Source organism: Scyliorhinus torazame, chromosome 1, assembly GCF_047496885.1.
Source record: "Scyliorhinus torazame isolate Kashiwa2021f chromosome 1, sScyTor2.1, whole genome shotgun sequence".
NCBI classification, from domain to species: Eukaryota; Metazoa; Chordata; class Chondrichthyes; order Carcharhiniformes; family Scyliorhinidae; genus Scyliorhinus; species Scyliorhinus torazame.
The window spans coordinates 327772922-328061279 of record NC_092707.1 but is presented as its reverse complement, the minus strand read 5'-3'; the positions used below and the strand labels follow the sequence as shown (position 1 = coordinate 328061279).

The following is a 288358-nucleotide window of genomic DNA, read 5'->3' as shown; positions in this document are numbered from 1 at the left end:
CGAGGGAGGTACAGCAGAAAGAGCGAGAGATGACTGAGAAAGCAAGGGAAGGCAGAGAGCGTGAAGGATGGCAGAGAGAGCGGGGGGTGGTAGTGCAAGATAAGGCAGAGGGAGCAAGGATGGCAGAGGGAGTGAGGAAGGGCAGAGAAAGCAAGGCAGAACAGAGAGCAGGAGGCTCGGTGTGGTGAATGTATTCACCTGAATATGAGCTGTCTGTATAGTACTGTGACCTATGGCGAGGAAATGGTAATACGATCTACTTCCAGGTATTGTACTAGAACCCCGGTGGGCTCCGCCTCTGGCTCCGCCCCCCCGGGGCGATATATAGGCCTGCCACCTGTGGGCAGCACTCATTTGTACAGCAGACACTGGCAGGCAAGTTACTGGTTAATAAAGCCTTATGTTCACTCGTTCGCATAGTCTCGCAGGGTCCCTTTCGGCATCACCAATGGAGTCTTGGTCTTCCAGAGAGCGATGGACCGAATGGTGGACCAGTACGGGCTGTGGGCCACATTTCCGTACTTAGACAATGTCACCATCTGTGGCCATGACCAGCAGGACCACGACGCCACCTTCAGAGGTTCCTCCAAATCGCCCAATCCCTCAACCTCACATATAACAAGGAGAAGTGGGTTTTCCCGCAACCCGGCTAGCCATCCTCGGCTATGTCGTGGAAAACGGAGTCCTCGGGCCTGACCCCGACCGTATACGCCCCTTCATGGAACTACCCCTTCCCCACAGCCTCAAGGCCCTCAAACGATGCGTGGGGCTTTTCTCCTACTATGCCCAGTGGGTCCCCAACTCTGCGGACAAAGCCCACCCACTTATTATTATTTTTAAAAAAATATGTTTTATTGAAAATTTTTTCGATCAAAATTTTTTCCCTTTACAGATCAAACATAACAGTAAAGAAAGTTTAACAATAAACAAATGGCTAATCAACATGGTAATCTAATCGTTTAACATAAACTAAAACTTCCACCCCCCCCCCCCCACCCCCCTCCCCCCTGGGTTGCTGCAGCTGGTCATCTGTCTTCCCTCTAACGTTCCCCTAGGTAGTCGATCAATGGCTGCCACCGCCTGGTGAACCCTTGAGCCGATCCTCTCAGGGCAAACTTTATCCGCTCCAGTTTTATGAACCCCGCCATATCGTTTACCCAGGCCTCCATTCCGGGGGGTTTCGCCTCCTTCCACATGAGTAGAATCCTACGCCGGGCTACTAGGGACGCAAAGGCCACAACGTCGGCCTCTTTCGCCTCCTGCACTCCCGGCTCATCCGCAACTCCAAATAGAGCTAGCCCCCAGCCTGGTTTGACCCGGGCCTTCACCACCTTGGAAATCACTCTCGTCACTCCCTTCCAATACCCCTCCAGTGCCGGGCACGACCAAAACATATGTGCGTGGATTTCCGGGCTTCCGCCGCACCTCCCACACTTGTCCTCCACTCCAAAGAACCTGCTCAGTCTTTCTCCCGTTATGTGTGCTCTATGTAGCACCTTGAATTGAATCAGGCTAAGCCTGGCGCACGAGGAAGAGGAATTTACCCTGCTTAGGGCATCAGCCCACATACCCTCCTCTATCTCCTCCCCTAGCTCTTCCCACTTTCCTTTTAATTCGCCCACCAACTCCTCCCCCTCATCCCTCATCTCTCGGTATATCTCTGACACCTTGCCCTCTCCGACCCACACCCCCAAAAGCACTCTGTCCTGAATCCCCTGTGCCGGGAGCAGCGGAAATTCCCTCACCTGTTGTCTTGTGAACGCCCTCACCTGCATATATCTAAGAAAGTTTCCCCGGGGCAACTTATACTTTTCCTCCAATGCTCCCAAGCTCGCAAACGTCCCATCTATAAATAAATCTCCCACCCTCCTAATTCCCAACTGGTGCCAGCTCTGAAATCCTCCATCCATTTTTCCTGGGGCAAACCTATGGTTGTTCCTGATTGGGGACCCCACCAGGGCTCCCCGCACCCCTCTCTGTCGCCTCCATTGTCCCCAGATATTCAATGTTGCCGCCACCACCGGGTTCGTGGTAAACCTTTTTGGTGAGAGCGGTAGCGGCGCCGTCACCAGCGCCTCTAAGCTCGTCCCTTTACAGGACTTTCTCTCCAGTCTTTTCCACGCCGCTCCCTCTCCCTCCATCATCCATTTACGAATCATCGCCACATTGGCGGCCCAATAGTAGTCGCCCAAATTCGGTAGCGCCAATCCTCCTCTGTCCCTGCTACGTTGTAGGAACCCCCTCCTTACCCTCGGGACTTTCCCTGCCCACACGAAGCTCGTGATGCTCCTGTCTATTTTTTAAAAAAAGGTCTTAGTGATTAGTATAGGGAGACATTGAAATACAAATAAGAACCTCGGAAGGACCATCACCTTAATTGCCTGCACTCTGCCCGCCAAAGACAGAGGCTGCATGTCCCACCTCTTGAAGTCCTCCTCCATTTGTTCTACCAACCGTGTCAGATTAAGTCTGTGCAAGGTTCCCCAGCTCCTAGCGATCTGAATCCCTAGGTATCGGAAGTTTCTTTCCACTTTCATTAGAGGCAGGCCTTCTATCTCTCTACTCTGGTCCCCTGGGTGTATCACGAATAGTTCACTCTTCCCCATGTTAAGCCTATATCCCGAGAAATCTCCGAACTCCCTCATCATCTGCATAACCTCTATCATCCCCCCCGCTGGGTCCGACACATACAACAGTAGGTCATCCGCGTATAACGAGACTTGGTGTTCTTCTCCCCCTCTAATCACCCCTCTCCATTTCCTGGAGTCTCTCAATGCCATGGCCAGAGGTTCAATTGCCAACGCGAACAACAGTGGAGACAGCGGGCATCCCTGTCTTGTTCCCCTATATAATCGGAAATACTCCGATCTTTGCCGACCCGTGACTACACTTGCCGTTGGGGCCCCATAAAGAAGTTTGACCCAGCTAATAAACCCGTTCCCGAACCCAAACCTCCTTAACACCTCCCATAAATACTCCCACTCCACCCTATCAAATGCCTTCTCTGCATCCATTGCCGCCACTATCTCTGCCTCCCCCTCCACTGGGGGCATCATTATCACCCCTAATAGTCGTCGCACGTTGACATTCAGTTGTCTCCCCTTTACGAACCCTGTCTGGTCTTCGTGCACCACCCCCGGGACACAGTCCTCTATCCTCGATGCCAGTACCTTTGCCAGCAATTTGGAGTCCACATTCAATAATGAAATAGGTCTATAGGACCCGCACTGCAACGAATCTTTATCCCTCTTCAGAATTAGCGATATCGTCGCCTCCGACATTGTCGGGGGTAAAGTCCCTCCTTCCCTGGCCTCATTGAACGTCCTCACCAACAACGGGGCCAACAAGTCCACGTATTTTCTATAAAATTCCACCGGGAACCCGTCTGGTCCCGGAGCCTTCCCTGCTTGCATGTTCCCCAGCCCCTTAATAACCTCGTCCACCCCAATCGGTGCCCCCAGGCCTTCCACCTCCTGCTCCTCCACCCTCGGGAACCTCAATTGATCCAGGAACTGCCGCATCCTCTCCTCTCCCTCTGGGGGTTGGGACCTATACAGTCCCTCATAAAAGGTCTTGAACACCTCGTTTATCTTCCCTGCTCTTCGCACCGTGGCTCCCTTTTCGTCTCTAATTCCCCCTATCTCCCTCGCCGCTGTCCTCTTTCGCAACTGATGAGCCAGCAGGCGACTAGCCTTTTCCCCATATTCATACCTCCTCCCCTGTGCCTTCCTCCACAACACCTCCGCCTTTCTGGTGGTCAGGAGGTCAAACTCCGTCTGGAGTCGTCTCCTCTCCCTGTACAGTCCCTCCTCCGGGGTCTCTGCAAATTCCCTGTCCACCCTTAAAATCTCCCCCAGTAATCTTTCCCTTTCCTTGGCCTCTGTTTTCCCTTTGTGGGCCTCAATGGAGATCAGCTCTCCTCTGACCACCGCTTTTAGTGCTTCCCATACCACTCCCACACGGACCTCCCCGTCGTCATTGACCTCCAGTTATCTCTCAATACACCCCCGCACTCTTGTACACACTCCCTCATCCGCCATCAATCCCACATCTAATCGCCAGAGTGCTCTCTGCTCCCTTTCCTCTCCTAATTCCAGGTCCACCCAGTGTGGGGCATGGTCCGAAACCGCTATGGCTGAATACTCAGCTTCTTCCACCCTTGAGATCAACGACCTTCCCAAAACAAAAAAATCTATCCGGGAGTACACTTTATGGACATGGGAGAAGAAGGAGAACTCCCTGGCCCTCGGTCTAAGAAATCGCCATGGATCCACTCCCCCCATTTGGTCCATAAACCCCTTGAGCCCCTTGGCCGCTGCCGGCCTTCTTCCGGTCTTTGATCTGGATCTATCTAGCCCTGGGTCCAGCACGGTATTGAAGTCCCCTCCCAATATCAAGTTTCCTACCTCCAGGTCCGGTATACGACCCAGCATCCGTCTCATAAATCCCGCATCGTTCCAATTCGGGGCATATACATTAACCAACACGACCTCCATTCCCTCCAGCCTGCCACTCACCATTACATATCTACCTCCGCTATCTGCTACGATGTTCTTTGCTTCAAATGCTACCCGTTTCCCCACCAATATGGCCACCCCTCTATTCTTTGCATCTAGTCCTGAGTGGAACACCTGTCCCACCCATCCTTTCCTTAACCTAACTTGGTCCGCCACCTTCAGGTGTGATTCTTGGAGCATAGCCACGTCTGCCCTTAGTCCTTTCAAGTGCACGAGCACTCGGGCCCTTTTGATCGGTCCATTCAGGCCTCTCACGTTCCACGTGATCAGCCTCACTAGGGGGCTACCTGCCCCCCTCCCGTGTCGGCTAGCCATCACCTTCTCTAGGCCAGTCCCATATCCCGCCTCCGCGCTCCCACTCGCTCCCCAGGCGTCGCATTCCATCCCCGTCCACCCACTCTTTAGCCATTTCCTTTTTGATTTCCGCAGCAGCAACCCAGTTGTCCCCCCCCCCACCCACCCCGCTAGATCCCTTTCTAGCGTGATTGCTCCCCCCATATTACTTCCGCAAGTCAGCTGACTTCAACTGACCCCGGCTACTCCTGCTCACTCCTTGACCCCCCCATGTGGGGAACTCCCATCCGCCTTGCGCCTGTCTTCCCGCCATAATCTTTCTGGCGCGGGAACATCCCTTTATCTGACCCGCCTCTTGTGGCGCAGCTCCCTTTCCTCTCCCCCTCCCATTCCTCATTCTCCGCCTATGTCCCTTCTTTCCCCCCTCACCGGCGCCCACATTTCCTAGTGTCTCCCCCCATCCCAATTTACTTCTCTATTTACATCAACCATAACAATAACAATAACATTCCCTTCCCGCCCACTTATTAAAACCACTACATTTCCCCTGACGGCTGAGGCTCGCACCGCCTTCAGCCGCATCAAGGCCGACATCACCAAGGCTGCAATGCACACGGTGGATGAGTCCATCCCCTTTCAGGTAGAGAGCGATGCATCAGACGTCACACTGGCTGCCACACTCAACCAGGCGGGCAGGCCAGTAGCCTTCTTCTCTAGAACCCTCCACGCTTCTGAAATCCGACACTCCTCGGTCGAGAAGGAAGCACAAGCAATAGTGGAAGCTGTGCGGCACTGGAGGCACTACCTAGCCGGTAGGAGGTTCACCCTCATCACCGACCAGCGGTCGGTAGCCATTATGTTTGACAATGCACAACGGGGCAAAATTAAAAATGACAACATTTTGAGGTGAGGATCGAACTCTCCACCTACAATTACGATATCAAGTATCGTCCTGGGGAGCTCAACGAGCCCTCAGATGCCCTGTCCCGCGGCACATGCGCCAGCGCGCAAGATGACCGACTTCGGGCTATCCACGATGACTTCTGTCACCCGGGGGTCACCCGGCTTATCCACTTTATTAAGGCCCACAACCTGCCCTACTCCACCGAGGAGATCAGGGCCATGACCAGGGACTGCCATGTCTGCGCAGAGTGCAAACCGCACTTCTACCGGCCAGACAAGGCTCATCTGGTAAAGGCCTCCCGGCCCTTGGAGCACCTCAGTATTGACTTCAAAGAGCCACTCCTCTCCACCAACCGTAATATATACTTCCTGACCCATCATTGACGAGTACTCCCGCTTCCCCTTCGCTGTCCCCTGCCCCGATATGACCTCGGCCACTGTTATAAAGGCACTGCACAGCATCTTCACACTGTTCGGCTTCCCCGCCTACGTCCACAGCGACCGGGGTACGTCGTTCATGAGCGATGAGCTGCGTCAGTACCTGCTCAGTAAAGGCATCGCCTCGGGCAGGACTACGAGCTATCACCCGCAGGGAAACGGGCAGGTGGAGAGGGAGTACGCCCTCCTTCTTGCCCTCCGGTCTAGAAGTTTCTCGATCCCCTGCTGGCAGGAGGTCCTCCCCGACGCCCTCCACTCCATTAGATCGCTCCTCTGCACAGCCATGAATGAGACCCCTCATGACCGTGTGTTTGTCTTCCCTAGGAAGTCCATCTCCGGGGTCTCGCTTCAATCCTGGCTGACAACTCCGGGACCTGACCTTCTCCGGAAGCATACGAGGAGCCATAAGACCGACCCCCTGGTCGAGAGGGTCCAGCTGCTGCACGCCAACCCCCAGTATGCCCACGTTGCGCCAGAACGGACGGCAAGATACGGTCTCCCTACGGGACGTGGCGCCCGCTGGTTCCCATGCCAACGCGCCCCCCCCACAGCCTTCCCCCACCCCCCACACCCCTTACGCCCCCCTGGGTCTCCTGTACTGTCCCGCGCCTGCACTGTCGCCACCCACCACCCCCCTGCCTACCCCCACCCCTCAACCGTCTCCGACACGCCGGACTGAAGCTCCAGACAACACGCTCCCGGAGTCACCAACTGCAACAACCGTGCCCGCTGCACCGCCAGAGCTGAAGAGGACTAAAAGAACGATCCGGCCTCCAGACAGACTGAATATTTGATGACCACACGTCACCCCCGACGGACCTAATTTTTTTAACAGGGGTGAATGTGGTGAATGTATTCACCTGAATATGAGCTGTCTGTATAGTACTGTGACCTATGGCCAGGAAATGGTAATACGATCTACTTCCAGGTATTGGACTAGAACCCCGGTGGGTTCTGCCACTGACTTCGCCCCCCCCGGGGCGATATATAGGCCTGCCACCTGTGGGCGGCACTCATTTGTACAGCCAGAAACTGGCAGGCAAGTTCCTGGATAATAAAGCCTTATGTTCACTCGTTCTCATTGTCTCGCAGTGAATTGATGGTATATCACTCGGCAAATGGAGTGAGGGCTGGCACAGATAGCGAGGGATGGCAGAGTGAATGAGGAATGGCATTGGGAGCGAAGGAGGCCAGAAAGAGTGAGGGAAGGCAGAGAGAGTGAGGGACAGCAGAGAGAGGGAGGGCCAGTAGGGAGAGTGAGGGATGGCAGAGAGTGTGAGGGAGGTTAGAGAGAGTGAGGGAGAGCAGAGAGAGCAAAGGATATTAGAGAGAGTGAGGGAGGGCAGAGAGAGCGAGGAATGGCAGAGAGCCAGAGGGAGGTTAGAGAGAGTGAGGGAGGGCAGAAAGAGTTAGAGAGTGTTGTGTTATGCTGCTTCGGATAACACAGGCTGCTACTTGATGCAGTCTTAACTAAAGGATGCTCCAGACTCTGAAATGAGTTCAACGTGTGTATTGAACTATTAACACAGTTCTCAAATGAGTTCAACTCTCTGCTAATCTAACTGTAGTAACTCAGTCTAACTGTACCAGCTTGCTCTAAGCCAGGTCTGGGGTGTGATGCTGCTGATCAACCCTGTCTGACTCTCTAGATGTCTGTCTGTGGAAAGAGGCAGGGTGTGAGTGCCTCATCCCTTTTATAGTGTTTATGTCATGCCCCCTTGTGGTGATGCCGCCTCTGAGTATTCTGACTGCCCCTGGGTTGTGTCCTATTCTGAGTGTTCATTGGTTGCATGTTTGCAAATCATGACATCTCCCCCTTTTTTGGGGGATGTATATGCATGTGAATGTGTCTGTCTAATGTGACTGACTGAGGAATACAGAACAGAACAAACAAAACAAATGCTCATAAGTCCAGTCTCTGAGGCTTGCATCTGACCCTCGGTGACCGCCGGAGAGGTGGTGGAGGGGATGACGGTGTCTTGACAGCCGAGTGGGAGGCACGACTGGTGGCCTCGTGGTTCGAGGTGACTGGAGGTGACAATTCGACATGTGGAAATGGAGGGGAAAGTGGTTGTGGGCAAGCAACGTTTCGCTGTTCCCTTCGATTCCTTTGCACAATGGAGCCATCAGCCATACGTATGACATAGGATCTGGGCGCGGCCTGTCGAACAACGACAGCCGGAGCAGACCACCCACCATCCGGTATCTTGATCCTGACCATGTCTGCCGGGGATAGCACGTCCAGATCGATGGCATGTGCGTCATAGCCCTGCTTCTGGCTGTCGCGAACCTGCTGCATCTTCTGCAGCACCGGGAGGTGATCAAGGTTGGGCAGGTGTATGGCTGGAAGCGTTGTCCTCAGGTCCCTGTTCATCAGCAGTTGAGCTGGCAACATGCCAGTGGACAAGGGAGTCGCCCGGTACGCAAGTAGTGCAAGGTGTATGTCGGAAGCGGAGTCCGAGGCCTTGCGGATGAGCTGCCTAACGATGAGCACCCCTTTTTCGACTTTGCCATTGGACTGCGCATAGTGCAGACTGGAAGTGACATGCCTGAAATTGTAGCTCTTGGCAAACGTGGACCATTCTCGACTGTGGAAGCACGGGCCATTGTCGCTCATGACGGTGTTCGGGATGCCATGCCGTGAGAATGTCTCTTTACACGCTTTGACGACGGTCCGTGAGGTGAGGTCTGGCAGCTTCAGCACCTCAGGATAGTTTGAAAAGTAATCGATGATTAAGATATAGCTGCGACCATTTGTGTGGAATAGGTCAATTCAACCTTGGACCACAGAGAGGTCTCTCGGTCATGTGGTTGGAGCGTCTCCTTGCTCTGCGCTGGTTGGTACCTCTGACAGGTTTCGCAGTTCAGGACCATGTCCGCGATGTCCTGGTTGATGCTGGACCAGTAGACAGCTTGCCGGGCCCTGCGTCTGCATTTTTCTACGCCCAGGTGTCCCTCATGAATCTGCCGCAGCGCCATGCTCTGGAGACGTAGCAGATGACTATCGTGTCCAGCTTCAGCAGGAAGCCATCGATCAGCGTCAGGTCGTCCTTGACATTGTAGAATTGAGGGCATTGCCCTTTCTGCCAGCCATTGCTGAGGTTGTGGATGACTCGCTGCAACAGGGGGTCTTTGGCCGTCTCTTCTCGGATGAGAACGATCTTCTCATCTGTGCCGGGAGAGTGCTTGCACACAGTTGTACCTGCAGTTCACTGTGCTGGATGATGTCCAGTGGTTCACTGGGTGAGTTGACGGAGCGGGACAATGCATCGGCGATGATGAGCTCCTTGCCAGGTGTGTACACCAAATTGAAATCATACCTCCAGAGTTTGAGCAGAATTCTCTGCAAACGAGGCATCATGTCGTTCAGGTCCTTTTGAATGATGTGGCCTATGATCCGTCTCAACAGTAAATGTTGGCAAGCCGTAGACATAATCATGAAATTTGAGGATGCCGGTGAGAAGACCTAAACACTCCTTCCCAATCTGCGCATATCTGGTCTCAGTGGGTGTCGTTGCCTGTGACGCGTAAGCTACTGATACCCAGGATGACGTGTCGTCTCTTTGAAGCAACACCGCCCCAATGCCATCCTGACTCGCCTCTGTGGATATCTTGGTCCCTCGGTCTGGGCCAACGAATGCAAGGACGGGTGCAGTGGTGAGCTTGGCTTTCAGCTCCAGCCACTCTGTTCGGTGCTCCGTCTTCAACTCAAAGGCGGTTGGTTTTTTCACCAGGTTGCGTAGGGCCGTTGTGTGTGTGGCCAAATTCGGGATGAACTTGCCAAGGAAATTGACCATTCCCAGGAAGCGCAGTACTGCCATCTTGTCCTCGGGGACTTTCATTGCCTCAATGGCTTTAATTTTGTCTGTGTCCGGGCGCGCACCGTGTTGCGAAATCTGATCGCCCAGGAACCTCAGTGTGGATGTCCTAAAACAGCATTTGGACCTGTTTAGCTTGAGGCCATGTTCATGTATGCGTTAGAATACTTTCTTGAGTCGCAACACATGTTCCTCTGGGGTTGTGGACCAGATTATGATATCGCCAACATCGACACGAACCACTTCTTTTTAAAAAAAAAATATTTTATTGAAATTTTTTTCCCTGAGCAACATTTTTCCCGCTTACAAAACAAGCGAAACGATAACAGTGACAAAACAGAAATTTTAAAACTTTTTAACAATAATAATAATAGTAGTAATAACATACAAGTAACAAAACCTCGTACTCTATTGACCTATACTCAACTGCCTCCCCCCCTCCCCCCCCCCCCCCCCCCGGGTTGCTGCTGCTGGTCATCCGTCTTCCCTCTAACGTTCCCCTAGGTAGTCGAGAAATGGCTGCCACCGCCTGGTGAACCCTTGAGCCGATCCTCTCAGGGCAAACTTTATCTGCTCCAGTTTAATAAACCCCGCCATATCGTTTACCCAGGCCTCCAGTCCGGGGGGTTTCGCCTCCTTCCACATGAGTAGGATCCTGCGCCGGGCTACGAGGGACGTAAAGGCCACGACATCGGCCTCTTTCGCCTCCTGCACTCCCGGCTCTTCCGCAACTCCAAATAGAGCTAACCCCCAGCCTGGTTTGACCCGGGCCTTCACCACCTGAGAAATCACTCCCGTCACTCCCTTCCAATACCCTTCCAGTGCCGAGCACGCCCAAAACATATGTGCGTGGTTTGCCGGGCTCCCGCCACACCTCCCACATTTGTCCTCCACTCCAAAGAACCTGCTCAATCTTGCCCCCGTTATGTGTGCTCTATGTAGCACCTTAAATTGAATCAGGCTAAGCCTGGCGCATGAGGAAGAGGAAGTTACCCTGCTTAGGGCATCAGCCCACATACCCTCCTCTATCTCCTCCACTAATTCTTCTTCCCACTTTCTTTTTAGTTCGCCCACCGACTCCTCCCCCTCTTCCCTCATCTCTCTATAAATCTCTGACACCTTGCCCTCTCCGACCCACACCCCTGAAAGCACCCTGTCCTGTATCCCCTGTGTCGGGAGCCGCGGAAATTCCCTCACCTGTTGTCTAGTAAACGCCCTCACCTGCAGATATCTCAAGAAATTCCCCCGGGGTAACTTATACTTTTCCTCCAGTGCTCCCAAGCTCGCAAAAGTCCCATCTATGAATAAATCTCCCACCTTCCTAATTCCCAACTGGTACCAGCTCTGAAATCCTCCATCCATTCTTCCTGGGGCGAACCTATGGTTGTTCCTGATAGGGGACCCCACCAGGGCTCCCCGCACCCCTCTCTGTCGCCTCCACTGTCCCCATATGTTCAGTGTTGCCGCCACCACCGGGTTCGTGGTGTACTTTTTCGGTGAGAGCGGTAGCGGCGCCGTCACCAGCGCCTCTAGACTCGTCCCTTTACAGGACTTTCTCTCCAGCCTTTTCCACGCCGTTCCCTCACCCTCCATCATCCATCTACGTATCATTGCCACATTGGCGGCCCAATAATAATCTCCCAAATTCGGTCGTGCCAGTCCTCCTCTGTCCCTACTGCGCTGCAGGAACCCCCTCCTTACTCTCGGAACTTTCCCTGCGCACACAAAGCTCGTAATGCTCCTATCTATTTTATTAAAAAAGGTCTTGGTGATTAGTATAGGGAGACATTGAAATACAAATAAGAACCTCGGGAGGACCATCATCTTAATTGCCTGCACCCTGCCCGCCAGCGATAAAGGCTGCATGTCCCACCTCTTAAAGTCCTCCTCCATTTGTTCTACCAGCCGTGTCAGATTAAGTCTGTGCAAGGTTCCCCAGCTCCTAGCGATCTGAATCCCCAAGTATCGGAAGTTTCTTTCCACTTTCCTTAGCGGTAAGCCTTCTATCTCTCTACTCTGGTCCCCTGGATGTATCACATATAATTCACTCTTCCCCATGTTTAACCTATACCCCGAAAATTCCCCGAACCTCCTCAAGATTCGCATAACCTCTATCACCCCCGCGCTGGGTCCGACACGTATAGCAATAGGTCATCCGCGTATAACGAGACTCGGTGTTCTTCTCCCCCTCTAGTCACCCCTCTCCATTTCCTGGAGTCTCTCAGCGCCATGGCCAGAGGTTCAATTGCCAGCGCAAACAACAATGGAGACAGCGGGCATCCCTGTCTTGTTCCCCTATATAATCGGAAATACTCCGATCTATGTCGACCTGTAACTACGCTTGCCGTTGGTGCCCCATAAAGTAGTCTAACCCAGCGAATAAATCCGTTCCCAAACCCAAACCTCCTTAACACTTCCCATAAATACTCCCACTCCACCCTATCAAATGCCTTCTCTGCGTCCATTGCCGCCACTATCTCTGCCTCCCCCTCCACTGGGGGCATCATTATCACCCCTAATAGTCGTCGCACATTAACATTCAATTGTCTCCCTTTTACGAACCCTGTCTGGTCTTCGTGCACCACCCCTGGGACACAATCCTCTATCCTCGATGCCAGCACCTTTGCTAGCAGTTTGGCGTCCACGTTCAATAGTGAAATAGGTCTATAGGACCCACACTGCATCGGATCTTTATCCCTCTTCAAAATTAGCGATATCGTCGCCTCCGACATTGTCGGGGGTAGTGTCCCCCCTTCCCTGGCCTCATTGAACGTCCTTGCCAACAACGGGGACAACAAGTCCACATATAGAACATAAGAACATAAGAACTAGGAGCAGGAGTAGGCCATCTGGCCCCTCGAGCCTGCTCCGCCATTCAATGAGATCATGGCTGATCTTTTGTGGACTCAGCTCCACTTTCCGGCCCGAACACCATAACCCTTAATCCCTTTATTCTTCAAAAAACTATCTATCTTTATCTTAAAAACATTTAATGAAGGAGCCTCTACTGCTTCACCGGGCAAGGAATTCCATAGATTCACAACCCTTTGGGTGAAGAAGTTCCTCCTAAACTCAGTCCTAAATCTACTTCCCCTTATTTTGAGGCTATGCCCCCTTGTTCTGCTTTCACCCGCCAGTGGAAACAACCTGCCCGCATCTATCCTATTGATTCCCTTCATAATCTTATATGTTTCTATAAGATCCCCCCTCATCCTTCTAAATTCCAACGAGTACAGTCCCAGTCTACTCAACCTCTCCTCGTAATCCAACCCCTTCAGCTCTGGGATTAACCTAGTGAATCTCCTCTGCACTCCCTCCAGTGCCAGTACGTCCTTTCTCAAGTAAGGAGACCAAAACTGAACACAATACTCCAGGTGTGGCCTCACTAACACCTTATACAATTGCAGCATAACCTCCCTAGTCTTAAACTCCATCCCTCTAGCAAAGAAGGACAAAATTCCATTTGCCTTCTTAATCACCTGTTGCACCTGAAAACCAACTTTCTGCGACTCATGCACGAGCACACCCAGGTCTCTCTGCAGAGCAGCATGTTTTAATATTTTATCATTTAAATAATAATCCCTTTTGCCGTTATTCTTACCAAAATGGATAACCTCACATTTGTCAACATTGTATTCCATCTGCCAGACCCTAGCCCATTCACTTAGCCTGTCCAAATCCCTCTGCAGACTTCCAGTATCCTCTGCACTTTTTGCTTTACCACTTATCTTAGTGTCGTCTGCAAACTTGGACACATTGCCCTTGGTCCCCAACTCCAAATCATCTATGTAAATTGTGAACAGTTGTGGGCCCAACACTGATCCCTGAGGGACACCACTAGCTAATGATTGCCAACCAGAGAAACACCCATTAATCCCCACTCTTTGCTTTCTCTTAATTAACCAATCCTCTATCCATGCTCCTACTTTCCCCTTAATGCCATGCATCTTTATCTTATGCAACAACCTTTTGTGTGGCACCTTGTCAAAGGCTTTCTGGAAATCCAGATATACCGCATCAAAATTCCACTAAATTAGTTAGGCACGACCTGCCCTTTATGAACCCATGCTGCGTCTGTCCAATGGGACAATTTCCATCCAGATGCCTCGCTATTTCTTCCTTGATGATAGATTCCAGCATCTTCCCTACTACCGAAGTTAAGCTCACTGGCCTATAATTACCCACTTTCTGCCTACCTCCTTTTTTAAACAGTGGTGTCACGTTTGCTAATTTCCAATCCGCCGGGACCACCCCAGAGTCTAGTGAATTTTGGTAAATTATCACTAGTGCATTTGCAATTTCCCTAGCCATCTCTTTTAGCACTCTGGGATGCATTCCATCAGGGCCAGGAGACTTGTCTACCTTTAGCCCCATTAGCTTGCCCATCACTACCTCCTTGGTGATATCAATCCTCTCAAGGTCCTCACCTGTCATAGCCTCATTTCCATCAGTCACTGGCATGTTATTTGTGTCTTCCACTGTGAAGACCGACCCAAAAAACCTGTTCAGTTCCTCAGCCATTTCCTCATCTCCCATTATTAAATCTCCCTTCTCATCCTCTAAAGGACCAATATTTACCTTAGCCACTCTTTTTTGTTTTATGTATTTTGTTTTATGTATTTGTAGAAATATTTTCTGTAGAATTCCACCGGGAACCCGTCTGGCCCCGGGGCCTTCCCTGCTTGCATGCTTCCCAGTCCCTTAATAACCTTGTCCACCTCAATCGGCACCCCCAGGCCTGCCACCGCCTGCTCCTCCACTTTCGGGAACCTCAACTGGTCCAGGAATTGCCGCATCCCCTCCTCTCCCTCTGGGGGCTGAGACCTATACAGTTCTTCATAAAAGGACTTAAACACCTCATTTATCTTTCCTGCCCTTCGCACAGTGTCTCCCCTTTCATCCCTAATTCCTCCTATCTCCCTCGCTGCTGCCCTCTTTCGCAGTTGGTGCGCCAACAGGCGACTAGCCTTTTCCCCATATTCATACCTCCTCCCCTGTGCCTTCCTCCACAGTACCTCCGCCTTTCTGGTGGTCAGAAGGTCAAACTCGGTCTGGAGTCGTCTCCTCTCCCTGTACAGCTCCTCCTCCGGGGTCTCTGCAAATTCCCTGTCCACCCTTAAAATCTCCCCCAGTAATCTATCCCTTTCCTTGGCCTCTGTTTTCCTTTTGTGGGCCCCAATAGAAATCAGCTCTCCTCTGACCACCGCTTTTAGTGCTTCCCAGACCACTCCCACAGGGACCTCGCCGTCGTCATTGACCTCCAGGTATCTCTCGATACACCCCCTCACTCTTGCACACACTCCCTCATCCGCCATCAGTCCCACATCTAATCGCCAGAGTGTTCTCTGCTCCCTGTCCTCTCCTACTTCCAGGTCCACCCAATGTGGGGCATGATCCGAAACCGCTATGGCTGAGTATTCAGCTTCTTCCACCCTAGAGATCAACGACCTTCCTAGAACAAAAAAATCTATCTGGGAGTACACTTTATGGACGTGGGAGAAGAAGGAATACTCCCTAGCCCTGGGTCTAAGAAATCGCCATGGATCCACTCCCCCTATTTGGTCCATAAACCCCTTAAGTACCTTGGCCGCTGCTGGCCTTCTTCCAGTCCTTGAGCTGGATCTATCTAGCCCCGGGTCCAGCACCGTATTGAAGTCCCCTCCTAAAATCAAATTTCCTGACTCCAGGTCCGGAATACGCCCCAGCATCCGTCTCATGAACCCCGCATCGTCCCAATTTGGGGCATACACATTAACCAACACGACCTCCATTCCCTCCAGCCTACCACTCACCATTACATATCTACCTCCACTATCTGCTACGATGTTCTTTGCTTCAAATGCTACCCGTTTCCCCACCAAAATGGCCACCCCTCTGTTCTTTGCGTCCAGTCCTGAGTGGAACACCTGTCCCACCCATCCTTTCCTTAGCCTAACTTGGTCCGCCACCTTTAGGTGCGTCTCTTGGAGCATAACCACGTCTGCCCTTAGTCCTTTCAAATGCGCGAGCGCTCGGGCCCTTTTTATCGGCCCATTCAGGCCTCTCACGTTCCACGTGATCAGCCTCACTGGGTGGCTACCTGCCCCCCTCCCGTGTCGACTAGCCATTACCTTCTGTAGGCCAGTCCCATATCCCGCCTCCGCGCTCCCGCTCGCTCCCCCAGCGTCGCATTCCGCCCCCGACCACCTTCTCTTTAGCCATTTCCTTTTGGATTTCCGCAGCAGCAACCCAGTTGTCCCCCCCCCGCTAGATCCCTATCTAGCTTGATTGCTCCCCCCATATCACTTCCGTAAGCCAGCTGACTTCAACTGACCCCGGCTACTCCTGCTCGCTCCTCGGCCCCCCTGGTGTGAGGGAACTCCCATCCGCCTTGCGCCTGTTTTCCCGCCTTATTCTTTCTGGCGCGGGAACATCCCTTTACCTGTCCCGCCTCTTATGGCGCAGCTCCCTTTCCCCTCCCCCTCTCCTTCCCCATTCTCTGACTATGTCCCGCCTCTCCCCCCTCACCGGCGCCCACATTTCCCCAGTGTCCCCCCCCTTCCCTGTTTACTTCTCGCTTAACTTTCACCATCCCATTAACAAAAACAATAATAACAACAATAACAGTTCCCTGCAGCATCAGTCCCTCAGTTCCGGTCCAGTTTCTCTTCATTGATGAAGGACCATGCTTCCTCCGCCGTCTCAAAATAATATTGTCTCTCCTGATGCGTGACCCATAGTCTTGCCGGCTGCAGCATCCCAAACTTCACCTTCCTTTTGTGGAAAACCTCTTTGGCTCGGTTGAAGCTCGCCCTCCTTCTCGCCACCTCCGCACTCCAATCCTGGTAGATCCTTACCACTGCATTCTCCCATCTGCTACTCCGCACCTTTTTGGCCCATCTCAGGACCTCTTCTCTGTCCTTAAGGCGGTAGAATCGCACGATTATCGCCCTCGGTGGTTCTCCCGCCTTTGGTCTTCTCGCCGATACGATTTGCCCACTCCACCTCCATGGGGCCCGCAGGGGCCTCAGCACCCATCAGTGAGCTCAGCATCTTACTTGCATACGCTTCACAGTCCACTCCTTCCACACCCTCCGGGAGACCTAGTATCCTAAGGTTCTTCCTTCGCGCTCCATTTTCAAGGGCCTCAATCCTGTCAGCACACTTTTTATGAAGTGCCTCGTGCGTCTGAGTCTTGACCGCCAGGCCCAGGACCTCGTCCTCAATACCTGACACCTTCTGCTCCACCACGCGAAGTTCCGTCTCCTGGGTCTTTAAAGTCTCCTTAAGCCCCTCAATTGCCTGTAACAACGGGGTCATTACCTCCTTCTTCAGCAGGTCCACGCACCGTCTCACCACCTCGTCCTGCTCAGGCCCCCATGTCAACTGTGGTTTCTCCGCCGCCATTTTGTTTCACTCCCTCTCTCTCTCTCTCTGATCTTCTGGCTGCAGATTCTTTGGGCTGCAGCCGCCACCACCGGTTTTTCCCTCCGTCTTTCGGGGGGGGCTCCCTTCCCTCGCGCCTCGCACCGGGTTTTACGGCCGTCCAAGTCCCCGTTGGGGCTCTTAAAAGAGCCCGAAGTTCCGTCGGAGCTGGAGCCGCCAAAACGTGCGGCTAGCTCATCCCTGCCGCAACCGGAAGTTGACACGAACCACTTCTATTCCCTCCATCATCTGTTCCATGATGCGATGGAAAATCTCTGATGCCGAGATGATGCCAAATGGCATTCGGTTGCAGCAGAATCTGCCAAAAGGCGTGTTGAAGGTGCAGAGTCTTCTGCTGGATTCTTCAAGTTGGATTCGCCAAAATCCTTGGGATGCATCCAATTTTGTGAAGAAGTGCGTGTGTGCCATCTCACTCGTGATTTCTTCCCTCTTTGGGATGGGGTAATGTTCCCGCATAATGTTTTTGTTTAGGTCCTTGGGGTCAATGCAGATGCGTAGGTCCCCCGAAGGCTTCTTTACACACACCATCGAGCTGTCCCAGTCGGTCGTTTCAGTGACCTTAGAGATGATGCCTTTCTTTCGTAGGCTTGTGAGTTCTGCTTTCAGTCGATTCCTCAGTGGAGCAGGGACTCTCCTTGGTGGATGGACCACTGGATTTACGTCAGGCCGCAGTAGAATCTTGTACTCGTATGGACCTGTGCCCATTCCACTGAAGGCATCTGGGTATTGGGTCAGTATGTCGGCGATGCTGGCCTGAAGATCCTGGTGAGGCGGCGTCATGGTGTAGACCCTTTGGATGAGGTTCAGTTGCTTGCAGGCGTGCGCACCTAGCAGGGACGCCCTGTCTGGTTGGACAATCTTGAATCTCAGGCTTGTCTTTATGTGTCGGTTGGACACTGTCAGATGGCATGACCCCAGTGACGTAATTGCGTTGCCATTGTAGTCCTGGAGTTGGCAAGCAGCTGGAAGGATTTTGGGAGCCTTCTTGATTTTCGTGAAGTCCAACTTCGAGATCAGGTTGGCGGAGGCACCTGTGTCCAGTTTGAACTGGATGGGGCATCAGTTGACATCCATCACTTGCGTTCCATTCATCCTCGGAATCAACGGCAAGGATTGATTGGACTTGCGATGTGTCTGGTGTGGCGTATTCGTACTTCGTGATGATGCCTACTCGGTATGTTTTATCCAGGTAGTCATCATCTGGATCTGTAGCACTGCCTTGATCAGAGTCATGCGTGTGGTGTTGCACACTCCTGATGCGATTCTGTTTGAACTGTGATCGCTGACTCCTGAATTGTGGTGCAGATCTGCACAGGGCTGCATAGTGGTTGAGTTTCCCACATTGGACACATTGTTTGCCTTTTGCAGGGCATTGTTTTCTGAAGTGGGTGGTTCCATAATTTGCACACTCCATGACGTCGGCGTCATGACGTTCAGTGCGTCGTCGTGCATGCGTGGTGTGGTTCTCGGCTGTTTGCACACGCGCAGTGCGGTTCACGGCCGATTCGTATTCCCGGTCGTATTGCACATTCTCCGGGTCCCGGGAGGAGCGCGCGAGATGGCTGCCATGGGAGATGTGGAGGCGCTGCATCCGGGAGATGGCCTGAACACTCTCCACCTTGTGGGAGGTTTGTTTTTCGCTCTCAGCGTTTCTCTATTGTGAGTAGCAATGTTTTGAATGTTCATTTACAGTGCACGTTTCAATAGTGATTTTTAAGGTCATATGTTTGATTTTTAGCAATTGCTCTCGCAGAGGATCAGAGTGGATTCCAAAAATGATTTGGTCTCTGATCATGGAGTCAGTTATGTCACCAAAGTTGCAGGATTGCGCTAGCAGTCTAAGGTTAGTGAGATAACTATTGAAGGATTCATCTTTACCTTGCATCCTTTGTTTAAAGATGTAGCGCTCAAATATTTTGTTTGTGTCAACCTCGCAGTGGCTGTCGAATTTCTCCAGGATAGTTTGGTATTTTGTTTTGTCCTGCCCTTCTGTGTATTGAAACGAGTTGAAGATCTCTATCGCGTGGTCACCCGCAGTGGTCAGTAGGAGAGCTATCTTCCGAGCATCGGTCGCGCCGTTCAAGTCGGATGCTTCTTCCTATAGTTGGAATTTTTGTTTAACCGAACGCCAGTTAGCACTAAGATTATCGGTGGTCCTGAGTTGATGAGGAGCCTGTGTCTTGTCCATCGTGCCTGGATTCAGTAGCTGTTTGTCTGAGTTTGTCTCTGACCTGACTGAGTTGAACTAGGGAGATTGAGTAGCCACTCCAGTACCATGTGCTATGTTAACATAAGCTGCTACTTGGTGTATGCGTTGCTGAAGGATACTCCAGACTCTGAGGTAAGTCAAACGTATTTATTGAGTGATTAACAAAGCTCCTAAATGAGTTCTACACTCTACTAATCCGACTCTCAGCAACACAGTATATATATGAGCTTGCTCTAGACCACTGCTATGGTGTGACGGTGCTGCTAACCACACACGTCTTGCTCTCTAAGTTTCTGCCGGTGGAAGAGGCAGGGCCTGTGTGCCTTGTCCTTTTTATAGTTGTCGTGTGATGCCCTCTTGTGGTGATGCCACCTCTGGGTCTCCTGATTACCCATTGGTTGTGTCCTGTTCTGATGACCCATTGGTTACATGTCTGCAAGAGGGAGGGAGGTTAGAGAGAGTGAGGAAGGGCAGAGAGAGCGAGGGAGGGCAGAGAGAGCAAGGGAGGTTAGAGAGAGGGAGGGAGGGCAAAGAGAACGCGGGAGGTTAGAGAGTGAGGGAGGTTAGAGAGAGTGAGGGAGGGCAGAGATAGCGAGGAATGGCAGGGAGAGCAAGGGAGGTGAGAGAGAGACGGAGGTTTGAGAGAGTTACGGAGGGCAGAAAGTGCGAGGAATGACAGAGAGAGCAAGGGAGGTTAGAGAGTGAGGGAGGGCAGAGAGAGCAAGGGAGGTTAGAGAGTGAGGGAGGGATGAGAGAGCGAGGAAGATTAGGGAGAGCAAGGGAGGTTAGAGAGAGTGAGGGTGGTTAGAGTGAGTGAGGGAGGTTAGAGAGAGTGAGGGAGGGCAAAGAGAACGAGGGAGGTTAGAGAGTGAGGAAGGGCAGAGAGAGCGAGGAATGGCAGGGTGAGCAAGGGAGGTGAGAGAGAGCGAGGGAGGTTTGAGAGAGTTACGGAGGGCAGAAAGTGCGAGGAATGACAGAGAGAGCAAGGGAGGTTAGAGAGTGAGGGAGGGCAGAGAGAGCAAGGGAGGTTAGAGAGTGAGGGAGGGATGAGAGAGCGAGGAAGATTAGGGAGAGCAAGGGAGGTTAGAGAGAGTGAGGAAGATTAGAGACAGCGAGGGAGGTTAGAGAGAGTGAGGGAGGTAAGAGAGAGCGAGGCAGGTTAGAGAGAGCAAGTGAGGTTAGAGAGAGGGAGGGAGGGCAGAGAGAGCGAGGAAGGTTAGAGAGTGAGGGAGGGATGAGAGTGCGAGCAAGATTAGAGAGAGCGAGAGAGGTTAGAGAGAGCGAGGCAGGTTAGAGAGAGCAAGGGAGGTTAGAGAGAGTGAGGGAGGGCAGAGAGAGCGAGGGAGGTTAGAGAGAGCGAGTGAAGTTAGAGAGAGGGCAGAGAGAGCGAGGGAGGTTAGAGAGAGCAAGTGAGGTTAGCGAGAGGGAGGGAGTGCAGAGAGAGCGAGGAAGATTAGAGACAGCGAGGGAGGTTAGAGAGAGTGAGGGAGGTAAGAGAGAGCGAGGCAGGTTAGAGAGAGCAAGTGAGGTTAGAGAAAGCGAGGGAGGTTAGAGAGAGCGAGGCAGGTTAGAGAGTGAGGGAGGGATGAGAGTGCGAGCAAGATTAGAGAGAGCGAGAGAGGTTAGAGAGAGCGAGGCAGGTTAGAGAGAGCAAGGGAGGTTAGAGAGAGTGAGGGCGGGCAGAGAGAGCGAGGGAGGTTAGAGAGAGCAAGGGAGGTTAGAGAGAGCGAGGCAGGTTAGAGAAAGCAAGGGAGGTTAGAGAGAGTGAGGGAGGGCAGAGAGAGCGAGGGAGGTTAGAGAGAGCGAGGCAGGTTAGAGAGAGCAAGGGAGGTTAGAGAGAGTGAGGGAGGGCAGAGAGAGCGAGGGAGGTTAGAGAGAGGGAGGGAGGGCAAAGAGAACGAGGGAGGTTACAGAGTGAGTGAGGGCAGAGACAGCGAGGAATGGCAGGGAGAGCGAGGGAGGTTGGAGAGCGAGGGAGGGCAGAGAGAGCAAGGGAGGTTACAGAGAGTGAGGGAGGACAGAGAGAGTGAGGGAGGGCAGAGAGAGCGAGGGACGGCAAAGAGAGCGAGGGAGGTTAGAGAGAGCGAGGGAGGCAGAGAGAGCGAGGGAGGCAGAGAGAGCGAGGGAGGTTAGGGAGAGTGAGGGACGGCAAAGAGAGCGAGGAAGGTTAGAGAGAGCGAGGGAGGTTAGAGAGAGCGAGGGAGGCAGAGAGAGCGAGGGAGGTTAGAGAGAGCGAGGCAGGTTAGAGAGAGTGAGGGAGGTTAGAGAGAGTGAGGGAGGGCAGAGAGAGCGAGGGAGGTTAGAGAGAGCGAGTGAAGGGAGGGCAGAGGGAGTGAGGGAGGGCAGAGAGTGAGGGAGGGCAGAGAGAGTGAGGGAGGGCAGAGAGTGAGGGAGGGCAGAGAGCGAGGGAGGTGAGAAAGAATGAGGGCCAGCAGAGAGAGGGAGGGCGAATAGAGAGAGTGAGGAAGTGCAGAGAGAGTGAGGGTAGTTAGAGAGAGTGAGGGATGACAGAGAGAACGAGGGAGGTTAGAGAGAGCGAGGAAGGTTAGAGAGCGAGGTAGGTTAGTGAGTGAGGCAGGGCAGAGAGAGTGAGGGAGGTTAGAGAGAGTGAGGGAGGTTAGAGAGAGTGAGGGAGGGCAGAGAGAGTGAGGGAGGGCAGAGAGAGTGAGGGAGGACAGAGAGAGCGAGGGAGGTTAGAGAGAGCGAGGGAGGCAGAGAGAGCGAGGGAGGCAGAGAGAGCGAGGGAGGGCAGAAAGTGCAAGGAATAACAGAGAACGAGGGACTACAGAGAGAGCGAGGGAGGCAGAGAGAGTGAGGGAGGGCAGAGAGAGCGAGGGAGGCAGAGAGTGCGAGGGAGGTTACAGAGAGTGAGGGAGGGCAGAGAGAGTGAGGGAGGTTAGAGAGAGTGAGGGAGGGCAGAGAGAGTGAGGGAGGGCATAGAGAGTGAGGGAGGGCAGAGAGAGTGAGGGAGGTTAGAGAGAGTGAGGGAGGTTAGAAAGAGTGAGGGAGGGCAGAGAGAGTGAGGGAGGACAGAGAGAGCGAGGGAGGTTAGAGAGAGCAGGGGAGGACAGAGAGAGCGAGGGAGGGCAGAGAGAGCGAGGAATGGCAAAAAGCGAGAAATTACAGAGAGAGCGAGGGCGGCAGTGAGTGAGGGACAGCAGAGAGAGGGAGGGCCAATAGAGAGTGTGAAGGAGGGCAGATAGAGCGAGGTAGGTTGCAGAGAGTGAGGGAGGACAGAGAGAGTGAGGGAGGGCAGAGAGAGCGAGGGATGGCAGAGAGAGGAAGGGAGGTAAGAGAGAGTGAGGGACGGCAAAGAGAGCGAGGGAGGTTAGAGAGAGCGAGGGAGGTTAGAGAGAGCGAGGGAGGCAGAGAGAGCGAGGGATGCAGGGAGAGCGAGGGAGGTTAGAGAGAATGAGGGACGGCAAAGAGAGCGAGGGAGGTTAGAGAGAGCGAGGGAGGTTAGAGAGAGCGAGGGAGGCAGAGCGAGCGAGGGAGGTTAGAGAGAGCGAGGGAGGCAGAGAGAGCGAGGGAGGCAGAGAGAGCGAGGGAGGTTAGAGAGAGTGAAGGACGGCAAAGAGAGCGAGGGAGGTTAGAGAGAGTGAGGGACGGCAAAGAGAGCGAGGGAGGTTAGAGAGAGCGAGGGAGGTTAGAGAGAGCGAGGGAGGCAGAGAGAGCGAGGGAGGCAGAGAGAGCGAGGGAGGTTAGAGAGAGTGAGGGTCGACAAAGAGAGCGAGGGAGGTTAGAGAGAGCGAGGGATGGCAAAGAGAGCGAGGGAGGCAGAGAGAGTGAGGGAGTGAAGACCGGCAGAGATAGCGAGGGACGGCAGAGAGAGCGAGGGAGGGCAGAGAGAGAGTGAGAGGGCAGAGAGAGAGGGAGAGGGCAGAGAGAGAGGGAGAGGGCAGAGAGAGTGAGAGGGCCGAGAGAGAGGGAGAGGGCAGAGAGAGAGGGAGAGGGCAGAGAGAGAGAGGGAATGGGCAGAGAGAGAGGGAGTGGGCAGATAGAGAGGGAGAGGGCAGAGAGAGGGAGAGGGCAGAGAGAGAGGGAGGGGGCAGAGAGAGAGAGGGAGAGGGCAGAGAGAGAGGGAGAGGGCAGAGAGAGAGTGAGAGGGCAGAGAGAGGGAGAGGGCAGAGAGAGAGGGAGAGGGCAGAGAAAGGGAGAGGGCAGAGAGAGAGGGAGAGGGCACAGGGAGTGAGAGGGCAGAGAGAGAAGGAGAGGGCAGAGAGAGAGTGGGAGAGCAGAGAGAGAGGGAGAGTGCAGAGAGAGAGGGAGAGGGCAGACAGAGAGAGGGAGAGGGCAGAGAGAGAGGGAGAGGGCGGAGAGAGAGGGAGAGGGCACAGGGAGTGTGGTGATACACCACTGTACCTCCCTACCATTGTACATAGCATATAATAGTTGTGCGTAACGTGGCCCTGTAATACTGTGTATTGTACTGTAACTCTGCAGAGGTTCGGTCACTGGTAGGTAACCCGACCTGGCCACGGAGAGCTCCGCCTTAGCCACTCCCCCGGGAGTCAGTATAAGAACCTCTTCTGGGACAGGCCCCATTCTGTCTGGGGTCGTCTGTGTCGGGTAAGCCTCCCATGTAGTATATTAAAGCCTGAGTTAAAGTCTCACATGTCTTTGTGGTTCTTGACGCTTAGCGCATCAGGGAGTGAGAGGGCAGAGAGAGAGAGGGGGAGGGCAGAGAGAGAGGGAGAGGGCAGAGAGAGAGGAAGAGGGCAGAGAGAGAGGGAGAGGGCAGAGAGAGAGAGGGGGAAGGCAGAGAGAGAGGGAGAGGGCAGAGAGAGAGGAAGAGGGCAGAGAGAGAGGGAGAGGGCAGAGAGAGAGAGGGAGAGGGCAGAGAGAGAGGGAGAGGGCAGAGCGAGAGGGAGAGGGCAGAAAGAGAGAGGGAGAGGGCAGAGAGAGAGAGGGGGAGGGCAGAGAGAGAGGGAGAGGGCAGAGAGAGAGGAAGAGGGCAGAGAGAGAGGGAGAGGGCAGAGAGAGAGAGGGAGAGGGCAGAGAGAGAGGGAGAGGGCAGAGAGAGAGGGAGAGGGCAGAAAGAGAGAGGGAGAGGGCAGAGAGAGAGAGGGGGAGGGCAGAGAGAGAGGGAGAGGGCAGAGAGAGAGGAAGAGGGCAGAGAGAGAGGGAGAGGGCAGAGAGAGAGAGGGAGAGGGCAGAGAGAGAGGGAGAGGGCAGAGCGAGAGGGAGAGGGCAGAAAGAGAGAGGGAGAGGGCAGAGGGAGCGAGGGAGGCAGAGAGAGTGAGAGAGGTTAGAGTGAGCGAGCGAGGTTAGAGAGAGTGAGGGAGTTTAGAGAGTGTGAGGGATGGCAGAGTGAGCGCAGAATGGCGCAGGGAAGGCAGAGTGGCAGAGGGAGGGAGGGATGCAGAGAGAAGGAGGGCAGAGGGATGACAGAGTGATGAGGGAGGGCAGAGGGATGAGGGGTGGCAAAGAGAGCGGGAGGAGAGACAGCCGGCACATTGAAAACAGCGCGGGAGGAGAGACAGCCGGGACAGTGAAAACAGCGCGGGAGGAGAGACAGCCGGGACAGTGAAAACAGCGCGGGAGGAGAGACAGCCGGGACAGTGAAAACAGCGCGGGAGGAGAGACAGCCGGGACAGTGAAAACAGCGCGGGAGGAGAGACAGCCGGGACATTGAAAACAGCGCGGGAGGAGAGACAGCCGGCACACTGAAAACAGCGCGAGTGGAGAGACAGCCGGGAGAGAGAAAACAGGGCGGGAGTAGAGACAGCCGGGTCATTGAAAACAGCGTGGGAGGAGAGACAGCCGGGACAGTGAAAACAGCGCGGGAGGAGAGAAAGCCGGGACAGTGAAAACAGCGCGAGAGGAGAGACAGCCGGCACATTGAAAACAGCGCGGGAGGAGAGACAGCCGGGAGAGAGAAAACAGGGCGGGAGGAGAGACAGCCGGCACAGTGAAAACAGCGCGAGTGGAGAGACAGCCGGGGGAGAGAAAACAGGGCGGGAGGAGAGACAGCCGGGTCATTGAAAACAGCGTGGGAGGAGAGACAGCCGGGACAGTGAAAACAGCGCGGGAGGAGAGACAGCCGGGACAGTGAAAACAGCGCGAGAGGAGAGACAGCCGGGAGAGTGAAAACAGCGCGGGAGGAGAGACAGCCGGGTCATTGAAAACAGCGCGAGAGGAGAGACAGCCGGGACAGTGAAAACAGCGCGGGAGGAGAGACAGCCGGGACATTGAAAACAGCGCGAGAGGAGAGACAGCCGGGAGACTGAAAACAGCGCGGGAGGAGAGACAGCCGGGAGAGAGAAAACAGGGCGGGAGGAGAGACAGCGGGGACAGTGAAAACAGCGCGGGAGGAGAGACAGCCAGGAGAGTGAAAACAGCGCGAGAGGAGAGACAGCCGGGACATTGAAAATAGCGCGGGAGGAGAGACAGCCGGGACAGTGAAAACAGCGCGGGAGGAGAGACAGCCGGGACAGTGAAAACAGCGCGAGAGGAGAGACAGCCTGGACAGTGAAAACAGCGCGGGAGGAGAGACAGCCGGGACAGTGAAAACAGCGCGAGAGGAGAGACAGCCGGCACAGTGAAAACAGCGCGAGAGGAGAGACAGCCGGGACATTGAAAACAGCGCGGGAGGAGAGACAGCCGGCACAGTGAAAACAGCGCGGGAGGAGAGAGAGCCGGGACAGTGAAAACAGCGCGGGAGGAGAGACAGCCGGCACATTGAAAACAGCGCGGGAGGAGAGACAGCCGGGACAGTGAAAACAGCGCGGGAGGAGAGACAGCCGGCACATTGAAAACAGCGCGGGAGGAGAGACAGCCGGGACAGTGAAAACAGCGCGAGAGGAGAGACAGCCGGCACATTGAAAACAGCGCGAGAGGAGAGACAGCCGGCACAGTGAAAACAGCGCGTGAGGAGAGACAGCCGGCACGGTGAAAACAGCGCGAGAGGAGAGACAGCCGGGACATTGAAAACAGCGCGGGAGGAGAGACAGCCGGGAGAGTGAAAACAGCGCGGGAGGAGAGACAGCCGGGACAGTGAAAACAGCGCGAGAGGAGAGACAGCCGGCACGGTGAAAACAGCGCGAGAGGAGAGACAGCCGGGACATTGAAAACAGCGCGGGAGGAGAGACAGCCGGGAGAGTGAAAACAGCGCGGGAGGAGAGACAGCCGGGAGAGTGAAAACAGCGCGGGAGGAGAGACAGCCGGGAGAGTGAAAACAGCGCGGGAGGAGAGACAGCCGGGACAGTGAAAACAGCGCGGGAGGAGAGACAGCCGGCACGGTGAAAACAGCGCGAGAGGAGAGACAGCCGGGACATTGAAAACAGCGCGAGAGGAGAGACAGCCGGGACAGTGAAAACAGCGCGGGAGGAGAGACAGCCGGGACAGTGAAAACAGCGCGAGAGGAGAGACAGCCGGCACGGTGAAAACAGCGTGAGAGGAGAGACAGCCGGGACATTGAAAACAGCGCGGGAGGAGAGACAGCCGGGACAGTGAAAACAGCGCGAGAGGAGAGACAGCCGGCACGGTGAAAACAGCGTGAGAGGAGAGACAGCCGGGACATTGAAAACAGCGCGGGAGGAGAGACAGCCGGCACAGTGAAAACAGCGCGAGAGGAGAGAAAGCCGGGACAGTGAAAACAGCGCGGGAGGAGAGACAGCCGGCACAGTGAAAACAGCGTGGGAGGAGAGACAGCCGGCACAGTGAAAACAGCGCGAGAGGAGAGACAGCCGGGACATTGAAAACAGCGCGGGAGGAGAGACAGCCGGGAGAGTGAAAACAGCGCGGGAGGAGAGACAGCCGGGACAGTGAAAACAGCGCGGGAGGAGAGACAGCCGGCACAGTGAAAACAGCGCGGGAGGAGAGACAGCCGGCACAGTGAAAACAGTGCGGGAGGAGAGGCAGTCGGCACAGTGAAAACAGCGCGGGAGGAGAGAGAGCCGGGACAGTGAAAACAGCGCGAGAGGAGAGACAGCCGGGACAGTGAAAACAGCGCGAGAGGAGAGACAGCCGGCACGGTGAAAACAGCGCGAGAGGAGAGACAGCCGGGACAGTGAAAACAGCGCGGGAGGAGAGACAGCCGGCACAGTGAAAACAGCGCGGGAGGAGAGACAGCCGGCACAGTGAAAACAGCGCGAGAGGAGAGACAGCCGGGACATTGAAAACAGCGCGGGAGGAGAGACAGCCGGGAGAGTGAAAACAGCGCGGGAGGAGAGACAGCCGGGACAGTGAAAACAGCGCGGGAGGAGAGACAGCCGGCACAGTGAAAACAGCGCGGGAGGAGAGACAGCCGGCACAGTGAAAACAGTGCGGGAGGAGAGGCAGCCGGCACAGTGAAAACAGCGCGGGAGGAGAGAGAGCCGGGACAGTGAAAACAGCGCGAGAGGAGAGACAGCCGGGACAGTGAAAACAGCGCGAGAGGAGAGACAGCCGGCACGGTGAAAACAGCGCGAGAGGAGAGACAGCCGGGACATTGAAAACAGCGCGGGAGGAGAGACAGCCGGGAGAGTGAAAACAGCGCGGGAGGAGAGACAGCCGGGACAGTGAAAACAGCGCGGGAGGAGAGACAGCCGGCACAGTGAAAACAGCGCGGGAGGAGAGACAGCCGGGACAGTGAAAACAGCGCGAGAGGAGAGACAGCCGGGACATTGAAAAGAGCGCGGGAGGAGAGACAGCCGGGAGAGTGAAAACAGCGCGGGAGGAGAGACAGCCGGGACAGTGAAAACAGCGCGGGAGGAGAGACAGCCGGCACAGTGAAAACAGCGCGGGAGGAGAGACAGCCGGGACATTGAAAACAGCGCGGGAGGAGAGACAGCCGGCACATTGAAAACAGCGTGGGAGGAGAGACAGCCGGGACAGTGAAAACAGCGCGGGAGGAGAGACAGCCGAGAGAGTGAAAACTGCGCGGGAGGAGAGACAGCCGGGACAGTGAAAACAGCGCGAGAGGAGAGACAGCCGGCACAGTGAAAACAGCGCGGGAGGAGAGACAGCGGGGACAGTGAAAACAGCGCGAGAGGAGAGACAGCCGGGACAGTGAAAACAGCGCGGGAGGAGAGACAGCCGGGACAGTGAAAACAGCGCGAGAGGAGAGAGAGCCGGGACATTGAAAACAGCGCGAGAGGAGAGACAGCCGGGACAGTGAAAACAGCACGAGAGGAGAGACAGCCGGGACATTGAAAACAGCGCGGGAGGAGAGACAGCCGGCACAGTGAAAACAGCGCGGGAGGAGAGACAACCTGGACAGTGAAAACAGCGCGAGAGGAGAGACAGCCGGCACATTGAAAACAGCGCGGGAGGAGAGACAGCCGGCACAGTGAAAACAGCGCGAGAGGAGAGAGAGCCGGGACAGTGAAAACAGCGCGGGAGGAGAGACAGCCGGCACAGTGAAAACAGCGCGGGAGGAGAGACAGCCGGCACAGTGAAAACAGCGCGGGAGGAGAGACAGCCGGGACAGTGAAAACAGCGCGGGAGGAGAGACAGCCGGGACAGTGAAAACAGCGCGAGAGGAGAGAGAGCCGGGACAGTGAAAACAGCGCGAGAGGAGAGACAGCCGGCACAGTGAAAACAGCGCGGGAGGAGAGACAGCCGGCACAGTGAAAACAGCGCGGGAGGAGAGACAGCCGGGACAGTGAAAACCGCGCGAGAGGAGAGACAGCCGGCACAGTGAAAACAGCGCGGGAGGAGAGACAGCCGGCACAGTGAAAACAGCGCGGGAGGAGAGACAGCCGGCACAGTGAAAACAGCGCAGGAGGAGAGACAGCCGGCACAGTGAAAACAGCGCGAGAGGAGAGACAGCCGGGAGAGAGAAAACAGGGCGGGAGGAGAGACAGCGGGGACAGTGAAAACAGCGCGGGAGGAGAGACAGCCGGCACAGTGAAAACAGCGCGAGAGGAGAGAGAGCCGGGACAGTGAAAACAGCGCGGGAGGAGAGACAGCCGGCACAGTGAAAACAGCGCGGGAGGAGAGACAGCCGGCACAGTGAAAACAGCGCGGGAGGAGAGACAGCCGGGACAGTGAAAACAGCGCGGGAGGAGAGACAGCCGGGACAGTGAAAACAGCGCGAGAGGAGAGAGAGCTGGGACAGTGAAAACAGCGCGGGAGGAGAGACAGCCGGGAGAGTGAAAACAGCGCGGGAGGAGAGACAGCCGGCACAGTGAAAACAGCGCGGGAGGAGAGACAGCCGGGACAGTGAAAACCGCGCGAGAGGAGAGACAGCCGGCACAGTGAAAACAGCGCGGGAGGAGAGACAGCCGGCACAGTGAAAACAGCGCGAGAGGAGAGAGAGCCGGGACAGTGAAAACAGCGCGGGAGGAGAGACAGCCGGGAGAGAGAAAACAGCGCGAGAGGAGAGAGAGCCGGCACAGTGAAAACAGCGCGAGAGGAGAGACAGCCGGCACAGTGAAAACAGCGCGGGAGGAGAGACAGCCGGCACAGTGAAAACAGCGCGGGAGGAGAGACAGCCGGGACAGTGAAAACAGCGCGAGAGGAGAGACAGCCGGCACAGTGAAAACAGCGCGAGAGGAGAGACAGCCGGGACAGTGAAAACAGCGCGAGAGGAGAGACAGCCGGCACAGTGAAAACAGCGCGAGAGGAGAGAGAGCCGGGACAGTGAAAACAGCGCGGGTGGAGAGACAGCCGGGACAGTGAAAACAGCGCGGGAGGAGAGACAGCCGGGACAGTGAAAACAGCGCGAGAGGAGAGACAGCCGGGACAGTGAAAACAGCGCGAGAGGAGAGACAGCCGGCACAGTGAAAACAGCGCGGGAGGAGAGACAGCCGGCACAGTGAAAACAGCGCGGGAGGAGAGACAGCCGGCACATTGAAAACAGCGCAGGAGGAGAGACAGCCGGCACAGTGAAAACAGCGCGGGAGGAGAGACAGCGGGGACAGTGAAAACAGTGCGGGAGGAGAGACAGCCGGGACAGTGAAAACAGCGCGGGAGGAGAGGCAGCCGGGAGAGTGAAAACAGCGCGGGAGGAGAGACAGCCGGGACAGTGAAAACAGCGCGAGAGGAGAGACAGCCGGCACAGTGAAAACAGCGCGGGAGGAGAGACAGCCGGCACAGTGAAAACAGCGCGGGAGGAGAGACAGCCGGCACAGTGAAAACAGCGCGGGAGGAGAGACAGCCGGGACAGTGAAAACAGCGCGGGAGGAGAGACAGCCGGGACATTGAAAACAGCGCGGGAGGAGAGACAGCCGGCACAGTGAAAACAGCGCGGGAGGAGAGAGAGCTGGGACAGTGAAAACAGCGTGGGAGGAGAGACAGCCGGGACAGTGAAAACAGCGCGGGATGAGAGACAGCCGGGACATTGAAAACAGCGCGGGAGGAGAGACAGCCGGGACATTGAAAACAGCGCGGGAGGAGAGACAGCCGGCACAGTGAAAACAGCGCGGGAGGAGAGACAGCCGGGACAGTGAAAACAGCGCGGGAGGAGAGACAGCCGGGACATTGAAAACAGTGCAGGAGGAGAGACAGCCGGGACAGTGAAAACAGCGCGGGAGGAGAGACAGCCGGGACATTGAAAACAGCGCGAGAGGAGAGACAGCCGGCACAGTGAAAACAGCGCGAGAGGAGAGACAGCCGGCACAGTGAAAACAGCGCGAGAGGAGAGACAGCCGGGACATTGAAAACAGCGCGAGAGGAGAGTGAGCCGGGAGAGTGAAAACAGCGCGGGAGGAGAGGCAGCCGGGAGAGAGAAAACAGGGCGGGAGGAGAGACAGCGGGGACAGTGAAAACAGCGCGAGAGGGGAGACAGCCGGGAGAGTGAAAACAGCGCGAGAGGAGAGACAGCCGGGAGAGAGAAAACAGGGCGGGAGGAGAGACAGCGGGGACAGTGAAAACAGCGCGGGAGGAGAGACAGCCGGCACAGTGAAAACAGCGCGAGAGGAGAGAGAGCCGGGACAGTGAAAACAGCGCGGGAGGAGAGACAGCCGGCACAGTGAAAACAGCGCGGGAGGAGAGACAGCCGGCACAGTGAAAACAGGGCGGGAGGAGAGACAGCCGGGACAGTGAAAACAGCGCGGGAGGAGAGACAGCCGGGACAGTGAAAACAGCGCGAGAGGAGAGAGAGCCGGGACAGTGAAAACAGCGCGGGAGGAGAGACAGCCGGCACAGTGAAAACAGCGCGGGAGGAGAGACCCCCGGCACAGTGAAAACAGCGCGGGAGGAGAGACAGCCGGGACAGTGAAAACCGCGCGAGAGGAGAGACAGCCGGCACAGTGAAAACAGCGCGGGAGGAGAGACAGCCGGCACAGTGAAAACAGCGCGAGAGGAGAGACAGCCGGGACAGTGAAAACAGCGCGGGAGGAGAGACAGCCGGGACAGTGAAAACAGCGCGGGAGGAGAGACAGCCGGCACAGTGAAAACAGCGCGGGAGGAGAGACAGCCGGCACAGTGAAAACAGCGCGAGAGGAGAGACAGCCGGCACAGTGAAAACAGCGCGGGAGGAGAGACAGCCGGCACAGTGAAAACAGCGCGGGAGGAGAGACAGCCGGCACAGTGAAAACAGCGCGAGAGGAGAGACAGCCGGGACAGTGAAAACAGCGCGGGAGGAGAGACAGCCGGGAGAGAGAAAACAGGGCGGGAGGAGAGACAGCCGGCACAGTGAAAACAGCGCGAGAGGAGAGACAGCCGGGACAGTGAAAACAGCGCGAGAGGAGAGACAGCCGGCACAGTGAAAACAGCGGGAGGAGAGACAGCCGGGACAGTGAAAACAGCACGAGAGGAGAGACAGCCGGGAGAGAGAAAACAGCGCGGGAGGAGAGACAGCCGGGACAGTGAAAACAGCGCGGGAGGAGAGACAGCCGGCACAGTGAAAACAGCGCGGGAGGAGAGACAGCCGGCACAGTGAAAACAGCGCGAGAGGAGAGACAGCCGGGACAGTGAAAACAGCGCGAGAGGAGAGACAGCCGGGACATTGAAAACAGCGCGGGAGGAGAGACAGCCGGTACATTGAAAACAGCGCGGGAGGAGAGACAGCCGGCACAGTGAAAACAGCGCGAGAGGAGAGACAGCCGGCACAGTGAAAACAGCGCGAGAGGAGAGACAGCCGGCACAGTGAAAACAGCGGGAGGAGAGACAGCCGGGAGAGAGAAAACAGGGCGGGAGGAGAGACAGCCGGCACAGTGAAAACAGCGCGAGAGGAGAGACAGCCGGGACAGTGAAAACAGCGCGGGAGGAGAGACAGCCGGCACAGTGAAAACAGCGCGAGAGGAGAGACAGCCGGGACAGTGAAAACAGCGCGAGAGGAGAGACAGCCGGCACATTGAAAACAGCGCAGGAGGAGAGACAGCCGGCACAGTGAAAACAGCGCGGGAGGAGAGACAGCGGGGACAGTGAAAACAGTGCGGGAGGAGAGACAGCCGGGACAGTGAAAACAGCGCGGGAGGAGAGACAGCCGGGAGAGTGAAAACAGCGCGGGAGGAGAGACAGCCGGGACAGTGAAAACAGCGCGAGAGGAGAGACAGCCGGCACAGTGAAAACAGCGCGGGAGGAGAGACAGCCGGCACAGTGAAAACAGCGCGGGAGGAGAGACAGCCGGCACAGTGAAAACAGCGCGAGAGGAGAGACAGCCGGCACAGTGAAAACAGCGCGGGAGGAGAGACAGCCGGGACAGTGAAAACAGCGCGGGAGGAGAGACAGCCGGGACATTGAAAACAGCGCGGGAGGAGAGACAGCCGGCACATTGAAAACAGCGCGGGAGGAGTGACAGCCGGGACAGTGAAAACAGCGCGGGAGGAGAGACAGCCGGGACATTGAAAACAGCGCGGGAGGAGAGACAGCCGGGACATTGAAAACAGCGCGGGAGGAGAGACAGCCGGCACAGTGAAAACAGCGCGGGAGGAGAGACAGCCGGGACAGTGAAAACAGCGCGGGAGGAGAGACAGCCGGGACATTGAAAACAGTGCGGGAGGAGAGACAGCCGGGACAGTGAAAACAGCGCGAGTGGAGAGTGAGCCGGGACATTGAAAACAGCGCGGGAGGAGAGACAGCCGGGACATTGAAAACAGCGCGAGAGGAGAGACAGCCGGCACAGTGAAAACAGCGCGAGAGGAGAGACAGCCGGCACAGTGAAAACAGCGCGAGAGGAGAGACAGCCGGGACATTGAAAACAGCGCGAGAGGAGAGTGAGCCGGGAGAGTGAAAACAGCGCGGGAGGAGAGGCAGCCGGGAGAGAGAAAACAGGGCGGGAGGAGAGACAGCGGGGACAGTGAAAACAGCGCGGGAGGAGAGACAGCCGGGAGAGTGAAAACAGCGCGGGAGGAGAGACAGCCGGGACAGTGAAAACAGCGCGAGAGGAGAGACAGCCGGGAGAGTGAAAACAGCGCGGGAGGAGAGACAGCCGGGAGAGAGAAAACAGGGCGGGAGGAGAGACAGCGGGGACAGTGAAAACAGCGCGGGAGGAGAGACAGCCGGGAGAGTGAAAACAGCGCGGGAGGAGAGACAGCCGGGACAGTGAAAACAGCGCGAGAGGAGAGACAGCCGGGAGAGTGAAAACAGCGCGGGAGGAGAGACAGCCGGGACACTGAAAACAGCGCGGGAGGAGAGACAGCCGGGAGAGTGAAAACAGCGCGGGAGGAGAGACAGCCGGGACAGTGAAAACAGCGCGGGAGGAGAGACAGCCGGGACAGTGAAAACAGCGCGGGAGGAGAGACAGCCGGGACAGTGAAAACAGCGCGGGAGGAGAGAAAGCCGGGACAGTGAAAACAGCGCGGGAGGAGAGACAGCCGGGACAGTGAAAACAGCGCGGGAGGAGAGACAGCCGGCACAGTGAAAACAGCGCGGGAGGAGAGACAGCCGGGACAGTGAAAACAGCGCGAGAGGAGAGACAGCCGGCACAGTGAAAACAGCGCGAGAGGAGAGACAGCCGGCACAGTGAAAACAGCGCGGGAGGAGAGAAAGCCGGGACAGTGAAAACAGCGCGAGAGGAGAGACAGCCGGCACAGTGAAAACAGCGCGAGAGGAGAGACAGCCGGGACAGTGAAAACAGCGCGGGAGGAGAGACAGCCGGGACAGTGAAAACAGCGCGGGAGGAGAGAAAGCCGGGAGATTTAAAAAGCGCGGGAGCTGCTAGTCGGAGCGGAGATTTAAAAAGATCGCTGCCTAGTTTCGGGAGCCGTTCGGAGGAGGAGGAGCAGTCTCTGTCAGGGAGAGAACCCGAGAACATCTAAGACACTCAGAAGGTAAGTAAGTGATTTTTACTCATTTTTACTTTTATACCTTTTTCAAATTGTATGTGTCGGGGGGAAACTGAAATGACATCACAGAAAAGCTGTGACCTGAGTGTCTGGTTGGGAATCTACACTAAATTAAAAAAATTAAGCATTGGTAACTAATTAAACATAATTACTTAATTATAATTTAGAGGGGTATCTAAGCCAGAGATCGGAGAGTACTATATTTAGCTTTCGCATTTATGTTAGAAATCTAGTGCTAGGAAACAGATAGTTTTTTAAAAAATATATATTTTATTCAAATTTGTTTCCCTCAAACAAGAACAGTACAGGATTTTCCCCTTTTTACAACTTTAAAACAATATAAATAATAATGACCGTTTTTTTAAACAAATAAATAATATATTAATTAAACGGCAACTGCCAACAACAAAATAATAACTCTCCAAGACAATAAAGTCCCACACGCCAGTATAAATAACTAATATGCAAACAACTATAGGAAACTCCCCTCCCCCACTCCCCCCACCCCCCCCCCCTCCCCCCTGGGTTGCTGCTGTTACGTTCTCCATTTCCCTTATCGTCCTGCGAGGTAGGCAAGGAACGGTTGCCACCGCCTGGTGAACCCTTGAGCCGAACCTCTTCGTGCGTACTTTATCCGCTCCAATTTTATCAACCCTGCCATGTCGTTTATCCAGGCCTCCACGCCCGGGGGTTTAGCTTCTTTCCACATAAGTAGAATCCTTCGCCGGGCTACTATGGACGCAAAGGCCAAAACATCAGCCTCTCTCGCCTCCTGCACTCCCGGCTCATCTGCAACCCCAAATATAGCCAACCCCCAGCCTGGTTCGACCCGGACCCCCACCACCTTTGAAATCACTTTTGCCACACCCACCCAGAACCCATGCAATACCGGACATGACCAAAACATGTGTGTGTGGTTTGCCGGGCTTCCCGCGCATCTCCCGCACCTATCCTCCACTCCAAAAAATCTACTCAGCCTTGCTCCCGTCATATGCGCCCTGTGTAGAACCTTGAATTGTATCAGGCTGAGCCTGGCACACGAGGACGAAGAGTTTACCCTACTTAGGGCATCTGCCCACAGCCCCTCCTCAATCTCTTCCCCCAGCTCCTCCTCCCATTTTCCCTTCAGCTCCTCTACCATCATCTCCCCCTCATCTCTCATTTCCCTATATATATCTGACACCCTACCATCACCCACCCATGCCCCCGAAATCACTCTGTCCTGGATCTCTTGCGCCGGGAGCTGCGGAAATTCCCTCACCTGTTGCCTAACAAATGCCCTCACTTGCATATAGCGAAATGCATTCCCAGGTGGCAACCCATATTTTTCTGTCAGTGCTCCCAGACTCGCGAACGTCCCGTCTAAGAACAAGTCCTTCAATTTCGCAATTCCTGCTCGCTGCCAAGATTTAAATCCCCCATCTATCCTTCCCGGGACGAACCTGTGGTTGTTCCTTATCGGGGACCACACTGAGGCACCCGTCACTCCCTCATGTCGTCTCCACTGCCCCCAAATTTTTAGTGTTGCCACCACCACTGGACTTGTGGTGTACTTTTTGGGGGAGAACGGTAAAGGCGCCGTCGCTAATGCTTGCAGGCAGGTTCCCTTACAGGACGCCATCTCTAGTCTTTTCCACGCCGCTCCCTCCCCTTCCCCCATCCACTTGCATACCAATGATATATTGGCGGCCCAATAATAGTCACTTAAGCTCGGCAGTGCCAGTCCCCCCCTATCCCTGCTACGCTGCAGAAACCCCCTCTTCACTCTTGGGGTCTTCCCAGCCCACACAAAGCTCATAACGCTCTTATCCACTTTTTTGAAAAAAGCCTTGGTAATCATCACAGGGATGCACTGGAACACAAAAAGAAATCGCGGAAGGACCACCATTTTGACCGTCTGCACCCTGCCCGCCAGTGACAGGGGCACCATGCCCCATCTCCTAAAATCCTCTTCCATCTGCTCCACCAATCTTCCTAAATTAAGCTTATGCAAGGTTCCCCAGTTCCTGGCTATCTGGATCCCTAGGTACCGAAAATCCCTTGTTACTCTCCTCAGCGGCAAATCATCTATTCCCCTGCTCTGTTCCCCAGGGTGCATCACAAACAGCTCACTCTTCCCCATATTCAGTGTATATCCCGAAAATTCCCCAAACTCCCTGAGTGTCTGCATTATCTCGGGCATCCCCTCCACTGGGTCCGCGACATACAACAACAAGTCATCCGCGTATAATGACACCCGGTGCTCTTCTCCTCCCCTAAGTACTCCCCTCCACTTCCTAGAGCCCCTCAGCGCTATGGCCAGTGGCTCAATTGCCAACGCAAACAGTATCGGGGACAGGGGGCACCCCTGTCTTGTCCCTCTATATAGACGGAAGTAGTCAGATCTCTGTCTGTTTGTGATCACACTTGCCACCGGGACCCTATATAAAAGCTGAACCCACCCAATAAACCCCTCTCCAAATCCAAATCTCCTCAACACTTCCCACAGGTAATCCCACTCCACTCTATCAAATGCTTTCTCAGCGTCCATCACCACCACTATCTCCGCCTCTCCCTCCGGCGGGGACATCACCATCACACCTAGCAGCCTCCGTATATTAGTGTTCAACTGTCTCCCCTTAGCAAACCCAGTTTGATCCTCGTGAACCACCCCTGGAACATAATCCTTGATCCTCGTCGCCATCACCTTGGCCAAGAGCTTGGCATCTACATTCAGAAGGGAGATAGGCCTGTAAGATCCGCACTGCAGCGGGTCTTTGTCCCTCTTCAGGAGCAACGATATCGTCGCCTTCGACATCGTCGGGGGCAACGCCCCCCCTTCCCTGGCCTCGTTAAAGGTTCTCGTCAGAAGCGGGCTAGTAGGTCCATGTATTTCCTATAAAATTCCACCGGGAACCCATCTGGTCCCAGGGCCTTCCCTGCCTGCATGCTCCCAATCCCTTTTACCACCTCCTCCACCTCAATCTGTGCTCCCAATCCTGTCCTCTCCTGCTCCTCCACCTTCGGGAATTCCAGCTGATCCAGGAAGTGCATCATCCCCTCCTTCCCTTCCGGGGGTTGAGCCTTATACAGCCGCTCATAAAATGCCTTAAACACCCCGTTCACCCTCTCTGCTCCCCGTTCCATCTCACCCTCCTTGTCCCTCACCCCACCTATCTCCCTCGCCGCCCTTATCTTCCTCAATTGTTGGGCCAGTAACCGGCTCGCCTTCTCTCTGTACTCATACTGTACTCCCTGTGCCTTCCTCCATTGTGCCTCTGCCCTGCCCGTGGTCAGCAAGTCAAATTCCGTATGCAACCTTCGTCTTTCCCTGTACAGTCCCTCATCCGGAGCCTCTGCATATTGCCTATCCACCCTCAAAATTTCTCTCAACAATCGCTCCCTCTCTTTACTCTCTTGTTTCCCCTTATGGGCCTTTATGGAATTCAGTTCCCCTCTGACCACCGCCTTCAGTGCCTCCCAGACCACTCCCACCTGAACCTCTCCATCATCGTTAATCTCCAGGTACCTTTCGATACATCCCCTCACCCTTACACATACCCCCTCATCCGCCAACAGTCCCATATCTAATCTCCAGAGTGGGTGCCGTTCCTTTTCCTCTCCTACAACCAGATCTACCCAATGTGGGGCATGGTCCGAGATGGCTATGGCCGAATACTCCGTCCCTGTCACCTTCGGGATCAGTGCCCTTCCCAGGACAAAGAAGTCTATCCGAGAATACACCTTGTGGACATGGGAGAAGAAGGAAAACTCCCTATTCCTGGGCCTAGTGAATATCCAGGGGTCTACTCCTCCCATCTGCTCCATGAAGTCCTTAAGCACCTTGGCCGCTGCCGGCCTCCTCCCGGTCCTAGACCTGGACCGGTCCAGCCCTGGTTCCTGCACCGTGTTGAAATCTCCCCCCATTGCCAACTTTCCCGCCTCCAAGTCCGGGATACGCCCCAGCATACGCTTCATGAAGTTTGCATCATCCCAGTTCGGGGCATATACGTTCACCAGAACCACCGCTTCCCCTTGTAATCTGCCACTCACCATCACGTATCTACCCCCACTGTCCGCTACTATGGTCCTCGCCTCAAACACTGCCCGTTTCCCCACTAATATAGCCACCCCTCTATTTTTCGCATCCAAGCCCGAATGAAATACCTGTCCCACCCATCCTTTACGTAATCTGACCTGATCCGCCAGTTTTAGATGCGTCTCCTGTAGTATGACCACATCTGCCTTTAATTTCTTTAGGTGCGCGAGTACCCTTGCCCTCTTAATCGGCCCATTCAGCCCTCTCACATTCCACGTGATCAACCGGGTCGGGGGGCTCTTTACCGCCCGCCCCCCCCCCCCCATGTCGACTAGCCATCCCCTTTTTTAGACCAGCTCCTCACCCGGTTCCCACGCTCCCGTTTGTCCCCCCGACGGTGTCCTCCCGTCCCGACCACCCCGCCCCATAACAGCTCCCCCTTTCCCTTAGCAGCAGCAACCCAGTTAACCCCCCCACCCCCCTCCGTTAGATCCCTTTCTAGCGTAATTGCTCCCCCCATGTTACTCCCAGAAGTCAGCAAACTCTGGCTGACCTCGGCTTCCCCCGTTTATCCTTGGCCCCCCCCATTGTGTAAGGCCCCCTCCTTCCTGCGCTCCCTTTCCCGCCGCAATTACCATAGCGCGGGAACAAAGCCCGCGTTTCCCACTCGGCCCCGCCCCTAATGGCGCAGCTCCCTCTCTCCTTCCCCCTCTCCTTCCCCACCGGCGCCCACAGTTCACCATACCCCCCCCCCAACGAGGGGAATAGAGAAAATTTCCCCCCGCTTCCCCCTTCCCCGTCCCATACAATCCCCCCACTACTTTATTACAGAAACTCTTTCTCTCTCCAGTCTAGTCCAACTTCTCCTCTACAATAAATGTCCACGTCTCTTCTGCCGTCTCGAAGTAGTGATGTTTCCCTTGGTGTGTAACCCACAGTCTCGCTGGCTGCAGCATTCCAAATTTAACTTTCTTTCTATGTAGCACCGCCTTGGCCCGATTGAAACTCGCCCTCCTTCTCGCCACCTCCGCACTCCAATCCTGGTACACGCGGATCACCGCATTCTCCCACCTGCAGCTCCGTGTCTTTTTCGCCCATCTCACGACCATCTCCCTGTCCTTATAGCGGTGAAACCTCACCACTATGGCTCGAGGTATTTCTCCTGCCTTTGGTCTTCGCGCAAGGACTCGATATGCTCCCTCCACTTCCAAGGGGCCCGTCGGGGCCTCCGGTCCCATTAACGAGTGAAGCAATGTGCTCACATATGCCCCGACGCCCGCCCCCTCTGCACCTTCGGGAAGACCCAATTCTTCCTCCTCGAGTTATTCTCCAGGGCTTCCAGCCTCTCTACACACCTTTTATGCAGTGCCTCGTGCGTCTCTGTCTTCACCATCAGGCCCTGTATTTCATCCTCATTCTCAGCAGCCTTTGCCTTCACATCACGAAGCTCCAACTCCTGGGTCTTCTGTGCCTCCTTTAGCCCTTCAATTGCCTGTAGCATCGGGGCCAACACCTCCTTCTTCAGCTCCTCCACACAGCGCCGCAGGAACTCTTGCTGTTCCGGGCCCCACACCGAACGGCCTCCTTCCGCCGCCATCTTGCTTCGTGCTTCCCTCCCTTGCCGCTGCTCCTGAGGATCCTCTGCAATCCAGCCACTACTCTCTTCTTTCTCCATAAATATCCGGGGGTGATTCCCTTCTATTTCACCGCACAATGGTTTTAGCCGTCAAAAATTGCCGTTGGGGCTCCTAATAAGAGCCCAAAAGTCCGTTCCAACGGGAGGTGCCGAAACGTGCGACTCAGCTGGTCATCGCCGCACCCGGAAGTCGGAAACAGATAGTTAACAGTAACTTTAAAAAATATATATAAATTTAAAAAAAAAAACTTTTAATTTTAATTAATTGACGCAATGTCAGTTAGAGGGGTGCAGTGCTCTGACTGTGAGATGTGGCAGGTCCGGGAGGCTTCCAGCGTCCCGGATGGCTTCATCTGCAGAAAGTGCACCCAACTGGAGCTCCTCACAGACCGCATGATTCGGTTGGAGCAGCAATTGGATGCACTTAGGAGCATGCAGGTGGCGGAAAGCGTCATAGATCGCAGTTATATAAATGTGGTCACACCCAAGGTGCAGGCAGAGAAATGGGTGACCACCAGAAAGGGCAGGTAGTCAGTGCAGGAATCCCCTGTGGTTGTCCCCCTCTCGAACAGGTATACCCCTTTGGATACTGTCGGGGGGGACAGCCTATCAGGGGAAAACAGCAGCAGCCACAGCAGTGGCACCACGGCTGGCTCTGATGTTCAGAAGGGAGGGTCAAAGCGCAGAATAGCAATAGTAATAGGGGACTCTATAGTCAGGGGCACAGATAGGCGCTTCTGTGGACGTGAAAGAGACTCCAGGGTGGTATGTTGCCTCCCTGGTGCCAGGGTCCAGGATGTCTCCGAACGGGTAGAGGGCATCCTGAAGGGGGAGGGCAAACAGGCAGAGGCCGTTGTACATATTGGTACTAACGACAGGCAGGAAGGGGCATGAGGTCCTGCAGCAGGAGTTCAGGGAACTAGGCAGAAAGTTAAAAGACAGGACCTCTAGGGTTGTAATCTCGGGATTACTCCCTGTGCCACGTGCCAGTGAGGCTAGAAATAGGAAGATAGAGCAGCTAAACACGTGGCTAAACAGCTGGTGTAGGAGGGAGGGTTTCTGTTATCTGGACCACTGGGAGCTCTTCCGGGGCAGGTGTGACCTATATAAGAAGGATGGGTTGCATCTAAACTGGAGAGGGATAAATATCCTGGCCGCGAGGTTTGCTAGTGTCACATGGGAGGGTTTAAACTAGTATGGCAGGGGGGTGGGCACGGGAGCAATAGGGCAGAAGGTGAGAGCATTGAGGGAGAACCAGGGAATAGGGACAGTGGGGCTCTGAGGCAGAGCAGACAGGGAGAAGTTGCTGAACACAGCGGGTCTGGTGGCCTGAAGTGCATATGTTTTAATGCAAGAAGTATTACGGGTAGGGCAGATGAACTTAGAGCTTGGATTAGTACTTGGAACTATGATGTTGTTGCCATTACAGAGACCTGGTTGAGGGAAGGGCAGGATTGGCAGCTAAACGTTCCAGGATTTAGATGTTTCAGGCGGGATAGAGGGGGATGTAAAAGGGGTGGCGGAGTTGCGCTACTGGTTAGGGAGAATATCACAGCTGTACTGCAGGAGGACACCTCAGAGGGCAGTGAGGCTATATGGGTAGAGATCAGGAATAAGAAGGGTGCAGTCACAATGTTGGGGGTTTACTACAGGCCTCCCAACAGCCAGCGGGAGATAGAGGAGCAGATAGGTAGACAGATTTTGGAAAAGAGTAAAAACAACAGGTTTGTGGTGATGGGAGACTTCAACTTCCCCAATATTGACTGGGACTCACTTAGTGCCAGGGGCATGGACGGGGCGGACTTTGTAAGGAGCATCCAGGAGGGCTTCTTAAAACAATATGTAGACAGTCCAACTAGGGAAGGGGCGGTACTGGACCTGGTATTGGGGAATGAGCCCGGCCAGGTGGTAGATGTTTCAGTAGGGGAGCATTTCGGTAACAGTGACCACAATTCAGTAAGTTTTAAAGTGCTGGTGGACAAGGATAAGAGTGGTCCTAGGATGAATGTGCTAAATTGGGGGAAGGCTAATTATAACAATATTAGGCAGGAACTGAAGAACATAGATTGGGGGCGGATGTTTGAGGGCAAATCAACATCTGACATGTGGGAGGCTTTCAAGTGTCAGTTGAAAGGAATTCAGGACCGGCATGTTCCTGTGAGGAAGAAGGATAAATACGGCAATTTTCGGGAACCTTGGATAACGAGAGATATTGTAGGCCTCGTCAAAAAGAAAAAGGAGGCATTTGTCAGGGCTAAAAGGGTGGGAACAGACGAAGCCTGTGTGGAATATAAGGAAAGTAGGAAGGAACTTAAGCAAGGAGTCAGGAGGGCTAGAGGGGGTCACGAAAAGTCATTGGCAAATAGGGTTAAGGAAAATCCCAAGGCTTTTTACACGTACATAAAAAGCAAGAGGGTAGCCAGGGAAAGGGTTGGCCCACTGAAGGATAGGCAAGGGAATCTATATGTGGAGCCAGAGGAAATGGGTGAGGTACTAAATGAATACTTTGCATCAGTATTCACCAAAGAGAAGAAATTGGTAGATGTTGAGTCTGGAGAAGGGTGTGCAGATAGCCTGGGTCACATTGAGATCCAAAAAGATGAGGTGTTGGGTGTCTTAAAAAATATTAAGGTAGATAAGTCCCCAGGGCCTGATGGGATCTACCCCAGAATACTGAAGGAGGCTGGAGAGGAAATTGCTGAGGCCTTGACAGAAATCTTTGGATCCTCACTGTCTTCAGGTTATGTCCCGGAGGACTGGAGAATAGCCAATGTTGTTCCTCTGTTTAAGAAGGGTAGCAAGGATAATCCAGGGAACTACAGGCTGGTGAGCCTTACTTCAGTGGTAGGGAAATTACTGGAGAGAATTCTTTGAGACAGGATCTACTCCCATTCGGAAGCAAATGGACGTATTAGTGAGAGGCAGCATGGTTTTGTGAAGGGGAGGTCGTGTCTCACTAACTTGATCGAGTTTTTTGAGGAGGTCACTAAGATGATTGATGCAGGTAGGGCAGTGGATGTTGTCTATATGGACTTCAGTAAGGCCTTTGACAAGGTCCCTCATGGTAGACTAGTACAAAAGGTGAAGTCACACAGGATCAGGGGTGAGCTGGCAAGGTGGATACAGATCTGGCTAGGTCATAGAAGGCAGAGAGTAGCAATGGAAGGATGTTTTTCTAATTGGAGGGCTGTGACCAGTGGTGTTCCACAGGGATCAGTGCTGGGACCTTTGCTCTTTGTAGTATATATAAATGATTTGGAGGAAAATGTAACTGGTCTGATTAGTAAGTTTGCAGACGACACAAAGGTTAGTGGAATTGCGGATAGCGATGAGGACTGTCAGAGGATACAGCAGGATTTAGATTGTTTGGAGACTTGGGCGGAGAGATGGCAGATGGAGTTTAATCCGGACAAATGTGAGGTAATGCATTTTGGAAGGTCTAATGCAGGTAGGGAATATACAGTGAATGGTAGAACCCTCAAGAGTATTGAAAGTCAAAGAGATCTAGGAGTACAGGTCCACAGGTCACTGAAAGGGGCAACACAGGTGGAGAAGGTAATCAAGAAGGCATACGGCATGCTTGCCTTCATTGGCCGGGGCATTGAGTATAAGAATTGGCAAGTCATGTTGCAGCTGTGTAGAACCTTAGTTAGGCCACGCTTGGAGTATAGTGTTCAATTCTGGTCGCCACACTACCAGAAGGATGTGGAGGCTTTAGAGAGGGTGCAGAAGAGATTTACCAGAATGTTGCCTGGTATGGAGGGCATTAGCTATGAGGAGCGGTTGAATAAACTCGGTTTGTTCTCACTGGAACGAAGGAGGTTGAGGGACGACCTGATCGAGGTCTACAAAATTATGAGGGGCATAGACAGAGTGGATAGTCAGAGGCTTTTCCCCGGGGTAGAGGGGTCAATTACTAGGGGGCATAGGTTTAGAGTAGATGTACGAGGCAATTTTTTTACGCAGCGGGTAGTGGGTGCCTGGAACTCGCTACTGGAGGAGGTGGTGGAAGCAGGGACGATAGTGACATTTAAGGGGCATCTTGACAAATACATGAATAGGATGGGAATAGAGGGATACGGACCCAGGAAGTGTAGAAGATTGTAGTTTAGTCGGGCAGCATGGTTGGCACGGGCTTGGAGGGCCGAAGGGCCTGTTCCTGTGCTGTACATTTGTTTGTTCTTTGTTCTTTGTAAGTGAGGTTAAGGAGTTTGGCGTTATGGAGGAATTTTTGGAGGTTTGCGTCGTGGTCCTGCTGATTGTGGCCGCAGATGGTGACGTTATCTAGGGACGGGAAGGTGGCCCGCAGCCTGTACTGGTCAACCATTCGGTCCATCTCTTGCTGGAAGACCGAGACCCCATTGGTGACACCAAAGGGAACCCTAAGGAAGTGATAGAGGTGGCCATCTGCTTTGAACGCAGTGTATTGGTGGTCCACCGGGTGGATGGGGAGCTGGTGGTAGGCGGACTTCAAGTCTACTGTGGAAAAGACTCGATACTGTACAATATTATTGACCATGTCAGATATGCGTGGGAGGGGGTACGCGTCGAACTGCGTGTACCGATTGATGGTCTGACTGTAGTCAATGACCATCCTGTGCTTCTCCCCAGTTTTCACTACCTCTACTTGAGCTTTCCAGGGGCTGTTGCTGGCCTCGATAATCCCCTCCCGCAGAAGCAGTTGGACCTCCGACCTGATGAAGGTCCTGTCCTGTACTGTACCGTCTGCTCCTAGTGGCGACGGGTTCGCAGTCCGGGGTGAGGTTCGCAAACAGGGCAGGTGGATCGACCTTAAGAGTCGTGAGGCCACAGACGGTCGGGGGGGGGGCAGGGGTCTGCCGAATTTCAGTCAGGCTTTGGAGATGGCACTGAAAATCCAGGCCTAGCAACAGGGCAGCGCAGAGGTGGGGGGAGGACGAAGAGCCTGAAGTTGCTGAACTTTACCCCCGGATTTCAACGGAATGGGATCCGGAGGCCAGGGAGATTTTCTGGGTGACGGGGTATATCGGGAGGTGGCAGCGCCTTACCGTAGTGGGGTGGAGGAAACTCTCTGTGCTCCTGGAGTCAAAGAAGCAGGTAATCTCGTGCCTGTTGATCTTCACCAACGTCGTAGCGGTCGCGAGGTTGCAGAGCCAAGTCTGATCCAGGATGATGGAGGTGAGCTGCGGAAGATGCTGGGAGGTCCCGGGCTGATCAGCGGTGGCGGAGGTATCAGTAGGCAGCGAACGGCCAGACGGCAGGGTTCCTGAGGCGTGGTCCAAAATGGCGCCGAAGATGGCGGCACCCATGGGGCACACATGGCGGGCGGCATCAAAGATGGCGGTGCCCACGGGCCGCACATGGTTTGCGGTGGGGAAGATGGTGGCATCCACGGGCCGCTCATGGCTTGCGGAGGAGAAGATGGCGGCACCCCTGGGTCACAAACGTGGGGGGTGTAGAAATGCCAGGCCTGGAAACAGCGCCGACCGACCGGGCCTGGCAAACGGAAACAAAGTACCCTTTCTTCCCACACCCGTTGCAGGTCGTGCAACGCGCCAGGCAGTGCTGCCTGGGGTGTTTGCATTGTCCACAAAAATAACACTTGGGGCCCTCCAGAATTGGCTGGCTGTTGCATGGCGCAGGCTTGCGGTGAGCTGCAGTCCGCAGCTGGTGTGGCCCACGATGCCCAGGAGGGTGCCGCGTGGTCGGGGGTGTAGGACTGCAGGTTACGGGAGGCCACTTCCAATGAATTAGCAAGCTGCCTAGTCCCCGCGAGATCGAGCATACCCCCTTCCATTAGTCGCTGGTGGACGTACGTAGACTTCATGCCCGTGACATAAGCGTCTCTAATTACAAGTTCAGTGTGTTGGACTGCCGAACCTGCCTGGCAGTCACAGTTCCTACCGAGGATCTGTAGGGCCCATAAGAAATCATCCAGAGTCTCCCGGGGTGTTGCTGTCTCGTGGCCAGGAGGTGCCTGGCGGACACTTGATTCACTGGTTTACCATAATGTTCCTTTTGGAGTGTCGTCGCTTCTGAATAGGTGGGCACATCCTGGATGAGGGGAAAATTGTCAGGGCTCACCCGTGAGTGGAGGACTTGGAGCTTCTGCGAGTCCGAGGGTTCTTCAGTGGTTGCTCTGAGGTAGTCTTCGAAGCAGGCTAGCCAGTGCTCGAAGGTGGACGTGGCATTGGCTGCGTGAGGGCTCAGCTGCAGGCGATCAGGCTTGATGAGGAAATCCATCTTTTAAAATCTTGTGCAATAAATTGATGTACCATCAATTACCACGAGGCGAGAATGGTGGAACAATCGAGGCTTTATTGCACAAGTTGCTGTGCCTCCTGCAGCTGGAACCAGAATGGCTGCAGCGCAGGAGAGCACACACTTTTATACGCCGCCTGCTGGGCGAAGCCAGCAGGCAGGGATTTACCGTAGTACCTGTAATACACAGGCAGTACCGTAATACATACAATATACCACTGGTGGTGTTTACCACAGGGAGCAAGGTACAGCAGAGAGAGAGGGAGAGGGCAGAACGAGGGAGAGGGTCGAGAGAGAGGGAGAGGGCAGAGACTGAGAGGGCAGAGAGAGAGGGAGAGGGCAGAGAGAGGGAGAGGGCAGAGAGTGAGTGGGAGGTCAGAGAGAGAGTGGGAGGGCAGAGAGCGAGGGAGAGGGCAGAGAGAGAGGGAGAGGGCAGAGACTGAGAGGGCAGAGAGAGAGTGAGAGGGCAGAGAGAGAGTGAGAGGGCAGAGAGAGAGGGAGAGGGCAGAGAGAGAGGGAGAGGGCAGAGAGAGAGGGAGAGGGCAGAGAGAGTGAGAGGGCAGAGAGAGAGGGAGAGGGCAGAGAGAGCGAGAGGGGGCAGAGAGAGGGAGAGGGCAGAGAGAGAGGGGGAGGGCAGAGAGAGATGGAGAGGGCAGAGAGAGTGGAAGAGGGCAGAGAGAGGGAGAGGGCAGAGAGAGAGAGAGGGGGCAGAGAGAGAGGGAGAGGGCAGAGAGAGAGGGAGAGGGAAGGGAGAGAGGGAGAGGGCAGAGAGAGAGGGAGAGGGCAGAGAGAGAGGGAGAGGGCAGGGAGAGAGGGAGAGGGCAGAGAGAGAGGGAGAGGGCAGAGAGAGAGGGAGAGGGCAGAGAGAGAGGGAGAGGGCAGAGAGAGAGGGAGAGGGCAGAGAGAGAGGGAGTGGGCAGAGAGAGAGAGGAACGGCAGAGAGAGAGGGAGAGGGCAGAGAGAGAGGGAGAGGGCAGAGAGAGAGGGAGAGGGCAGAGAGAGAGGGAGAGGGCAGAGAGAGAGGGAGAGGGCAGAGAGAGAGAGGAACGGCAGAGTGAAGACAAGGTAGGCAGAGCAAGGAACGGCAGAGAGAATGAGGGAGGCAGAACGAGGGAGGACCGGCAGAGAGAGCAAGGGAGGCTCAGCGAGGGAGGAAGGTCAGAGAGTGCAAGTGACGCCAGAGAGAACTAGGAGCGTCAGAGGGAGCGAGGGACGGCAGAGAGGGGAAGGAAGGTCAGAGGGAGCGAGGGACGGCATATAGGGGGAGGAATGTCAGAGGGAGCGAGGGACGGCAGAGAGGGGGAGGAAGGTCAGAAGGAGTGATATACCCTCAATCATGACACGAGAGAGTGTACTCGTAAAATAAAGGCTTTAATAAACAGAGAACTTCGCCAGCCAGAGAGATGAGTGCTCACTGAGTGCCGCCCACAGGACGTCACCTTATATCTGGCCCCTGGGTGGTGGAGCTGGAGGCAGAATCCCCCAGGGTTCCAAACCCGGTCTTAAAGGGACATCACATGCATGATCTTAAAGGCACATTACCCATTCATCACAGGGAGCGAGTGACGGCAGAGAGAACAAGGAGCGGCAGATGGAGCGAGGGATGGCAGAGAGAGGGAGGGACAGAAGAGAGAGTGAGGAGCAACAGAGAGTGAGGGAGGGCAGAGGGAGCAAGGGAGGGCAGAGGGAGCGAGGGACAGCAGGGAGAATGAGGGATGACAGACAGCGAGGGAGGGTGGAGGAAGTAAGTGATGGCAGAGAGAGCAAGGGAGGGCAGAGAGGGTGAGGGAGAGCAAAGAGAGTGAAGAATTGTCAGAGGGAGCGAGGGAATGCAGGAGTGAGGGAGTGCAGAGAGAGTGAAGAATGACAGAGGGAGTATGGGAGTGGAGATGATGAGGGAGGGCAGAGAGAATGACAGATGACAGAGGGAGAAAGGGAGTGCAGAAGCAGCGAGGGGCCGAAGAGTGAGGGCGGTCCGGCAGATTGTGTGAGGGCTGGCACAGATAGCGAGGGACGGCAGAGAGGTAAAGGGACAGCAGATGGAGTGAGCCATGGCAGAGAGGGATGAACACTAGAGAGCGAGGGACGACAGAGAGATAGAGGGACAAAAATTTGTGCTGAATTTTAGCTGCGTGGTTGCTCCACTGACGGATTGCTGAAGAAATGTAGCAAATTTCAGTGGACGACGGAATGTCAACAGGCATTTGACGGCCTGAAGGCTGTGTTAACCACTGCTCCTGTGTTGGCCACCCCAAATTATACCAAACCTTTCAAATTAGCTGTCGATACGAGTGATGTGGGCGCAAGTGCTGTACTCTTGCAAGAAGACGACGAAGGAATAGAGCAGTCTATTGGATATTTTTCCAAGAAATTGAATGATCACCAGAGGAAGTATTCAACAATTGAAAAGGAGCTTGGTGCTGGCTTTGCAACATTTTAACATTTATGTTACCAGCAATTTGTCTGAAACAATTATATATACTGAAAATGCCAGACGGTTTCGATGGAGTTTGTGGTGAATGTCTTCTACCAATAATCCACCATTGTATCAGTATCATGCTTTGCCTTTGTATTTGCATCTATGCTATGCTGTTGCCCTTGTGGGCTCCACCTATGGGCCATTGTATGGCATCATCCATAGGGGAACATGTTGGGACACGAAGGGGCTCCGCCCATGGCTACTCCCCTTGAGGGGGGGGTATAAAGAGCAGGCGACCTGTAGGCGGCGCACAGTATTGGATCAGTCGCAGGCAACCACGGTTTACTTTTACACTTGTCTCAAGTGAATTGATGGTCGCATCAATTTAATCAACTTAAACACAACTATGGAATCGGCCCTCAAACCTGACCGACTGGAACTCGATCCGCAGGCCGCGGAGGCGGGAGAAATTTTTTCGCACTGGCTTCGATGCTTCAAGGCCTATCTCGCAGTCTCCTCCACGCCTACCGTCACTGACGAACAGAAGCTGAGCCTCCTCCACACACGGGTGAACTATCGAATCTCTGTTCAACTCAACGAGGCCTCTTCCTACGCAGACGCCCTCGCGATGCTCGAACTCCTCTATGTACGGCCCATGAACGAGGTCTACGTGCAACACATCCTCGCCGCCAGCATCCCGGGGAGTCGCTAGATGACTACCTTACCAACCTCAAAGCCCTCGCACGCAACTGCAATTACCAGGCCATTGCGGCCACTCAGCATATGGAACTCGCCACCCGAGACGTCTACGTGGTGGGAGTCCGGTCTACTTACATGAGACAGCACCTACTCGAAAAGGGGGCCCTGGACCTGGATAAGACGGTAAAGTTAGCCTCCTCTCTGGAAGTGGCGTTCCAGGGCCTTACCCCCTCGTGGACCCCCGACCACAGACTACCCCAGGCCTGTGCCGTGCGGCCGGCCACCTATCATGGGGGGGGGCCTACCCTGCTATTTCTGCGGCCAGTCCCAACACCCCCGGCAGCGCTGCCCGGCCCGCAACGCGAACTGCAGCAGCTGCGGGAGAAAAGGACATTTCGCCAAAGTCTGCCTGGCCAGGTCTAAGAACTCTAACTCACAGGCCCGATCCTCAGACTCACAGGCCCGCAGACCCAGCAGCGTGGCAGTGTGTCTGCCGACTCCGCCCCCCTCATCAGCCTCGTGCTATCAGTGGGAGCAGCCATCTTCCAGTCCTCACAGCACGTGTGACTCACGGGGGCCGCCATCTTGGCCATCCTCCCCAACGCGGTCGACCACGTGCGATCCATGGGGGCCGCCATCTTGGACGCCATCTTCCTCGCCGCCTGCCACCCTCGACCAACGGGGGCCGACATCTTGGCCATTATCTGCTACGCCGCTCGACGCATATGATCAACAAGGGCAGCCATCGCGGAGCCGCCCCAGCACCTCCGACCACGCCGGCTTCCCGCAACGCAGCGTGGTCACCCTGGACAAGTCGCGGCCCAAACACCTCCGGAGCTCCATGATGACCGTTGGCGTAAACGGGCACGAGACGCCTGGCCTTTTCAACACCGGGAGCACAGAGAGCTTCATTCACCCGGACATGGTAAGACGCTGCTCGCTCCCAATTTTCCCGGCGCACCAAACCATCTCCCTCGCCTCTGGGTCGCACTCGGTGCAAATCCAAGGGTGCACTACCGCAACATTAGCAATACAGGGTGCCGAATACGCAAACTTTAAATTATATGTGCTCCCAGACCTCTGCGCTCCTTTCCTATTGGGACTCGATTTCCAATGCAACCTCTGGAGCCTAACCCTGAAGTTCGGGGGGCCCCTGCCCCCACATGCCATATGCAGCCTTGCGACCCTAAAAGTCGACCCTCCCTAACTCTTCGCAAACCTCACCGCCGACTGCAAACCAGTCGCCACCAGAAGCAGGTGGTATAGCATACAGGACAGGACTTTTATTTGGTCCAAGGTCCAGCGTCTCTTGCGGGAGGGAGTCATCGAGGCCAGCAATAGCCCCTGGAGAGCCCAGGTGGTGGTCGTCAAGACCTCGAAAAAGTTTCGGATGGTTGTTGATTACACCCAAACCATAAACCGGTATGCACAACTTGATGCGTACCCTCTTCCCCGGATTGCAGACATGGTAAACCATATCGCACACCACCAGCTCCCAATCCGCCCGGAGGACCGCCACTACACGGCTTTTGAGGCAGACGGACGCCTTTTCCACTTCCTCCGGGTCCCCTTTGGAGTCGCGAACGGGGTTTTGGTGTTTCAAAGAACAATGGACCAAATGGTGGACCAGTATGAGGAATTGAACAAATGAATGTGATATAAAATAGTTAGTTCAAATATTAGTTACAATAATGTAGATGTGAGCCAGTCTGATAGTAGTGAGTATCCGGGTTCAGCACCACCGGCTATTTGCCTTCCCCTTCCTCGGGATAATTCCCACTCACAGTATGATAAGCTGCTTGGGGTAATAACTGGGGATTAGGAGGTTGGAAGGACTGGTTGATAAATATGGCCATGTATTTAGCAGTGGCACTCGGCTGCATCTTTGTGGGCCTGGCCATCCTTGAATGTGTGCTGGGTAAAATGCAGGGTGCACTGGAACAGATAGACGCCCCTAGAATCTTGGCTGTTAGGATCCACGAGGGTGCAGCGGATGACGGGGTGCTGCAACAGGAATTGGAAATGCAGCGACAAATCTTCTTAGATGAGGGGCCGTAGCTACGGATTGGACCGATAGGTTATCATGAAATGATAAAAGATGGGAATGAGGAATTGTACAAACGAATGTGATATAAAATAGTTAGTTCAAATATTAGTTACAATAATGTAGATGTGAGCCAGTCTGATAGTAGTGAGTTCACAAACAAGGGACAACGGGATTCAGAAAGCATGGCAAGGATGGGGAAAAGGATGCTGGGTAATAAGAGGCCCAGTGTTAAGGAATGCAAAGTGAGCCAATCAGGATATATGGCCAGGTCAGGAGGTGTAAAGGATGATCTATGAGAATCTTGTATGTGAAACTTGATGCCATTTGAATGAGATTTGTAAAGATTTCTTTGTCTCCGATCTCACTCGGTTCTGGAGCTCCAGGAGACTGCTTGTGTGTTCTGAATCTCTGTGGAGTGAGTCAGCCTTGCAAGTTGGTTAAAAATAAATAATACTATACCTACAAATCCATCTCAAGTTTTATTGCGGCCACACTGACGGGTAAAGAATTCAATATTGTCATTTGGTGCCGAAACCCGGGTTTTCTCCAGATGCGAAATCAGAATTAGACTGATGTTGGACAAGGAAAGTGGAAATGGGCCCACAATGTGTGTAGCTGGAAAATGACCACATTGATTTTCCCCTCTTCTCATGGTCTGATTGGACTGGTCACTCACGGTTGGTACGGAAAGATTGTCTCGACGAACTCAAAGGTCAGTTTGGTGATTAGAAAATTAAAAATTCAGTCGATGTAGGTGCGACTGAGAGTTAAAAAAAAACCTGATGGTATATCATAAGATTGATAGCTCAGTTTTGAGTTGATTTTGGAATTGATGGCACGTCGGAAAGACGGTTTAATTCCACATGTGTGTGTTTTGGAATTGATGGGACGTCGGAAAGACCGTGTAATTCCACTTGTGTGTGATTTTGGAATTGATGGGATGTCGGAAAGACGGTTTAATTCCACGTGTGTGTGTTTTGGAATTGATGGGACGTCGGAAAGACAGTTTAATTCCATGAGTGTTTTGGAAACTTTAGTTGATTAAGCTAAAATTGTATCCTTGGACTGTAGTGGCGAACAACAGTCTTGAGGACTAGTTCGAGATTATGGGGCATTGCTTGGATAACACGAGTGATCCAGGCAGTTCATTGCAAATATTATGTGATATTTATCCAGATAAAGCGAGGGATTTTAGAAAAATGTCAGCAACTTTAAGGAAGAAATTGGGTTACGTATGGCCACTAGGGGGCACTAAAGATCTGGACATCATTAAGAAAATTCAGGGTGAAATCTGGAAAAAGAGCCAAAGTATGAAAGCAAAAGAGTTAATTGGATTATGGAGACAATATTGTCAAGAGGAGAGGGATAAGATCATGTTATCAAGTTGGCAAGAAAATGCCCTTAAAATGGGGATTCCAATTAGTGAAGGGGGAACCAGAAAACTCTGGAGATCTTGAAAAAGGAGTGTGCATTCAAAAAACACGCAAGTAAAGAGAAGGCGACACCTAGCGGGGCAGACTCGAGTTTAAAAAATGGGCTACGTAGTTCAATGGCTGGCCTTGCATTGACAGAGGCAGATGATGATCTAGAGAATTGGACCATGTCGGGTAGAGTCCCGACTGCACCAGTAGCATTGTCTGCACTAATTCCAGAACCACCAGGGTATCATAATTTATATCCAGTCACTGCTCCCAGATTCAAATCATGCCAGCCTCTCCAGCCCCTTTGGTTGATAGTTTGAGTCCTATTTCTGCACCTTCACCGTCTGTTAGAGAAGGGGAGCTCTGTTCCACAAGCCCAGTTAGCTCTAGGACCCGATCTCGGACAACGAGAGAGGGGCCTGACCCTATCCAGAAACAATTACGCATACCACCTAGATCCCTTAAGACCGATATGGTAGGACAGAAAAGTATGAGAACAAAGAAAGAGGACGGGAATAGTTCTGAGGAGCCGGAGCTCCCCCTATCGGAAGGGAAGGACGTCAAAGTCTTTGAAGAGCCAGAGGAATCCGCTAAAGCGCCCCCTAGTGAGACGCTGAGACAGTTGCCGATTAGGAAAAGATCCAACCCAGATGCTGCAACAGCAGCAGCCCAGCCCACGATAGACGTTTATCTCCCATGGAGACCCAGTGAGATGATGGCTATTCTGGCTGCAATCCCAGACAGGAAGAAATCTCCTGCTGCTTTTGTGGACTATCTGAGAACTACCATCTCAGTTTATCAAGCTGATTCTAGGGACCTCTGGGCCCTAGTCCAGAAGGTTTTAACCCCAGCAGAGTACCGCAGTCATCTCAACCATTTGAATTATGCTAGCCACGCCGCACTTCAGCAAGCCTATGCCTTGGATGATGATAGACAGGCACAAATCCTGAATGCGTTAAATGCCACATTTCAAAAGCCCATAAACATCTCTGCTATCTTAGACCTCAAATGGACCCTCAGCCACTCTTTATGGCCCACCGTAGGCACCAACAGCTCTACAACTGCTGCCCCCCTCTGAGGGGCCATTGGTCTACTGGGAAAAGAGGATTGGGCAGATGTAGAGGGAACAATGCATGTTTTAATTGTGGCCGTACAGATCACTGGCATCAGGAATGCCCCTTTAAAAGACGGGCAGCAGAAGGAGACTACCCGACCCAAAGGAGGGGGTACCCACCAAGGGGAGGACAGACGAGGTACACCGACTTCTCCCAGGCAAACCCTTTCCCAACACAAGATTGACTAGCTAATTTAGTCATAAGGACTCTCCAATCGGACAGGGAACCTATTATCTCTCTGCAGATAGGAGATCAACATTACCCATTTGTAATCGACACTGGAGCAGCCATGTCTTCGGTGCAATCAGAACTTCGACTACCACTATCCGACCACACCCAGCATTTGTCGGGGTTCCAAGGACAGGTGTGTGAGTATCCTATTTCTGAACCTGTGACAGTCACTTATGAGAATAAGTCTACAGATCATCAGTTTGTGGTGACTACTGGATTGGACTGTAACTTGTTGGCCCGAGATTTACTGTGTATCTTCCAGCTACAGCTAGAGTGCAGAGACCAAGGGGTAACGTCATGGAGGATGAGACAACAGTGCTATATTTCTATCACACCCCAGTGGTGGACGTTAGACATTGAACATTCACTGCACCACGTTACCCTGGCCTATGACAGAACTGGACAGAACAGGGAGTTGGAGGACAAAGGCCGTTAATTGGGACCAAATGGCCAGTCAAGATTACAGCCGCAGTCACGGGAAAAGAAGATACAGCCGATTTTGTAACAATACCACCACATTTGTATGTCTGATGGACTGGCTTTATGGGTCATCGAATGTGTACACTTTGCAACTCATTGTGGGGCTCGAGGGACTAGTGATTTGTTGCTGGACACTTGGTGGCACCCTAAAATGCAGGGGCTGGCCCAGAGTATCAGTAATCGGTGTTTGATCTGTCAACAATATAACACCGGCAAAGGTATCCCTGTTGGTATGGGGCAAACCCCATTGCCCAGTGGTCCCTTTGAGATGCTCCAAATGGATTACATTGAGTTGGAAAAGTGTCAATGTTATAAATATGTTTTGGTCATTGTGGATGTGTTCAGCAGATGGGTTGAGGCGTATCCAACTACCGATAATAAAGCTGCTACTGTGGTTAAAGTTCTGATGCGGGAAATCATTCCCCGGTTAGGCATACCAGCTCAGTTAAGTTCTGATAACGGGCCTCATTTTATCGGACAGATTAACAAGGAGTTCTGCTCCCAGTTGGGCATATGCCAGCAGTTACACTGTGCGTACAAACTGCAGGTGGCCGGGTTGGTTGGGAGACACAATCAGACCCTCAAAACTAAATTGGCTAAATTAAGAGCAGACATGGGACTGGCATGGCTTAAGTTGCTCCCCGTTGCCCTCTTCCAGCTGCGGGTTACACCTGCGGGACCGGCCCGGCTCTCTCCTGCCGAGATCCTTTATGGCACACCCCTTAGAACTCCCTGGAACCTGCATGTTCCCAGACTGGTTCAGTTTCACCATACGACTGAAGAAATGACTACCTATGTTTTAGCCCTCACTAAGGTCCCCAAGGAGCTTCATGGCCAGGTCCGCGCGGCTCACCCGTCACCATCCCCATTACATAGCTCGCTTTCAGTGCAGCCCGGTAGCTGTGTCATGGTCAAAAATTGGACTCGGAAAGAGTCGGAGTCACGATGGGAGGGGCCCTTCCAAGTTCTCCTTACTACCCCCACTGCAGTTAAAGTGGAGGGGCGGAGTGCTTGGGTCCACCTCCACCACTGTAAAAATGTCGGTCACTAACTTGCCTCCCTTCTCCAGCGCTGTTTTACAGGTGTGGAGCATGATGGGGTGGCTACGCACTGCCTGTGTAATCTTTGTCCTCGCCTCGCTTGGAGTGACATCGGCGACGGAAATGGAAAAGGGAAATATAACCTAGATCTGTAACCCCAACCAAACTACAAGGACATTTCACTTATGCAGAGGTGACGTTCTTCGCTGCCCCCATATACGAGGACGTGGTATCGACTCATGGAAGGTCATCAGGTTAACGGACAACGCAGGACTCATGAAGCAATTGCACCGGTACCGGCGATGGCAAGGGAACATTACATGGACATTGCCTTGTTTTTGGAGTACATGTAAATTTGATTTTGGATGTGTTAAGATTGGTGCCATAAAGGTAAAGTCAGACTGTACGGAGAGGGTCGGAAGAGGTTGTGAGAGAGAGAGAGGGACTAGAGAGAGGACGGAGCGTGTGAGAAGGGGAGTACAACTAGAACATACATTATCAGAACATACTTAATTCATTTAGGACCCGGAATGAGGAAAACCCGGGTAGTATGAATCTCTTCTACCAGATTTACCACCGCTTGTATGGCCAGGGATGGGTTGTCTGCTACCCGAACCCCGTAGCGGTGTCTAGGTTATTTTCTGTTTCACCGCCTTGGGGCACTCCCCAAACGGTGGTTCATTGTCAGCGTTCCGAGCCACCGCCCGAGCAAGTCACTCTTCCTTACGATCTGGGTTCAGCACCACCGGCTATTTGCCTTCCCCTTCCTCGGGATAATTCCCACTCACAGTATGATAAGCTGCTTGGGGTAACTGGGGATTAGGAGGTTGGAAGGACTGGCTGATAAATATGACCATGTATTTAGCAATGGCACTCGGCTGCATCTTTGTGGGCCTGGCCATCCTTGAATGTGTGCTGGGTAAAATGCAGGGTGCACTGGAACAGATAGACGCCCCTAGAATCTTGGCTGTTAGGATCCATGAGGGTGCAGCGGATGACGGGGTGCTGCAACAGGAATTAGAAACGCAGCGACAAATCTTCTTAGATGAGGGGCCGTAGCTACGGATTGGACCGATAGGTTATGATAAAAGGAGGGAATGAGGAATTGTACAAACGAATGTGATATAAAATAGTTAGTTCAAATATTAGTTACAATAATGTAGATGTGAGCCAGTCTGATAGTAGTGAGTTCACAAACAAAGGACAAAGGGATTCAGAAAGCATGGCAAGGATGGGGAAAAGAATGCTGGGTAACAAGAGGCCCAGGGTTAAGGAATGCGAAGTGAGCCAATCAGGATATATGGCCAGGTCAGGAGGTATATAGGATGATCTATGAGAATCTTGTATGTGAAACTTGATGCCATTTGAATGAGATCTGTAAAGATTTCTTTGTCTCCGATCTCACTCGGTTCTGGAGCTCCAGGAGACCGCTTGTGTGTTCTGAATCTCTGTGGAGCGAGTCAGCCTTGCAAGTTGGTTAAAAATAAATAATACTATACCTACAAATCCATCTCGAGTTTTATTGAGGCCACACTGATGGGTAAAGAATTCAATATTGTCAATTACGGGCTGCGGGCCACATTTCCGTACTTGGACAATGTCACCATCTGTGGCCATGATCAGCAGGACCACAACGCCAATCTCCACCGATTTCTCCAAACCGCCCAAACCCTCAATCTCACCTACAACAAGGAGAAATGCGTTTTCCGCACAACCAGGCTAGCCATCCTCAGCTACGTCGTGGAGAACTGGGTCCTAGGGCCCGACCCTGACTGCATGCACCCCTTCCTGCAACTCCCTCACCCTCACTGCCCCAAGGCTCTGAAGACGTGCCTCGGGTTCTTTTCGTATTATGCCCAGTGGGTCCCCAACTCTGCGGACAAAGCCCGCCCACTAATCAAGGCCACCATTTTTCCACTGGCAACTGAGGCCCGCCAGGCCTTCAGCTGCATCAAGACGGACATTGCCAAAGCCACGATGTGCGCGGTGGACGAGTCCGTCCCCTTCCAGGTGGAGAGCGATGCATCAGAGGTTGCTCTCGCCGCTACCCACAATCAAGTAGGCAAACCGGTGGCGTTTCTTTCGCGCACCCTCGCCACCTCTGAAATTCGACTCTCCTCGGTCGAAAAAGAAGCCCAAGCCATCGTGGAAGCCGTACGGCACTGGAGGCACTACCTCGCTGGTAGGAGTTTTACCCTCGTCACCGACCAACGATCGGTAGCCTTCATGTTCGACAATACGCAGTGGGGCAAAATCAGGAACGATAAGATCTTGAGGTGGAGGATCGAACTCTCCACCTATAACTACGATATAGTATATCGTCCTGGAAAGCTCAACGAGCCCCCAGATGCCCTGTCCCGTGGCACATGCGCCAGCACGCAAGATGACTGACTACGGGCTATCCACGATGACCTCTGCCACCCGGGGGTCACACGGCTTATCCATTATATCAAGGTCCACAACCTGCCCTACTCCACCGTGTCAAAGTCAATATTTACCCGCTTCTGAAGTAGAAAAATTCAACACACTCGTTAAGACAGAATAACAAGCTTTATTTTCGAAAACAACTGCCTGCAGTAATGGCTGAAACTTGAAGTCAGAGAGCAGTCAACAAAACATCTCAGTCTTTCACAAGTTCCACGCTTTCGCGGAGAATTAGCTCAATATTTATACATTATCTTTATCAAGATTATGTGACAACAGTATGATCAGGAGTGTGATTGGAAATACAAACGGAAGCAAAGACCAGACCATGTTTGGTCATATCACTCATACCATTATTTAGTCCTTGGAGGGAACATTGAAAGGTCAGAATAGACTTGTTTCTTCCTGAACTTATCTTTGTTTGAAATTATTACTGCCCTGGGTTATGACGAGTTAGTTTTATCAGGAGTTGCCGAGGTCCGGTGTTTTGGAATGGCTCGACCTTCACTGATCTTTTCAGACTTCAAGTTATGCAGAGTTGGCCTATGGCCATACTAGTCTGAAAATGGTTAGGACAGCATTCTTTACCTGGGCCTGGTGAGCTGGAATGAATAGTTTCAGTCTTTCTTGTATTGTATCAAACCTTTTGACCAGTCTTCCCATTGACCAGTTTTCCCATCATGCCATTACTTAATTCGTACCATATCACATTCCCTCCTTTTGTCATATCATGACAACTGGTTAAATAGGTATATCCATGACTCGTTTGAAAATGCATTTATACAAGCAACCAAGCAATCCTATCCCTAGTAGAATTAGGAGTAGTAGAATGAAGGCCTTAAAGATCCAATCAAATAATCTGTGACCCAACCATCCTAGCCAACCCGGCGGGTTATAGTCATGAAATTCACTGCCAATCTCTTGAATTTGAGCAGCCTGTCTCTTAATATGGTCGGCCAGGTTAGTGATATTTTCAGAGCCATCTGGAATATAAGTACAGCACTCCTGACCTATGATAGCGCACGTTCCTCCCTGCGCGGCTAACAGATAATCCAAAGCCAGTTGATTTTGTAATGCCATGGTCCAGACAGCTACTAGCTCAGCTGAGACCTCAGCCAGTGCCTGTCCAGTTTCCCTGGCTTCTGCTGCCATTACGTTCACCAGTTGTTCCAATGCTGTGGCCATGTGAATCAGTTCGTCGGATGCCTTGCCCGTTCTGTACAAGGGAAAGGCCATCATAAAGAACTGTTCCGTTTTAGAAATAGTCCTTTTTGCTCGCGAGGGGGAGTGCTTAAGGGTGGGTAGGTGACGCATTTGAGGTACGACATATCCCAAAAAGCAGGATCCTGTCCAATCAATGGGGAGCCATGGAAATGCTTTAGTGCCGCATATGAAATAGGTTCCATTATAGGCCGTAAAATCATCAGCTAATGTCATCCAGGGGATTGGAGGTGTCTGTCCCCATGAACTGTTAGAGGTTATATTCCACACCCTGGACCAATCACAGTTAAGCATGCCCTTGCTGGATATGCCTGGTACCGGTCCTTGCCAGTCAACTGTAAGGTTGCACCTACTTTGCCCCATTAACTTCCCTTTCCCTGATTTATTAAAACACATGGAACCTTGAACATTATACGAGTGGACAGTGAGGGAGGGTGGAGTCAAGGCATGATTATAGGTAGGTTGATACGAAGCTGAAAATTTAGTCACATCATAGCCAGCAGATCTCCATATTTCCATATCCCCCCTATTTCCCCTGCTCCCTGTTTGATTTTTGTCGTAAAATCCATTCAACTGTCTCTGCAATTTGTAAGGGGAGGGGTTGGAGAGGTATTCCTTCTCACGAATGGACGGGTGGTGTGGTGGCACATTCGCAGAGTGATGTTCTGCAGTCCCAGATGGAGATGGGCCAATCCCTGTGCTCCATGGTCGTTAACGTTCAGACCCTTGTCAACACCAGAGAGGGCCTCCAAGACTGGCAGCGCCAGGTGGTGGGTGGGGGTACGGGGGGATGGCTCCACTCACACCCCTGTCCCAACGACAAGCCCGGGGGCCACCGGACACCCCAAGGGAGGAGGAGGTGCTGTGGCCCGTGCCTGTGACTCCTGCAGGGGAGGTCCCGTAAACAGCAGCACCTCGGACTCCCCCGCCCCACCCCCTCCCCCCACCCTACTGTCCCTGCTGAACCTGGTGGACAGCGGGCAGAACAGGGCAACACCACGCCACCCAGGATGCCCGAGGAGCAGCCGGGCCCATCCAGGCCGGGCCGCCCCAGGAGACGTGTGCCAACGGGGCCCCTCGTCGCAGGGCAGGAGTCACAGTGGTCCGCCTTCGTTCCTGCTGTACTGTCTGGAGAATTGCAAAGGCGGTAAGGCAAGAAAGTTCGACACCAGTTAAGTTGGCACAGATGCTGGGCACAGCTTAGGTATAGGGGCTAAGGCACAGACTGTATACAATTGTTCAGAATAAACACACGTTCACTCCGTTAAAACCAGCCTTGGTGCTCTGTCTGGTGGGTGTGGGAGTGGGTCGGTCAGTGATGGCCACTGGGAGTGAGGGGCAGTGGATGAGTGAGGCCCAGTGGGTGAACCGTGTAGCCCCCCCCACCCCCCTCGCACGACCATCCCCATCACCCCCTCCCCAGCTATTCGACAGGACCGTGTGATGGACTGGCAAGGTCGCATGCAGTGATCACCCAGGTGTGTTGATCTCCAAATTTCTTTCTCTGTCAGTCTGGCCTCAATAAATGTTGAGACGGATTCGCACGTAAACAGAAGTTATTTATTTAGCTTGCAAGCTTAATCATCTTACAGAAATGTAAGAGACATCCAGCCTCTTTCATTCCAGAAAACGACTGACTAAAAGACAAAGAGATCTCTGCAAAATCAATTCAAATGGTATCAAGTTTCACATACTCGACGGACATAGGTCAGCCTAGGTCCCTCCTGACCTGTTCGATCTATTCTGATTGGCTCACTTCCAATCCCTTTCTCTGGCCCCTATCAATGCAGTCTCACTCTCATAGACACACCTCTTCCTGCTTTTTCCATGCGGTCTCAAATTCCTTTGTCCCTAACTGCAAAAATCAAAGTGGCTTATTTCTACATTACATTAACTAGTATCTCTAAAGTAACTATTTTATATCACATTCGTCATTCCCTCCTTTTATCATTCCATGATAACCGAACTATCCAATCTATAGCTACGGTCCCTCATCTAAAAAGATCCGTCGCTGCATTTCCAATTCCTGTCTTAGCCCCCCTTCATCTGCTTCACCCTCATGGATTTTAACAGTTAAATTTTTTTTCTCGGTGATTGGGGCGGTGATCTGATCTAGTGCACCCCGCATTCTACCCATCACACATTTAAGGATGGCCAGGCCCACAAAGATGCAGCCGATAGCTACCACTAGATACATGGCCATATTTATCAACCAGTCCTTCCATCCTCCAGATCCCCAGTTACCCCAAGAGTCAGGATCCTGCATCCCGTCCAAGTGATCCCGTATGCGATCCATAAATTTAGTAATGTTAGCGGTCAAGTCCTGAACACCCATGATCCACTTGCCCTGTACTATGGCGCATACCCCACCCTCACGGGCCAGAAGATAGTCAAGAGCATACCGGTTCTGCATTGCAAACAACCGTAGCTGAGACAACTCCTTGGTTATTGCCCCGAGGGCTCCCAAGGTTTCATTTCCCAAAATGGTAAGGCCGCAAATAAAATAATTCCGATCACTAACAGCCAAGGAACCCCCCACACCTCCCAGTGTCAATACGCTCAGAATGCCCCACCCGGCTGAGTGGCCCCGGTTGGGTGCAAGAACCTGAGGTTTTTTCCAGTTCTCGCAAAATTCAGCAGAGACTGCCCGGCGTGCTAACTGATTATGCAGCTTCCACGCCGAAGGGCAGGGGACTGTGGTAGGGACTAGAGTCCCTATAGCAATTCGGCGGGGAAATGGGGTGACAAAACGTTGGTCGCCGTACCATTAAATAAAAAGTAGTATCCTTGTTCCGTGTGGAGACTAGCATCACAATCAGCATATCGGTTGCGTAAGGACCTCCCAGTAGCCCAGTTTATCCAATTTTGAAATGCCCATTCGGGCCGCCCAGCAACGCAGAAATCCCTATTCCCAACAGTGATATGAGAGACATTCGCCCAGCCACAAAGGAGCTGGAGGCCAGCGTTCAATGGAACGCAAGTGGTGCTATAACAAACGCATTGGCCAGACGCCTGGGTGATATGGCACCTCCTGTCCGTACAGGTGGGAAACAGACATGTTATATTTGTGTCCACCTCTACCAGCAAACAGCCGTACCCTTCACTGCTGAAGCAATTCTCGTACGACCGGGAATCCCTATTGGGAGTGAAGTGGCTAGGTATGTACGCCCTCCACCGTCGCAGCCTATCGTACTGTGAATGGGAATTATCCCGAGGGAGGGGAAGGCAAATAGCCGGTGGTGCTGAATCCGGATCGTAAGGAAGAGTGACTTGCTCGGGCAATGGCTCGGAACGCTGACAATGAACCACCGTTTGGGGAGTGCCCCAAAGCGGTGAAACAGAAAATAACCTAGACACCGCTGCGGGGTTTGGGTAGCAGACAACCCGTCCCTGGCCATACAGACGGTGGTAAATCTGGTAGAAGAGATTCATACTACCCGGGTTTTCCTCAGTTTGGCCTTTAATTAACTTAAGTGCATCTCCCGGTAACCTACGTTCTAGCTGTACTTCCCTTCTCACACGCCCCGTCCTCTCTCTAGTCCCTTTCTCTTTCTCATGGTCTCTTCCTACACTCTTCTGACAGCTTGATGTTACCTTTATTGTACCACTTTTAACACATCCAAAATCAAATTTACATGTATTCCAAAAACAAGGCAATGTCCATATAATGTTCCCTTCCCATCGCCGGGACCGGTGCAGCTGCTTCATGACTCCCGCATTCTCCTTAACTTTGATGACCTTCCATGAGTCGATACCATGTCCTCGTATATGGGGGCAGTGAAGAACATCACCTGTGCATAGGTGATGTATCCTTGTAGATTGGTTGGGGCTACACAGATACATAATATTCCCCTTTTCCATGTCCATCGCCAATAACACGCCAAGCGAAGTGAGGCCAAATATCAGACAGACGATGCGTAGCCACTCCATCATGCTCCACACCTGTAAAATAGCACTGGAGAAGGGAGGCAGGTTAGTATCCGACCTTTTACAGTAGTGGAGATGGACTCAATTTACAGTGATGTAGGTGGACCCAAGCACTTCGCCCCTCCACTTTAACTGCTGTGGGGGTGGTAAGGAGAACTTGGAAGGGCCCGTCCCATCGCGGCTCCGATCCCTTCCTAGTCTAATTTTTGACCATTACATAACTACCGGGCTGGACTGAAAGTGAGCTAGGTACTGGGCAATGGCTGGTGAGCCGCACGGACTGGGCCATGGAGTTCCTTGAGCACTTGCGTAAGGGCTAGAACATAGGTGGTCATTTCTTCAGTCATCTGATGAAACTGAACCCGTCTGGGAACCTGCAGGCTCCAGGGAGTTCTAAGAGGCCTGCCATAAAGAATCTCGGCGGGAGAGAGCCGGGCTGGTCCCGCAGGTGTAACCCGCTGCTGGAAGAGGGCAACGGGGAGCAACTTAAGCCATGTCAGTCCCGTGTCTGCTCTTAATTTAGCCAATTTAGTTTTGAGGGTCTGATTGTGTCTTTCAACCACCCCGGCTGCCTGTGGTCTGTAAGCACAGTGTAACTGCTGGCGTATGCCCAACTGGGAGCAGAACTCCTTGTTAATCTGTCCAATAAAATGAGGCCCATTATCAGAACTTAACTGAGCTGGTATACCGTACCGGGGAATGATTTCCCTCATCAAGACTTTAACCACAGTAGCAGCTTTACTATAGATAGTCGGATACGCCTCAACCCATCTGCTGAACACATCCACAATGACCAAAACATATTTATAACATTGACACCTTTCCAACTCAATGTAATCCATTTGGAGCGTCTCAAAGGGACCACTGGGCAACGGGGTTTGCCCCTTCCCACAAGGGATACCTTTTCCGGTGTTATATTGCTGACAAATCAAACACCGATTACTGATACTTTGGGCCAACCCCTGCATTTTAGGGTGCCACCAAGTGTCCAGCAACAAATCACTAGTCCCCCGAGCCCCACAATGAGTTGCAAAGTGTACACATTCGATGACCCATAGAGCCAGTACATCAGACATACAAGTCTGATGTGCAGGCGTGGTCCATAAAGAGGAAACAGAATCATATGTACAACCTAACCGTTTCCACATTTGTTTATCACTCTCAGGAGCGTCCTCCTGTAACCTTATGACGTCTGGCATTGGCTTGTCAGAAGCAGACACATTCATAGTAGATCGTTTAGTCTGACTTAACATTTTAGGCACCATCACTTGCTGAATTTGTGCGGCTGTGCGCGCTGCACAATCTGCTCGTTCATTACCAACGTCAACTGGGGTTGTACCATTCGTGTGGGCAGCGCATTTAATAACGGAAATCTGCGCTGGCAGAAGGAGGGCCTGCAGTAGGTCATTAACTAAACCCCGGTGGGATATTTGACCACACATAATCATGTCAGGTTGTTCTGACGAAATGTCACTCAAATCGCCCCTTATTGTGGTAGTTTCCTGAATCAAGGCTAAACAGTCGTGGCCAGGTGCGTCTTCATGGACAGGGGGACCACTAAGAAAACAGGCTGGATTGATAGTGGTACAGTATTTAAATGTCAGACGTGGATTGTTCAAAAGGTATATCTCATACCTATTCTGACGAGCTGCGGTAGATGCTGACCATTCGCCCCATATCCCTGGCATGGTACTGGTCATGGACCTGACGTGTAATATGAGGGCTTACCGAAGCTGACTGTGGCCATAAATGTGGTGATATTGTAACAAAATCGGCTGTACCTTCTTTTCCCGTGACTGTGGCTGTAACCTTGACTGGCCATTCGGTCTCAAGTAATGGCCGGTATTTGTCCTCCAACTCCCTGTTTCGTCCAGTTCTGTCATAGGCCAGGGTAACGTGATGCAGTGATAGTTGCTGTTCAATGTCTAACGTCCACCACTGGGGGGTGATAGAAATATAGCACTGTTGTCTCATCCTCCTCTTCGCTGATCCACCCACCCAAAGTCACTATATTGGAGCTCCTGCTGGTAAACTACCATTTCTGCCGCTTGTTGGGATCGCAGATCATCCTTTTTCATTACATACTCAGTCTTAACCTTTGTAACTGAGCCTCCTTCTTGGCCTACACCCTCCTTCCAGTAAAATCTGACTGCCCTTGCCATCTGGGAAGGGTCGTTCTCCATCCAATTCATGTTATTACATTTCACAGCAGTAACCACAGAAGGTGGTAGGCAATGCATTAACATAGCACAGTATTGAGGGGAATTCTGACCATTTTGATACAGCAAATCGCCTGACTGCCCCCGGTAGATTTCATTAAAACGCCCCAGACATTCCTATGGCTCACCAATCTTCCCAGGTTTTAGGTCTAAGATAACAGAAAGATTTATGGGCCTTTGAAATGTGCTATTCAACGCATTCAAGATCTGTGTCCTTCTTTTCTCTATTTGCTCTCTCTTTTTTTTAACTTAAAAATGTTTGAAAATTCAAATTGAATTACTGCAACTTGCAAGCTTAGCTCTGATCTCAACTCAGAACTAAATTTACAATTTGCTTAACACAAACTTGTATAACATTTACAACTTAATTATTTCTTTATCTTAACAATTTTTTCTTTTAACAAGTTTTTTTTCTGTTACATACACATAAGTATTAGCAAAATCAACTATCATAAGTATTAGCAAAATCAATTATCATCTCCAGATTGACACTTTTTAAAATGGTGTCCATGATCTTCTTTAAGTTTCTATTAATCTCCAGATAAAATGAGATAAACCTTATTTCAAGTAAGTGAAATTTAAGATTCTGGCAATTTCAATCAATTGCTTTCGAAAATAATAACTTTTATCAAAGAGATGGAGAAACCCACTGGTTTCCTTTAATTAATTCAAAACGTAACTTTGCTGGTGTTCACTGACTCAAAGGAAAGGTATCCGATTACACTGCAGACTGTTATCTCAAGGCCTGAGTGAGAAGCACTGTCTGTTTTCAACTCCGCCTGCTGCTGTTAACCCTTTGAGAGACTTCTGCTTCAACCTCACAATCTCAACTAGACCTCGGAACTTTACAGTCCAAGGAGACAATTTTAGCTTAATCAACTATATATTTAAAACACTCACACATAGAGTTGAACCATCTTCAGATTTAAAAACAGTTATACTGGACTGAACCCCCATCTATTGAAGTCCCATCAGCCCCTGAACCCATATAATAGACTGAACCTTTATTATTTAAAGTCCCATCAGCCTCTGAACCCTGATAATAGACTGAACCTTTATTATTTAAGTCACATCAGCCTCTGAACCCCGATAATAGACTGAACCTTTATTATTTAAGTCACATCAGCCTCTGAACCCCGATAATAGACTGAACCTTTATTATTTAAAGTCCCATCAGCCCAAAACCCTAACCCAAGCCGAAACAACAATATGAAATCCCATCAATTAAAGTGCTAATCCCCAGACTGACCTGTGATTTCGTCGAGGCGGTCTTTCTGTGCCAACCGCGAGTGACCAGACTAATCAGACGATAAGAAGAGGGGAACAATCAATGCTGGTCGTTTTCCATTTCTACATTGAGGGCCCTTTGTTCCCGTCCTCCTGTTCATAATCAGTCTAATTCTGATTTCGCAGTTGGAACAGGATCGCCCTGAGAAATCCCGGTTTTCGGCACCAAATGTTGATCTCCAAATTTCTTTCTCTGTCAGTCTGGCCTCAATAAAAGTTGAGACGGATTCGCACGTAAACAGAAGTTATTTATTTAGCTTGCAAGCTTAATCATCTTACAGAAATGTAAGAGACATCCAGCCTCTTTCATTCCAGAAAACGACTGACTAAAAGACAAAGAGATCTCTGCAAAATCAATTCAAATGGTATCAAGTTTCACATACTCGACGGACATAGGTCAGCCTAGGTCCCTCCTGACCTGTTCGATCTATTCTGATTGGCTCACTTCCAATCCCTTTCTCTGGCCCCTATCAATGCAGTCTCACTCTCATAGACACACCTCTTCCTGCTTTTTCCATGCGGTCTCAAATTCCTTTGTCCCTAACTGCAAAAATCAAAGTGGCTTATTTCTACATTACATTAACTAGTATCTCTAAAGTAACTATTTTATATCACATTCGTCAGGTGGAGCACGGAACTCATCGCAGCGCGGGCTGCCATCATCCTCTATCCCATGGACCAAACCCGCTGTCACTGCCAACCCAGTGCCCTCAGCTCGTAGGGCCGCAGGTATATATAATGGAGGGGGTGTGCATGCGGGTAGTTTGGTGGTGTGGGAGGTGAAGGTGTTCGATGGCGTGGGAGGTGAGGTGGACGGTGGTGTGGGAGGTGAGGGTGATTGGTTGTGTGAGAGGTGAGGGTGGTCGGTGGTGTGGGAGGTGAGGGTGGTCGGTGGTGGGGGAGGTGAGGGTGGTCGGTGGTGGGGGAGGTGAGGGTGGTCGGTGGTGGGGGAGGTGAGGGTGGTCGGTGGTGTGGGAGGTGAGGGTGGTCGGCGGTGGGGGAGGTGAGGGTGGTCGGTGGTGGGGGAGAGGTGAGGGTGGTCGGTGGTGTGGGAGGTGAGGGTGGTTGGTGGTGTGGGAGGTGAGGGTGGTCGGTGGTGTGGGAGGCGAGGGTGGTCGATGGTGTGGGAGGTGAAGGCGGTCGGTGGTGTGGGAGGTGAGGGTGGTCGGTGGTGGGGGAGAGGTGAGGGTGGTCGGTGGTGTGGGAGGTGAAGGTGGTGAGGGTGGTCGGTGGTGTGGGAGGTGAGGGTGGTCGGTGGTGTGGGAGGTGAGGGTGGTCGGTGGTGGGGGAGGTGAGGGTGGTCGGTGGTGGGGGAGGTGAGGGTGGTCGGTGGTGTGGGAGGTGAGGGTGGTCGGTGGTGGGGGAGGTGAGGGTGGTCGGTGGTCGGTGGTGTAGGAGGTGAGGGTGGTCGGTGGTGTGGGAGGTGAGGGTGGTCGGTGGTGGGGGAGGTGAGGGTGGTCGGTGGTGGGGGAGGTGAGGGTGGTCGGTGGTGGGGGAGGCGAGGGTGGTCGGTGGTGTGGGCGGTGAGGGTGGTCGGTGGTGGGGGAGGTGAGGGTTGTCGGTGGTGGGGGAGGCGAGGGTGGTCGGTGGTGGGGGAGGCGAGGGTGGTCGGTGGTGTGGGAGGTGATGGTGGTCGGTGGTGTGGGAGGTGAGGGTGATGTGGTGGTGGGGAGATGAGTGTGATGTGGTGGTGGGGGAGGTGAGGGTGATGTGGTGGTGGGGGAGGTGAGGGTGATGTGGTGGTGGGGGAAGTGCGGGTGATGTGGTGGTGGGGGAGGTGAGGGTGATGTGGTGGTGGGGGTGGTGAGGGTGATGTGGTGGTGGGGGAGGTGAGGGTGATGTGGTGGTGGGGGAGGTGAGGGTGATGTGGTGGTGGGGGAGGTGAGGGTGGTCGGTGGTGGGGGAGGTGAGGGTGGTCAGTGGTGTGGGAGGTGGGGTGGTCGGTGGTGGGGGAGGTGAGGGTGGTCGGTGGTGTGGGAGGTGAGGGTGATGTGGTGGTGTGGGAGGTGGGGGTGGTCGGTGGTGGGGGAGGTGAGGGTGGTCGGTGGTGGGGGAGGTGAGGGTGGTTGGTGGTGGGGGAGGTGAGGGTGGTCGGTGGTGGGGGAGGTGAGGGTGGTCGGTGGTGTGGGAGGTGAGGGTGGTCGGTGGTGGGGGAGGTGAGGGTGGTCGGTGGTGGGGGAGGTGAGGGTGGTCGGTGGTGGGGAGGTGAGAGTGGTCGGGGGTGGGGGAGGTGAGGGTGATGCGGTGGTGGGGAGGTGAGGGTGATGTGATGGTGTGGGAGGTGAGGGTGGTCGGTGGTGTGGGAGGTGAGGGTGGTCGGTGGTGTGGGAGGTGAGGGTGGTCGGTGGTGTGGGAGGTGAGGGTGGTCGGTGGTGTGGGAGGTGAGGGTGGTCGGTGGTGGGGGAGGTGAGGGTGGTCGGTGGTGTGGGAGGTGAGGGTGATGTGGTGGTGGGGAGGTGAGGGTGATGTGATGGTGTGGGAGGTGAGGGTGGTCGGTGGTGTGGGAGGTGAGGGTGGTCGGTGGTGTGGGAGGTGAGGGTGGTCGGTGGTGTGGGAGGTGAGGGTGGTCGGTGGTGTGGGAGGTGAGGGTGGTCGGTGGTGGGGAGGTGAGAGTGGTCGGGGGTGGGGGAGGTGAGGGTGATGCGGTGGTGGGGAGGTGAGGGTGATGTGATGGTGTGGGAGGTGAGGGTGGTCGGTGGTGTGGGAGGTGAGGGTGGTCGGTGGTGTGGGAGGTGAGGGTGGTCGGTGGTGTGGGAGGTGAGGGTGGTCGGTGGTGTGGGAGGTGAGGGTGGTCGGTGGTGTGGGAGGTGAGGGTGGTCGGTGGTGTGGGAGGTGAGGGTGGTCGGTGGTGTGGGAGGTGAGGGTGGTCGGTGGTGGGGGAGGTGAGGGTGGTCGGTGGTGTGGGAGGTGAGGGTGCTTGCTGGTGAAGGGGGGTGTGATATTGTGGTGTTCGTGCCCCTGGCCAGCGGCTCCCCTCCGCCCTAGTTGGTGAAACGGGTCTTGATTAATGTGTCCTGTGTGCACTGGCCCTGCCGATAGCGCAGTGCAGCCTCCCGTCCATGTCCAGCCCCTATGTCCCGCCCATTGTCCCCCTCCCCCTCATCCTCCTCGTCTGGAGAGGCCTGCCCTTGCTCCTCATCCTCCTACAGCACATCGCAACCTCTACTGGGCTATGTTGTGGAGGACGCAGCAGACCACCACGATGCGGCCGACAATACTTGCCTCGTACTGGACGGCCCCTCCAGAGCGGTCCAGACACCGGAGCGCATGTTCAGGACCCCGAAGCACCTCTTGACCACACCCCTGGTCGCACAATGGGCATCATTGTACCGGTGATCCACGTCGGTCTGTGGCCTCCGTATAGGTGTCATCAGCCATGACCGCAATGGGTAACCCCTGTCGCCCAGCAACCAGCCCCGCAGCCGGGGGGTGGGGGTGACCGTCGAACATGTCGGGGATCACAGATTGTGCCAAAATGAATGAGTCATGTACACTTCCCGGGGACCATGGGGCAGACGTGCCGGATCCGCATCTGATGGTCACAGACAACCTGAATGTTTATGGAGTGGTACCCCTTCCTGTTGGTGAATAGCGGCCTGTTATCTGCCGGTGCCATAGGCAACATGCAACCCATTGATGGCCCCTTGGACTCGGGGCAACCCGGCGATGGCGGCAAAGCCCGCTCTCTGGGCATCCTGGTGGGCGCCGTCCACAGGCTGCTGGATGTACCACTCCACCTGGGCATACAGGGCATCCGGCGCGGGTGTGTCTGTTCGTCGATGTCTGGGAGATGCCGGACAGGTCCCCACTCGGCGACTGGAAGGACCCAGTCATGTGGAAGTTCAACGTAACCGTCACCTTGGCGGCCACCGGGAGGGGTGTCCTCCCCCATTCCCATACGGTGCCAGGTGTGCCATCATGTCGCAGATGTGTCTGACAGTCTCCCCCCTGCTCATCTGCAGTCTCCACCTACCGAACGGGTCCGGAAGGTCCTCAAAGGATATGTGGTCGCAGTAGACGTGTGGCCTCCTCCGGCACCTCCTTGGCACCACCTCTACCTCCTCCTCCTCGTCCTGTCGGGCGACCCGCCCTCCAGCCTGAGTGGCTGCCACCTGCCCTTCTGCAGCCCGCTCCTCTGCTACAGCCTCCGCCACCTCTCTGGGCCTCCCCCGCTCATGCTGCCACAGGGCTGCATTCAGGGCAGCGGCCATCGCCTCGACGGCCAACATCGCAGGTTGATGACCGAACGCCATAATTATCTGCAGGGGAGATGAAAGGCAAACATGTTATCATAGCGCATAAACCCGTGCACAACCAGGTACCATGGGCTGCATGGTGGCACCAGTTGTCACCGCGCGCCCCAATCACACATGCTCCCCACCCCCGGCCCCGTCGGTGCCCCCGGTCCTGGCGTCCGTCCCTGCTGCTAGGGCCACCGTTTGATGGCACTGCCCTCAGTGGTCCCCCAGTGGGGTGGTCGGGGGGGGGGGGGCATCCACCCAAACTGCCGTTTTCTCTGCGTGCACCCAGGGGCCGGAGTGGGTGGCCAGAAAGATGGCCGCCGTAATGGCGCTCGGTGCCTGGGCACCTCCCCTGTCCTGTTGGGGGCTCCCCGGCTGCTCGGCCAGTCACCTCCCACTTCCCGTCCCCTCCCCCAGCCCTGGCAGTGCCCCGCCCACCCTCCCCCACAGGGAGCACGGCCGGTGTCCGATCCGGGTGCCCGCGGCCCCCCCATGCCACCTCCTACCTCCTCTCTCAGCTGCCTCAGCCAGCATGCCAGGTTCGCGATTTTGTATACCACATTAGAAACACGCTGTCGGGAATTCGGCCTATCCGAGGCGCAGAATCGCTGGCGCCCCAGAGAATCGGTCGTCACGGCCAATAATGAGATGCGTACTGTATTTCCGGGCTGCAGGCGGGCGCTGTGATTCCTCATTTTAGGGGGTCCAGAGAATGCCGATTCGCTGCGAGACTGGCATCAGGCCCGATTTCGGTGTTGGAGCCGAATCTCCATCCGATCGCGTTTCACGATTTTGCCGTTATCCCACGGAGAATCCAGCCCAATGTCTCCAATTAACTACTCTGCAGGAAATCCTCTTAATCTAAATTAAGTTCATTAGCCCACACTTTTACAATACTTTAACTGCACTCCTGGCTTCAAAAAGCAGTCAAATAATAAACCAGTCAAACAAAGGACAACATTTATTTTTCTCAGACATCTATGTTCAGCGCTTTGTGCAACTACAAAGCCATGCTCTTTTTTCTGTTACTCCAATGTGGCACAGCTTATGTTTCAGCACACCTCCATGCAGGCTGCTCACCTGCCCGCTTTGACTGTTGAGATGCCCAACATTCGCTGGGATTTGGAGACAGTGAGGGCCCAGCTAAAGGTTGCTTCCCCTGCAGTTGTGTAGAAACAAACTTGGCCATCAGGAGATGGGGCAGCGCGTGAGCTACTGTCTGGGGGTGGGTGGGCTGTGGGTGAGAAATGGAAGCACTTTGAGTGCAGTCCTCCCTTTCATATCCCCTTTCGATATCATCTCTCTCACGGCCCAGCTGCAGTTTACTGCTACCACTGTGTTGGAGCGCAGCTCAATCTGTCAACCTAATTGACACATTGGCATCCAGAGTCTGCTCATTGGAGCACATTTCAGTCCATGTAACTGTTGACTTTATGAAGAAGTATCTGCGACGCTACCCCCCCTCATTGTTGAGGTGAACTCCTCCAATGTTTCTGCAATCATAATAAAACCACTTTGACAACCTATCAGACCATTGCACATTGCCTACTCCTGCTTAATATGTCTGCTCCAATGTACACCATCTGTGTCCAGCTGAGCAGAGCTGCACCGTCTGACATGGACTTTTCCACTGTCTCCACCATCTGTCTTCACTCACTTTTGAGGTGAATAGCTAAGCTGGAGTATGGTCCGCAATAGTCCTTTGAAGGTGCACCCTGCAAGGACCCAGCTTCTTGGAAGACTCAATGGCAGTGACATTTGCTGCATGCGTAAATGCCCGGTGGGAGATAAAAGACTGTAATTTTCCACCGGCGGGATTTTCCACTATCGCCAAAGTCATTGGATTTTTAAGTGACTCGCTGCACTTTCCAACCCCACCCCCGCCGTATCGGGACCATAAAATTCAGCTCCATGGTGGGAGAAATTAGTTTGTGTAGCACTGCTTCTGTCGGCACTATGCAGAATTACACCAATTTCTTGTGGCAGCGGCCAGCCATCAGCGGTTTAATATAGGCCATTCACCGGAGGGTGGTGAATCTGTGGAACTCTTTGCCACAGAAGGCTGTGGAGGCCAAGTCACTGAGTGTCTTTAAGACAAAGATAGATAGTGTTTGATTAATAAGGGGATCAGGGGTTATGGGGGGAAGCCAGGAGAATGGGGATGAGAAGCATATCAGCCATGATTGAATGGCGGAGCAGACTCGATGGGCTGAATGGTCTAATTCTGTTCCTTTAACTTATGGTCTTATGTTGCACTCTTCAATTGTTTAAATGACGAATGCCGTGCAGGTAGTGACCATCAACGCTGCATTTCCTGATGAATTGACGTAAGTCTGCTTCTAGCGGCACTCGGTGAACTAACTTCTCCCCCATGAATTAGTCCTGACAAAATAAGAATGTGTCACAACTTCGCTTTATGAACATGGCCATACTTCACTTGCTGTTGAAATCATGTCAACGTGATTGAGCGCTGTACACAATGGTGGCTATTACTTAATTGTTTAACCAGGTACTTGGAAACTCTCTGTCTCTCCATCTCCAAATGCTAGGAATGCCCCCCCCCCCCCTCTCCCACCTCCCCAACCCCCTCCCCTCTGCATTGTCAGCTGCCCCTTCTGATTCTCTTCTATTCCAAATTGTTCTGTTCTCTCCATTCCTGCAAGAAAGGAAAGAGACATCCAGTTTATTCGCTGGATGAAGTGCATTTAGTGAGCGTGACCATGAGGGCAAGAAGAGACACTACATTGCGTAAGATGGGATTGTGGAAGGATAGATGGAGGAATGCGAAGAAGTCTGTAGAAAGAAGAATGGGTATACCTGTAAGGTAAGTGGAATGTGAAGAGAATTTGTTGCGATAGGCTACAGAAGAGAGTGAGGTAATGGGGTGTAGCGCACAGCAGGAAATATGTGGATGCACATTTGTACTCACCATAGGTGACCTGCTTAGGTCTTTAAAGGGCTTTCTGCACCGAATCCAATAATCTGCTCTTCCTTCAGATCTCTTCCACTACCGACAGCCTCTTGATCTCTGCTACAGGCTTAGGAGCATTATCTTTTCTCCAATTACTTGCAGCCCCCAGAGGTGCATCCAGGGAGGTGTCACTGAAGAGGCAGAGTCTTTGCCCGTGAAGACTCCATTCTGTCTGTTACATCTCCCAGCTCTAAATTCCTTCAAATTACATGCGTGTTTGAAGGCTATATTGACGGCAGCGTTGCCAATGGCTCCAAGTAGGTATTCAGGGAGCCCAATGGTGCAGTCCACGGTGAAGATATGGAATCGGCTGAGGAGGCATTTTAGGGTGGAAGGGATGTCGGTGCTAACGCCGCTGTGCGAGAATCATGGGTTTGAGCCGGGGGGATGGATAGTGTATTCAGGAGGTAGAGGGAAGTGGGGCTGGTTAAGGTGAGGGATTTGTAGTTGGAGGAAGCATTCGCCAGTCTGGAGGAGCTAAGGGAGAGGGTAGAGCTGCCGAGGGGTAGTGAGTTCAGGTATCTGCAGGTTAGGACTTTGTGTGAAAGGGGTTCCCTAGATTGCCCGGGTACACCCTGCTGGAGCAACTGCTGCTTCCAGATGTGGAAAGGGAGGGAAGAATTGGGGATATATATAAGTGGCTGGGGGAGCAGGGAGGCGAACGGGTGGTGAAGATCAAGGAGAAATGGGAAGCGGAGTTGGGAATGGAGATCAATTGGGGAGAATGGAGTGAAGCACAGCGCAGGGTAAACGGGACCTCCTCTTGTGCAAGGATGAGCCTGATACAGTTTAAGGTGGTGCACAGGGTGCATATGACTCGGGCGAAAATGAGTGGGTTCTTTCAGGGGGTAGTAGATGAGTGTGAGAGGTGTGGTCAGGGGCCAGCGAATCACATGGACATGTTTTGGGGTTGCGAAAAATTGGGAAGATTCTGGGCGGGAGTGTTTGCGGTCTTAGCCAGGATAGTGGAGGAGGGAGTGGTCCCGGACCCTTTGGTGGCGATATTTGGAGTTTCGGAGAAGCCGGAGCTCATGGAGAGGAGGAAGGCTGATGTCTTGGCCTACGTCTCTCTGATTGCACGGCGGTGAATTTTGCTGGAGTGGCGGTCGGCATCACCACCGAGGGTAGCGGCTTGGTTGGGTGACCTGTACGACTTGCTGCGATTAGAGAAGATAAAGTATGGGTTAAGGGACTCTGCAGGGGAGGTTGAGAAAAGGTGGGGGATGTTTGTGACCGTGTTTGAGGAGCTGTTCGTCGCAGGGGGCTGGGTGGTGGGGGGAGGCTGGCGAGGATGGAAAAGGGGAAAAATATGTACAGATTGATTGTTGGGAAGTATGTTTCCCGGGGTGTTTATTGGCTATAACCTGCTTTGATACATGTTTGTAATAAAATACATTTTTACATTTAAAAAAAAACAAATTACATGCTAGATGTAACAAATTACATCCCTTTTAAGACTGGAATTATGATGACATCAAGCAGGCCCACATCACACTTGCTGGTGCTCAGAATTAAAATTATGGTGGGGTAACTGAGTTTTAAAACAAAACACTGATAGATGCACTGGACTTACTTCTCGGTTTTCTCTACACTATTGGTACCCATTTCCTGTGCTTTGCAAGATTAAGATCATGGTCATTATCTATTAACACCCCAGATGACACAGATACCTACATCTCTACTTCCTACACACCCATCCATAGGGTATTCTTTATTTTATTTTTTAAAATTTAGAGTACCCAATTATTTTTTTCCAATTAAGGGCCAATTTAGCATGGCCAATCCACCTACCCTGCACATCTTTGGTTTGTGCGGGTGAAACTCACGCAGGCACGGGGAGAATGTGCAAATTCCACACAGACAGTGACCCAGAGCTGGGATTGAACCTGGGACCTCGGCTCTGTGAGTCAGAAATGCTAAACACTGCGCTACCGTGCTGAACATCCTTAGGATATTCTAACCTTAACTCGGCATCAGTACATATTGCATCTAACATATTTTAACACATATTTTACTGCCACTGTCGAAGTCAAAGTGTAATCTCTGAAATTACTTTTTAAACACCAATGGTCAAAATGCCTTATTCTAACACCAAGTATCATTATCTGAATGTAATCCACACTGGAAATACATTTCTCAGTGTGATGATATTCGCTGTTTAGATTTCATTTGGGAAGCGTTTAAATAAAAATTATATTACTTTATTTACTTAAATACAAATATTGTTGTACAGGCAGATGCCATTGCATGTATCTCAACAGTTTCATTTTTGTGAAATTTATTCCAGCTCTTGAACCCTCTATCATGTTTACTCTCATGGAGAACATAACATTAATGACACAAACTGTACCAATGTGCTTCAAATTCTTATTCTATTAACTGGCACATAAAATAGAAGAGACCAGTTAGCTAGCATGCAGTTCAGTATTACACCAACAGCAGAGGTCTGATTCCTGTTCCGGCAGAGGTAAACTTGAAATCTGTCTCTTAGCTTTCCCCCGAAGAGTGGAAGGCAATGACAAACCTGGGAAAGAAAAATGCTTAGGCTGAAGCAATAGCAGACAATGGGCTGGATTCTCCGCACCAAGAGCGCTGCCGGCGCGGGGGCGGAGAATCGATTTTCCCGCAAGAAATCAGGACCGGCCGTGGTTCACCGATTCTGCGGGCCCCGAAAAGCGACGTACTCCCCGGGACCTACCTGGGGCCATTGCCAGAAGCCCGCTCAGCCATTCTCCGCCCCAGACCATCCGAAGTCCTGGCGGCGTGGATCTAATGTGCTCCAGCCGGTCGGGATACTCGCGTGGCAGCTGCGGACTCATTCCGCGGCCGCCCTGGTCGGGGGCGGGGGATTGGAGGCCAGGGGGGGCCTTTAGGCGGCCAGGGAGTGCTTGTGCCTGGGTTGCGGGTCGGGCATTCGGCCGATCGGGGGCTCTCTTTTGTGGGTTGTTGCTCGTTCTAGCTTTATTCTATTTGCTCTGTTTCGGTCACCTTTGCTCATGAGTCGCCAGGTATCTTTATGATACCGCCACGTGGTTCAAGTTCAGGTTATGATTAATAACACAGCACACCGCTTAGTAAGGATTAAAACAACGGTCATTTATTATATACAACAAGCAATATTAATACCCTAATACTACTTTCTATACAATAAACCTATCACTACTGGCCAATACTTAACTTAGGAAGAGCCCACCAGGTCAGGGAAACGAATGGCTTGTCCAATCAAATCTGGCCCGCGGGATTCAAAAGGCTGCTACAGGTCGGTGGCTAGGTGTCTCTACCGGATAGCGATCGTTGGATTCACACTTACTGTTACCGGTGGCTGGTCTTCCGAAGGTCTCGAGCAGGCGAAGATGAGAGAGAGAGAGAGATCTGAACTTGGACCTTTACTTTTATAGGGCCCAGGGGCTTCCCGCCTCCCGGGGCGGCCCTTGACCCTGAGTCCCAAGTGATTGGATTCTGTCCCCAATCTCTGGGGTCGATGTGTCCAATGGTGAGGCGATTCCTCGATCGGGGGGTGGTCGTTCACCTGTCTTTGTTTCGGCCACTGCAGGCGCCGACAGGTCTGTCCCGGTATTCAATTGCTAATATGTTGCAATTGTTCCCGGGGATAGCCGATTTAACTGTGGATGTCTGAGTAGATTAGGTGTAAACAGTCCTGAATGAAACTGCGGATACCTGGGTTGATGGGCTGTTGATAGCCCTGAGTATCGATCTGGGCTACGTTCCCAGAGCTGAATATGCAAACCTGTCTGCAGCTGCCTGCTTGTGTCTTCTTGGCTGCTTTTCCCAGCAGTCTTTCGGGTTAGCCATTTTAAACTGGGTTTTGGCCAGATTAATCGGAACGCAGCCATTTTACATGGCTACAGGGTTTAGCTCCGCGGTCCGGGTCCGTCATTGAGCATGGCGTGGCCGCTGGAGGCCGCTGCTTTGCGCATGCGTGGCCTCCGACCCGGAAGTGCGGGGGCCCGAGCCTGCAGCAAAAGCTGTGAGATCTACTCCGGGTCCATGCCAGCCCCCTGCAAGGCTGGAAATTTGTGACCCTTTGATGCAAGTTTTTCTGGTGTAAAGCTTTACCATTTTGATGCCAGCGTGGAGACATAGTCCCAATAATGGAGAATCCAGCCCAATGTCTGCAATATCATTTTCATTATTTCCCCTTTTTAACATTCTCAGTAATGACTATCATGCTAGTTACTGAGTTATCATACTGATAACTGGTTTTGCTAAGACAGTTTTCAATTTGTTTCCATCGAAGAATGTAATTTCATATTCAAATGAAACAGGAATCTCATCTGTATAAATAAAGCAGTGCTAGCCCGGTACTTGCAATGAAACAGCGCTGCAATGCGGTACGCAGGCCAATAGGGGGGTCCCATACGTAGAGGTGACTGTTCTGGTGGGAACACCAATCAGAACCTTGGTAGCTCTAAATTTTTTGATAGGCTCATGAGCCTATCAGCAGCCAACACAGAACAACACCAGGCTCTGATTGATGGACTCCCCTTTAGAGTGGGTAAACAGTTCGCCAGCCGTTGAGAGGTAATGGAGACTTAGAGCAGTTCAGACCTGGATCTCCTGACTTGGTTTGAGGTTTCTGAATTTTCATTGAGTAAAGGTGCAACGCAGCAGCCAGGTTTCTATATTTGGTCTGGGAGGCAGCTTGAGGCAAAAGTGAGGTCGCCAACCTTACATCGGGTTGCAAGTCTGCATAGCCTCAGCAAGATGAGAAGGAGGTGCTGGCCATTGGCTGTGGAGGTGAGCAGCGGGGTGACTCTCGACCTCCAGGCCAGGGTTGAGGAAGGCAAGCAAGTGGCAAACCGACCAAAAAGAACAGAGCCCATCAGGCCAGATGACCAACAACAGCCAGTCAGGAGCACAGGCGGTCATCGAGGCTTGAGATCTGACCACCCAAATCCGAGGTGAAGAGAAGGCCAGGCGTCATGTCTCAGGAAATCAGGGAGCAGAGGTCAGCGGGAGTGGGGCAATTTAACCAGAGGCCAGCCAGGCTGGCTGTGAATGAGAGGGCTGGGCAGCAACCAACAACTTCTTTCTTGTTGTTTTTGCAGATTGAATTTACTGCCTTTTATAATAGTACAGTGGACTAAACAGCTGGCTTGTAATGCAGAACAAGGCCATAAGCGATTGTTATTATTATTATTAATAACAATCTTTATTGTCACAAGTAGGCTTACATTAACACTGCAATGAAGTCGCTGTGATCAGCCCCTAGTCGCCACTTTCCGGGCGTGATTCTCTGATCCTGAGGCTAAGTGTTGATGCCATCGGAAACGCTGTCGCGTTTCCTGACGGCGTCAACACGGCCCCAGAATCTGCAATTCTGGCCCCTACAGGGGGCCAGCACAGCACTGGAGCGGTTCACGCCGCTCCAGCCGCTGATCCGGCCGTGGAATGGGCGCCGGTGGATGCGCGCATGCGCAGTGTATCCGGCACGAACCCGCGCATGCGCAGTCCCACCGGCGCGATTTCCGCACATGCACGGTGTCTCCCTTGTCCGCCCTGGCCGCGACCCAACATGGCGCAGGAGTACAGGCGCCGGCGCGGAATAAAGGAGGCCGGGAGATACAGAGGCCGGCCCGCCGATCGGTGGGTCCCAATCGTGGGCTATGCCACATCGTAGGCCCCCCTGGGGTCGGGCCTCCCTCCCCCCCACAGGCCGCCACACGACCTTTCAACGCCGAGGTCCCGCCGGCTCAGAGCAGGTTAGAATGGCGCCGGCGGGACTCGTTTTTTTTTTTTACACCCGCTTTGCCCATCTGTGCCGGAGAATCATGGGGGGCTGCATAGGGCAGCTCCTGACCGGCGCCACGCCGACCACGCCGCCCAATGGCGCTGATTCTCCGCTCTGCGTGCATGCTCTGCGGAGAATCGCGTCCTGGCTTCCCGGCGGCGTGGCGCGATTTGGGTGGCTCGCTGGCGATTCTCTGACCCGGCGTGGGGTCGGAGAATCCCGCCCTCCTTATTTGCCTGTTCGGGTATACAGAGGGAGAATTCAGAATGCCTAAATTACCTAACAGCACGTCTTTCGGGACTTGTAGGTGGAAACCGGATCACCAGGAGGAAACCCACGCAGACACGGGGAGAACGTGCAGACTCCACACAGACAGTGACCCAAGTGGGAATCGAACCTGGGACCCGAGCGCTGTGAAGCAACACTGCTGACTACTGTGCTACCGTGTCAGTCCCTTTCTGATCAATTGCGGTGTGTTTTATGATATTTTGCTTGCCTTGACCATCCATCAGTATCACAGCTTTCGCAGATTCTACTGCCAGCAGTCAGTTACTCTGGTCGGATTTTGGCAGGGAACTCCGGCTCATCTCCTTACCAATTCTTTTCACAATTTCCGAAAACTGCCCCTGTACCAACTCAGAAAGTTTGTTTAATTCTTCACTACTTTTGAGTGGCTGAGACAATCGGCTGCTTTTGCTTAAAGAGGCTTCACTCGACAGTAGATTCTGAAGACACATTAGTGAATCATTGAAATTAAGACAGATCATCCCGTCAATATGAAGAGACACTATGAATCTAACAGTCAAAAACACAGGAAGTTGAAGGTGAGGCAAAAGGACAAAGCTGGGCAAAAAGGCCGTTTGGCACTTGGTTCGAAGAATTGAACAGTGTCCAAATTGCACATTCATCCGCAACAACAGCAGGTGCATGGTTGCCGTCTCAGCTCCAGCGCGGAGCAACTTGTCGAAGACCAACAGCGGGCCCGCGCGGAAGGAGGTAGGCCCCCTCCAGATTGCGGGCGCCCACCGATCGGAAGCCCCCGGTCGCGGGCCTGGACCCAGTGGCGGGCCTGGACCCAGTGGAGGCCCCCCCCCCCCACCAGGACGCCCACGGTGGCCGCGGGTCCGAGCTCCCGCCGCGTTGTACCAGGTTGGAACCACGCCGGGACTTAGCAGAACTCGGCGGGAGTTCGGCCGGCCGGCCGCGGAGAATCGCCGTGGGGGCCTCTTTCAGCGGCCCCCGACCAGCGCCACGGCGACTGCGCAGGCGCGATTGGCACCGGTTCTCCGATCGCCGGAGAATCGCGTCCCGGCGTCGGAGCGACGTGGTGGGAATTTCCCGCGTCCCCGCCAATTCTCCGACCCGGCACGGGCTCGGATAATCCCACCCATTGACTCTGAAATGGGAATGGAACTACAAGATACTGTTCAAGCTCGTTGTTCTTCTGCTGCTGAAGTGAGGGAAGAAGCCTACTCTGAAGACATTGCCTTATGGCCAAATTCTGTTCAACTGAGTATGATTAAATATTTTGTAATAAATAGACCAGAGAACATAGATAACATGGAACATTTTAGAAAGTAGCTTGAAGTTCACAGTTGAAAGTACTTTAGAAGTCTCCATGAGTCTTATTTTCTGAGGGCGAAGAGAAATGGCATGACGGAAAGGAGTAATTAGTTGATATTCTTGGAAACCACTAAGGCAGTTTACTGTTATGTTTGCAAATGATTCCCTGACCTTAGTAAAGGGAACCAGTCATTTTTCGGCGGGTACTCTAACTGGAGAAATGTTGGAAGAGATATTGCTGACCATGAAACTTCCAAAAGTCATATTAAAGCTATGTGTGCATTCGTTCAAAGATGTATCTGGAAGAATTGATTCTGCGTTATTGGTTTAGTTTGAAAAAGAGGTTCTTACTGGCGGAATGTGCTGTGATATGTTGTTATCACAGTCAAACTGCTGTCTTCCATGGAACTGGATAACTAGGTAGTTCTGGATAACTGGGGCTCTTTCTGGGGAAGGTGGGACCTCTACAGACAGGATGGTCTACATCTGAACCTGAGGGGCACAAATATCCTAGGGGGGGAGATTTGTTAGTGCTCTTTGGGGGGGGTTTAAACTAATGCAGCAGGGGCATGGGAACCTGGATTGTAGTTTTAGGGTAAGGGAGAATGAGAGTATAGAGGTCAGGAGCACAGATTTGACGTCGCAGGAGGGGGCCAGTGTTCAGGTAGGTGGTTTGAAGTGTGTCTATTTCAATGCCAGGAGTATACGAAATAAGGTAGGGGAACTGGCAGCATGGGTTGGTACCTGGGACTTCGATGTTGTGGCCATTTCGGAGACATGGATAGAGCAGGGACAGGAATGGATGTTGCAGGTTCCGGGGTTTAAGTGTTTTAGTAAGCTCAGAGAAGGAGGCAAAAGAGGGGGAGGTGTGGCACTGCTAGTCAAGAGCAGTATTACGGTGGCGGAGAGGATGCTAGATGGGGATTCATCTTCCGAGGTAGTATGGGCTGAGGTTAGAAACAGGAAAGGAGAGGTCACGCTGTTGGGAGTTTTCTATAGGCCTCCAAATAGTTCGAGGGATGTAGAGCGAAGGATGGCGAGGATGATCCTGGATAAGAGCGAAAGTAACAGGGTAGTTATTATGGGAGACTTTAACTTTCCAAATATTGACTGGAAAAGATATAGTTCGAGTACATTAGATGGGTCGTTTTTTGTACAGTGTGTGCAGGAGGGTTTCCTGACACAATATGTTGACTGGCCAACAAGAGGCGAGGCCACGTTGGATTTGGTTTTGGGTAATGAACCAGGCCAGGTGTTGGATTTTGGAGGTAGGAGAGCACTTTGGGGACAGTGACCACAATTCGGTGACGTTTACGTTAATGATGGAAAGGGATAAGCACACACCGCAGGGCAAGAGTTATAGCTGGGGGAAGGGCGACTATGATGCCATTAGATGTGACTTGGGGGGGATAAGGTGGAGAAGTAGGCTGCAAATGTTGGGCACACTGGATAAGTGGAGCTTGTTCAAGGATCAGCTACTGCGTGTTCTTGATAAGTATGTACCGGTCAGGCAGGGAGGAAGGCGTAGAGTGAGGGAACCGTGGTTTACCAAAGAAGTGGAATCTCTTGTTAAGAGGAAGAAGGAGGCCTATGTGAAGATGAGGTGTGAAGTTTCAGTTGGGGCGATGGATAGTTACAAGGTAGCGAGGAAGGATCTAAAGAGAGAGCTAAGACGAGCAAGGAGGGGACATGAGAAGTATTTGGCAGGTAGGATCAAGGAAAACCCAAAAGCTTTCTATAGGTATGTCAGGAATAAGCGAATGACTAGGGAAAGAGTAGGACCAGTCAAGGACAGGGATGGGAAGTTGTGCGTGGAGTCTGAAGAGATAGGAGAGATACTAAATGAATATTTTTCATCAGTATTCACTCTGGAAAAAGATAATGTTGTGGAGGAGAATGCTGAGACCCAGGCTATTAGAATAGATGGCATTGAGGTACGTAGGGAAGAGGTGTTGGCAATTCTGGACAGGCTGAAAATAGATAAGTCTCCGGGGCCTGATGGGATTTATCCTAGGATTCTCTGGGAAGCCAGGGAAGAGATTGCTGGACCTTTGGCTTTGATTTTTATGCCATCATTGGCTACAGGAATAGTGCCAGAGGACTGGAGGATAGAAAATGTGGTCCCTTTGTTCAAAAAGGGGAGCAGAGACAACCCTGGCAACTATAGACCGGTGAGCCTCACGTCTGTAGTGGTTAAAGTCTTGGAGGGGATTATAAGAGACAAGATTTACAATCATCTAGATAGGAATAATATGATCAGGGATAGTCAGCATGGCTTTGTGAAGGGTAGGTCATGCCTCACAAACCTTATTGAGTTCTTTGAGAAGGTGACTGAACAGGTAGACGAGGGTAGAGCAGTTGATGTGGTGTATATGGATTTCAGTAAAGCGTTTGATAAGGTTCCCCACAGTAGGCTATTGCAGAAAATACGGAGGCATGGGATTCAGGGTGATTTAGCATTTTGGATCAGAAATTGGCTAGCTGTAAGAAGACAGGTGGCGGTGGTTGATGGGAAATGTTCAGCCTGGAGTTCAGTTACTAGTGGTGTACCACAAGGATCTGTTTTGGGGCCACTGCTGTTTGTCATTTTTATAAATGACCTGGAGGAGGGCGTAGAAGGATGGATAAGTAAATTTGCAGATGACACTAAAGTCAGTGGAGTTGTGGAATGTGTGGAAGGATGTTGCAGGTTACAGAGGGACATAGATAAGCTGCAGAGCTGGGCTGAGAGGTGGAAAATGGAGTTTAGAACATAGAACATAGAACATTACAGCGCAGTACAGGCCCTTTGGCCCTCGATGTTACACCGACCTGTGAAACCACTCTAAAGCCCATCTACACTATTCCCTTATTGTCCATATGTCTATCCAATGACCATTTGAATGCCCTGAGTGTTGGCGAGTCCACTATTGTTGCAGGCAGGGCATTCCACGCCCTTACTACTCTCTGAGTAAAGAACCTACCTCTGACATCTGTCTTATATCCACCTCCCCTCAATTTAAAGGTATGTCCCCCCCGTGCTAGACATCACCACCCGAGGAAAAAGGCTCTCACTGTCCACCCTATCCAATCCCCTGATCATCTTTAATGCAGAAAAGTGTGAGGTGATTCATTTTGGAAGGAATAACAGGAAGACAGAGTACTGGGCTAATGGTAAGATTCGTGGTAGTGTGGATGAGCAGAGAGATCTCGGTGTCCATGTACATAGATCCCTGAAAGTTGCCACCCAGGTTGAGAGGGTTGTTAAGAAAGTGTACGGTGTGTTAGCTTTTATTGGTAGAGGGATTGAGTTTCGGAGTCATGAGGTCATGTTGCAGCTGTACAAAACTCTGGTGCGGCCGCATTTGGAGTATTGCGTGCAGTTCTGGTCGCCGCATTCTAGGAAGGATGTGGAAGCATTGGAAAGGGTGCAGAGGAGATTTACCAGGATGTTGCCAGGTATGGAGGGAAGATCTTATGAGGAAAGGCTGAGGGACTTGAGGCTGTTTTCGTTAGAGAGAAGAAGTTTAAGAGGTGTGGTAGTATGTATTGGGGGTCATGTGGGACTGGAAGCCCTAATGTCATTGGCTGACAGATCCCGGGTCCTGGTTGGCCGTTGACCTCATACTCCGCCCTGAAGGCGAAGTATAAGAAGCCGGTGCCTTCCCCCGCAGGCCAGTTTACTATCGGGCTGCTGGGGAACAGACACGCTTAATAAAGCCTCATCGACTTCACTCTGTTTGTCTCACGGAGTCTTTGTGCGCCACAATTTATTAAGCGTGTCTAAAAAGGACTATGGAGCTCAGGATCATTCCAGAATGCCTGAGGATCAGCCCCCACGCAGTGAATGCAGCAGCAGCCTTCAAACACTGGCAGACTTGCTTTGAGGCCTACATCACATCGACCACAGGCCGAGTCTCAGATGAACAAAAACTGCAGGTCCTGCACTCGAGGGTGAGCACGGAGATTTTCACCCTCATTGAAGACACCCGCGATTTCCAGACGGCGTTCGCAGCACTGAGAAGTCTCTACGTTCGCCCAGTTAACCAAATCTACGCTCGCTACCAGCTCGCGACGAGACGGCAAGCTCCCGGAGAATCGATGGACGAGTTCTACGCCGCGCTGCTGATTTTGGGACGAGCCTGCAGCTGCCCGTCGGTGAACGCAAACGAACACACGGACATGTTAATGCGCGATGCTTTTGTTGCAGGTATACAATCCTCCCAAATCCGCCAAAGACTTCTAGAAAAAGAGTCACTAGGACTCTCAGAGGCACGGGCCCTGGCAGCCTCGCTGGACGTAGCCGCGCGTAATACCCGCACCTACGGCCCCGACCGCGCGGCAGGCCATTGGGCCCCGTACGTACCCGCCGCGGCAAACCCCCTACCCCCCCCCCGGACACCCCACAGGCTTGCGCAGTCCAAACGCCGAGTCGCACCGGGGGCGCCCGCTGTTATTTCTGCGGCCAGGCGAAGCACCCCCGACAACGCTGTCCGGCCCGCGCAGCCATTTGCAAAAGCTGCGGGAAAAAGGGCCACTATGCGGTGGTGTGCCGGTCCCGCGTGGTCGCCGCCGTCCCGGGAGAACAGGGAGCCCTACAGGCAGTCTATGCCTCCCAACCCCCCCAGCACGCCATGTGCGACCCCCAGGCGCCGCCATTTTGGGTCCCGCGCCCCACGCCTGACCCGCCGACCTGGGCCCTCGCCCCCGTCCCGCGCCCCACGCCTGACCCGCCGACCTGGGCCCTCGCCCCCGTCCCGCGCCCCACGCCTGACCCGCCGACCTGGGCCCTCGCCCCCGTCCCGTGCCCCACGCCTGACCCGCCGACCTGGGCCCTCGCCCCCGTCCCGCGCCCCACGCCTGACCCGCCGACCTGGGCCCTCGCCCCCGTCCCGCGCCCCACGCCTGACCCGCCGACCTGGGCCCTCGCCCCCGTCCCGCGCCCCACGCCTGACCCGCCGGCAATACAACTCACCTGGACCCCGACCTCCGTCCCCGGCGAGGGACCTCCTCACTGTCCCAGCGCTCGCACTACTGACCTGCCGGTCCCCAGCGAGGGAGCTCCGCGCGGTCCTAGCGCCCGCGGCCCTGGCGCTCGCACCAAAGGAACTCCGCGCGGTCCTAGCGCCCGCGGCCCGGGAACTCCGCGCGGTCGTAGCGCCCCCCAGACCCCCCAGCACTCAAGGTGCGACCCGCAGACGCCGCCATTTTGGGTCCCGACCACCACGAGGGGAGGAGGGGCCCCGCCATCTTGGACCGCCCCCGACCTGTACGACGCATGGGGGCGGCCATTTTGTCCACCCCCGACGCCATCTTGTGACCCCTCATCTACGGGCGAGGTATGGGGGCGGCCATTTTATCCATCCCCGACGTCCTCTTGGACGGCAACAACGGACCCCACCCCACTACTACAACCACGGCTCGCTTCGGTTACGCTCGATCAGGCTCGGCCCCGGACTCTCCAGACGACGACGACAACGGTCCTAATTAACGGCCACGAGACGCCATGCCTAGTCGACTCCGGGAGCACGGAAAGTTTTATACATCCCGACACGGTAAGACGCTGTTCCTTAACTACCTACCCCAGCGCACAAAAGATTTGCCTAGCCGCAGGATCCCACTCCGTACAGATCCAGGGATTCTGCATAGTTACCCTAACGGTACAGGGGAGGGAATTCAAAAACTACAAACTTAACGTCCTTCCCCAACTCTGTGCCCCCACCTTGCTGGGCTTAGATTTTCAATGTAACCTACAGAGCCTTACCTTTAAATTCGGCGGCCCCATACCCCCACTCACTATCTGCGGCCTCGCCACCCTCAAGGTGCAACCCCCGTCCTTGTTTGCGAACCTCACCCCGGATTGCAAACCCGTCGCCACTAGGAGCAGACGGTACAGCGCCCAGGACCGGACCTTCATTCGCTCCGAAGTCCAGCGGCTACTAAAGGAGGGCATAATCCAGGCCAGCAATAGTCCCTGGAGAGCGCAGGTGGTAGTAGTGAAGACAGGGGAGAAACAAAGGATGGTCATTGACTATAGCCAGACCATCAACAGGTACACACAACTAGACGCGTACCCTCTCCCCCGCATATCCGACATGGTCAATCGGATTGCCCAATATAAAGTCTTCTCCACCGTGGACCTCAAGTCCGCCTACCATCAGCTCCCCATCCGCCCAAGTGACCGCAAGTACACAGCCTTCGAGGCAGACGGGCGATTATACCACTTCCTAAGGGTCCCTTTTGGCGTCACAAACGGCGTCTCGGTCTTCCAACGGGAAATGGACCGAATGGTTGATCAACATGGGTTACGGGCCACGTTCCCGTACCTCGACAATGTAACCATCTGCGGCCACGATCAGCAGGACCACGACGCCAACCTCCAAAAATTCCTCCAGACTGCCAAAGCCTTGAACCTCACGTACAATGAGGACAAGTGCGTTTTTAGCACCGATCGGCTAGCCATTCTGGGCTACATAGTGCGCAATGGGATAATAGGCCCCGACCCCGAACGTATGCGCGCACTCATGGAATTTCCCCTCCCGCACTGCCCAAAAGCCCTGAAACGCTGCCTGGGGTTCTTTTCATACTACGCCCAGTGGGTCCCCCAGTACGCAGACAAGGCCCGCCCCCTAATACAGACCACGACTTTCCCGCTGTCGACAGAGGCTTGCCAGGCTTTCAGCCGCATCAAAGCGGACATCGCAAAGGCCACGATGCGCGCCATCGACGAGTCCCTCCCCTTCCAGGTCGAGAGCGACGCCTCTGACGTAGCTCTCGCGGCTACCCTTAACCAAGCGGGCAGACCCGTGGCCTTTTTCTCCCGAACCCTCCACGCCTCAGAAATCCGCCACTCCTCAGTGGAAAAGGAAGCCCAAGCCATAGTGGAGGCTGTGCGACATTGGAGGCATTACCTGGCCGGCAGGAGATTCACTCTCCTCACTGACCAACGGTCGGTTGCCTTCATGTTCGATAATGCACAGCGGGGCAAGATCAAGAACGACAAGATCTTGCGGTGGAGGATCGAACTCTCCACCTTCAACTATGAGATCTTGTACCGGCCCGGAAAGCTGAACGAGCCGTCTGATGCCCTATCCCGCGGGACATGTGCCAACGCACAAATTGACCGCCTCCAAGCCCTCCACGAGGACCTCTGCCACCCGGGGGTCACTCGGTTTTACCACTTCATCAAGTCCCGCAATCTCCCCTACTCCTTAGAGGAGGTCCGTACAGTCACAAGAGACTGCCACATCTGCGCAGAATGCAAACCGCATTTTTTCAGGCCAGATGGAGCGCACCTGATTAAGGCTTCCCGTCCCTTTGAACGCCTCAGTCTCGATTTCAAAGGGCCCCTCCCCTCCACCGACCGCAACGCGTATTTCCTTAATGTAGTGGACGAATACTCCCGCTTCCCTTTTGCCATTCCCTGCTCCGACATGACCGCGGCCACAGTCATTAAAGCCCTGAACAGCATATTCACACTGTTCGGTTACCCCGCATACGTCCACAGCGACAGGGGGTCCTCTTTCATGAGTGACGAGCTGCGCCAGTTCCTGCTCAGCAAGGGTATAGCTTCAAGCAGAACGACCAGCTACAACCCCCGGGGGAACGGGCAAGTAGAAAGGGAGAACGGCACGGTCTGGAAGGCCGTCCTACTGGCCCTACGGTCCAGGGACCTCCCAGTTTCACGGTGGCAGGAGGTCCTCCCGGACGCTCTCCATTCCATCCGGTCGTTATTATGTACGAGCACTAATCAAACGCCGCATGAGCGTCTCCTTGTCTTCCCTAGGAGGTCCTCCTCTGGAACGTCGCTGCCGACCTGGCTGGCGGCCCCAGGACCCATCCTGCTCCGAAAGCACGTGCGGGCACATAAGGCGGACCCGTTGGTCGAAAGGGTTCACCTCCTCCACGCAAACCCCCAGTACGCCTACGTGGAGTACCCCGACGGCCGACAGGACACGGTCTCCCTGCGGGATCTGGCGCCCGCCGGCACCACGCACACCCCCCCGGCACCATCAACCCAACCGCCCCCCTTCCTGCCACCGCCGCACCCCGCGACCGCCCCCTTCCCAGGAGGATCAGTCCCCCTCCCCTTTGCACCGACAGCTGAAACCGTGCGGTTCCCGGAGGCGACAACGCTGGTACAAGCACCACCACCACCGCCGGGGCCGAGGCGATCGACACGGACGACCAGACCGCCCGACCGACTCGTGGCGTCGATGTAAAACAAAGATGGACTGTCCAATGAACATTTTGTTTTTCCTATATCCTCTGTAAATAGTTGTAACAGGACGATACTGTCCAATACTGTACTACCATGTAACTGTTCTCTCCTCCCAGGACCAGTACTGTAAACCCTTACCACCATACGAAGCATCACCCCGCCGGGTTCATTTTTGACAAGGGGTGAATGTGGTAGTATGTATTGGGGGTCATGTGGGACTGGAAGCCCTAATGTCATTGGCTGACAGATCCCGGGTCCTGGTTGGCCGTTGACCTCATACTCCGCCCTGAAGGCGAAGTATAAGAAGCCGGTGCCTTCCCCCGCATGCCAGTTTACTATCGGGCTGCTGGGGAACAGACACGCTTAATAAAGCCTCATCGACTTCACTCTGTTTGTCTCACGGAGTCTTTGTGCGCCACAAGAGGTGACTTAATTGAGGCATACAAGATGACCAGAGGATTAGATAGGGTGGACAGTGAGAGCCTTTTTCCTCGGATGGTGATGGCTAGCATGAGGGGACATAGTTTAAATTGAGGGGAGATAGATATAGGACAGATGTCAGAGGTAGGTTCTTTACTCAGAGAGTAGTCAGGGCGTGGAATGCCCTGCCTGCTACAGTAGTGGACTCACCAACATTAAGGGCATTTAAATGGTCATTGGGTAAACATATGGATGATAAGGGAATAGTGTAGATGGGCTTTAGAGTGGTTTCACAGGTCGGCGCAACATCGAGGGCCGAAGGGCCTGTACTGCGCTGTAATATTCTATGTTCTATGTTCTAAGTTTTATTTTTGTTACAGTTCCCCTTTGAGGGGCAGTCAACTAGCTATGTTGTTCATTGCTGCTCTCAAAAGGGAGGCGTATACATTCACCAGAGTTTTCATTCTCTGGTGCAATAACGTTGGCGGAATTTGGTGGAAATATGATTTACCTGCATAAGTGAAGGTTTTCCTCCGGTTCCGCTGAAGTTATGGCGACAGAGTGGAAGAAACCTATCAGAAATCCACCCCCATAGAGTCCTGTTGTTAATGTTATTAATACAGTGTGGACACAAATAAAACAGGCTTGTTAGATGGTAACAATCTGACAGTCTTCTTATTTTTGAGCTATAATTTTGGCAATTACTGGTCTCTGGAACTGTTTGTTTCGTGGCGCAAGTTTGTGAATGACAAACAAGTTACAGGCTGCTATTTGGGGACACAAATCAGCAGCTTATCTGACAGTGCTGGACAGGTTAATTCATGTACTGTCACGCAGAGTGCCGATGATGTAACACAGTAGTAAACAGGATGGAAGAGATTTCAAGGACATTTAATCACTGTTGTGGGCCAGGGAAAAGACTAAGTGTAAGCAATTGAAACTTTCAAGGAAAGTAAGAACAACTTAATGGCCTCAGTGTGCTCTTCTATGAGCATAAGAAGTAGGAGCAGGAGTGGACTGTTCAGCCCGCTCCACCATTCAAAAAGATCATGGCTGATATTCTACTTCCACCCCATTGTCCCTTGATGTCTTTGAGACCTAGAAATCTAGCAATCTCAGTCTTGAACATACTCAATGACTGAGTCTCCAGAGCCCTGTGGGACAGAGAATTCCAAAGGTTAACTACCCTCTGAGTGAAGAAATACCTCCTATTCTCAGTGTTAAATGACCTATCCTTTATCCTGAGACTGTGCCCCCTGGATCCCGACACCCCAGCCAGGGGAAAACATCCATCCTGCATCTATCCTGTCGAACCCTGTCAGAATTTTGTATGTTTGTAATTAGATCACCTCTTGTTCTTCTAAACCCCAGAGAATAAAGGGAAGAGACTTTAAAATCTGCTCATTGTCTCTGTAATGTGTGTCTCACAGTTATTGTTGGTGCCAAGAATTAAATTGTAGCATTTGGGGATTAACGAGAACTATTTGGCAAAAGTAATCTCCTGTGTACAACAGTTATTATAGCTCAGGAGGGTGCCAGCTTGTTCCTTGTTCTGTGTTGATTTTGCAGCTTTCAGCCAAACTGGTGGTCGGGATTGCCTCAGTAATCGTGATCCAGTAAAGGGAGAAGTCAGCGGTATTCTTGCTTCTAATTTTTTATTTTGGTTGGACCACATCTATGTGAAACACTTCTGACATTTTTCTCCATGAAAGGCAATGTATAACTGTATTGTTGATCTCCATCAGCCTAACACAGTTGCCCCTGATGTGAAGTGAGAAAGGGAAAATGCTCCCTCATACTACAGTTAAATAGTGTGGCAATACTCACTGACTGGGCTGATCTGTGAGGAATGGGTGCCAGAGATCAGCTGTCTGCAGTGGGATCACACCACAGATCCCTGTTGTTGCCCGCAATGAAATGGTGGCATTAAAGTTGAAAGCAGTAGTCAGTTGGTAACTACTGCCACAGTTATTCACGATATGTGTGTAGAAGTTGACACAGATCATCTGGGGCCTTCCATGTAAAGCAAAATGTGTGAAGCCTTGCTTCTCACTCAGGCACTCAGACTTTCACCTGGTGATATAGATTTCTATGGAGGGACTTGGGGGTCTAGCCTCATCCTTCTTTAATGTGCCACGTTTTCCTCTATTCCTTTGGTTTCTCTTCTCTTTCTGCATCAGCATTACATGCAGAGGAATTCCCATAGACATGAAGGTCAATAATATCCAATACTGTGGGTTTGGGGAGGGGGGTATTGGTGGTGACTGATAGATGTTCGTGTTGGTAAATATTTGGTAAAACAGGCATCCTCACGCTCCTTGGTTAGAGTCTACCTTAATAATTACACAACAAAGGATTGCTGGGAAACGGCAAAGATCCAGCAGTTTTGCTGGTATCAAGACATGATTGATGGAATTCTATGGTCGCTAGGTCCACCCATCGGAAAACCAATGGGAACCCCGCCATGGTCATTTCCAGGAGACATGATGGGATTTAACCCCAATTGGGCAATAGCTAGTCAGTGTCAGTTTTCCCGGCTCCTCTGAAGGGAATTTCCCCACAGAAATCCTCGTGCAGGGTGGAAGTCCTACCTCTCCAATATCTTTTTTTAAAATTGAGAGTACCCAATTATTTTTTTCCCATTAAGGGGCAATTTAGTGTGGCCAATCCACCTAAACTGCACATCTTTGGGTTGTGAGGGTAAAACCCATGCAGGCACGGGGAGAATGTGCAAACTCCACATGGACGGTGACCTAGGCTGGGATTGAACCCGGGTCATCAGGTCGGTGAGGCAGCAGTGCTAACCATTGAGTCACCGTGCTGCCCTGCCTCTCCAATATCTGCTGTGCTGCCAGAAGCAAGCTGTTGGTACTCCAGTGCGACCTGTGCCATGATAAGTTGCTGGAGCCTCAGGAAAAAGCAGATTTTCCAGGACCGGACATGGTGGCCATATTGAGGAAGATGTGCCTCCAGGCCTACCTGTCAGGGTATTCCTGGCAATAGGCCCCTGTCTGCTACTTAGTTATCAGTTGAGGTGGGATGAGGTCCTTAAGGGGTCCTTAAATGCCTCAATTGGCCTCTGGGTGCAAAGGTCATTCTCAAGCCTTCTCATCCTGGACTAAATCAGGAGGCGGGATCTCCACCCCGCACCTGCCCATCCAATCACACGGGCACCCCTCCTCTGAATCCATCTCCGGTGGGGGGGGACATTGAGTTCAGTCCGATGTTTCATTTATCCACAAAGTGATACTGAATATAAAGGTGGAACTATGCTGGAAGTAAACAGTTTATAACATCACCAATCATTGTCGTCCAATTTAAATGCCAGCATTGCTGCAGAGGTGGGAGGAGGATATGGCCCATGTGAAGCAGAAATTTTATTGGTTCAAAAATGGGATGGGAAATTGTCAGAAGCAAGTTCAACCAGCGACTGTACAGAATCCTCCATTGCAAGTATATTTAAAATATGAGGAAATTCTGGGCCATAGTTCTGCTCGTTGGGAAGAATGTGTGAGAGGTATAATGGGGTTATATAGTGGTAGTACTGCTGCACAGAGGATGAGGAATAAAAGGAAAGAATGTTGCTCTGCTTTTCGACAGTGTCACTGAACTGGAACTAATGGATGTAATTTCCCCCCACCCCCGAAGCAAAGTGGAAAAAAACCAGCTTCATTAACAGGCACACCAAAACATAACCCTCTCTATTCTGAGTAAAGAAAAATTGCGTTGAATGCAGCGTACGCGTCTACTTGTTGTAATGGTGTGTGACAAACAAATTAAAATACACAGTGCCATGCAGACTTTAATTGGCAGGCATGATTAAAGAACAAGAGACTATAGGCTGATATTTACGGCACATGTACTGAAACCACATTCAATCATGTGCAGAGAAATCCTATGAAGAACGACCCATCCAACTAAAATTATTTGGTTGCTACGAAGTAGTATTTTGAACTCCAACTATTTTACTCCTCCATAAAACAAAACTATAATGACCCTTAATTGTTTATTGCCGTGTTATATAATGTAATGTCATGTGACGCACAAAGTACTATCAAGGACAATAGTTTCCTTAGCAGTATTTGGTACTTGTGATTCATATGTTTTGTTCTTCCATTCTGATTTACTCCGGTTTTCCTTTGGATTTTTAAACCTGCCTCGACATTTAAGTCATTTACTTTATGGTTTACATAATGAGTTAATTTGACAAAGTGTGGCATTTGAAATGTGACTGCTGAAGTATGACAGGAAGTGTGACAGGAAATGCATGCTGTACACAAGGCTTTTAATGTTTAACAGTCAGATCTTGTGTGTTTCTGCTCATAAATTGGATGTTTTCTAAAGGTTTGAGTGTCATTGTCAGGGGCACTGATTGATCAGCATTCAGGAGGGGAGAAGCAGAAGGGGGTACAATGGGTGGACATAGGGTCTGGAAACATTGGACGGAACCTTCTGCTCCCACCAGCAGCAGGAGCCATGGTGGGTGTGGGTACTTAATTTGGCATGTGTCAAAGTATTTGTTTCCCGACTGCAGGAAAAACGTTTGGAACTTTGTTCCCCCAACCTTGGTGCCACATTAGACGAGAGTCAAGTTTCCTAATGAGCAATGCTGGGAACCATCAGCATGCCATGAATGCTCATTAATCAGGCTTTCTATTCAGAATCACGTTCCTATTCCAAATTAGTCTCCCATCAGTGGGTAATTGTAATGTTGTTTTACGACTGTATATAAGTGGCGTGCACCTGGTGAGACACGATCAATTTGGCTGGAGACGAAGTTGAATTCAAACTGAGGCTTTATTAGTATCTGAAGTGCGGCCTCCTACAGCAGCTGACGAAATGGCTGCAAGCTGAAGGCCACGCATATTTATAACCCGGCTCCTGGGCGGAGCTAGCATGCAGGGGCCCAGGTGAACCTGTAGTGCAGGTTCTACCGTACAACCCTTAATGTAGGAACACAGTGGTTTCCCACACCTGACAAGCTTAATTTCATCCATGACTTTGAGGTCAGTAGTTGCTGCTTTCATCTTCCTTTTAAACCTTCACTGTTTGCTGGTAGCAAGCTGTGCTAAGTTTAGGAAGGGGAGGCACCAGAAAGTGGTGAGGTGGAAGTAGGGCCTGCGGGGGAGGAATGGGGGGGGGGGGGGGGGAGGTGGGGAAGGGCCGGAGGGATATAGTGGGACAGAGGCAGGACTAGTGGTGGGGTGGAGAAGGTACAGCCAGGAGGGGTGAGTTAGAGGCAGGGCTGGGGGGTTGGGGAAGACCTGAAGGGCAACAGTCAAAGACTCTCCAGTGGTATGTTGAAGAGACTCTCTGGGGAATGAGGTCAGGCTATAGGAGGCATTAGAGGGCTCTGCATGGCCCGCTTGTCTTGGTCCAAGTCTTGTGCAGAGGTGGGCCTCCTCTGGGCAGTGATGGTCATACAGACAATTGTGTGAAAGGTGTGGTCAGTCAACTAACACATTTGGTCTTGGGGATTTGAAGCATGGTTCTGGGATACAGAGGGCACAGTCACATTCGGGGAAGTCAACTGCGATTGTTCCAATGTCATGGGGAACAATGGATGTCTCACTGGGGTGGGGGGGTCTCTAAAAATGAGGGTGCAGCTGGTGTTGAGAAAGGGGAGGGGTAAGATTAAGGAGGAGCATGGAGGCACCAATATTGAAGGAAACAGTGGGGGAGAACAAGAATGTCAACTTAAATAATAATGGGCTCAGGGGAAACGGGGGAAGTTGGATGATCACAGGAAGGAGTGGAAACAGGAGGCAGTGACTGTGGAGGAGGTTGGGAAGAACTTAGTGAGTGAAGGGGAGGTTAGAATGACTCAAATCTTCAACTTTGGTCAGATTGACAGTTTGAAAAGCAATCAGAAAAGGAACACTATGGGAGGGGTCTCAAAGCAGGTAGGAGGAGTTAAGACTCCTCTTTTGGGATGGGCGAAGGAACGCCCTATTCATTATTTGCTCACATCCTGGAGATCCAGGCTTAGCTGAGTACTGTTCTTAAGGTTTAACCGCCCATTGAAGGAGCATTGCGCCATGATTAATGGTGCATACTCCTGCAAGAATCCATTAAGCTTTGGGGCTGAAGATGAGTCAGTGTGGCTGGCCATCTAGTTCTGACAGAAGCACGCAAAGAAAGAAATGGAGGTGGATTTATTCACGGGCTCAGCTACTGGGCAGCAGCTAGATGCATACTCCAAGCCTCACTAATCCCAGATAAATGGTCCTGGCTGACAATGTATAATGCTTAAACTCTTCCAATTATTCCAAGGATACATTCTCTCTATCGAGTGTATGGGCTCATACAGGCAAGCTGACAAGTGACTGACAAAGGGTTTTCACAAGTGGCAGTAATCACCCTGATCAAGGTGCAGTGTCTACATATGCAGTCATGTATGAGGGAGGAGCAGCCACCTTTAGTCCTCCAGGATGTAATTTAACCTGAAGTGATGGGCTGGCGATGCCATGTCCAGACAGAGGCCAGGCCAAGGGCTTTGCATGGCCTGCTGGCTTGAAGATGGAAGGAAATCAGTTAAAATAAAACTCAAATAAGTTGTTAAATCTATTTGTTGACAGATACAAAGAGGCATGGAGAATCCTGCCTCAGTTTTGCTCTGATATGAATGAGGAGGAGAGGGGCCCATTGTCAATTGGCACAGGCTCAGAGTGAGCAGTGGCCGGAGCAGCAAGAGGGAACCAGGCACAAGTCCAAGATGCTTCCGAAGAGAGGCAAATGAAAGGAAGGCCAGTGGGCTATCCATAACTATAGCGCAGATGCTGCTCAAATATAGGACTGAGCGAAAGACAACGCTGCAGTTGCCTTCACTTGTCTAAAGTAAGTAAAGGCAAGTGTCACCATAGCCCTAGGTGACCATGGGCTGCTTTCCCCTTTGAGGCAGAGAACTGACTGATGGTGATTTAACCTGAGGGTCACCACACCTCAGAAGAGGGGCAAGGTTGAGAAGGTGGGCCTTCATGGATAACCTCAGCCGGTATGGGAATTGAACTCGTGCTGCTGGCCTCGCTCTGCATCACGAACCAGCTGTCTAGCCAACAGAGCTAAACCGGTCCCCAGTGGCTCACAGTTGCAACCTTCCTCATGAGGAACTCATGTTGCATGGCATTGGAGGGCATCCAATGCTGCTAGCATGAAAGGTAATCGCCGCACTGAAGATTTTTGCCCGGGGGTTCTTGTAGGGCTCCACTGGGGACCTTTGTGGCATCTCCCAATCAGTGACACACAGGTGCATATGAAAGGTCACAGGTGTCCTGTTCACTACAGCTCACCAGTATGTCCAGTGTTGCATGGATGCTGGAAGCCAGACTGCCAGGGCTGTGGGATTTGCAGCAATATCTGGTTCCCCCACAAGTGCACGGTGCCATCAACTGCACATATGTGGCCTTGAGAGCTCCCTGGCAACAGTCTGAAGGATTCATTAATCAAAAAGGATTTCATTCTGAACGTGCAGCTAATTTGTGCTCACAGAAGGCATGTATGTGCTAGGTTGCCAGGAATTCTCACAACTCTTACTTTTTGACGCACTTGCAGGTGCCACAGCTCTTTGAGTGCCTGTAGCACTTACAGGGGACAAGGGATACCCCCAGAAGAAATAGCAGATGATGCCAGTTCTGCCACCCACAGTGTGCTGCTGAAGATAAATACAATGCTGCATAATCAGCCACCAGGTTCTTGATAGAGCAGATAATAGGCCTCTTGAAGATGCACTTCTGATGTTTGGACTGCTCAGGTGGGGATCTCCAATATTCATCACAGAGTGTGTTCCAGATCACCATTGTCTGCTGTGCCCTGCACAACCTGCCGCTCCAACAACAAAGGGGATGGTTCTGATGAGGGCCAAAGTGTTGACAAGCCACATGAAGAAACCATAGCATGGGTACGACATGGCAGACACGCCTGTGACAACCTTATAACTACGAGACTCCAGGAGGGATAAAGTGCCGAAACATTCTCACAATTGTTTGTTTTTCTTCCCTTTACTGGCTGGAAGGTCCCAGCACCTTTGTTGTCAGATTGAATTTATTTTGAATGTTGCGTGTTCTCTTAGAGATTAGTGAAATATCAGTACTCATTGTCTGCCCTGAATCTGTGTTCATCCTTGGAAGGTGTTAAGTCAGGGATAAATGCATAGCCCTGGCGATACATGGCCACTGTAGAACCTGACCAACACACCATTCCCCCATTATCTTGGGAAACTTAAAAAATATATATATTTATTCGGATTTTCATTTCGTATAATGTAAAAAAGTGCAAAACAACAAGACAGGGTAAAACAAGGGTACAAACATAAAACCCCAAAACCTAGCCTCCCCCCTCCCACAACCTAAACCCTCCCCCCTTTTTACACATTGTTTTCTATTGGTTATGTACATTTGGCTGATAGCAGCGTTGTTATATTAGTATTTAAACATACATGAGGCAAATATAAATAACAAGGGACCCATTGAGAATGAGTACAAAATGTCGTGCAAACTGGGCGTTAACATATTTTGTCACAAATACCCAGAGAACATACCTGCAAGTTTTGAAGGGGGGGGGGGGGGGGAGCTGTTTGCTTTAGGCTCCCAGTAGGCGGGATCCCAACCTTTCTGTTTTACTATTTATGTGTGGCTCCCTGCTACTGAAACATGCCAGAGGTTTGCTTGCAGTCCCCCAGGTGTCCCCTTCTTGTTGTTGTCCTGGGCATCCTTCCTGGGCTGTCCTCCCTTCCCCTGCACCCTTTTGGCCCCTCTATGCTACTTCTCCTGTGTTCTGGGTTGTGTCTCCTTCTTCCCCTGCTTAGATCCCTTCCCCCTCTTCCCCCCCCCCACTCCCCTCTCCTTCTCTGTCTGTTTCGGTTGTCCCCCCCCCTTCCCTTATTGGTTGCTGGTTATGAACAGGTCCTCAAACAAGTTGGTAAATTGCTTCCATGTTTTGTGCCTCTTCCGATCCACTGATGGCAAATTTTATTTTTTCCAATTTGACAAATTTGGCTTGGTCGGACAGCCAGTCTTAGGTCTTAAATGCCTCAGGTGGCTGATGTTCTACAGCTGAGCAGGATTCCCCGGTGGGCGACCAGGGAGGCAAAGGCTAGGGTGCCTGCCCCTCTCCCTGTGAAGAGTTCTGGCTGTTCGGATACCCGAAAGACCGCCACTTTTGGGCACGGCTCCATCCTCACCCCCACAATCCTGGACATGGCCTTGAAGAAGGCGGTCCAGTGCCCAACAAGTCTGGGGCATGACCAGAACATTTGGGTGTGGTTGGCTGGACCTCCCAGGCACCGTTTGCACCGGGAAGAACGTGCTCATGCGTGTTCTTGTCAAGTGCACACTGTGCACCATCTTTTGCTGTATTAGGCTCAGCCCTGCGCATGAGGGGGTAAAGTTTACCCTGTGCAGTGCCTCGATTCAAAGTCCTCCCCCTATTCCCATGCCTAGTTTTTCCTCCCGTTTTTCCCTTGTCTCATCCAGTGGAAACCATGTTTCCTCCAGTAGTCATCCATATATGTCAGGACAGTTACCGTCCCCTAGCCCGCCTGTGGGAAGGAGACTGCCCAGTAGGGAGTGTCCTGGCTGTTGGGGGAACGTTGCACTTTCTTTGTGGAGGAAGTTCCTCAGTTGCATGTATTGCAAGTCATTCCCTTTGGGAGCTGTAGCTTATCCTCAATCGCCCCAGGGTTGCTATCCTGCCATCAATGTATAGGTCCCCTACCATCAGTGTCCTCTCGCCCTGTCTCCAACTTTTGAAAGATGCGTCAAGTGTCGCTGGGATAAATTTATGGTTCTTACAGATAGTGGCAATGGCGGACATTGCTACCAATCTATAGTGTTTTCTTAGTTGATTCCATGCTCTGAGCATGGCCACTACCACCGGGTTTTCGAGTATTTGGCTGGGGGTGAACGGGAGCACGGTGTGGCCAGTGCTCGGAGGGGTGTCCCCATGCAGGAGCTTTCTTCCATTTTTACCCATTCTGCTCCCGGGTTTTTGACCCCAACCTTGTACTCGCTCTGCGATGGCTTCCCAGTGGTAGAGCTGGAAGTTCGGCAGGGCAGGTTTAGCCCCCCCCCCCATTGTCTCTCCTTCGTTGTAGGATGCTCTTTTGGATCCTAGGATTATTTCCCCACCACCACACAAACGCCATGATTGATTTGTCTAGGTTGGTGAAGGAGGCTTTGGCAAAGGAGATCGGGAGGAATCTGAGCAGGAAGAGGAACCTGGGCAGTGCGTTCATTTTGATCGTCTGTACTCTCCCTGCCAGAGAGAGGGGGGGTGCGTCCCACTTCAGCAGATCCCTCTTTACCTCCTCCATACATCCTCAACAGGTTCCATTAGTCGATCTGTGTCCAGTTGTGGGCTGTTTGGATCCCCAAGTATCAGAATCTAGTTTGGGCCAGCTTGAACAGTCATTTTCCCCAGCTCTGGGTCCCCTCTCCACGGATTCATCGGGAATATTTCACTTTTACTCAGATTGTGTTTGTAGCCAGAGAAGGCTCCAAACTCACTTAGGAGCTGCGTTATTCCTCCCATGCAGGCTGGGTGGGGTGTTTGAGACGTGGAGGAGCAGGTCATCTGCACAGAATAATACTCTGCGCTCTCTGTTTTCTCTCTGGATGCCTCTCCACCCCTTCGCTGGTCTGATTGGGATTTGTTTATTATCACGTGTACCGAGATACAGTGAAAAGTATTTTTCTGCAAACAGCTCAAGCAGATCATTAAGTACATGAAAATAAAATAAAAGGGAAGAAAATGCATAATAGGGCAACACAAGGTACACAATGTAAATACATAACACCGGCATCGGGTGAAGCATATCGGGGTGTAGTATTAATCAGGTCAGTCCATAAGAGGGTCGCTTAGGAGTTTGGTAACAGCGGGGAAGAAGCTATTTTTGAGTCTGTTCGTGCGTGTTCTCAGACTTCTGTATCTCCTGCCCGATGGAAGAAGTTGGAAGAGTGAGTAAGCCGGGTGGGAGGGATCTTTGATTATACTGCCCGCTTTTCCCAGGCAGCGGGAGGTGTAGATGGAGTTAATGGATGGGAGGCAGGTTCGTGTGATGGACTGGGCTGTGTTCACGACTCTCTGAAGTTTCCTGCGGTCTTGGGCCGAGCAGTTGCTATACCAGGCTGTGATGCAGCCAGATAGGATGCTTTCTATGTGGGCAATGGCCAGTGCCTCGATTGCCAGGGCAAAAAGCAGTGGGGAAAAGGGGCGTCCCTCAGTGTAGGTGAAAGTGTTCAGAGCTGGTAGCATTTGCCCGTACGCTCGCCATGGGAACGCTGTACAGTAGTTTCATCCATGAGGTGATTCCTGGCCAGAATCCAAACTGTTCAAGTGCCTCCATGAGGTACCTCCATTCGACTGCGTCGAAGACCTTCTCTGTGTCTAGTGAGACTATCACCTCTGGTGTCTCTTCCCTGGGTGGGGTCATGATCACATTCAGCAGGTGTCTGATGTTCGCTGTTAGTTGCCTGCCCTTGAAAAAGCCTGTCTGATCTTCCGCGATTAGCTCTGTTATGCAACTCTCCAGTTGCCTCTCCAGGGCCTTCACCAGGACTTTAGAGTCAGTATTCAGGAGTGAGATGGGTCTGTATGACCCGCAGTCTGTTGGGTTTTGGGGATCAACGATATCAAGGTCTAAGCCAGTGTTGTCGGCAGGGTCCCTCTCGATAGCGAGCCTTTGAACATCTCCCACAGGTGCGGGGCCAGTGCTGCCGCAAATTGTTTTATAGAAGTCCACCGGCAATCCGTCCGGTCCGGTGACTTCACTGACCGCATGGAGTTGATGCCCTCCATGACCACCCCCAGTGTTAGTGGTGCTTCCAGTCCCTGTTTTCTATCCTCCCCCATGACTAGTATGTCCAGTCCTTCGGGGAAGTGTTTCATCTTTGAGTGCCCCTCCGGGGGTTCGGAGGTGTACAGCCCCGGTAGTAGGTTGTGAATACCTCATTGATCATGTCTGGGGCCATTGTTAGTCCACCATTCTTATCTTTTATCTGCCCTATTTCCCTCGTGGCTGCCTGCTTCCTCAGCTAGTGAGCCAGTAGGCAGCTGGCCTTGTCTCCATGTTTGCAGAAGGTCCCCCGTATCTGGCGGAGCTGGTTCACTGGTTTTCCGGTGGAGAGTGTGGTGAACCACTGTAATAGGAGATGCAAGGTAGGACCTGCACTACAGGTTCACCGGGAGCTCCTGCCGGCTGGCTCCGCCCACGGAGAAATGTATAAATATGCATGACCTCCAGTGCCCTGCCATTTCGCCAGCTGCAGCAGGAGGCCACGCATCTGACTGTAATAAAGCCACAGTTGTACCCAACTTTAGTCTTTGTGTAATTCATCGTGCATCAATTTATTACAGTCAGATTTTCCACAGACTGGATATCCGAATTAAGCCCGATCGCCTGCAGCTGGATCTGCACTCGCTTGACGCCAGGAAAGATTTTGCTCACTGGCTAGCATGTTTCGAGGCTTACATCAACACGGTGGACCCCGCGCCAATGGAGGCTCAGAAGATAAACGTCCTATACTCCAGACTGAGCTCCAGCGTGTTCCCGTTGATCCAAGATGCCAAGAATTACACAAAAGCAATGGAACTCCTTAAGGAACACTACGCGCAGAAGGCGAACACGCTCTTCGCCGGGCATGTAGTTGCCACCCGCTCGCAGCTACCTTGTGAGTCCATCGAAGACTTCTGGCGGGCCCTAATTCCACTTGTCCGGGACTGTGACTGTCAGGCCGTTACGGCCGCCGAACACGCGAACCTCCTCATGCGCGATGCTTTCGTGACGGGGATTGCGTCGGACCGCATCCGAGAACGATTACTGGAAGGGGCCACGCTCCAACTGGCGGAGACAAAAACCTTGGCGCTCTCCATGACAGTTGCATCCCGTAATGTACACTCGTAACCCTCCCGCCGCGCTGCCCACCCTTCTACTCCTTCCTACCCCTCCGGGACCCCGCCGACGACCTCCTCAGCCGGGGCCCTGCCTTCCCAATACGCCTGCACTGCACACCGATCCGCGCACCCCGGGGGTCCCCGCTGCTATTTCTGCGGTCAGCAGAAGCAACCCCGCCAACACTGCCCGGCCCGCACTGCCGTTTGTAAAGCCTGCAGTAAAAAGGGCCACTTCGCGGCTGTGTGCTAGGCCCACGCAGTCGCTGCGATCGCGCCCACTATCGCCCCCTCCCCCACGCCAGACTCACAATGGGAGCCGCCATCTTCTCCTCCCGGGTCCATGTGCGACCAATGGGCGCCGCCATCTTGTCCCGACCCCGCAATGTGCGCACCATGGGCGCCGCCATCTTATCCCCCACAGGGTCTCCGGACGTCCCGACATTGGAACCGCGCACGCTCGCCACCCGAAGCATCCAATGGCTACCCGCAGCTCGCTTCGATGATGCTGGACCAATGTCGCCCGCACAACCTGGCCACCGCGTCGACGACGGTTAAAATCAATAGCCACGCGACCTCGTGCCTGCTGGACTCCGGGAGCACCGAAAGCTTCGTTCACCCAGATACGGTAAGGCGCTGCTCCCTCGCGGTCCACCCTGCCAATCAAAGCATCTCCCTAGCCTCCGGATCCCACTCCGTCCCGATCCGAGGCTTTTGTACAGTCACCCTCACGATCCAGGCCGTAGAATTTAGTAACTTCAGCCTCTATGTCCTTCCTAATCTCTGCGCTGCATTCCTGTTGGGCCCGGATTTCCAGTGCAACCTCCAGAGCCTCACCCTCAAATTTGGCGGGCCCTTGCCCCCCCACTTACCGTTTGCGGCCTCGCGACCCTCAAGGACGATCCCCCCTCCCTTTTTGCCAATCTAACTGCGGATTGCAAACCCGTTGCCACTAGGAGCAGACGGTACAGCACCCAGGACAAGACCTTCATCAGGTCCGAAATCCAGCGGCTGCTTAAGGAGGGTATTATCGAGGCCAGCACCAGCCCCTGGACAGCCCAAGTGGTAGTGGTTACAACTGGGGAGAAACATGGTCATGGACTACAGCCAGACCATCAATCGGTACATGTAGCTCAATGCGTACCCACTCCCACGCATATCTGATGTGGTCAGTCAGATTGCACAGTACCGGGTCTTCTCAACAATTGACCTGAAATCCGCCGACCACCAGCTACCCATCCGGAAGTCGGACCGGCCATACACTGCCTTCGAGGCGGACGGTCGCCTCTACCACTTCCTTAGGGTCCCTTACGGTGTCACAAATGGGGTCTCGGTCTTCCAAAGAGAGATGGACCGAATGGTCGACCAGTACGGTTTGCGGGCCACCTGTCCGTACTTAGATAATGTCACCATCTGCGGCCATGACCAGCAGGACCACGATGTCAACCTCGATAAATTCCTCCGCACTGCCACTCTTCTCAACCTGACCTACAACAAAGAGAAGTGTGTGTTCAGCACAACCCGGTTAGCCATTCTCGGCTATGTAGTCCAAAACGGACTTCTCGGGCCCGACCCCGACCGCATGCGCCCCCTCATGGAGCTTCCCCTCCCCCACTGCCCCAAGGCCCTCAAACGCTGCCTGGGGTTCTTTTCCTACTATGCTCAGTGGGTCCCAAACTATGCAGACAAGGCACGGCCACTCATTTAGTCCACCCAATTCCCCCTCGCGGCCGAGGCACAACACGCTTTCGCCCGCATCAGAGCAGACATCGCCAAGGCCGGGATGCGCGCAGTGGACGAGTCACTGCTTTTCCAAGTAGAAAGCAACACTTCAGACGTCGCCCTTGCCGCCACTCTAAACCAGGCAGGCAGACCCGTGGCATTCTTTTCCCGCACCCTTCATGCCTCTGAAATTCGACACTCATCCGTCGAAAAGGAGGCCCAAGCTATCGTTGAAGCTGTGCGGCATTGGAGGCATTACCTGGCCGGTAATAGATTCACTCTCCTAACAGACCAACGGTCGGTAGCCTTCATGTTCAATAACACACAGCAGGGCAAGATCAAAAATCGAGCTCTCCACCTATAATTAGGAGATCTTGTGTCGCCCCGGTAAACTCAACGAGCCCCCAAACCCCTCTCCCGAGGTACATGTGACAGCGCACAAGTGGACCAACTCCGGGCCCTACACGACAGCTTTTGTCACCTGGGGGTCACTCGATTGTACCATCTGGTCAAAGCTCACAATCTGCCCTACTCCATCGAGGAAGTAAGGACAGTCACCAGGGACTGCCAGGTCTGTGCGGAGTGCAAACTGCACTTCTACCGGCCAGACCGTGCGCGCCTGGTGAAGGCTTCCTGCCCCTTTGAATGCCTCAGCGTGGATTTCAAAGGGCCCCTCCCCTCCACCGACCATAACACGTACATTCTCAGTGTGGTCAATGAATTCTCCAGATTCCCCTTCGCCATCCCATGCCCCGATATGATGTCTGCCATCGTCATCAAGGCCCTCAGCACCATCTTCGCTCGGTTTCCCCGCCTACATCCACAGTGACAAGGGATCCTCATTCATTAGCGATGAGCTGCGTCAGTTCCTGTTCAGCAGGGGTATAGCCTCCAGCAGGATGACCAGCTATAACCCCCGGGGAAACGGGCAAGTAGAATGGGAGAATGGGACGGTTTGGAGGGCCGTCCAGCTGGCACTACGGTCCAGGAACCTCCCAGCCTCTCGCTGGCAGGAGGTCCTCCCTGACGCTCTGCACTCCATCCTGTCACTATTGTGCACCGCCACTAATAACACACCCCATGAATGTGTTTTTACCTTCCCCAGGAAGTCCACATCTGGGGTGTCGCTCTGACTTGGCTCGCTGCTCCAGGACCGGTCCTTCTCCGTAGGCACGTCCGACTCCACAAGGCAGACCCCACCTGCTCCACGCCAACCCTCAATATGCCTACGTTGAGTTCCCCGACGGCTGCCAAGATACTGTCTCACTCAGGGACCTGGCACCGTCAGGTTCCACCCCAACACACACCCCCCACCAATGCGCCCCCCCCCCCCCACCCCCCAGCCAATATTGACCCCACCAGACCACCCCGTCCCCTTTTCCGCACAAGAGGACGAAGAGGACTTCGGCAAGCTCCCGGAGTTCCCCGATGACTGGCCAGCATCAGCACCGCCATCGGTGCCACCTCCACCACCGCCAGCACCGACTTCGCCGCCACCGTTACGCCAATCCCAACGAAGCACCATAGCACCGGACCGGCTGAACCTTTGACAGACTCCGGACCGTCAACATGGACTTTTCTTTCCCTACCACTGTACATAATTGCACTAATTGTATATAGTTCCACGTCACCGCCGCCAGACTCATTTTTAACAGGGACTGAATGTGGTGAACCACTGTAATAGGAGATGTAAGGTAGGACCTGCACTACAGGTTCGCCGGTAGCTCCTGCCGGCTGGCTCCGCCCACGGAGAACTGTATAAATATGCATGACATCCATTGCCCTGCCATTTCTCCAGCTGCAGCAGGAGGCCACACATCTGACTGTAATAAAGCCACAGTTGTACCCAACTTTAGTCTTTGTGCAATTGATCGTGCATCAGAGAGCAGATCAAACTCCATTTTAATTTTTCCTCTCCGCCAGTAGTTCCACGGTTGGGGCCGTGGAGTATCGTCGGTCCACCTCCTATATGGAGTCGACCAGTTGTTGCCTGGCCGCCCTCTCCTTTTCTGTCCCTAAGCGTCCTATGCCCGATGTCTGTGTCTTTATATTTACATTGTGTATTTATCGTATGTCCTATGTCTTTTCACATATGGAATGATCTGTATGGACTGTACACAGAACAGTACTTTAACTGTACCTCGGTACATGTGATAATAAACCCAAATTCAAATTATTTCCCCCATTATCATTGCCTTCAGTGTCTCCCAGAGTATGGAGGGTGAGACCTCCCCGTTCTGGTTACAGGTTACGTATACCTCAATGGCCTGTGACACTTTCTCACAGAAGGCCTTATCGCCGAGGAGGGCTGTCCAACCTCCAGGGGGCATTTGGCCTGGCCCGTCTCCAATCTCACATCCACATGGTGTGGAGTGTGGCCGGAGATTACTATTGCGGGATATTCCGTCCCTCCTATCCCTGAAAGCATCGGTTTCCCTCCTACAATGAAATTGATGTGGGAGTATACTTTGTGGACTTGTGAGAAGAAGTAGAACTCCCTCTCCCTCGTGTTGTGAACCTCCATGTGTCCACCCCCTCCATATGTTCCATAAAAGTATTCAGGTCTCTTGCCATTGCTAATTGTTAAGTTGGTTTGGGGCTGGATTTGTCTGTCCATGGGTCCTGCCACCCCCCCCCCCCCCAAACATGATGAGTCGATGGGAGTCTAGGTCGGGGATTTCTGCCATGGTCCTTTTTATATATGTGATGAACGGTTACTGTATTACTGTACCCTTATCATCATGTAAGGTGATGTCCCTGCTAAGCCTGGGCTTGGAACCCTGAGGGACTCCGCCTCCAGCTCCGCCCACCTGGGAGCCGTAGATAAGGGCCCGCCTTGTGGGCGGCACCCAGTAAGCACCCGTCTCGGCACCAGGCTAGTTGTTAGCTTATTAAAGCCTTCTTTACCGTTTTACTCTCAATTTAATAAGCTAAACCACATCAGGATGGACGCAGGCCTAAAACCAGAGAAGCTCAATCTGGAAGCACGGACACCGGAGGCAAAGGACATTTTTTAATACTGGCTCCGATGCTTCAAGGCCTACCTGGACTCCTCAGAGGCTCCCATCCTGGGGCCACGCAAGCTGCACCTACTCCACGCCCGGGTGAGTCACAGAATCTCTACCACGCTCAAAAAGGCGACTACCTACGAAGAGGCGGTTGAGTTACTACGTAAGTGGTTTGTCAAACCCATCAATGAGGTACATGCCCGGCATCTGCTCTCTACCTTCCAGCAGCACTCGGGGGAATCGCTAGACGAATTTGTAGAAAAACTCACCACGCTCGCCTGGGACTGTGACCATCAGGATGTGACAGGGGAAATCCATATGATCCCTGCACATCAGAGACGCTTTCGTGTGCGGCATCTGCTCGACCTACATCCGGCAGCGGCTACTCAAAAACGGGGCAAAAGACCTCCAGGACAGGCTAACGCTCGCCTCCTCGCTGGATGTGGCCCGACATAATGTGCGCACGTACCCCGCGGACCCTGCGATCCCCCTCGGACTTCCCCAGACTCAGACAAGTTACGGGCCTACGCCACGCGGTGAGCCGCCCAGACCGGGGCACACCGTGCTACCTCTGTGGGCAGGGCCAGCACCCAGCGTTGTTTGCTTGCAGTCCCCCAGGTGTCCCCTTCTTGTTGTTGTCCTGGGCATCCTTCCTGGGCTGTCCTCCCTTCCCCTGCACCCTTTTGGCCCCTCTATGCTACTTCTCCTGTGTTCTGGGTTGTGTCTCCTTCTTCCCCTGCTTAGATCCCTTCCCCTTCTCAGGATGTGACAGGGGAAATCCATATGATCCCTGCACATCAGAGACGCTTTCGTGTGCGGCATCTGCTCGACCTACATCCGGCAGCGGCTACTCAAAAACGGGGCAAAAGACCTCCAGGACAGGCTAACGCTCGCCTCCTCGCTGGATGTGGCCCGACATAATGTGCGCACGTACCCCGCGGACCCTGCGATCCCCCTCGGACTTCCCCAGACTCAGACAAGTTACGGGCCTGCGCCACGCGGTGAGCCGCCCAGACCGGGGCACACCGTGCTACCTCTGTGGGCAGGGCCAGCACCACGCCCACGCTGCCCATCCCGCTCTGCCATCTACAGCGACTGCGGAAAAAAAAGAGCATTTTGAGAGGGTCTGCCTGGCCGGGCCCAAGGGCCAGAAACACAAAGAACAGCAGGTCCGATAATCAGGCTCACAGGCCCGCAGGCTTCGCAATGCAGCTGCGCATCGACCCGACACGCCCCCTTCTGACGTGTCATCTGCCTCGTGCGAATCATGGGGGCGGCCATCTTATCAGCGGCCATCTTCTCGACCCGACACGTGCGACCGACAGCGGCGGCCATTTTACGAATCCGTATCAGCTGAGGACTCGGACTATCCCCTGGTCGAGAGGGTCTGATTACTACACGCGAACCCCAGATACGCCTACGTCGAGTACCCCAACGGCAGGCAAGATACGATTTCCCTCCGGGATCTGGCACCCGCTGGTTCCCCCACTACAGACGCCCCCTCCCTCACAGCTCCCCTGCGGGATCCAGCACCCACAACACCCTCCCCCCCCGGTCCCACTCTCCATCGGTGGACACCGACCGCGTGCCCCCCTCTACACACCCCGCCGGCCCCGGCACCGCTACCCCCAGCCCCAGCTATTTCCTTGCGCCCCGATCCCCTACCCTAACCCGGACCAAGGCTCCGACCACCGTGCTCCCGGACGTACCCTCAACTAAGACGTCTGTGTCCGCATCACCACCACCCGAGCTGAGGAGGTCGATGAGGACGATCAGGCCGCCGAAACAAATGGACTTATGATGGCACTTCAACCCCGCCGGACTTTTTTTTGAACAGGGTGTTAATGTGATGAACGGTTACTGTATTACTGTACCCTTATCATCATGTAAGACTGGGCTTGGAACCCTGGGGGACTCCGCCTCCGGCTCCGCCCACTTGGGAGCCGTATAAAAGGGGCCGCCTTGTGGGCGGCACCCAGTAAACACCCGTCTCGGCACCAGGCTAGTTCTTAGCTTATTAAAGCCTTCTTTACCGTTTTACTCTCTAAGCGTCGTTATTGAGGGTACAACAATATAGTCTGCGTCACCCCAGTTGGAGGCATATACATTCATAAGTACCACAGGTGTCCCTTCCAGGACACCGCTAAAATGACATATCGTACCCTCTTACTGAACAATATGGCCACCCCCTAGCCCTCGTCCCATGGCACACTTGGTGGGTTTGTACTATCCATCCCTTCCTTCCTCTCAGTTGGTCTTTCTCCCTCAGGTGTATCTCTTGGAGAAAGATTACATCAGCCTTCAGGCTTTTCAGATGGGCGCAGATTCTAGATCTTTTCACATGGCCGATCCCCTGGTGTTCCAGGTGACTATTCTGATGGGGGGGTTTCTTTCCCCTCCTCCCCTCTTGTGGGATCAGCCATACTCACCGTGTGGATGTGCCCCTACATTCTCAGGGTTCCCTTTGTCAGGGGCCATCCAAGATGGCTGCTGTTGATTTTCTTGTTCCCGCTGTTGCCATGTATGACCTGTTGCAACCAGCATTCTACCCTCCCTCCACCTATTTCCTAATCCCCACCCGAGTCCACTACCCTCCCCTATCGTCCCTTCCCTTGCCCCTGTGGGCTTCTCTTCCCTGTTGCTCCCTCCCTTACTCTCTATCCTCCTCACCCCCCAGCCCTGCTATTTAACATCCCCCTTCTGTCAGACGCTCCCTCGCTCTCAGGAGCTGCGCCGCGGCCCTCCCTTGTCTCTTATCTCCGTGTGCTCTCATATTCGCTTGCCCGGCGGCTCCTCTCTTGGGAGCCTTTCCTCCTATCTTTGGCCCATTTTGTTCCTCTCCCACTCCCCATCCTGTTTTGGTGTCCCTTTGTCCTACACCCGCTCTGTGGGACGCACAGGTGATCGCTCCAAAGAGTGCCCTGGACACAAAAATAAAGGTAGATCTGTCATGGAAAGACAAAGGGGGCAATTCTCCGAGCCCCGTGCTGGGCTGGAGAATCGCCGCAACCGCGCCACGACGCCCCGACGCGCGATTCTCCGAGGTGCGGGCCGCTGGAATTGGCGGGGCCGCCGATTCTCCGGCCCGGATGGGCCGAGCGGCCGCACGGATACAACAGAGTTCCACCGGCGCCGTTCACCCCTGGTCGCTGCCGGCGGGAGCTCTGCGCGAAGGGTCGGGGGGGGGGGGCGGCCTGTGGGGCGGTGAAAAGCGCTCCTTCATCGTGGGGGCCTCTGATGAGGTCTGGCCCGCGATCGGGGCCCACCGATCGGCGGGCCGGCCTCTCCCCCCCCCGGGACTAGTTGCACGGCCGGCCCCTGAATCCCCACACCATGTTGCGTTGGAGCCGGCGCACTGAAGATGTCCCCCACACATGCGCGGGTTGGCGCAGCGCCCATTTGGCGCCGGGAAGGGAGGCTGGAGCTCCATGCCGAGCTAGCCCTCTGACGACAGAATCGGTCGTCCCCGTGCCCGTTTTGCGCCGTCGTGAACACTTCATCTCCATTTTGGAGAATCACCCCCAAAGAATCTCTTTCGTGGTTCATTTATGTCCGTTCCGGGCAGCGCGGTAGCACAGTGGGCAGCACTGTTGCTTCACAGCGCCAGTATCCCAGGTTCGATTCCCGGCTTGGGTCCCTGTCTGTGCGTTGTCTGCATGTTCTCCCCGTGTCTGCGTGGGTTACCTCCGGGTGCTCCGGTTTCTCCCACAAGTCCCGAAAGACGTGCTCTTAGGTGAATTGGACATTCTGAATTCTCCCTCTGTGTACCCGAACAGGCGATGGAATGTGGTGGCTAGGGGCTTTTCACAGTAACTTCATTGCAGTGTTAATGTAAGCATATTTGTGACAATAAACATTACTATTATACTGTTGCCATCCCAGCCCGTTTTTCTTGATAAATTCCTCTGCTTCACCTGGCGTGTTGAAGTAGAACTGAATTTTTGAACGTTACCCTGCGTTTTGCTGGGTAAAGCATCCCGAACCGTATTTTGTTTTTGAACAAGGCTGCCTTGGTTCCTTTGAACTCAGCCCAGCACTTGACCAGGTCAGTTCCAATGTCCTGGCCCCAATGTACGGATCGTGTGGCCTTCCCACTTACAGTACCTCGTGATTCTCGCCCAATTTAAGATCCTCTCCTTGTCCTGGGATCTGTGGATCTTTGCGTTGATTGCCTTTGAGGTTCCCCTGATTTAGGCTTTTGCCTGAGTGATCTGAGGGCTCTGTCCACTTCTGGGGTTTGGGAAAGCTTTCTCCCCTAACTAATTTCCCCAGCATTCACGCTGCATAGTCTGTTGGCCTCTCTGCCTTCAGGTATTCCGACAATCCTTAGGTTTTGGTGGCGGGATCTATTCTCCTGGTCCTCGATCTTCCCCTTAAGCGCCCCCTTGGCTGCCACTAACCTTGCCACCTCCAAAGCGATTGCTATGGCCACCTTCACGGTCTCCATGAGGTCCTCTTCGATCAAGTTCCTCAGCTTTAATTATTCCTGTGCCAGGGCTTCCATCCATTGCCCTGTCGATGGCTGGGTCGGTGCCGACGATCCCTCCTGGTCCGCCATCCTCGGGTCCATCATTTGCATCCTTCGCTCCTGACTCTTACCGCTCCTGCTGTCTTTTCTGTTTCTTGGCAGATTTGAGGTCATTTTCTTGGGTGATTGTTGTTTGTTTTGTTGTGGGTGAGGGGTGGGTTTTCATTGGTTTAGTGGTCGGTGTTTAGTTAAAGGGGCCAGAATTAAAGTTTCCAGAGGACAATCACCTTTCGTGCAAATGTTCAGCACATCGCCACCACTGGAAGTCCCCTATTTTAGGAAACTTGATACTAAATTGTACTTTCACCTATGTCTTCACCAAGTCAGTGTGCATGGCAGCTAATAAATGGCTGGAACTCAAATTTAGCCAGAGGTGCACTCCTGCCACACTGCCACTTGCTCAATAAGGTAGGCCAGCCAGACCAGATCACTCTTTCAGGCATAACCAGGTAGATGGCTCACAGGAGCTGTCACATGACGGCACCACACGTTCCCTCGCCAGCACTCCTCAATTTAGATTGAGGCATCATCTTGCTCATGCCCCTGATTGCCATTACAGAAAGCCAAAATTCTTGATCATGTTATGGTGTTTTGCGGTTTCTTCGCAGTGTCCTCAATGAGAGTGCCTCAAGAGGACTATAGTTTGCTGATGCGAAACCAATCGAGACGTTGCAATCATCAGAAGCCTTCAAGGTATTTATCCTCAAGGACATATAGTCCTGGTGAGGCACTCTCAGTTAGAACACTATAAAGAAACCTCAAAATGTCACAGCATGAACAAGATGTCAAGGCTTATAGTTTTATGAAGTGTGAATGTCACTTCAGGACATCAGAGCGACACCTTGTTTCCTGCATGAAAACATGGCCATAAGGGGTTGGTTGTGCATCATATTGAGAGCATCACAGTCCTTGAATTGGCACAGCACACAAGGTCCTTCGTGTCTCTCTGCCCTAAGTCACTGGAGCCCTCTCATGCAATGGCTTCCTATATAATTAGAGCGCTATGCCTTTACTCAAGGATAAGGCCATAAGAAATAGGGAGAAGGCCATTCAGTCCTTCGAGCCTGCTCTGCCATTTAATAAGATCATGACTGATCAAACACTCACTAATTCCACTTTTCTGCCGTCTCTCCAAAACCCTTAATTCCCCTGCTGATTAAAAACCTTTCAGTTTCAGCCTTGTAAATGTTCAAGGACTTGACCTCCATACCTTCCTGGGGTAAAGAATTCCAAAGATTCACTGCTCTTTGAGAGAAAAATTCTGCCTCCAATCCGCCTTAAATTACTATCCCCCAGTACTGTGACTATGTCCTCCGGTCCTACACTTTCTCTTGAGTGGAAACAATTTCCCAACATTCACCCTGTCTAACCCGCTAAAAATCTTGGCTGGGATTCTCCAAGCCTCCGCGCCGAAATCGCGTTCAGTGCAGGGACGGAGAATGGGGTCTCAGACCCACGATCGACTCTGACGCCGGGATGCGATTCTCCGCCGACCAGAGAATCGGCGGCAGTCATGCACGCGCGGTTGATGCGGCGCCGGTCAAGGGTCGTTGAAAGAGGCACCCGCTGCGATTCTCCGCGGTCGACCGGCTGAGGTCCCGCCGAGTGGTTCCCGTATGGTTTCTCCCGGTGGGAGCTCGGACTCGCTGCCACGGTGGCCGCCCTGGTGGGGTAGCAGGGGGATCAGACTCCGGGGGGGGGGCCTCCATGACGCCCAGGCCCGTGATCAGGGGCTACCGATCAGCGGGCGTGCACGATCCGGGGGTGCATATCTTCTTCCGCGCCGGCCCGCTGTGTGGCTCCGCCATGTTGTGCGGGGGCCAGCGTAAAAATGCGCAGACCCGCAGCCGGAAGTGCAGGGCCCCGTATCAGCAGCAGGAGCTGTGCGGCGCACGCCGGGGCCCTGCTATCCCTTTGAAAAAAGTCCGGAGTGATTCGCGCCAATTTTCCGGCGGGCATGGGAACATAGCCCCATTTTTGGAGAATCCCGGCCTTTTATGTTTGAATCATATCAGCTCTCATTCTTCTGAATCCAAGGAGTGCAGACCCAAACTGTTTAATCTTTCCGCATGTGGCAGTCCTACCCGGGATCATCCTAGTAAACGTCCTCTGTATTGCTTTCAATTATAATATATCTTTCCTTAAATAAGGGGGCTAAATTGTACACAGTATTGTAAGTGTAGCCTCACTAGTACATTGTATAGTTGCAGCAACACCTCTTTACTTTTATACTCCAGCCCCCTTGAAACAAAAGCCAGCATTCTGTTTGCCTTTTACCTTCTGCACATGTCTGCTGGCTTCCTGGGTTTCATGAACAAGGACCTCCAGGTTCCTTTGTGTAACAGCTTTCTGCAGTCTCTCTCCATTTAAGTAATAATTTGCCTTCTCTTTCTTTCCTCCAAAGTGAACAATCACACATTTTCCAAAATTTAATTCATTTTTCCAATTTTCTGCACACTCACTTAACCTGTCAATATCTCTTTTTAAACTCTTTATACCCTCCTTACAACCTGCCTTCCCTCTCACCTTGTATCTTCTGCAAAATTGGCCACAGTACACTCTGTTCCTTCCTCCAACACATTGATATATATTGTAAAGAACTGCAGACCCCACACTGATCCCTGCGGCACTCCACTGGTTACTGCCGTCCAGCATGAGAAAGACCCCCTTATCTCTGCACGTTGCTTCCTATTAGTTAGCTAATCCTTTATCCATGCCAGAGTATTACCTCTAACACCACGAGTTTGTATCTTGCCTCGTAGCCTTTTGTGTGACACATTATCAAATGCCTTTTGAAAATCCAAATATACAACATCAACTGGCTCTCCTCTATCTATTCTGGCTGATATCTCCTCAAAGAACTCTAGTAAATTTGTCAGACATGGTTTACCCTTCATGAAATCATGCTGACTCTGCTTGATCAGATTATGACTTTCCAATGAACTGCTATTCTCTCCTTAATAATCAATTCTAATATTTTTTCCAATAACTGAAATCCACTTTGGCCAAATACATCATCATACCTTCGTAATTCCCCTTCTTTAAGTTTAACACTGATATTTCAGTCCCAATTTTCTCACTCTCAATGCTATTCTATCACACTGTGATCACTACTTCCTTGGGGGATCCTTAATCTTGTGGTCATTTATTAAACCTACCTCATTACATATTACCAGATCCCTAGTGGTTCCAAAACATATTGCTCCAAGAAACCATCCCAAATACACTCTGTGAATTCATTCCCTTGGCTGCCATTTCCAATTTGATTAGCCCATTCTATATGAAAATTAAAGTCGCCCATGATTAATGCAGTGTTGTTTGCATGCGTTTGCTATTTCTTGACTTTAAACTTTTTCCTAGAGTGTGGTTACATTTCGGGGACCTATACAATACTGCTACTTCCTTCCTTTGCTATTTGCCACTTCCACCCAAATCGATCTATATCTCTGAGTCCAGATCATCCCTCAGAACTGAACTTATAACATCTTATTAGCAGAGCACCCCCGCTGCCGTTTTCTTCCCGGCTGTCCTTCCTAAAAGTCAAATAACCCTGAATATTTATTTCCCAACTTTGATCTCCTTGAAACCTTGTCTCAGTAATGACTATCAGATTATATCCGCATAACTCTATTTGTGCCATCAATTCATTTATCTTGCTTTTAATGCAATGTGCATTAAGATACAGAACTCTTAATTTTGTTTTTCTGCCACTTTCCCTTACTCACACTAAGCTCATCTCTAGGGACAATAGAGCCAGTTTGATTTTTCCCCTTATTCCCATGTTTTCCTCCCTTATCATAGAATCAGAATTTACAGTGCAGAAGGAGGCCCATAGAGTCTGCACCGGTCCTTGGAGAGAGCACCCTACCCAAGCCCACACCTCCACCCTATCCCCGTAACCCCACCTAATCTTTTTGGACACTAAGGGCAATTTAGCATGGCCACTCCACCTAACCTGCATGTCTTTGGACTGTGGGAGGAAACTGGAGCACCCGGAGGAAACCCACGCAGACACAGGGAGAACGTGCACAGTGACCCAAGCCAGGAATCGAACCTGGGACCCTAGAGGCAGCAGTGCTAACCACTATGCTACCGTGCCACCCCTTGCTTTAACCTTTTCTGCCTTTTGTTTGTAACGCAGTTTGCATCTTCTCTAACTCCTTGGTCAGGAACCACTCCCCCGCCACACTAGTCTAAAGCCTGCCCAACAGCACTAGCAAGCACCCCTGCAAGGATATTGGTCCCAGTCCTGTTGTAGTGTGCCCCATTCTGTATATACAGGTCCCAACTTCCCTATAACCTGCCTCAATGTCTCCGAAATGAGACATTTGACTGGGACTGGTTTTGCTAAACAGCTGGGTTGTAAGGCAGAACAAGGCCAGCGGGGCGGGTTTAATTCCCGTACCAGCCTCCCCAAACAGGCACTGGAATGCGGCGACTAGGGGCTTTTCACAGTAACTTCATTGAAGCCTACTTGTGACAATAAGCGATTATTATTATTATTAAATCTGAAACCCATCCTCCTACACCACCCCTCTATTCATCCTACCTAACCTCCAAGTTTTGCTCTAAGAGGATGAGCACATACACCTACCTCGCCAAAATGCAAGGGCAAACAGGCCCAGCAGAGCACCCTGATTCATGAAGATGTATGTGCTGAGGTTTCCATTCAGGCCCCCACCCCTTAACAGCGTAGGGCGCAGCGCCTTTCAGTGAATCAAGGGACAAATCCTTGCACCTTACATGGGAGCTCTGGAGACTGGAGGGTTGCCAAAGCTGTGGCCACTCGGTCAGACTGAAGGGGGGGGGAGGGGGAGGGTGGTGTGGGATCTTGTCCATTCTGGAGACAGTGAGGGACAGGTCCTCAGTGTGACAGCCAGTGCAGTAGTCAGTGTTCGTCAACATGTTGCAACTGGAGGTGAATGTGGAAAGGGTGAACCCTTGAAGGTGAGAGCTTACCGTTAACTCTCTCTCTCTCTTTTCCCTTGCAGTGATAAGCACGAGAGAGAGATGGAGCCTGTGGAACTGGCTATCATTCTTGTAGTGCATCAATAGGAGAGAAGATGTCAATGGAGGTGTCTAGCTCTCCAAGGGCAGAAGCAGAACCCTGAGGAGGAAGGGGTGGCAGGACCTGCTCCGTTCTCACAAGAGGCACCTAGAGAGTAGTCACTCAGAGTCGGTTTCCATGACCCAGGGTCTACAGATGGCGGCTGACCTTCCTGCAGATGAGCAACAATCCGTGCCAGCGAAGACTTTGTCTGTCCAGGGAGGTGGTTGCTCAATTTACAATCTGCTACAGGAGTTGGCGCCGCATGGACCTGGAGGGCATCCACTGTCCGTCGCTTTGAAAATCACAGTTGCCGTCAACTGTTTTGTGACTGGCTCCTGCCAGGGCTCCATTGTGACCTTTGTGGCATCTTGCAAGTCTTCACTTGTAAAAATCCATTTCAACGACGATTAGGCTAGCCAGGATGTAAGCCGTGGGTTTCATCGAGATTGCTGGTTTCCCACATTGCCATTGACTGCACTCATGTGGCCTCCGATGCCCACTGCATCCACTCCCTAAATGTTCAGCTAGACTGCGACTACAGAAAGCACATCCTCAAGGTGTGTTCCAGGTTGCCGGGGAGTGTGTGCACGATTCCTACATCCATGTCAGTCTCAGAAAACCTGAAGGACCACAGTGACTACAGTATTGGCTCCTCTGGGAAAGGGTATACCCACTGCGGGCGTGGCTGATGACGCCTTTACGGAGGCCAAAGAGTGCAGCTGAGAGAAGATACAATGAGGCTCAGAATGCTAATCACAGTTGACGGAGCAGACCATCGGGATTCTGAAAATGCGGTGGAGCCCTACAGTATTGACCGCAGAAGGTGTCACGCATCATAGTCATCAGTTGTGCCCTGCACAACCTGATGCTTCAATAGGGTGAGCTACTGCCTAAGGAGGAGGTGGAGGAGCGGAACATTTCCTCTGATGAAGAGGATGTCAAGGTGGAAGACAAGGAGGAGGTCCTGGAGGGGCAGGAGGTTGGCCATCAGGCAGTGGCGATGGCCAGAAGGGGTAGAAGAACTCAAGATGCACTCATTGCCGCCGCATTCACGGATGGTGATGATTCGGGCCAATAATCACATCCATCATCCTGAAGTCCCTTCCAAGAGTGCAGCTCTCCCTTCTGACTACTGGCAGCGTACACCCTCACTGGTAATGCTTGTGTCATGGGGAGGAGGCAGTTGCTTATTGCCTCAACATTGCAGGAGGATCATGATGACTTGCAGTGTGGACAGAGCAATGTTCCTCAAAGAGTTACTGTGAATATCTGATTCCTGTCTGGCTGAAGGCAGCTCGATTACTCTCATTGACCATCATAACATGATGATGTGGTGTGGAGATTTAATCTCTCCTGATCTAGGCTCCTCCTTACTGATCTGTGCCCTTGACGTTCAGTGTCACTGGAGGCCGAGTCTCACTTTTCATAAGGGTCGAACCTCTGGGCAACATTTGCAGAGAACAAAGATTGATGGTGGCCCTGCACATTGTGGGGGACGTCCTCATCACCAAGGAGAGACAGACATGATTGATTGTGTTCTGCCACTGTGATGGTATGCCAACTAATGTGCTGGTAACCTTGCAGAAAGTAGATGGAGGAGGCTGTGGACTGAGCACCCAGCCTTTCTGTGGAATGCAGTTGTTTGAGTGGCACTACAGGAAGACAGCTCATGAGACCAGGGACCGTAATGAGGTTAAAATAAATTAGAGTTTATTTACAGAAGCGAATGCTATCGACAAGTGCCTAACACCCATGCTCACGCTGTGCAACTAGAGCTTCTTAATCTTTGTAACCCTGCCGCTATGTCTTGGTGCATCTCCAGGACCCACAGAGGAGGTGGTGGCAGCCTGCTACATACAATGCCCTGTTGTCAGTGATGACCTTGCCAGGCATCGTCTCGAGGGCCAAGAGGCGAAGGGCCCAGGCCTGCTTTTGTGGTGCAGCTATGAGACAGTGCCACCCTCCTCAGCATGTGGGACTTCAGCTGATTCAGTCACAGGAAGAGGGGAGTTGGATGGGTGGGACACTCCCAGAGTCACCTGGGTGGATGGCCCAGGGCTGTGCACTGGCTTCTCCTCACTATGGGTGCCCAGGGCCCCTGGCATCTTCCCTGGGATAGAGGATCAGCCGAGATTAGACCGAGAAGCCCTGCTATCCTCTGGCATCGGCACTCATGGATGCCCACAAGTGCCTGCATCATGGAGTGCATGTCCTGCACCATGGAGCTCATGCCCTCCACAGTGGCCACCACCCTCGCTGTGTTGATCTGCTTGCCTCAGAGTGTTGGCATGATTTCCTCAGATGGAAGGCATTAGGCCTCCTCCAGTGGGCCTTTCAGTCTGAGGAGTGAAGCTTACATCTCTTCCTGATGTTTCTGACTTTGCAAATGGAGCTCCAGCAACTGAGGCATGACCAAATCCAAAGGCAAGTCATCTGACTCTGCGGCTCTGCAGAGTTCTGCCTTCCAGCAATCCAACAAGAGCTGTCTTCTTGGGATGTCCCTACCTCTGTCTGCTGTGGATCAGAGTGAGGTGCTCACCAGATTGTGACCCCAATGCCTCTCTAACACTAAGTCTCATCAAGGTAGGTGTCTGTGCCCTGGTGAATGGTGTGGCTGAAAGCTGTGATGCTTCTGCAACCTCTACATCGGAGAAATCGTATGTGCTGATCTCTGGGGTGGACTCCTGTGCCTGGTTTGTGGAGACCTGGATCCTCTCCTGATGTGCCTGCAAGAGAGGAGAGATTTCATTAGTGCATGGCAAGGGTATAACGATAGAAGAGACAGGACCTAGGTTCTCTTGGTGTAATGGGTGGTGGTGTTCTGGGTCCTCACTTGGTTTTTGGAGCCCACCTCGCCCTCGGTCCAGAAGCGGCCGCCTTCCTCCCTGGTCAACTGGCGGGCTCTCTCCTCAAATGCCAAGAGGATTTTAAACTCAGGCATCCCTCCACCCAGCTAGGATCTTTTCCAAGGCAACGCCTTGTCCTACAGTGTGGGGGCAGTACTTTCTTATGTAATGGAGAGTGAGTCCAAAAAGTCCGAATATGGACTGGCATTTGCGAACAAAGTGAAATCCTGTTCTGCATGTCAATCTAACCAGAAGATGGCACCACTAGCACCTTTACAACCTTGTCAGTGGTCTGATCATCCTCGGTCAAGAATTCATGTGGATTCTTCAGGCCCTTTGATGGGTGACATGTTTTTAGTCATCATGGATGTACATTCTAAGTGATTAGAAGTATACATAATGAGCAACGTTATAGCTCCCAGTACCATAAAGAACCTATGCCAAATCTTTGCAACTCATGGGTTACTGGATTCTCTCATTTCTGATAATGATACAGCATTTATGTGTTAATTGTTCCAAAAGTTTATGCAAAAAGATTGGAGTACGCCATGTGCGTACAGCACCTTTTCATCCAGCTTCAAATGGTTTGGCACAGCGATCTGTTTCAGACTTTGAAGGGAGGATTGAAGAGGATGGCAAGTGATACTTAAGGGCCCAAGCTCTCAAGGTTTGTATTTCAATATTATAACACACCACAAACAACTCCGGGACTCTCACCAGCTAAATTATTGATGGGTAGAAGTCCAAAGTCTCACCTGGATCTGCTGCACCCAGATGTCAAAGCAAAGGTGAGACGGGGACAAGATCTTGCTGTGGAAATTCAACAAGAACTGGTTCCTATTGTCCCAGGACTTCCAGTGCACTCTACTTCAGAAGAGGGACACTCATGCACAAATTTATTTTTTATAAATTTAGAATATCCAATTCCTTTTTTCCAATTAAGGGGCAATTTAGCGTGGCCAATTCACCTACCCTGAACATTCTTTCTTGGTTGTGGGGGTGAAACCCACGCAAACACGGGGAGAATGTGCAAACTCCACATGGACAGTGACCCAGAGCCGGGATTGAACCTAGGACCTCCGCACCGTGAGACTGCAGTGCTAACCATTTGCACCACCATGCTGCCCTCACTCATGCACAAATACTCAAGCTACTCCTGTGCCCACAGGTTCAGCTGAACCAAGTCAAGCATCACCAGAGTTGACGGAGTCACCAGTGCTACTGCGAAGATCACAGCATAGTCTCAAAGCTCCTGCATGACTGACATATAATTCAGGTATTAGTTTCATTTTATTTCTATCTTTGAAGGGGATTAAAAATTAGTGGGGGAGACATGTTATTATCATGCATCTTCTTATTTAATCCATTGCTGATGTCATCAGTAAGTGCTGTGGCATCATTATTTGTTGTCATTACCTATGTATATTTGTATTTAACTGACAGTAGTTCTAATTCTAATTCTGTCACTATTATTTCGATGTTTGGCTCCCATTTTTATACATAAAGTCATAATATTGTATTTTAAATTTTGTTATTTTTATATATTAAAGAAGATTAACTTGAACTTTATTTTGACGTGTTTTTGGCTACCTTTTTGTGGTCAACTTGCCACACTTGCCCTGGCAGAATGGAGGAGATCATTCATCCTTTTCACTGAGTGCCCTTCGTCCTCTGCAGGGAGATCGCGCTCACCAGCACTGCCACTACTTCCCATGCGGGGTTGGTGACCTTTCTCCTCCCTGTGTGTGGTTACAGGATGTGCTAACACTCCTCCACAGCTGCCAACGGTTTGCCAAGGGAGGTCTCCTTATATCGAGGAACAGACGTCTTCACAGCTGTTCTCTGCCTTGGACCTTTGACAAGTGTTTGCAGTGTCAAGGCGGCCTTTAAATGGAGCTTCCCACTGCTTGAAGAGCTGAGTTGATGGCTGGGCAGCTGAATCAGAGGTGTGAAACCCCTGCAGAAATGTCTTTTTCTCTAAATTAATAAAATTGTGGCGTGAAACCGACCCCACCATCGCCGGCAGGCTAAAAACTGATTTTCCCACCCGCTACCACACTCTGCCATAATATGGGAACATTCTGCTCAGTGTATTAGAACGGGCATGGTACTTGACTTAAAAAATCTACATATCGCAAGTTTAAATTCTATCGTGACAAGTGTCATAATAAAAGTAACCATGACAGCTTTGGGATTGTCCCAACTGACTCACTGAAGCCCTTCAGGGAAGAGGCCTGCCATCCTTACCTGGACTCACCTGCGTGTACCTCCAGCCCCACACTACACGACTGACTTTTATTCCCTCGGAAGTGGATTAGTGAAGTGCCAAGTTGTAAACAAAGGCTACGAACTTTAGTAATAAGAATCAAATTAGACCAAGATTATCACCAATAATCTGGACATCATAATCAGATTTAAGATTGTCATGATCAGGTTTAAGATTAATCTATTGTCAGCCTAGACCTGAGTTCCACAATCTTAATGACACGAAGAGCCATTTTTAAAGCATTTAATCAAAAATGAAATATCTCAGAGCTACAATGATGTTAGTCAATGAAAGTGAAAAACAAGACGGACACATTTATGGATTTTTATGCAACACTGCTTTGCTGACACTCACAAATGTACTTGTATTAATATCAGTGAATGAGGATATTTGATTATCAATATTTTAAAGATTTTGACTCAAAGTTGCTACTTGAATGAGGCTGTTACACAAGTACAATAGTAATAAAAGTTTAAAGCAACAAAACAAGCTTTATAATCAACACTTTCCTCAAATTAAGAAATCTCTTTAATGTGATTTCTGCTGCTGGGTTTTTCGGGGGAGTTTTTTTGATATCTGTACAGTATGCTCCCATTTCCATTTTCAAATAGGACTGTAAACTTGCATCGTTCAACTGGTTCCTCACCTTGTTTATGAAATTCATACCTAAAAACCTTTGCTCACACGAGCTGAATTTGTATCCTAGTCTGTTGGGTCGGTGATATCTGTGGCCAGTTTCAGTTTTCTGGCTCTTCGCAGATAAAGACTTACCTTTCATTTTTGAATAATTTAATTTCTGCTTTTAAAATCAGTGTGCAAACTTCGAGATGTTGATAAAGCACATTTTTACACGTTCACCATCTGCGAACACTTTTCCTCATTTCACGATCTCTTGAGCTGCCTCCAACATAGCAGCAGTTTAGCCCTCTGAAGATTTGGCCTACTTAGTGAATGTGTTCCTTATTCTTGCACCTTTTGGGTCTCTGCAGCTGGATGCTTCTTAACGAAACGCTTCCCAATATTTGACTACCTGTTATTGGTGATTTTATTCCATTGCCGACAAGACGCACATCTTTTTTTAACTGAACTGCAGTGAGAGCAAAACTGCTTCACTTCTGGTCACAGCTTCATTCAACTCACAACTGAACCGCTTTCTGCAAAATGCCTGATGCCTTAGCTCCACCCAGCAATGACACCAATTTACTAAGTTGAAATCTAATTAACTCCACAGGGAACCCTTTTGATCCAAACAAAACTGCATTAGTCCAAGCTTTTTACGATGATTTAATTGCTCCCCTGGCTCCCAAAATATACTTGCCTTTCAAACTAGTATTTCTTTTAAAACATGACTGCAGCAGTCACACACACACACACTTTAACCCAGGCTTTTAACCCTTACTGCACCTACAATACAATATAGCTGACATTCCTACATTCATCACATGCCCAAAACCTTTCAAACCAGGATTTTTAAAAACATGACTGCAGCAGACACATATTATCCCAGCCTTTTAGCCCTTACTGCACCTACAATACAATATACCTGAAATTCCTACATTCATCACAAGGAGCAGAGTCCTTGTGTATATTTAAGATCGGGACAGATAGATTATTGATCAGTAAGGGAATCAAGGGTCACGGGGAAATGGCAGGAAAGTGGATGCGAGGAATGTCATATCAGTCATGATCCTATTGAATGGCGGAGCAGGCAAGAGGGGCCGAATGGCCTACTCCTGTTCTTATTTCTTATGGTTTTATGGTCTGATTGCATTTGAGAAGCTGGCGGTGAGCTACCTTATTGAACTGCTGCAGTCCATGTAATGTAGGTACATCCACAGTGCTGTTAGGGAGGGTGTTCATAAATTCTGACTTTGTGACAGTGAAGGAACGGTGTTATATTTCCAAGTCAGCATGGGGAACTTCCAGGTGGTGGTGTTCCCTTGTCGTTCTGGATGATAATGGTCATGCGTTTGTAAGGTCGAAGGATCCTAGGTGAGTTCCTGCAGTGCACTTTGGATGTGGTACATACTGCTGCTACTGTGTGTCAGAGGTGGAGGGAGTGAATGTTTGTGAATGGGGTGCAAATCAAGTGGGCTGCTTTGTTGGATTGTGTCAAGCTTCTCAAGTGTTGTTGAAACTTTACTCATCCTAACTTGTGCCTTGTAGGTGGTGGACAGGCTTTGTGGAGTCAGTGTGAGTTACTAGCCGTAGGATTCTTAGGCTCTGACCTGCTCTTGTGCCTACAGTATTTATATGACTCGTCCAGTTCAGTTTCTAGTCAATGGTAACTTCCTGGATGTTGATAGTGGGGGTCAGAAGGCGATGGTTAAACTCTCTCTCGTTGGAAATGGTCATTACATGGCACCTTTGTAGTGCAAATGTTACTTGCCACTTGTCAGCCCAAGCCTGGATATTGTCCAAGTTTTGCTGAATTTGGACATGGTCTGCTTCATTATCTGAGAAGTCACAAATGATGCCACAAATAGGCAGCACGGTGGCACAGTGGCTAGCTCTGCCTCCTCACAGTGCCAGGGACCCGGGTTTAATTCTGACCTCGGGTGACTGTCTGTGGGGAAGTTGTACATTCTCCCCGTGTCTGCGTGGGTTTTCTCCGGGTGCTTCGGTTGCCTTCCACAGTCCAAAGATGTGCAGGTTAGGTGGATTGGCCATGCTAAATTGCCTCTTAGTGTCCAAAAGGTTAGGTGGTGTGGCAGGAAAGTGGGGCTAGGTAGGGTGCTCTTTCAGAGGGTTGGTGCACACTCGATGAACCGAATGGCCTCCTTCTGCAATGTCGGGATCTATAATTCCATGATGCTGAACATTACACAATCATCAGCAGACTGCTGCAGCGGAAATTGTCTGGGTTTGATTTGACTTGCTTTTTGTGCGTAGGACAAACCTGGGTAATTCTCTATATTGCTGAGTAGATGCCAGCGTTGTAAATGAACTGGGTCAGCTTGGCTAGGGCGTGGAAAGTTCTGGAGCACAATTCTTCAGTACTAGTGAATCATAGAATTTACAGGCAGAAGGAGGCCATTCGGCCTATCAAGTCCACACTGGCCCTTGGAAAGAGCACCCTACCCAAGCCCACACCTCCACCTCATCCCCGTAACCCTACCAAACCTTTTCTAGACACTGAGGGCAATTTAGCATGGCCAATCCACCTAACCTGCACATCTTTGGACTGTGGGAGGAAACCGGAGCATCCGGAGGAAACCCACGCAGACACGGGGAGAATGTGCAAACTCCACACAGACAGTGACCCAAGCCAGGAATTGAACCTGGGACCCTGGAGCTGTGAAGCGACTGTGCTAACCAGTGTGCTACCGTGCTGCCCTTAGGTTAGATACTTCAGATTTGATCAGGGACAGAAGGGTGTGACTGCAAGAGAGTCAGATATGGGGATCCATAAAATAGCCTATTGCTGGAATATTGTTAGGGTTCATAGCCTTTGCAGAATCCATTGACTTCAGCCATTTCTTGGTATTGCGTGGAGTGAATTGAATTGAATGAAGACTGGCATCTGTGACGCTGGGGACCTCTGGAGGAGGCCGAGGTGAATCATCCACTCGGCACTTCTGACTGAAGATTGTAGCAAACGGGCAGCACGGTAGCACAGTGCTTAGCACTGTGGCTTCACAGCTCCAGGCTCCCAGGTTCGATTCCCCGCTGGGTCACTGTCTGTGAAGAGTCTGCACATTCTCCCCGTGTCTGCGTGGGTTTCCTCCGGGTGCTCCAGTTTCCTCTCACAGTTCAAAGAAATGCAGGTTAGGTGGATTGGCCACGATAAATTGCCCTTAGTGTCCGAAACGGTTAGGAGGGATTATTGGGTTACGGGGATAGGGTGGAAGTGAGGGCTTAAGTGGGTCGGTGCAGACTCGATGGGCCGAATGGCTTCCTTCTGCACTGGATGTAGGTTCTATGTTCTGTTCTATGTTCTAAATGCTTCGGCCTCACCTTTTGCATAGATGTGCTGGGCTCCCCCATCATTGGGGATTGCGATATTTATGGAGCCTTCTCGTCCAGTGAGTTGTTCAATTTTCCATCACCATGCACAGGTGGATGTGGCAGGACTCCAAAGCTTGAGGTCTGATCCACTGGTTGTGGGATTGTTTAGTTCTGTCTATCACATGCTGCTTATACTTGGGTGGTGATGGTGGTGTCTTGGGCATTGTCTGTCAGGTATGATTCCGCGAATAGGACTGTGTCAAGCTGTTGATTGACTAGTCTGTGAGACAGCTCTCCCAACTTTGCAGATGTGTATTTATCATTGCATTAAATCCATTTGTTTTTGTGCAGGCCCCACTGTTGTTTTTGGTAGGAAACTATATGAAAAAGTGCATTTTTCACATTTTTATGTAAAAAGAGAAAGATGCGCTCCTCAAGGGTTGATTTCCAACTTCAAAAGCTGAATGCTGTGGATACTGGCAATTTGAAATATAAACAGAAAACATTGAGCAGACCAGGCAACATCTGTGCCGAAACACAGTTTTGTTTGAAAGTATTTTTATTCAACAAATTTTCAACATTTTCACAATACAAAAACAACCCCAAACAAACAAAGACATCCAGACATATGGGGGGGGGTTTCTCCAAAATGGAGACTAAGTGAAACGGGCGCGGGGACAACTGATTCTGTCCCCCACAGGGGGCCAGCACAGCGCTGGAGCAGTTCACGCCGCTCCAGCCTCCCTTCCAGGCGCTAAATGGGCGCCGCGCTAACCTGCACATGCGCAGTTGGGCCGTGCCAACCCGCGCATGCGCGGGGGACTTCTTCAGCGTGCCGGCTCCTACGCAACATGGCGTGGGGGTTCAGTGGCCGACCGCGCAACAAAGTAGGCCCGGGTGGGGGGAGAGGGCGGCCCGCCGATCGGTGGGCCACGATCGCGAGCCAGACCCCACAGGCCCCCCCCCCCCCCCCCCCCGGGTGAAGGAGCGCTTTTCTCCGCCCCACTGGTCGTCCCCCGACTCTTCGCGCAGAGTTCCCGCCAGCAGCGACCAGGGGTGAACGGCGCCGGCGGGACTCTGCTTTTTTCCGCGCGGCCACTCGGCCCATCCGGGCTGGAGAATTGGTGGCCCTGCCGATTCAAGCGGCCCGTAGCCGGTGCCACGTCAAACACGCCGGCACAAATGGCGTAGATTCTCCACGGGGCTCGGAGAATCGCGCCCATGGCTTCATAGGGGACCGGGCTCCAAATCCACTTGTAAGACCCCCAAGATTGTGGAAGAAATTATGAGGATTCTGGGGGATTTTGGCCTGTTTTCGGGTAACAAATTGAACATGGGGAAAAGTGAGATGTTCGCGATCCAGGAGAGGGGGCAGGAGAGGCGATTGGGGGAGCTGCCGTTTAGAGTTGTAGGGGGAAGTTTTCGGTCCCTAGGCATCCAGGTGGTGCGGGAATGGGAACGGCTACACAAGCTAAATCTGACCCGATGAGTAGACCAAATGAAGGAGGATTTTCAAAGGTGGGACGTGCTCCCGTTATCACTGGCTGGGAAGGTACAGACAGTGAAAATGACAGTCCTCCCGAGATTCCTGTTTGTATTTCAGTGTCTCCACATCTTTATTCCACGGTCCTTTTTTAAACGGGTCAACAAGGTGATCTTGGGATTTGTATGGGCGGTTAAAACCCTGCCAGTTAAAAGGGGATGCTGGAGTGCAGCCGGGGAGAGGGCGGGCCGGCGCTGCCGAACTTTACTAATTATTATTGGGCGGCGAATATAGCCATGATTAGGAAGTGGGTGGTGGGCGGGGGGTCCGTGTGGGAGCGAGTAGAAGCGGCATCATGCAAGGACACTAGTTTGGGGGTGTTGGTAACGGCGCCTCTGCCGTTCGTGCCGGCACGGTACTCCACCAGCCCCGTGGTGGTTGCGGCCCTGAGAGTCTGGGGGCAATGGAGGAAACATGTGGGAGCGGAGGGAGCATCGGTTTGGTCTCCAATCTGCAATAATCACCGGTTTGTCCCGGGGCGGCTAGATGGAGGGTTCCGGAGATGACAGAGAGCAGGGATATAGAGGATGGGAGATATGTTTATAGAGGGCAGCTTTCCCAGCCTGAGGGCGTTGGAGGAGAAATTTGAATTGACGGGAGGAAACGAGTTTAGGTACCTGCAGACGTGGGGCTTCCTACGTAGGCAGGTCTCAACCTTCCCGCTTCTACCATCAAGGGGATACAGGACAGGGTAGTTTCCAGAGTGTGGGTGGGGCAAGGGAGGGTTTCGGACATTTATAAGGAACTTATGTGGCCAGAGGAAACGCAGTCCGTGGAGCTGAAACACAAATGGGAAGAGGAGTTAGGAGGAGAGATTGAGGACATCTCTGGGCGGACGCGTTGAGCAGAGTCAACGTGTCCACATCATGTGCCAGGGTCAGCCCAATACAGTTTAAGGTCATTCACCCGGCTTACATGACAGAGGCCCGGATGAGCAGGTTCTTTGGGAGAGAAGATTGGTGCGCAAGGTGTGCGGGAGGACCAGCGAACCATGTCCACATGTTCTGGGCATGTCCGAAGCTCAGGGGATTCTGGCAGGAGTTTGCGGAGGTCATGTCCAAGGTGTTGAAAACAAGGGTGGTGCCGAGTCCAGAGGTGGCGATTTTCGGAGTGTCGGAAGATCCGGGAATCCAGGAGGAGAAAGAGGCAGACATTCTGGCCTTTGCCTCCCTGGTAGCCCGGAGACGGATATTATTAGCTTGGAGGGACTCAAAGCCCCCGAAGTCAGAGACCTGGCTATCTGACATGGCTAGCTTTCTCTGTCTGGAGAAATTCAAGTTCGCCCTGAGAGGGTCACTGTTAGGGTTCGTCCGGAGGTGGCAGCTGTTCGTGGACTTCTTTGGGGAAAATTAACCGTCAGCAGAAGGTGGGGGGAAGAAGAACTGAGGAGACCAGAAAATACTCGTTTTTCCCTAAATTCCGTTTATACCCTGAAAACGTCCCACATTTCTGGAGCAGCTCCGTTATATTCCCCACCGGCGTGCTCATTTCCGAAAAATACAACAGCAGATCATTGGTATATGGGGACACCCTGGGCTGGATTTTCCGATTTAAAGACTAAGTGCTGAGGCCCGCGTGGGAACAGTGGCGTTTTACGCCCGAAATAACGGTGCAAAAGCTGCACCAATCCTCCGTCTGGTGGGGGACTAGCAGGCCGCAGTGTAAAGCCCCCGGCTTTCGCTGCGGATACGGCCGGAGAATTGCTGGGTCCATGGCTGCGCCTTCGCACGGTGGGCGGCCTGCAGTGACCACGCCGTGCAACATGGTGCCGGCCGCATGCAGACCCGGCCTGCCATAAACTGCCCCCCTGTAATCAGCCTCACCACCCCCAGAACACCCCCCACCAGTGCCCCCAGCCCCGCCAAAGCCCCCTCTGCCCACAGAACGTTTCCCCCTTGACTGTGGCGGTGCTGGCCTCAGCCTGCAACCACCATGCCGGGTTCACGAAAATAAAAAGGATAAGTGTTCCACGGCGTCGGGTACTCGGCCCATCGGGGGCGGAGCATTGGGGGAGGGCCTCAGGTGACGTCCTGAGGCGGACCCGACGGCATGCGCCATACTCTTCAAGATATGCAATTTGAGGGGGCGGAGCATTGCAAAAGCCCTTGATATCGGCGCAAACGGGGATTCTCCAGCCAATCGCCGAATGCAATTTCGGCCCAATCCCAATCTCTCCTGTACTGCCATCAAATAACTCCACTGTACCCAATCAAACGCCTTCTCCATGCCCAATACCACCACCTCCATCTCCCTTCCCTCCGCCGGAGAAAGGACCACATTCAATAACCTCCTCACATTTGAGAACAACTGTCTGGCCTTCACAAACCACCTCTGGTCCTCCCCAATCATTTTCGGGAGACACCCTTCCAACCTTAACGTCAACACATTTGCCAGTATCTTGGCATCTACACTTAGCAGAGATATGGGCCTATACGAGCCACACTCCACCGATTCCTTGTCCTTCTTTAACAACAAGAGATGGAAACGTGCTCCATCGTTTGCGGCAAGACATCCCTAACCATCGCACCTTCAATTATTCCCACCATCAACATCGCCAACTTGTCCTTCAATGTTTATAAAATTCGACCAGGAACTTATTGGGCCCCACTGCCTCCCCCCCTGCATCCTCCCAATTGCTTCCTTCACCTCCTGCTCTCCCACCGGCTCCTCCAACCCTGCTCTTTCTTCCTCTCCCCGCCTCAGATACTCCAGCCTATCCAGAAAGTCCTTCATCTCTCGCTCCTCCTTCAGTGGCTCCCACCCACGTTACTATTCTGACCGGGGGGGGTCTCTCACCCCACCCTGCTCCTTTCCGCCATCATCCTACCCCCGGGCACTGCCCCCCGGCCTGACCTGCCCCATGTTGTCCCCTTGTTCAAGAAGGGAAGTAGAGACAACCCCGGTAACTATAGACCAGTGAGCCTTACTTCTGTTGTAGGCAAAATCTTGGAAAGATTTATAAGAGATAGGATGTATAATCATTTGGAAAGGAATAATTTGATTAGAGATAGTCAACACGGTTTTGTGAAGGGTAGGTCGTGCCTCACAAACCTTATTGAGTTCTTTGAGAAGGTGACCAAACAGGTGGATGAGGGTAAAGCAGTTGATGTGGTGTATATGGATTTCAGCAAAGTGTTTGATAAGGTTCCCCACGGTAGGCTACTGCAGAAAATACAGAGGCATGGGATTCAGGGTGATTTAGCAGTTTGGATCAGAAATTGGCTAGCTGGAAGAAGACAAAGGGTGGTGGTTGATAGGAAATGTTCAGACTGGAGTCCAGTTACTACTGGTGTACCACAAGGATCTGTTTTGGGGCCACTGCTGTTTGTCATTTTTATAAATGACCTGGAGAAGGGCGTAGAAGGATGGGTGAGTAAATTTGCAGATGACACTAAAGTCGGTGGAGTTGTGGACAGTGCGGAAGGATGTTACAAGTTACAGAGGGACATAGATAAGCTGCAGCGCTGGGCTGAGAGGTGGTAAATGGAGTTTAATGCAGAAAAGTGTGAGGTGATTCATTTTGGAAGGAATAACAGGAAGACAGAGTACTGGGCTAATGGTAAGATTCTTGGCAGTGTGGATGAGCAGAGAGATCTCGGTGTCCATGTACATAGATCCCTGAAAGTTGCCACCCAGGTTGAGAGGGTTGTTAAGAAGGCGTATGGTGTGTTTGCTTTTATTGGTAGAGGGATTGAGTTTCGGAGCCATGAGGTCATGTTGCAGCTGTACAAAACTCTGGTGAGGCCGCATTTGGAGTATTGCGTGCAATTCTGTTCGCCGCATTATAGGAAGGATGTGGAAGCATTGGAAAGGGTGCGGAGGGGATTTACCAGAATGTTGCCTGGTATGGAGGGAAGATCTTATGAGGAAAGGCTGAGGGGCTTGAGGCTGTTTTCGTTAGAGAGAAGAAGGTTAAGAGGTGACTTAATTGAGGTATACAAGATGATCAGAGGATTGGATAGGGTGGACAGTGAGAGCCTTTTTCCTCGGATGGTGATGTCTAGCACGAGGGGACATAGCTTTAAATTGAGGGGAGATAGATATAGGACAGACGTCAGAGGTAGGTTCCTTACTCAGAGAGTAGTAAGGGCGTGGAATGCCCTGCCTGCAACAGTAGTGGGCTCGCCAACACTAAGGGTATTCAAATGGTCATTGTATAGACATATGGATGATAAGGGAATAGTGTAGATGGGCTTTAGAGTGGTTTCACAGGTCGGTGCAACATTGAGGGCCGAAGGGCCTGTACTGCGCTGTAATGTTCTATGTTCTATCCTTTTGTTACTGTCGACCCCTCCCCCCCTTCCTCCCAGAATCCCCATCCACTTGCTCTTGCAAACACCTCTCCCAGTATCGATCCCATCCCCCCACCTTTCACACCTCCCAGGGTGCAGAAACAGAGTTAATGATGATGTCTGACCTGTTGAATATTTCCAAATATTGTTTTTATTTCTGATTTTATCAATGTTTATAATGTTGCTCCCTTGCAGACACAAAAGCTTCCCACAGAAAGGCACTTTGCCCAAGATATCCTGCTATGTGCACCCACTTGGGCAGAATTCTGTGCCAGCAATGTGAATTAGTAAAATGATCCCTCTGCTGTTCAGGATCACCTCTCAGGAATTGACACTTTAATGAGCACCATTGGAGCTCCAAGTCACGGCATTTAGAAAAGGAAGAGAAGAGAAAAATGTGAAGCAAAAAGGTTTGTGAGGGAATAGTTAAATTGCCTTTTCTCCTTGCTGATTGATTTGAGGCAATTTGAACCTATCTACACTCTAATTAGACGTTATCTCTTTTTCCTGCTTTTCAGAATTGGAAAGGTATTTCTTGGGAGACTGTTAAATCATAAAATCAAGTAATACCATCTGATCAAGAAATGTAAAAACTAATTAAGCTGACACCAGTATTAATGAAACATGTTCAGACGAGTCTTACCGAAACTCCAGACCCATCATTATACCGATCACCTTGGCATTTCGTATTCACTCTGATTGTCTATCCACCAAATATTGGTGAGAAAATAACAAAATATTTTCACTTAATAGTAACGGCTTTGTGCTGTAAAATTGTAAAACTGAGGATATGTTATGAATCAGGATGATGTTAAAGTTAATGGAGGGAGAATAAAGTCAAGCGACGATAGCATCAAGAGGTGAGTGAATGGGGAGTGTAGTTTCAGACAGCTCATTCACTGTTGTCATGGTACCACCCAAGGCTAATATTAGTTATGATGAATGCAATGAATTTTATCTTCTGAGCATTACTCTTTTTTCCTAATTAGTTGTGTGTTTGCCACTTGGTTTTCATAGTTGTCAGGAGTTTAATGTAATGTGCAGAAAATCTCATCACCCTTTCTCTATAGCAACAAATACCGTGCCTGAGGAATAGCTAGAGTTGGTGCTGATAGCCAATCACCTATTCCACAATGTGATGAATAAGGGAATACATTGTTTCGAAGCTGAAGTAAACTTTATGATGCTGCCTTCCTGATGAGCTTGGGTTTGTCGAGTTAGAAGGCACAGTGGCTCAGTGCCAAGGACCCGGATTCAATTCCAGCCTTGGGTGACTGTCTGTGTGGAGTTTGCACTTTCTCCCCTTGTCTGCATGGGTTTCCTCCGGGTGGCCCGGTTTCCTCCCACAGTCCAAAGATGTACAGGTTAGGCGGATTGGCCATGCTAAATTGCTCCTTAATGTCCAGGGATGTACAGGTTAAGTGGGGTTATGGGGTTGCGGGGATAGGGCGGGAGCCTTGTTAGGTGCTCTTTCAGAGGGTCAGTGCAGACTCGATGGGTCAAATGGCCTCCTTCTGCACTGCAGGGATCTCTGATGTGATTCTATGAGACATGGAGGGTGACATGACTCATTTGTGGTGCTATTGATTTTCCTGTGATTCAGACTAACAGCTGAGAAATACTGCATGCTGGGAGTACAGCCTCAGCATTATCCTTCAGTGTTTTTGTGACTTACACAACATGTAAAGAAAATATAGTAAGTTTGCTTATTTGTAAGGCTAATACACGACTCACTAGCAAATGGTTGCTCTGGTAATGGAAGTACTCAAGGTGGACATTTACTGAGGTGCTGATTTAATCCCAATTCATTCCAATTAGGGCACTGGCAGTTTATAAGGAGAATTTATTATATTACAGTTGTTACTAAGATCTTTAAACTGAGTTGTTGTGGGGGAAATGAAATGTTCTTGACAGTCATTTAGTTCTAAATTATTGCCTGCATCGATAAAGTGTTCATTATTGTCATGCTTGTGTCGAAATAAATAGACACTCGGGTGAATTTGATGAGTTTTTAATATGGATTTTTGATTCTGGTTTTAGGTAGGTGATAACACACTTCATGCTCACAATGTCTTCTCTTTGTCCCTGCAGGAGAAGTTGGCCCACAACAGACGGAAAGGGAGCAGATGAGCGGTGGGGTGCTGGACATCAGAGTCCTCAACCACTACGAGGATCCACCAGTGGTGAGTGTCATGATATTCAAGTGAACATCACAGCACATACACATATACATAAAGATAGACAGAGCAACGGACCAATTAGCACACATAACACGACAGCCAATCACAGACAATAGCATACACAGTACAAAACAAGAAACACAACACTTCCTGGGCAGTCCATCAGGAGACGGCACAGGGCAAGGACCTCAAAGCCAGACACTCACACAGTCACCACGTGCTGAGTACCAAGTTTGTTATATAAATAGTTTAAAGGAATAAAACTGCGTTGTACCAATCGCAACCGTGTTGGTTCGTCTGTATCTCAAAGCACCCAACACTTCAGTGAGGATCCATCAGGTCCACACAGATGACCGTCACACATGTGTTCTTCATGCCAGACATAATGATCCTTCCCTCTCTCATTGACCACATGTCCATTCTCACGCAGGATCTCCACCCAATGGTGCTGGCCCGACATCCAAGAGGCCACCTTGCAGGAGAGCTCCGAGGATGCCACAATTGAGAGAGCACAGCTGTCATCCCCACCCTCCACCAGCGCAGAGACACACGCCTCAGTGGGCGAACGTGGTGTACAGGCGTCTGGGGCACAATCTGGTGAGCACCACACTGTTGCTGATGCACACAAGGTGGAGTCAGGAATGTCCAGGTGGGACAGCAGTTGCAGGTTTGCTGGATCCCAGGATCCAGCTGGGTCCCAGTCAGATGTCAAGTCTTTGGACCAGGTTATTCCGGGGCTGATGCAGATGCTAGGACATGGCCGTGAGATTCAGAGGGGGTTGTCAGCGACAATTCAGCAGGTCCATACCCGATTGGAGGAATCTAAATGCTACGGGCAGAGGAGATTACACCAGCAATGCATGGCACCGAGGCCAACACTGCTAGAGTGGTGACTGCAGTGGAAAACCTGGAATACGGCGTTAGCAGTAGGAGTGGTAGTGTCCAGGCATTGCTCAGATGGTGATGGTCATGGCTGATGGCCTCGATAGCATGTCCTGGTCACTGGGGGCCGTGTCCCTGATGCAGGTGTACGTTGCTGAGGTGCTGCGGGGCATGTTGCAGTCTCAAGTGGACATTGCCGAGGCACTCCAGAGCATATCCTAGTCGCTAGGGGCTATGTCCCAGCCTCAGATGCACCTTGCCGAAGCATGCGGAACATGTCTCAGTCTCAGGTGGGCATTGTCAAGGCACTCCAGAGCGTGGCCCGTTCACAGAGAGAGATCGGCAAGAGCATCGACACCATGGTGCAGACAATGGGGAGATGCCAGGGCTGATAGAGCCAGCTGCCCTTCCGTCCAAAGGTGACCTTCACGACCCTTTGGGCACCGACAGGGAAGTGGGAGCGCTGGAGGCCGACCTGGAGTCGCCCTGCAGGGAGACAAAGGCGGTCACCAGCTCTCCCGAGTCCCCCTCACCTGACAACAGTGCATCTTGAGGGTGAACGGGCAGAGCAGGGTGACACAGTGAGGCATGTGCCAGTAGGACCTCCAGACAGAGGATGCCCGCCAGGGACATCAAAGCCACAGAAGCGGTAAGCAGCAGACTACCTCCACCTCTGATGTGCATCCTGGGGACACACCTACACATCGTGACAGTGCATGGCAGACTAAGAAGATTGAGGAATCCTGGGGGTGGGGGGTTGGCACCATCGGTAGCTAGGGTCAGTTAGGCTCATGATTGCACGATTGTACACCATTAAAACATGTTACACCCGAGACATGTGAAGCCTCTGTCACGTTATTCCACACTGTGGCCAGCCTGCACCCCCATCCCTCATTTGCCCTCTGCCATCCCCTGGCCCCAGACCCGCCAGGCATGGTGGTCCTAGATCCACCCCACCACCCACCCCCTAACCCCCGTGTGAGTGCGTTGTTATCAGGCAGACAGGAGTCAGACTGTGGTATAGATTGAGGAGCACCAGAACACACCTCAGATCAGGTTATCATCATCCTCTTGCCTTGTATATTGACCCGCTGATAGAATCTGTGTCCGGTGGTCACGGTCTGAACATGCACTAAGTGGAACCCGTTTCTATTAATGGAATTTCCCAGCTCACCTGCTGGCTCCTCGATGACCATATGCACGCTGTCTATTTCACCCTGGATGTAGGGGAATTCAGCCATTGCAGTGAACCCTCATGCCCTATCTGCCTGGCTGCCCTTATCTGCCTGGTAGCTGATGAATGTGCAGGTGTGTGTAATGATGGCATCAGATACTAGCTCGACAGAACGGTGTGCAGCTGAGCGAGAGACACAGATCCGCACTGAGCCTGGAAAAGAACTCTGATTCTCCAAGTTTGTGCCCATTACCCAGGGAGCTCACACAATTCACACATCTTGCAGCACGCCCAGGTACCAAATCTGTTTGTGGCTCTTGCAAGTTTGCATGGATGGCTCCTGGGTGACAAGGGCTGTCCCTTGAATAGATGGCTGATGACTCCACTCAGTTACCCAAGAACTGAGGCAGAGGAGAGATACATAAGAGTGGTGGTGGAGAGGACCATTGGGCTGCTCAAGATGCACGTCAGATGATTGGACCAATGGTGGGGAGCATGGCAGTATCGTCCAGAAAGTGTCACCCTCACAGTTGTCACATGCTGCACCCTGCACAACCTGGGGGCCCAATGGAGGCTGAGGGCAACGTCAATGCCACTGGCATGCAGTGACTGCCTACACAATTGGAGATGATTTTGGAACCTATCATGTCACATATTGCTGTCAATGTGTCCCTGGAAGGGCATAACCTCCTTCGACACTGGACCTCAGATACTGGAGGTAATTGGTGCGCTGCCTGCATCCTCTAGCTGCTGGGTAGTGATGTCTTCGGCATCCCCCCCCGCCTTGGTCTTCCTGCTGGCCCTCACCAACTGAACCCATGCCTCTCCTCTTACTGGTCTCTGCCAGGGACGCTGCCTGTTCTCCTCTTGCCTCCTCTCCCTCCTGTCCCCCTCTTCCTTTCCAATGGAGGTTCCACCAGCAGAGTAGATTATTCCCATTGGAGCAGATGCAGAGAACCTGTACCTTGCAAAGCAGGGATCACATGTTCTCCAGTCCATGGGAAAACCTTCCAGGGAAGCGGAGGTCCTGAAATGCAGAAAGACAGGCTTGAAAAGCGAAAGAATTGCGAAGAAACTCGCTCTGACCTCACACAGCAATGAGTTCACAATGAAAGGCTCCGGGGCCTTTTATTCCGCCCTCAGAAAAGGAAATGTGAAAAACGTGATTAGAGCCCACACGCTTTGCCCATGCGATGAGCTGAAAAACCACACTTGCAGGTTAAAATTGCTGTTCACTAGTTTGTCAATGGCCTTAATTGGCCCTTTAGTTGTCGGCAGGCGGGCATCCTATTCACATGCCTCCCCCCTGGCCTCGAAATTGCTCGTGTGTGCGATGACATCGGGAAGTACGCCCAATGTTATTTGATGAAATTTTATGGTCACGTCAATCATGTGCCCGTCCCTGAATGTACAATTCCTGCCAGGAAAACGAACATTCCAGTTCCATCAGGCTTTCTAATTAACTGTAGATACAAACAAGGCGGTAGACATTCTGAGTTGGCTGGAGGGCAGTGATGTGGCTGTAACACACACTCCAGGTGGGAGACTTACGTTGCTGATACCTGCCCCGCCCCTACGAACCTTTCCTAGGTCTGAAATGGAGGGGCAAGTTCTGAGCTCTGATCCAGAGTTCAATATCACCCATACCCAGTGAAGCATGTAGATGAACATATTCCGCACTTTTGTTTTTAGGAAGATACTGAACTGAGTTAATATCTATATAAAAGTAGCAAAAAAAGACCTCACTGGTCTGAATATTTAACCGTGTACTGATCAAAATGTGTTACCATAGGTATGCGGATCTTGTCTGTTGAGTTGAATTATTTCACCAGAAGACACGGGTTTAATAGATGGGGAGCTTGTTGAGCTGAATTTCAATGTCAATCAGCAAAACAGACAATTAGGTGCTGGGGTGGGTCATGTGAATGTCAATACAATTCCAAATTATACGTTCATAGTTTGAAACCATTGAGTATACTTTAGTCTTGACATTGGTTAAGGTCTGAATTCAAGCCATTTAAATGAGGAGTAATTTAAGACGAGTGATTTACTTTAATAGCTTTGAGGTAGAATGCCAAGAGAGGTAACTGCAAAACAATTGCAGTCATGCCAACTCAGTAAACTGGAAAGAGCTAATGAACACCTTCAAACAAACTGACAAAACCCCCAAAGAAGCTGACAACTCAAAAACAGTCTTGAACATTGACCTATGGCATTTTAAAACAAGTAATTATGTTCAAAGTGCAGTAGATAGTGGCCTTGTCATAGTTTAAACTCCAGCTGCACCCAATGTTTCATTGTTTGTATTGCAGGGGGAACAACTGACAATTTGTGAATATTTTACAACAGAAGGCAGATTTAGAATTTGCTAAGGGGTTTGTGAGGGCAGAATTTACAGGATTCATTTCCTGAGGGTGAGGTGGAGGTTTTAAGGGTACTGTGGTTTAAGGCAGTGTTCTTCAAACTTCTTTTTCCAGGGACCCATTTTTACCAACCGGCCAACCTTCGCGACTCGCGCCGGCCGACCTTCGCGGCCCACGCCGGCCGACCTGCGCGACCCACCATTTTCTCTTACCTTGTTTGCTGCTGACAAAAATGGAGGAAATGGTTTTGGGTCCCTTTGGCCCTCGTACACGCTCCTCCAATGGAATATGATGGATCAAGGTGAAGCCTTCCGGTGTCGGAAAGTATGGAGTCTCCATCTGTCCAAAGTTCAGCATTTTTTCCCAGTAAAATTTTATCTGAACTTGTAAAAAAAAATTAAAATAAAATGAATAAAACAAGTGAATAAAATTAAAATTAAATGAATAAAATAAATGAATAAAACCTCCCCGAACTTGTAAAACAAAAAGCTGCGACCATTTTGCGGCTGCACTGCGCATGCGCGCCGATGATCTGGCACGCATGCGCATTGCGACCGCATTTTTTTAACATGTTCGCAGCCATTTGGAAGGCTGCTTGCAGTCGGCGTTTTTAACAGCCGGCTGCTGCGGTTGTTGTGCGCAGATTTGCGCGATCGGGAGCGCCGCGACGGACGGCTCCGCGACCCTCCCGACACCCGCCCGACACCCATCCGCGGGTCGCACCCCCCGAGTTTGACAATGTCTGGTTTAACGAATTGTTCCTCCCACTCAGATGATTTCCATTTTTAACACTGCAATTTTAGATTGGAGGTCAGTTGACCTTTTACATTGTTTGAGCTAAAAGCCCCGATTTTAATCCAATTCTTCATAGAGACAACAAGATGAGTACAGGTCAGGCGCATATTATTAGATTTCACACCTTGTTTAACCATGTGGGTTGGGTAAGGTCAGGGCTAAGCTGCTGGCAGCTCGAGCTGAATTTTCACAATCGGGGCAGGGAACAGAAATTGTGACTGTTCCCGGGTCCTGAACCTGCCCCCCTGGGCATGTGGATTTCAGTCACGATTTTAAGGGGGAGGGGCACCTATTTCTTGGTTTGGAATCAGGTTTGGCAGCCAATCAGCAGCCGCAGGGCTTGGAATGGATGTAGGCCAGATGAAGTGTGGGCCTGATTTTAAATTCTCCACAGCAGCCATGACTGTGGCTGCCCATGTGAGGGTTAAAAACACACGGGGAAACTTGCTGCTCAGCCTTGACCTGAATTGCAGAGTCTAATGAAAATCCAAGGCCCGGCACCCAGGGCAGGGCAACCCCTTGCCTCTTGGTTAATAACCTTGAAGTGATGCTGTGGGCCGTGAGTAGAGGAGGGAAGTGCTCTTCCCAGTGGGTAATATGTAGAAGCTACAATAAAGAGAAAGTTGGCCTGGGTTGACATGGCTGCCACTCTCCGCTGAAGTGCCATCAGACTATTTTGGATTTAGTGTTAGAAGAGATTCAGTGACTTCCAAAGCTCTGGAAAGGTGACAGCAACTCCCAGCTTTCAGAGGCCATGTCTTTGGGCTTGTAACTTTTAGCAGCAACACCAGCCAAGGAGCCTCAGAGTCCATGCTGTTCCTGAACATGAGAGGAGCGTGTGTCCAGGCACTTACCCATCAGAATGGCTTAGAACTGTACTGCTGCTGTGGACTTGACCGCTAGTGAGACATGCAGCTTTTAAATGGAAAGGGGCAGATGCAATTGGCCACAGAGGACAGTTGTGCTTTATCTCGCTCTTACTTGTCCTTGCAGAAGTGCGCGCATATTAGCCAGGAAAGGGCGCCAACAGGCAGAGGAGTGCCGGACTTCCAGCAGATCCCACCAATGGAAAGTGAGTGATGGCGATAGCCAGGATTGCGGATAAAGAAGTAAACCCTGGTGGAATGGAAACTGATGGTGGAGATGGTGATTACAGAAGGCACCCTGACCAATAGCATGCTGGGCACAATTATATTGGGTACAATTCCCATGGTGCTCTGTAAGCCAAAAATAACAAGTTTACCAAGTGACCCCAATGAAGAAATTATGAACAAAATTTCCCTTTTTTTGGTAAGTTTTACAAGGATCAACATAAACGAAATATGAATTAACAGGCAGTTGGAATAACAGATACCAGAAAGACTATCTGATGGCTTTGCAGTCCATCTCGCCTGTATATTCCCAGTTTCAGCCACACAGTCCTTCCAAGCAGAATCCCAGTCCCCTTCCTTCAAGGACTGAGCTGATTCTCTGCATCTTCGGTTTCCTCTTTGTGTGTGCGGCACACAGCCTCTGTATTTTTAACTTCCTTCCTGTTGGTACTGCTTCATAGACTCAGCATTTCACAATTGAACCCTTTACAAGTGATACAAACTTTTGAAAGTTCCATTCAAACATTTAAAAAGAACCAATACAGATTCCTCAAACATTTTAAAGTAATTACAATTTTTTATTGCTGCTTCTGGGTCAACACCTATCACAGTGGTCTCTCCAGCAGCTTCTAATCTCAAAAGCTATCTCTCATGATCCTTTCCTATTTTTGCCGCAAATGCAGACATCCATCCAATGACACCCTCTCCCTCTGTGGGCCCTAAAGATATCATAGAACTGAAGAAGCATTGTTACATCTTACAAGCGCACCATCCACTAGTGCAGATACTATCATCTTGGAGGATCCTGAAATGCGTTTATGTAGTTACAATAGCTCAGGGCTTTGAGAACATGAGCTGCTCCATTCAGAGTGTGGTCAACCTCAAGGGGAACCTTGTGCGGCAGCACTTGGGAGTCCATTCAGGAACTGCACCCTGACATCCACAGTGCATGCACTGTGTAGCCTGGACTGGTCTGTGGTGTTGCGATAGTGTATTTGTCAGAACGTTAAATACAGTCATTTAAATATATGTTTAGGCGAATATGTACGTCATCACAGGAAGTGATGCAATATCAGATGATTCAGTTTTCTTGCACAGAATGTTCGCACATGTAAGCTGAAGCAACAACAAGTTGCCATTAAATCTCTTCAACCCAACCTATTTTCCTGCCCTTCAGATATGTTTCTATTCGCTGAGAAAGAAATAATAGAACATGGTGGCAGCGGTAGTGAGTCGACAGCATTGACCTGCAGCTGAAAATGACAATTAATGTCAGATGCCCTACCTGAAATGTTATGATTGATCAAAGCTCTTACGTTGGGAGAGATGTGAGTGAAGGTGATTTTGACACAGTCTTGGTTTTACCCTCAAGCAGGCACAACAAGAATAGACAGTTTCCACCACAGAGATCAGTGCAGCATTGTGTCTTTATGTGTATTGTTTACTGTAATCACCACACTTACATGGCATTAGTTGACCCCGATGCCAGCATCCTTCCTATCTACACTCTTCTTAGAATTACCAATATTTTGAGGCACTTCTGCCTCTTCCAAGCCCACAGACATTGGATAATTGCAGCAATTGGGGGCTACGTCAGCTGAGATTGACTAAACCAGCATAACTGGGAAACTGAACTTTGGTCCTTGCTGGTCCTCTGCCTTATTGTCATACTGGGGCATGCACTTATCCACAGGCAGAGTATTATTCCAACAACCTTCAAACACCGTACTAACTTTCTCATGAAAGACATACGTTTTGTAATCAGCTCTCATGTCCACATTCAGTGATTTTGAACTATAGAACCGTGAATGTACAAACTACAGAAGGCTCATTATGCCTGCACTTGCTCTATGCCAGAGCAATCCAAAACTAACTGACTTTCCAACCCTGTCACAATGGTCTCCAACCTCCATGACCCCTCCACAACCCCTGAAGATGGATCAGAAGATACCAATGACCAGTAGGCACATTGTCTCGCACCTAACTTACCTCTGTACACTGTGATGTCTGCCACAAGTTAGGAATTTGTCCACCTTGCTTTTAAACGTTTGTGTTGAATCCACATATACTGCTGAAGCTGTTAAATCTGAAGGTTGAGCACAGGATACTTTAACTTATGTTCATTAATCGGAATATACCCTGTAATCCCTGTCTTTGCCCAGTGTCCTTTTTATAATTTCCCCTTCAAAATAATAACAATAATAATCCCTTTTAAATTACCTTGGGCGGGATTCTCCACTCCCGCGCCGAAGTGGCCGCGCCATCGTGAACGCCGTTGAGGTTCACGACGGTGCGATACGGCCCCGATCCCGACCGATTCAGGCCCTGACAATGGGCCAGGATCGGGGCCGCGTCATCTACACGCGCCAGGCCTTGTCGCCCGCGTAAAGGCGCCGCCGCATAGATGACGCAGCTGGCGCCGCATAACGGGCGTCATCCGCGCATGCGCGGGTTGGCCAGCGGACAGATCTTGTGGGGCCACGGAAGGAAGGAGGTCCTCCTTCAGAGAGGATGGCCCGACGATTGGTGGGCACCGATCGCGGGCCACCCCACATTTGAAGTACCCCCCGGTGCAGGATCCTCCCTCACCCCCCGCAGGCTGCCCCCCCAGCGTTCACGCACCGTTCACGACGGCAGCAAGCAGGTGTGGACGGTGCCGGAGGGAACCTGCCGTTTTGGCCTGGCCGCTCGGCCCATCCGGGCCTGAGAATAGCGGGGGTGCCGGAGAATCGCCATTTTGGGTGTCTCCAACGATTCTCCGGCCTACGGTCCGTGGAACTTAACCGGGCCGTTCCCGCCGCTTAGGAGAATCGCGGGAGGGCGTCGGACCGGCGTCCTGGGAAATATTGGCGGCCCAGGCGATTCTCCCAACCGGCGCGGGAGTGGAGAATCTCGCCCCTTATGTCTCGCAATGTGCAGAACCTCTCAATTACTTGCATTTGCAAATGCATAGAAAACGCATTTAGGGATGGAATCAGTCACTGTAATCTGGTTTGTAAAGGGCGAGCGCAAGTCATTAGTTAATTGATTTAAATGGATGGGCTGTGAACCAGTGCCTCAATTAATTACATTGCATTTCTTAATCCAACCTGCAACCTTGCTCTGTGTCGTGTATTGTGTTAAGTAGTTATCGATCCAGTGATAGCTAGAATTCTACATAGATTAATTTGGTAATTGATTTTTCAGAGTGCCACAAGAAGCAAAGCAAGCAGCTGATGTTACTAGTCTCATCCAGTACATCTGGTCTTTGTAAATTATTAAACTAAAACTGTACCTACCGAATAACCTCAGTAATAATTCCAAAAGGATATTTGCTGAATGATTTTTTAGCAAATTAATATATACTGAAGAAAAATGTTGTTCCTAATCTTTATTGGTATTAAAACTTCATGCATTTTCAACAACATAATACTTGAATTCAAATGACTTAGTTTAGTGAATGATGGTATCTTCCCTGGGACTGGGTGTTTGGGAATGAAATAACAGGCTTTTATTGTGTGGGGGGTCCCGGTCGGGTGAGCAGCCGATCGGGGGCACTATTTCCGTGGTCCAGGTCCGCGGGTTGAGTCCGCCATGGAGCACAGCGCGGCTGCTGGAGTCCGCCGCCGTGCGCATGCGCGACCTCTGACCCGGAAGCCTGGGGGACCGTATCAGCAGCTGGAGCTGCGAGCTCCACGGCAGCTGCCTGCTATCCCCCTGCAAGAATGTGAATCAGTTTTCCTGGCGTAAAAGACCACAGTTTTCACGACAGCAGGGGAACAGAGAATCCAGCCCCTTGTCTAAACTCCAGTACTGGATGGACAGACATTTTTCCCAACTAAGTATTGGAAAGATCAAAGACATCGAGCCTGAACTTGCGGAGTGACAATCAGAGTTTGATTGCCACACCTCTACTACTTTCTTACATAGAAATCTTCTTGTAACATCTTGCACGATCTTCTGACTCAAGCCGGCCAAGGACTGTGTGTTGCAATGTGCTCCTGAGGACTTTAGTTGTGCTGCTGAATCAGATGTAATGCAGCCAACGCCACCGCGCCCCCCCTCCCCTCCCCCATCCTGTTTTATTAACAGCACTGGCTTCCATAAATCAGGTAAGTTTAATGGTCCTGTCACTTGCAAGCCAAGGAGAAAAGGAGAAGATAGGTTTGTCAGGTCAGTGGTTAGAATTTGGTGGGGGTGTTGTGAGGTCCAGATAATCGTGGAGAGGTAAGGACTTCTGTTTATGGTGAAGGGCTGGGGAAGAAAGAGCTCTATGGGGGAACGAGTCCTGTGAGGAGTGATACTCGGGGTTTGGGGGTAATTTTTGTCTTGGGGAATGGAGTCCTGCCATGTGGGGCTGTAAAATAGCCCACCGCTTGTTGGAATTCTACCTGGCACAAAGGAAGATGGTTGTGGTGGTTGGAGGTTAAAAAACACAGCTCCAGGACATCACTGCAGGAGTTCCTCAGGGTAGTGCCCTAGACCCAACCATCTTCAGCTGCTTTATCAATGACCTCCCTTCCATTGTAAGGCCAGAAGTGGCAATATTCGCTGATGACTGCACAATGTTGAGCACCATTTGCGACGCCTCAGATACTGAAGCAGTTGGTGCCCAAATGTCGCAAGACCTGGTGGACAATATCCATTCCTGGGCTGACAAGTGGCAAGTAACATTTGTGCCGGACAAGTGCCAGGCAATGACCATCTCCAATAAGTGAGAATCTAACCATTACCCCTTGACATTCATGACCAGAAACTTCACTGGACTGGCCATATAAATACTGTGGCTACAAGTGCAGGTCGAAGGCTGGGAATCCTGTGTTGAGTAACTCACCTCCTGACTCCCCAAAGCCTGTCCATCATCTACAAGGCACAAGTCAGGAATGTGATGGAATACTCTCCACTTGCCTGGGTGAGTGCAGCTCCAACATTCCTCAAGAAACTTGACACCACTGAGAACGAAACAGCCCATTTGATTGGTACCCCTTTCACAAACATTCCCTCCCTACACTACCGACCCACAGTAGCAGCAAATGTACCACCTGCACGATGCACTGCAGGAACTCACCAAGGCACCTTCCAAATCCACAACCACTACCATCTGGAAAGATAAGAGCAGCAGATAACCAAGAACATCACCACTGGGAAGTTCCCCTCCAAGTTATCCATCATCCTGACTTGGAAAGATATTGGACTGGATTCTCCGGTCCACCAGCCATGTGTTCCTCGGTGGTGCTGCCTTTCCAGCAGCGGTGTTCTCCATTCCCGCCACCAGCCAATGGGATTTCCCATTGTGGCCACCCCATTCAGCTGGGAAACCTGCGAGCGTGGGTGTGCTGTCAGCGCAACAGAGAATCCTGCCAACGGAGTATCCCGCCCATTGCCTTTCCTTCACTGTCGTTGGGCCAAAATCCTGGAATTTCCTCCCAAGCAGCACTGTGGGGGTACCTATATCTCAGGGACTACAACAGTTCAAGAAGGCAACTCACCACTACCTTCTCAAGGGAAATTAGGGATGGGCAATGTATGCTTGCCTAGCCAGCAATGCCCACATCCTGTAAATTAATTAAAAAAACACAAAAGCTACAATTGGTTTTAATTTTTCTAATATTTTTCTGGCTAATTGTTGACAAACCCGGAACTTTGCGAAATTGGTGATTTCAATCACATTTTCAGATGGTTCCCAATGCAGGGCAATTTCCCATTGGACGTTTCCACTTCCTGGACAATTGTTGTGCAATCCTTACCGGGAATTTCTGTGGAGGAGGGAGATCTCTTCTCACACATCTGTTTGTGGTGTCCCCCCCCCCCCCCCCCCCCCCCCCCCGTTACAGAACCCTGGAGTTCAGAAGTTACGTCTACAGTACGCAGCACAAACTCCATTCCCTTGCTACTAAGTCAACCTCTCTCCCTGGCAACCACCTGAGGATAAAGCAGACCTTTTGCAATCTTGATGTTACATTTGACGGGAGAGAGCTTCTGGCCATATATCCGCACCATTGCAAAGGCTGCATGTTTCCATCGCCATAATATTGCCCACCACTGGCTCGCCTCAGCTCATTTGCTGCTGAAAACCTTCATCAAAGCCTTTTTTCTCTCAAAAACTACAACCTTCTGAGATACTTGTGCCCTTCCAATTCTGACTTGTTTCACATCCCCAGTTTTAATCACTCCACCATTGATCTTCATGCCTTCAGTGGTCTTGGCCCCAAGCTTTGGAATTGTGTCCCTAAACGTCTCTGCCTGTATACCTCTCTTTCCTCCTTGGAACTACCTTTTTAACCAAGCATTTGGTCACCCGTACACCTATCATCTTCTGCAGCACGGTGTCAAAATGTACTTGATAATACGCCAATGAAGCACCTTTAGACTTCTTTTAAAACATCAATGACACTATATATTTAACTGCAAGTTGGTATTGTAAATATGTAGATATGACCCTTTAGAATGTTTCTTCCGAGATTCCTTTGGTCTTCAATCGTTAGTTACACAGGAAGATTGGGACAACTTTCCAGAAAATCTTGCCTACCTCTGAAGATAAGACAAAGTCTAGCTAGCTTATCAGATGACATAGAAGCATCGAAAATAGGAGCAGGAGGAGGCCATTCGGCCCTTCATTATGATCATGGCTGATCATCCAACAATAATAATAATCAGTTACTGTCAAAGTAGGTTTCAATGAAGTTACTGTGAAAAGCCCCTAGTCGCCACATTCCGGCGCCTGTTCGGGGAGGCCGGTACGGGAATTGAACCGCGCTGCTGGCATTGTTCTGCATTGTAAGCCAGCTATTTAGCCCATTGTGCTAAACCAGCCCCTAGCGATCTGGATGGGAGGAGATATTGATTCTGACAGTGTGAGGGAATTAAAATGATATCAGTAAATATGATTGGCAACTTACGATTCTTGGCATTTCAACTCCTCCGCACAGCTATTAATTACAGAATGAAAAGTAAAATGTGCAAGTAAGATTTCACTTAATTAATTAATTTTGATTTTAAAGGATCTCAATGATAATGTTACTGATGTTAAGGACTGTGCATAATCAATATTATCTAAATTGTATACAATTCAATTATAAAAAATCTATATCCTCACCTCTAGTCATTGCTTTTGAGAGGCAAAACAACTGTGAACAAAATTTCATCCAGGGGAATATAGAAAGTCAGAGAGATCTGGGAGTGCACGGGGAGAATTAAATTCCGCTCATGGTTTATTCTTCCTTCAGAGATTATACATAATATGAAAATAAGCTCATGGATAGAATCCTTTTTGTGCAGAACACCTGTTCTTTCTGACATGGCATGCTTCTTAAACTCCTTTCCTGACAAAGTCAAGTGGCAAGTCCTAAATGAATTTGGGACCTGGTATATCTGGATTTCGGTCCTCTGAGTTTTTCTGTCAGAATGTAGCGAGGGTTATAGTGGCAGTATCTTCGAATGGTTGAATTGTATGCCCCATACGAAAAGAATACTTCACCACTGAACCAAGAGGGCTATTATCACATCACTGCAAAGCTTATCATGGGCTCAGAGATTCATTGAATGGTTACAGCACAGAAGGTGGCTAGCTACAACATTATACCTCGCCGTGACGGTGGCCTTCTTGCCCTCCCTTGGCACTGCATGGATACCCGCTCCCAGTGGCCATCAAGGCTCAGCACAGTGGGCTATACAGCTGGCTGGTAATGCAGAACAAGGCCAGCAGCGCGGGTTCAATTCCCGTACTGGCCTCCCTGAACAGGCACCGCAATTTGGCGACTGGGCGCTTTTCACAGTAACTTCATTGAAGCCTACTTGTGACAATAAGCTATTATTATTATTATCTCAGTCCCTCTCCCCTTCACACCTACCGTCCCTTTCACCCCCTCCCCCCACCCGATCCATCTCTTTCTCCCCCCCAACCATTCCCTGACACTCCCCCCCCTCCAATCGCCCTGTTCCACCCTCTCAGGGTCTGTGTTACATCACTCCAGGGTGATGGGCCTGTGCTGGCACTATACAGCGGGTCACTATACAAGGCAGGAGGGTGATGATAACCCGCTGTGAGGTAAGCTCAGGTGCTCTTCAATCTATGCCATAGTCTGACTCCTGTCTGTCTGCTGACAGAGGGCTTACACCCATCACCTGCACATGGTATGCCTTGAGGGGTGGGGGGATAGATCTAGGACTACCATGCCTGGGGGTGCTGGGGCCTGGGGAGGGCAGAGGGCAAATAGGGGAGGAGGAATGCAGGCTGGCCCGCAGTGCTGAATAACGTGACTGAAGCTTCGCAAGTCTCTCGTGTAACGTGTTTTCAGGGTGTATTATCGTAACCCTAACTGTTGCTAGCTACCAATGTCTGTCTGCTGATGGCGTGCTAATACCCATCACCTACACATGGTATGCCTTGAGGGGGGGCATAGATCTAGGACCACCGTGCCCAGGGGGCAAGGGCAGGGGCCAGGGGAGGGTGAAGGGTGAGGGCTGCATGCTGGCCCACGATGTGAAATAATGTGATGGATGCCTCACATGCCTCGGGTGTAATATGTTTTGATGATCGCGATCCTAACTATCCCAAGCCTCCAATGGTGCCGCCCCCTTCTCCCCTTGTGGTCTCAGTGATCCCCAATCTTCTTAGCCTTCTGTGCTCTCCCGCTACGTCTAGCTTTGTTCACACATCAGAGGTGGAAGCAGCCTGCTGTTTACTGGCGGTCTTTGATGCCCCTGACAATCGTCGTCTGGAGAGCCTGGGGCCTCAGGGCCCGGACCGACCTGCCGGTGGTACATGCCTGTCGTGACACCCTGTTCCGCTAGCTGACCCCGAGACAGCCCATTGTCAGGAAGAGGTGAGGGGTCTCAGGAGAGCTGGTGACCGTCCTTGGCTCCCTGTAGGGAGGCTTTGGGTCGGCCTCGAGTGCTCCCTCCTCCTGGTCAGTGCCCGTAGAGCCCTGGGGGTCACCTTGGGATGATGGGACAGCTGGATTGAGCTCCAGAGGCCCCTGCATCATCCAAGAGCTTCCCATTGTCTGCACCATGGTGCTAATGCACTCAGTGGTGTCTATCTGTGACCAGGTCACGCTCTGCAGTGCCTCATCAATATCCACCTGCTTCTGGTACATACTCTGCAGTGCCCCGGCGATTCCCACCTGAAACTGGGACATACTCTTTAACGCCCTGGCATGGTCCACTTGTGACTGGATCACAGCCCCCAACGACTGGGAAATGCTCTGGAGTGCCTCGGCAATGCCCACCTTACCTGCGCCATGCAGCGCAGCACCTCGGCAAGGTTGACTTGCATCAGGGACACGTTCCCCAGCGACAAGAGACATGCAGTCGTGGCACTAAGCCATGACCATCATTGACTGAGCAACCTTGGATACCACCACCACTGATACTGTGCTGCAGGCTTTCCACTGAAGTCAACACCCTAGTAATGTTAGCCTCGGTGCCACGCATTACTGATACAATCTCCTGTGACCATAGCTGTTGGGACTCCTCCAATTGGTAATGGACCCTGTCATAATATCCACTCATGTATCTTATGAGATGCAGACAGGCAGTGATTGACACATAGGATGACCAGTAAACATACAACCCAGCACAGCCAATCACCAGACAGGACACTACCACTATAAAGCCAGAGGGCACTAGGTTTCCCGCTCTCTCGGGACCCAGCTACTGAGACAGTCAGAGTCCACGAGCTAGCAAGTGCAAACACCATGCAGTAGCCAGTGAGACTGGTCAGGCTACTACAAGGTCACTAGTCAGATCAGTATAGTGTCGACCCACAGCTAAAAATGTACAGCAGTTCATCTAGTTGAATAAAACAGTGTTGGATCTTCTCCTGTGTTAGACGTCTGTTTCTAACTTCCCTGCATCGAGTGCAGTCCACATCGAACCAACCTGCCGAACGCATCATGGTACCAGAGTGATTTTGATCTTGACGGACCCCCCTCGAGTCAATCAGCATTGACCAGCAAGCAGCCATCCAGCGAAATGCAAAACATCCAGCCTCCTTCGCAACTCCGCATCTCCGGCAACCTCGGTGCCAACTGGAAAATCTTCAAGCAAAAGTTCCTCTGGTACATCGAGGCCTCCGACCTCGAGGTAGCATCGGATGCCAGGAAGATCGCGCTATTTCTCTCCACTGCGGGGGACCACACCATCCATATCTACAATTCGCTTACGTTCGGCGACGGCGAAGACAAAACAAAATTCAAAACAGTCCTGCTGAAGTTTGACAGCCACTGCAACATTGAGGTGAATGAGAGCCTTTGAACGGTACATCTTCCAGCAGAGGCTTCAGGGTGAGGATGAACCTTTTCAGTCCTTCTTGACCCATCTCCGCATCCTAGCGCAGTCATGTAAATATGACTCGACGGCTGATGCCATGATCCGGGATCAGATCGTTTTCGGGGTCCACTCCGACTCCCTGCGGCAGCAGCTCCTGAAAGTCAAACAGTTGACCCTCTCCGTCGCTATCGAGACGTGCATTGTCCATGAGCATGCCAAGAATTGTTACTCCCACATCAGGGCGGCAGAAACTGCAAAGCTGGCCTCCCACAAGGCAGAAAGGGTGCAGGCCATTGCACAGATGCAGGGCCTGAGCATCGAGGAGAGTGGCCGTTTCGCGTGCTTTTATCGGAACCCTGCGCATGCGCGCCATGACCGAGTGGACGACGAGACCGAAAATCTGACTGCGCAGGCGCGTACCTCGGCCGACCACACTGCGCATGCGTGATGGCGCATGGATCGCGCTGACGTCAGCGTCATGACATGTCCGAATTTTGGCTCTGCCCATTTAAAGCGGCAATGTCCGGCAAAAGGACGCCGATGTCTCCAATGTAGCAAGCTTGGCCACTACGCAGCCCTCTGCAGATCCGCTCCACCGCTCAGCAGCCAGCGATCCCAGCTGCGGCGCAGAAGTGTCCGCTCAATACAACAAGGCATGCCAGATTCTGATCCCGACAGCCCAACGGACCCTGATGCTGAGTGCCTCAAGTCCCCATACTGGGTGGGCATCATAACCACACATGAGCTGGCCTCCACCACACCTGCGCAACACCTCTCGATCCTCAGTGTGGATCCCGACGACGAGTGGTGTGCTGTCCTCACAGTTAACAAGGCTCGCATCCGATTTAAACTGGACACCGGCGCATCAGCGAACCTCATCTCAAAATCCGACCTCGACACCATCCGGGCCCAACCAAACATTCTTCCACCGGCCTGCCGGCTCCTTGATTACAATGGCAATGATATAACTGCCAGTGGCTCGTGTCAACTAGGGGTATCCAACAAGGCGATCAAGGCAACGTTACGATTTGAAATCGTCAGGCCTGACAGGTCGTCCCTGCTCGGTGCTCGAGCCTGCAAGCTCCTGAACCTGGTTCAGCAAGTCCACACCATGTCATCGTCACCGGCGATGGCCTCGCCCGATGGAAATTTACAAGATGACATAGACGACATTATCACGCAGTACCACAGTGTATTTGATGGAATGGGCACACTCCCGTACTGATACAAAATACTGTTCAAGCCGCACGCCACCACTGTCATCCATGCAACACGCCGGGTGCCGGCGCCCCTCAAGGATCGTCTGAAAAAGCAACTACAGGACCTCCAAGACCAGGGCATCATCTCGAAGGTCACGGAGCCAACAGACTGAGTCAGCTCCATGGTCTGCGTAAAGAAGCCATCAGGGGAGCTCCGCATTTGCATTGATCCCAAGGATCTAAACCGCAACATCATGCGGGAGCACTACCCGATCCCGAAGTGTGAAGAGTTAACCAGTGAGATGGCTCATGCCAAATTCTTTACTAAGCTGGACGCCTCCCGGGGTTTTTGGTAAATACAGCTGGAAGCGTTCAGTCGCAAGCTGTGCACGTTCAACACCCCGTTCGGCCGCTACTGTTACAACCGCATGCCTTTCGGTATCATCTGCCTATGAAGTGTTTCATCGCATCATGGAGCAGATGATGGAGGGCATCAAGGGGGTACAAGTATACATGGACGACATGATCATCTGGTCCACAACACCCCAAGAACACATCGCTCGCCTCAAGCAGGTCTCCAGCTCAACAAGGCCAAGTGCTCATTTGGTCATTCTGATATAAAGTTTCTAGGCGACCACATCTCGCGGCAGGGTGTGCGGCCAGACGTCGACAAGGTCTTGGCAATCAACACTATGAAGACCCCAGAGGATAAGAAGGCGGTCCTCCTCTTCCTCGGGATGGTCAACTTACTCGGGAAATTCATTCCCAATATGGCATCCCACACCATGGCCCTCCGCCATCTCGTCAAGAAGTCAATGGAATTCCAGTGGCTGCCCACACATGAAGTGGAATGGCGTGAGCTGAAGGCAAAGTTCACCACAGCCCCAGTTCTAGCATTCTTCGACCCAACCAAGGTATCAACTGATGCAAGCCAGGACGGCATTGGGGCGGTGCTCCTCCAGCGAGATGACTCCTCGTCCTGGGCTCCAGTGGCATATGCCTCCAGGGCCATGATGCCCACTGAGCAATGGTATGCCCAGATCGAAAAGGAGTGTCTGGGTCTCCTGACAGGAATAGTCAAGTTTCATGACTACGTTTATGGCCTGCCGAAATTCACAGTGGAATCGGACCACAGGCCTTTAGTCCACGTAATCCAGAAGGATTTAAATGACATGACACCTCGGTACACCGAATTCTTCTTCGACTCCGCCGCTATGACTTCGAACTTGTCTGCACGCCAGGCAAAGAGCTGATCATTGCAGGTGTTCTATCCCGGTCCATCGCCACACCGTGTGAACAAGGTGACTTCATCTGCCACCTAGAAGCGCAAGTGTAATTGTGTGCCACCAACCTCCCAGCCTCTGACGAACTGGTGGTCCAAATTTGTGAGGAAATGGCCAAGGATCCTTTACTGCAGCGTGTGATGCAGCACCTTACCCATGGCTGGCAGAAGGGACAATGTCCCCAATTCTTTAATGTCAAAGACGAGCTGACAGTTGAGGAGAGAATCCTTCTGAAACTCGACAGGATTGTTATTCCTCAAAGTACGCAGGCTATAGTGCTGGGTCAACTCCACGACGGTCACCTTGGAGTCGAGAAATTCCGACGCAGACCTCGGGAGGCAGTTTACTGGCCGAGCATCAGCCAGGATATTACCAACACGATCCTCAACTGCCCCACCTGTCAGAAGTTTCAACCGGCTCAACCCAAGGAAACACTGCAACAGCATGAGATCGTGACCTCTCCGTGGTCCAAAATAGGTGTAGACCTTTTTCACGCCAAGGGGCGTGAATACGTACTCCTGGTCGACTACTTCTCCAGTTACCCAGAAGTGGTGAAACTGTCCGACCTCACGTCGAAGGCGGTCATCAAAGCCTGCAAAGAAACATTCGCCAGGCATGGGATACTGCTCACGATAATGAGCGACAACGGTCCATGCTTTTACAGCCAAGACTGGTCTGATTTTGCACAGTCCTACAACTTCCGGCACGTCACCTGCAGTCCCCACTACCCGCAATCAAACATGAAGGCCGAGAAAGGGGTCCATATTGTCAAGCGGTTGCTGTGCAAAGCTGCAGACTCAGGCTCCGACTTCAACCTGGCAATGCTGGCATACAGGGCAACCCCACTGTCCACTGGGTTGTCTCCAGCGCAGATGCTCATGAATTGCACTCTGAGGACCACAGTTCCAGCCATCCATGTTCCAGACCTTGACCACCTCACGGTACTACAAAAAGTGCAGCAGTCCCGGGCCCAACAGAAGGCCACATATGATGCTCATGCCACGGATTTACCTGCGCTGGCTCCAGCCGATCATGTTCGCGTCCAGTTGCCTGAGGGCAGTTGGTCAGCCACAGCTGTTGTTGTAAAACAAGTTGCCCCGAGGTCTTTCATGGTTCGCATGGCTGATGGCTCCCTGCTACGGTGCAACCGACGGTCATTGCGAAGAGTTCCACGTCCATCACCTGACCGCAGTGCTCCACCGGCTATCATGCTTCCTCCGGACGTACCCTGCCATGAGGCTACCGATCTGCCAGTGATCCTGCCGGCCCACGCGACCACCGCAATGGCAGCAAACCCACCTCTCCACGTGCAGGCGGCTCCTGATCCACCTCTGCGGCGATCAACAAGAATTCGTCGCCCACCACAAAGACTGAATCTGTAGACTTATCTTTCGTAAATTTTTGTGACTGAATCCATCGACTTAACTCTTGTAAATATTGCTTAGTTTGCCATGTATCTGCACTATCGACACTTTCGTTTGTTCAATCACCGTTTGTATATAGTCAGGCATATACATATATATATACACACCTTAGTATTTATTTAACTCAAAACAAAAAGGGGGGAGATGTCATAATATCCACTCATGTATATAATGAGATGTAGACAGGCAGTGATTGACACATAGGATGACCAGTAAAAATACAACACAGCACAGCCAATCACCAGACAGGACATTACCACTATAAAGCCAGAGGGCACTAGGTTACCCGCCCTCTCGGGACCCAGCTACTGAGACAGTCAGAGTCCATAAGCCAACAAGCACAAACACCATGCGGTAGCTAGTAAGTCTGATCAGGCTACTACAAGGTCACTAGTCAGATCAGTATAGCTGAATATGTACAGCAGTTTATCTAGTTGAATAAAACAGTGTTGGATCTTCTCCTGTGTTAGATGTCAGTTTCTAACTTCCCTGCATCGAGTGCAGATCTGCCTAACAAATCAGACCCATTGACATCCTCGCCTGAATCTCACGGCCGCACCCTATCGACTGAATCAGCTCCGGGTAAACCTGGTCCAGCATCTGACTCGGGGGGTCCTTGGATCCAGCAGACCTCCAACTGCTGTCTCCCCTGGATGTGCCTACCTCCACCTGATGTGCATCAGCATCTGTGTGCTGCTCACCAGATTATGTCCCAGAAGGCTGTCCATTACTTTCACCCACCGAGGTGTGTGTCTCTGTGCTGGTAGAGGGTGGGGATTACAGCTGTGACACCTCGACGGTGGCATCCTCAGAGCTCTTCTCCGGTGTTATCATAGGTGGGGGGGGGGGGGGGGCACCTGATTGGGCGGGTACCATCGGACAGAGATCCTGTGGGAGATTGAACCTGTGGTCAGTGAGAGGGAAGGATCTGTACATCTGTACATACATCTGCACATACACCAGGGACTACAGCACAGATATAACAGCCCCAGCATCATTAGAGGGCAGCATCAGAGACGGATATAAAGGGCCCAGCCCAAGGGAGGATCAGCCTCTTTCAGAAGCAGAAGACTAGTGAGCAGCAGCAGACAGAGACAGCTCAGCATAGGCAGCTTACCTTAGCTTCACTGGTCATACCTCATGACTGTATTATATCTAGTTAAGCTCTGGAAACAGAACGAACCCTCTGAATAAAGTATTTGTGTTAACTGGAAGTCTACAATCTTTATTCAGACTTAGAGAATAACATATGGTATCAGAAGTGATTTCAGAAACCTAGCTAGACACCAGCAAGAGAAGAAAAACTTAAACTGGATATTCGACTGTGGAAGACTTCGCAGCAAATGAATCCTCGAAGACTAACTAATTCGATGGAACTTGTTGGAACTCCATGGCAGCTGGAAACAACCGGTAATTTAAGTTATAACTGGAAAATGATTGAACAGCTGTTCCAAATATTTATCACAGCTAATGATTTAAGCACTGCCTCTGACGCAACGAAAATAGCCCTACTACTCTCAACAGGAGGACATGAAGCTAGAGAAATCTGTAATTGCTTTAATTACTTAGAAGGTGAGGAAAACACCAAAGTAGAAGTAATACTCAAAAAATTTGATGAACGCTCTAACAGTCAGTCTGGTGAGATGCTGGAAAGATTTAACTCTTGTCAGAGAAACGGAGGGCCCATCTCTGATTTTATTACAAATTTCAAGTTAATACCACAAGGCTGTGATTATGCTGATTTCAGAGACACTATGTTAAAGGATCAATTAATTTCTGGACTGTCTGATAAAAATTTGAGGGAAGAACTTTCACAAAATAAGTATCTAACTCTAGAAATTGCTGTACAAAAATGCCTTGCTTATGAACAAAAACAAAATCAATACTTTGACTCTCTACAAACACAGAATCATCATTTAGAAAACAAAATCGGTAAAAATGGCAAATTAACTTAACATGAGGCAGAGGCAGGGCTGAATTGGAGGAAGATAGAGGTTCTGAGCGGCAGCCATCTTGAGAAAGGAACCACACATGCGCAGTTGCGAAAAGAGCACACAGTATAGGAAACTCGGAGTGCGCATGGGCAATCGAGTCCTACGCATGACATCACGAGCGTCATGATGTCAGAGGACCAGGACCACGCCCACTTAAAAGGGAAATGCACAAAAATGAACAAAAAGAAATTTAAAGCTGCAAAACCCAATTTTCTTGCCTCAAAAGACAGAACAATGCCCGAACTTACACCAGCAGTTGAAAATAACTTTCACGAGGACTTCTGGTTGCGGCGATGCGGAGCTAAGCTGCACATTTCGGCAGCTCCCGCTAGAACGGACTTTTGGGCTCTCCGGAGGAGCCCCAACAGAACGTTTTTGATCTAATCCCATGTGGGAAGGTGAAGTAAGGTCCCCCTTCCATCGTGTATGGAGGGGACTAGCAGTGGAGGGACAAAAACAGAGGCTTTGGAGCAGCGGCAGAAACGAGGGGGAGAAAACAAGATGGCGGAGGGCGGAGATCAAGCAGCATGGGGGCCGGACCAACAGGAGTTTCTCAGGCGCTGCGTGGAGGAGCTTAAAAAGGAGGTGCTGGCGCCAATGCTGTTGGCGATCGAGGGGCTGAAGGCGACCCAGAAGGCCCAGGCGATAGAGCTCCGAGAGGTGAAAGAAAAAACTAATGAGAACGAGGACGAGATCTTGGACCTGGCGGTGAAGATGGAGGCGCACAAGGCGCTGCACGAGCGGTGGGCCGAGAGATTCAAAGACCTGGAGAACAGGTCGCGGAGGAAGAATCTCCGGATTCTGGGTCTCCCCGAAGGAGTGGAGGGGGCTGATGCTGGGGCGTATGTGAGCACGATGCTCCATTTGCTGATGGGTGCGGAGGCCTCTCCGAGCCCCCTGGAGCTAGAAGGGGCTCACCGGGTCCTGGCGAGGAGACCCAAGGCTAGTGAGCCACCAAGGGCGATCGTGGCGAGGCTCCATCATTTCGCGGACAGAGAGTGTCCTGAAATGGGCCAAGAAGGAGCGGAGCAGTAGATGGGAGAATGCGGTGATCCGAGTCTACCAGGACTGGAGCGCGGAGGTGGCAAAGAGGAGAGCTGGCTTCAATCGGGCCAAGGCGGTGCTGCTTAAAAAAAGGGTGAGATTCGGAATGCTGCAGCCAGCGCGACTGTGGGTCACTTATCAGGACCGACACCACTATTTCGAAACGCCAGAAGAGGCTTGGACCTTTATCCAAACGGAAAAATTGGACTTGAACTGAGGGGCTGTGGTAGTGGGAGAGATGTTGACTGTATACAGGGTTGTAAATATGGGTAATAAATATGGGTAAAGAATGTTTTACGGGTGGGACGATGGATGGGGATGGGGGAAGAGTGTTTGAAGGGGGGACAGTGGAGAATGTGGGCGTCGGTGCTGGAGGGAGGTGAGACTCGGGGATGGGGGAATTAGGATAAGGCCGCAACAGGAGCTGCGCCACAGGGGGCGGGCTGGCTTAGGAAAGCGCAGGCTTTTCCCCGCGCTAGGGAGGGGGGGGGATGGAGGAGTGCAAGGAGGAGGAGGGATTTCCACACCGGGGGGGGGTCAACGGGAAGGCGGGGGAAGCCAGGGTCAGCAGGAGTCAGCTGACTTACGGAAGTATTATGGGGGGAGCAAAAGAGCTAGATTTGGATCTAGCGGGGAGGGGGGGAGAGGGGGGGACAATAGGGTTGCTGCTGCAATGGCCGAGGGGGAACTGAAAATGGAAGAGGTGGTCGGGGCGGGGATTCCCCGTCTGGGGGACTGGAGGGTGCGGGAGACGCGGGCACGGGACTGGCCTAAAATAGGCGATGGCTAGTCGGCAGGGGGGTGGGTAGCCCCCCAATCCGGCTGATCACGTGGAATGTGAGAGGCCTAAATGGGCCGGTTAAGAAGGCCCGAGTGTTCGCGCACTTAAAGGGATTGAAGGCAGATGTGGTCATGCTTCAGGAGACACATCTGAAGGTGGCAGATCAGGTCTGGTTAAGAAAGGGATGGGTAGGACAGGTGGTCCATTTGGGGCTGGATGCGAAGAATAGAGGGGTGGCAATACTGGTGGGGAAGCGGGTGTCGTTTGAGGCCAAGAACATAGTGGTGGACAACGGAGGCCGATATGGTGAGTGGTAGATTGCAGGGGACGGGGGTGGTATTGGTAAATGTATACGCCCCGAATTGGAACGATGCTGGATTAATGAAACGTATGTTGGGGCGTATTCCGGACTTGGAGGTAGGAAGTTTGATAATGGGTGGGGACTTCAACACGGTGTTCGACCCAGCACTGGATCGCTCCAGATCCAGGACCGGAAAGAGGCCAGCTGCGGCCAAGGTGCTCAAGGGGTTTATGGACCAGATAGGGGGAGTAGATCCGTGGAGATTTGCCAGGCCTTTGGCTAGAGAATTCTCTTTTTTCTCCCATGTACACAAGGCCTACTCCCGGATAGATTTTTTTGTTCTGGGCAGGGCATTGATCTCGAAAGTGGAGGGGATGGAGTATTCGGCCATAGCCATTTCAGACCATGCCCCGCACTGGGTGAAATTAGAGCTGGGGGAGGAGAGGGACCAACGCCCGCTGTGGCGGTTGGATGTGGGACTGTTGGCAGACGAGGAAGTGTGCGGGAGGATGCGGGGATGTATTGAAAGGTATCTGGAGGCCAACGACAACGGGGAGGTGCAGGTGGGAGTAGTATGGGAGGCGCTGAAAGCGGTGGTTAGGGGAGAGTTAATCGCCATCAGGGCTCATTGGGAGAAGAGAGAGGGCAGGGAAAGGGAGAGGTTAGTGGGGGAGATTTTAAGAGTGGACAGGAGATATGCAGAGGCCCCTGATGAGGGACTACTCAGGGAGAGGCGAAGTCTCCAGACAGAGTTTGACCTGTTGACCACAGGGAAGGCAGAGGCACAGTGGAGGAAGGCACAGTGGGCGATGTATGAATATGGGGAGAAGGCGAGCCGGATGCTGGCACATCAGCTCCGTAAGAGGATGGCAGAGAGGGAAATAGGTGGAGTCGAGGATGGAAGGGGAACTACGGTGCGGAATGCGGTGAAAGTGAATGAGGCATTCAAGGCCTTCTACGAGGAGCTGTATAGGTCCCAGCCCCCAGGGGGAAAAGAGGGGACGCGACGATTCTTGGACCAACTGAGGTTCCCGAGGGTGGAGGAGCAGGAGGTGGCTGGTTTGGGGGCACCAATTGGGGTGGAGGAGCTGGTTAAAGTACTGGGGAGGATGCAGGCAGGGAAGGCCCCGGGAAGGATGGGTTCCCGGTGGAGTTCTATAGAAAGTATGTAGACCTGTTAGCCCCGTTGCTGGTAAGGACTTTCAATGAGGCAAGGGAGGGGGGGACCCTGCCCCCGACAATGTCGGAGGCGACGATCTCTTTGATCCTGAAGCGGGATAAGGACCCACTGCAATGCGGGTCGTATAGGCCGATCTTGCTCCTCAACGTAGATGCTAAGTTGCTGGCAAAAGTGTTAGCTACGAGGTTTGAGGACTGTGTCCCGGGGGTGATTCACGAGGACCAGACGGGATTTGTAAAGGGCAGGCAGCTAAATTCCAATGTGCGGAGGCTACTGAATGTGATTATGATGCCATCGGTGGAGGGAGAGGCAGAGGTAGTGGCAGCTATGGACGCGGAGAAGGCCTTTGACCGAGTAGAGTGGGAGTATCTCTGGGAAGTGTTGAGGAGGTTTGGGTTCGGGGGGAGGGTTTATTAGTTGGGTTAAGCTCCTGTATAGAGCCCCGGTGGAGAGTGTGGTCACGAACCGGCGGAGGTCGGAGTATTTCCGGCTGTATCGAGGGACGAGGCAGGGGTGCCCCCTGTCCCCCCTGTTGTTTGCATCAGCAATTGAACCTTTGGCAATGGCGTTAAGGGAGTCGGGGAAATGGAGGGGGTGGTCCGAGGGGGAGAGGAGCATCGAGTGTCGCTGTACGCAGATGACCTGTTGCTGTATGTGGCGGATCCAGTGGAGAAGATGGTTGAGGTCATGCAGATCCTAAGGGAGTTTGAGGACTTCTCGGGCTATAAGCTCAATGTGGGAAAGAGTGAGCTCTTTGTGGTGCATCCGGGGATCAGGGAAGAGGGGTAGACGACCTACCGTTGAGGAGGGCGGAGCGGAGCTTTCGATACTTGGGGATCCAGGTAGCTAGGAGCTGGGGGGCACTGCACAAACTTAATTTGACGCAGCTGGTGGAACAGATGGAGGAGGACTTTAAAAGGTGGGACATGTTGCCACTCTCGCCAGCAGGCAGGGTACAGTCGATTAAAATGGTGGTCCTCCCGAGGTTTCTTTTTGTATTCCAATGCCTCCCAATTGTGATTACCAAGGCCTTTTTTAAGAGGGTAAGCAGGAGCATTATGGGATTTGTGTGGGCGAGCAAGATCCCGAGGGTAAAGAGGGGGTTCCTGGAGGGTAGTAGAGATAGAGGAGGGCTGGCGTTGCCGAATCTGGGTGGCTACTACTGGGCAGCCAACGTGGCGATGATCCGAAAATGGGTGATGGAGGGAGAGGGGGCGGCATGGAAGAGGATGGAGATGGCGTCCTGCAAAGGAACGAGCCTGGAGGCGCTGGTGACGGCACCGCTGCCGCTCTCACCGACAAGGTACACCACGAGTCCGGTGGTGGCGGCAACGCTAAAGATCTGGGGGCAGTGGAGACGACATAGGGGCGCGCTGGGAGCCTTGGTGTGGTCCCCGATCAGAGATAACCATCGGTTTGTCCCACGAAGGATGGACGGGGGGTTTCAGAGCTGGTATCGGGCAGGGATTAGAAGAATGGGGGACCTGTTCATCGATGGGACGTTTGCGAGCCTAGGGGCGCTGGAGGAGAAATTTGGACTACCCCCGAGAAATGCCTTCAGGTACATGCAAGTGAGGGCATTTGTGAGGCGGCAGGTGAGGGAATTCCCGCTGCTCCCGGCACAGGGGATTCAAGACAGGGTGATTTTGGGCGTATGGGTCGGAGAGGGCAAGGTGTCGGCGATATACCAGGAGATGAAAGAAGAGGGGGAGGCTTTGGTAGAGGAGCTGAAGGGTAAATGGGAGGAGGAGCTGGGGGAGGAGATTGAGGAGGGTCTATGGGCTGATGCCCTAAGTAGGGTTAATTCCTCTTCCTCGTGTGCCAGGCTTAGCCTGATACAGTTTAAGGTTGTTCACAGTGCGCATATGACGGGGGCGAGGCTGAGTAGGTTCTTTGGGGTGGAGGACAGATGTGGGAGGTGCTCAGGAAGCCCGGTGAACCATGTCCATATGTTTTGGTCATGCCTGGCACTGGATGGGTTCTGGAGGGGAGTTGCGAGAACAGTATGTAAGGTGGTGAAAGACATCAATGATGATTCAAGTGAACCAGAACTCTAGAAGAGGAGTACCAAGGAAGCAAAGAAGAGGAATTGAATCCACCACAAATGACTGATGTCACCAACATCAATGCAACATCAGATCATTCTCACAATTCTCAAGAAGAAACGCTCAATGTAGCAGATACCACAAAGGACACTGACACCAATAACTGTGACAATGACTCAAATCATCCACATGGCACATTCGTTGAGCGCAACAAGAACAAAAACGACAAGAAGCACAGCAGAAACAAGAACAACAGCAACAACAAAAACAACATGCAGCGCAACAAGAACGACAAAAGCAACAAGAAGCATCCCAGAAACAACAAGCACGACAAGAAAAAGAACAAGAATAAAAGCAAAAACAATGAAAACAGAATCAACAAGCACGACAAAAAGAACAAGAACGGCAACGAAAACAACCAAGACAGAAACGACAGAAACAACAACAATGAAACAAAGACCTGTACAACATGGTACAACTCAGCACGCGAAGGACAATGCTACAGCACACTGCGAAACAATGACAAGACTACAAACATGCCATGGCATGATAAAGAATCTCAGGAATTCACATATGCTCCAGAACAAACAAGCAAAACAGCTTTCACGAACGATGACATACAGAATCAATACCACAAATACAGAATCGCTACCCACAATCAAATGGAACAGGAGAAGAAGGTGTCCACATCATTAAACAACTCATCAGCAAGTCACGTTCCGACATCAACCTAGCTCTGTTATCGTACCGAGCAATCCCATTGAGCTCAGGACTGTCGCCACGCAAATGCTCTTCGGCAGAGACATCCGGACAACCCTACTGGCAATGCAATTCCGAGACCCCGGCAACGCATTGGTTCTCGACAAAATGCGGGCACTCCGCTCCAAACAAAAACGATACTACGATCAACATGCAATCCCACTCAAGCCACTGACAATAGGTGACATCGTCAGAATCAGGGACCCAGAAGGCGGATGGTCTGAGCCAGCCACCCACGGTGATCAGGCAGGAGCCACCGCAGTCCTACATTGTCAAATCGTCTGTGGGAGTACCTTTTCGCCATAACCACCAGGATCTATTAGAGATTCGACCTACAACGCCAGTATTTCCCACACTGGACTTGACCGAGTCCCTTTATCCACAGGACGTTCCTCGCCACACAACGCCAGACAGTACTCTTGATGACATCAAACCATCATCCCTTCTACCACCGTTAAAATGCTCCAGCAGATGCCGTAAGGCACCCGATCGGCCAGATTTGTAACGACACTTCAATACACGCACAAGACGAATATGGACATTTCTCACGATGGACTCATAGCACAGTTAATTGTTTCTGTATTAATTTTATCATTTTCACAGTGTGCAGATTTGCGTATTCTCACCACTTGTTATGTACAGTTTTCTTGAGGCCAGTCTAGAAAACATGTCATATAAAAGGGGGGGGGGGGGGATGTAGTCATCTGTACATCTGTACATACATCTGCACATACACCAGGGACTACAACACAGATATAACAGCCCCAGCATCATTAGAGGGCAGCATCAGAGACGGGTATAAAGGGTCCAGCCCGAGGGAGGATCTGCCTCTTTCAGAAGCAGAAGGCTAGTGAGCAGCAGCAGACAGAGACAGCTCAGCATAGGCAGCTTACCTTAGCTTCACTGGTCATACCTCATGACTGTATTATATCTAGTTAAGCTCTGGAAACAGAACGAACCCACTGAATAAAGTATTTGTGTTAACTGGAAGTCTACAATCTTTATTCAGGCTTAGAGAATAACATAGTAACCCCCAGGGTCCATTCCTTGGAGTGGGTGACAACTCTGATAACTGATACCCCTTCGCCTGTCAGGGCGCTTTCCTGTCTGTTTAGGGGCATCTTCTCCTGCAGGGACTGAGAGTGGGCATCATGAACTGCAAGCCTCATGTATCATGGGAGGGGGTATGATGGAGGACAGGCCAGGGCACCACTACTGTGCATGGGTGGGGTGTGCACTCGGGTGCCAGAATGTCCTGGGGCACAGGTGTGGCATTGTGCTGAGGGGGGGTGGAGCGGTGCCAACTGCAGGGTCATGGGGGTGGCGTCGCGGGAGTGTGGCAGGTGGAACCGGTGCCAGGGGGCTGAAGCCAACTCATCCGTATGGCCTGGTGGAGGTTACTGAGCTTCTTGTGGCACTGGGTGACGGTCCTCCTCCCCACTCCCCACGCTGACGGCCTTGCCACTGTCTCCCTGGCGGCAAAGGTGCCCTGTAGCTGAACCCCCCAACCCACTCGGGGGAGCAGGCTATCCCCTCTGGACTGCACCGTGTCCAACAGTCTGGCCAGGTCTACATCTCCGAATTGTGGTGTTATGGGCGAGGCGTTTTCAGAGCCCCAAAATGTATCATGGAGTTCAACCAACCTCTCCCTTTAATGGATTTGTTGCTTTTCCGAGCACGCGGCTTTTTCCCTAGGCGTGGGATTACAATTATGGACACGTGGGTTTTTTAAACACAATACACTGTTTATTCCATGAACTCAACTGAACATCTTAAATAAACATTGGATTGCTTAACACCCCTTACTTCAAAGATAACTCAGAAAATATTGCAACAGTAAATAACTCCTTAAAATGTTCCTTCAAACTTTCAAGAGACGTAACACCTTTAAACAGTATCACATCAGGTTAAAGGATATATATATTTTCTGTAGAATGGCAGAGATATATTATCTTGGGTGACTTCAGCTCCAGCACCTTGCTTTCTTCATGCAGCTCTCTGGAAACCCACAGACACACACAAACTGCTTTTTCCAACTGGCTTTCTCCCTCCAAGCAACTCACAGCAAACCAGAACTTCTCAAGCTGCTGTTTCAAACTGGCTTTCTCCTTTTTAATCAGCTCACAGCAAAACAGCCAGGCACTTTTAAACTGCTCTCAGCAAAACCAGTCAGGCATTTTTCAAAACTGAAACTTCAAAATGGCTGAACTGAGCTGAGCTCCACCCACTCTATGACATCACTGTTTTCTTAAAGGTACATTGCTTAAACATCCAGTTCTTAAAGGCACTCTCGCATGACAGTGGGGCTCCCCCTTGTTCGTGGGGAGCTGCCGAGTGGGGTCGAGGCGAATCAGCTGGCAGGACAGTCTGTTCCCGCGTGAAGCCCATGGGGCTTCATTAAGTGCCCTAAATAACATTTGGCACCAGTGATGGCCTTGCTGGGTCGGCTGTAGGGAAACACCTAGCTGCTCCTGCTCGCTACCACACTCAGAAACCTTTATGCTAGTTCGTGCCCCATGTTTTCCTTCAAGCCTGGATGGTTTGCTGACAGAATTGACTGTCATGAATTTCTTCTTTGCATTTTGTAAACAAATAAAAATTCTCCTAAATCTACACAATTCTCCTTTTCATTGTATCTGTCCCCACCACACTCTCTGGCAGTGCATTTCCAGATCCTAACCATTTACTGCATCAACAAGCTTTTCTCTCATGCCATCATTTCCTTTGCCAATCACCTTACATCTCTGTGCCCTCTGAAGATTGATGCTTCCACCAACAGAAATCATTTTGATCCTTCTACCTATCTGTCCAGACCCGTTGAATACCTCTGTCACACCTCCTCTCAACCTTCCCTTCTCCCAAGAAGAACAGCTCCTGCTTTTCCAGTCTAAGTATCTGAAGTTCCTTATCCCTGGAACCATTCTCATGAATCTTTTCTACACTCTCTCTAATGCCTTCACCCTTCCAAAAATGTGGTGCCCAAAACTGGAGGCAATGCTCCCAGTTGTGGCCGAATCATTGTGTTATACATGTTTATCATAACTTCCTTGCTTTTGTAGTCTTATGCTTATATTTATAAAGCCCAAGATCCTGTATTTACTTAACTCCTCTCTCAACCTGCCCTGTCACCTTTAATAATTTGTGTGCATACACCTCCAGGTCCCTCTGCTCCTGCCCTCTTTTTAGAATTGTACGCTTTATTTTATATTGTTAATGCTAATATAAAGAGAGATTTCTGGACCGTGTTTGTTAGGGAGGAGGCAGACATAATGTAATGTTGTATTCTGTAAATAAATCTAGTGTTAAGTAAAAAGATTGTAGTCTGGTTCCCTATTTCACAATTTGGTTCAGGAGTTAACAGCATTGCCACTTCCTGTTCTTCCTTCCAAAATGAATCATTTCACACTTCTCTACATGAAATTACATCTGCCAATTATCTGCCCATTCCACCCACTTGTTTATGGCCTTTCAGAAGCTTTAAAAAAATCCTCCTCACAGTTCACAAGACTTCTAAGTTTCACATTATCTGCAAATTTTCAAATTGTGCCTTGCACAGCCAAGTCTAGGACATTAGTATACATCAAGATGAGCAGAAGTCCTGACACCGACTCCTGGGTATGCTTATTTACACCATACCAAATTTACACTGCATTTATGATGCCATTCTTTCATTTCACATTCAGATCCTGGAGGACAAAAGGTTCCACTGTTGCCTTATCCCATTACCTCAATGCAGTCTACACCTAGCAAGGACAGAAGAAGCTATCCGAAGACCATCAATTAGGGTATGATTAGAATGTAGTACTTCTAGTGTCAGAAGTTAGGGGTTGTTGCACAGTAGCCAGCCCAAGTACCTGGATCATTATATTTGCTATATTTTATGTATAGAAAGAGGCATATATCTGGTGGAGCTGTTGGAAAAGATCACTGAAGAGGAACTGCAGGAGGAGGTTCAGGAGCAGGGGAAGTAGAGGACACCATCTGTCAAAGCTATTTCCCAGCTTTTATGTCTGATTCCATTGGGTGGCAGTCTCACATTTTAAAAGCTTAAAGAAAGGGATTCCGAGAATTTAGCAGTATGGGTCTTAGGCGGGGAGAATCTCAGTAGGACCAGCGGCGGGTGGGAAGATTTAGGGTCAGGGGAGCATTGATGCCTTTGACATTTGCAAATTGCATTGAGATCATAGGATCCCCATTGGAATGCCTTTCTAATACCATCGGCAATGGCTTCAGGTGGATTGGCAGCCATAAGTAGCGCATTGCTATTTTTACAGTGTTCACAAGAACATTTTGCTACTACCACATACAGCATTACCTCATTACTGTCCTAAACCAAAATTGGCACTCAAATTCCCTGACTATGCAATAAATGAGAATCTCCAACACCTCTTTGCCCGTCCTCAGTGACTCTTCCAACAGCAAAATATTTTCATCTTACTTGTTTGGATGATAACTGGCAGTGCTGGAATCAATGGAATTAATTTCAGCACGTTCTATTACAGACAGACTATCCTTTCTGGAAAATTCCGCACAGGTGGTTATAGATTCAAATCAATCCCAATTTCTCTTTGTGAATTTCAGATCTCAGAGTCTGCAATGAAACTCTGCAACTGCTATTCCCAAAGTATTCATTTAGGAAATAATTAAATGTTTGAAAATCTGGTGCCTGTTACCATGGTGCTTTCCTTTCTGAGTTGGTATGTGGTGTATGTGACTAACTATCTGGTGCTTATTTGTATTTGAACCCCTGTGGTTGGAGCCTCTAAATGCCACCAGGATGCCTGGGCGGGATTTTCCCTTCTGGGGACTAAGCCAGCCTGAAAATGGATGAGAATTACTCCGGACAATTTCCTCGAAGGTCCGGGATGATTCTGTTTTTCAGGGGGCTAGCAGAGCCCCAGCGTGCATCCCGCAGCTCTGGCTGCCGGCAGGGCCCTACCAGCCAGACCGCACGGCCACGCATGCGCACGGTGGCCGCAAGCGAGTCCGTGCATTTGCGCGGCGGCCCACCTCGGCGCGGGTGCCCCGGACATGGCACTTCCTGCTTCTGCATTGCCCAGCACAGGACTTTCTCCTTCACGCTATACCTACAGAAACACAGAGTCACTACTCTTGGCGGCTCACTCGCCTTTGGTATAGGCCTCCATGACCGATGAGCTCGATCCAGTTCATATCGGGAGGGATCGTCCCCCTCCCCCAATAGCTTCGCCAACATCGTGGCAAAATTCTCCATCGACCTCGGGCCTTGCACCCCTTCGAGCGGACCCACAATCCTTATATTCTGTCGCTTGGATCTGTTTTCCAGGTCTTCCATTTTGGCTCGCAGACCCTTGTTGGTCTCTATCACCCTCCGCAACTCCTTCCCCATCGAGGTGAGTTGATCACTGTGCTTCGATAATGCCTCTTCTATTTCTTTCAGTGTCTCACCTTGCTCCCGCACCTCCGCCGCTGCGCTTGATACTGCCGTCCTCACTGGGGCAATCGCCTCCTCCACCAGCACTTTCAATGCCGCCCCAATCTCCTTCTTCATCGCTTCCATGTGTTTTGCGAACTGTTTTTCAAGTTCCACAGCCATCATCTTGGTAATTTCTTCTGCTGTGAGCGATGTGACCTCCCCAGGTGCTCCAGCCTCCGCTTTCCTTACAGTTCCTTCGCTGACCTTTTCACTCACCGGCGGGCTTCCGTTAACCCCGTTTTTCACAGCCGTTTTTCTCCCGAACATGGACATTTCTCCTCCCTGTGCCTTTTTACAGCCTTTTCAGCCACCGTTGCCCCCGGGACCGGGCGTTAAAACTCCAAAATTCCTATTCCCGAGCGGGAGCCCTCCAGTGTGCGGCTGCCTCCCGCCCGCTGTCACCGGGCAGATATAGAAAATGTCCTGGGACTGATGTGGCTCTTCATTGGTTTCAGCATTTTCTTATACTGGGCCTGCTTCAGTCAGTGACACATAAGGGCTGTATGGTAGCACAGTGGCTGGCACTGTTGCTTCACAATGCCAGGACCTGGGTTCAATTCCCGGCTTGCGTCACTGTCTGTGCGGAGTCTGCATGTTCTCCCTGTGTCTGCGTGGGATTCCTCCAGGTGCTCCAGTTACCTCCCACAGTCCAAAGATGTGCCGGTAAGGTGGGTTGGCCATTCTAAATTACCCTTAGTGTGCAAAAAGGTTAGGTGGGGTTACTGAGTTATGGGGGTAGGGTGGAGGTGTGAGCTTAAGTAGGGTGTTCTTTCCTAGGGTGGTGCAAACACGTGGGCCGAATGGCCTCCTCCTGCACTGTAAATTCTATGATTCTATCTGCTTATCTGACAATAAGCGATTATTATTATTGTGGGGCAACCTGGCACTGCCTGCTTTCTGTTCCTCCAAATTCATGGGGGATTTGTGTGGATGTGTTGGCATTGAGAGAGACAGCAAACAACTCACTGACAACTCTGTCCAGTCTATGCCAGAAGATTTTAGCAGGGGAATTCTTCTCTTCTGGGTTCAATCTGACATTCACCATCCCTGACCCATTTACCAAAATTAGGAAAAGCTCGAATTTGGATATTCCCTCTGGTCCAGGAAATGTGAAATAAGGCAGTAGTCCTGTGGAAGAAAATTAAAGTCCTAATGAAAATAGATGCAATCCTTGTAAGTGGGCAATAAGTTGTGAATATAAAACTACAATGACCGATAATCCTGTTATAACATAATAAAACTGTCATTTACACAAAACCCTCAATCCCCTCAACAACTGTGTAATCAATCCTTGCTGTGCACAGACCATTAGCCTTTGGAATTCAACCAAGCATTCAAAATGGCCTGAGCTATGTCAATTAAAGCATTACAACTCAATGCAACAAGCCCTTTTGAAATTAAAGCAATAGTTGGCTATGCTTTTCTAAGATACACATATGGATTCTCATTCAAAGGACTCTCGGAAAAGATATCTTTTTTTTCTAAGTTAAAGCAGTTTAGATATTAAACTCACTATTCAGTTCAATGACAGAAGAGTTCCATAGCACTCTTTTCTACAGTTTTGAATGCACAAGGGTATTCTTTTTCAATTGGGAAAAGTACTCATCATCTCAACACACACAATTCTGGTCAATACAGTCAACTTACCTTTCCAGAACAGGCTCCAATAGTTAAAAATACAACAAACATATCAGGCAGCTTCTAATAATGACATTTAAAATTGTCAAATGTTTTAACCGTAGCTGTCAGAATGTTACAGACTCCTCATAAGGCCTCCCCAAAGATTTAGAACATAGAACAAAGAACATTACAGCGCAGTACAGGCCCTTCGGCCCTCAATGTTGCGCCGACCTGTGAAACCACTCTGAAGCCCATCTACACTATTCCCTTATCGTCCATATGTCTATCCAATGACCATTTGAATGTCCTTAGTGTTGGCGACTCCACTACTGTTGCAGGCAGGGCATTCCATGCCCTTACTACTCTCTGAGTAAAGAACCTACCTCTGACATCTGTCCTATATCTATCTCCTCTCGATTTAAAGCTATGTCCCCTCGTGCTAGACATCACCATCCGAGGAAAAAGGCTATCACTGTCCACCCTATCCAATCCTCTGATCATCTTGTATGCCTCAATTAAGTCACCCCTTAACCTTCTTCTCTCTAACGAAAACAGCAAGTCCCTCAGCCTTTCCTCATAAGATCTTCCCTCCATACCAGGCAACATTCTGGTAAATCTCCTCTGCACCCTTTCCAATGCTTCCACATCCTTCCTATAATGTGGCGACCAGAATTGCACGCAATACTCCAAATGCGGCCGCACCAGAGTTTTGTACAGCTGCAACATGACCTCATGGCTCCGAAACGCAATCCCTCTACCAATAAAAGCTAACACACCGTGCGCCTTCTTAACAACCCTCTCAACCTGGTTGGCAACTTTCAGGGATCTATGTACATGGACACCGAGATCTCTCTGCTCATCCACACTGCCAAGAATCTTACCATTAGCCCAGTACTCTGTCTTCCTGTTATTCCTTCCAAAATGAATCACCTCAAACTTTTCTGCATTAAACTCCATTTGCCACCTCTCAGCCCAGCGCTGCAGCTTATCTATGACCCTCTGTAACTTGTAACATCCTTCCGCACTGTCCAGAACTCCACCAACTTTAGTGTCATCTGCAAATTTACTCACCCATCCTTCTACGCCCTCCTCCAGGTCATTTATAAAAATGACAAACAGCAGTGGCCCCAAAACAGATCCTTGTGGTGCACCACTAGTAACTGGACTCCAGTCTGAACATTTCCCATCAACCACCACCCTTTGTCTTCTTCCAGCTAGCTAATTTCTGATCCAAACTGCTAAATCACTCTGAATCCCATGCCTCCGTATTTTCTGTAGTAGCCTACCATGGGAAACCTTATCAAACGCTTTACTTAAATCTATATACACCACATCAACTGCTTTACCCTCATCCACCTGTTTGGTCACCTTCTCAAGGAACTCAATAAGGTTTGTGAGGCACGACCTACCCTTCACAAAACCGTGTTGACTATCTCTAATCAAATTATTCCTTTCCAGATGATTATACATCCCTATCTCTTATAAACCTTTCCAAGATTTTGCCCACAACAGAAGTAAGGCTCACTGGTCTATAGTTACCGGGGTTGTCTCTACTCCCCTTCTTCAACAAGAGGACAACATTTGCTATCCTCCAGTCTTCTGCACTATTCCTGACGACAAAGATGACTTAAAGATCAAAGCCAAAGGCTTAGCAATCTCCTCCCTAGCTTCCCAGAGAATCCTAGGATAAATCCCATCCGGCCCACTTTCCAGAATTGCTAACACCTCCTCCTTATGAACCTCAAGATCCTTCTAGTCTAGTAGCCTGAACCTCAGTATTCTCCTCGACAACATTGTATTTTTCCTGTGTGAATACTGACGAAAAATATTCATTTAGCACCTCTCCTATCTCCTCAGACTCCACGCACAATTCACACTACTGTCCTTGACTGGCCCTACTCTTACCCTAGTCATTCTTTTATTCCTGACATGTCCTCTCTTACTGATGGTGTTACCAAATGCTTCTAAAACCCTCTCCACCTGATGAAAAAACCACAGGCTTTTACCTTCAAATTTCCTCTCGGCCTTCACAATGGGGATCCTGACGTCACAGGACTTAACATATTGTGACTCGACCGGATCCTTTTCCCTCCTCAGGGTAGATTATGCGCAACTCAATTGGAGGGTGATGTACCATCAATGACCACGAGGCGAAAATGGTGAAATTATTGAGGCTTTATTGCACTAGATGTTGAGCCTCCGGCAGCTGGAACCAGAATGGTAGCAGCGCAGGAGAGCATACACTTTTATACAGTGCCTGCTGGGAGGAGCCAGCAGGCTGGGATTTACTGTGTTAACTGTAGTATAGTGGCAGTACCGTAATACACATAGTGTGTGACCAGTGATGTTCACCCCGGGCATTAAAAAAAAGTCCAGCAGGGGTGAAAAAACAACGTTACAGATTGAGTCAGTCGGGGGCTTTGACCCTCTGCCACGATCGCCTTGGTCCCGGTTGTGGTGTGGGCGCCGATGTGGGTACCTGCGACTCTGGGAGCGTGTTGTCCTCTCCTTCTTCACCCAGTAATGGATCCGGTGAGGGGACGGATGCTGCTGGGTGGGTGCTGCGGTGAGGGTCGCTGGTGGGAGGGTGAACGGCGCATGGGCGTGGGAGGCAACCAGAGGGGAGGGGATGGTACCAGGTTGGGGGTGGTGATGGTTGTGGGTGGGGACTGGAGGGAGACTGTGTCCAGTCGCCCGACATGGTGTGCCACGTAGGCATATTGTGGATTTGCATGGAGGAGGTGGACTTTTTCGACAAGAGGATCCGATTTATGACTCCTCGCATGCGTCCGGAGGAGAACGGGCCAAGGAATTGTCAGCCAGGTTGGGAGCGAGACCCCGGAGGTGGACTTCCTAGGGAAGGCAAACACACGTTCGTGAGGTGTCTCATTAGTAGTAGTGCACAGGAGCGACCGGATGGAGTGGAGCGCATCGGGGAGGACCTCCTGCCAGCGGTAGACAGGGAGATTCCTCGACTGAAGGGCCAGCAGGATGGCCTTCCAGACCGTCGCATTGTCCCTCTCTACCTGCCTGTTTCCCCGGGGGCAGTAGCTGGTCGTCCTGCTCGAGGCGATGCCCTTGCTGAGCAGGAACTGACATAGCTCATCACTCATAAAGGAGGATCGATCGCTATGGATGTAGGTGGGGGAAACCGAACAAGGTGAAGATGCTGTGTAGGGCCTTGACGACCATGGCAGATGTCATGTCGGGGCATGGGATGGCGAATGGGAAACGGGAGTACTCATCAATTATATTGAGAAAGTACACGTTGCGGTCAGTGGAGGGGCGGGGCCCTTTGAAGTCCATTCTGAGGCACTCAAAGGGGCGGGAGGCCTTCACCAGATGTGCTCTGACTGGCCGGTAGAAGGGCGGCTTTGGCGCAGACTTTGCCTTCTTTTCCCGCACCCTCCATGCCTCCGAAATTCGGCACTCCTATGTCGAAAAGGAGGCCCAAGCCATTGTGGAAGCTGTGCGATATTGGAGGCATTACCTTCTCGGCAGGAGATTCACTCTCCTCACTGACCAACGGTCGGTTTCCTTCATGTTTAATAATACACAGCAGGGCAAGATCAAAATGACAAGATCTTGAGGTGGAGGATCAAGCTCGCCACCCATAATTATGAGATCTTGTATTGCCCGAGGAAGCTCAACGAGCCCCCTGATGCCCTATCCCGTGGTACATGTGCCAGCGCACAAGTGGACCGACTCCGGGCTCTCCACTATGACCTCTGCCACCCGGGTGTCACCCGGTTCTTCCATTTCGTCAAGGCCCGCAACCTGCCCCACTCCATTGAGGAGGTCAGGACCGTCACCAGAGACTGCCTAGTCTGCGCAGAGTACAAGCCGCATTTCTACCGGCCAGTTAGAGCGCACCTGGTGAAGGCCTCCCGCTCCTTTGAACGCCTCAGCGTGGACTTCAAAGGGCCCCCCCCTCCACCGACCGCAACGTGTACTTCCTCAATGTAATTGACGAATACTCCCGGTTCCCTTTCGCCATCCCGTGCCCTGACATGACTTCTGCCACGGTAATCAAAGCCCTGCAAAGCATCTTCACTCTGTTCGGTTTCCCCACCTACAGCCACAGCGAACGGGGATCCTCTTTCATGAGCGATGAACTGCGTCAGTTCCTGCTCAGCAAGGGCATTGCCTCGAGCAGGACGACCAGCTACAACCTCCGGGGAAGTGGGCAGGTGGAGAGGGAGAACAGGACGGTCTAAAAATCTCCCGGTCTCCCGCTGGCACGAGGTCCTGCCCGACGTGCTCCACTCCATCCGGTCGCTCCTCTTTACCGCCACTAATGAGACCCCTCACGAACGTGTGTTTGCCTTCCCCAGGAAGTCCACCTCCGGGGTCTCGCTCCCAACATGGCTGACCGTTCCTGGATCGTCCTCCTCCGGAAGCATGTGCGGAGCCATAAATCGGACCCCTTGGTCGGGAAGGTCCACCTCCTACATGCAAACCCGCAGTACGCCTATGTAGCACACCCCGACGGGCGCCAGGACACAGTCTCCCTCCGGGACCTGGCACCCGCTGGTTCCCCACCCATGACCTGACCCCCCCCCCCCCCCCGGTTCCCTCATTCACCCCTGCGCCACCCACCCTCCCTCCGGCGCACCTCACCACAGCCCCCACCCCAGCAGGATCCGTCCTCCCACTGGATCCACTCAGGGGTGACGAAGGAGAGGACAACGCGCTCCCGGAGTCGCAGGTGACCACGTCGGCGCCCACATTACCACCAGGACTGAGGCGATCGCAGCGGAGGGTCAAAGCACCTGACAGACTTAATCTGTAATGTTTTCTTCACCCCCGCCGGACTCTTTTTTAACAGGGGGTGAATGTGGTAAACACCACGAGTGGTATATTGTATGTATTGCGGTACTGCCCGTATATTACAGGTACGACGGTAAATCCCTGCCTGCTGGCTCTGCCCAGCAGGCTGCGTATAAAAGTGTATGTTCTCCTGCGCTGCTCCCATTCTGGTTCCGGCTGCGGGAGGCACAACATCTTGTGCAATAAAGCCTCGATTGTTTCACCATTCTCATTTCGTGGTAATTGACGGTACCACGTCCAACGCATCGCTCTCCACCTGAAAGGGGAGGGTCTCGTCGACCGCATGCATTGTGGCTTTGGCAATGTCCGCCTTGATGTGCTTGAAGGCCCAGAGGGCCTCAGCCATCAGGGGAAAAATTGTGGACTTGATGAGTGGGCGGGCCATGTCCGCATAATTAGGGACTCACTGGGCGTAATATGAGAAGAACCCCAGGCATCGTTTCAGGGCCTTGGGGTAGTGGGAGAGGGGGAGTTCCAGGAGGGGGCGCATGCGGTCGGGGTCGGGCCCTATGACTCCATTTTCCACAAAGTAGCCAAGAATGGCTAAGCGGGTGGTGTGGAAAACGCATTTCTCCTTATTGTAGGTGAGGTTCAGGAGTTTGGCGGTATGGAGGAACTTCTGGAGATTCGCGTCGTGGTCCTGCTGGTTGTGGCCGCAGATGGTGACATTATCTAGGTACGGAAACGTGGCCCACAGCCCGTATTGGTCAACCATTCGGCCCATCTCTCGCTGGAAGCCCGAGACCCCGTTGGTGACGCTGAAGGGAACTCTAAGGAAGTGAAAGAGGCGGCCATCTGCTTCAAATGCAGTGTATTGGCTGTCCTCCAGGCAAATGGGGAGCTGGTGGTAGGCGGACTTCAAGTCAACTGTGGAGAAGACTCGATACTGCGCAATCTGATTGACCATGTCAGATATACGTGTGAGGGGGTACGCATCGAGCTGCGTGTACCAGTTGATGGTCTGACTATAGTCGATGACCATCCGGTGTTTCTCCCCAGTCTTAACTACCACCACTTGAGCTCTCCAGGGGCTGTTACTGGCCTCAGTGACCCCCTCCCGCAGAAGCCGTTGGACCTCCAACCTGATAAAGGTCCTGTCCTGCGCACTGTACCGTCTGTTCCTCATGGCGACAGGTTTACAGTCCGGGGTGAGGTTTGCAAAAAGTGAGGCCACAGATGGTGAGGGGGGGGCAGGGGTCCGCCGAATTTCAGAGTAAGGCTTTGGAGGTGGCACTGAAAATCGAGACCTAGTAACAGGGCAGCGCAGAGATGGGGGAGGACGTAGAGTCTGAAGTTGCTGTACTCTACGCCCTGTACGGAGAGGGTCGCGACGCAGTACCCCCGGATTTGCACTGAATGGGATCCGGAGGCAAGGGAGATTTTGACGGGGAGGACCGGGAGGGAGCAGCGCCTTATCATTGCAGGGTGGATGAAACTCTCTGTGTTTCCAGAGTCGAAGAGGCAGGTCGTCTCATGCGCGTTGATCCTTACAGTCCTCATCGCGGTCGCGAGGTTGCGGGGCCGAGACTGATCGAGGGTGATGGAGGCGAGCTGCAGAAGATGTTGGGAGTTGTTGGGCTGATCAGCGGTGGTGGAGGTATAGGCAGTCCGCGAACGGCCAGGCGAGCAGGGGTCCAGAGGCGCAGTCCAACATGGCGGCGAAGATGGCGGCGCCCACGGGGCGCACATGACAGACAACATCCAAGATGGCGGCGCCCATGGGCTGCATGTGGCGGGCAGCGGTGAAGATGGTGGAGCCCCTGGATCGCACGTGGGGGGTGTAGCGATGCTGGGCCTGGAAACGGCAGCGACCGATCGGGCCTGGCAAACGGAGACGAAGTGGACCTTCTTGCCACACCCGTTGCAGGTCGCGCTCCACGCTGGGCAGCGCTGCCTGGGATGCTTGCTCTGGCCACAAAAATAGCATTTGGGCCCTCCGGAGTTTGCAGGCTGCCGCGCGTCGCAGTCTTGCAGTGTACCCGGGTCGGAAGATGGTGGGGCCCACGATGCCCACGAGGGTGCTGCGCGGTCGGAGGTGTAGGACTCCAGATTGCGGGAGGCCACTTCTAGGGAGTTAGCAAGCTGCACAATCTCAGTAAGTTCGAGCGTACCCCCTTCCAATAACCGCTGGCGAATGTAAGACTTAATGTCCGTGACATAGGCGTCTCTGATCAGCAGTTCGGTGTGTTGGACTGCTGACACTGCCTGGCAATTACAGTTCCTACCAAATATCTGCAGAGCATGCAAGAAATCGTCCTGAGACTCCCCCGGGAGTTGCCGTCTCGTGGCCAGGAGGTGCCTGCCGAACACCTTATTCACAGTCCTGATGTACTGTCCTTTTAGTAGCGCCATCGCTTCCGTGTAGGTGGGCGCGTCCTGAATGAGGGGGAAAACTTGTGGGCTCACCCGTGAGTAGAGGATCTGGAGCTTCTGCGGGTCTGAGAGGGCTTCTGTGGATACTCCGAGGTATCCTTCAAAGCAGGCTAGCCAGTGCTCAAAGGTGGCTGTGGCATCGGCTGCGTGAAGGTTCAGCTCCAGGCGATCAGGCTTGATTAAGACGTTCATCTCTAAAACTATAGTTCAATAAATTGATGTACCATCAATGACCATGAGACGAAATGGTGAAACTATTGAGGCTTTATTGCACAAGATGTTGAGCCTCCTGCAGCTGGAACCAGAATGGAGGCAGTGCAGGAGGGCATACACTTTTTTTTTTTTAAATAATATTTTATTGAAAATTTTTGGTCAACCAACACAGTACATTGTGCATCCTTTACACAACATTGTAACAATACAGATAATAATGACCTTTTAAAATTTAAACAAAAACAACAACAAATAAATAAATATTAAATAACAAAAAATAAAAACTAGCCCTAATTGGCAACTGCCTTGTCTCAGGCCACCCCCCCCCCCATCCCCCCCCATCCCCCCCCCCCCCCCCCCCAAGTCCTGGGCCGCTGCTGCTGCCTTCTTTGTTCTCCCCCATCTATCTTTCCGCAAGATATTCGACGAACGGTTGCCACCGCCTAGTAAACCCTTGAGCCGACCCCCTTAGGACGAACTTAATCCGCTCTAACTTTATGAACCCCGCCATATCATTTATCCAGGTCTCCACCCCCGGGGGCTTGGCTTCTTTCCACATTAGCAATATTCTGCGCCGGGCTACTAGGGACGCAAAGGCCAAAACATCGGCCTCTTTCGCCTCCTGCACTCCCGGCTCTTGTGCAACCCCAAATATAGCCAACCCCCAGCTTGGTTCGACCCGGACTCCTACTACTTTCGAAAGCACCTTTGTCACCCCCATCCAAAACCCCTTTAGTGCCGGGCATGACCAAAACATATGGGTATGATCCTCTACCCCAAAAAATTTACTGAGCCGTGTTCCAGTCATATGTGCCCTGTGTAATACCTTAAACTGAATCAGGCTTAGCCTGGCGCACGAGGACAACGAGTTTACCCTGTTTAGGGCATCTGCCCACATCCCCTCCTCAATCTCCTCCCCTAGCTCTTCTTCCCATTTCCCTTTTAGTTCGTCCATCATAGTCTCCCCTTCGTCTCTCATTTCCCTATATATATCCGACACCTTACCGTCCCCCACCCATTTCTTTGAGATGACTCTGTCCTGCACCTCTTGTGTCGGGAGCTGCGGGAATTCCCTCACCTGTTGCCTCGCAAAAGCCCTCAATTGCATGTACCTGAATGCATTCCCTTGGGGCAACCCATATTTCTCGGTCAGCGCTCCCAGACTCGCAAACTTCCCATCCACAAATAGATCTTTCAATTGCGTTATGCCTGCTCTTTGCCACATTCCATATCCCCCATCCATTTCCCCCGGGGCAAACCTATGGTTGTTTCTTATCGGGGACCCCCCCAGTGCTCCGGTCTTTCCCCTATGTCGTCTCCACTGTCCCCAAATCTTCAGTGTAGCTACCACCACCGGACTCGTGGTATAGTTCCTTGGTGAGAACGGCAATGGGGCTGTCACCATAGCCTGCAGGCTGGTCCCCCTACAGGACGCCCTCTCTAATCTCTTCCACGCCGCTCCTTCCTCCTCTCCCATCCACTTACTCACCATTGAAATATTAGCGGCCCAATAATACTCACTTAGGCTCGGTAGTGCCAGCCCCCCCCTATCCCTACTACGCTGTAAGAATCCCTTCCTCACTCTCGGAGTCTTCCCGGCCCAAACAAAACCCATGATACTCTTTTCTATCCTTTTGAAAAAAGCCTTCGTGATCACCACCGGGAGACACTGAAACACAAAGAGGAATCTCGGGAGGACCACCATCTTAACCGCCTGCACCCTCCCTGCCATTGACAATGCTACCATATCCCATCTCTTGAAATCTTCCTCCATCTGTTCCACCAACCGCGTCAAATTTAGCCTGTACAATGTGCCCCAATTCTTAGCTACCTGGATCCCCAGGTAACGAAAGTCTCTTGTTACCTTCCTCAACGGTAGGTCTTCTATTTCTCTACTCTGCTCCCCTGGATGCACCACAAACAGCTCACTCTTCCCCATGTTCAATTTATACCCTGAAAAATCCCCAAACTCCCCAAGTATCCGCATTATTTCTGGCATCCCCTCCGCTGGATCCGCCACATATAGTAGCAGATCATCCGCATATAAAGATACCCGGTGTTCTTCTCCTCCCCTAAGTATTCCCCTCCATCTCTTGGAACCTCTCAGCGCTATCGCCAGGGGCTCAATCGCCAGTGCAAACAGTAATGGGGACAGAGGACATCCCTGCCTTGTCCCTCTATGGAGCCGAAAATATGCCGATCCCCGTCCATTCGTGACCACACTCGCCACTGGGGCCCTATACAACAGCTGCACCCATCTAACATACCCCTCTCCGAACCCAAATCTCCTCAACACCTCCCACAGATAATCCCACTCCACTCTATCAAATGCTTTCTCGGCATCCATCGCCACTACTATCTCCGTTTCACCCTCTGGTGGGGCCATCATCATTACCCCTAACAACCTCCGTATGTTCGTGTTCAGCTGTCTCCCCTTCACAAACCCAGTTTGGTCCTCATGAACCACCCCCGGGACACATTCCTCTATTCTCATTGCCATTACCTTGGCCAAGACCTTGGCATCTACATTGAGGAGGGAGATTGGTCTGTAGGACCCGCATTGTAGCGGATCCTTTTCCTTCTTTAAAAGAAGCGACATCGTTGCTTCTGACATAGTCGGGGGCAGTTGTCCCCTTTCCTTTGCCTCGTTAAAGGTCCTCGTCAGTAGCGGGGCGAGCAAGTCCAAATATTTTCTGTAAAATTCAACTGGGAATCCGTCCGGTCCCGGGGCCTTTCCCGTCTGCATGTTCCTAATTCCTTTCACCACTTCTTCTACCGTGATCTGTGCTCCCAATCCCATCCTTTCCTGCTCTTCCACCTTGGGAATTTCCAGCCGATCCAAAAACTCCATCATTCTCTCCCTCCCATCTGGGGGTTGAGCTTCATACAATTTTTTATAAAATGTCTTAAACACTTCATTCACTCTCTCCGCTCCGTCTCTCCATCTTCGTCTCTCACCCCCCCTATTTCCCTCGCTGCTCCCCTTTTCCTCAATTGGTGTGCCAGCAATCTGCTCGCCTTCTCTCCATATTCATACTGTACACCCTGCGCCTTCCTCCATTGTGTCTCTGCAGTGCCTGTGGTCAGCAAGTCAAATTCCACATGCAGCCTTTGCCTTTCCCTATACAGTCCCTCCTCCGGTGCTTCCGCATACTGTCTGTCCACCCTCAAAAGTTCTTGCAGCAACCGCTCCCGTTCCTTACTCTCCTGCTTCCCTTTATGTGTCCTTATTGATATCAGCTCCCCCCTAACCACCGCCTTCAACGCCTCCCAGACCACTCCCACCTGAACCTCCCCATTGTCATTGAGTTCCAAGTACTTTTCAATGCATCCCCTCACCCTTAAGCACACCCCCTCATCCGCCATTAGTCCCATGTCCATTCTCCAGGGTGGACGCCCTCTTGTTTCCTCCCCTATCTCCAAGTCTACCCAGTGTGGGGCATGATCCGAAATGGCTATAGCCGTATATTCCGTTCCCCTCACCCTCGGGATCAATGCCCTACCCAACACAAAAAAGTCTATGCGTGAATAGACTTTATGGACATAGGAGAAAAACGAGAACTCCTTACTCCTAGGTCGACTGAATCTCCACGGGTCCACCCCTCCCATCTGCTCCATAAAATCCTTAAGCACCTTGGCTGCTGCCGGCCTCCTACCAGTCCTGGACTTCGACCTATCCAGCCTTGGTTCCAACACCGTGTTGAAGTCTCCCCCCATTATCAGCTTTCCGGTCTCTAGGTCTGGGATGTGTCCTAGCATTCGCCTCATGAAATTGGCATCGTCCCAATTCAGGGCATACACGTTTACCAACACCACCATCTCTCCCTGTAATTTGCCACTCACCATCACGTATCTGCCCCCGTTATCCGCCACTATAGTCTTTGCCTCGAACATTACCCGCTTCCCCACTAATATAGCCACCCCCCTGTTTTTCGCATCCAGCCCCGAATGGAACACCTGCCCTACCCATCCTTTGCGCAACCTAACCTGATCTATCAGTTTCAGGTGCGTTTCCTGTAACATGACCACATCTGCTTTAAGTTTCTTAAGGTGTGCGAGTACTCGTGCCCTCTTTATCGGCCCGTTAAGCCCCCTCACGTTCCACGTGATCAGCCGAGTTGGGGGGCTTCCCACCCCCCCCCTTGCCGGTTAGCCATCATCTTTTTCCAGCTTCTCGCCCAGTTCCCACGCAGCTGTATTTCTCCCAGACGGTGCCCCCCCGCCCATCCTTTCCCGTACCCCCTCCCCCCTTTCTCCAGCAGCAGCAACCCAGTAATTCCCCCCTCCCCTCCCCCCCCCCGCTAGACCCCCCGCTAGCGTAATTACTCCCCCCATGTTGCTCCCATAAGTCAGCAAACTCTGGCTGACCTCGGCTTCCCCCCGTGATCACGGCTCGCCCCGTGCGGCGCCCCCTCCTTCCTGCTTCTCTATTCCCGCCATAATTATCATAGCGCGGGAACCAAGCCCGCGCCTCTCCCTCGGCCCCGCCTCCCATGGCCAACGCCCCATCTCCTCTCCCTCCCCACCTCCCCCCATCACCACCTGTGGGAGAAAGAAAAATTACCATACCGCAGGATTAATCATACAATCCCTCTTCGCCCCCCCCCCCCACTCGTCCCACCACTTTGTCCAAACGTTCATTTTCGTAGTCCAATCATTCCAATTTTTCTTCTACAATAAAAGTCCACGCTTCATCCGCCGTCTCAAAGTAGTGGTGCCTCCCTTGATATGTGACCCACAGTCTTGCCGGTTGTAGCATTCCAAACTTTATCTTTTTTTTGTGAAGTACCGCTTTGGCCCGATTAAAGCTCGCCCTCCTTCTCGCCACCTCCGCACTCCAATCTTGATAGACGCGGATCACCGCGTTCTCCCATTTACTACACCGAGTTTTCTTCGCCCATCTAAGGACCATTTCTCTATCCTTAAAACGGAGAAATCTCACCACTATGGCTCTGGGAGCTTCTCCTGCTCTCGATCCTCGCACCATAACTCGGTATGCTCCCTCCACCTCCAACGGATCCGTCGGGGCCTCCACTCCCATTAACGAGTGCAGCATCGTGCTCACATATGCCCCGACGTCCGCCCCCTCCACACCTTCAGGAAGGCCAAGAATCCTCAAGTTGTTCCTCCTTGCGTTGTTTTCCAGTGCCTCCAACCTCTCCACAGATCGTTTCTGGTGTGCCTCCTGTATCTCCGACTTCACCACCAGGCCCTGTATGTCGTTTTCATTCTCTGCTGCTTTCGCCTTCACGACCCGAAGCTCCTGCTCCTGGGTCTTTTGTTCCTCTTTCAGCCCTTCAATCGCCTGTAATATCGGGGCCAACAACTCTTTCTTCATTTCCTTTTTTATCTCCTCCACGCAGCGTTTCAAAAACTCTTGTTGTTCAGGGCCCCATATGAAACTGCCACCTTCCGACGCCATCTTGGTTTCTGCTTGCCTTCCTTGCCGTTGTTCCAAAGGATCCGCTGCAATCCGGCCACTTTCCTCTCCTTTTTCCATCCGTGTCCAGGGGGAACACCCTTCTGGTTTACCGCACGGTGTTTTCAGCCGTTAAAATTGCCGTTGGGGCTCCTATCAAGAGCCCAAAAGTCCGTTCCACCGGGAGCTGCCGAAACGTGCGACTTAGCTGGTCATCGCCGCACCCGGAAGCCGGCATACACTTTTATACAGCGCCTGCTGGGAGGAGCCAGCAGGCTGGGATTTACTGTGTTAACTATAGTGGCAGTACCGTAATACACATAGTGTGTGACCAGTGGTGTTTACCACGGAGGGGGAATTTTGAATTTCCGGTCTTGCAGCCCTTCGTTTTTCTCTTCCTGATCCCGCTCCCCGCTTTTGCAGTAGATGAAAATCCGGCCCATGGGATAGCTTTTCATCCTCACCCCTCACTGCCCACATATTGTTAAAGGTGCTAATTTTTTTAACAATTAAAGAATAAAAATCATTTACGGGATGTGGGCGTCGCAGGTTAGGCCAGAATCTATTGCCCATCCCTAGTTGCCCTTCAGTAGGTGGTGGTGAGTTGCCTTCTTGAACCGCTGCAGTTCCAGGTACACCCAGTCTGCTGTTAGGGAGGGAATTCCAGGATGTTGTCCCAGCGACAGCGCAGGAGGAGCGATATATTTCCAAGTCAGGGAGGTGAATGACTTGGAGGGGAACCTCCAGGTGGTGGGGTTCCCAGGTATCTGCTGCTCTTGTCGGTCTAGATGGTAGTGGTCGTGGGTTTGGAAGGTGCTGTCGAAGGAACCTTGGTGAGTTACTGCAGTGCATCTTGTAGATGGTACACACGCTGCCGCTGTTCGTTGGTGGTGGAGAGTTTGAATGTTTGTGAAAGGGGAAGAAATCAAGCGGGCTGCTTTGTCCTGGATGGTGTTGAGCTTCTTGAGTGTTGTTGGAGCTGCACTCATCCCGGCAAGTGGAGAGTATTCCATTACACTCCTGACTTGTGCCTTGTAGATGATGGACAGGCTTTGGGGGGGGCAGGAGGTGAGTTACTCGCTGTAGGATTCCTAGTCTTTGACCTGTCCTGGTAGTCACAGTATTAATGTGGCTCGTCCAGTTCAGTTTCTGATCAATGGTAACCCCCAGAATGTTGATTGTGGGGGGATTCAGTGATGGTAATGCCATTGATGCCATGTCAAGGGCCGATGGTTAGATCCTCTCTTGGAGGAGATGGTCATTGCCTGGCATTTGTGTGGCGGGAATGTAACTTGCCACTTGTCAGCCGAAGCTGACGATTCCTTTACAGGATATGGGCATCACTGGAAAGTTTAGCATTTATTGCCCTAGAGAAGGCGGTGGTCAACCAACATTTTGAAAACATCCAAGTAGCTGCTGAACCATTTCAGAGGGCAGCTCAGTGCCAACCATATGTGGGTCTGAAGTCACATATAGGCCTGAGCAACTAAGAATGGCAATTTTCTTTCCCTGAAAGTAATTAGTGAACCAGATGGATTTTGCAACAATATGGTAGTTTCATGATGATGGTTATCAATAACATTTTCCCCGTATACCATATTTTATTTAATTAATTGAATTTCAGTTCCTCACTGCAGTGGTGGGATTAAACTCATTTTTCTGGATCATTAGTCTACGCCAGAAGATTACTAGTCCAAGAGCATACAGCCGTGCCATCATACATACCATTAAGTTATGTAGTAAAGCTCACTGCCTCCTACTCAAGGGCAATTAGGGATGAGCCATAAATGCTGATTTAGCCAGCGATGCCCACATCCCATGATTACATTTTTTTAAATTGTAACGGAACAATTTGGACAGGTTCCACAATGAGCAGGCAATCCTATCAGCCAGATTTGTTCTCAGGGGTGAAGGTTAAAATGTATCTGCTGCTTGGGAGCGAGTGGAGGCGGCATCTTGCAAGGGCACGGGTTTGCAGGCATTGTTAACGGCACCTCTGCCGTTCTCGCCGGCTCGGTACTCCACAAGCCCAGTGGTAGTGGCAGCCCTGAGAGTGTGGAGGCAATGGAGGCAGCACATGAGACTGGAGGGGGCATCGGTGTGGTCACCTATCTGTGATAATCACCGGTTCGCTCTGGGGGGGCTGGATGGGGGCTTCAGGAGGTGGCAGAGGGCAGGGATTGAGAGGTTTGTGGATCTCTTCATTGAGGAGGGTTTCCCGAGCCTGGAGGAGGTAGAGGAGGAGTTTGAGTTGCTGGGTGGGAACGGATTTCGGTATCTGCAGGTACGGGACATTGTCCGGAGGCAGGTTCCAAGCTTCCATCACCTCCCTCTAAGGGGACTACAGGATAAGGTGATGTTTAAAACAGGGGCTGGGGAGGGGAGGGTCTCAGAAATATGTAAGGAACTGATGGAGTGGGAAGGGGCCCAATCGGGAAGGTGAAGGAGAAGTGGGAGGAAAAGTTGGGAGGGATGTTGGAAGTCGGGCTATGGGAGAAGGCCCTGAGGAGAGTCAATGCTTCCTCGTCGTGTGCCAGGCTCAGCCTGATCCGGTTCAAAGTGGTCCACAGGGCTCATATGACTGTGGCCCGGATGAGTAGGTTTTTTGAGAGGTGGAGGACAGGTGTGGGCGGTGTGGGGGAAGTCTGGCGAATCACATACATATGTTTTGGGTGTGTCCGAAGCTGAGGGGATTTTGGCATGTGTTTTCAGATGTCATGTCAGAGGTCCTGGAAGGGAGGGTGACTCCGAGTCCAGAGATGGCAATATTTGGAAGATCCAGGAGCCCAGGGGGGGAAGAGAGGCCGACGTTTTGGCCTTTGCCTCCCTGGTGGCCTGGAGATGGAGTTTGCTGGGATAGAGGGACTCGGAGCCTCCAAAGTCAGGGGTGTAGGTCAGTGACATGGCAGGGTTTCCCAGGCTGGAGAAGATTAAGTTTGCCTTAAGGAGTTCGTTACAGGGGTTTGCTCGGAGGTGGCAGCCGTTCATTGACTTCTTTAAGGCAAACTGAGTGTCAGCAGAAGGGTGGGGGAGAAAGGGGGGGATGGGGGGGAATGGGGGGGGAAGGGAGGCTTGGCAGTGTAGAACAAGGGCAGGGAATTTAATATATGGGTAGTTAGGGCGGGGAGAAGTTGGGTATGTTATTATGGGGGTTTTGCGTGCGTCAGACCGCTCTGTTGTTTAGAATGTTAAAATCAAAAATGCCTCAATAAAACGTTTTCTTTTTAAAAAAAATGTATCTGCTGCTTATTCTTATCTTGGGTAGATAAATAAAGCCTGTGCAAGAAAATGAAAGCACCAGTGTGTTTATGATTTACTGTCCCCTTTACTTCTGCTAGTATTGTTTATCAGAAGTGAATTGGCCAGAAAGAATGTTCTGGTTCTGCAACCGATCTCCTCCCAGATTCATTCTGGAAAAATAGCAAAAATGAGGCTTATTTGGTCGACATCCTCCAGCTGATGTGCAGAGTTGGCTGGCCTTCCTCCTGAGCTGGCTGATTGACTTGACACAAGTGTTTTGTATAGCACTTCATCCAACTTAATTTGGTCCATCAAGTCAGTTATCATTAAATTGGTGTGCACTCACTCTGATTAATCATGATTACGTTCAGCGTTGTTCTTCCATCATGGACAACTTGGCACATGCTTCACAGTATTAATTGGAAAACAGCCTTGATTCAGCCAAGGTGGAAATTGTTGTTTTTCGTTAACCATCGCCTTTTTATTGATTTTTTAAAAAGAAAATCATAATTGCTGCAACCTCAGTGGCCACAGGACAAAACAAAATTGAGCTGAAAATAGGAAGAAAAAAGGGGCCAAAATAATGATCTAGAATATATGTCATTGTATATGGAATATACTTAATATAAGGTTGACAGGTATTATAAAAGTACTTCATGGAAAATCATTTAATTTTCCTTTAGAAATATTGTACTTCAGTACGAGAAAATGCACTGAGAAATCTCATGATGTCTAAACAAAGTGATTTTGTGTTTATATATGCATACATAGAAAGAGAAGACTGTAATGCTTTTACCACAGTGGGCTAAACAGCTGGCTTGTAATGTAGAACAAGGCCAACAACGTGGGTTCAATTCCCATACCGGCCTCCCTGAACAGGCTGTGGAATTTGGCGACTAGGGGCTTTTCACAGTAACTTCATTGAAGTCTACTTGGAACACTAGGCAGTTATTATTATTACGAAGCATAGCATCATAGAATCCCTCCAGTGCAGAAATGAAAATGAAAACCGCTTATTGTCACAAGTAGGCTTCAAATGAAGTAACTGTGAAAAGCCCCTAGTCGCCACATTCCGGCGCCTGTTCGGGGAGGCTGGTACGGGAATTGAACCGTGCTGCTGGCCTGCCTTGGTCTGCTTTCAAAGCCAGCGATTTAGCCCAGTGTGCTAAACCAGCCCCTAGAAGGAGGCCATTTGGCCCATCGGGTCAGCACCGACCCTCTGAAAGAGTACTTCATCCAAGCTCACTCCCCGCCCTATCCATGAACCCCTAAATCTATCCTAGACATCTTTTTGGACACTAAGGGGCAATTTAGCATGGCCAAACTGCCTAACCTGCACATCTTTGGACTTGTGGGAGGAAACTGGAATACCCGGAGGAAACCCACGCAGACACTGGGAGAACGTGCAGATTACACACAGACAGTGACCCAAGGTTGGAATTGAACCCGGATCCCTGGCGCTGTGAGGCAGCAGTGCTAATCATTGTACCACCGTGCTGCCAATTGTGTGCAAGACTAATTGAAACCGAGGAACTTCATGGACTTTACCACAGTGAACCAGAGTGAACCATTCTGCATTTAAATCAAGAGCACAGTGGCTGGTAATGACACTCCATGGAAGAGCAGAATTAAAACAAAAGAGACAGGAACACACTAAGTACATAGACATCAGACGATGACAAAATATAGCACAAAACGGTTAGGAAATAAATACTACAGCAAAGAGAAACTACAAAATTAAAATGTCAAGTGTCATGTTAGAGTGCCTTTAAGAACTGGATGTTTAAGCAATGTACCTTTAAGAAAACAGTGATGTCATAGAGTGGGTGGAGCTCAGCTCAGTTCAGCCATTTTGCAGTTTGGTTTTGCAGTTTGAAAAGTGCCTGGCTGATTTTGCTGAGAGCAGTTTAAAAGTGCCTGGCTGTTTTGCTGGAGCTGAAGTCAACCAAGCTAATATATCTCTGCCATTCTACAGAAAAAATTTATATCCTTTAACCTGATGTGATACTGTTTAAAGGTGTTAAGTCTCTTGGAAATTTGAAGGAACATTTTAAGGAGTTATTTACTGTTGCAATATTTTCTGAGTTATCTTTGAAGTAAGGGGTGTTAAGAGATCCAATGTTTATTTAAGATGTTAAGTTGAGTTCATGGAATAAACAGTGTTTTGTGTTTAAAAATCCACGTGTCCATAATTGTAATCCCACACCTAGGGAAAAAGCCATGTGCTAGGAAAAGCAACAAATCCATTAAAGGGAGAGGTTGGTTGAACTCCATGATACATTTTGGGGTTCTGAAAACGCCTCCCCCATAACACAAGAAATATGAATAGCAATATTAATAATAATAATAGCTTATTGTCACAAGTAGGCTTCAATGAAGTTACTGTAAAAAAAAACCTAGTCGCCACATTCCGGCGCCTGTTCGGGGAGGCCAGTACGGGAATTGAACCCGCGCTGCTGGCGTTGTTCTGCATTGCAAGGCAACTATTTAGCCCACTGTGCTAAACCAGCCTCAATCTATGCTATTAAAGCATACTACAGAGACATAAAATGAAATAAAAATCAGAATAAAGTTAGACCCACTAAAGGATACACAGGATAATCGGACCAGGTATTGGTGGCAAAATAGCAATATATTAAATAATTACATCACAGGGATATTGAACATGGGGATTATGGAGAACATGACTTCAGAAGAAGAGATCACTAAGGTATGAAGACATTTACGGTGGAAAGATGGAAAGATCATTGATAAATTAATCAAACTTAGAGAGGATATGATCCTTGATCCAGATGGATTCCACCATGCATATTTAAAGAAAAGGAGGTGGTGGCATAGTGGTATTATCGACTCTGGACTCCATGAATTCTTATGGCTTCAGGTTAAACATGGGCAAGGAAACGTCCTGCTGAATACCACGTACCAGCCACCATCAGCTGATGAATCAGTACTCCTCCATGCCGAACACCACTTGGAGGAAGCTCTGAGGGTGGCAAGGGCGCAGAATATGCTCTGGATGGGGGACTTCAATGTCCATCATCCAGAGTGGCTCGGTAGTACCACCACAGACTGAGCTGGTTGGGTTCTAAAGGACATAGCTGCTAGACAGGGACTGCAACAGGTGTTGAGGGAACCAACAAGAGGGAAAAACATACTTGACCTCATCCTCACCAATCTGCCTGCTGCAGATACATCTGTCCATGACAGTATCGGTAGAAGTGACCACCGCATAGTCCTTGTGGAGACAAAGTTCCGTCTTCACACTGAGGATACCCTCCATCATGTGTGGCACTACCACTGTGCTAAATGGGATAGACTTTGAACAGATCTAGCAACTCAAGACTGGGCATCCATGAGGTGCTGTGGGCCATCAGCAGCAGCAGAATTGTATTCAACCACAAGGTGTAAACTCATGGCTTGACATATCGCCCATTCTACCATTGCCATCAAGCCAGCGGATCAACTCTGGTTCGATGAAGAGTGCAGGAGAGCATGCCAGGGGCAACATCAGGCATACTTAAAAGTGAGGTGCCAACCTGGTGAAGCTACAACGCAGTGCTACTTGTGTGCCAAACAGCATAAGCAGCAAGTAATGGACAGAGTTAAGCGATTCCACAACAAAAGCATCAGATCTAAGCTCTGCAGTCCTGCCACATCCAGCTGTGAATGGTAGTGGACAATTAAACAACTCACTGGAGGAGGCGGCTCCACAAATATGCCCATCCTCAATGATGGAGGAGCTCAACATATCAATGCAAAATACAAGGCTGAAGCATTCGCAACAATCTGCAGCCAGATGTGTTGAGTGAATGATCCATCTCGGAGTCCTCCTGAGGTCCCCAGCATCACAGATGTCAGCCTTCAGCCAATAAGATTTACTCCACGTGGTATCAAGAAACGGCTGAAGCCACTAAATACTGCAAAGACTATGGGCCCTGCCAATATTCCGGCAATAGTACTGAAGACTTATGCTCAAGCACTTGCTGCACCCTCTCCCTCTCCACTCTTTCCCTCACAATTTTGAATTCATCTATCAGTTCTCCTCTCAGCCTTCCCTTCTCAAAGGAAAACATCCCAACTTCTCCAATCTTACTTCATAACTGAAGTTCCTCATCCCTGGAACCATTCTTGTGAATCTTTTCTGCACTTTCTCCAATGCTTTCAGATACGATCATACAAATGAGAAGGAGGAGGAGGCCATTTAGCCCTTGAGCCTGGCCCACCATTTGAAAAGATCAGGGCTGATCTCATTGTAGCCTCAAATCCACTTTCCTCCTCATCCCGATACCCACTGACTTCCTTGTTAGTCCACAATATAACTACCTCAAAAATATTCAATGACAGAAAATGTGAAAAAGGAGGAGAATAAAAAATATTTTAAAAAAAATATTCAATGACTGCCTCCACCACTTCCTGGGAAAGAGAGAGTTCCACAGACCCACAACCCTACCAATCAAAATATTTCTCCTAATTTCCGCCTTAAATGGAAGACCTCTTATTTTTAATCTGTGTCTCCTAGTTCTAATCTCTCCCAAAAGGGAAACATCCTTTCAGCATTCACCCTGTCAAGTCCTCTCAGAACCTTTGAATCTCTTCTCATTCTTCTAAACTCCAACAGATACAGACTCAACCTTTCCTAATGAGATGCACACCCTCCGCCATCCCGGGGCAATGAATCAGTTTGTTGAATCTTATCTGAACTGCTTCTAATGCAATTATGTCATTTGTTGGAATACCGGACGAAACCCAACTGTTGGCAATTCACAAAACTGTGAGGAAATGTTACTGTGCCACAGGAGTGATAACGCTGACTCATAAATATATTTTATGTTAAAACAAATGTTAATTTAAACACAGAATTAACTACATTGACAACAAAGAAATAGCTTCACAGTTAATAGTTACAGCAGTTCTTAATTAAAGAGAAACCCATAACTTACTCCTAAACCTGCCACTACATTCTAATTAAGCAAACAAATATTTTTCAACTATCATTCATGAACAAAGTTAACAACTAAGTTTCTTCTTGCTTTTCTTTCCATGGAATCTTTGAGCAGAGAACCTTTTAGGACCAAACTGAAACACCTCAGATGAGAGTTCTAGAACCAACTGACTTTTCAGAGAGACACAACTCCCCCCAGTAACTACATAACCTGTACCCAAAGCATAAGGCATTCTTTTGTCTCTTCTTACAAGATGTCCCTTGACTTGTTTAGCCAAGACCAAACACAATACCCCACATAAATTATCTATAGCCCAGGGATCCTTCAAATGTAACAATATTCCATTGGCTAGCTATCTGTAAACAAGTAAATGATACTCAAGATCTATTAGCAAACACTTCACCTACAAATCAATGATTATGTCACTGTTATGACACCTTAATCATCGCTCGAGCAGTCCTACTGTCTGTAGGCATCTTAACCTAGATTTTAATAATATTATGGCAAACAAAATAAAATATGAATTTCTTACATTCATCACACATTTCTTAAAAAAGGAGATGCGATGGCTCAATCCAACATCCTGGATACTTCAAGTAATAATAAAGGGGTTTAATTAACAAAAGGCACAGAACACTCAAGGATGGGTCGTTGCTCTCTGACTCCAGGATCTACATTGCCCAGGCCCCTGCTCATTGACTTATTAGCTATTGACCGAGGTCCGTGCGCTCCTGCTGATTGACCCTGAGTTGGTCACATGGGCTGCCAGGCCCACCCCTTTAAAGGGGCCGTGACACCACAAGAGACCTAAACTGTACATAGTGCTCTTAATGTTTGCTCATCACTGCCCTGTACAATTGTCACAAAACATCTCTACTTTTATATTCCATTTCTCTTGCAATATACAGCAATGTTGCATTTTCCTTAGCTCAGTTGACTGGGCAGTTGGTTTCTGATGCAGAGTGAGGCCAACAGCCAGGTTCAATTCCAGTACTGGCTGGTGTTATTCATGAAGGCCTTCTCAACCTTGCCCCTCGCCTGAGGTGTCGTGATCCTCAGGTTAAATCACCACTAGTCAGCTCTCCCCATCAAAGGGGAAAACACCCTATGGTCACTTGGGACTATGGCGACTTTACTTTACTTTAATCACTTGCTGCACCTGCAGATTAACGTTTTGTGATTCTTGTACCAGAATACCCAGATCCCTCTGTCATAGAGTTTTACAGCACAGAAATAGGCCCCTGAGCCCATTCTGTCTGCGCATTCTAATCCCATTTTCCAGCACTTGGTCCATAGCTTCAGAGTTCTGAAATCTCACTCCATTTAAATTATAGATGCTTGTCCACGCAAACAAAGTGGGCAGATTCACAAAGTTGACAAATTGTTGCCCACTTATTTAACCTATCTGCGGCCTTTGCAGACTCCATGGGCGCGATTTAAGTCCTTGTCGTGCCCGACTTGGTGTCAGGTTGAGGCCGTTGAATCTAGCAAGAGGCTTCTCCCTAGATTCATGATGCTCGCAACATCTTGCGAGATTCAAACGAACCTTGCGAGAAGTCTCAATCTGGATCTTGCCCTCGCTGGGAAACGGAATCAGGCTGGAAGGATTTTTAAAAACATTCTTTCTGAAAAGTTCTCAAAAGACAAGGGTGGCATGACCTTTCTCTTCAGCTGTGTCGTGTTGGTGTTACTCTGAAAACTGCCCCAGCTTTGGGATAAAAAGATTTCAATGTATAGAATCAGTTTTAGTGACATGGTCAACAGCCTTTGATACACAATGGAAGGCAGATGGTGGCCTTTCACACTCAACTGATGCATAATTCATCTTGTCAGCTTTCCTTAACTACATTGGAAATCTTGAGACATAGAGTCTAGAAGTCCATTAACTCTGTGATTTGGGAGGAAACTTTGAACAATGGCAGTTGTGAATTCCAGAAAAGAGTGCTGTCTAGACATACCCATTCAAGGGGGTTCCCCCACCCAGCATGATTCAATTCAGAATTTTCCAGAAACTTGATAGTCTGGGTTAAAGTTGCAGTGGTCACCTGCTCCCCTTGGCTGCCATCTTAACAGTTCCATTAACAGTGTCCATTTTTAAATTGAATACGAGCACTGTCCATGTTTAAATTTATGAATATGACACGCCTTTCACTAGGCATGACACAATGATACCAAACCTGATGGATTATACCCATTGGGAAATATTGAACAGGTTGGGATTCATTTCCTTGGAAAAAAAGACTGAGGGGCGATCTGATAGAAGTCTTTAAGATTATGAAAGGCTATGACATGGTAGATGTAGAGTTGTTTCCACTTGCAGGTGAGATCAGACTGGGGGCCATAAATAGTCACTAAAAAATCCATTAGGGAGTTCAAGAGAAATCTCATTTCCCCCATAGAGTGATTAAAATGTGGAGCTTTCTACCACAAGGCTGAGGCGGTGGGTATAAATGAACCTGGGCGATAGCTAGCACGTGAGGGGGAAATTAATAGAAGGATACGTTGACGGGATTGGAGGAAGGGTGGCAGCATAGACAAAAAGGACATTATGGATCTATGGAGTTGCTCGCTGACATCAATGGCACCATGCCACATTGAAGCTACCCTCAGGGGAACCTCAGATCATGTCCTCAGCTATGTGAACAGGAAGGGATTTCATATTATTAATGTGTTTATAGTTTATGGCATCTCTTAGAGAATCCTTTATATACCTGTCTGGTAAATAGGGGCTGCCATGAATCCTTCAACTTGAGCCATTTAATGCTCCCTGATGTCTTCAAGAGACAAAAGCAGATCAATGGCTGGTTACTGAGTAACTGCTGCCATTGCTGGTGATCCCAATCCAACGAGCCAAAACTGAAGTGAAGGAATGATCTGCTCAAATATATGTAGCTGCCAGACCAGTGATTAAAATCGCACTTCTTCCACCTGGGTAGGTTGGGTAAGATTCTGCACTATGTGGCAGATTGGCAGGATCCTCCATTTCGCCGGCAGCGCACTCACGCCCGTGGATTTCCCGACGGCGTGAGGGTGCCCAAATGGGAAACTACATTGGCCGGCTGCCGGGACGGAGAATCCCGTGGCCGGCGGGGGCGCGCCGCTCCAAAAAACGGGTGCAGTGGGACGGAGGAACCCCAGAATTATGAATGGATTTTATGCCATTCATGGTTTTTAAATGCAGAAAGTGTTGAAGGATCTTGAACTAGGCACAAAAAGTGTGATTTCAATCACCAGCCTGGCAGCTGGACCTCTGGAAGCAGAATATTAGGACAACACCCACTTGAAGGAATCTTCACCGGCAACTTCATGGGATACCAGAAGGCATAAACTCCAAAGTCTTATCAGGGCGACTCGGTGGCACAGTAATTAGCACTGCTGCCTCACAGCGTCAGGGACCCAGGTTCAATTCCGGCCTTGGGTGACTGTCATTGTGGAGTTTGCACCTTCTCCCCGTGTCTGCGCGGGTTTCCTCCGGGTGCTCCGGTATCCTCCCAAAGTCCAAAGATGGGCAGGTTAAGTAAATTGCCCCTCAGTGTGCAAAGGTTAGGTGGGGTTATGCATATAGGGCGTTGGAGTGGGCTTGGGTAGGGTGTTTTTCCATAGGGTCGGTGCAGACTTGATGGGCCGAATGGCCTCCTTTTCCACTGTAGGGATTTTATGATACAAAATTCAGCCCATCTGGATGCCACAACCTGACTTCTCCACCATTTGCAAATAAAGAGATAATGCTGCAAAAATTCAGCTGCAAAGTGCCCCTGGCCTACTAAGCTCCCATTATGGTGTGTAGGAAGTGGACATGAATTTCTGTCTGAAAGTGAGCTGCCCATCATACTGGATAAGACAAATACACTGTTGGCAGGAGTGAACTTTGGGACATTTGAAGGCTAGGATCATTTTTGCAAATTAGGGTTCTGCGAATCACGTAGGACCCATTTTTGAACCTTGTCTAAGTGCGGAGCAGGAGTGCTAGGAATGCTCCGATGTTAAAAGAATGCAGGTCGATCCTTCCAGCCACTGATCACACCTACACCGACAGCCACTTCCAGCCACTGATCCTCCTCATCCTCATCGTTATGCCCCTGCCCTCCTACAACCCCAAAGGTTTCACACTGCCCTGGACACCACTACTTTCGCCGCCAACCATAGGTACCTCCAGCTCAATCAGCTACCTTTAAATGGCCCAAGGCCCAATTGCTCATCTTCCTGCAATTATCTGAGGGTCACTACAATGCTAGCAGTAGCTTAATTATTTCACTGTTGCTCTGTGCAGCGTTTTTACTCTCTCTGAGCACGCATGCATTTTTAGGTCCCTCCTTCAAAACATACCGACCCTGTCACATGGTCACTCCTTCGAAACATACTGACCCAGCCATATGAAACACATCAATCCTCTTTACCCTGACAACTTTACCTCATTACCTGAGACCATTATCTTTATGTCAGCAAGCATGGGAGAAGGTCAAGTAGTGGGTTAGATCATCTTTTGCTCGGCTTCTGTTGCAGATTTCAATGGAATGGATACTTGCTGCATTGGTGCCTGCGAGGAGTCAGAGGTTCCATGATGTTGCCGCAATGGACAGCTGTAGACTCACACCTGCCAACTGCTGCACATCCTGACAGCTCTGGGTCCCACAACTCTAAATCCATGGACAGTCTTCTCCTCAGTCTCCACTGGAAATTAAGCACATTCCAACTTCTTCCAACTTCCACCATCGGGCAGGAGATATAAAAGTCTGAAAACACGCATGAACAGACTCAAAAACCGCTTCTTCCCCGCTGTTACCAGACTCGTAAATGACCCTCTTACGGACTGACCTCATTAACACTACATCCCTGTATGCTTCACCCGATGCCCGTGTTATGTAGTTACATTGTGTAACTACATTCCCTTCCCTGGACGAGTGGGCGGGCCTTGTCCGCATAGTTTGGGACCCACTGGGCGTAGTAGGAAAAGAACCCCAGGCAGTGTTTGAGGGCCTTGGGGCAGTGGGGGAGGGGAAGTTCCATGAGGGGGCGCATGCGGTCGGGGTCGGGCCCGAGAAGTCCGTTTTGGGCTATATAGCCGAGAATGGCTAACCGGGTTGTGCTGAACACACATTTCTCTTTGTTGTAGGTCAGGTTGAGAAGAGTGGCAGTGCGGAGGAATTTATCGAGGTTGGCATCGTGGTCCTGCTAGTCATGGCCGCAGATGGTGACACTATCTAAGTACGGAAAGGTGGCCCGCAAACCGTACTGGTCGACCATTCGGTCCATCTCTCTTTGGAAGACCGAGACCCCATTTGTGACGCCGAAAGGGACCCTAAGGAAGTGGTAGAGGCGACCGTCCACCTCGAAGGCCGTGTATGGCCGGTCAGACTTCCGGATGGGGAGCTGGTGGTAGGCGGATTTCAGGTCAATTGTTGAGAAGACCCGGTACTGCGCAATCTGATTGACCATATCAGATATGCGTGGGAGGGGATACGCCTCGAGCTGCATGTACCGATTGATGGTCTGGCTATAGTCCACGACCATATTGTGTTTCTCCCCAGTTTTAACCACTACCACTTGGGCTCTCCAGGGGCTGTTGCTGGCCTCGATAATACCCTCCTGAAGCAGCCGCTGGACTTCAGACCCGATGAAGGTCTTGTCCTGGGTACTGTACCGTCTGGCCCTAGTGGCAACGGGCTTGCAATCCGCAGTTAGATTGGCAAAAAGGGAGGGTGGATCGATCTTGAGAGTCGCGAGGCCGCTAACGGTAAAGGGAGGGTAAGGGCCCGCCGAATTTGAGGGTGAGGGTCTGGAGGGTGCACTGGAAGTCCAGGCCCAACAGGAGTACAGCGCAGAGATTAGGAAGGGCATAGAGGCAGAACTTACTAAATTCTACGCCCTGGACAGTGAGGGTGACTGTACAAAAGCCTCGGATCGGAACGGAGTGGGATCCAGAGGCTAGGGAGATCCTTTGATTGGCAGGATGGACCACGAGGGAGCAGCGCCTTACCGTATCTGGGTGAACAAAGCTTTTGGTGCTCCCGGAGTCCAGCAAGCACGAGGTCGCATGGCCGTTGATTTTCACCGTCGTCGACGCGGTGGGCAGGTTGTGCGGGCGAGATTTGTCCAGCGTCATCGAAGCGAGCTGTGGGTAGCCATCGGATGCTTCTGGGTGGCGAGCGTGCGCGGTTCCGATGTCGGGTTGCCCGGAGACCCTGTGGGGGACAAGATGGCGGCGCCCATTGTGCGCACATTGCGGGGTCGGGACAAGATGGCGGCATCCATGGTGCGCACTTTGCGGGGTTGGGACAAGATGGCGGCGCCCATGGGGCGCACATGGCCGAAGGGGGACAAGATGGCGGCGCCCATTGGTCGCACATGGACCCGGGAGGAGAAGATGGCGGCTCCCATTGTGTGTCTGGCGTGGGGGAGGGGGCGATAGCGGGCGCGATCGCAGCGACTGCACGGGCCTGGCACACAGCCGCGAAGTGGCCCTTTTTACTGCAGGCTTTACAAACGGCAGTGCGGGCCGGCAAGTTTTGGCGGGGTAGCTTCTGCTGACCGCAGAAGTAGCAGCAGGGGCCCTCGGAGTGCATGAATCGGCGTGCGGTGCAGACGTATTGGGAAGGCACGGCCCCGGCTGAGGAGGTCATCGGCGGTGTCCAGGAGGGCTAGGAAGAAGTAGAAGGGTGGGCAGTGCGGCGGGAGGGGTACGATTGCACGTTACGGGATGCGACCGTCATGGAGAGCAGCAAGGTTTTCGTCTCCGCCGGTTCGAGTGTGGCCCCTTCCAGTAATCGTTCTCGGATGCGGTCCGACGCAATCCCCATCACGAAAGCATCGTGCATGAGGAGGTTCGCGTGTTCGGCGGCCGTAACGGCCTGACAGTCACAGTCCCGGACCAGTGGAATTAGGGCCCGCCAGAAGTCTTCGATGGACTCACCAGGTAGTTGCGAGCGGGTGACCAGTACATGCCTGGCGAAGAGCGTGTTTGCTTTCTGCGCGTAGTGTTCCTTAAGGAGTTCCAATGCTTTTGTGTAATTCGTGGCATCTTGGATCAGCGGGAACACGCTGGAGCTCAGTCTGGAGTACAGGACGTTTATCTTCTGAGCCTCCGTTGGCGTGGGGTCCGCCGCGTTGATGTAGGATTCAAAACATGCTAGCCAGTGAGTAAAGTCTTTTCTGGCGTCGGGCGAGTGCGGATCCAGCTGCAGGCGATCGGGCTTAATTCTGATATCCATTCTGTGGAAAATCTGACTGTAATAAATTGATGCACAATCAATTGCACAAAGACTAAAGTTGGGCACAACTGTGGCTTTATTACAGTCAGACGCGAGGCCTCCTGCTGCAGCTGGCGAAATTGCAGGGCACTGGAGGTCATGCATATTTATACAGTTTTCCATGGGCGGAGCCAGCCGGCAGGAGCTACCGGCGAACCTGCAGTGCAGGTCCTACCTTACATCTCCTATTACAGTGGTTCACCACACCTTGTTTTGCCCTATTATGTATTTTCTTTTATTTCCTTTCCTTTTCATGTACTTAATGATTTGTTGAGCTGCTCGCAGAAAAATACTTTTCACTGTACCTTGGTACACGTGACAATAAACAAAATCAAATCCAACATTTTTCCTCTTTTCCCACTGCTCCAGTTCACTCATACTTTGTGATTCACCTGGTGCCAATTCCTCACTAATGCATCTAATTCCCCCAGGTAAACATCTCTGAACCATTGCCAAGGAGACCAGACACAAGGGCCAGAGATAGTGGATGGCTCCGGTCGTATCTGTCCCGCCCACCAGAATATCGAGATCCCGTGCCAGATTCTGCGCTTGGAAATTCATTAATTATACCCAGGCGAGTTCCCCTCTGAATCTCCTGATGGGCTGGCATCTGATTTGTCTGCCCGCTCTAAGCAGACGGGTTCCAAGGTCACGCTGCCATATTTAAATACCAGCCCAGCACACTCACATCAGTCTCCCCAGCCCACCTGTCTTCACCAGACTGTGCATGATGTCAGCAGCTAGCAGCCTCAAGAACAAGTCTGTTCCTAGATTGAACCACTCTGCCCTTGAGTCCACCCCGAATTCCACTCTCGGCCGAACATTGGACCTTTGCTGCAGTAACTGCCTGAGTCCCACAGCACAGTGCTGTCCAGATAAACACTGGCCTGTGGCACCTGGTGGAAGGGAACCCCTGTACTCTCCAACCCCAGGTGCTGTGCTGATCCATCTCTGTGGCACAGGAAGGCTCATGGTTCTAGTAGCACGGTCTTGTCCATGAAGACCAGCTCAGCATGAAGATGGAGGATAGGAACCAGTCTGCCTGGGCACAATGGAGAACAGCACATCAGGAGCAGCACAGCACTATGGTGGTGTTACACTCACCTCAAAGTCTCAGGCCAACAGAAGACTGCCACTCATTAGTATTTGGGTTTGACGTTGATGTGATTGCCCACTGGCGTGATGCAAGATTGGAAGGCCTGATTGGAGGCCGACATGCAGCTGTTTTAATGAACATTCATGGGATGCAAATTACATCGCATGCAACCTGCCAGTAGGAAGGCCGACCCTTGATTAGGAGAATTGTAATGTGATTTTACACTGGCAGTTTTCCGATTTATTTATTTTTTGGCTCCCGTCAGATTGCCCGCTCCCACCCACCACCAAATCCATTGCGGGCAGGCTGGGAGAATTCCGCCCAGTAAGCGGGAGGACAGTGAAAGATTGGCCTCCAGATGAATCAGCAAGAAATGGTGAGTGGGATGGTCTCCTTCTCCTCCTCCTCCTCATTATCATCTCCATGCTTCGTGAAGAAATAAATAATGTCCATTTCCTTCTCCTCATATCATCAACATTTTTATCACTATCTTCCACCAGCTATAGCCCCCCATTACAGTGACGGTAATGTAGGAAGGATGGTGGAAAATCTTGGAGGCATGTAGGGGAGGTAAGAGCATCGGTGTGGACCCCAATCTGCGGCAACCACCGATTTGCCCTGGGGAACATGGACGGGGGGTATCGACTGTGGAGGAGGGCGGGGATTGTGAGGATGGGGGATCGGTTCCTGGAAGGGAGCTTTCCGAGCATGAGGGCGCTGGAGGAGAAGTTTGGGCTGGTGAGGGGGAATGAATTTAGATACTTACAGGTGTGGGATTTTGTACGCAGACTGGTGCCGTCCTTCCCACGTCTCCCGCCGAAGGGGAGGCAGAACAGTGTAGTTTCTAGGGGAGAGGTGGGAGAGGATAGAGTCTCAGATGTCTACAAGGAACTAATGGGAGCTGAGGATATGCAGACCGAGGACCTGAAGCTTAAGTGGGAAGAGGAGCTTGGGGGGGAGATTGAGGACGGTATCTGGGCAGAAGCCCTGAGCAGAGTGACCGCAACATGCGCCAGGCTCAGTCTGATCCAGTTTAAGGTCGTGCACCGGGCCCACATGACGGTGGCCTGGATGAAATGAAAAATGAAATGAAAATCGCTTATTGTCACGAGTAGGCTTCAATGAAGTTACTGTGAAAAGCCCCTAGCCACCAGATTCCGGCACCTGCTCAGGGAGGCTGGTATGGGAATTGAACCGCTGCTGGCCTGCCTTGGTCTGCTTTAAAAGCCAGCGATTTAGCCCAGTGAGCTAAACCAGCCCCTAAGCAAATTCTTCGGGCTGGAGGACAAGTGTGCTAGATGCGCCGGAGGGCCGGCTAACCATGTACACATGTTCTGGTCGTGCCCTAAACTCGGGGGGTACTGGCAGGGATTCGCAGATGTCATGTCCGGGGTATTGAAAACTGGGGTGGTAATGAGCCCTGAGATGGCAATCTTTGGAGTTTCGGAGGACCCGGGAGTCCAGGAAGAGAGAGAGGCCGATGTTCTGGCCTTTGCTTCCCTGGTAGCCCGGCGACGAATACTGTTAGCATGGAGGGACTCAAAGCCCCCGAGGGCTGAGGTATGGCTATCGGACATGGCGAGCCTTCTTGGCCTAGAGAAAGTCAAGTTCGCCTTGAGAGGTTCGCTACTAGGGTTCGCCCGAAGGTGGCAGCCACTTATTGACTTATTCGCAGAGGAGTAAGCGTCAGCGGGGGGGGGGGGGGGGGCTAGGGTAGAGTAGGGGGATATTGAGGCAGGTCCTTGCATGAACAGAGCCGTGGTTTGCACTATGTTTACTTTGTGCCTTGACTTTTTTCTGTACTGTACAATGTCACTTTTCTATATGCCTAAAATATCTCAATAAAATTGTTTGTTAAAAGAAACATTACTATCTTGGGATTGATGAGACACAGGGAATGGGTTGAATGTTTTGTTTGTGTGGTCCCTGGGTGACAGTGTTGGTGGCCTGGTTACTAATCTGGTGCCAGCAAGATGCCAAGTGATTGTCAGGAACTGTTGGCTGTGTTCTCAAAGGAGAAAGCATCCTATCTGGCTGCATCACAGCCTTGTATGGCAACTGCTCAGCCCAAGACCGTAAGAAACTACAGAGAGGCGTGAACAAAGCCCAGTCCATCACACAAGCCCGCCTCCCATCCATTGATTCTGTCTTCACCTCCCACTGCCTTGAGAAAGTGGGTGGCATAATCAAAGACTACTCCCAACTGGTCTATTCTCTCTTCCAACTTCTTCCCTCTTGCAGGAGATACTAAAATCTGAGAACACGCACTAACCGATTCAAAAACAGCTTCCTCCCCGCTGTTAGCAGAATCCTGAATGATCCTTGTGGTAGTACCAGGTGTTGCGGTAACTAAGAGGCTGATGACCATTGGTTAGACCCAGGAGTCTACCATTGGCTGTATTACGTAGCTCCGCCCTGAAGGCGGAGTATAAGAGATAGTGCCGTCCCAGCAGCCTTCACTTTCTGTACCGAAGCTGCTGGGGAACAAGTTCTAGTAGATTAAAGCCTTCAGTTATGAAATCACTTGGTCTTGAGTGTAATTGATCGCGCATCAATCCTCTTATGGACTGAACTGATCGTTCGAAGCATCTTCTCTACAGTTGTAGCACTATATACCGTATACTTCACCCCCTGTCTATGTTTATGCATTTACATTATGTATCCTCATGTATTCATCGTACGTTTTATGTTTTCATGTATGGAGCGATCTGCCTGGCCTGTAGGTAGAACAATACTTTTCACTGTACCTCGGTACATGTGACAATAAATGTAAATCTAAATCAATTGACATCACTTAAACAAATGACCTGGCCATTGGTGCATTGCTGTTTCAGGGAGTTGGGTATGTATAAATTGTCTCCCACTTTTCCTACGTTTCAACAGTGATAATACTTCAAAAGTTCTTTTCTGAAAAAAATATTTTTATTCAGGACATTTTCCATTTTACAATATGCACAACATTCATTCAACATGATACAATCTCCATAACAAACAAATAACCCACCATTTCACCCTGTGTGTCCCATTTTACTTTTTGCAAACCACCCTCCCCACACCTACTCCCCTCCTATTTGCTGATGGCTGCCAATTCTTGAAGAAGGAGATAAACTGCCTCCACCTCAAATAGAACCCCTCCTCCGACCCCCTAATGGCGTACTTAATTTTCTCCAGATGCAGAAAATCCGACAGATCTTCCACCCGTGCCGTTGCCCTTGGTGTTCCAGAGCCCGTTACCCTCGCAAAATCCTCTTCTGGACTATCAGAGAGGCAAAGGCCAATACATCAGATTTCCCCCCCTCTTGCACTCCCGGCTCATAATGATACCCCAAATATCGTCACCCACGGGCTCAGAGCCACCCTCACCCATAGAATTTCTGACATTATCTCAAAAAATGACTCTGAGAACTTCCCCCATCTCAAACAGGGCCAGAACATGTGTGTGTGTGTGTGTGTGTGTGCTTACCCCCTTGAACACCGCTCATACCTATCCTCCACCTCTGGAAAAAACCCACGCTTGCATGTTTTGGTCATATGTGCGCTAAGCACTACTTTAAATTGAACCAGGCTCAGTCTCACACATGAGGAGCTAGAGTTTATCTTATGTAAGGCCTCACTCCACACCCCCCCTTCAAATGCACTGCCCAACTCTTCCTCCCACTTCCTCTTTATCTCCTCCAGCAAGGCCCTATCCCTCTCCATTAATTGCCAATAGAGATCGGAAATGCTTCCTGCCCCTATCTCATCCTCAGACACTACCTTGTCCATCAATGAGTGGGGTGGTAACCGAGGAAACGGAGCCAGCTCCCTCGGCACAATGTTCTTAACTTGTAAATACTTAAACCCACTTCCCCCTGGGAGCTGAAACTTTTCCATCAGTTCTCCAACCCTGCAAATCTACCTTCCACAAACAAATTCCTAAACCTCTCTACACCCTCCTGTTCCCAAACCCCGTACGTCAAATCCAACCTTATCGGGATAAAGCCGGGGTTCCCAAATATCAACGCCCACAATGACATCGCCTCTAACTTGAAATGTTGCCTAAACTGGTTCCAGAATTTATACATACCCAACTCCCTGAAAGGATTTAGGTAAAAAGATCAGGAGACTCTGGAAAATAAATAAGAATTTTGGGAGGACCTTTGAACCCAACCTGCTAACAATAGTGGTAGAGCATCCACCCTCTCAAAATCCCCCTTCACCTCTTCTACCAGGCTGGCCAAATTCAACTTACGCAACATTGAACAGTCGAGAGCCACCTGTACTCCCAAATACCTAAACCCCGACCTCACCATCCAAGTGGCAATATCTCCAGACCTCCCCCCCGCATCCCGGAGGGCTCACCGGGAGCACCTCACTTTTCCCCGCATTGAGCCTATACCTAGAAAAGGAGCCAAACTTACTTAACAATCCATAATCCGTCCCACGCTGTAGAGGGGATCTGTTACATTCAACAGCAAGTCGTACGCATACAGGGACACTCGGTGCTCTGTACCTCCCCTCTCTATACCTCTCCACTCCATCGACAACCTCAATGCAATAGCCAGTGGTTCAATTGCCAATGCAAAAAGTAACGGGGAAAGTGGACACCAGTGCCTTGCTCCCCTACATAATTGAAAGTACCCTAGGCTTAATGTGTTGCTATGAATGCTCGCAGTGGGGGCCTTATACAACAATCTAATCCAAGAAATGAACGTGGCTCCAAATCTGAACTGTCCCAGTATCTCAGAGATACGCCCATTCTACCCAGTTGAACGTTTTCTTCGCATCCATGGAGATGATTACATCTGATTCCGAACCCGACGGGGCGACATCACCACATTCAGTAGTCTCCTTTTATTGGCTGACAATTGTTGGCCCTTCACAACCCCGTCTGATCCTCAGCCCCAACCCCCAGCAAACATTCCTCCAAGCGGGTTGCCGGCACCTTGGCCAAAAACATTGTGTCAGCATTCAATAGAGATATGGGCTGATAAGACTCACACTCCTCTGGATCCTTAACCTTTTTCAGGATTAGAGAGATTGGAGCCTGTGCCAATGTGGTCGGCATCTCTCCCCGGGATAACAAATCATTAGATGAGGCCCCTGCTCTGTTGCAAATTTTTAATAAAATTCCACTGGGAATCCATCCGGGCCTGGGGCCGTCCCAGACTGCTTCGCGCAGACGCACTTCATGATTTCCTCCAACCCTTGCACTTTCTCCTCCTCCACCATCGGGGAGTCCAACCCATCCAAGAACTGATTCATGTCCGAGTCTCCCTCCGGGGGCTCCGACCTGCACAACCCCCAGTAAAAGGTCTCAAACACCCCACTTACCTTTCCCGAAGCAGAAACCACTCCACTTTATTTGCACTCTCTCCCTTGAGGCTATGTGTCGTCTCAACTTCTTTTATTCATTCTTGGGATGTGGGTGTCGCTGGCTGAGCCAGCATTTGTTGTCCATCCCTAATTGCCCTTGAACTGAATGGGTTGCTAGGCCATTTCAGTGGGGGGGCAGTTAAGAGTCAACCGCATCGCTGTGTGAGTCTGGAGTCACATGTAGGCCGGACCAGGTAAGGACGGCAGATTTCCTTCCCTGAAGAACATTAGTGAACCAGATGGATTTTTATGATGATTGGATTGGATTTTGTTTATTGTCACGTGTACCAAGGTACAGTGAAAAGTATTTTTCTGCGAGCAGCTCAACGGCTCATTAAGTACATGAAAAGAAAAGGAAATAAAAGAAAATACATAATAGGGCAACACAAACTACACAATGTAACTACATAACACCGGCATCGGGTGAAGCATACAGGGTGCAGTGTTAATAAACTCAGTCCATAAGAGGGTCATTTAGGAGTCTGGTAACAGCGGGGAAGAAGTTGTCTTTGAGTCTGTTCGTGCGTGTTCTCAGACTTTTGTATCTCCTGCCCGATGGAAGAAGTTGGAAGAGTGAGTAAGCCGGGTGGGAGGGGTCTTTGATTATGCAAAGGTTGCAAATGCAACCTTGATGCAAATTCAATCGGCAATGGTTTCCTGGTCATCATTAGACCTTTTTTTATTGAATTCAAATGTCACCATCTGCTATTGCGTGATTCGAACCCGGGGCCCTAGAGCATTACCCTGAGTCTCTGGATTACTAATCTAGTGACAATACCACTACGCCACCGCCTTCCCAACAACTGGTGTGCCAGTAACCTACTGGTCTTCTCGGGCTGGTTTAGCACAGTGGGCTAAGCAGCTGGCTTGTAATGTCAGCAGCGCGGGTTCAATTCCTGTACCGGCCTCCCCGAACAGGCGCCAGAATGTGGTGACTAGGGGCTTTTCACAGTAACTTCATTGAAGCCTACTTATGATAATAAGTGATTATTATTATTATTATGTTCATAGAACGCCCCTCGTACAAAGTGCAACTGGCCAACGCTTTTCCTGTCGATACCAACTCAAATTTCATCTGGAGATTCTTCCTCTCCTTCAACAACTCCTCCTTTTTGGTAGCCGTGTACTGCCAGTCCACCGCAAGAATAGCCTCCACCAACCTCTGTCCCTTCATCCTTCCCACCTTCTCCCTCTGTGCCTTAATCGAGATCAGCTCCTCTCTAACCACTGCTTTTAACGCCACCCAGAACATGGAAGGCGAGACCTCCTCGCTCTTATTAAACTCCAAGTATGTTCCTATAGCCATGGCTATCCTCTCACATCCGCCTTATCCACCAACAATTCCACATCCAACCTCCACAGAGGTCGCTGGGTGCAACCCTTATCCAAACACAAATCCACATAGTGTGGAACATAGTGAGATAGGACAATTGCCGAGTATTCTGACCCGACCACCCCAGGGAGCAGTGCCTTCCCCACGATAAAAAAGTAAATGCGAGAGCAAACCCAATGCACATGTGAGAAAAAGAAGGACTCCTTCCCTCTTGGATGCCTAAACCTCCAGGGATCCACACTCCCCATCTGTTCCCTGAACCCAACCAACTCCTTCACCACCCCCGTTATCTTCAGGGGCTTGGGACATGATCTGTCCTGTCTGGGATCAAGTATATAATTAAAATCTCCCCCCCATAATCAGCCAATGAGAATCCAAATCCGGGATCGCTCTCAGCACGCTCTTAATAAACTCAGTATTCTCCCAATTAGTTATGTGCATATTTACTAAATCCACAGGGGCCATCTCCAACCTTCCTCTCACCATCACTGATGTTCCCCCCAGAAACTTCAAAAGTTCTTCATTTGCTGTAAAGTGATTTAGGACATTCTGAAGCCGTGAAAGGTGCTCAATAAAAAGAAAGATCTGCATTTATATAGTGCCTTTCATAACCACCAGGTGCCCCAAAGAAGTGGGGGTGGGGGCACATTGGAGCAGCCTTCCCCAACAAGTTCTTGCCACCAGCCTCTTGCTGAATGGAGGTGGGCAGCCAATTTAAATAATTAAGGCTTGAATTAGGGGGGTAAGATTTCTGGCTCGCTGGCATTTAGTCTGCCTGGGGGAGGATGGGTCATTGGTGCTCGAGGCTCCGTCCACCAGAGGTCACACTCCCAACCCAAACGCTACTGCTACAGGGTTCCCTTGTGTGCCAAGGAGTCTGCTTGCTTGTCCCCTCTGAATTTATAATTTAAATTTATACCCGAGACACTCTCAAGTTCATGGACATGCCTCAGCAGCGTCAGCTTTCCTGATGGGCTGCCGAGGCTCTAGGGAGGTCAGAGATTGGGCTGGCAGAATCAGGAACCTGCCCACCGTCCTTAGAAGGATGCCAAAAGTGGGCCAGGCCAATTAAAAGGCCACTTCTGGAAAAATAGATTCCCCCAGTCTGGATCCTGGCAAGTGCAGGCTTGGGACCCCCATTTAGTCCTGACATCAGGGTCCTGAAACCCACACAAACATGTGCTGCATGAGTAAAAATCAGTTATCACAGACTGACCTGTGCCAAACCTAGAGATCATGTAAGGGCAGGGGGATTGAGGTTCCTACAGGGCACATTGTTCTAAACTCAATTCAGCACCAACAATTTTAAACTATTTTTTAACCCAGGAGTGTTTATGCAGAATGATATACAAACATGCAAAGTGGGAGCAGAAGGAGGGCAATCAGTCCCTCAAGCCTGCAATAAGGACATGGCTAATATGTTTGTTTTGAGTTTCACTTTCCCATCTACCCCCGATAACCTTTGATTAACTTGCCTCACAAGAATCTGTCTAACACTGCCTTAAAAATATTTAGTGACCTCACCTTTACTGGGCGTATTGTCCCAAAAGGGAACAAAGTCTCCGAGCGAGTGCGTTTAGCCGTGTGTTTCCTGGCGCTCGCATACCGAGAAACACATGGCCATGCGATGCGACTCACATTGAATAAGAGGCCTGAACGGGGAATGCATGTCCGAGGCCGCACATAGCCCCATTGCAGCTAGAGATCGGGGCACCATTTCTAAATGGCGTTCTGATCTCCGAGGCCCCTGGAGCAATCCCCAAATTCCCCCCACCAGCCTGAACACGTTATGGGAGGGTCCCCAGCAGCCCCCCAACACCCACACCGGGCAACCCCGATCCAATCCCACGCACGCAAATAAAGCCAGATTGGCACCTTAGCAGTGTCAACCTGGCAGTGCCCATGCCAGCTGTCAATGTCAATTGGGCACCTTGGCAGTGCCAGGCTGTTACTGTCAGGGTACACAGCTAACACCAGCAGTGCCAGGGCACCACCCTGCCCAAAGGGCATGCAGCTTGGGGGCCTCCAATTCACTGGGAGACCCCCACAAGTGCCGTTCCATCTGATCCCCGTTTGTGCGGACCCGTACTGAACGGCACTCACCCAAAATCTTGAGGCGAAGGGGTTGAATCCCAAAGCCTCAGGCACCTTAGGAATCTGCACATTAGCATGAGGCTTACTGCTTCGCTCTAATATGCAGATTTGTCAAAAAGTGATCCCGCCCATTGTGGGCGGGTTTCACATCACAACGTCTCGCAAGATCACGTTGGATCTCACGAGGTGTTGCGAGCCGGGTAGATCCCGGGAGCGGGGTCTCTCAGCTTTGAATGGCCACGCTGCGCCACGGTGAACTGCTTTTCGGGTGCAGTGTGTTGGATTGCACCACGCCCACTGTCTTCTGAAGCAGAGTGTTCGAAAGACGCTCAATTGCCAAAGAACTCTCATCTCATCTCTGTCCTTTAAGGGTGACCCCTAATTTTAATGCCCCCTACTTCTGGACTCACCCAAAGGAAACATCCTTTTCACGTTCACCTGGTCAAGACCATTCAGGATCTTATATACTTCAATCAATTCACCCTCACTCTTCTAAACTCCAGTGGAAATAAGCTCAGTCTGTCCAACCTTTCCTCGTATAACAACCCGCTCATTCCAGATATCAATCTAGTAAACCTCCACTGAATTGTATTAGCCATTGTCATGACACCTTATTAAATGCCTCGGAATATCCAAGTACAGTACATCTACAGGCTTCCTTTTATCTACAGCAGGCTGACTCTTCCCAATTACCATGGGTTTTTCAAAGTGTCCAGCTATACCCTCCTTAATGATCGATTCTAACACCTTCTCCTACACAGACATAAAGCTATAGGCCGATAGTGTCCACTTTTCTGCCTCCCTCCCTTCTTGAACAGAGGGGTTATATTTGCTACTTTCCAGTCTGATGGAAATTTTCCAGAATCTGAGGAATTTGGGAAAACTAATACCATAGTATTTACTATCTCATTAGCCACCTCTTTTAAGACCCTAGGGTGAAGTCCATCAGGACCCAGAGACCTGTCAGCCCTCAGCTCTATCAGTTTATCACTTCACTCAAAATAGTAATTCACCAAGTTCCTCTCTCCCTTCCATCTCCTGATTTACAGCTATTACTGGAATGTTTTTTGTATCCTCTACAGTGAAGACAGAAGCAAAATATTTGTTCATTTCATCTGCCATTTCCTTGCCATCTACTATTAACTCCCTATTGTCACTCTCTAGAGGTCTAACATTCACTTTACTGACTGTTTTCATGTCAGATACCTGTAGATCAAAATTACCCGTGATTATTTCTGTCCCTTTATTACACACACCCAATATGTTTTGTTGTACACTTGTTCTATACTGTGCTTATTGTTATGGGGCCTGTAGACCATTCCCACTAGTGATTTATTTCCCCTCCCATTCCTCATCCCCACCCAAATCCATTCTACATCCTGATCTCCTGAACCAACATCACCTCTAACTATTGCACAAATACCACCCCTGGTAAATAGTGCTACACCCCCACCTTTACCTAGCTTCCTTCTCTTCTTGAATATCATATACCCCTTCATATTCAGGGCCCAATACTTATCATCCTGCACAGTAAGAAGTCTTACAACACCAGGTTAAAGTCCAACAGGTTTGTTTCGATATCACTAGCTTTCGGAGCGCTGCTCCTTCAGCAGGTGGAAGGAGCAGCGCTCCGAAAGCTAGTGATATCGAAACAAACCTGTTGGACTTTAACCTGGTGTTGTAAGACTTCTTACTGTGCTCACCCCAGTCCAACGCCAGCATCTCCACATCATGGCTATCATCCTGCAGCCATGGCTCCGTAATGGCTACCAGATCATATTTATTAACTTCAATGTGTGCTATAAATTCATTTACTCTGTTATGAATGCAATGTGCATTCAGATACAGAGCCTTCAGTTTCTTCTTTTGTTATCTTTGTAACATCTAGTCCTGATTGTTGGTGTATTCTTAGGATTTTTTCTCTCTGTCCCTTCCTGCCAATCTCTGACCCTTATTTCCCATATTACTATTTTCCTCTCTTGCCTGGTTTCTTTTACTTTTTGAGATATCACACCTTAGGGACTCGGTTAGCTCAGTTAGCTGGTTTGTGAAGCGGAGTGACACCAACAGTGTGGGTTCAATTCCTGCATCAGCTGAGGTTATTCATACAGTCCCTGCCTTCTCAACCTTGCCCCTTGCCTGATATGTGGTGACCCTCAGGTTAAATCACCACTAGTCATTTCTTAGAAGTCTATATCATATCCTTCCACATTTGACGACCTGCCACCCATGATTTAGTTTAAAACACCTTTCTATGTCCTTAATTATACAGTTTGCAAGAACACTTGTCTCAGCACAGTTCAGGCGTAGACTGCCCCAACAATACAATCCTCACTCCCGAAGTGCCCGGCCTCCAGCCACATGACCCAACCCGGAGAGGCCTGCTCAGCGTCCCGACTCACCTGAAGGAGGAAAAGGAGAGGATCGACGAGTAGGCCCGACCAGGCCTAGATTGAGGTCTAACCCGACCAACCACCAGCGTTGGATCCGGCCACATGACCCAGCCCAACCTGACCCAGAAAGACCCTGCTTGCAACCCAAACCTAAACACCCCCAAAATAGCGAAGACCCCACGTGAGGACCCGAACATGCCAAAAGGTAGACCTGTTCTCACGGAACCCCGGGGTCTGACCAGATCGAGAACATGCCCCCATCTTGGTGACCCCAAAATCGCAACCACAGCCCAGAACCCCTCCTGACACAACCACTTACCTTCCACAAAGTCAGACTTCCCTCATCAGATCCTAGGACCACCCAGAAGCAGCTGCCGGCTTAGGAAGCTAGAAGAAAGCGGCGGTCTGCAGGTGAGACTAAAGCAACGCGGTTTCAAATCTCATCTCCCCAGCATACTCCTGACAAACATCCAAGCGATCAAAACAAGCTGGCCGAGCTTAACGCTAGATTTACCTCGCAGATGGAACTGAAAGATTGCTGTGTGCTCTGTTTCACAGAGACATGGCTCACTCCTGCCTCACCAGACAGTGCCATTCAACTTGAAGGCTTCTCAATTCACCGGATGGACCGCAAGGCATCCTTGGACAAAGCGAAGGTGGAGGAGTCTGCGTCCTCATCAACTCCTCCTGGTGCTCGGAGGTGGCGACCCTGGCGAACTACTGCTTCCCGGACCTGGAATACCCTGACTGTGAAGTGCCGCCCATCCTACCTTCCACTGGAGTTCACTGCAGCCATCATCATGGCGGTCTATATCCCACCTCAGGCGAAAATGAAGAAGGCGCTGGATGAATTGTACACCGCTATAAATAACAGTGAAAGAGAACACCCGGAGACCTTGTTCATCGTGGCCGGGGACTTCAACCAGGTCAACCTCAAGAGTGTATTGTCAAAATTCCACCAACACATCTCCTGTCCCACCAGAGGCCCCAACATCCTCGACCATGGCTACGCAAACATCAAGGGAACATACCGATCCACCCCCCCGACTGCACTTGGGAAAATCAGACCACAAGTCGATGCTCCTTCTCCCGGCATATAAGCAGAGACTTAAGTGGGAGAATCCAGTTAGGAAGGTCATGCAACGCTGGTCCGAGGCACCAGAAGAGCACCGATGTGACAGCTTGGAGTCAGTGGACTGGTCCATATTCAAGAATTCAGTGGCCACCCTAAACGGGTATGCCACCATCATCACAGACTTAATCAGTAAGAGTGTCAAAGACTGCATGCCAAAGAAGGTACTACATACGTTCCCCAACTGGATACTATGGTTTAACCAGGAGAATCACTCCCTACTGAAGACCAGATCCGAGGCATTCAAGACGGGTGACCTTGACCTAAAAAAGAAATCTAGGCATCACCTCCGCAAGCCAGACTCAGAACGGAGTAGGAAGATGTCTGCGAACCCACCCATTGCTTTCCAAGGGTTCATTTTCAAGAAGGCCTATCTGACTTTGGAAGCTGTGACGGTAGGTTTGGGTGTGTCCGAGGCTGCTGGGGCAATTGACAACGGTTCATTGGCTTCCTGTTCGAAACAAGTCTAGAATGCATTGTGTTGATCGGTGAGGGGTACTCTGTTGCCAGAGATTCTACTCGGCTTTGCTTTGTAGCCCGTTGTGTTGTTTAAGCCTTGCCACAATCGACAAGGGTCAAAAGCGGCGCCGTCCCCGATTTCGGCGCAAACGGGGATTCGCCGGCCGATCGCCGAACAGGATTTCAGCGTTGGCGACCGGAGAATCCCGCCCAAGTACTCTGGCAACAGAGTACCCCTCCACTATGAACACAATGCATTCTATACTCGTTTCAAGCAGGAAGCCAACAAACCGTTGTCAACCATTGTCAGCCCGGTAGCATAGTGGTAAGCACAGTTGCTTCACAGCTCCGATTCCCAGGTTCGATTCCCGGCTTGGGTCACTGTCTGTGCGGAGTCTGCATGTTCTCCCCGTGTTTGCGTGGGTTTCCTCCCACAGTCCAAAGATGTGCAGGTTAGGTGGATTGGCCATGCTAAATTGTCCTTAGTGTCCAAAAAAGGTTAGGTGGGGTTACGGGGATATGGTGGAGGTGTGGGGATAGGGTGGAGGTGTGGGCTTAGGTAGGGTGCTCTTTCCAGTTATAGAATTTACAGTGCAGAAGGAGGCCATTCAGTCCATCGAGTCTGCACCGGCTCTTGGAAAGAGTACCCCACACCTCCACCCCATCCCTGTAATCCAGTAACCCCACCTAACCTAAGGGGCAATTTAGCATGGCCAATCCACCTAACTTGATGGGCTGAATGGCCTCCTTCTGCACTGTAAATTCTATAACTGCCACAGCAGCCTCGGACACATCCATACCTACCGTCGCATCTTCCAAAGTCAGATAGGTCTTCTTGAAAGTGAACCCTCGGAAAGCAATGTGTGTGTTCACAGACATCTTCCTACTCCATTCTGAGTCTGTTTCAAGAAGACCACCATGATACAGGTGCCAAAGACTACCAACCGATTGCCCCGACATCTATCGTTATGAAGTGCTTCAAGAGGTTAGACATGAGACACATCAGACCCAAACTTCCAGATTGCCTTGATCCTGCCACAACTGGTCCACAGCAGACATTTACTCCCTGGCCCTGCACTCATCCCTGGAGCATCTCGAAAACAAGGACTCCTACATCAGATTCCTATTAATTGACTATAGCTCCACCTTCAACACCATAATCCCAGCCAAGTTCCCATCCAAACTCCAAAAGTTAGGACTTGGTATCTCCCTCTGCAACTGGATTCTCTACTTCCTGACCCAAAGACCACAATCAGTAAGAATAAACAACAACACCTCCTCCACGATAGTCCTCAATACTGGGGCCCCACAAGGCCTTAGTCCCTACTGTACTCCCTATACACACATGACTGTGTGGCAAAATTCGGCACCAACTCCATCTACAAATTTGCTGATGACTCGACTGTAATGGGTCGGATCTCAAACAATGATGAGCCAGAATACAGGAGGGGGCTAGAGAACCTAGTGTAGTGGTGTAACGACAATCTCTCCCTCAATGTCAGCAAAATTAAAGAGCTGGTCATTGATTTCAGGAAGCAAAGTGTCATATACGTCCTTGTCAGGAGGTGGAGATGGTTGACAACTTCAAATTCCTAGGTATAAACATCACCAAAAATCTGTCCCGGTTCATTCACATCGACACTACGACCAAGAAAGCACAACAGCACCTTTACTTTCTCAGGAAATTAAGGAAATTTGGCATGTCCACATTGACTCTTACCAATTTTTATCGATGCACCATAGAAAGCATCCTATCTGGCTGCATCACAGCCTGGTATGGCAACTGCTCGGCCCAAGACCGCAAACTGCAGAGAGTCGTGAACACAGCCCAGTCCATCACACAAACCTGCCTCCATTGACTCTGTCTACACTTCCCGCTGCCTTGGGAAAGTGGGCAGCATAATCAAAGACCTCTTCCACATGGGCTATTCTCTCTTCCAAACTCTTTCATCAGGCAAAAGATACAAAAGTCTGAGAAAACCCACCAACAGTTTCAAAAACAGCTTCTTCCCTGCTGTTAACAGACTGCTGAAAGGCCCTCTTATGGACTGAACTGATCTTTCTATGCATCTTCTCTATAGTTGTAGCACTCTGTACCATATGCTTCACCCAATGTCTATGTCTATGTATTTACAGTGTGTACACATCGTATGTCTGATATTTTTCATTTATGGAGCGATCTTCCTGAACTACTTTTCACTGTACCTCACTACACATAACAATAAATCGAAATCGAAATCTTTTCCAGCAGGGAAGAAGGAGGCGCCCCAGGGGAAAGGAGGAAAAGAATGTGTGTGAGAAATCCCGAATTTGGGAAAAACAAAAAAAATTGGGACCAGTCTGATTGTATTTTTTGTGAGTTTTTCAAGGCTGGCAAAGCCTCCATCTAGAAATAAGTTCCCGAAATGTACCAGACCTCTCGTTCTCCAGGACCTGAACAATGGATCCAAGCTCAAAGACACAAAGAGGAGGTTATCACATCTCGGGGCAAGTGGGGACAATGAGAGAAGACTGAGCTGCTGCCGGAATTGCTTCCAAATCCTGAGGGCGGAAATCATGACAGGGCTCGAGGAAAGACCTACAGGGGAAAAGGCAGAGGTGCAGTAATTATGGAGTGTAGGGAGGAGGCTGCGGCTCAAGGCCGGGCCTCCAATCTACTCCAGTTCGACTTCAGGTCACTGAGCCATTGTAGGATTTTCTGCACTTTGGCAGCCCAGTAACCAAACAGGAGATTCGGGAAGGGTAAACCTCCCGATCCGCTGTCTCTCTGAAGCAGAGCGCTGTGGACTCTGGCACTCTTACCTGCCCAGATAAACACCAATATTAATTTGTTGACTAGAATTAAAAACGCTTTGGGTCGAAAAATGGGGATACGTTGAAATAAGAATAAAAGCCTTAGTAGCACATTCATCTTGACAGTTTGAATCCTGCCTGCCAGAGTCAGAGGGAGATTATTTCCCCTCTGTAAATCCATTTTAATCTTACCGATGGGGCTTGAAAGTTCAGTTTGTGGAGTAAGGCCCAGTTATGGGCAACGCGGATCCCCAGATATTGGAAATTAGAGGACGAGACGTGAAATGGCAGCGAGCCAAGCTAAGGCCCTCTGGCTGACGGGTTCACTGGAAAACCCTCACTTTTACTCACATTTAATATATAAACTGAAAATGTGCTAAATCTCGTGAGTATCTTCATGACGTTTTCTGTTGAGGAGGCCGGATCCGTAATATATAAGAGTAGGTCATTTGCTTATAGCGCGCGGCCAGGTGCTCCTCTCCCTCCCGGTGTTTTCCCCACCACCCCTCCGATTACCTCAACGCTATCGCCAGAGGTTCAATGGCCATCGCAAAGAGCAATGGAGAAAGGGGTCAACCCTGTCTAGTGCCCCTGCCTTGCAGAAAGTATTCAGAGGAGGTTATATTTGTGCAGGTGCTGGCTTTTGGAACACTGTATGTTAGACAAATCCAGGAGGAAAATTTGGAGCCAAATCTGAATCAATCCAAGATCTAAAAAATGTAGTTCCACTCCACTCTGTCAAATGCTTTTCCTGCATCCAAAGATACTATAACTCCAGATTTTCAAGCAGATGAGGCGGAAAGGACAATGTTCAAGAGACATCGGACATTGGCCGATAACTGTACCTTTGATAAAGTCTGTCTGATCCTCAGATATTATAGTTGGGAGACAAGGTTCCATCCGGGTTGCCAGGACTTTAGCCAGTAGCTTAACATCAGTGTGAAGGAGTGAAATGGGTCGATAAGACCCACACTCTACTGGGTCCTTACCCTCTTTAAGGAGCACCGAGATTAAGGGCAAGTGACGGAGGTAGTGACCTCCTAGACAGTGAATCATTGAACATGTCCAATATTAAGGGTATTAGTTGTTCTGAGATCCTCTTATAAAATTTTGATGGGAAGCCGTCAGGAAGGGGGCTTTGCTGAATTGCAGCCGACCAATATATTTCAGTATTTCTCCTGGGCTTAAGGGGGATTCCAGTTCCCATTTCCTGCCTTTCCCAATGGTCAGGATGTGTAAACCATCGAGAAACCTCATCATGTCTTAGGTATCTGAAGGAGGCTCTGACTCGTATAGCTCGTGGTAAAACGTACTGAAAGCCACATTTACCTGGAGAGGGGCTGATACTAGGTTACCTTCTTTGCTCCAAATCTGGGGGATTTCTTGGGCGCAGCCAGCTTCTTGAGTTGATGTGCAAGAAGACACTTCTTGCCACGTTCATAGAAAGCGCTCCTTGAATGTTGTAACTGGCGCACCGCTTTATTCCTGAAGATCGATTCAAATTGAAGTTGCAAGATTTTTCTGTGCATCAGTAATTGTGGTGTCGAGGCAAAAGAATATTGGGCGGTCAACCTCCAAGGCGGAGTTCACCAGTCTTTGTGGTTCCTCTTTTTCCTTTTTCACAATGTGAGCTTCATATGAGATAATTTCCCCCCTTATGACGGCCTTTAGGGTTTCTCAGTGTTGAAGGAGAAATGGACTCTGTTTTGCTGAGTTTGATAAAGTTTGCTGCAGCAGCTGACAATCGCTCACAAAACTTGTCAATTGTCAATAAAGTGGTGTTTAGTCTCCAAAGCGGCGCTTAGGGGGTCCGAAATCAAAGCAAACTTCAACAAAATGAGGGGCATGATCCGAGATGACAATTGCCGAGTACTCGGCGGCTCTCACTGACGGGAGAAGGGATTTGACAACAAACAAAAAAATTAATTTGGGAGTAGGCATGGTCAACATACAAAGAAATGAAAATTCTTTATTGTGGGTGCAGAAAACGCCACGGGCCAACCCCTCCCATCCTCTCCATGAAAGAGGTCAATGCTCTGGACATCCCAGTTTGGGGCCAGGATTTTGACATGGAACATTCCAGGGTCCAGTTCATAGTTTAAGTCTCCTCCTAGGATCATCCGATGTGAGTCTAAATTGGGGAGCAGGTTCACCAGGGAGTTTATGAAGCTTGGGTCATCCCAAGCTTGGGAGCATAAATATTCACCAAAATAACTGGAGTGTTTTCCAGTGAACCACAGGCATTAACGTAGCACCCATTGGGGTCATCCACAATCCGGGAGGGAGTAAATTGTATTTTTTTGTGGGTTAGCACTGCCTTACCTCTGGCCCCACCATTAAAGCCTGAGTGAAAGACTTGCCCCACCCAATTTTTGCAAAGCCTTACCTGGTCCTTCACCTGCAAGTGGGTCTCCTGTAGGAACACAACCCCTGGGTCCAGACCCTCTAAATGTGCAAAGACCCTATTCCGCTTCACTGCTCCAATAAACTCCTCACGTTCCAGGTTATGAGGCAGAGAGGAGAAGCTCTCCCACCTCTCCCACCAGGGTCAGCCATTACATCTGCAGTTCAGCAAGCAAGGAATCCTGTGACGCCTCGGTGAGGAGATACCATCAGGACAGCGGCCTGTTCCAGCCCAAAGACCAGACAAAAACAAATTAGAGGACAGCGTCAAACTACCAACTATAACCCCCTCCCTCCCCAAATCCCACCCTAACCCAACAACCCCCAACAAAAACATCCAATTTGTATAAAACCTGAACTCTTTAACACTATAATCTAAGCTCCCACTCCCAGGGTGTTTGCGAGTGGGAGCTGCAGTATACCCACATTTGTAATTTCCCTTCTCCAGACCATCTCTAGCTAAAGCTGAGAGGCTCTCCAACCGACCCTATATTAAAAATTGAGAAAAATCATTAACAATATTTAAAACATTCACTTGTAACAATCCAGGGACAATGACAGTACAGTAATAGCAATATATACAGCACTAACATAACACAAAACCTCTTCAACAGTAATAACCTTTCAGTATAGATCCACCATATAAACAAAAATTATTTAACTTCTGAACGTATAGCAATTTAACTCTTAGGCAAAAGTAGAGAATGGTTTACACAGAATTCAAACCAAGTTTCCTACAAAAATGTTTGCATCATCTGGGGAATCAAAGAGGTGACCTTTTCCCTTGACGTAGACTCGAAAAAGGGCCAGGTGTAGTAGCCCAAACAGGGTACCCTCTTGAATAGGGCAGATTGCGCCCCGTTAAATGCTGCCCTTTTTTCACCTTCTCTGCGCTAAGGTCCTGGTATAGCCGGATCGAGTGACCCTCCCAATTAACATCCCGGTGTTCCCTGGCCCACCGCAGGATTTGCTCCTTTTCTTTAAAATTATAGAACCTTATGATCATTGCTCGAGGGGCTTCCGCTGCGCCAGGGACCCGGGTTCAATTCCAGCCTTGGGTCACTGTCTGTGTGGAGTTTGCACTTTCTCCCCGTGCCTCCGTGGGTTTCCTCCGGGTGCTCTGGTTTCCTCCTACAGTCCAAAGATGTGCAGGTTAATTTGCCCCTTAGTGTCTCAAGGTGTGTAGGTTAGGTTAAAGGGCTATTGGGATAGGGAGGGGAGTGGGCTTGGGTGGTGTGCTCTTTCACAGGGTTGATGCAGACTTGATGAGCCGAATGGCCTCCTTCTGTACTGTAAGGATTCTATTCTATGAGCACATCATACAGATATTGAAGGCTTCTTGTTCATGTGAAAGAGCAACTGGTGACTTGATAAAGCAAAAAGAAGAAGCTTCAGTGGTCCAATAAATGAATGTAATAATAATCTTTATTGCCACAAGTAGACTCACATTAACATTGTTACTGTGAAAAACCCTAGTTGCCACATTCCGGCGCCTGTTCGGGTACACGGCGGAAGAATTCAGAATGTCCGATTCACCTAACAAGTACATCTTTCGACTTGTGGGAGGAAACCGGAGCACCCGGAGGAAACCCACGCAGTCACGTGCAGACTCCACGCAGGCAGAGACCCAAGCCGGGAATTGAACCAGGGACCCTGGCGCTGTGAATCAACTGTGCTAACTACTGTGCTACCGTGCTGAATGTATGGTTCTGCGTGTGTTATCAGTGGGTCCTGATGAAGTGCTAACCTGAAGTATTAATATAATATTCTCTTTAATATTCAAGCCGTTTGGTGAATCAGCATATCTAGCTCACTTTATCAGCATGAAAGTGCCTCTAAATACTTTCTGTGAAGAAGGATAACACTGTTGATTGGCAAAAGGAAAATGGTGAATTTGGAGTAAATGAAAGGCACAGTCAAAGAAAAGGGTTTGGAAAAAGTTTCTGAACACAGAAGAGAGACGGGGACAAAAAAAGTGAGAATGGGCAGCGGCATCATAGCTAAACAAGTCGTCACTGACATTGAATGGAAGGGACATGGAGAAGACAGGTGCTAGAGGAGCTAAAACATTAGGCACGAGAAAATCACCAGAATGTGGGTGCAAGGCCATGGAGGGATTTGAATACAAGGAAGAAAACTTTGAAGTCAACTTGTTGGGACTTATAGATCCAGTGAAGCTTCTAAAGGCTAGGTTGGATGGGTGAGCTGGACTTTGTGCAAGCGAGATTGGAGGCAGTTGTATTTTGGATGCATTTAAATAGGTAGGTTGGTTAGAATTGCATTAGACAAATTAAACCTGAAGGTGATGAAAGCATAGACAAGAGAAAAGTAGTTCATATTGAAGGCAGAGAGGTGGCACAATGGTTAGCACTGCTGCCTCACAGCACCAGCGACCTGGGTTCAATACTGACTTTGACTGTGTTGAGTTTGTACGTTCTCCCTGTGTCTATGTGGGTTTCCTCTGGGTGCTCCGGTTTCCTCACACAGTCCAAAGATGTACGTGGATACAGTGGGGGAATGGTGCCGAGATAGAAAGTTCTTTCGGAGGGTTGGTGCATACATGAGGGGCCGAATGACTCCCTTCTGCACTGATTCTATGATAATGTTGAACAGTACAATGAGATTCTGCATCTTTTTACTCAGACAGAGCTGGCAGCTGGGGAGTTGAAACTAGGAGCAGTCCAAAAATTTGAGCCGTTGTTTTGACAATATTAAGCAATAGAAAATGTTGGCTTATTCGGGATTGCATGTGCATGAGAAGTGTAAGAAGTAGCACCATTTTTGCAATCAGTGAACGAAGCTATCAGCTTCCGTGCAATATTTCAGCTCTTACTTCCAAATTGTCAAGGCATAGTGTGTTGATGCTGGGAGGTGACCAGAGGCGGGCCAAGAACTGGCTTTGGGGGGCAGCAAGGCAAACATTTTGAAGTTAATGTAATGCCTGACTTGAGACAGGCATGAGCAGAACCAGCAGAAAGCACTAACAAGAAGGTGGACTGGAGAAGAGGGTGGAATGGTCACTTTACAGCCTTTTCTGCATTTATTTTAGATTTCCAGTGCTGATGGTATATCAGCTAATATTTTACACATTTTCCCCAATATTTGCTCTGGTCTACTATGTTTAATATGTGCAATGCATTGAATTCAATCTTTAATTTAGCATATGGGGAGACAGTGGCACAGTAGTATTGTCACTGAGTAGTAATCCAGAGACCCAGGGTAACGCTCTCGGGACCGGTGTTTGAATCCCACTGAGACAGACGGTGAAATTTGAGTTCAATTAAAAAATTTGGAATTAAAAGTCTCATGCCGAACCATTGTGGATTGTCATAAACACCCATCTAGTTCACTAATGTCCTTACCTGGTCTGGCTTATGTGTTACTCCAGACCCACAGCAATGTGCCCTCTGAAATGTCCCAGCAAATCACTCAGTTCAACGGCAATTAGGGATGGGCAACAAATGCTGACCCAGCCAGTGACACCCAAATCCCCCGAGCGAATAGAAAAAATACAACATTTAGAAGTTCTTTGAGTGCAGTATAGCAGAAAAATATCTCCACTTTGTCCCAATTAGAAAACTAAATACAAGCAACTCAATTAAATTGGAAAAACTAAAGCGGGAAAAAGGAAATCAACTGTGGAAAACAAAATGATCAAATATTAGAACAGATAAGATTACGTAAATCCTCTTAAATTTATTAGAGAGGATTATTCCCAAATCTCTGACTTTACCAACCTACTTTTTGTTGCTTCACGTAACTATTTACGTTAATCCGGTTAAAAGCTGAAGGAAAACTTAATACATTGAAAACAAGAATTCAACCTCTACATCAACTTGATTCTAGAAAACCACAACCCTTCACCTTCTGGTCTGGGAGGCAACTGATAACATCTGCCTAATGAATCATGTCCCAAATTCGTGCTGATGAAACCAGCTAAAGATGATTAATTCCCTGTGTGTGTGTGTGAATTGTGCATTAATCTTTGAATTGTTGCCTGCCCCATCATACTCCGACTGCAAGTTCAGCCCCCCCCCCCCCCCATTCCTTCTACCCAAGGTTGCGCAACATTGTTCGCTGCATACGAAGCTTATTGTGGAAATCGGCTTAGACAGTCTCTATGGCAACTGCCAATAATAATAGGAAGAGTGAGGGCTTCGCCAGTGAATCATCTTCGCGATGGTAAAACGGAGGCAACAAGTCCTGAGCAAGAGGGATCTATCTCACTGTACTCTTCCCCGAGCTGGTCCTCCCATTAGGCTCACACCCAGCATCCCAACTCAGCGGGGCCAGCGGGGATCAGGTTGCATGTCCTGGCGTCTCAGCACTTTTTAAACGTGAAGGACTCCTCCACCTGCTCTGAATACAGAGACTCGGCTCTGAGCGAGAGTAAGTGATGCACTTTTGCAATGTTTGCAGTGTTACTGCTTGTGGATCCAGCTGCCCTGTCTGCAAAAATTGCTGCCAATTGTAAATGATGTAGGCTTTTGTTTTGTCTGCTTCCATTTAAAATTGAGGTCTATCCGTTGGTGTCACGACAGAAGGGAGAGAGAAAACAATTAGTAAAATAAACCGAATCAGACGATTCTTATCAAGCAATATTCATTATCCATAATAGGATCATTTATTTTTGTCTAATAATGACTCTATTGTAGCTAATATGTTCGTCAAGGTAGTGAATTTCTCATATGTTTCGGATAGCTTTTGCAAGTGTGGCCACAGCCATCAAAGGGGCAGACCACATTTGATTTAGTTAACAGTAGAGGTGGTAAACATTTATCGAATATTATTTGAAACAGAAATGTGAAACAGCTACTGGGATTCTAGATTTAGATAATGCAATGGGATGAAGCAGTGAGAACTTGACAAATCCGTGAATGGATAAAATGACAGGAATGGTGGGAGTTCAAAAAATAATTTAACCTGGTACAGACCAATTTGAACCCCATGAGGGGTAAGGCAGCCATGGATGACTAAAGTAGTAAGTGTAAATGTCGTCACAGTACCACAGGCTGCATTATTGAGAGAGAGCTGACTGGTGGTGGTTTAACCTGAGGGCCACCACACCTCAGGCGAGGGGCAAGGTTGAGGAGGCAGACCTTCATGATTAACCTCAGACCGGTACAGGGATTGAACCCGCGCTGTTGGCATCGCTCCACATCACGAACCAACCACCCAGCCAACTGAGCTAACCAACCCCCCAACACTAAAGTGGTAACATTAAATTGAGGGGGCAAAAATGCACAAATGCAAAACGACAACACAGATCCTATCGTATGGGAAAGATAGAAGGGGTAAAAATGGATAACAAGAGCTACAAAAAAAGGGTTATGGAAAGAAAATTGCAAGGGATAACCAAATCAATGCAACATATTTTCCAATTTTGTGTCATCTGCAAACTTTAAAAAATGTCCTGTATACCCAAATCTGGGTCATTAAGATATATCAAAAGAATAATGGTCCGAGCAATAAAGCAGAGAGAACACTAAGAGTACTGATTCATCAGTTGTCAGAGGGCAGAAGGTGATAGTCAGCAGAATATTTCCTTGCCCAGGTTTGACCCAGTGTCATGAGACTCCATGGATCTGTTGAGGTGATAGCAGACATCTCATAGAATTTACAGTGCAGAAGGAGGCCATTCAGCCCATCGAGTCTGCACCGGCTCTTGGAAAGAGTACCCTACTTAAGCCCACACCTCCACCCCATCCCTGTAATCCAGTAACCCCACCTAACCTAAGGGGCAATTTAGCATGGCCAATCCACCTAACCTACACATCTTTGGACTGTGGGAGGAAACCGGAGCACCTGGAGAAAACCCACACAGAAACGGGGAGAATGTGCAGACTCCGCACAGACAGTGACCCAAGCCGGGAATCGCACCTGGGACCCTGGAACTGTGCCAACCACTGTGCTACTGTGCTGCCTAGGTCTCTCAGGGCTTCCAACAGTACACCACTGTGCTGCCGCTAGCTCTCGATGTGTGGTGATGAAGGAGTCTGGGACCTTTGTTGGAGATAAAATTCTGTTATTATGACATAGTCAGGCTGTTGTCTAATCTGTGGGATACATGTCCTAATATTTTTTTTAAATTTAGAGTACCCAATTCATTTTTTCCAATTAAGGGGTAATGTTCAATCTACCTACCTTGCACATCTTTAGGTTGTGGGGGCGAAACCCACGCAAACACGGGGAGAATGTGCAAACTCCACACGGACAGTGACCCAGAGCCGAGATCGAACCTGGGACCTCGACGCCGTGAGGCTGCAGTGCTACCACTGCGCCACCGTGCTGCCCTTACTTGTCCTATTATTGGCACAAGTCTCCAGATGTTAGTGAAGATGACTTTGCAGGGTCAACTGGGCAGGGTGTGGCTTTATCAATTCCTAAATTGATTTTGAGTGGTCCATCTAGATTAGACTCTTGTTCAACTTTTGGCAGTGGTTTGATACAACTGAGCGGCTAGCTAAACCATTTCAGGGGGGGCGTTAAGAGTCAGCCATATCATTGTGGCTCTGGATATAGGTGGTAGGTTTTTGCAACAGTCTTGCTATCTTCATGATGATCTCTACTGTGATTATCTTTTATTCCAGATTTATTAATTAATTTAATTTAAATTCCCCCAGCTGCCATGATGAATTTGGTACTCATGTCTCTGGAGCATTATTCTGGGTGTCTCGATTACTCATACAGTAACATTACTACTATGCTACCTTCCTATGTATTCACATAAGAGAGTATTGCATCCAATTCCTAAACAAGCACTTCAAATTCCATCAAGAACAGTTACTGAACCTTTATTTATCGTAGTTGCGTCTTCCGGTGATGGGGATGTGCTGAATAGTCGCACATCAGGTGGCTCTCCTCCTCCGAACTTGAAAATAGGCTCATTTTACCCAAAATATCCCATTAAAACAGGGAAAGAAAGTATCCCCTCATCCTAGCTACTAACACTACAAGAGAGGATCCCGACAACAGTAACTCCAGAGGCTGTAAGGAGACGAGAAACGGGAGAAACCAGGAGAAACAAGCGGCCGAGACGGCAGACGTGCGAGGCGACGAAGCGCCAGCCACACCAGAGCGAGAAGGACCATCAAAGCATTCGAAAAAGCCTCAACAGACCAGAGCGACAGGATTGCCACCCTGGAGTCGGAAATAACGAGGTCGGTGGCGATGCAGGGGAGCATGAAGGGGAAAATAGAGGACCAAGAGAACCAGTCACGGCACCAAAACATAAGAATAGTGGACCTGCCAGAAGTGAGCGAGGGCAGAGACTTCATGGACTATGTGGTCCAGATGCTGGGAAATCTGGTGGGAAGGGACACCTTCCCCAACCCACCAGAAGTAGACAGAGCTCAAAGGTCGCTTCAACCAAAACTCCAGGCTCGAGAGCAGCCGAGGGCGATAACACCAATAGGGGAACAGTCAGGGGAGTAAATGGAGGTAGGGCAGCAAGGGGGGAGCAGGAACAGGAGGGGGGAGAGGGCAAGGAGGGGGAAGAATCATAGGGGAAACAGAGGGACAAGGGCAGTAAGGGCATTAGGCTGGCTACAATAAACCACACGTTTACTTGGAGCACATAGGCGCCGCAAGCAGCCACTTTGGAGGGTCCCCAAACAAAGGGAAACCCGGAGCGCAGAGGCTCACCCACATGGCATACACACAGTTGTCGGCCATGTTAGATGGCCCTTGGACAAAGGAAAACCCCAGAGCGCAGGGGCCCAGCCTCATGGTGTGAACAGTGACCGTGACCATTTTCATGGCCCCCTAACCAAGGGAAACCCTGTAGTGCAGGGGCACATCCAAGGTAAGTATGGTTGATCCTGCGGGCGGGGGGGGTCAAAAAACCCGTATCAGGATAGTCACATAGAACGTCAGAGAACCCAACGGCCCAGTGAAAAGATCCAGAATCTTCGCCCACCTGCAAAGTATGAAAGCTGATATAGTCTTCCTCCAAGAGACACACCTGAGGGAGAAGGGCTAAGCCCTTCGGGTAAGGAAGGGCTGGGTGGGACAGACCTACCATTCCTGTTCCGGAACAAGAGCCTGGGGGTAGCCATACTGCTAAATAAGAGGATGATGTTTACTGTGATGAGGACGGTTACAGACCCAGGTTACAGGCGGTTGCAGACTCATGGTCAACGGTGTCCTGGACGGGGCACCAGATGTCCTGGTGAACGTGTAAGTACCCAACTGAGATGACGCAAAGTTCGTTAAGAAGACTAATGCGGAAATCCCCGATGTCGACACACACCGACTTGTCATTGGGGGGTCTTTAACTGCATACAGGACCCACGAACTGACAGGTCAAACCCCAAACCAGGGAGGCCCTCTAATACGGAATATTCATGGAGCAGATGGGGGCAGTGGATCCATGGCTGTTCACCCACCCAAGGGAGAAGGAGTTACTCTTCTTCTCCCAGGTACATAACATATACACCAAGATTGACTATTTTGTAGTGGGGAAATCAGTGCTTCCAGGGATAGTAAGAGCGGAATACTTCGCGATCGTAATCTTCGACCATGCTCAACATTACATGGATGTGAGGTTGGAGACGGGCAGTGCCCAACACTCCCCATGGAGGTTGGACATGGCCCGCCTGGCCGATATAGCTTGCTTCGAGAAAATATCACAGGCCATAGACGAGTATATTACTAATAACCGCAACGGGGAGGTCTCACCCTCCACACTCTGGGAGGTGCTGAAGGCTGTGATCAGGGGGTAAATTATTGCTTACAAAGCACAAAGAGATAGGGAAGAGAGTGCAGCTAGGCAACAGCTTATCAACTCTATACTGGAAGTAGACCAGTGATACTTTGCGGCCCAACTGTAGAGCTCGTGGTGGAGAAGAAGAAGCCTCAAATGGACTTTGACCTGCTCTCCATGAGTAAAGCAGCGCACCAAATCCACCAGGCACGGGGCACCCTGTACAAACACGGAGACAAAGCCAACCGCCTGCTGGTTCACCAGCTGAAAAAGCAGACATCCACAAGGGAAATAACCCAGATTAGAGATAGCAAATGCAACTTAGAAGTGAAGCCGGTTAAGGTCAACGAGGCATTCAAGGCCTTCTACCTGGGGCTGTACACCTCCGAGGCCCCAGTAGGGGACTTGATGAATGAACAGTTCCTCAATGGACGGGACATGCCAGTTGTGAGGGAGGATAGGAAACAGGCACTGGAAGTACCACTAGAACTGGGAGAAGTCATGAAGAGTATTAACTCTATGCAGGCAGGGAAGGCGCTGGGACCACATGGATGCCCAAGGACATCTACAAAGCATTTGCGGCAGCACTGGTCCTGCACCTGTGGGAGATGTTCACAGACTCGCTGGCAAGGGGCACACTGCCACCTTTGCTAGCACAAGCTTCAATCTCGCTGATACCCAAAAAGGACAAAGACGCAACAGAATGCAGGTCCTGTGAACCCATTCCGCTGCTAAACATAAATGCAAAAATTCTGGCCCGAGGCACGGCTGCCCGCTATCCCCGCTGCTGCTCACCCTCGCGATCGAACCACTAGCGATTGCACTCAGAGCGGCAAGGAACTGGAAGGGGATCAGAGGAGGAGGCAGAGATTACAGAGTCTTGCTCTATGTGGATGAGCTGCTCCTCTGTATCGCAGACCCACAAAGCAGCATGGAGGGAATCATGGTGCTCGTGAAAGAGTTTGGAACCTTCTCGGGCTACAAACTCAACCTGAACAAAAGTGAGATCTTCCCAGTGAATCGCAAGGGGGAAGAGCAGAGCTGGAGGGAATGCCATTTGAATAAGCCCAAAACAAATTCCGCCACCTGGGGATCCAAATTGCCATGACTGGACACGGATCCACAAATGGAACCTGACCAGCCTGACGGAGGAAGATAAAAAGGACCTCCAGAGATGGGATACCATCCCACATTCCATGGCAGGGAGGGTGCAGATGATCAAAATGAATGTACTGCCCAGGGTCTTCGTCCTGTTCAGATCCATACCGATTTACGTCCCCAAGGCCTTTTTCAACTCAGTGGAAAATTGATCAGAGTGTTTGTGTGTGTGGGGTGGTGGTGGTGGTGGTGGGGGGGGGGGGGGGGGGGGAGGAGAAACCCAGGATCCCCTAAAGAGTCCTGCAAAGATCGAGAAGCATGGGGGGCCTAGTCCTCCCAAACCTGCAATATTACCACTGGGCAGCAACAGCAGAAAGAGTAATGGGATAGATAAAGGAGCCAGAAGCTGAATGGGTGAGAATGGAGGAGGGCTCCTGCAGTGGGACCTCCCTCCGTGCCCTGGTCATGACAGCACTTCCATCCCCACTGACCAGACACTCAACAAGCCCAGTGGTGATAGCAACACTCCGGTCGTGGAATCAACTACAACAGCACTTCGGTCTAACTGAGATGTCCATTAAGGCCCCCATCTGCAACAACCACAGGCTCGCGCCAGCCAAAATGCATGCCACCTTCAAAAGGTGGAGGCAGGATGGGGGAACATTGACAGTTAGGGACTTCTACTCAGACAACAGACTGACAACACTAGAGGACAGAGAGGCTCCAACTGACCGGGGAAACAAAACGGGGGAAACAGGTTCTTCCCGAAGGTGGAGGACAAATGCGAACGGTGATAAGGAGGCCCAGCCAACCACGGCCACATGTTCTGGTCATGCCCCAGACTTGTCGGGTTCTGGACTGCCTTCTTCGAGGCAATGTCCAAGGTGGTGGGGATGAGGTTGGAGCCGTGCCCGGGTGAGACAGTCTTTGGGGTATCAGAGCAGCCAGAACCCCTTATGGGGAAGAGGGCCAATGCCCTTGCCTGTGCCTCCCGAAACACCTGCTGGAAAATCCTGCTCGGCTGGAGATCAGCAGCACCACCTAAAGCTGCAGACTGGCTGGCCGACCCATCGGGATTTCTCCAAATGGAGAAAATTAAAGTCGCCATCCGGGGGTCAGAAGAGGGTGGAAGCCATTCACCCAGTTATTCCAAGACCTGTTTGTAGCCAACAGCCAATAAGCCAGAGTGAGGGGGTGCCACAGAAGAACCACAGACACAAACAGAAACAGAGTGGGGGTGGGGGGGGGGGGGGAAGGGGGGAGCAGGGGGGTGGAGGGAGGAGCACAGAACCCAACCATACCTAATACAAAACAGTATACGTTGCACCATGCCACCCCAACGAGTCCAGGTTGGAAGACCCAATGAGCAAAGAAGGCACTCCAGATAACAGGAAGAGGAGGGGGATCAGGAGAGAAGAGGGGGAGTCAGGAGCAGGGGACCTAACCAAAACTAGGCACTTGCTGAGTAATATAATTTGTAACTGATGTATGTAGTGAATGGTAACCAATGTATACAGTTTGTGTGTATGTTCATCTTTGCATTGTATAAAAAGACAAAACTCTAATAAAAACATTTTTTAAAATTACCACGTTTGTCTTCAGTGGTTGAGCTTGAAAAGGTAAAGAATTCTAATACCAAAGAGAAAATGCTGGAAAATTTCAGCAGGTCTGGCAGCATCTGTAGGGAGAGAAAAGAGTGAACGTTTCGAATCCAGGTGACCCTTTGTCAAAGCTAACAGACAGAGAAAGTCGGAAGTATTTATACTGTGGAGTAAGAATGAAAGATGAGTCATAGCCACAGAAACCCAGGGAAATAGGGTGCTAATAGCCACAGAAACCAAGGGAAAAAAAGGCAGTCCCCAGAGAGAACAAAAGATGTGAGGCCAAACAGCAGAGAAACTAACATCAGAGGGTAAACTGTGACAGCACGGTAGCACAAGTGGATAGCACTGTGGCTTCACAGCGCCAGGGTCCCAGGTTCGATTCCCTACTGGGTCACTGTGCGGAGTCTGCACATTCCCCGTGTCTGCGTGGGTTTCCTCCGGGTGCTCCGGTTTCCTCCCACAGTCCAAAGACGTGCAGGTTAGGTTGATTGGCCATGATAAATTGCCCTTCGTGACCAAAAAGGTTAGGAGGGGTTATTGGCTTACGGGGATAGGGTGGAAGTGAGGGCTTAAGTGGGTCAGTGCCGACTCGATGGGCCGAATGACCTCCTTCTATGGGAGGGGAAGGGGGAAGCAAAGGGAGGAAAGGGGGGGGGGGTTAATATATATTAAGAAAGACAAGAAAGAAATGGTAAAAGACATTTAAAATGAAATGGGATGAAAACAAATGGGTCGAGGTGGGGTAGAGCTAATCATCTGAAGGTGTTGAATTCGATGTTTCCCTGGGTTTCTGTGGCTGTGTCTCATCTTTCATTCTCACTCCACAGTATAAATATTTCCCACTTTGTCTGTTAGCTTTAACAAAGAGTCACTGGACTCGAAACGTTAGCTCTTTTCTCTCCCTACAGATGCTGCCAGACCTGCTGAGATTTTCCAGCATTTTCTCTTTCGTTTCAGATTCCAGCATCCGCAGTAATTTGCTTTTATAAAGAATTCTAATATGTCTTTAAGGGAGAATTGTTCAGATCACTAAATTTTCTTTCATGTACTTTCAGAAAACAGCATCATCAGTGAACAATGTCAATCGCTTCCTGGTTTAGATGGAATGAGTCTTATCAAAGATACTCCCAGAGGAATCCCACAGATGTGATCATTGAAACCCTCATGATGGAACTTAGCTGGCAGCTGAAACAAGCTGAGAAGGTGCAGCGAGAGCGAGAAGATGAGTATAGGAGGATAAAGACAGGCGTAGACTACAACTGGCTCATCAGTCATCCCAAAAACAGCTATGAGGTGTCCCCAGGGGAGAGGCTAGAACTTGAGGAAGCTTGTTCCAAAATCCACCCTTCTTACTGTGGACCTGTGGTACTCAGGTAATGTCGCTGCAATCTGACATTTAGTTTGTACATGGCTAACATGGGTCTTTCTACCTATCAACAAATTTGATTCAGGAGTCTTAAAAAGGAGCTAACATCGGAATAATTGGATACTTTGGAAAGAAGATATGGTCAATCACTCAATATTTCTGTGCATGAAGCTGCATTTCATATTATTGGCTCATGGGATACATGGTGTACTGTAATGCTTTGGAGACTGGAGCTCCAACAGCATCTTTTTGTTCAATACTGAGCTGCAGTTATCTTTATTGTGATGTCTTATCGATTCACTCTCCTAAGTTTCAAAGGCCTTTGTGATGGTGAAACTTGCTACTTGCAAGCTGTGTGTATGCTGTCCAGCAGTCATAATGAACTGTGACAGCTCAGGTGAAAATGTACTGTCTCCAGTCACTTTTAGCGATATGCAGCATTGGTAGAAAGAGGCAGAATCTTGGAGTATGCGCAAATGAAAGCTGATAGACTTAAAGAAACAAAGCTGCACGGAAACCCACCATAGCTGGTTGGATCCTACTCCACATATGCATATTGAGACAGTTGGAGAATTAGACTGAGCAGGAAAACTGCTCCAGCTCTCCCACCAATTTAAAGACAGCCAGAATTATCAGGATGAAAGAGTCAAGAAACATCCGGGGCGGGATTCTCCGCTTGCCGACGGCAAAAGTGCGAAATGCGATTGGCCGGAGAATCGGTTCCGACGCCAAAACCGCGGGCGCTGATTTGACGGCAAATCACGATTCTCTGTCACCTCGACAGCGGCGACAATGCATACCGGACGCATGTACAGTGAACACCATTTGCATATTATTAGGGGGCCCGACCTGGTATTCTCCGTGGCCTCCGCAATTCTCCTCCTCTGATGGGCTGAGTTCTTGATGGGGCAGTTCACTTGTGCTTTTAAAAATTGTGAAACCGGCGAGGTGGCTGCTGAGGGAGAGAGATGGCGTGGGACACAGAGAGGCACGACCATGGGCCGCTGGGCCGGACACTGGCTGGGCTGGGGGTGTCTTGCCAGGGCTTGGGAATGTGGGGGGGAAGTGGAGGGAGCAGGCTGAGTGGCCAGGGCGACTCCCCCACGGGACTGGGGCAGTGCCCTGGCACGGACCACCATTACCGCCGCCATCTTGCTGTGCACCCACTGAGCACCCACCTTGGCCCCTGGTTATAAAGAGTGACACTGGCCATATGTGTGCCCGCCACCCCCCCCCCCCCCCCCCGCACACCACCCTCTACCACCCCCCCACCTGGTCACCACCCACCAGCGGCCCACCCAGGTCAACACCCACATTGGCCCCTATGGGAGCCGCGATGCATACCCATGGTGAGGGCAGTGCGGACGGTATCCCTGGCATGAGGGATGGGCACCAGGCCCAGAGGCCCCCACGGTGCCAGCCACCGATAGGGCAAAGGGTGCAGGGATGGGGGTGGGGGTTGGGGAGGGACATGTGAATGCAGAGCCCACAGTGCCAACTGGTGCTGCCATGTAGCCCAGTGGAGCTGGTTGGGCACGGGGGTATGCACCATGCTAGCATGTTGGCCTTTCACCCCCTGCAGACAATGGATATTGGAATTCAACCAGCAATGCTGGCCTTCCTGCTAGTCGCACCGCGGCTGTACAAGCGGGCGCTGCTTGAGGAGGAGGAGGAAGCTGCAGCAGCGGAGCGTGCCTCAGAGGAACAGGAGGCAGCCACCCAGGTTAGAGAGCCGGCTGCCCAACAGCCTGAGGGGGAGGAGGTGCCAAGGAGGCGCCACATGATGCCTCGTGTGTACCGGAGCCGCCTGTCATTTGACCGGGCATGCCGTCGAAGACTCTGGTTGAGCAGAGAGACAGTGCGACATATCTGCCAGATCATGGCGTGTTGCCAATTCACACCGGAGATGCCAATAATGTTGCACTTTTTAACTGGATACTGATATGACAATTATGAATGATGATATTGCTTTTCAGAGACGCCAGGTATCAAATGATACCACCACAAGGTTTTACCGGATATCGATCAAAGGACCACACAACCAGTTGGTTAGTTCAAGTTCAATGACAGTTTATTTACAAACAAGAATTACTTCGACATGCAACATAAAACACTACAAGCTAAATTACACCTAACATTACAACAACCTGTACTTAATTTCAGGCTTTATGCAGAGGAACAAGGCCTTTGTTCGGATCTTGCGTGGCTGGGTCAGGAGAAGTGACTTTGTTTCTGCTGGGCTCATCCGTCTGGTAGCGATCGTTGGTCTTGAACTTGTCTTCTGGTCGTGATGCTACACTTGGTTTTAGGCGTAGGTCGGGGCCAAGAGAGACCGAGCGCCGGAGCCAAGAGAGACTGAACACATGGCGGGGTTCTGCACTCTTGGGCGGTCCTTAGCTTTGGACCCAATAATTCGGCAGGCTTCAATTACTGCCTTCGATTTTGGTCAATAAAGGGGCGGGTGCCTTGATGGCGGGGCGTGTCCTGAGCGGTCATTGACCTTGGCTTTTTGGGCTCCCTGAGCAAAGAGGTGGCGCTGATGAGTCTGTTTCTGTATCTATTACCTGAGTACAGGTCTTTTGTGCTGGGGAAATGGGCCATTAGAATGCAAAGTAGCTGGAGGTTTCAATAGCGTCTAGTTTTCTGAGTTGCCAATATACATAAGCTCTGGGCGTCTGAGTCCTGGGTTTACCATATTTCCCATGGTCCTTTGCAGGTGGCCATATTTCCAGGGATCCTTTGTAAGTGGCCATCCCAGATGGCTACATCCCGTCCTTTTGATCCTGAACGCGAAGCGTGGTGGATCGCACTGTTGATCCTCATCCGTCCTTGGTGTGCCGGTTACCCTTGGTCAAGGACAGGTTCTACACTACTCTGTCCTATGCTTTTGGAGCATTTACCTAATTTTATCAACATATCATAAATTCATAAACTCTAAGGGGCCACTATAAAACATTTAATAATTACACATTTAATTTATTTACACAAGGGAACCTCTAACTATCATTACCTAAGCGACTCTCATTCTGCTGGCAAATATCAAAAGGGAACTTATGTGCAATACAAACATTTTTAAGACATAAGCAGCAGCATCACATCTCTACTTAATCTAATACAGTCATAGAAGAAGTACAATCTTTTTATTTTGTCAGTGAAAAAGGTTTAAAAGGTTTGTAGGGTTTGTTGGATTCCAAGGAAAGGAGCTCGGAGTGTGTATATTGGGGAGCGGGAGGCTCTCCTTCGCCATTTGCGGAGTCTAAGTGTCTCAACGACACTGCAGAGTATTGCTATTACCAAGCGGGCTTCTACTGTATCGGAGAGGGAATACCACTTTACACTGTTTTCGCACCATGTGGGGGTGGTGAGGTGTGGTGTCCGGGCTAGGGGTCTCATATTGTATGGTCATGTCCGGGGCCGGTGTGGGGTGGGGTACAAAGGCTGTCAACGCGCACAGTTGTAGGAGTCCAGCGATGATCATAATGGAGGTCATCAGTCCTGTCTTCATCTTGTCTTTTTGTTCTTCGTATATTCCTAAGGGTGAAAGCATAATATCTGTTATTATCATTGGTTAACATCTCGTTTTGTTTGTCTTTCTCTCTTCAACTTCAATTACCCATTAGAATCGTCACCACGTGAGACTCCCTCATTTAAAAAAAAAAATAACCATTTTAGAGACAAGACATCCGAAAAAAAAAATTCTGTTTAAGTGCAAGGAACCCGCAACTTGTGGTCGATGCGGTGAGTGGGCGGACATTTTCACCGTCCAGGGTCCAGAGGTAGTTCACGTATAGCAGCAAATGTGTAACAACCAAGTGTGTTAAACATGTAAATGGAAGTTGGGGTAGTGACCAAAGAGTCGCGGAAGGTGAAGAGTTGAGTGTCACGCTCTGGCAAAAGGCATTCTTTAAACCACACAAAAGAGCAGGTAAGGGGAGACAAAGACCCGTCAAGGACAGTAAGGAGTGTAAAAAAAACCATTCCAGATTACTTGAAGTGATCGAAGCATGAGGTGCGTGTGGGCCGCGGCAGGGCAAGAATGGGTTGGATTCCCCGGGTAGGGTGGTGATCAGTGTCGTTGCTCCACTACCCAAGCTTGGCTGACCGGATGCATTGGGGGTCCTCAGGCAGGGAGGGGATTAGTGCCATTACTCCCTACCTGGGTGACCGAATGAGCGGAAAGAATTTGTAACAAATGGGATCCAACAATTTGTTCCTTTAACAGTAATTGGGCAGTAAATGGCGTCAGAAGAGTAACCATGACTGTGTGAAAAGATTTTGTAACTGGCCGACATTAATTAAAACCATGTAGCAATAAGAAAGAAAGAAAGAAAGAAAGCGGGCAGGTTCCATCAGGAAATAGGACACCGTAATTGACATGTGGTTCCTTTTTCTCATCATCTGGAAAACTCAGGGTTCCGTATCAAAAAGCGTTGCGAAATGGGAGTCAGACTCTGAGTCATCACCATCTCCCAGTTGCCAAACTCGTGTCTGTCATTTCTGTGCCGTGGCCACGTGGGCCGTCGTGGGATCCGAATCGTCATTCCTTACTAATCAACAAGAGTTGTCGCGGTGCCAATGGGGGAGGGTTCATTTGTCATGAGGGGCGGTAGCTGCAAATGGCAAATTTCCATTGTCGGGCAGTGGTGGTGGCTCTGGCTGTGGCAGTGAAAGGGGATACAGGGGGCCAAACATGTCCTGGCCATGGTTCCAGGGGCTGTCGCTGTCGTCCGAATCAAGCTCAAGGTGGAAAGGCGTACCTGTGGCCGGAGACAAGGTCGGGTCTGTGGGCGTGGACGTGCTGTCCTGGCTGGGGGGGGGGGGGGGCTGGTCTAAGTTGTCGATGGGCGGGGCGGAATCATCTGCCATTGCTAGGGAGACATGGTGGGAGTGGCTACATTGGGTTCCATAACTTTTAAGCTGGTTGATATGGAACTAATCTGTTTTTCCATTGGGGTATGTTATTTTGTACACAGAGGGGCTCACTTTATCTGAAATGGAGTATGGTCCTGCAAATTTAGGGGTGAGAAACGAACTGGGATTATACAGGGAAACCATCACTTGCTGACCAACTGTATACGCTGCTGGGTGGACTGTTTTATCAAAGCAGGCCTTACTCTGCTTTTTCCGAGCGCCTAGTCGGACAGCTGCAGCGAGCTGAGGTGCTTTAATATTTTCCGTGACTTGTTGGACTGCTTTTTCGTGGGTGAGGGCAGTGACTGTGGGGCTTGCCAAATCGAGACCTAATAAATATCCAGTTCCTTTCATGGGTCGTCCGGTCATGAGAGTGTGGGGGGTGAATCCTGTGGAACTTGATACTGTGTTCCTAATAAACATAAGGGCGAATGGGAGAACTGTGTCCCATGCTATTGCACCATTTTCCGAATAGTCGCTTTCAGGGTCCGATTCATACGTTCCACAATACCACTGGATTGGGGGTGATAAGCAATGTGGAATTTTTGTTTTATTCCAAAAATAGTGAGGGCATTCTGCGTCACTCTGACGGTGAAATGGGAATCTTGGTCTGATTCAATGCTGCGGGGGAGTCCCCAGCGTGTAAATATCTGCTGTGTTAAGATCTTGGCTGTTGCCTTGGCCGTTGTTTGTCCTGGAGGTAAATGCTTCCACCCATTTTGTGAAGGTGTCGATTACTACCAACACATATTTTAAACCATTTTTGCAGGGGGGGAGGGGACCAATGTAATCGAGCTGTAAATTCGTCCATGGGCCATTAACAGGTTGGGTATGTCTTAATTGTCCTTTCCTGGAGTACCATTCAGGATTATTCTGTGCTCAGATTAAACAATTCTCAACATAATGCTTGACGTCTGCTTTTAAATCAGGCCACCAGCACAAAGGTCTTAAGTGGGCAATGGTGGTTTCTATCCCCTGATGTCCGTGTCCGTCATGAAACTGGCAAATTATATGGTTTCTGTCCTGGGTGGGGACCACATAAATTCCATTCTTTAAAATTATATTGTCCTGTACCGTCAGTGAGTCCTTGAATTTGTCGTAGGGGGCTGGGTAGTTTCCGTCTAAAACTTGCTTAAGAGTGTTGTCTGCCTTTTGGGCCTGGGCTAAATCTTCAATATTGGTCTGTGAAACCTGGACTGCGTGTATCGGTTCATTCTCGGGGGGGTTGCCAAAAGTGACCTTGTCGTGATCCTGACTTGGCTAAGGCATCTGCCTTTACGTTACCGCGTGGGGAGGAACGATGATGGCTTCTGACTTTGATTATGCCATATGTGCAGTCTTTTGCTGTCTCAAGAATATGCTTCAATAATGGGGCTGAGGGTAGGGATTTACCATCAGCGGATATGAATCCTCTACATTCCCACAAGGGCAGGAATTCTGTAAAACTATTGCATACCTATAAACTGTCCGAATATATATCTGCGGGGGTCGGGAAAGAATCTGGGTGCTGCACTACATATGCTATTGCTGCTAATTCGGCTGCTTGTGATACTAGGTGGCCTGGCAATTTTAAAGATATTTCCTCTAATCCGCGTCCTTGCGCGTCTTCCACATAAATACCGCATCCTGTTATTGTTTTCCATTGTCAATGGTGGAGGAACCATCTACATACATTTTTAAAGAGTTATCCGTGGTTGGGGGATTCTGTGTTTTACTGCGTGCTCGTGTGGATAGTGATTTCGGAATAAAGGGTCCTGTGTGGTGTTGGGCTGCGATGATCTGGCACTCATGTGGGGTTCCTTCATACTGCAGGTTGTCCGCTAAAAATGTGTGGGTCTTTGTCCGTTTAACTGTGATGTCCCTTCCTTGTAATAACAGTGTCCAGCAAGCTGCTCTAATCTCGCTGACTGAACCGCCCTTTCACCTACCATCTAACAGTAGCTGCGTTGGGGTGTGCTCGGTTAAAATCATTACAGGGTTGAGGCCTGTGACATATGCAAAATACTGCACTGCCCAAAAACGGCGAGCAAGTGCCGTTCGCAGGCTGAAAATCCTTGTTGCACGGCATCCGAAACTCATGAGGCATAGGCTACGGGTCCTAAACGGTCATGTCTTTCCTGTAGGAGTACTGCAGAGAGGTTTCGGTCAGTGGTCGCTACTTCAATGGCGTTGGGAGAATGTGGGTCTGGTACCTGCAAAGCAGGGACAGTGCCTAGGGCGCGTTTTAATTCATCGATGGCGTCCGTGTGCTGAGGAAGCCATTCCCATGGGGTGTTCTTTTTAAGGAGCTCTGAGAGTGGGGCTGTTTTTGTGGCAAAACCATCTATATGGTTCCTACAATACCCAACTAATACTAAGAATTATCGGAGTGCAGTGACATTGTGGGGCAGGAGCAATTTAACTATTGATTCAATCCCTTTCTGTTCGATCTCTCTTTTCCCGTATGTGATAATGGTACCCAAGTAAAGGACCTTTTCTTTCAGGATCGGGCTTTTTTCGGGTTGACTTTGCATCCAATTGATTGTACGAAACCTAGCAATTCGGAAAGAAGCTTAACATGCTCTTCCTTTGTGTCCGTCTGTAGGAGTAAGCCGTCCACATACTGAATAAGGCATTCGGGTCGAGAAAATTTGGAAAGTCCGTTGGCCAATTGTCGGTGAAAGATGGAGGGGAGTTGTGGAAGCCTTGTGGGAGGCATGTCCACGTACACTGCTATCCTTGAAATGTGAACGCAAACTTGTATTGACAGGCCTTATCTAAGGGAATGGACCAAAAGCCATTGAAAATGTCCAGCACAGTAAAGTACTTAGCATGTATTCCCTGATTCAGCATGGTTTCGGGACTCGTGGCAACGGTGGGGGCTGCTAATTGGGTGACCTTGTTGAGCTCTCGGTAGTCAATAGTCAATCTCCATGAACCGTCGGGTTTCTTTACGGGCCAAATTGGGGCATTGTTTGTTCAGGCTACGGCCGAATTACTCCTTGATCTAGTAAGCTATTGATAACTTTTGCAATCTCACCCTCAGCTTGCTGTGGGAAACCACATTGCTTCTGGGGCTTGGGATCGGGACCTGTATATGTGACTGTTCCTGGAATTTTTCCACAATCGTGCTTGTGCTGGGTGAAGGATGCTTTATGTTTTCTTAGGACCTCTCCAATCGTCTTATCTGTACTAATGGCTTGCATATCAAACCAATAGTTGCCTATTGAGCAGATTCTATGTTCGTAGTCTCCTACTGTGAGCGTGGCGGGGGTTCTTGCTGACCTGGCCATTTTCCATACAAACTTATTCACGGGGTCAAAGGAAAGGTTGTGTGAGCTCAGAAGTCGATTCCTAAAATGTGCTCTGCTGTTTGGGGCAAGTCCACTAAAACAATGGGGTGCTTGGTGTTTATGTTGCCGATTTGAATATCTATGGGGGCCGTAATGTATCCCTGCTGTACATGTCCTGTAAATCCACTAAGAGTGATGGTGTCTGTGGTGGGCCATTTGTTGTGCTGAAACATTGTGGAGGAGTTTAAAGTGGTGCGGGACCCTCCTGTGTCCCAAAGGAACTCTACTGGGTGTCCCCGGACTGTGCCTGTGACTACTGGTCTGCCTGATTTGTCCCAGAGTGTGTCGCAGACCCAAGTTGGGGTGTCCAAATACCGTCAATCTGTGCTATTAATCACTGCATTATCTGATCAGGCGCTAATGCTATGTACGGACCTAACATTGTTCCTAGGTGGGGCGTTTGAGTGCTGGTTCCGTTGCTGGTTCGGGGGGGGCATTGCATTCGCGGGCGTAATGTCCCTTTTGTCCACAATTATAGCAACCTCGTGATGCCTGTACTCTGGGGTGCTGACCTTCATTTCTGCCCTCATTTACCCATGCGGGGTCCTGAGTAGTCCTGATTGGGTTCATATTCGCTTATGCCTTCTCCTGATCTGCCTTTCTATGTAGGGATCGTTCCCAAGCTTGGAGAGTCTCTTTAAAACCCAAACTTCATTATGTGTGACGTCTGTGGGGTCGTAATTTACACAGGCTTTTTGACCTGCTTCTGTGGCGTGGGAGACTAAAGTACGAGCCTATTTAGTTATGTTGTCGTTACCTAAGTTTGTGCGGTTCAATTCCCCAAATACCGCTTTAAGATGGATCCAAAGGCGACCTGCATATGCAGTCGGATATTCTCCCTTCTTTTGTCTACATCGGTTCAAACCTTCTACGGGATCTCCTCTTTTGTATCCAATTGTGTCTAAAATAGTTGCCTTCATCTGCTGGAGGCTTCCTCCTCCTACATTCTGGGGTTCTGGTAAAGCTGAGCTAACGGACGGGTCAAGGCTCATGACTATAAGCTTAACTTCCTCCGTACATAACTGTTTGCTGTCGTACTCTCTCAAAGAAATTATGCGGGTCTGCTGTGGGTTCAAATGGTTCAATTTTGACGCAGGCATCTCTCAGTTAGGTGATGGTTAGTGGGGCGGTATAAACAAAATCGGGCTCCTCGCGATCCTGTGACGTGCACTGTGTGGTGACTGGATTCATGGGGGTGTGTGCTGCCTGTGCAGTCGGTGGTGTGGGTGTTTTCCTTTTCGGGGCCTGGGGGGCTCTATTCTGATTTTCTGTATCCTCCAGATATCTATGGGCGGTTTCATTTAGTTCTTGCCAACTGGGTTGAGATTACATTCTCCTGATCTAAATTCGGTCCAAATGTATCTCTGAAGCCGTTTTGCACTGAAAGCAGTGACTTCAACCTTTCTATTTGTTGCTTACATTTGGCATGATCTGCTGTACTCTGTCTTTGTTCCGTTGTGGAACGATGGAGCGCTCGTAAAGCTGCATTCAAATCTGCGCATTGTTTCTTTAGCTGTTCCACCTGTTGTTCTGTCTCTTCTCGTACCAAAATTGCGCGCCAAAATTGCATACCAATATCTTGGTAGGCTTTATCGCACTGGGTCTGAAAGCTGCTAAGGTGAACTAAACAAGATTGGTGTGCCCGTTTGACACCAGCCATCTCTTTATCTTTAGCTGCCAACTGTTCCTGGAGTTGCTCATTAATTTTCTCACATTCTCTAAAGTTTCCCTCATTCTTCTCCTCTTTCTCAACTAGCTGTCTGCGGAGCGTCCTCACAACCTCCTCTGTGCCTCGCAATTGTGCCAAACAGGACATGATTGCCATCGGCTTACGAACTTTCACTGCATTCTTTTTATGTACCTCGGTTAGGTTGTCCCACCAGGTTTGTCCTATGCTCCGTGGACCTGACTCTTCATTTGACCAAAACTCGGACCAAAGGGGCCATCCTTTCCCCTTCAAATACTTTCTCAATTCATCTTCCCATATGGGGCACTGCTCTGCTCTACTGGTCGTTGCGACCTCGGGTTCCTGCGGGTTCATTAGGCGCTCCATTGCTTTGCTGCCATTGCTTCTATTATCTCTTTTCCTACCGTTAATTTGGACAGGGGGAATAAGGTGGCGATTCGAACAGCGGGTATGGCATAGGCTATTTTCTGGTTCACAAAACTCCCGATAGTTTTACGCAACAAAATCTAACGAGTTTACCTTACATCCCTGTTCGTACACATGCAAGTTAATATTCACTTCCGAATCTTGAAGGTTTGATCAATACGGGTCTTACACTTGTGGTTTATTTCACTTTTCTCAATTGGGTTTCGAATGCAAAGTTTTGTGGGTTCTCTCGGAGTGACAAAATCACTTCTAGGTCGAATCCCGTCAGATGTCGCCAATAATGTTGCCAATTCGCACCGGAGACGCCAATAATGTTGCCCTTTTTAACTGGATACTGATATGACAGTTATTAATGATGATATTGCTTTTCAGAGTCACCAGGTATCAAATGATACCACCACAAGGTTTTACCAGATATCGATCAAAGACCAAACAATCAGTTAGTTAGTTCAAGTGCAATGATAGTTTATTTACACACAAGAATTACTTCGACATGCAACATAAAACACTACAAGCTAAATTACTCCTAACACTACAACAACCTGTACTTAACTTCAGGCACCCGGCTTTATGCAGAGGAACAAGGCCTTTGTTCGGATCTTGCGTGGCTGGGTCTGGAGAAGTGACTTCGTTTCTGCTGGGCTCATCCGTCTGGTAGCGATCGTGGTCTTGAACTTGTCTTCTGGTCGTGATACACTTGGTTTCAGGCGTAGGTCGGGGCCAAGAGAGACCGAGCGCCAGGACCGAGACTGAACACATGGCAGTGCCTCTCTTTATCCTTCTGGGGTTTTGCGCTTTTTTGGGCGGTCCTTAGCTTTGAACCCAATAATTCAGCAGGCTTCAATGACTGCTTTCGATTTTGGCCAATAAAAGGGCGGGTGCCTTGATGTCGGAGTGGAAGGCCACACGACCTGTGTGCCAGGGCCAGTGCACACGGAATTCTTTGCTCGACTGAGGGGAGGGGAGTTGAAGCGGGGGAACTGGCCAGGGGCATGGACACCGCATCCCACACTCTCTCACTAGCCTCCCCTACTCCATTACCCACATGCAACTCCCATCCGTGATATATACCTGTGTGGTAAACCACTGTTGCACCTATATTAGGTGATGTATGGTAGGACCTGTACTACAGGTACGGCGGTAGTCCCTGTGTAAATATGTGTGTCCTCCGTGCAGCAGCCATTTCGCCAGCTGCAGTGGGAGGCCACACATCTTAGAGCAATAAAGTCCCAGTTGTATTCAACTCTCGTCTTTGTCCAATTGATCGTGCATCAATTTATTGCTCTAAGATTTTCAGAAGATGGACCTCCGTATCAAGCCGGATCGCCTGCAGCTGGATCTGCAATCAAGCGACGCCAAAAAGGACTTTCAGCACTGGCTAGCTTGTTTCGAGGCGTACATCAGGTCTGCACCAGTCCCTGTTCCGGAGGCTCAGAAAATACAGATACTGTACTCGAGGTTGAGCTCCAACGTCTTCCCGCCGATCCAGGATGCGGCAAACTACGATGAAGCCATGGCGCTACTTAAAGAAAATTACGCCCAGCGGATGAATACGCCCTTCGCCAGACACGTACTCGCCACTCGCTCTCAGCTCCCTGGTAAGTCCATAGAAAACGTCTGGCGGTCCCTAATCCCACTAGTCTGGGACTGTGACTGTCAGGCCGTTACGGCCATTGAGCATTCTAACCTCCTTATGCGGGACGGTTTTGTAACGGGGATTCGATCGGGCCTCGTATGCCAGCGACTTTTAGAAGGGGCCACGCTCGATCTCGCAGAGACAAAGAAGCAAATGACGGTCGCCTCGCGCAATATTCAGGCCTACGCCTCCAGCCGCGCAACCCACCCCTCCTACGCATCGTGGACCCCACAGACGGCTGCCCCAGCGGGGGCCTTACCCAGCCAATACGCCTGCGCCACGCGCCAGCCAGCTAACCCCAGGGGTCCCCCATGTTACGTTTGCAGCCAGCAAAAACACCCCCGCCAATGCTGCCCGGCCCGCGCTGCCCTTTGTGAGGCTTGCGGTAAGAAGGGGCACTTCGCCGTGGTGTGCCAGGCCCGCGCAGTCGCCGCTATCGCCCCCACCCCCCTGTTTATGCACAATGGGCGTCGCCATCTTCACCCCCCGGACCATGTGCGGCCAGTGGGTGCTGCCATCTTCTCCCCCTCAGACCACTCGCGGCCAGTGGGCGGCGCCATCTTCTCCCCCTCATACCACACGCGGCCAGTGGGCACCGCCATCTTCCCCTCCGCGCAACACGTGCGGCCCATGGGCGCAGCCATCTTGTTCAACCCCCGCCACGTGCGGCCCATGGCCGCCTCCATTTTGTCCTCCCAAAGATCTTCAGGTGCCGCCATCTTGTCTCTCCCATGGCACATGGGCACCACCAGCGTCCCAGGATCCATGCCCACCCCGCACCCCATCATCCGACACCAGCGACGACCAACCACGACTCGCCTCAGTGACCATCGACCAGTCTCGTCCGCACAACCTGGCCACCGCATCGAACAGCGTTAAAATCGGCGGACACGTGACCTCTTGCCTGCTGGACTCTGGGAGCACCGAAAGCTTCATCCACCCGGATACGGTAAGGTGCTGCTCCCTCGCGGTACACCCCGCCAATCAAAGAATCTCCCTGGCCTCCGGATCCCATTCCGTGGCGATCCGGGGTATTGTACAGTCACACTCATGGTCCAGGGCGTAGAAGTCAGCGGTTTCCACCTCTACGTCCTCCCTAATCTCTGCGCTGCCCGACTACTCGGCCTGGACTTCCAGTGTAACCTCCAGAGCCTAACCCTGAAATTCGGCGGGCCCCTACCACCCCTTACTGTGTGCGGCCTCGCGACCCTAAAGATCGACCCACCTTCCCCATTCGCAAACCTAACCCCGGATTACAAACCCGTCGCCACCAGGAGCAGTGGTGACAGCACCCAGGACAGGACCTTTATCAGGTCCAAGGTCCAGCGGCTGCTTCGGGAAGGCATTACCGAGGCCAGCAACAGCCCCTGGAGAGCCCAAGTGGTAGTACCTAAAACTGGGGAGAAACACATAATGGTCATGGACTACAGCCAGACCATCAATCGGTACACGCAGCTCGACGCGTATCCCCTCCCACGCATATCTGATTTGGTCAATCAGATTGCACAGTACCGGGTTTTCTCAACGGTTGACCTCAAATCTGCCTACCACCAGCTCCCCATCCGTAAGGCGGACCATCCATACACTGCCTTCGAGGCAGACGGTCGCCTCTATCACTTCCTCAGGGTTCCCTTCAGCGTCACCAACGGGGTCTCGGTCTTCCAAAGGGAGATGGACCGAATGGTCGACCGGTACGGTTTGTGGGCCACCTTCCCGTACCTAGACAACATCACCATCTGCGGCCACGATCAGCAGGACCACGACGCCAACCTTGCCAAATTTCTCCACACCACCACTCTCCTAAACCTCACCTACAACAAGGAGAAGTGTGTGTTCAGCACGAACCGCTTAGCCATCCTCGGCTATCTGGTCCAGAACGGAGTTCTGGGGCCCGATCCCGACCGCATGCGCCCCCTCATGGAGTTCCCCCTCCCCCACTGCCCCAAGGCCCTCAAACGCGGCCTGCGGTTCTTTTCATACTACGCCCAGTGAGTCCCAAACTATATGGACAAGGCCCGCCCACTCATACAGTCCACCCATTTTCCCCTGACGGCCGAGGCTCAACAGGCCTTCGCCCGTATCAGAGCCGATATCACCAAGGCCGCGATGCACACAGTAGACCAGACGCTGCCCTTTCAAGTGGAGAGCGACGCATCAGGCGTCGCCCTAGCCGCCGCCCTCAATCAGGCAGGCAGACCCGTGGCATTCTTTTCCCGCACCCTTCATGCCTCGGAAATTTGGCACTCATCCGTTGAAAAAGAGGCCCAAGCTATCGTTGAAGCTGTGCGGCATTGGAGGCATTCCCTGGCCGGCAGGAGATTCACTCTCCTCACTGACCAACGGTCGGTAGTCTTCATGTTCAATAACACACAGCGGGGCAAGATCAAGAATGATAAGATCTTGAGGTGGAGGATCGAGCTCTCCACCTACAATTACGAGATTTTGTATCACCCCGGCAAGCTCAACAAGCCCCCAGACGCCCTATCCCGAGGTACATGTGCCAGCGCACAAGTAGACCGACTCTGGGCCCTACACGACAGCCTTTGTCACCTGGGAGTCACACGGTTGTACCATTTTATAAAGGCCCGCAATCTGCCCTACTCCGTCGAGGAAGTCAGGGCAATCACCAGGGACTGCCAGGTCTGTGCGGAGTGCAAACCGCACTTCTACCAGCCAGGCATTGTGCGCTTGGTGAAGGCCTCCCACCTCTTTGAATGCCTCAGCGTGGATTTCAAAGGGCCCCTCCCCTCCACCGACCGTAACATGTATTTTCTCAGTGTGGCCGATGAGTACTCCAGATTCCCCTTCTCCATCCCATGCCCCGATATGACGCCTGCCACCGTCATCAAAGCCCTCAACACAATCTTCGCTCTGTTTGGTTTCCCGCCTACATCCACAGTGACAGGGGATCCTCATTCATGAGCGATGAGCTGCGTCAGTTCCTGCTCAGCAGGGGTATCGCCTCCAGCAAAACGACAAGCTACAATCCCCAGGGAAACGGACAGGTAGAGAGGGAGAACGGGACGGTCTGGAGGGCCGACCAACTGGCCCTACGGTCCAGGAACCTCTCAGCCTCCCGCTGGCAGGAAGTCCTCCCTGATGCACTACACTCCACTCAGTCACTACTGTGCACCGCCACTAACAATACACCTCATGAGCATCTCTTTGCCTTCCCGAGGAGGTCCACATCCGGGGTGTCGCTCCCGACTTGGCTCGCAGCTCCAGGACCCGTCCTTCTCTGTAGGCACGTCCGCCTCCACAAGGCGGACCCGTTGGTGAAGAGGGTGCAGTTGCTCCATGTGAACCCCCAGTATGCCGACATGGTGTACCCCGATGGCCGCCAGGATACTGTCTCCCTCAGGGACCTGGCACCAGCAGGTTCCACATACACACACACACACCCCTCTGGCTCGGCTCCACCCCCCCCCCCCCTCCCCAGGCACTCCCAGCAGCAACCCCCCCCCCCCCCTCCCCCTGAGGACCAACTGTCCTCCCCCTGCCTTCGCCTGAGGATGAAGAGGATTTCGGCACACTCCCTGGGTCACCGAAGACCAGACCAGCATCGGCATCGCCGCCACCACTGCGTCGCTCCCAGCGGCACATCAAGGCCACGGACCGGTTAAACCTCTAACTGGCTCACTGGACTTCAAAATAATTTTTTTTTCCCCGCAAATATTGTATATGTAAATTCAATTGCTGTCTATAGTTCTCCACCACCCCCGCCGGACTCAATTTTACCAGGGGGTGAATGTGGTAAACCACTTATGCACCTATATTTGGTTATGTACGGTAGGACCTGTACTACAGGTACGGCGATAGACCCTGCCTGCTGGCTCCACCCAGTAGGCGGAGTATAAATATGTGTGTCCTCCGTGCAGCAGCCATTTCGCCAGCTGCTGTGGGAGGCCACACATCTTAGAGCAATAAAGCCTCAGTTGTATTCAACTCTCGTCTTTGTCCAATTGATCGTGCATCAACTTGTCGCCCTACGGGGTGGAGGCCCTGGGTTGGCAGTAACAGTGGGTCTGGTGCATGGGATGGAGGGTGATGACAACCCGCTCTGCGATGAGCTCTGGTGCTCCCCACCATTTGACAACGTCTGACTCCTGCCCATAGTGGCACTTTCCACCATCCGCTTGGGTGATCCCTGCATTCCATCACACGATCTCATTGAATACATGGGATTGCAGTGGTGGGGATAGTCGGTGGGGTTAAACTGTGCCCTGCACCCATACCAACTTAATTAGTGTCTAACTTCCTGGCCTTAGGGCCCGAACGCTATGTGTACGTGGTTCCCCAGACAATGCAGCAGGAGTGGAGGTGGCCTGCTGTGATTCCTGAGTCCCCGTTGGCGGGCGTCTTCTGGGGTGACACTGCTGCTTGGGTGGCATGGTGCCACCACGTTCTGCCTGCTGCCAGAAGATGCACTAGAGAGTCACCGGGACTGGCCTCATCATTTCCTCCTCCCTCGGTGTGCCCGATGACCCCCGGGCTACTCCACAGGGTGGGGGTGTGAGGGGAGCTAACCCCTGAGACTCCCCCGTCATCGCCAGTCCTGGAGGCCCGCTCTGGTCTCGACCAGGGGCTGCATGCTGGCGGCCATGGAGCACGTAGATTGGGCATAGATAGTCTTGGACTGCGCCACATCACGCTGCGACTGTGCCACCACCTTCTGGGTTTGTGTCACGTCAGCCAGTGACTGCGCCATCTCCCTCTGGGACTGGGCCACCTCCCTTTGTGCCTGCGCCACGTCAGCCAGAACTTGGGCAATGCTGCCGACGTTCCCATCCATGGCCTGTGACTGTGCCACGCTGAGGACCACCGCTGTGATGTCCAGGCGGCTCTGGCACATGGTTGCCTGTGAGAGGGCAGCCCTGTCCTGGGCCTCGACCAGCACCTGCACAGAATGCCCCAGGCCTTGGACATGCTGATCCATTGCCGAAACCATAGTCCCAAATGCCTCCACCGCGGACACCATCCGTGCGGTGTTGGACTGGGTGGCATGCATTGTTGGCAACACCTCCTGCTGTTGCACACGGTTGGACTCCTCCAACTACACCTGCGGGTGCTGGGTGCTCGCCGACAACCCCTCATGTAGTCCCTGACTCTGCGACTGCATCCATTATAGATGGGACTGTCCATTTCGGAAGCTCGAGACCGTCTGGATGGCAACTAGTCCCTGGGGTTGGCCTTCCGCCCCTCGGATGTTCCTACCTCCACCTGCTGTACCAGAGCAACTGTTTGGTGGGCACCAGATAGTGTGCCAGGAGCCTCTTCACTAAAGTGCCCAGACGAGGTGAGTGTCTCTGGGATGGCGGAGGGTGTTGGAGACAGCTGTGCTGGGAATTCTCTGTCATCCTCCGGGGCTCCGGGGTCTCCTGAGTCTCGGGCAGGGGGCTGGTGTCCGAGCTGCTTTCAGCGTTGGTGCCCGGTTCACGGAGGGGCTCTGGCTGTGGCACTGGCTGGGGATGGGGGACACCAGATGGACCCACCCCATCCCCAGCAGGTCCTGTAAGACACAAGAGAAGGCGCATGATTAGTCCGCGGGCCGGGCTTTGTGGTGTGGGGATGAGGGTGATGTTGGGGTGAGGGTGGTATTGGGGTGAGCGTGGTGCGGGGGTGAGGATGGTTGGGTGGTGGAGGGTGAGGGTGGTGGTGGTGGTGGGGGGGGGCATTGATGCACTTGTCACAGGGAACCGCAACTAAGCGGGGTCTCACTTCCTTACCCGTGGCCGAACTCCACCTCAGCGACCTCCCTTTTCTCTGGGCCACCGACCACGTCCAGGGTCCTCTGCTCGGCCATGGTGAGGGTCCGCAGGTCCAGCGGTGCCTCTCCTGTCTTCTCCCACTCCCGGCGGTTTTGTGCGGCCTTCTCCTGGGGGGGGGTGGGGCTGAACAGAAAACGCACATGAGGCCCAGTGGGTGGGTAGCTGGTGGTCTCAGTCACCAGAGCACCCAGCCATGCGGCTGGTATGGGTGCTGACATGTTGTGCAGGGTGGGGGTTCGGCCACCCTCCGGGTTGGGGGGGGTGGGGTTAAGGGTGTGTGGGACGGGGGTTGGTGCCAGGGGCACAGTGCTGCCTACACACTCTGGCCACCCTGAGGAGGTTGTGCAATTTCTTCCTGCACTGCTGGTTGGTCCGGATGGTGTTGCTGGTGGCGCTGACCGCCTCTACCACCTGCGTCCAGGCACGGCGAACAGCAGCGGCTGGCAGCCTCCTTCCCTGGCCGGGGTACAGGACCATCCTCCTCTCCTCCAAGGCGTCCAGGAGAGTCTCCAACTCGGCGCCGGTGAAATGGGGTACCTCTCTCCTTTCTGCCATCTTATTAGATGGAATGGCGTGTGGGAAATGAAGTGTGTGTATGCGGTTCCAGCTTGTCAGCCTCCTGAGAGTCAATCGCGGAATTGGCAAATCTGGTACCGTTTCTCATTAAAATCGATTGTGTTCCACGTGGTGCCGGTGCTAGCCCCTCAACAGTAGCAGAATCGATCCAGGTGCGGCGCCAGTTTTGCAGTCGTGAAAGTCCACGGATTCTGCATTGGCATCAACACTTAAGTCTCAGAAACAGAGAATCCCACCCTTAGTTTCAGGGACGGAGAATCCCGCCGCAGGTTTTTCTTCTCCCCATTTTGTGGCTAGAACAAGCATCTAGGGCCCACAAAGAAAGCTGAGGCCTCTGCTCTCCTGTATTCTTTCCCCATACCCACTTTAGGAATACAGGACCACTGTGAGATGGCCTTGGAATCCAATCCCACCGGCTACCTTGCACCTGTAGGTGGCCTTGGGCAGCATTATTTTGTATTGCTTCCCACTGACCTCTCATCTTTTCTGGCCAAGAGGTCAGCCAACAGAATTTAAACATGACCTGAGCATTAATATAGTCCAATTTCTGGAAAGGTGGGTGAGTTTTCAATACTACTAATCTACCCAAACCCTGCTCAGGATTAAGATTGTGACCTACATCTTCATGAGGTGACAAATTCAGTCAATTGCCAGAGTAGAGGGACATTCCGTGCCAGCTCATTTATTTTTGTGATGTTTATTCATTATTGTCCTGGTTTTTAATTTTCCCATTCATTTGGGGAGTTGAGATAAAATACTGATTTAATATTTTATGTTGGCCTTATTAATCATAATTTTACCACAAAATATTTATTGCTTTTCAGAACCTGAAGATCTGGCAGCCTTGATCCAGTGAAAATGCTGGAATATATTCACCAATAACTCTGCCACTGTATTTATTATGTATCTCTACACACCTCCATAGGCCCTTCATTACTTCTCCTACCACATCCAGCCATGGTTCTGCATGCAACCACAGGTCCTCAGGCTTACTTTCCCATGTCCACGCCAATGCTTGGGCCTTGGACCTCTGGCGATCCATCTATCCATGACAATATCAACCCACCCTTGAGCTACTATCCAACTGTATCTGACAGTTAATACCATCTTCGTGCCCAACTGATTGCAATCCCTAACCCTCTATTTATAACCTCATCTTCCTTTTTTAGTCACTTCACAGCAATACTTCTGGATCTGGAAGTTTGTTTCTTAATACACTTACAATGCTATAGTCTGTTTATTGTGCATATGGGGTTTTGCAGCTTGTGATGGAAAATGACTGATACCAGTTTTATGGAGGAGAATGGGTGGGGGCTGAGACGAGGTAGAGAGAATGTCTTTTCAACAACAGATTTGAAAGGATAGAGTCGGTATTATGAATTTGATTTGATTTAAATTTGAATTTGATTTAATTTCTTGTCTCGTGTACTGAGTACAGTGAAAAGTATTGTTCTGCATACAGTCCAGATAGATCGTTCCATACATGAAAAAACATAGGACATATGATGAATACTCAATGTAAATACATCGACATAGGCATCGGGTGGAGCATACGGAGTGTAGTACTACGCAGTAGAGAAGATGTGGAGAGATCAGTTCAGTCCATAAGAGGGCCATTCAGGAGTCTGGTAACAGTGGGGAAGAAGCTGCTTTTGAACCTGTTAATGCCTGTTCTCAGACTTTTGTATCTCCTTCCCAATGGAAGAGGTTGGAAGAGAGAATAACTAAGTGGGAGGGGTCTCCAAAACAGCGGGAGGTGTAGACAGAGTCAATGGATGGGAGGCGGTTTTGCATGATGGACTGGGCTGTGTTCACAACTCTCTGTAGTTTCTTACGATCTTGGGCTGAGCAGTTGCCGTACCAGGCTGTGATGCAGTCAGATAGGATGCTTTCTATGGTGTATCGATAAAAATTAGTAAGGGTCAATTTGGGCATGCCAAATTTCTTTAGTTTCTTGAGGAAGTGTAGATTTTGTGCTTTTTTGGTCATAGCGTCGACGTGGGTGGACCAGAACAGATTGTTGGTGATGTTTACACCTAGGAATTTGAAGCTTCAACTATTTCCACCTTGGCCCTGTTGATGCTGTCAGGTTGCTTCCTGAAGTCAATGACCTGCTCCTTCGTTTTGCTGATGTTGAGGGAGATTGTTGTTGTTACACCACGCTACTAGGTTCTCTATCACCCTTCTGTACTCTGACTCATCATTGTTCGAGATCCAACCCACTACGGCCGTGTCATCAGCAAACTTGTAGATGGAACCAAATTTTGCCATACAGTCGTGTGTGTATAGGGAATATAGTAGGGGGCTAAGAACGCAGCCTTGAGGGGCCCCGGTATTGAGAACTATTGTGGAGGACATATTGTTGTTTATCTTTACTGATTGTGGGCTATGGGTCAGGAAGTTGAGGATTCTGTTGCAGAGGGAGGAGCCAAGTCCTAGGTTTTGGAGTTTTGATATGAGCTTGCTGGGATTATGGCATTGAAGGTGGAGCTGTAGTCAATGAATATGAGTTTGACGTAGGAGTCCGTGTTGTCGAGATGCTCCAGGGATGAGTGTAGGGCCAGGGAGATGGCGTCTGCTGTGGACCAGTTGTGGCGGTATGCAAATTGAAGTGGATCAAGGTATTCTGGGAGCATTGAGTTCTGTGTCTCATAATCAACCTCTGAAAGCACTTCATAATGATAGATGTCAAGACCAATGGATGGTAGTCTTGAGGCACATTGCCTGATTCTTCTTATGCCTGACAATTAACTTCATTTGTTATTTTTTCACAACATTTCTTTTAAGATTTCACAAATCTCTAGACTGAGGATAACGCGTGGTACTCTGGATGTAAAGAACTTCCAGGAAATTGTGAATCGTGTTTATCCAAAAAACACTGTACCTTATCTTGAAGGGAGCCAAATTTCCAACTGAGCTTTGTATTTCTTATGTCATTTAAAGAAAATGAGCATTTAATGTCTAATTCTTGCTAAGATTAATTTTGTTTGGAGTTTTATTACCCTTCGGTCATTGGATGTACTATGATAGAGGCCTCAAAGTGCATATCAGTTACATCAGATTGTAACGACATACCCTTAATACAGACATTTTCCACACCAAACAAGATTCAACAAGGAAATTCCAACTGCAGGACCTCAACAAAATTAAGGAATTACAATATAATAATAATAAGAATCGCTTATTGTCACAAGTAGGCTTCAATTAAGTTACTGTGAAAAGTCTGTAGTCGCCACATTCCGGCACCTGTTTGGGGAGGTTGGTACGGGAATTGAACCCGTGCTGCCAGCCTTATTCTGCTTTACAAGCCAGCTGCTTAGCCCACTGTGCTAAACTAATCATTCGTGCAGTTTTGTGCACAAGCTGCAATTACGTGCAGTTTCTTTCCAGAAAGTGTTCCATGCAGCCTTCACTAAACAAGTAAAGACAAGGGGCGCGATTCTCCGACCCCCCACCGGGTCGGAGAATCGGCAGGGGCTGGCGTGAATCCCGCCCCCGCCGTGTCCCGAATTCTCCGCCACCAGAGATTCGGCGGGGGCGGGAATCGCGCCGGTCGGCGGGAGCGGGAATTGCGCTGCGCCAGTCGGCGGGCCCACCCCTGGCGATTCTCCAGCACGCGATGGGCCGAAGTCCCGCTGCTGTAAACCCTCTCCCTCCGGCGTGGATTAAATCACCTTTTGAATGGCGGGACAAGGCAGCGAGGGCGGGCTCCGGGGTCCTGGGGGGGTGGGTGCGGGGCGATCTGGCCCTGGGGGGTGCACCCACGGTGGCCTGGCCCGCGATCGGGGCCCACCGATCCACGGGCGGGCCTGTGCCGTGATGGCACTCTTTTTCTTCCGCCTTCGCCATGGTCTTCACTATGGCGGAGGCGGAAGAGACCCCCTCCCCTGTGCATGTGCGGGGATGACGTCAGCAGTCACTGACGCTCCCGCGCATGCGTCGCCTGGCAAAGACCTTTCGGCGCCGGCTGGTGTGGCACCAAAGGCCTTTCCCGCCAGCCGGCGGAGCGGAAACCACTCCGGCGCGTGCCTAGCCCTTAAGGTGAGGGCTTGGACCCAGTCTCCGCACCTTTGGGGCGGCCCGACGCCGGAGTGGTTCCCGCCACTCCATTACGCCGGAACCCCCCGCCCCGCCGGGTAGGGGGGAATCCCGCCCAAGGTTTAACAAGTTGACAAGGTTTAGCAAGGTTCAACATGGTTTAAGCAAATAACAATCTACACAGACAACAAACTTTGCCAATAGGACCACTGTCAAACTTAGTCAATGTAAACTTTCATTGACTGAAAAGCAGGTTCCAGTCCTTGGTTTAAACTTTTCAGTGACTCCCAAGTAAATGTTCTACTAAAGAGATTATCCAACAGATTAAACCAAGCCTCAGGATACCTGAGAGGGAGCAGATAACAGACAATTTTGACTTACTGAGCTCTTTGCACAGCAAAACCACTCATATTTAACATCAACAAAGCAGAGAATTTAGCACTCCATGACAAAGAGTCATTCAGACTCAAAATATTTGCCCTGTTCTCCACAGATGCTGTCAGACCTGCTGAGATTGTCCAGTATTTTCTGTTTATGTTTTGTGAAATGCTGAATTTAGTTCTTTTTTTTGCTGGAGTGGAGAACAATTTTCCTCTGCCTTCCCAACCCACACCATTGTCATGTGGCCTCTTTGTAAGTCAGGAATGCTTTGGTGCAAAACCCACACACAACACTGGGCCCCTATTGTGAGGACCACAGGAAAATTGTATTTTCGCCTGCAAACAACTTTCATGTGTTTGTGTTGATTTTGGAAGACCTAGCAAAATGTGCTTCCTTGAAGAGCTTATGACCAACTGGGGTGAGCCTATTGAGGAGTCAAGAACATTCTGAATGTTAAGTGTATAACGTCACTGGTGGATTCTGTATTGTAATATAGAAGCATTTTTAATGTAGTAATTCATTATGGGGATCTTGCAAAGTTAAGTTGACCCATACATTGACCACCACTGTATATGTGTTGATATGCATTACAGTGCTTCCTCCATCAGAGAAATGGCCCGCTTCTGCACCCACACATCTCTCAAACTCCATCATGGCTAACAAAATCGACTGCAAACCTGACCACTGTGTGAAATGAGAATACTCCCAGCCAAAATCATACATGAGTTGGGTCTGCATTTTGGAAGACATAAAATTGTGCCGGTCAGGTTTTCCAGAGCCCACAGGGAAATCCAGCCCAACATCTCCAATAAAGGTTCTCCAACATACGATACATATGTAGCCAGAGTTCTCCAGCAACTAATGGTTGAATCTACACGCCATATCACCAACTCTAAATATTTCTTTGAGAGGACACAGCAAACCATCAGATACAATGGTCAGTTTCGATGTTGAGTTACTGTTCACCAATGTACTCATTCCAAGGGCTTGTCTTATCGTCAAACAATTTTTAGAAGAAGACAACTCTTTACCCAACAGAAGTGTGATTTCACCAGATCAAAGTTATGTGGCTGGATTCTCCGATTCTGTGACTATGTCCGGAGGATGCGTCTGGTCATACGACAAAAATGTCGGCGACGTCTCCACACCGATGGTCCATCTGGTGGGGGGCAAGCAGCCGCGCAACGTAAAGCCTCCGTGGCCGTGCATGTACATGGCAGCGGCCTGCACGACCACGTCGTACAACATGGCAACGGCCGTTCGCAGAAACGGCCTGCCAAAAACTGCCCTCCTCGCCACCCCAGGACCACCCCCCCAACCCCCATCGAAACCCCTCCTGCCAGTGCAATGCCCCCCCCCCCCCGACTGTGGCGGCGCTGGACACAGTCCACAGCCGCCACGCCAGTTTTACGACAGTTGAGAGGACACGCAACCGCGCCGTCGGGAAGTCGGCCCATCAGGTGCGGAGCACGGGAGAGAGCCTCAAGTGATGTCCTGAGGCTGTCCCAACGGCGTGCGCCGTACTCAGTAATTACACTGTTTTTGAGTGGGCGGGGCATCCGATAAACAGCGGCGCCCCCCGATTTCGGTGTAAAAACGGATTCTCCGGCCAATTGCCGAACGCGATTTTGGCGTCGGCAATCGGAGAATTCCGATCATTACCTTCTATTGATGTGTCTAAACTCAACATCATGACAATGCTGTTGTTTGTATTTCAGGCAAACAGATGGTGCTGCAATGAGATCTCCATTGTCATCAATTGTAGCACTTTGTAGCACTACAATCAGCTGGCCTTCAACCGGAACCCTGGCTTTGACATGTCAACGACAGATTTATTATATAGTAACATGATAAGAGGGAACTTCACAGTTTCCTATAATCAACATTTGAGTATTAATTTTTCCATGGAATTGGACAACAACTTTCCACACCATTTCTTGATGTTCTCATCAAGTCTCACAACGGCCTGGGATTCTGCGAAAACCGGCAGGGCGGGCAACTCCGGCGGGAAGGACTGGCGTGAACCACTCCGGCGTCGGGCCACGATTCCGCACCTTCATGGGCTAGTCCGCCACCGGAGTGGTTTGTGCTGCGCCGGCCGGCGCGGAAGGCGCTTGGCACCATGCCAACTGGCGCCGAAGGGCCTCCGCCAGCCGGTGCGAGTTGCCGCATGCGTGGGAGTGCCAGCGTGAGCTGGCATCATCCCAGCGCATGCGCAGGGGGGTTCATCTCCGTGTCGGCCATCACGGACTGTTACAGCGGCCGATGCGGAGGAATAGAGTGCCCCCACGGCACAGGCCCGCCCACGGATCGGTGGGCTCCGATCGCGGGCCAGGCCACCATGGGGCCAGATCCCCTTGCACCCCCCCAAGGACCCCAGAGGCCGCCTGCGGAGCCAGGTCCTGCTGGTAAGTACCTGTTGTAATTTATGCCGGCGGGACCGGCCAAAAATGGGCGGCCACTCAGCCCATCGTGGGCGGAGAATCGCCGGGGGGGGTGGGGGTCGCTGCCAGCGGCCGCCGACCAGCGCGGCGTGATTCCCGCCCCCGCCAAATCCCCGGTGCTGGAGAATTTGGCAGTCGGCTGGGGCGGGATTCATAGCGGGGGGGTCGGAGAATGAAGTCTACACTAAACTCACTCACTCTGACAGATTCCTGAACTACTGATTTTTTCAGCATCCCGCCACCTGACATACAAGACATGTCAGACATGTTATGGAGATCTCCCAACACTACACCACGCCTCAAGACAATGACCTTCTCATCAGTGACATCTGGCTATACGTGCTCAAGCAACACATTGCTATCCAATCATCCACTCCGCATATCTGTCCATTCATCCATTCTACACAGCTGTCCTATCAGCAGCAGCAATGTTAACATGTATCGGTCTATTACAAACATAATAGCTTCACCAATCAGCAGTAAGAAAGCACCTTCCTTCACATCCTCCACTGTACAAGACAAGCTCTTTCATCATGGGCAGAGTACATTGCCCGAAATGCAAAGCCTGAACTCTTTTCTGATACCAATTGCTCTTTTCGGAGAAAATGTTTGCATGGGGTAAACATAAAATCCTCCGACTCTAAATGAAGTATATTATAAATCACTCACTGACTAGTATGCTGATTTACTCTCATGAACAGGTAGCATTCTCAGTATATAATAAAGTATCGTATTACAATACTATCATGCAGCACAGTTTTTCATACTTCTGCAAAACACAATCCTTACCTTGAGTAATATTGCCCGCCCTGACAACTCAAAGCATCTAAAAGACTAACATGAGAAGTAATAAAAGCTTTAATTTACGACGTCATTAGTGAAAAGGGTTTACCTGATAGCTCTGTATTATCAGAACTATTCAATCACACTTTCAAAGGATTATAATAGATTGAAAGTTCAGGAACAAATTTGTTGCGACTTTATTATACATCCAACCATGCTTTATTGTGTATTTGACAGGGTGGAACAGAATGTATGTTGCCATGGAGCAACAGCAATGACAATGACAATAGACATTTGTCTTTGAAAGCACAAGCAATTTTTCCCAAAGTATTAATGATTAAGTTTAATTTTTTTTAAATACTGACAGATGTGTTCCGCGCATAAGATACAGTGTTCTGTAAGGAGTGGTAAACCATATAAAGCACAGTCAACTCAATGGGTCACTGCCCCTTTTTCAGGTATAAAACAGGCACCTAAGTGTTTGGTGGGAGATGGGCTACGTGCACTCATTATGTGCCTGTCTGACTATTGTCTTAAACCGGATTCTCTGCAGCTATCCAGGGTGCATGGTAGAAATAGATTACTCCTTAATAAAACGGTTAATGCAAAGTTTTACATTCCAGACATTTTCTTTGTGATGTTGTGCTGACTTGCCTGACTGGTCATGAGTTAAACGTACCCAACCCAACAATCATAGCACCATCGGGTATGAAGAGCCATTCAGCAGTGCTATTTCAAGGGCTCAACCACTACGAATAGATTAGTTGGTTTGACAATGGAGGTTGCTAGAAAGCTTCTGGGTGTTTCCTGGACTGCCTTTTGACTATGGAAACATAATTTTTACTGCAGACAGAACAAATTTGTGTGCCTTTAAAGACATTTCATTGGAGTCCTGGGCAGTCTGGCAGGACCGACTTTGGAGCTGGGAGATGAAGGAAGCAATGGGGAGAGAGAATGAACAATTGGAAAAAGGGGGGAGGAGTGCATTGCAAAGGAGGCAGGTGTTCAGGGAGCACTTCTCCCATTTCAACTTCTCAGGCAAGAAATGCCTTAGACCTGTATGCTCCAGAAACGAGACTATCATTGAGCTATGCTACTCACTGCAGTCACAACTTGAGTCTCAATTCAAGGAATGGACATCGTTAACTGTGGCTGTCAAGTTTACTGTGGTGCATAATTTTTATGCAATAGGCACAAGCCAGCAGCAAGTGATATCAGCAATATCTCACAGTTTCTCGTCTACCCTTAAGAACATAAGAACTAGAAGCAGGAGTAGGCCATTTGGCCCCTCGAGCCTGTTAAGTAATGGGTTAAGGGACATTGCAATTAGTTGTCTCATTTATGTTAAGTATCCATTAATTGACACTGATATGTAAAGGGGCTTCAGGTGGCCTCTGTCAGGTGATGTATAGGGAGAGTTTTGTGCAAAGGCTGTTGGAAGGAAATAAATGTGTGTTTGTGAAAAAGGAACAGAACTAGACTCTTTATAGCACAGCGACTAAAACGTCTAACAGAGCCTGCTTCACCATTCAGTAAGATCATGGCTGATCTTTTTGTGGACTCAGCTCCACTTACCTGCCCGCTCACCATAACCCTTAATTCCTTTACTGTTAAAATCTGTCTAACTTTGTCTTAAAAACATTCAACGAGGCAGCCTGAACTGCTTCACTGGGCATGGAATTCCCAGATTTACACCCCTTTGGGTGAAGAGGTTCTTCCTCAACTCAGTCCTAAATCTGCTCTCCCTTATTTTGAGGGTATGCCCCCTAGTTCTAGTTTCACCCGCCAATGGAAACAACCTCCCTGCTTCTATCTTATCTATTACCTTCATAATTTTACATGTTTCTGTAAGATCTCCCCTCATTCTTCTAAATTCCAATGAGTATAATCCCAGTCTACTTCGTCTCTCCTCATAAGTAATCTTCTCAACTCCAGAATTAACCTAGTCAATCTCCTCTGCACATCCTCGGTTGTGTTTGATGTCTAGCAAGGAATCTATCAAATGATTTGTGACTTGTCCAAACCAGGATCTTTATTAAATCACACGTGGTAAGATAACGATCTGTTACACAGCAAGTTATCATGAATTTTCTTTGTACTCCCCTGGAACTACCCCGAGGCACGACTGTCCTCTAGTACGTCTTATAACCATCTGTCGATCCCCGGATGTGCCCCCAATTATATCTGAGTGCCTTGTCACATGACCACTGTCTTGAGACTGCATGGTGGGTCTGTACCACCAGCCATCTATAATATTGCGTACAGACATATCACCACACCCTCCAGTGCCAGTATATACTTTCTCCAGTAAGGAGACCAAAACTGTACACAGTACTCCAGGTGTGGCCTCACCAGCATCCTATACAGCTGCAACATAACCTCCCTGCTTTTAAACTCCATCCCTTTAGCAATGAAGGACAAAGTTTAATTTGCCTTCTTAATTACCTGCTGCACCTGCAAACCGGCTTTTTGCGACCTGCACCAGGACACCCTGCTTCTTCTGCACAGCAGCATGCTGCAATGTTTAACATTTAAATAATAGTCCATTTTGCTGTTATTTCTACCAAAATGGCTGACCTCACATTTACCAACATTGTACTCCAACTGTCAGACCCTTGCCCACTTACTTAAACTATCATAGGGCTGCACGGTAGCACAGTGGTTAGCACTGTCGCTTGACAGTGCCAGGGTCATTGTTTGTGCGGAGCCTGCGCTTTCTCCTCGTGTCTGCGTGGGTTTCCTCCGGGTGTTCTGGTTTCCTCCTACAAGTCCCTAAAGACATGCTGTTAGGTAATTTGGACATTCTGAATTCTCCCTCCGTGTACCCAAACAGGCGCCAGAATGTGGCGACAAGGGGCTTTTCACAGTAACTACATTGCTGTGTTAATGTAAGTCTAATTGTGACAATTTGGTTTGTAACTGGGTTTATTTGGGCGGGAAAGGAGTTGGAGAAGGTGGGAGATTTTTATTAAGAGGGTCAGTTCGCTAGCCTGGGGGAACTGGAGGAGAAATATGGGCTTACAGATGATGATGGGTTCAGGTATATCTACGTAGCTGGGTTAAAAGGTACTTTTCAGCCTTCCCGCTCAGTGTCGGAGGTGGCCAGTACATCGGGCATATACCCGCAGATACTGGGACAGGAGATGTCCTTGGTTGAGGGTGTGAAGGCATAGTGGGCAGAAGAGCTGGGGCTGATCTTGGAGGAGGAGGTTTGGAATGAGACACTGAGGAGGGTGAACCCGACCTCGTCCTGTGTGAGGCTGAGTCCTATTCAGCTAAAGGTAGTGTTTCATGCACATCTCACGAAGACTCGAATGAGTCGGTTTTTCAATGGGGTGGAGGATAGATGTGATCGGTGTTCAAGTGGCCTAGCGCACCATGTGCACATGTTCTGATCTCAAAGCTAGGAGTCCTTTTTTGATACTGTATCGGCATTCTGGCCGTTGGGTTGGAGACTTACCCACTGGTGGCGATTTTTGGGGTTTTGGATGTGGCGGAGCTCCGGACGGAGGCAAAAGCCGTGGCCTTTGCCTTGCTTGTGGAGAGGAGGCTGATCCTCTCGGGCTGGAGGTTGACTACACCGTGAAGCACATTGGCATAGCTGGGTGACCTTATGGAGTTTTTGCATCTCCAGAAGGTCATGTTTACTATGAGGGTCAGTGGAAGGGTTTTCCCATCGATGGCGGCCATTTATAATTTACTTTAAAGAGTTGGTCACTGTTAGCTGTTCGTGGGGGGGGGGGGGGGGGGGGGGGGGCGGTTGTGGATTGGGTGGGTGGGGAGGGGTTTAGGGGTGAGGTTATGTTGTGGGGGACGTGGGTGTGAGGTGGGTTCTAACTATTTAGCTGTTATTCTGTTTATTGTATCTTTTGTAGAAAAAGTGTTAATTATAATTAAAAATTATTTTTTTCAAAATGTAATGAAATTGCTATTTCAGTTGTGTCACACGGGGTAACAAAATAGTGACAACAGTAAATGTATGCAGTCATAAGAAATTTAAGCACTTTAACATTGTTAGAGGACCACCCATGATATTGACACTTGACTATCTTGTCAACTGGAGCTGGGTGTGGAACTTGAGATGTAGTCTGAACACAGCAGTGTACAGATTGCTATGATGTCCCCTGACTTATATGGGACTGTTTTTGATATGTGGTTCAATATTCGGCTTTGTTGATTGTGCTTTGTATTGGTTTAGTATCAAGTCTACACAGAAGATTTTTTCAACTCCATTTGTTGCATATATTTCCTTTTCCATCTTGTGTGCAGTACTTAGCCTTCTCAAATTTCAATGATCAGTGATTTGACTACATACTTTTATCCAACACACTCTGGAACATCTGGTTGATTTTACCAATTCAGTTGCTCCACCCGGATAGGGGAATAGAGCATAACATTTTTTCTTACTCCTTTCTGACTTTTAGTTTGAAATACCATCAGCTGTAGTTTCTCACAAAGCAATTCAGTTCATTTTCATTTTTTCCCCCGTTTTCGTCTGTGTTCTTCCCTATCTTCATGGAGGTTTTAATTTTGTATTGAGCTACGGCTTTCAGGAGTGGTCACCCTCTGGTAATTTGTCCAATTGGTTATTCTTCTTGGGCTTTGACAAAGAGTCATCGGACTCGAAATGTTGTCTCTTTTCTCTCCCTACAGATGCTGCCAGACTTGCTGAGATTTTCCAGCATTTTCTCTTTCGTTTCAGATTCCAGCATCCGCAGTAATTTGCTTTTATCCAATGGTTCTTCTTCTTCTGTGAACCGAGATGAATGATGGCGAGCTATTTGGCTCCGAGGAGCACCACCTCTAGGGCAGAGGAAATCACAGCGGTGCTCTCTTATCCTCCCTGTTACCCACACAAGTTCACTTTCATATGGATCACTTAATAGTCATCAGGAGTGAGAGTTGTTGTGTATTCATGTTTGTTCCTAGTTGAAACAAGGTCACTTTAAGAGTTTGATCACATGACGTATGGATGACATCATCGACAGTTTGTGCAGGCTAACAGTCAGTTTATTCCAGCAGCATGTGGGAAAACGCCTTTCCAATAAGTTTGTACCTTTGTGGTCTGCAAGCCTATCCTTTAAGAAACCACAAGAGTCCTGGCTGATTTTTTTTCTCTTTCCAATTCAATGGAGCAAGGCTGATAGGAGTGTTAACTCTCCGACCTGCACTGCCATGGAGCATGGTTCCTGCTGAATGTACAGGATCACTTAATTCTACATTTTAATTCAGATTTCCAATTGTTATCCAGGTTTCGCCAGGCGATCGCTGAATATGAGCCAGAGGTGCAGGAAGTGTCTCAATTATTCCGATCCGTTCTTCAGGATGCTTTTGAGCGAATGAAGGAAGATCACGAGACAAAGAAGTTGACCAGGCAATGGAACAAGAAACGGACATTGAGTCTTTCCATGATGATATTTAAATCACGAGTAAGGATCTATCCTTTCAGCAGTAACATCAAGACAGTGTCAGAGAATGTAGAACAAGGTTTTGTGTCAGCCAGAAGAGTATGGAGTATGCCAGAGTTCAAAACTGCTAAAGAGTTCTAATGGAATGCACAATTTATAATAGAAATGATTGTATAGAGGTAATTAGATATCTGGCTGTAACTTCCAAGCTCTCCAGTGTTGCATTGGGGGAGTAGGGAATTCCAAAGAAGCTTTGGGGAACCCCTCTCAGAACTTCACAGCTAAGGGTTTGCATGGCAACTGCCCAGAACCACAACTTTACTCTGGGCAATGCCACTGCACTGGGAATTATCTGAAAATGTGATTTAAATCACAAATTTCATGTGGATCCACCAGGATTACACAAATAGTTCGTCAGTAAGTGTTAGAAGAATTAAAATATCTTTTAACCTCTGGATAGCTATTGTAAAGACCCCCCCTCCCATCCCCTGAGGTTCAACGACCTGACACCCCACAGCCCCTTCAATGGGCTGAATGTGAATACTGGAGCTCAAGGACAGCTGTGCTGCCTGGATCTCGCCTGGCCTGAGTCGAAAGTTTGGGTGCGACAGGCATGGAAGAAATTTAGTGCAGGTAATTCGGCATGGAGTGGCAATATTTGCTGATTGCCACTCTGAGGAAGTTACAGCCCATCATATTTAATTATTGAAATTTAGATTGATGTTTACTTTGCAGCAATATGACTGTTGTGAATGTGCATGGCCTGCCCATGTATGTCATTAACATTTGCAATTGCGAACTCTCAGATGAGAATTTGAGTGGCCTATTTGTGACAACAGTGCGAGTAAAATTTGTTTCTCGCTAAGTGTGAAATGGAAAATAGTGAATTCGCTGCCCTGTTTTACACTATTAAATACCAGCTGCACCTCTATTGAACTCCATTGTGGATAACTGTGATTTATTAGTATATGGTATTGATGTACTACGGGAGATTTCTTTTTGGGGATTATAAAAATCCATTAACACTGCAAACATTCTCACAGCATAGGTAAATGCTGCACAATTGAGTGAAAAATGCAGAATCAAATACTGTTCATTTTCAAATGTATTTTGCATTGCATCCCACACTGCAGCTTAAGTAATTTAAAGAGTTTAGAAATCAGTATTATTTTCACTGCCGTCAGATATCATGAAATAATAATATTCCAGTCAGCTGTGATGTGACTAATACACAGAAGGTACCTCTACCCTTCCCAGATCATCATAAAGAATTGAAAGAGAAGCAATAAAACCAGCACTTCTCCAAGTGTTAACATTTCATTAGTGTTGCTAACTACTTAATAAGCAGAACTTTTCAAAAGTCTCACACCCACCAATCATGTCCTTGAAATGTACTCACCAGAAAACTCTCCAAATAGGTGAGGAGGCAGGAATAGGGAAGATAAACCGGTTTAACATGTAATAGATTCAATGGATATGGTTTGCATGATGGATTTGACATATGCAAGAGATTTTGTGATAAAGTTGTTTTTGGATGTGAGTTCATGTCTTTAATTTTCCCAATCTTGGCTGCACTGTAGAAAAGTCAGGTGCCAAGCGTGTGTCAGACGCCCCCCCTATCTACAAAGGAGAAAGATTATCCAGGAAAGCTACCCTGGACTGCACTCGTGGCTCATAATTTAATGGTATCAATGATGATGGTACAACACATCACAAAGAATTTGATACAGCAATGAGGGATTGCAGATGTAAAGCGATACAAACCTGACGCATGTTGTCAATCATGTTGTTTTCTGAGCTCATGATATAATACAGAATCATAATACCAAATCTTGAGACATTGTTCACAGTGAATTGGAACATATGCTATTTTATTTTTTGTTGGATTTGAATTTTGTTTTGTTTATTGTCACGTGTATCGAGGTACAGTGAAAAATATTTTTCTTCGAACAGCTCAACAGATCATTAAGGACATAAAAATAAAAGAAAACAGAACAAAATAAATAATAGGGCAACACAAGGTACACAATGCGACTACATAACACCGGCATCAGGTGAAGCACACAGGGGTGTAGTGTTAAATCAGGTCAGTCCATAAGAGGGTCGTTTAGGAGTCTGGTAACAGCAGGGAAGAAGCTGTTTTTGAGTCTTTTTGTGTGTGTTCTCAGACTTTTGTATCTCCAATGGAAGAAGTTGGAAGAGTGAGTAAGCCGGGTGAGGGGGGTCTTTGATTCTGCTGCTGCTTTCCCCAGGCAGTGGGAGGTGTAGTTGGAGTCAATGGGTGGGAGGCAGGTTTGTGTGATGGACTGGGCTGTGTTCACAACTCTCTGAAGTTTCTTGCGGTCCTGGGCCGAGCAGTTGCCATACCAGGCTGTGATGCAGCCGGATAGGATGCTTTCTATGGTGCATCTGTAAAAGTTGGTCAGTGTCGATGTGGACATGCTGAAAAGTCCTTAGTTTCCTGAGGAAGTACAGGCGCTGTTGTGCTTTCTTGGTGGTAGCGTTGATGTGGGTGGACCAGGACAGATTTATAACAGCAGAAGTGTTATCAAAAGGTATGATAGACAAGTTGTCAGAGAGAATGAGTATAATAATTACAGGAAGTATACTATATGTTTTATATATATGTGTAAAATTTCCAAAAAAAAACAATAAAATTCTTAACCTTCCCTTCAATCTCCAAAATAAGACTTAATGGGGGAAAGCCTAAATTCCTATTGTTTGCTTTTCTTTCAAATCAAAAGCAGGTTTCCTAGTTTTTTTGGCATTTCAACTTTACTTTTACTGGGTTTGGTAGTTTTAAAACTATTAGTAGATGGGGGATTTTAAATCAGTGTTGCATTCATTTTCAGGAGATCAAAAACTAATGAAACTATTTATAGTCTACAGAAGTGTGCTTTAGTGATCTTTACATAAGAAAGGAAAAGGTCATGGCACAACCCATCTTTCTCTCTTGGTCCAATGAGGCAGTCGAGACTGAAAATGGGGTAAAGATGGGGTTTAAACCCACCTAAATAGTTTTTTCAATATTCTCATCTTTCATTCTGGCATTTTCCTGTGCCATGTATCACTTCCCCTCAACAGGTCAGGAACTGTAGACATGAACTTGCATCTTAACATGACATGGTATTGGGGATGTTGGCATGGTTTGGGGGATGTTGGCATGGTATTGGGATGTTGATATGTTATTGGGGATGTTGACATGTTATTGGGGATGTTGGCATGGAATTAGTATTGGGGATGTTGACATGCTTTATCACTTACAATATATCCTGACAATAAAGTACCTTGTGCCTATCGTATATATCAAGTTTCTTGATATGTTTGGACAATCAAGCTGCTAGCTTCCCTTTATCTGGTTAGGTGTTAGCCTTGGGTCTTTCTCCAATTTAATTAATTATTTTCCATTTTCATTATTCACATCATATCACGCAAAACTTTACTCATCAATCATATTCTACCAAAACATTTTGCATAAGGTTTGGATTTAGAGTTACTGTCACGTGTACCGAGGTGACAGTGAAAAGTATTGTTCCGTGTACCATCCAGGCAGATTGTTCCATACATGAAAGACATGGGACATACAATAAACACATAATTTAAGTACATGGACATAGACATCGGGTGAAGCATACGGAATGTAGTGCTACAACAGTAGAGAAGTTGTGTAGAGAGATCAGTTCAGTCCATACGAGGGCCATTCAGGGGTTTGGTAACAGCGAAGAAGAAGCTGTTTTTGAATCTGTTGGTGCATGTTCTCAGACTTTTGTTTCTTCTGCCCGATGGAAGATGTTGGAAGAGAGAATAACCCGGGTGGGAGGGGTCTTTGATTATACTGCCCACGTTCCCACGGCAGCAGGAGGTGTAGACAGAGTAATGGATGGGAGGCGGGTTCACATGATGAACTGGACTGTGTTCACGACTCTGTAGTTTATTATGGTTTTGGGCAGAGCAGTTGCCATACCGGGCTGCGATGCAGCCAGATAGAGTGTGCCCTATGGTGCATCTGTAAAAAGTACAGCAGCACGGCAGCATAGTGGTTAGCACTGTTGCTTCACAGCTCCAGGGTCCCGGGTTTGATTCCCGCTTGGATCACTGTCTGTGCGGCGTCTGCACGTTCTCCCCGTGTCTGTGTGGGTTTCCTCCGGGCGCTCCGGTTTCCTCCCATAGTTCAAAGATGAGCAGGTTAGGTGGATTGGCCATGCGAAATTGCTCTTAGTGTCCAAAAAGGGTTAAGTGGGGTTACTGGGCTACAGGGATAGGGTGGAGGTGTGGGCTTAAGTGAGGTGCTCTTTCCAAGGACCGGTGCAGACTCGATGGGCCGAATGGCTTCCTTCAGCACTGTAAATTCTATGATTCTAGTAAGAGTCAATGTGGACATGCCGAATTTCCTTAATTTCTTGTTCGTAGCTTCGATGTGGGTGGACCTGGACAGATTGTTGATGTGCACACCCAGGAATTTGAAGCTGTCGACCACCTCCACTTCGGCACCATTGATGCAGACAGGGGAGTGTATGACACTTTGCTTCCTGAAGTTGATGACCAGCTCCTTAGGTTTGCTGACACTGGGGTAGAGATTGTTGTTGTACCATGCCATTAATTTCTCTATCTCCCTCCTGTGCTCTGACTCATTATTTGAAATCCGAATCACATTCAAATCACATTCCAAGGGATACAGCTCCTGTGATTGCTGCTTTCCAACTTTCTATTCCCATAAACATGGGGCGGGATTCTCCCATTCGGCCGTCGCGTTTCACGACGTCGTGAACGGGCCACTGTGTAGCCATGTAAAATGGCTGCGTTCCGATTAATCTGGCCAAAACCCAGTTTAAAACGGCTAACCCGAAAGACTGCTGGGAAAAGCAGCCAAGAAGACACAAGCAGGCAGCTGCAGACAGGTTTGCAGCTTCAGCTCTGGGAACGTAGCCCAGATCGATACTCAGGGCTATCAACAGCCCATCAACGCAGGTATCCGCAGTTGCATTCAGGACTGTTTACACCTAATCTACTCAGACATCCACAGCTAAATCGGCTATCCCCGGGAACAATTGCAACATATTCGCAATTGAATACCGGGCCAGACCTGTCGGCGCCTGCAGTGGCCGAAACAAAGACAGATGAGCGACCACCCCCCGATCAAGGAATCGCCTCACCATTGGACACATCGACCCCAGAGACTGGGGATAGAATCCAATCACTTGGGACTCAGGGTCAAGGGCCGCCCGGGAGGCGGGAAGCCCCTGGGCCCTATAAAAGTAAAGGTCCAAGTTCAGATCTCTCTCATCTTCGCCTGATCGAGACCTTCGCAAGACCAGCCACCGTGTATCGTCAGTTTGAATCCAACAATCGCTATCCGGTAGAGACACCTAGCCACCGACCTGTAGCAGCCTTTTGAATCCCGCGGGCCAGATTTGATTGGACAAGCCATTCGTTTCCCTGACCTGGTGGGCTCTTCCTAAGTTAAGTATTGGCCAGTAGTGATAGGTTTATTATATAAATAGTAGTATTAGGGTATTAATATTGCTTGTTGTATATAATAAATGACCGTTGTTTTAATCCTTACTAAGCGGTGTGCTGTGTTATTAATCATAACCTGAACTTGAACCACGTGGTGGTATCATAAAGATACCTGGCGACTCATGAGCAAAGGTGAGCTAAATAGAGCAAATAGACTAAAGCTAGAAAGAGCAACATAATTGGCGACTCCGCCGGGACCCGACATAGAAGTGGAAAACCACTCCGGGAGAACCCCAACATTTTGAATTAGAATCCAATCGGAAACAAAACAAAAAAAAAAAACCACAAGTGTTCAAGCGGTTCTGGTTAATAATTCACAATTCGGAAGTGTGTATATGCATGCGTAACTAACAGGGTTATAAGGCAAAACTGATAGACTTTTTGTTGCGTCAAAACTATCGGCAGTTGGTATTTCGGAAATTAGCGCAAGCCGTACCCGCATCTACCACACCACCTTGACCCCCTGTTCCAAATTTGAACGTAACGAGCAGATAAGAGAGAGCCATACAGGCAATGCAAGCGATGCAGCGCCTCATGAACACCGAAGATTTTGCTGTCGCACCAGTCAGCAGCGTAGGAGTGGGACAGTGTCCCGTTTGGGAAGTGGAAATCCGCAAAATTCTGCAGGGCAAATGATGGCCCGTGTGGAAGGATTTCTGCTGTAACGACGACTCAGGTCCTGGAAGTATAGGGCATACTTGGTGGGAGAACCTGAGTGAGATTCACAGAAAGAGTTTAGCAAAAGCGCACAAGCCGATGGCAATTGTGTCCTGTCTGGCACAATTGCGAGGCACAGAGGAGGTCATCAGGACGCTCCGCAAGGAAATAGAAGGCAAACATCGGATAAGTAAAACCGATATATGTGAAATTGAGAAAGAGAACCAGGAATTGAAAGGGAAATTAGCAGCAAAGGACCAAGAGGTGGCTGACGCCAAACGGGGTCACCAATCTTGTCTGGCGCACTTGAGTAGTTTCCAGTCACAATATGAGAAGGCTTATCAGGACCTGCAGCGTGCAGTCCTGGTAAAGAAAGAAACAGAAAACCAGTTAGAGGCGCTCCAGAAACAACGCAGTGATCTCAAGGCAGCCTTGAGAGCGCTCCACGCCACAACAACGGAACAAAGGCAGAGTACTTTGGACCATGCAAAGTGTCGAAAGCAGGTTGCAGACTTGAAAGCACTGCTTTCTGTCCAAAAGGGATTTCAATAAACCTTTGGGGAAAGTTTAGACCAGGAAGACGGCCCTGATTGGGAAGAATTGCAAGAGACAGCGCAGAGATATGTTCAGGGAGCATGTGCGCAGGGAAAACCCCAAAGGAGGAAAGCACCCCAACCCCCCACACAACAGATAATACAGGCTCCCATGAACCCTGTAACACCCCACCGCACCGCCACAGCAGACGCGGCGGACGTCTTATATTCCACCCCCCTTACAGTGACCCAATTACGGGACGCGTGTGCCAAAATTACACCGTTCCTCCCCGCTTCAGACCCACACCATTTCTTTGCCACCGTCAAACACCAGGTGACCATGTCCGGCCTGGATGAGAAAGAGCAGGTAAAGCTCACGGTCCTCAGCTTAGACCCATTGGTCGCAGCAGCCCTTCCTGACCCACAGAATGTAGGGGGAGGCACCCTTGCAGAAATGCATACCGCGATCCTGGATGTGATCGGGTACAACCGGGGCGACCCCGTAGGCAGTCTGAATAAATGCAGACAGAAAAAGTCTGAACACCCCATAGCGTTCGCAGGACGCTTGTGGATTCACTTTGAAGCCGTTTTCGGCAACGTAGATCGCGCCCATTTGTCCGCAGACAATATGGCCAAGTGGACCCGCACCCTTATCTCCCATGCCACGGAAGCAGGACAGAATGCCTGTAGCAATTATGAACCCTCGGAGGAGGCTCATAATGAGAAGTGGGTGGTCAAGAGATTGTCCCGCGTTTGGGAACAAGCGGCTCACGGTAAATCAGCCACTAGAACACCCGAGGAAAACCAAGCTGCCGCAGACGTGCAGGCAGTAAGAACCACTCTTCACAACCCCGCCTGGGTAAACGAGGGAAAGAACAGCCCCCCAGCCAAACCGCAAGAGTGCTACAATTGCGGCCAATTGGGACATTTTGCTAGAGAATGCAAAGGCCCTAAGAAACCACAGAGTGCCCAACCGACAGGCACTCTCGATAAGAAAAAGGCAGAGCCCGTAGCGACCGAGAACTGAGGTGTCCACATGATGATTTAAAGGAGACACTTGGTGAAAAGTGTTGTCCTTTCTGATGGAATCTGCAGAATGTTTTACGTTGTCTGTCTGTTTGTTAAATGTTTTATGTTGTCTGTCCGTTTGTTAAATGTTGTTCGTCCTACAGGAGAATTTTCTCACCGCCCCACACCCATTCACCTGAACTTTTAATTTTTCCCGCTGGCACCCACCGCGGCCACACGCCCATTCTGCCGATACCTCTGAGGACTTGCCTCAGACACACACCACTGCCACACGCCCATTCGGCCGATACCTCTGAGGACTTGCCTCAGAGGCCCACCAGACCAGACGGCCGGTCGTAGCTACTCTTCTGATTGGATGGTAGAATCAGAACAATAACCCCACCATGATGACTACATTTTTGTCCGTTCTTTGGTCGCTCAGGCAGTGGAGAAGCGGCGTGAGACCCGCCCTACCTGGGGACCCCCCCCGTTGGTCAAAAGCGCTCGGGTAGGGAAGATACGGTATTGGTAGCCGTCCTACCCGGGGATTCCACCCAAATCGTACCCGTCGCGGCCCACACGCACCTCATTCGAACTTTTCTTTCAAAAACCGTTTTATTTTATTTAGGCAACCTTTGGGTTGCTGCCACATGCTATTTACATCCTGGAACATTTGGATGATAAAGTTAGCACTGGTCCACCATTGGGAAGTGTGCCGTGTCCAAACATTTGTTTTGAAAAAAAAAAATGGGGGGAGAGTCACATACTGTGACCAATTATAAGGGTTTAATTGGCCCCAAGAAGGACAGACACACTAACACACCAGATATTAAACCGAAGTATTTACACACACTACGCTTGTCTTACAGAACTCCAGAAGCTCCAAGTCCGGAGAAAACCAGCAAACAGGAAAAGGAAAAGAAAGAAGACAGCCATGAGGACTCCTTTCTTCGTGCTCAACATATTTATTATGGACTTTTGGTTGCGCGGGAACACGGACCCCATTACTCCAAACCCCCCTGCCGTTAACGCTTCACTGCCCAGTAGTACCGAGGGCCCAGTCACCAACCACGCTGCATTATCCTGGTGTGCCAAGTTCATAACTTGGTACTCCCTGTCGTACATCATTGAGGCACTGTTGGCATTGGCTATACTCAGTTGTGCAGTACAGACCATGCGCCTCCGCAAGTGGAAAAGGAGAGCGTACCGCGCTCGAATCCCGGTCTATCGGATCCGATCGCCGATATTCGGCTATGACCAGACCCCAGACCCCCGCGACATATGAATAGTAAAACATGCACTGGCGGTTTGTTTGTTTTTCCTGTAAATAAAAAGAGAATGTGTGGAAATGTATGATCCTGAGCTTGACTGCCAAGCCAGGAAAGAATATATTGAATGTTGTAATTGTTATTGTATGTTTAGAGAGTTAAGATTGTATAATACTTGAAGAATTGTTTAGGTAAAATTAGAGGTTCCCAGTTTATTTTTTTCCAGACACATGCCCCTGCCTGACATAGCGCCCTCAAGAATTGTTTAGGTAAATTTTTGTGCATAGCTAGGGTCAGAGTAGAGGCCATGTGGGAGGTGCCCCCCCCAGTCGGGAAACGAAGAGGACAAAATTTATGTGATCCTTCACGCTTCGTGTTAGGATCACAAGGCGGGAATGTAGCCATGTAAAATGGCTGCGTTCCGATTAATCTGGCCAAAACCCAGTTTAAAATGGCTAACCCGAAAGACTGCTGGGAAAAGCAGCCAAGAAGACACAAGCAGGCAGCTGCAGACAGGTTTGCATATTCAGCTCTGGGAACGTAGCCCAGATCGATACTCAGGGCTATCAACAGCCCTTCAACCCAGGTATCCGCAGTTTCATTCAGGACTGTTTACACCTAATCTACTCAGACATCCACAGCTAAATCGACTATCCCCGGGAACAATTGCAACATATTAGCAATTGAATACCGGGCCAGACCTGTCGGCGCCTGCAGTGGCCGAAACAAAGACAGGTGAGCGACCACTCCCCGATCAAGGAATCGCCTCACCATTGGACACATCGACCCCAGAGACTGGGGACAGAATCCAATCACTTGGGACTCAGGGTAAAGGGCCGCCCCGGGAGGCGGGAAGCCCCTGGGCCCTATAAAAGTAAAGGTCCAAGTTCAGATATCTCTCTCTTATCTTCGCCTGCTCGAGACCTTCGCAAGACCAGCCACCGTGTATCGTAAGTTTGAATCCAACGATCGCTATCCGGTAGAGACACCTAGCCACCGACCTGTAGCAGCCTTTTGAATCCCGCGGGCAAGATTTGATTGGACAAGCCATTCGTTTCCCTGACCTGGTGGGCTCTTCCTAAGTCAAGTATTGGCCAGTAGTGATAGGTTTATTATATAAATAGTAGTATTAGGGTATTAATATTGCTTGTTGTATATAATAAATGACCGTTGTTTTAATCCTTACTAAGGGGTGTGCTGTGTTATTAATCATAACCGAAACTTGAACCACGTGGCGGTATCATAAAGATACCTGGCGACTCATGAGCAAAGGTGACGTAAACAGAGCAAATAGACTAAAGCTAGAAAGAGCAACAACTGGGAGCACCGATTCTGGCCCCTACAGGGGGCCAGCACGGCACTGGAGCGGTTCAGTCCGCTCCAACCTCCCATCCTGGCGTGAAATGTGCGCCGCGGGATCCGCGCATGCGCAGTGGCGCTGGCGCCGAGGACATGCGCAGTGGCGCGGCGCCAATCCACGCATGCGCGGTGGCCTTCCTCAACGCGCTAGCCCTGACGCAACATGGCGCAGGAGTTCAGGGGTCGGCGCGTAAGAAAATAGGCCCGGGGAGCGAGAGGCTGACCCGCCAATCGGTGTGCCCTGATCGCGGGCCAGGCCCCATCGGAGGCACCCCCTGGGGTCAGAGCCCCCCCCCCCCCCCGACCCTGCACGCAGAGTTCCCGCCGGCTGCGAGCAGGTGTGGACGCCGCCGGTGGGACTCTACCTTTTTGGAGCGGCTGCCCGGCCCATCTGGGCCGGAGAATCGGCGGCCTGGCCGCGTAGAGCAGGGAATCACGTGCCGGTGTGGTGCGGTTGCGGGGATTCTCCGGCCTGGCGCGGGGCCGGGGGAATCCCACCCATAATATATCACAAAAAATGGCAAACCTACACATATAATGGGTAACCATTTTCCTGTTTGCTTAGAAGAGGAAGTTTGAAGAACTGTTTTATCCACCAAATCCCATCCCAAGAATGTGCACCGGCTCAACTGTTGGGATTTTTTTTTTTTTGCACGCTTATTAGCCTGAAATCCAGATCAATAAAATTCCTCATAATATTCTTCAGAAACTACCAAATTTGGGCAGGAATTTTGTTGAGATATCAGAAGTCATGCCTGCCTGCTGGAGAGCCAGAAGGACACGCACGTTGCCTCACACCAATCAGGCAGTGCCAATGCCAGCAGCAAACCTTCCCCGGAATCAAAACCACGGGGTAGGAAGTCTCACCTAGAAAAGGCGTTTCTCTAAATCCTTATGTGCTTTTCCTAGCAACTGCTGCCTCCTGCAAATGTTGCAGGAAATAACAAAGAAAATGGTTGCAGAAAAAAACATGAGCAATAATATGGGGGATAAGTGAAAGTTAAAATGAATAAGATAAGCTGTGGGTGGACAGAGGACAAGATAGCTACAAAAACTACTCCCTACATGCCAAGCAGTCAATCTTCAATGAACTAAATCCAGAATTTATTTTTCCAGCAGCCACGGAAGGGAGGGAGAGAAAAAAAGGTTGTTGTCCAAGTCGGGAGAATGAGATCTGCCTTGAAGCCGGAAGAAGGAAAAAGCACAGAGGCACCACAGCCAGAATCCTGTGCTCTCACTGATGGCATAGGAAGCAGGAAGGACATTGAATTAGGCTTGTTAGTGGCATGACAGAACCCTGCTGCCTTCTCGCCTCATCCAGAATGAAGTTCTGGGCAGGAAGGCCCATGGTCGATCTTCCCACCCCACCACCAAGTGAGGCCTGTAAGTGGCCAATTAATGATCACTTAAGGGTCTCATCCACCACTGCTAGTATTAAACCTGTCACAATACAACTGAAGACAGGTAAAACTGTACAGCCAGCCTGCCATCGCGGGTTGGGGTGGGAGAGGTTGTCCCTCAATCAAAGGCACTCGGGGAAATGGTGGACCCACTGAGACTCTCCTGCCTTTGCTGTCGAACCCTGCACCCCTCTCCCTGAAGCACCCATCCCCAAAAATCTCTTCCTGATCTCCCACCCACATTACTATTTGTAAAAATATTTTATTGAACTTTTAACTTTTTATATGAAAAAATATACAAATAAAACAACCCCGAACAACAATGTCAAAAATTACAAACAGTAGCAGCAACAGTAACCCCCCCAAAACAGAAATAGACCCTAGGCAAACCGTTCCCCAACCCCTCAACCGCACCCCTCCACTAACAGCTGACAGTGACAAATCGTTTAAAGTGCAAAATGAAAGGCCGCCATCTATGGTAAAGCCCTTCAATTGATCCCTTCACTGTAAATTTGACCTTCTCAAGGTCCATCAAGTCACCTAGCCATGCCTAGGTACTAGGTGGCATCGCCCCCTTCTCCAGCTCAGCAGAATTCGCCTCCGAGAAATCGACAAGGAAAATGTCAGGGCATCTGTCCCCGCACCTGTCCTCAGTTCCTGCTGATCCGAGACCCCAAATGAAGCCATCAGTGGGGCAGGGCTCTAGATCAATAGTTAGGATTGTCGATGTGGTGCCAAAGATAGACTCCCAAAAGCCCACCAATTTGGAACAGGACCAGAACATGTGTGTGTGATTCACGGGCCCTCTCGAACACCGCTCACAACTATCCTCAACCCCCTCAAAAAATCGTCTTGTTCTGGCCTTGGTGAGGTGTGCTCTTGACACCACCTTGAGTTGAATCAAACTCAATCTCGCGCAAAATGGCGTAGCATTCACTCTGTGGAGGGACGCGCACTGTACCTCCTCCTCCAATATGGGACCCAGCCCCCCTTCCCATCTGGCCTTCACCTCTTCTTCAGGGCCTGCTCCTCCCCCAAGATCCGTCCATATAGCCTGGATGTGCTGCCCTCCCCGACCAACGCTGCGCAGGAAAGAATCCTCTCCAGTAAAGTGGAAGGTGGTATCACCACCGGGATCCACCCACATTACTTACCTGTGGCCTGGCTCAATCTGCAATCCTGGTGCCTGTCCTTATGGAAGCAGCCATGGCCTTTTCAGTGGTGCTGCCAAGCGCAAGAGCTGCCTGGCCTCTGATTTGGTAGGCAAGGCTTCTAACCCCCATGGTTTTGATTCCCAGGGAAAACTTGCTGCTGACATTGGCACTGCCCGCTTGGTATGAGGCAGCATGGGTCTCCTGCTGGCTCTCCAGACAGCAGGCAAGACTCCTGACGTCTCAACAAGATTCCTCCCCAAATCTGGGATCAGTAATTGTACAATAGAAGAGGTCAGACATTGCAGAGGTTCATGGGGATTACTGGAATATTTAACGACTATCTATTTCAGGCAGAGGATTTGGAAAAGTTGGATAAATGCCCTTTCTGGAACTTGGGAGTCTCATACTCACTTTAAGCGAGTGTGGGAATTTCCAGGGCTATTAGAAGCAGGAGACAGACACCCAAGTATGTAACGCTAAACACAACTCTAACATAAAAGAGAATTCCAGCAAACTACAAAAACAATTCAGTTAAACCGGTAAACTGTATTTAATAACTTTGAAGTCGGTTGACAATTGGAAATATAATTTCTTCAGACACATATTTCGAGACAATAGGGTCTAACACACAAAAAACAATTTTGGATTGTATCTAGGTTGAATGAAATTCTTGGAATTTGATTCCATTGTGAAACAGCAAACTTTGCAATTTCCTTATAGTGAAAACAATGGATTCCACCTGGAATTTGTGTTAGTTCAGCCAATAGGAACTTCCTTTATGTTCTCAGAAAGCTCCTGTTTTTGGAAGTAAACAGGATCAGTTTGTATTTTAGCTGAAGCCTGAAATGGGTAATTATGTACTATCCCAGTCCAGAAACATCCTCATGGGTATAAGCAAAGTCAAACCTCCTGTATTAAACAAAATGTATTGTTCGTTGAAATTTTAGAATTTACTGTAATATAGACAGAAAAGGTTGCCAAAAGATAAGAGGTGGGATTCTCCGTTTCAGAGACTTAAATGGGACAGAATCGGTGGACTTCTCCCACAGCAAAATTGGTGTCGGTCCCGGAGCAGTTCATCCACTGTTTATGGGCTAGCACCGCTGCCATGTGGAACACGAGTGATTCCACTGAAAAGCGGTGTTGGATATGCCGGACCTGGGATTGTCACTCGAGAGGCTGACAAACTACTGCCTCATAACAGCCCTCCACTCGCCACACACACTCATCCCAGCCAACAAGATGGCAGCACGGAGAGCAGACCCCGGTTTGCGGACGCGGAGCTGGAGATCCTGCTAGACACCGTGGAGGAAAGGTGAGCCACCCTGTTCCCTGGGGTGGGAAGGAAGTTGCCACCCGCAGCCGTACACCGGGTCTGGGCGCAGGTGGCAGACACCGTGAGTGCCATGGGCCCCATCGCCAGGATCGGACAGCAGTACAGGAAAGAAAATGCACGGCCTCTTCCGGGTGGCCAGGGTGAGTAGGCAGCAGAGTGCCCCTGTGCAAGTGACTCTCGCAAGGGATGCTGGCACACTACAATGCCTCGGGCTCCACCCCCTCCAGTCCCTGGCACATCTGATGGGCAGTGCGCGAAACATGGCAGCACCACGCCACCTGGGACACCCGAGCAGAAGCTGGGCCCATTCAGGCCCGGTTGCCCCAGAAGATGGTTGCCAAAGGGGATCCAGGTCACAGGGTGGGAATCGCAGCAGACCGCTTCCATCCCTGATGTACCGCCTGGGGATCCACCTAGGTGTAGCATTCGGGCTCATAAGGCGAGAAAGGTAGACACTAGTTAGGTTGGCATTCGGGACTAGGGCACAAACCTGTATAAATATGTTCACCTTTTCACAATAAACACCTATTCCTAACGTTTCAACCTGCCTCAGTGCTCTGGATGTGAGGGATGGGTGGCCGGTGGGGATGGGCTTGAGCCATGGATCCCAGTTCAGCTACGCTCTGGTGCCCCACTCCTATCACTCTCCACCCCATTCACCCCCCTCCGCCCAACCATCCCCACCTCCGCCACCCCAAGGTTTGATGGCACTATGTGATGGAATGACCAGCTCGCATGCAGGGATCACCCAGGTGGACGACGGTGGAAAGTGCTACTGTGGGCAGGAGTCAGGCGTTGTCAAATGCTGCAGAGCACCAGAGCTCATCGCAGAGCGGGCCATCATCACCCTCCATCCCATGGACCAGACCCGCTGTTACTGCCAATCCAGGATCCGCGCCCCGTAATGATGCTGAGGAGGATGCAGCAGGCCACCACGATGTGAGAGATTCTTCTAGCCCTATAATGGAGGGCCCCTCCAGAGGGTCCAGATACCTGAATCGCATACTCAGGATGCTGAAGCTCGATCACACCCCTGGTTGCAGCATTGGTGTCGTTGTAGTGGGTGTCCGCATTGGTCTGTGGCCTCCGGATAGGCATCATCAGCTACGACTGCAGCAGACAACCTCAGCCAAGGGTGCACCTCAAAGAGGCCAGGAACTGGGTGTGCCAAGGTGAAGGCATTGTGCACACTGCCTGGGTATTGGACGCAGACGTGCATAATGTGCTGCTCATAGTCACACACCAGCTGTGCCTTCATCGAGTGGGGTGACCGGTACAGGCTTGGGGGGCCGAAGGGCCTGTTCCTGTGCTGTTTTGATCTTTGTTCTTTGAGTGGAACCCCTTTTGGTTCATCATGGACCGGTGCTCGTAGGGCGACATGCACCCCGTCGATCACACCCTGGACTCTTAGCATCTTGGCGCTTGCGGTGAACCTCGCTGTCCAGGCATCCTGGTATGCTCGGTCCACATTGAAATGGATATTTGTGCAGACCGGGCATATAGGGCCTCCATGATGGCGCGGATGAACCTGTGCACCGAGATCTGTGAGATTCCAGACAGGTCCCCATTTGACACCTGGAAGGACCTCGTGGCATAAAGGTTCAGGGTGATCGTCACCTTGACGGCTACCTGGCGCGGATGTCCTCGCCCATGTCCCCGCGGTGGGCCAGGTGCGCCATGATCTTGCAGATATGTCTCCTTGCTCAGCCTGAGTCTTCGACGGCAGGCCCTGTCCGGCAGGTCCTCGAATGACAGGCTCTGCCGGGACACACGAGGCCTGATGTGGTGCCTCCTTCCCAACTCCTCCTTGGCCTGTTGGGCGGCCAACTCTCCATCCTCACTGGCTGCCCCCTGGGGCAGGCTCCCCTGCTGCAGGGTACCCCTTGACCAGCTCCAGCTCCATCTCGTACTGCCTCAGTGCATCCCCCAGGGCTGCAGCAACGAGGCTGAAGGCCACCATTCTTGGTCGGATTCCGAAGTCCATTGTCTGCAGGGGGTGAAAGGCAGACATGTTAGCATGGTGTGTACGTCCATGCCCATAGAGGTCTGTATTGCAGACCATGCCCCTGCTCTCCGCCCCCCCCCCCCCCCCCGCTCACTAATGATATGCGGATGGCATTTATTGTACGTGCGGAGTAGAACGCCATGATGCCCTTGTCGAGGCATCGGAGCATGGCATTGGGCGCCCGCCATGATTTTGGCCTCACAACTGATTCTCCGCCCAACCGCCTTTCCTGATTTTGGCATCAGCTAATGGAGAATCCTGTGCATTATATAGAATGCAAAGGTCATTCCCCACATTGCATAAAGTTTTATTTATTCAATATCTTAAACAGCAGTCGAACATCATACATTAATAATACAACAATAACTACAACAATGAGAAATATTGGGATAACACGCAATCTTTTACTTAAAAACATAACAAAATCAATAAAATTGGAAGCTTTCTAAACAGCACAAAACAAACTAAGTAGCTACACAATACAGTGGAAAACATAAGGGACTCCCTTCATTTATAGCTACCCCATAAATCCTCTCCTTGTATTCCCACACTTTGGACATGGAGCCTTTTTGAGGATTATGCTATAAAAGAAAGATCTTGCATTTATATGGCAGCTAACATGCCTTGAGATTGTCCAAAGCACTTTATTGCTGATGAAATGCTTTTGAAGTGTTTTTAATATAGCCAAATACAGCAGTCAATTTATGCACAGCAAAATCTCACGAGTCGCAACAATATAAATGACCAATCTGCTTTAGCTACATTGGTTGGGGACTAAATGTTAGCCTGGGCACTGGGATAACTCGCTTGCACTTGTATGAATCGTGCAGATGTAATCTTGGTTTAAGATTAATGTCTCAGTTGAAATATAACAGCTCCAATAGTACAGCACTCCCTCAGTACTGCACTGAAGTGTCAGTCTAGTTTATCAATGCCAAAATCTCTGCACTGGGATGTGAAACTAGGGTCTTTCAGCTCAGAGATCATGGTGCTACTATTGAGCATAAACTCACAACCATCATTTATTTGACATTATGCAAACTTGCTTTAACCATCTGTACAAGGACATTTTGTTTTTAAACCATGCTTTCAAGTTAAAACATGTAGTCAGGTTCATTGGGCATTGAGCCAAGTAGGTTGACTTTTTGGTCTATCTTTTTCCATGCAGCTGTGGATATTATCACTTAGATCTCTGTTCATCTGCAGTATTTTACTTTTATTACAAAAAACACCCTGTCCAGAGAAACGAAGTTTACTTTTCACACTTCCTGTAGCTTATAACATGATCCAAATTGTTCAAGTTACACAAGGTCTATTATCGCCCGACTGCTTAGTAATCTGTCAGTACATATTGCATTTCTCAGAGGATATATAGATCATTTTACTCATTGTTTACTTTTAATGCTGCAGACATGATCAAATTAACATTGCAAGAGCCATATTCCAGCCTGAAGTCCTTCTGTTACTTTGATTCAACACAACCTATTAAGTCAAATGGAAGAAGCTGAAAATGTACCTATATGATACTCATTATATTGAAATTCCATAAAACAGTGAAAAGGTGAAGTAATGCTTCTCAGAAATTAGTGACCCAGTACCTCGATCTTGGATTTCAAAAGACTATCTATTCCAAGAAGATGAAAGACTGAGGGACATACTGGATGGATTCGCCGCCATCCGCTGCCAGTGGCGGAGTTCCTGATGTGGCAGAGAATCACACATTTGACAAAAAAAACGCAATCTCGTTCCGATGCTCCAGTCCCCCAGCAATGACAGCAGTGAGCTACGTGGCCCACACTGGCAGGAGGTTGCAAATGGGTCATTTGAACCTATTTGCATCCCATTATCGGGTTGAACACTCGATTCTCCTTGCCTCCGTGATGCTCTGCCCTCTCGGCCGGGATTCACGTGGGTGTGAATTGGTGCAAGTATTTTTAAGCATGGTCTTGATGCGGTGGATCTTGCCGTGGGTCAAGGGGGTGGGGGGGAGGGAAGAGTATGTAATGTAGGTGTCCCCAAAGCCCATCGGAGGGCCCCCCTCTCCTTACAAGGAAAATCATGCCCATCCCCCTCCCCATCAGACCCCTCTAGCAGGGACTCCCATATCAGAGAGCACCCATATCAAGAGATCACCCCACATCAGAGACCTCATCACAGAAACCACCAATAGCAGTGACTCACCCATATTAGTGACCCCCATATCAGAGACCCCCCTATAACAGAGACCCCCTTATTACAGACACCTCCATTTCAGAGACCCCTGTATCAGAGGCATCCCCATAAGTCACCCCTACCTGGAAGCTAAAATCACTGCCTGTCCTTTATATCTGCTGCCTCAGACAGAAGTACAGAAAGCTGCAGCTGCTACTTCATAGAAAGACAAAACACACCACAAAGCTTTAAACCCATTAGATCCTTTGAACTGCGAGGCTTCTCTTCACTTTTAGTACTCTAATTGACATGGTAATAGATTCCAGACAGCCAGGTGTCTGGATTGTTTATTTTCATCCTCCTTCAAGCTTGAATGTATTTCCAGTACCCTGCTGTGAAGCTAATCACAATGTTTATAAACATCTAAGGGATAAGTGCTTTCACCGCTTCTTTTTTGCAGCAGAAAGCACTTAACTGCTTTTGATGTGGTGACAACTTGTCAATCATAGCTAAATGTTGTGATAAGTTTTGGCTTTCTATGACGTATCAGCTGTTGGTTTCTACACTTCTGAATGAGGCTCAGATCTGATGTAGCAGGTCTCTGATATGGACGTCTCCGATATGGGGGTCGTGTCAACTTCATGCGTATATGCTATGGGGGGGGTGACCCAGAAATTCCGGTGTGGTGGGTGGGAGGATGCCCCCAGCAGGTGGGGGTTAGGATTTGGGCTGTGGCAGGGGGAGGGGGGCCAGCCGCCAGACCCCGGTATTGGGCCATTGGCTCAAAATGGCGGCCCAATAGCAGGATTCAGACCAGAATTATTAGAGAATTAGTAGGGAACAAAGAAATGGCAGAGGAACTGAATAGGCACTTTGCATCAGTCTTCACAGTGGAAGACATCAGTGGCATACTTGAACTTCAGAGAGTTAGGGGGCAGAGGTGAGTGTAGTGGCCATCACTAAGGAGAAGGTGCTGGGGAAACCGAAAGGTCTGAAGATTGATAAATCACTTGGACTGGATAGGACATAGGTTTAAAGTGCATGGGGAAAAGTTGAGAACAGATGTGCGAGGCAAGTTTTTTTTTACACAGAGAGGGATAAATATGTGGAATGTGCTGCCTGTGGAGGTGGTGGGAGCAGGTATGATAGCAGCATTTAAGGGACATCTAGTCAAATATATGAATAGAGTGAGAATGGAAGGATACGGACTCCATACGTGCATACAATTTCAGTTTAGGCAGGTACCATGGTAGGTGCAGGCTTGGAGGGCCAAAGGGCCTGTTCCTGTGCTGTATTGTTCTCTGAGATAGCTGAGGAGAATGTGGAGGCATTGGTGGTGATCTTTCAGGAATCACTGGAGGCAGAGAGGATCCCAGAGGATTGGAAAATGGCTAATTTAACACCCTTGTTTAAGAAGGAGGAAGGCAGCCGATGAGGAACTATAGGCCAGTTAGCCTGACTTTGGTTGTTGGTAAGATTTGAGTGTATTATTAAGGATGAGATTGCAGTGTACTTGGAAGTGCATTGTAAAATAGGGCTGAGTCAGCACGGATTCATCTAGGGGAGGCCATGCCTGACAAATCTGTTAGAATTCTTTTTTTTTAAATAGAGCCGCACGGTAGCACAGTGGTTAGCACTGTCGCTTCACAGCTCCAGGGTCCCAGGTTCAATTCCTGGCTTGGGTTCTCCCAGTGTCTGCGTGGGTTTCCTCCGGGTGCTCCGATTTCCTCCCACGGTCCAAAGGTGTGCGGGTGAGGTGGATTGGCTATGCTAAATTGTCCTTAGTGTCCAAAAAGGTTAGGTGAGGTTACTGGGTTACGGGGATAGGGTGGAGGTGTGGGCTTAATTAGGGTGCTCTTTCCAAGAGCCGATGCAGACGCAATGGGCTGAATGGCCTCCTTCTGCGCTGTAAATTCTATGATTCTATGAATAATCTAATAATAATCTTTATTCATGTCACAAGGAGGCTTACATTAACACTGCAACAAAGTTACTGTGAAAATCCCCTAGTCGCCACAATCCGGCATCTGTTCAGGTACACAGAGCGAGAATTCAGAATGTCCAATTCACCGAACAAGCACGTCTTTCGGGATTTACGGGAGGAAACTGGATCACCCGGACGAAACCCACACAGACACAGGGAGAACATGCAGACTCCGCACAGACAGTGACCCAAGCTGGGAATCGAACCTGGGTCCCGGGCGCTGTGAAGCAACAGTGCTAACTGCTTACTGTGCTACCATGCAAAGGTACTGAAGAAGTTAGACAAAGGAGAACAAGTGGACATGATCTATTGGAATTCCAGAAGGCCTTTGACAAGGTGCGGTGCAGGAGGCTGCTAAATAAGATAACAGCCCATGGTGCTAGGGGCAAGGTACTGACATGGATAGGGGATTGGCTGACTGGCAGAATGGGGATAAAGGGGTCTTTTCAGGATGGCAGCTGGTGACTAGTGATGTTCCGCCGGGGTCAGTGTTGGGACCACGACTATTCACAATATACATTAACTATCTGGAAGAAGGAAATGAGGACATTGTTGCTAAATTTGCACATGATACAAAGATATGTAGAGGGACAGATAGTATTGAGGAAGCAGGGGTGCTGCAGAAGGACTTGGACAGGCTAGGAGAGTGGGCAAAGTGACAGATGGAACACAATGTGGAAAAGTGTGAGGTTATGCACTTTGATAGGAAGAATAGAGGCATAGACTATTTTCCAAATGGGTAAAGGCTTCAGAAATCAGAAGCACAAAGGGACTTGGGAGTCCTAGTTCAAGGTTATTTTAAGGTTAACATGCATGTTCAGTTGGCAGTTAGGAAGGCAAATACAATGTTAGCACTCATTTTGAGAGGGGTAGAATACAAGAGCAAGGATGTACTGTTGAGGCTGTATAAGGCTCTGCTCAGACCCCATTTGGAATATTGTGGGTAGTTTTACGGGATACCCCGTATCCAAGGAAGGATGTGCTGGCCTTGAAGAGGGTCCAGAGGAGGTTCACAAGAATGACCCCCGGAATGAAGGACGTCATTTTGTTTTATTTGTTTATAGGATGTGGGCGTCACTGCCTGGGCCAGCATTAATTGTTCATCCCTGAGGGCATTTAAAAGTCAACCACATTGCGGTCGGTCTGGAGTCACATTTAGGCCAGACCGAGTAAGGATAACAAATTTCCTTCCCGAAAGGACATTAATGAATCAGATCGGTTTTTACAACAATTGACAATGGTTTCATGGTCATCATTAGACTTTTAACTCAAGATTTTTCATTGAATTCAAATTTCCCTATCCGCTATGGTGGGATTTGAACATGGGTCCCCAGAGCATTACTCTGGGTCTCTGGATTAATAGTCCGGCGACAATACCACTATACTACTGCCTTCCCGAGGAGTTTATAAGGATGAGTGAGGGAATCCTAATGAAACTTACAGAATACAGAATACTAATGAAGGGTGTTTTTCTGAATGGCAGGTTGTGACTAGTGGCTTTCCATAGGGATCTGTGCTGGGGCCTCTGTTGTTTGGGGTGTACATAAACGATTTGGAGGAAAGTGTAGCCAGTCTGATTGGTAAGTTCGCGGATGACACCAAGGTTGGTGGAGTGGCAGGTAGTATTGAGGATTGTCGAGGATACAGCAGGGCATAGATAGGTTGGAGACTTGGGCAGAGAAATGGCAAAGGGAGTTCATAGAACATAGAACATAGAATACAGCGCAGTACAGGCCCTTCGGCCCACGATGTTGCACCGAAACAAAAGCCATCTAACCTACACTATGCCATTATCATCCATATGTTTATCCAATAAACTTTTTAATGCCCTCAATGTTGGCGAGTTCACTACTGTAGCAGGTAGGGCATTCCACGGCCTCACTACCTCAATCCAGACAAATGTGAGGTAATGTATTTTGGTAGGTCTAACATTTAATATACCGTAAATGGCAAAACTCTTCGGAATATAGAAGGTCAGAGATCTCATGTGCAGGTCCACGGATCTTTTGAAAGTGGCAACACAAGTGGACAAGGGAGTCAAAAAAGCATACGGAATGTTTGCCTTCATTGGACGGGGCATCGAGTATAAAAACTGGCAAGTCATGCTACAGTTGTATAGAACCTTGGTAAGGCCACACTCGGAATATTGTGCACAATTTTGGTCACCACACCGTATTCACCACAGTAGGGAATAAGAAGTGCATGGGTTTCTGCCGTCCTAGGTGAACCATCAGCCTGGCTCCTCCTCTGCAATAAAAATACTTTAAAATGATTCCACTCACAACTGCTAAAGATATTAATTGCTCAATCTCACTTGTAGTTCTGCAGCTTGTTCTGCCCTCAACACCTGCTGCAGTCTCAACGGCCTCCAGTCTGAGTGCTGAGTGCTGAGATTGCTTCTTTCAGATTCACGTGCTCTGCAGCCCGCTCCCACACCTCTTGTAAGACCTCCTCACCCACCCTGAGATCATTGCCATGAGTTTGCCTAGTCTCTGGGGTTAACTTACACTTCAACATGGGTGTGGAACTCTCAGGTTCGATAAGCAGTGATACATTTATAACCTGCGGTACCATTCCTGACGCATGATGCCGGATGATTGGGGATGAAATTAACCGAGTGTCTATATTATTGTGCATATAAATCCTGATGCACGGTCAATTGCACAAAGACGAGAGTTGAATACAACTGAGGCTTTCTTGCTCTAAGATGCGTGGCCTCCCACAGCAGCTGGCAAAATGGCTGCTGCACGGAGGACACACATATTTATACTCCACCTACTGGGCGGAGCCAGCAGGCAGGGACTACCGTCGTACCTATAGTACAGGTCCTACCATACATCATCTAATATAGGTGCAACAGTGATTTACCACATTCACCCCCTGTTAAAATTGAGTCCGGCGGGGGTGGTGGAGAATTATATACAACAACTGAATTTTACATGTACAATTTTTGTGAGAAATAAAATGTCTTTTGAAGTCCAGTGGACCACTTAGGGATTAAACCGGTCAGGTGCCTTGATGTGCCGCTGGGAACGACGCAGTGGTGGCGGCGATGCCGATGCTGGTCTGGCCTTCGGGAGCGTGCCGAAATCCTCTTCATCCTCGGGCGTGGGCAGGGGGAGGATGGATGGTCCTGGGAGGGTTGCTGCTGGGAGCGCCGGGGGAGGGGAGGGTGGCGCCAGGCCAGAGGGGTGTGTGTGTGGGGAACCTGCTGGTGCCAGGTCCCTGAGGGAGACAGTATCCTGGTGGCCGTCGGGGTACGCCACGTAGGCATACTGGGGGTTCGCATGGAGCAACTGCACCCTCTCCACCAACGGGTCCGCCTTGTGGATTCGGACGTGCCTATGGAGAAGGACGGTTCCTGGAGCTGCGAGCCAAGTCGGGAGCGACACCCCAGATGTGGACTTCTTGGGGAAGGCAAAGAGACATTCATGGGGTGTGTTGTTAGTGGCGGTGCACAGTAGTGACCGAATGGAGTGTAGTGCATCAGGGAGGACCTCCTGCCAGCGGGAGGCCGGGAGGTTCCTGGACCGTAGGGCCAGTTGGATGGCCCTCCATACAGTTCCGTTCTTCCTCTCTACCTGTCCATTTCCCCGGGGGTTATAGCTTGTCATCCTGCTGGAGGCGATACCCCTGCTGAGCAGGAACTAACGCAGCTCATCACTCATGAATGAGGATCCCCTGTCACTGTGGATGTAGGCGGGGAAACCGAACAGAGCGAAGATTGTGTTGAGGGCTTTGATGACGGTGGCAGACATCATGTCGGGGCATGAGGTGGCGAAGGGGAATCTGGAGTATTCATCGACCACACTGAGAAAATACGTGTTACGGTCGGTGGAGGGGAGGGGCCCTTTGAAATCCACGGTGAGGCGCTCAAAGGGGCAGGAGGCCTTCACCAGGCGTGCACGGTCCGGCTGGTAAAAGTGTGGCTTGCACTCCGCACAGACCTGGCAGTCCCTGGTGATTGTCCGTACTTTCTCGACGGAGTAGGGCAGATTGCGGGTCTTTATAAAATGGTACAACCGTGTGACTCCCGGGTGACAAAGGCTGTCGTGCAGGGCCCGGAGTCGGTCTACTTGTGTGCTGGCACATGTACCTCGGGATAGGGCGTCTGGGGGCTTGTTGAGCTTGCCGGGGCGATACAAAATCTCGTAATTGTAGGTGGAGAGCTCGATCCTCCACCTCAAGATCTTATCATTCTTGATCTTGCCCCGCTGTGTGTTATTGAACATGAAGACTACCGATCGTTGGTCAGTGAGGAGAGTGAATCTCCTGCCGGACAGAGAATGCCTCCAATGCCGCACAGCTTCAACGATACTTGTTCAGGAGAGTATCACAGCTATACAGCGAGAGGACACCTCAGAGGGCAGTGAGGCTATATGGGTAGAGATCAGGAATAAGAAGGGTGCAGTCACAATGTTGGGGGTATACTACAGGCCTCCCAACAGCCAGCGGGAGATAGAGGAGCAGATAGGTAGACAGATTTTGGGGGTGGGCACGGGAGCAATAGGTCAGAAGGTGAGAGCGTTGAGGGAGAACTAGGGAATATGGACAGTGTGGCTCTGAGGCAGAGCAGACGGGGAGAAGTTGCTGAACACAGCGGGTCTGGTGGCCTGAAGTGCATATGTTTTAATGCAAGGAGCATTACGGGTAAGGCAGATGAACTTAGAGCTTGGATTAGTACTTGGAACTATGATGTTGTTGCCATTACAGAGACCTGGTTGAGGGAAGGGCAGGATTGGCAGCTAAACGTTCCAGGATTTAGATGTTTCAGGCGGGATAGAGGGGGATGTAAAAGGGGAGGCGGAGTTGCGCTACTTGTTCAGGAGAGTATCACAGCTATACAGCGAGAGGACACCTCAGAGGGCAGTGAGGCTATATGGGTAGAGATCAGGAATAAGAAGGGTGCAGTCACAATGTTGGGGGTATACTACAGGCCTCCCAACAGCCAGCGGGAGATAGAGGAGCAGATAGGTAGACAGATTTTGGAAAAGAGTAAAAACAACAGGGTTGTGGTGATGGGAGACTTCAACTTCCCCAATATTGACTGGGACTCACTTAGTGCCAGGGGTTTAGACGGGGCAGAGTTTGTAAGGAGCATCCAGGAGGGCTTCTTAAAACAATATGTAAACAGTCCAACTAGGGAAGAGGCGGTACTGGACCTGGTATTGGGGAATGAGCCCGGCCAGGTGGTAGATGTTTCAGTAGGGGAGCATTTCGGTAACAGTGACCACAATTCAGTAAGTTTTAAAGTACTGGTGGACAAGGATAAGAGTGGTCCGAGGATGAATGTGCTAAATTGGGGGAAGGCTAATTATAACAATATTAGGCGGGAACTGAAGAGCATAGATTGGGGGCGGATGTTTGAGGGCAAATCAACATCTGACATGTGGGAGGCTTTCAAGTGTCAGTTGATAGGAATACAGGACAGGCATGTTCCTGTGAGGAAGAAAGACAAATACGGCAATTTTCGGGAACCTTGGATGACGAATGATATTGTAGGCCTCGTCAAAAAGAAAAAGGAGGCATTTGTCAGGGCTAAAAGGCTGGGAACAGACGAAGCCTGTGTGGCATATAAGGAAAGTAGGAAGGAACTTAAGCAGGGAGTCAGGAGGGCTAGAAGGGGTCATGAAAAGTCATTGGCAAATAGGGTTAAGGAAAATCCCAAGGCTTTTTACACTTACATAAAAAGCAAGAGGGTAGCCAGGGAAAGGGTTGGCCCACTGAAGGATAGGCAAGGGAATCTATGTGTGGAGCCAGAGGAAATGGGCGAGGTACTAAATGAATACTTTGCATCAGTATTCACCAAAGAGAAGGAATTGGTAGATGTTGAGTCTGGAGAAGGGGGTGTAGATAGCCTGGGTCACATTGTGATCCAAAAAGACGAGGTGTTGGGTGTCTTAAAAAATATTAAGGTAGATAAGTCCCCAGGGCCGGATGGGATCTACCCCAGAATACTGAAGGAGGCTGGAGAGGAAATTGCTGAGGCCTTGACAGAAATCTTTGGATCCTCGCTGTCTTCAGGGGATGTCCCGGAGGACTGGAGAATAGCCAATGTTGTTCCTCTGTTTAAGAAGGGTGGCAGGGATAATCCCGGGAACTACAGGCCGGTGAGCCTTACTTCAGTGGTAGGGAAATTACTGGAGAGAATTCTTCGAGACAGGATCTACTCCCATTTGGAAGCAAATGGACGTATTAGTGAGAGGCAGCACGGTTTTGTGAAGGGGAGGTCGTGTCTCACTAACTTGATCGAGTTTTTCGA

General features: G+C 50.5%; 2 protein-coding genes across 5 annotated transcripts; one reads left to right on the top strand and one right to left on the bottom strand.

Annotated features, from left to right (window-relative positions):
* Positions 1 to 61296: 61296 nt before the first annotated feature.
* Positions 61297 to 139504, bottom strand: LOC140424888 (heterogeneous nuclear ribonucleoprotein U-like protein 1). 2 transcript variants are annotated; one of them, XM_072508462.1, is made up of 3 exons: positions 139230 to 139504; positions 137619 to 137681; positions 134414 to 134582 (listed from the first exon to the last, which is right to left on the bottom strand). In XM_072508462.1, exons 1-3 carry the CDS (start codon positions 139372 to 139374, stop codon positions 134482 to 134484), a joined length of 309 nt encoding a protein of 102 aa, XP_072364563.1. In that variant the 5' UTR covers positions 139375 to 139504; the 3' UTR covers positions 134414 to 134481. The 2 variants fall into 2 exon arrangements, with proteins under 2 accessions (XP_072364553.1, XP_072364563.1); XM_072508452.1 differs by lacking the exons at positions 134414 to 134582; positions 137619 to 137681 and adding an exon at positions 61297 to 63705.
* A 97-nt stretch (positions 139505 to 139601) lies between these two features.
* Positions 139602 to 262653, top strand: rd3 (retinal degeneration 3, GUCY2D regulator). Of its 3 annotated transcripts, none has more exons than XM_072508431.1 (5): positions 139602 to 139908; positions 140806 to 140884; positions 166848 to 166949; positions 230024 to 230341; positions 261568 to 262653. In XM_072508431.1, the coding sequence occupies exons 4-5, from the start codon at positions 230046 to 230048 to the stop codon at positions 261863 to 261865; spliced, it is 594 nt and encodes a 197-aa protein (XP_072364532.1). In that variant the 5' UTR covers positions 139602 to 139908; positions 140806 to 140884; positions 166848 to 166949; positions 230024 to 230045; the 3' UTR covers positions 261866 to 262653. The 3 variants fall into 3 exon arrangements, with proteins under 3 accessions (XP_072364532.1, XP_072364523.1, XP_072364542.1); XM_072508422.1 differs by having other exon boundaries at positions 140806 to 141102; XM_072508441.1 differs by lacking the exons at positions 139602 to 139908; positions 140806 to 140884; positions 166848 to 166949 and adding an exon at positions 221760 to 221951.
* Positions 262654 to 288358: the final 25705 nt, after the last annotated feature.

Bases quoted from the DNA above. Each gene is read 5' to 3' on its own strand.
- LOC140424888 (XM_072508452.1), bottom strand. From the start codon at position 63,683: ATGATGGAGTGGCTACGCATCGTCTGTCTGATATTTGGCCTCACTTCG.
- rd3 (XM_072508431.1), top strand. From the start codon at position 230,046: ATGTCAATCGCTTCCTGGTTTAGATGGAATGAGTCTTATCAAAGATAC. The intron at 230,342-261,567 runs GTAATGTCGCTG...ATTGTTATCCAG, and splicing joins TGTGGACCTGTGGTACTCAG to GTTTCGCCAGGCGATCGCTG.